This window comes from Pectinophora gossypiella, chromosome 13 (assembly GCF_024362695.1).
Source record: "Pectinophora gossypiella chromosome 13, ilPecGoss1.1, whole genome shotgun sequence".
Taxonomy (NCBI): Eukaryota; Metazoa; Arthropoda; class Insecta; order Lepidoptera; family Gelechiidae; genus Pectinophora; species Pectinophora gossypiella.
Window position 1 is genome coordinate 6,045,660 of NC_065416.1, and position 288,358 is coordinate 6,334,017.

At 36.4% G+C, this 288,358-nt stretch overlaps 14 protein-coding genes across 19 annotated transcripts in view; 7 read left to right on the forward strand and 7 right to left on the reverse strand.

Annotated features, from left to right (window-relative positions):
• Positions 1 to 19,657: 19,657 nt before the first annotated feature.
• On the reverse strand, positions 19,658 to 132,131 carry LOC126371897 (G-protein coupled receptor Mth2-like). Of its 2 annotated transcripts, XR_007567095.1 has the most exons (11): positions 131,504 to 132,131; positions 26,974 to 27,191; positions 26,520 to 26,743; positions 26,246 to 26,431; positions 26,081 to 26,159; positions 25,626 to 25,807; positions 24,907 to 25,032; positions 23,758 to 23,914; positions 22,282 to 22,471; positions 20,740 to 21,794; positions 19,658 to 20,548 (listed from the first exon to the last, which is right to left on the reverse strand). XR_007567095.1 is itself a non-coding variant. In XM_050017310.1 (10 exons), the coding sequence occupies exons 1-10, from the start codon at positions 131,999 to 132,001 to the stop codon at positions 21,675 to 21,677; spliced, it is 1,980 nt and encodes a 659-aa protein (XP_049873267.1). In that variant the 5' UTR covers positions 132,002 to 132,131; the 3' UTR covers positions 19,658 to 21,674. The 2 variants fall into 2 exon arrangements, 1 of the variants encoding a protein (XP_049873267.1); XM_050017310.1 differs by having other exon boundaries at positions 19,658 to 21,794.
• Positions 132,132 to 134,746: 2,615 nt separating this feature from the next.
• Positions 134,747 to 162,103, reverse strand: LOC126371900 (inositol polyphosphate 5-phosphatase K-like). Of its 2 annotated transcripts, XM_050017320.1 has the most exons (10): positions 161,763 to 162,103; positions 160,504 to 160,623; positions 155,184 to 155,409; positions 150,862 to 151,037; positions 147,702 to 147,947; positions 146,221 to 146,374; positions 143,142 to 143,369; positions 142,345 to 142,488; positions 141,701 to 141,896; positions 134,747 to 141,303 (listed from the first exon to the last, which is right to left on the reverse strand). In XM_050017320.1, exons 1-10 carry the CDS (start codon positions 161,774 to 161,776, stop codon positions 141,107 to 141,109), a joined length of 1,701 nt encoding a protein of 566 aa, XP_049873277.1. In that variant the 5' UTR covers positions 161,777 to 162,103; the 3' UTR covers positions 134,747 to 141,106. The 2 variants fall into 2 exon arrangements, with proteins under 2 accessions (XP_049873277.1, XP_049873279.1); XM_050017322.1 differs by lacking the exon at positions 143,142 to 143,369.
• A 3,316-nt stretch (positions 162,104 to 165,419) lies between these two features.
• LOC126371896 (uncharacterized) lies at positions 165,420 to 172,478 on the forward strand. 2 transcript variants are annotated; one of them, XM_050017309.1, is made up of 3 exons: positions 165,420 to 165,514; positions 165,920 to 171,074; positions 172,234 to 172,478. In XM_050017309.1, exon 2 carries the CDS (start codon positions 165,957 to 165,959, stop codon positions 168,141 to 168,143), a length of 2,187 nt encoding a protein of 728 aa, XP_049873266.1. In that variant the 5' UTR covers positions 165,420 to 165,514; positions 165,920 to 165,956; the 3' UTR covers positions 168,144 to 171,074; positions 172,234 to 172,478. The 2 variants fall into 2 exon arrangements, with proteins under 2 accessions (XP_049873266.1, XP_049873265.1); XM_050017308.1 differs by lacking the exon at positions 165,420 to 165,514 and having other exon boundaries at positions 165,538 to 171,074.
• Positions 172,479 to 172,901: 423 nt separating this feature from the next.
• Positions 172,902 to 174,850, forward strand: LOC126371911 (geminin). Of its 2 annotated transcripts, none has more exons than XM_050017358.1 (5): positions 172,902 to 173,108; positions 173,190 to 173,311; positions 173,561 to 173,701; positions 173,942 to 174,068; positions 174,402 to 174,850. In XM_050017358.1, exons 1-5 carry the CDS (start codon positions 173,094 to 173,096, stop codon positions 174,549 to 174,551), a joined length of 555 nt encoding a protein of 184 aa, XP_049873315.1. In that variant the 5' UTR covers positions 172,902 to 173,093; the 3' UTR covers positions 174,552 to 174,850. The 2 variants fall into 2 exon arrangements, with proteins under 2 accessions (XP_049873315.1, XP_049873316.1); XM_050017359.1 differs by having other exon boundaries at positions 172,903 to 173,108; positions 173,202 to 173,311.
• Positions 174,851 to 174,906: 56 nt separating this feature from the next.
• On the reverse strand, positions 174,907 to 176,994 carry LOC126371909 (uncharacterized). Its single transcript, XM_050017356.1, has 4 exons — positions 176,858 to 176,994; positions 176,464 to 176,749; positions 175,676 to 176,206; positions 174,907 to 175,573 (listed from the first exon to the last, which is right to left on the reverse strand). Coding segments are annotated over exons 1-4 (1,122 nt in total). The 5' UTR covers positions 176,860 to 176,994; the 3' UTR covers positions 174,907 to 175,270.
• A 549-nt stretch (positions 176,995 to 177,543) lies between these two features.
• LOC126371994 (probable ATP-dependent DNA helicase HFM1) lies at positions 177,544 to 222,141 on the forward strand. The gene is made up of 21 exons (XM_050017492.1): positions 177,544 to 177,551; positions 177,900 to 178,096; positions 178,246 to 178,323; positions 178,538 to 178,666; positions 179,181 to 179,310; positions 179,616 to 179,787; positions 180,372 to 180,568; positions 181,055 to 181,205; positions 182,348 to 182,482; positions 182,867 to 182,987; positions 183,477 to 183,550; positions 184,043 to 184,144; positions 206,343 to 206,574; positions 211,399 to 211,541; positions 213,508 to 213,692; positions 214,813 to 214,910; positions 216,494 to 216,729; positions 218,221 to 218,456; positions 218,569 to 218,675; positions 218,762 to 221,207; positions 221,292 to 222,141. Exons 1-21 carry the CDS (start codon positions 177,544 to 177,546, stop codon positions 222,139 to 222,141), a joined length of 6,027 nt encoding a protein of 2,008 aa, XP_049873449.1.
• Positions 184,373 to 195,889, reverse strand: LOC126371915 (cuticle protein 10.9-like). Its single transcript, XM_050017362.1, has 3 exons — positions 195,774 to 195,889; positions 190,093 to 190,200; positions 184,373 to 185,361 (listed from the first exon to the last, which is right to left on the reverse strand). Exons 2-3 carry the CDS (start codon positions 190,198 to 190,200, stop codon positions 185,146 to 185,148), a joined length of 324 nt encoding a protein of 107 aa, XP_049873319.1. The 5' UTR covers positions 195,774 to 195,889; the 3' UTR covers positions 184,373 to 185,145.
• A 937-nt stretch (positions 222,142 to 223,078) lies between the features above and the next one.
• LOC126371907 (interferon-inducible double-stranded RNA-dependent protein kinase activator A homolog) lies at positions 223,079 to 227,811 on the reverse strand. Of its 2 annotated transcripts, XM_050017348.1 has the most exons (8): positions 227,670 to 227,811; positions 227,073 to 227,267; positions 226,494 to 226,647; positions 226,172 to 226,289; positions 225,956 to 226,086; positions 225,718 to 225,878; positions 225,193 to 225,324; positions 223,079 to 224,988 (listed from the first exon to the last, which is right to left on the reverse strand). In XM_050017348.1, the coding sequence occupies exons 1-8, from the start codon at positions 227,715 to 227,717 to the stop codon at positions 224,740 to 224,742; spliced, it is 1,188 nt and encodes a 395-aa protein (XP_049873305.1). In that variant the 5' UTR covers positions 227,718 to 227,811; the 3' UTR covers positions 223,079 to 224,739. The 2 variants fall into 2 exon arrangements, with proteins under 2 accessions (XP_049873305.1, XP_049873306.1); XM_050017349.1 differs by lacking the exon at positions 225,193 to 225,324.
• A 1,710-nt stretch (positions 227,812 to 229,521) lies between these two features.
• LOC126371995 (uncharacterized) lies at positions 229,522 to 230,661 on the reverse strand. The gene is made up of 3 exons (XM_050017493.1): positions 229,855 to 230,661; positions 229,699 to 229,767; positions 229,522 to 229,629 (listed from the first exon to the last, which is right to left on the reverse strand). The coding sequence occupies exons 1-3, from the start codon at positions 230,644 to 230,646 to the stop codon at positions 229,522 to 229,524; spliced, it is 969 nt and encodes a 322-aa protein (XP_049873450.1). The 5' UTR covers positions 230,647 to 230,661.
• A 5,383-nt stretch (positions 230,662 to 236,044) lies between these two features.
• LOC126371996 (malate dehydrogenase, mitochondrial-like) lies at positions 236,045 to 244,351 on the forward strand. The gene is made up of 9 exons (XM_050017494.1): positions 236,045 to 236,207; positions 236,952 to 237,115; positions 237,823 to 237,930; positions 238,902 to 239,091; positions 240,212 to 240,285; positions 240,816 to 241,031; positions 242,129 to 242,254; positions 243,303 to 243,449; positions 244,145 to 244,351. Exons 1-9 carry the CDS (start codon positions 236,045 to 236,047, stop codon positions 244,349 to 244,351), a joined length of 1,395 nt encoding a protein of 464 aa, XP_049873451.1.
• A 4,577-nt stretch (positions 244,352 to 248,928) lies between these two features.
• On the reverse strand, positions 248,929 to 252,205 carry LOC126371997 (uncharacterized). The gene is made up of 5 exons (XM_050017495.1): positions 252,043 to 252,205; positions 250,996 to 251,073; positions 249,969 to 250,078; positions 249,389 to 249,565; positions 248,929 to 249,078 (listed from the first exon to the last, which is right to left on the reverse strand). The coding sequence occupies exons 1-5, from the start codon at positions 252,203 to 252,205 to the stop codon at positions 248,929 to 248,931; spliced, it is 678 nt and encodes a 225-aa protein (XP_049873452.1).
• Positions 252,206 to 252,879: 674 nt separating this feature from the next.
• On the forward strand, positions 252,880 to 255,351 carry LOC126371999 (uncharacterized). Its single transcript, XM_050017496.1, has 5 exons — positions 252,880 to 253,009; positions 253,080 to 253,210; positions 253,292 to 253,367; positions 253,435 to 255,123; positions 255,221 to 255,351. Exons 1-5 carry the CDS (start codon positions 252,880 to 252,882, stop codon positions 255,349 to 255,351), a joined length of 2,157 nt encoding a protein of 718 aa, XP_049873453.1.
• Positions 255,352 to 267,068: 11,717 nt separating this feature from the next.
• The window catches only part of LOC126372085 (uncharacterized), a 25,454-nt gene continuing 4,164 nt past the window's right edge, over positions 267,069 to 288,358 (forward strand). The window contains exons 1-14 of the mRNA XM_050017624.1: positions 267,069 to 267,234; positions 267,799 to 268,001; positions 268,554 to 268,709; positions 271,711 to 271,912; positions 282,203 to 282,363; positions 283,001 to 283,132; positions 283,561 to 283,740; positions 283,904 to 284,245; positions 284,345 to 284,972; positions 285,090 to 285,223; positions 285,514 to 285,672; positions 285,749 to 285,927; positions 286,012 to 286,144; positions 286,232 to 286,346. Coding sequence (XP_049873581.1) covers positions 267,090 to 267,234; positions 267,799 to 268,001; positions 268,554 to 268,709; positions 271,711 to 271,912; positions 282,203 to 282,363; positions 283,001 to 283,132; positions 283,561 to 283,740; positions 283,904 to 284,245; positions 284,345 to 284,972; positions 285,090 to 285,223; positions 285,514 to 285,672; positions 285,749 to 285,927; positions 286,012 to 286,144; positions 286,232 to 286,346 — 2,869 coding nt within the window. The 5' untranslated portion in view covers positions 267,069 to 267,089. The remainder of the gene's footprint in view (positions 267,235 to 267,798; positions 268,002 to 268,553; positions 268,710 to 271,710; positions 271,913 to 282,202; positions 282,364 to 283,000; positions 283,133 to 283,560; positions 283,741 to 283,903; positions 284,246 to 284,344; positions 284,973 to 285,089; positions 285,224 to 285,513; positions 285,673 to 285,748; positions 285,928 to 286,011; positions 286,145 to 286,231; positions 286,347 to 288,358) is intronic.
• On the forward strand, positions 286,390 to 287,959 carry LOC126371919 (arginine kinase). Its single transcript, XM_050017365.1, has 2 exons — positions 286,390 to 286,393; positions 286,444 to 287,959. Exons 1-2 carry the CDS (start codon positions 286,390 to 286,392, stop codon positions 287,793 to 287,795), a joined length of 1,356 nt encoding a protein of 451 aa, XP_049873322.1. The 3' UTR covers positions 287,796 to 287,959.

The following is a 288,358-nucleotide window of genomic DNA, read 5'->3' on the forward strand; positions in this document are numbered from 1 at the left end:
GGAAAATTTATTATATTACATAATATAACACATCGTCACACCTATATTAACAAAGGGGTGGGTAGAGGTGTATATTAAATACACTACCTACTCGCCAGCTACGTTTAAGTCACTTGTAACGAGGGGCGAGCCTATTGCCACTAACCGGGCACATATCCTGGAAACCACGTTATGTCGATTATCTATAAAAAGAGGAAAAATATTGTTTATAATTAAATTAAAAAATGTACCTAAGTAACTAATTCAAGCTCGTTCAAGAGCGGATAGTGTCCCTTCTATACGCAGTGTTATTATTTATTCTATGTCTGAGTGCAACGTTTGGATATAAACTTAATAAATACATTGGGCTACGTTCTATTTTTTTCTTTTCTCCTTTTATTCTATTTCCATTGTTATCTGACTTTATACCTCTTATGTGACTCGGTTTTATTTCTATAGTATCGAACTTCTATTCAAGTAGCAACAATACACAGAAAATAATCTTTGTAGGTATTTAACAAAAGAATAAGTTTTCCTGAACGTTCCTTCTAAGTAGTTGTTTACTCAAAATAACTAGTTCATTCGATATGTCGAAAGGAAAAGGGGGTATTTTCTTTATTTTGTAAGGGAACCTAATTAAGCTGAGAACAAAGTATGTACCAAGAGATTTGTGTTAGGATCTAAAGAATCTTATTTATTTCGATTAGATTTGTAATTTGTTCCCTTTGCCTTTGTATGAAACTATCCATATAAATAACCAAGAATGTCATCATCATCATCATCAGCCCATTAACGTCCCCACTGCTGGGGCACGGGCCTTCCCCATGGATGGATAGGGAGATCGGGCCTTAAACCATCACGCGGGCCCAGTGCGGATTGATGGTTATTAACGACTGCTAATGCAGCCGGGACCAACGGGTTAACGTGCCTTCCGAAGCACGGAGGAGCTCGAGATGAAAACTTTTTTGCTGCGCCACCGAGCTCCTCAACCAAGAATGTGTAAAACATAATTTGGGCATTAGATGTAACATAACACGCAGATAAACTGCCATTATAGACGGCTCACCACCTATCACATTGATCTAACAGAAAGCTAGCTGAGGTTTGGGTAGTAAGTTCACTTTGCGATGGACAGAAGCACAGACGAGTTTTAGGCCAGAAATTTTAGTAGTTTATCTAAATTAGCCTATTTTTTTTTTATATAATCGTGAAATTATGGTTAGTTGTGTGTAATAAACAAAAATATATTCTAATTTAGAAAAGCATATAATATAATTTCTGGCTTAAAATTCCCTCTACCCCAAGTGAAGAAAAAAGTGAAAAAAAATAAAATTAAATATGTTTGTGTGTATATCGCTACCGTCCGCCAAACAGCACATCAGTTTGTTGGCAGATAAGTCACTCAATTTTTTCTTTTTCTTTCAACATTTTATTTCAGTAGGTACTTTTAACATTAGGTTCAGAAGTAGATGCTATAGTTTACGATTACGTTAACAATTCGGGTTCAATATTTTAATCCATAATTGCTGACACAAGCCCACAGTAAGAAAAGACACGGTCGAAACCCGAAAGATCATTACCGCGACATCACGTATATATCATACAAGTTTTGGCGACCATCTCCGTACGGAAGCCTTCTATTAGCTATCTTGGCATTCACCTCCACTAACCTGGATAGGTTTGGCAGCGGCTCGTCACGCGTTCCATTACATGCTTGGCACGATTGGCATTAGCCGAGACACTCGTATTCCGTTCGATTTAGGGGAACACACATAAATCAACTCCGGCCAAATATTTAACGCCATCTGAGGCATACCTATGGAAATATAGACCTAAGTCAGAATATTGAAAAAAGTACAAAAAATAAAACAGTGAAATGATGTTAGTAATTTAATTGATTGAATAATTAGGTGACAATATTAAACAATAACAGACCAGGCACCCGCAACAGACTTAATCAAAAAATGTAATTATAAACAGACAATGCAACCCACACAAGCTTCGTCAAAAACAATAAAGTTGCCTATGATTTGTTATTATTTATGTCTAATTTAATAATTATTCAATACATTATGATAATACGTAGACGTAAAATATAAAAAAAAATATGCCTATATTTGGCGGAGCATACTGATACTACTTTAATAATTTATTTAATTTCATTAAAAAAATACATTTACTTATGGATTTCCGTGTTTAGTAGTAGTATTAAAATAGAAGGAGTAATAGTATTTGCATGTTTAGGTACATTAATAAATGTTAATGACATTAAAACTTATGGATGGGATTAAGTTTCTGATGCCTGTTTTTTACCAAAAGGCCCCAAATTTTGGCATTGGAAAAGCATGACGGAATTTCTACATAATTATATTATGTCCTCCGTTCTTTAGAATGAAACCAGTTCCCAACAGGGGGACGGTAATGAAGCTGTTATTAATAGCACTCATCATCATATTGGCCTCAGTGGTCCAGTGGTTGAGCGTTAGGCTCACGATCCGAACGTCTCGGGTTCGAATCCCTGTGAGGAAATTTAAAAAAAAATATTTTGTGATCCCTCCCTAGTTTGATTAGGACATTATAGACTGATCGTCCGATTGTCCTAAAGTAAGATGATCCGTGCTTCGGAAGGCACGTTAACTCGTTGGTCTCGGTTACTAATTACTGATGTAAGTAAGTAGTCGTTACATGAGTCATGTCAAGGGCCTATGCCGGCTCAATAGTAACACTGACACCAGGGTGGATGAGGTTGGTAATACACCTCACAACCCACACGAGAGAAGATCAACATTTCCCTAGCATTACCTCGTTTTTCACAGGGTCCGCTTACCTAACCTGAAAATTTGACAGGTCCGGCACGACCACACACACGACGACAGGTATTAATGGCACTCTCAATTCAATAAAACTAAATTTAGAGCGTAAAAATAAATAAGCCTATCCAAGGCAAAAGTTAACATAGCGAACAATTAATCAATCGCTGTGAACCTCCCTAACCATGTTAGCCGAATTTGTTCTGCGTACAGACAGTTTTTTTACAGCAATCAATATTAGTCAATTTTTTTCTAAATTTCAATTTAAAACTGTTTTCTGCAAGTTTTGGATCGAGTGACTAATCATTCCATAATAAAAAAATATATATTTAGAAACGTCCCAACAGGTAGTTTCAGAGGACTGTGCCCATTAGTGGGATGCATATAGGCTGTTTTTGTGTTTTATGTTTATTTCAAAACCTGTGTTATATTTACTTACTTATATCACATAGAGCCAACGGTTTGACGTGCCCTCCGAAGCACGGAATCATCTTATTTTTTCAGACAATCAGGTCCCGGCTCTCCCGGCTATTAGCCGTTAAAACACCTCCACCAACCCGCAGTGGAGCAGCGTGGTGGAGTATGCTTCATACCCCCCTTCCGGTTGATCGAGGGGAGGCCTGTGCCCAGAAGTGGGACGCATATAGGCTGTTTATATATGTTTGTTACATAGAGCATTATTAATAACAGAGACCCGATTCAAGAGCTAGTCTGTTTACTATTTAATGTAAGAAAACTATATTTTCTCTCTTGTGAGTTGCGAGACCAGTGATCGGCCTCATCAAGCATCAGTTTCAGGGTTACTATTGAGTCACAAAAATAAAATAACTAATGATATTATGACATTCGAATCCATAATCTTGATACACAATATAGTACTAGATTTAAACTTTAGGTAACAAAATCACATCGTTCACGCGCATCGTAAATACCTACTTTCTCTTTTTTCGTCTACAGTAAGTATAGAAATAACACCGTTGCAAGTCAGCGCCCCTTAATAACTCTTAACCAAACACCGTTCAAGACCCTATTAATATTCTGCCAGCTAATTTCCCACTATAATAGAATAGTATGAACGCGAGTGTTTTTCCCAACTTCCTGCGGGACTTGTCCCGGAAATTGACGCGCGCCGCCCCGGGACACTTCCGGGACATAATCGCCGGGACACTGGACGCACTCTGTTTTATAATAACACGCGGTTGTAATTTGAAACGGGATTTTCAAGACTTTTCCTTCCAATACCCTATGCAAACATGGCCTTTACAATTTTTAGTTACAGCGAGTGTGGTTACTCATTTGGGACTTTTCTTTTAGTCTAGGGCTTATGTTAGTTTTTGGGAAATGACATATTACACAATAACTTCATTTAATATTGTGAAACCTAAGAAAACAATGTAAGAGGTGATGACTTTAGGCAGTTTTTATTAAATTAACATCAAATAAATAAACGATACTGAGTTTGTTGAAGTTAAGCAACTTTCGCAAAGGCCTGTCTTAGGATGTGTGACCACAAAAAATAATTTTTCATCTCGAACTCCTCCGTGCTTCGGAAGGCACGTTAAGCCATTGGTCCCGGCTGCATTTGCAGTCGTTAATAACCACCAATCCGCACTGGGCCCGCGTGGTGGTTTAAGGCCCGATCTCCCTATCCATCCATAGGGAAGGCCCGTGCCCCAGAAGTGGGGATGTTAATGGGCTGGTGATGATGAGTTTACTAGACTACCACAAAGCAATCATTTTCAATGAACATTGAGGCGTAAGACAAAGAGAAAAGACGTAGGTAATCCGCGTCGGTGTAGACAGAAAAGAGATAGAGGAGCCGCCATTTAAACAATATATACTTTATAACCTTTTACAGTTTATTTTAAAAGCAAACTCACCTAAAAGCATTTTACACAACAAAACAGCCGCAACGTTGTCCACTATTTTCCAAATGATAAATGGACAAGGAGACATTGCATGCATGGTGTCGCACACCAGTGCTCCTAAGACACAACCATACTTACGGTCATTACTTTAAGTGTCTAAACAGAAACAAAGCCTTTAGTAGTAGTTTTACATATGGTGTATTTATTTACCTATCTTTTTTGTTATGGGGGGATTTTTGATTTGTTTGACCAAGTAGTTAATGCCATCTGCGGCCAATTTACAATAAGTCACATAAAAAGGCCTTTTTATTCTTCTTTGCGAGTCGATGGCGATCGATACTAAATTTACCTATATTTTTTTGTTATGGGGGGATTTTTGATTGGTTCGGCCAAGTAATTTATGCCATCTGCGGCAAATCTACAATAAGTCACGTAAAAAGGTGTATTTATTTGTTATGTGTGTGTGTATTTATTTACCAATCTTTTTTGTTATGGTGTGCAAGTTAGAACTCTCCGCAAGTGAAGGACTTTACAAATGCACGTCTGCAAAAACGTTATTCTTGAAAATGTCACCACAAAAATATTCAAATTATGATAAAATATTCAAAGTTGCTTATTGTTCAAAGCGAGACCTAGGAATCAAGACACATTTGAAAGTGATAGAGTTATTTTATTACAAGATCTGTACTACTGACCGCTTTAACATAAAGGTTAAGTAACTTTTTTTTTAGGAGCTCGGTGGCGCAGCGGTAAACGCGCTCGATCTGCGATTGTTGAAGTTAAGCAACTTTCGCAAAGGCCGGTCAAAGGATGTGAGACCACAAAAAAAATTTTCATCTCGAGCTCCTCCGTGCTTCGGAAGGCACGTTAAGCCGTTGGTCCCGGCTGCATTAGCAGTCGTTAATAACCATCAATCCGCACTAGGCCCGCGTGATGGTTTAAGGCCCGATCTCCCTATCCATCCATAGGGAAGGCCCGTGCCCCAGCAGTGGGGACGTTAATGGGCTGATGATGATGAACTTTATATAAAATACAAAATTAAATATCTTTCCCCCTAGGTACCTATACTGATAATCAGTATAAGGTACGAATATGTGCGTAAATATAGAAACACATTTGGAAGTCCACTGAAACGGATCCGATCGCCCCCGGGAATAAAAAAGCTATGAAATAAATTTTCAACGCATTTTCTAAACCAATTTTCATTTAAAAACAAACCCTTTATTACCGCCATCATCAGCGGAACCATAGGACCCGGAAAACAAACGCGACGACACGGGGTGATTCTGCAAAGAATAACTCATACAATTTTGCAGAATCACCCGTATGAGACTAACGTCTTCAAACGTGTATATCTAGCGTACAGTATGGATAGGGTAAGTCAGGGATAGTTGGCCATAGTTTTTTAGACTCTATTAAAGAAAAACCTTACGCGTTACTGCAAAAATACATATTTACATGTGAAACAAAAACAAAACTAAATTGTCGCAAGTACGTATATCAGAAGGTGGCAGACATTGCTGTTAGTGCAGACTCCAAACAAAAAGACAGAAAACAGAAAGCAACAAAAAACAGAATTGTATCGGCAATCAATTATCCGTCAAGTCAAGCCAGGAGATAGGTTAGTGCAATAGATGGCAATAGCTTGTACGGTCTACATCGCGATCGCAATAAATGACTAATTTCGCGAAGCTATTTCCATAATTACGAACGTAATACGGACGCTGGCAAGAAAAAAGCAATATCCGCGCAAACGACGCCACGGATGCGCGTGATTCTGGAAGTACGGCAAATGACGGAAAGATTAGAGGTTGTATGTAATAGAACCGCAGGAACTTACGCGATGAACGTGTCGAGAACTTGCTAGCTTATTATTGAGATAAAACTCGTAAGCAATTTTTTGGGCCAATACCTGCCATTTCGATCAGTATTTAGCCCAAATTAAACAATCCTGAACCACAACATAAGCTCACGAATATATCACAATGAGGTAGCCAGAGGTACATCCATCGCAAGATGAACTAAGTACCCACACCTCACTGAGCTTTCTGTTAGACCAACCTGATAGGTAGTACGCCGTATCGCCGTCTATAGTCCCGGACATAAGTATAAGTAATTTAATATACATATAACATGTATAAGTAATCAATATTGATGTACCTATTGAGGTACATAGTACATTTGAAAATCATAACTGGATGTTTTTTTTTTCAGGAAATTAAAGCAAATTTTTCAAGTAATTAATCCCAAAACACCTATCAAATCCAAAAGCGTGGTACAACTATTTTATCATACGTATATCCATACGTAAACGGCGCTCATTAAGAAGCCGTTTCTCGTCGAGCGTTTCACAAAATAAACCCTGATTTTTTGCTCGGCTCATCCAATCAAAACGGTGCGTTGTATCGCGACGGACAGCGATGCGGGGCAAAAATGAGCAAGATTGATGGTTGTCATCGCGAGATAGGCGGAGAGGGAATATTACTGATATTACGCCACTTCTTTCGTACTCTATCGGAAAGTAATCCTCGCCATGTAAGCCGAAGTATACGAAGTAAGTCCCGAATGCCTAGAATATTGCTAATCAACGTACTACAGCTGCAAAGCCTACAATAAAATTAAATTAACACACATGATGAACTCAACGCCATGCACGATACATCACCGTAGTTCCATAAATAAATAGATAGAATACTAGGCTAATTTCATTCTTTAAGTATATTATAAAGAAATCTAAGATATAAGTAAGTACTTTACAAAAACATCATTCAGTTTGGTGATTCCTTTCGACACGATGGCAAGTCAAAATTTCAACGAAAATATTAAAATTATGAAATTATTGGTTTAATAAAACATGACTACCTGTTAAAAGACGTCGATATGAATAGGTATAATTACGCGATTTTTCTTTTTTTTTTTCATAACGTTCATTGACATAAATATTTATCGTTTGTCTTGTAACCTGCAAACTACAATGCTAAACATATAAACCCACTCGTAACTAACCTGAGTCAACCGAATATGGAATTTATCGTACTACTAACGAATTTATCGTACTAGTTTCCAATACAAAGTTTCCCTAGCAGAGAGTGCCGCCATATCATGTCTTGTGCAGTGAAGTGGAGGAATCACTGGATGAGGGATGTTAGCGAGCTTCAGATAAGTCACGTCTCGTTCCTACTACTGAATACCGACTCGCTTTAACTAATCCACTCGGACGCAGTACCAGAAGCTAAAACGAGAGTTAGTACGAAGCTGCACTGCGTATTCTGCGTAAAAAAATACAATATACAAAAAGTTATAAAAAAAAATCCTCGCTGAAATACACCATCTCCGTGATTTGAGCTTTAATGTGTTTGTAATAATGGAAATAATTTTATTGTAGTTAAGATGTTATAATTAAAATATATACGTCTGATATAAATGGGTATATGTATGTATTTATATTTATATATTTCTATTTTATTTTTTATTTATATATTTTACTTTTATTTGCTTTTTTTTTAATTTATTTATAATATTTATTATTTTATACAAGATGTTGCACTGTCCCGCACCAATTGTAATAATGTTTCCTATCCACTGGTTGCCTGGAAGAAATTGCTGCTTAGCAATAAGGCCGCCAGATTGTACTGTATCTATCATCATCTGTGTTAATTTGTTTTGTATGTTGTGTGCAATAAAGTATATTTGATTTGATTTGATTTTGTAATTTGAGGTTTATTGACTAAAGATACTGCATAATTATGACTTGTGGGTTACACTAAGCGAGTGAGGGACGAGATCTATGGTCCGGCGAGATAAGTACCTAAATAAAACATCTATTCTATGAGAAGGGATTTAACTTTATACTTTCTGCCCATTCACTCTAGAAAATATTATTAGGGAATCATTCTCTACCTTGGTAGGTGAAATACTTGAAAATGTGACAGTTAAAAAGCTGGGCACTATAGTGCCCAAAACAATATAGTTAACATGGACTAACGAATTAAGCAAATCCGCGTTAAAGTCGTAAGACCGAATGTTATTTTAAAATCCAAACTCCATCGTTTAACTATTGTGCCTAGAGATCTCGGCCTTAGGAAGATATTGAAGCTGATGATAATCCTAATGAACAAAATATACGGAGCAAAATTCCATGGTACGGGCAAACACATGAAGTTGCTTATATCGCTAATGTAGTAGGAACAAAATGCGATGCGTCTTCGATTAGGGTAGGTTGGTAATTGATCATCTTACTTGATTTACTGGCTGACATCATGTAATATTCAATAACGCAGCCCTAAAAGAAAGTAATGATGTTAAGTGATAAGTTGATAGCGATAGGTAGATTATAACTTGATAGTGCGGCCATTGCGCTATCGATCTGTCTGTCGATAATTCGGCAAATAGCAAAAGTTTGGATAGTTTTGCAGTAGCAATAACAATACTTTATGACTAACAAACATACGAAATTAAAGTATTTATTTATTTACATAAAAGAACATACAGCATTAAAAAATAACCTAATGCGCTGTATGGCGAGAAAATAATATATAAAATAGGTATATATATAAACAATACAAAAGAAAATAAGACTAAAAACAACAATAAATATGTAGTGTGTGTATAATATACGTCGTCATACGTCTATTTCAGACGATTCATGAATAAATTGTAGTATACGAGTACACTATTATATTTTAATATTACAAATGCGGAGGGATATTGTTGAAACGTAAATTAGATATATATATACACATTTATATACACAGCCTATAAATGAGATGACATGTCAATTCCATACAATTTATTCAATTACACTGACGTCTTTCACCGGCCAAGTAGTTAATGTCATTTGCGGCAAATCTACAACAAAACTGTAATATTAAAAAAAAAAACAAAATCGGCCCCACCCACGCCTACCAAATGTCCGGTACTCCATAGGCCCGAGATATGGAAATGACATAATAGATACTATTCAAGTCTAGCTTAGTGTGGTGTGGGTAATTAGTTCATCTTGCGCCAATTGGATTATAGCCGTGAGCTTATGTTATATTATACCGTCCTAAAAAAATCTACATAATAATATATATACTTAAATTTTCTTTCCTTAGCAGTAATAACAACCAGATATTTCCGAAGAAAATGTAGCGGTGGCAACCAGTGCTAATATTAATACCTACGTAACTGCAGATTCGGCACCGCACCCAATAAATTGCCACATGCCCACAGCTGCTCCAATAGTCCAATATCAGCTAATGCACCCTCTTTTTACTCCTTAATCCCGAAATATGTAGCCAGGGCCGCAAGTCGAAGTCTCCAATCTAGATATGCCTTTATCCAGTAATAACAGCTATAATAAACAATGAGTAACATCATAAATGAATGAATCAAAAATACAGAATAAGTACGTACCTAAGTAATAACAATTATGAAACGTTACTTAAAAACACCAACCATTTCACGCATATTGTCTAGACAAACTGCATGCGCCCAAAACCCAAAATTGTAAGAAAAATATTTATTTGATATCCATAAAAGCAATGAACTGCTACAACTTACATGTAGTATACAGGGTGTTAGTGACATCGTAACGAATACTCAGGGGGATGATTCATACCATGATTCTGGGTTAATATCAATTGGAATTTTCTGTCGCAAAATTCATGTTTTTTTTTTAGTTTTGCGATGGAAAATTCCACTTGATATTAACTCAGAATAATCAGATGAATAATCCCTCTTAGTATTCGTTGCGATGACACTTACACCCCGTACAAGTACATACGGTAGCCATCCAAGTAGGTATGGGCGTTAGTGACACCGTAACGAATACTGAGGTGGATAGTTCAAACCATGATTCTGAGTTGATATCAAGTGGAATTTCCTGTCAAAAAATTCATGAAAATTTTTGTTTTTTTTTTTTATTTTTTTCCGATCCATACTTTTGCGACGGAAAATTCCACTTGATATCAACTTAGAATCAAAGTCTGAATCATCCCTCAAAGTTTTCGTTACGATATCACTAACACCCTGCATACTTACTGGAATTACAGGACCGACATTATGCAGTATATGGGCATTAATTGTTGGTAACATAAATAGTTCATAATAAATATCTGTATTTAATATTTTTGTAACATTGCAACACTCTCTTTGCATTTTTAAGCTGTGCGTTTATCTAGAAACGAACAAATCTCTAAATTTACATGCTGAAGAGCTGTCTCTGTCAGCATAATAAAACCCGGACAATTTTTTTTTAAATTGTAGGCACTTTTCACGACATTCAAATTACCGGTTATTCTTGATTTATAGCACTGTTTTAGCAAGATTAAACTGAATTTCGGCACCAATGATTTGTTTGCGTGTTTTATTAAATAATACTCACTGAATTTACATTTTAAATTTAAAGAGAGTGCTGCAGTGTTACAAAAATATTTAATACTTACAGATATTTATTATGAACTATGTGTTACCAACATTATTCATTATTCGCCTGCCACATTCACTATCGCCCTGAGTCCGCTCCAAGGCTCCTCAAGTCCATATTTCAGGGTAGAAGGGTTCAACGTGCACCTCAGCAGATAAGCGGCCATCAATCACACTTCATGCTATAAACAGAGCGCTAACGGCCCGCTCCTACCCTCAGGGGTGGAGGGGTTCAGGGGGATGGCAATATTTCACGCGTCACATTTTATAATCGCTGTGAGAATTTTCGCGGCTGATTTGCGGAGGCAAGGGGTGAAATGATGATCAATTAGGGGGATGTTTACTTGTTTACAATGGGTATTAAGTGTAAACAAATTATGATTGTGTTTTAAGTGAGAGAGTATATATGAGGAGAATTACTTCTTTAGTTTCACCAATATTTATGCTTGTAATGTACAAAAAGTAGTCCTAGTACACAAGTTTAGGAGCCACTTTAAATATTGGTAAGTATGCAAAATGAAAAAGTCAGTAGATTTGAAAAAAGAAACTTACTGAACTAAGTAGATCGTGCAAGGTTACCAGCCCATCACCTACATTAACGTCAATAATATTAAATAGGGCATAATCCCTTGACATTACGTTAACATCCCATATAGGTACGCACAGGTCTCTCCTTTATCAACTTTTTAAAATTCTTACGGTGAGATGCTTTATCAGTCCCGTACATTGCCAAGTGGACCACATTGTGTAAAGCATTCATGAGCTCCTGCCGCATGCTAACACCTGCATCACAAGAGGTAAAGTAAGTCGTGGTTTCTGGGGTACTCCGCACTCCGCACTCACCACTCATACCCTATGTGTCCAGTCCGGTTTGTGCTACAAATGTTTATACGATTGCAAGATCTCGTAATAATTATGTTTCTTGCGAACGTGGTGGGATGTTGACTCATTTTGTTGAATACAAACATAACAACATAACACCATAAGGTTCATCATATCCATCTAAGAACTTCGTATCAACAGTGGCTGCAAGTTGTCTTTGATTACTTGTGGCTCTGCCCACCCCATTTGGGATTACGGGCGTGAGTTTATGTATGTATGTATGTATGTACAACATAACACTATAATCTTATGACTATGTTCCTTACTGTCCTATCCTAGTCAGAGGTACATCCATCGCAAGATGAATTAAGTACCCACACTTCACCGAGCCGGTCCGGTTCTCTATAGAACCATAATGAAGACTATAGAGAACCGGAGAAATATGATTGGCCACCTGATACGACAAGATTCATTTAAAACAAACATCATAGAAGGAAAAATTGAAGGGAAGAGGGGAAGGGGTAGACCTAGGAGAACATTTATGAAACAAATAAAAGAGAAGGTGCAGGTCGTGTCGTATCAGGAGGTGAAGAATTTGGCGGAGAGAAGAGAGGAATGGCGATTACTCCACCGACAAGAGCGCAGCTCTTAAATAAAGAGAGAGAGACTTCACCGAACTAGCTGTAACAATAAGGTGGTGAACCGTCTTTGTCTATAATAGTCCGAACCAACTGTGTTATAAGATAAATTAATAAATCATTGCTCCTTTTAATAAATAGACTATCTATTACAATATAATAGGCAGGCGCTTTACGATGAACCACAAATCCACAGAAGATAACGTAAGAATACATATTTGCAGAAAATATATTTTTTGACGTGTCTTATTGTAGAACACTTATTTTGCCCAGGGTAGCAATTGTTACATCGCCGGACAAATAGGAATAGCCGACAAGAGCACTCGTCCACACACGTTGAGGGCTCTCACTCAGCCATGAAACATATTATTTACGTTTCTTTATTGGGTATCTATATAATAATAATAAAAATAACAAATGACTCAAGATGTACCTTAGACGTTATAACCAGAATAACAATGGCAAAACAAGCCTCTCATAACAAGGGGTGCATATTCAAGGCTAAGATAGCCAAAGCAATCAGAAAACGATGCGTCAAAACTTTCGTATATGGAGTATAGCCCTCTATAGATGTGAAACATGGATACTGACGCAGAAAGACAGAGAGAGACTCGAGGCTTTTGAAATGTAGTGTTAGAAGAGGATGGAAAGAATAAGTTGGACAGAAAGCGTTACTAATGAGGATGTGCTAGTAAGAGTATGGGAAAAGAGGCAAATGTTAAGAGCTATTGAGGACAGAAGAGGCAAGATGATTGGACACTTAATAAGACGTGACGAATTTGTAAAAAAACATCATAAAAGGAAATCTTCAGGAAAAAGAGGAAGGGGAAGACCAAGAAACCTATTTTTGCATAAAAAGTATCATGGAGAATGCTACACGAAAAAGAGCGTGATTCTTAAATTAGTGATGATTAGGTACATGACTTTTTTTATACCCTAAGGAGTATGGTCTTGAAGCATGGTGCATCCTTAATCATGTTGCTCCACTTTTGGTCAAATTACTGGGGTAATTTTCAAAACGCTGATAGCATAAGTAACTTAATGCCACAATAATTATTAAGTATATTAAGCGAAGGCCGCCTTTTGTACTCATTCTAGAAATAGAAAAAAAGAGAAATCTTTTATTTTGTATTTTCCTGTTTGTGGAATAAGGTATTTGTTACGTTAGGTATGTTTATGTTATTTATAGCCAAAGTCGAAGCACGCAATATCTTTAAACGATAATTGCTGGATTCATAGCTACGTGTATCCTAAAGATTTGGCTATATAACTAACAGCTTAATCAATATTAGACATTATAAAATATACTGTACTTTTTATATATTGAATATTTTGTGATGTCAGTTCTTGATGAAAAAATGCATTTTCACAATAATGTTAAGATAATTATAATTCACAAATTACACCATTTAAATGAATTGTAAATTTAATCATATTTTGATTTGACAATTAAATAGAGGAATTTGTGAATAATAAGTGTTTTACTTTTATATTATCGACAAATAGTTTTTATTTCTAATGAAAACGCAGCACAGCGCAACATAATTATCATAATACACTCACATTATGATAAAACGATTGACAATAATCAGTTTTAATTCTATTTGGACGTGGAATGAGCGGATTATTAGGTAGATTTGCAATAAATCATTATTAAAACAACCAAAAACGTTCATACATTTTCAGAATAGGTATGTTATTGTTTATCTGACAACAGTTTCGATAATGAGTAGATGTTGTTACCATTATTCAATTCATGTTCATAATATTAATATAAAATGCATCATTGGCTTTGTTTAGTTGGTAAATTGTAATAGTATAGTTACCTACTTACCAAATTGGACAATAACACACGACGTATTTACTAAAATCATCGTAGAAGGGAAGCTACAAGGAAAGAGAGGAAGGGAAAGACCAAGAAAAGCTTACATGGAACAGATTAAAGAGAAGGCGTACGTCGTGTCTTATAAGGAAGTGAATGAATTGGCGTTTGACAGACAAGAATGGAGAATGCTAAGTACAGTCATGAGCAATATCATGTACCCACTTTAGAACCCTGTCGCACTATCATATTTGACATTTAATGAGGCTTACGGTTGAAATTGACAAAAAAGTTAATGTAACATGGTTGCAAAGTGTATGTATACATACATATTAGTTAGTACTCCTGACCGTACACCGACAAGAGCGTGGCTCTTAAATTAATGATGACAAATTAAATATTGAAATGGTTATTATGAAATGTCAATACCTTAAAAATATGAAGTAATAAACTACAGCATTTACTAATTGTGGGTAACATAAACACCACACCCCGTACCCCCTCCATACCCCCTCCGGTTAATTGAGGGCGACCTGTGCCCAGCAGTGGGACGTATTTAGGCTATTTTTGTTTTATGGGTAACATAATATTTTATCGACTGGTACATAACTACCACTTTTTAGAGCATTCCATACATATCTCTATAAGTATATCGTTATGTGGTTTGTATAAAATGTATAAAATTCAAATGAATATTAGACGAAATGTTCAAGTCGTAGATTTACTTAGAATGCGAGCATAATTCGGATGAATTTCTTTAAATTAATGTCAGTGGCGCATTTTAAATAGGACAATTCCGACCAGGGCTCTATCTCACGAGGACGCCGACAGAACCATCCGTTGATGACGCAGCCATGATGTGGAGAGAAATAGGGCCATAAAATTGTAGTCCTAATATGATCGTTATATTACCTATACATACATGTAGTATGATAATTATATTATATTGAAAAATCTGTGTCAATGTAAAACCAAACAGACCAGCTCTATCACGTACATTATGGTCCACAATTTTGAAAGCTTTCACATAACAATTTATAAAGCTAAAATAGTGAAGTAAGTTGTTGAACAAAACGTATCCGTGGCGTTTTCCCTAGCTCGTAGCAGTTTGCCTGATTGAACATAGTTAAGTTACTGTAAACAATTTACCTGCTTTGTTTGCATGGAATTAAACAGCTTCACCTAATTTTCTACTTACGTTACTGTTTTGCAACAGTATAAAACAGTTTGCTCGCTAATAGTATAAGGTTTAGGTCGTTTTTAATTAGGGATTTTCATAGCAACAATTCACCTAAAATCTCTAAAAGAGCCACAAGTCGACTGTCATCTCGTAAGTTAGTCGATGACAAAATTTTGTAATTCGATGTTTTTTATTGCTACTTCCATAACAAAAATTATCGGCAATTTACATAAGAATTTGGATCAAAAGTCCAAATTCTTTCATAAAATGAATATTAGTCCTAATCCTAATATCTTAGCATAAATATGTAGCAAATGTAGGTACGTCTTAGTGGCTGAAAACGAAAGCTAAATACATCGGTTTTCGTGGTCAATTCCATTCGACACGCGCAACTAGGCGACCAGCTCTTGAAATAAGGAAAACCCTTTCACAAATAACTAGCAGGAAATAGCCCACTCTACCAAAGCTCTTTTAAATCAAAAAGCGCAGGAGATTGGAAAAATATGAACTCAATCCGAGGACGGTCTCGAAAGTAATTCCCGACAATTTGAATTGCAATCGAGACGGAATGACGCGCCACCGACCGGAATGTGGGTAAATTAACGTCTGAAGATACCTGGATCTTGAAAGATTACTTCTGGTCTATTAAAACTTATTTTATGATGAGCTTGTGTCCCGTTCGCGAATTCACCTCTTATGCGTACTTTGGGTCTCCTCTCCGCGATGTTGGAATCAACACCACAATGTGATGTGTTCGCTGATAGATGGTGAGTGTATGGAGAGTGTTTGGCATTTTGCGAGAAGATTTACTAATGATTTACTGTTTTGTTTTTCTATTATTATTTTTGTGTGATAGTTGACTTTATAATTTTACAGTTGTAATTTTTTAGTGCTTTTCACATTATTTATAGTCTTATTTTTCTTTATTCATTTTTCTTCTTCATTTTTACTTTTTTCAATCATTGCCTATTTTTATTGTATTCGTTTTTATATTGTTTTCTCGTCATACAGCGTATTTGGTTACACTGTAATGTTGTATGCACCTTTATAAATAAATAAGTTCTTAATAATGTTTTTAAGTAGAATCTTCTACATGATGTCGACATACTAACACTTCACAAAACAAGCTTAATTAAGATTCTGTTACACCAACGTGACAGGTGGTGTGCCGTATCGCAGTCGTTATTATAAGATAAATTTTAATAACTCATTGGTGCATGTCCGGTACCGGGGATCCAACCGGCGCCGCGGCGCTCCTCGATTGAGAAGCAAGGAGGACCACAATGACTAAGATTTAATGACATACGTAAGTAGGTACAAAATAAAACCACAATTTATTATAAAGCTTGTTTATTTAACGTCATGTTTTGCAAAATAGACAAATATACATCATTTTAAATTGTCGTTTTACTTAAAAAATCCGCATCAACATTTGTAACAATTATTTTACATAGGTACACACGCACTTAATTTAATCATTTTACAGTTTACATACATCGCCAGTGCTATACATTAATTTACATATTAAACACTAGAAACGATTAAATAAACGATTAAATGGTTCATAATAAATAAAACGCGTATATTCGAAATTAACATCGTTATTACGCTTTTAAAATCTAATTATTGTCGTATTCCTCTTAATTTTGATTCGGTAGTAAATTCCAAACGAAAATTTTGCAGGTAAAATCGATCGATAACTATTTTGATAAAAAATAAAATGAAATTAAATTAATAACTTTTAAAAGAAGAAGAATCTGAAAATTATGGGCTATTCAATTCACGCCATACCAATGCCACCGACCCATCAGCTTTTACCGACCTGCTGGTGACTTTATGTCCGTGGTTTAGTTTTCATAATACCTACGGAAGGCCAACAGCAGCCACACAGTAAGTAAGTCGTAAACGCGTAACCGTTGGCTTCAGTGTGAATAACTCTTGATGCTTCATCGATCCGCCATGGAGTAATATAGTAGTGTAACTCCATAACCCCTATATTTCTTTAGAGTCTCAAGCCTGAACAGCCCAGGTTTTAGATTTTTTATTTATACAAGGTGTTTGTGACATCGTAACGAATACTGAAGGGGATGATTCAAACCATGATTCTATGTTAATAACAAGTGGAATTTTCCGTCGCAAAATTCATGTATTTTTTTAATGTTTTTTTTAATTATCTTCCGGTCCATACTTTTATTCGCAACGGGAAATTCCACTTGATATCAACTCAGAATCATGGCCTGAATGATCCGTCAAAGATTTCGTTACGATGTCACAAACACTCTGTATACGTGTTTTGTTTTGTAAAAAACTAATATATATAAGAAGTAACAACTACCACTGTACAATTTAACAAAAAAAAAACTTAGAGAATTTGTAGCGTTTTTCCTAATGATCGACGGACAAACCAACATTACCTTATCGCCTATAATGGCATTTTAATAACTTTATTACGTATTCCAGTTCCATTATTCATATACGACCAGTCTTATCCAGTATATTATTCATATTAAACAAACCAACTGATTGTTTTTCCAATTAATCTAATATTTAGAGAAAATGTTCTGTGAAAACATACATTTTTCGATTTTGGTATACAGTTAAGAGTAGGACTACTTAACCGCCTTGTGAAACTCTCTGAAAAGTTGTTACCAGAGACCCAGTTTGGCTTTCGGCCTGATCGAGGTACCTGCGAAGCTATATTTTCACTACGCCAACTTCAGGAGAAAAGCCGAGAACAACGTCGTCGTATGTATCTCTGCTTTGTCGACCTTGAAAAGGCTTTTGACAGTGTGCCTCGGGAAGCCCTCTGGATGGTGCTCGGGAAGATAGGGTGCACGGAGAAGTTTGTGAGACTGGTAAGACTTCTGCATGACGACATGGAGTGCTGTGTCGCTGTTGATAGCGAACAGTCCGAGTTTTTCCCTGTTACCTGTGGGGTGAAACAAGGGTGTGTACTCGCACCCACGCTGTTCGCATTATACTTTGCGGTAGTAGTCCGGGAAGTCTTACGAGCTACTTCTGAAGGTCTTCACATCCGTTTCCGCACTGATGGAAACCTTTTCAATTTAGCGAGGTTTAAATCTCGCACCAAGGTTTCATATACCGTGGTTACTGAGATCTTGTATGCAGATGATCTGTGTTTTGTGGCGGAATCCCCAGAGGGCCTGCAACAGCTAATGTCCGATTTCGACGAGTCTTGCCGTAAATTCGGCCTGAAGATCAGCGTCAAGAAGACGGAGGTGATGTCTCTGGACATCGACGGTCACGAGCCGCTGACCATTAAACTTGGCGAGGACGAGCTGAAGCAGGTCGACAAGTTCCGATATCTGGGTAGCACATTGTCATCTAAGTGCGACCTTGATGCAGAGATCAACAGCCGGATTGGTGCTGCAGCCGCAGCGTTCGGTAAGTTGAATTCCGGGGTCTTCTGCTCACATGACTTGAGGCTGGCAACCAAGATATCGGTGTATTTGGCGGTTGTGCTCCCTAACATCCTATATTCAGCTGAAACATGGACCGTGTACCGCCGGCACATCCGTATGCTAGATCGCTTCCACCTCAAATGTCTGCGGAGGATTCTAGGGATTCGATGGTCTGATCGCGTACGGAATACCGAAGTGTTGCGCAGAGCTAACGTAGGTGGCATTGAGTTCTATCTCATGAGGCGGCAGCTACGTTGGTGCGGACACGTGTCACGAATGACTGAGCAGCGAGTGGCGAAGCGCGTCTTTTATTGTGAACTTGAGGAAGGCAAGCGCAAGCATGGCGGACAACTCCTTAGGTACAAAGACGTGCTAAAGCGGCACATGAAAAGGTGCGGCATTGAGCCATGTCAGTGGGACAATCTAGCCGCTAATCGCCCGGAATGGAGAGCTTTGGTTCACACCAAAGTTCATGAATTTGAACATCGACGGCGCTTAGAGCTTGACGCCAAGCGCGATGAATTGAAAGCCCGACCACCTACGGCGATCAATTATGCATATTTAAATGGTGTACTCACATGCCCACTATGTGCGAGGATCTTTTCCAATAAGATTGGCTATATAAGCCACATGCGAGCACATGAACGTCGGAGTTGAAGCAGTCGCCGTAGCCGAAATCGGCTGGATCGCATCATCATCATCAAGAGTAGGATAAGTTGACAAGCATTTTGCGTAGTAAACATAAAAGCAAAATAAATACTTACTGGCAATCTGGGGGGTTGAAATAGTCACATCGAAGCAATTCATCAATATTGCAATTTGACATTTGCGCATATAAAAGTAAGTGCGCAATGCAAACAAATGTCAAATAGCAATATCGCTTTCTTAGATGAATTGCTTCGATGTGGCCATTTTGGAATTGACTTCATAGATTCGCATCTAAAAAAACGCAAACTTTAATACACACACACACACATATAATATTATGTTATTGTGTGTTGCCACCTTTTATAATAAGTAATATCTTTCTTTCTTTATATAAAGTTGTTTCATTTCAATTATATTATTATGCATGACATGTGTAGAAGGTTCCATTTACTTCATACAATATCATTTTCGGGGAAAAATTTCTTATACTCCGTACTTAGTGGGGCGTCGGCATCTCCACGAATAGAAGAGAATTTTATTGATTGAACTCGGTCAAAACAAAATGCTTACTATCTCTACCTCCTCCATGATAATACTTAAACCTAGGCCTTATTATAAAATAAATAAATCAATAACTTAATTAATAATAATAACACTGAATTATACATAACATTAAGGATATATGACTAGTTCCCGTAAGGACATGAAATGCACCATATTTTGATTTACAATTTACTAATTTTACGTATGGCACTACACACATCATATAAATAAGAATGACATTTCTAAGATCACATGGCACTCGATTTGTGCATAGGTGCTGAATTTAGATTTCATTTAAATATATAAAGATACAATTTATTTTTATTTTTTTAAGTTTATTTCTTTTTATTTGGTGCAATAAAGTATATTTGTGTTTGTATTTGTATTTTTATAATTTAATTGATATAGCTACAGAGTGGGTTCCTGCAAGTGCTGTCAGACGTCGGGGAAGGCCACGGAAAAGATGGCGCGACGAGTTAGACCGCTTCTCGAAACGGTGGCGCGAGCAAGCTGGGGACAGGGAGGAGTGGAAGAAGGGAAGAGAGGCCTTTGTCCTGCAGTGGGACGTTGAGGGCTATTAATAATAATAATAATAATACCAAGTTAACACGGTAAGTAAATTACAGTAAATTATGAAATGCTAGATAAATAATGTTCTGTAAAATCAGGTGTCAATGTGATCTTAGAAAATAACTACATTATTTGTAATACAGAGTCTGAAGTGTTTCAGTTTACAACAATCATACAAACCACTCACATTGGTCATACATATCGTTAGTTATAAAAATATCTTAATCTCTTACCCTAATTTTACTATCAACAACCATAGACGTAAAAAGCATGAAAAGAACGGTAACTATAAGTGGACTTCTGCTTTTTAATTCAATTTTTTTAATAAGTAATAATAGCGATCTTACCAATTTATTAAAACGAATTACATTTTCATTATACTCTCTACTTAAAAATGTAGACCAGAATATTCGATGTACAAGTACTAAGAATTTTGACGATTACCTACAATTAACTCCATACAATCCAAATTATTAAAGTGATATTCTTAAACATATCAGCACAAAATTAGGCAACGAATTTAAAAACGATAGAACTGCCGCAACCAAAGCACACAACTATAAGGCGCTATCACAGGAATAAGAGATGAAAGAAGTCGAATGATTTTTCACAGGTTCTTTTCGTAGAAACACTAGGTTGAAGATCAAATTCCCAAAATCTTCGTAATGCACCCAGAAAAGTGAATAACTATAATAATTAATTAACGATGGACTTTTCTCGAAATAAAACTATCTATGTAAGTATGTTTATGCTCGACTTAGCGCGGGCAGTGCCGTGCCCCAGATTCGTCTTAGGTCTATCGCAGAGGATGAAAAATGACGAATTAATGACCATATTTCCGAAAAGTGCATCACAAAAGACAATCAAACATCCGGTCTTCAAACAATAATACTGTTACTTTAATCAGTCTCGCTTATCATTCACCTTATCAAATTGTTCTCGTATAATGTCAACAGTAATAAAATTACACAAAGTCTCTTCGGCCATTGGTAGCGTTTCCACAATCTATGCTGTTTCGTTCACTCACCACCGCCGCCTCCGAACCGTCAGTTTTCCTTTTACAAGATGTAAACAGTCTCGAGTTCTGCAAAAGAAATATTATTGTCAAGAAACTTAGTCGTTTTGTTCGTACGTATTATGCGACGGAAGTCAAGTTAAACTAAACTGATTTGTATGAAATTTTATATTGGAGTATTCGAGAAATTTCTTGTTAGTGGATAAAACTGGTTGATATTATTTTTAATACCTACTTATTGGTATTTCTTTTTACTGACGACATTGACTGACATTCAACGATTGAATTGATAAGAATTTAACCTATCGATTGATCAATTGTCGCCACTATTATTCGTCGGATAGGATCGATAAAATAAAAAATACAAGCTTGAAAACTAAAATGTTTCATTAAAAAATCTTCTATTCTCTGAAGTTCTACCGAATAGTGATATTTAGGAGATAGCCGTAGTCGAATGCTAATCTGCCCGTAGAGTTAGCTTAGCACGATATGCTATTTTTTTTATTGGAAACGCCAACGAGAAAATAGGCAATCAAAAAAAAGTAACGCTACATACCTTAACATACGATCGCACGGGCTTCTGCAAGACAAAGATGGCGAAGATGACGACGCCCTGCAGTGCGTTGATAAGGTCGAAGACTGACCAGACGGAGACAGCTTCGGTGCCCGCGCCCACCGCCCACGACACCACCTCCAGCACCCAGGACAAACCCATGATGATGGAGAGCATACAGCACGTGCGGAATCTATTGGAGCATAAGGAAATACGAGTGATGTGAATAGTTTGAATTTTTACGTTTGTAGAGAAACTGACATTCCAAAGGAGATCATATTTCTCATGGAATTTAAATACGAGTACTTAAATCAATATAAAAATAAAATATTCTCTTTGAAAAACTTGTGTAAACTTTTTTGATACTTTGGCTTGGTTTAATATATCTGAGTTCGTCACATACAAGACTTTTGAAATCTTTTCTTATTATTTTCTCTTCTGGGAGCTGATTACTTCAAAAATGCCATGGATATACGGGGAAACACCTAATGCATCCATTTTATCAACATACTTTTGCTTATTCATCTTTATGAAATGTTATCAAGTTTCTATATGCATTCTAAACGTGCGTCTTCTGCGTCACACGATTTTACGTGTTAGTCATCGATAACTTTGTTGCCAATGTGTGCAATACTGAGGGACATCCGCAACCAGGTGTCCTTATGACTATGAATAAGAACGTGGTTGATAGCCATTTTATGAGTACTTTAATCAATTTTCCCTACCCACATCGTTCCACGCCAAAAACCTTTAATAGTTCTATTTTAAATATAATGTATCTTTGGAGTGAAACATTTCAATTATTATTTGGTTGATTACATTTATTTGTACTATAATTATAATGTAACGTTTTATAGAAGAACTTGTTCATAACAAAACAAAAACAATCCTATTTTTATCTGTGTTGCATAGGATTTAAATAACATTATAATTCTGAGATCAATTGCAAATGTACAAGAGGAAAATGTTTGATTAGATAAGAAGTAGGTTACACCTAGTACATTTATGAGGCTGTTTGAACGATGTAGATTAAAGGTTTTATAGGATTTAAAAATATAAGTAAGTAAGTATTTTAAGACTAAATATTACATTGAACTAAGACAGAACAGTTGCATTACCATTCACGTCAATTCTATACAGTCAATGCCGCACTTCTGTCTCTTTGTCATATTTTTTTATTATTTATTTAAAAATTCAAGAGTTGGTTGTTCATCATATTCATATTACAACTTCTGATGAAAAAAAATGCTGTAAAGAAACTGGATCTACAGTTTAGGTGAGCAGACCCCGTGAAAAATGGGATATCGCTAGAGAACGGGATAACGCCAGGGACATGATTAACATTTTTTACAATAGTCTCAAATGTGCGGTAAGAATTAGACCAGTCAAAGTAAGTAAGCTAGAGTTGTGACGTCCATTAGCAAAGTGATATCAGCCGAGATTAGGCTATTCAATTCTTTTCTATCTAACAGTACTTACATCTTTTTATACTTCTTGAGCCTCTGGTTGAAGTTGACGGGTTGCTCCCGCGGCGGTGTGGCGGTCCGTTCGTGCACCTGTATGGGCGTACCTAGAACTGTGCCCAGGCGCACCCAGTCGTCCGTTGTACTGAAGTCTGAGTGCGTCATGTCTAGTGCTAAAAGAAAATAGATGGTTACTTACATCCCATACATATTATGAAACCGCATTAGGACAGTCGTAATATATTCAGATAAAATCATTTATAAATGAGGATCGGATTATAAAATGATTTCGGGTCTCTCTTAGAAATTTACATTAAACTCATTAGTAGGTACATTAACAGTATGAAAGCATGAACTAGGAAACTTGCAATTTCTTTTCCCCGACTATACAGGTTGTGAGAAGCTGCAGTAGTTTTAGGCGGATGAGACGTTCGTTATGTAAAAATTGACGATTCAAAGTGTAACTTTTAACATAGTTAACCTACTGAATAAAGATATTTTTGAATTTAATAACAAATTCGAGGTAAAAATATCAGGTAAGTATTTGTCCGTCATTATTTGAGTAACATTACGTCACTTTATAAACTCAGTACGAAGTAGACACGTTTATTCGTAGAAATGTTAAAGACTTCGCAGTATCTTCAATTGTAAATAAATATTATTGCACCCATATTATAGTAGTGAATCATATGTAGAAAGAAGGCTAGGTTTGTGACATGTATCTTTTTATTCGTCACAATTTATCATAAAATAATGATAACCATTCATAAATAACAAGTACACGGGATTGTTCATGCTTGCACTGTGAGTGAGTTAAATCTAACCATTTCTCTTTTATATTGTATAAATGTATTTTGAATAATACTTTATCAAAATAGCATTTGCTGGGTAAGCGTGATTCAGCCTAGACCAGATTATGGTCAAACGCGAGCCTATATCATTTAAAAAAATAGCACGTCATTACACCACCTATTTATTCTTCTGTTAAAGAATGTGATATTTCTTTGAAATTCGCTGAAAGGGGCTTTTCTCTGTCAACCGTAGATGCTTTCTTGCAATATTTTCTTCTTAGGCTTAATAGTTGAATGTTAACATATAAATACAGCAGTGTCCAATAATGATTATTATAAAACTAGAAAATGAGAAAAAGTATTTTATGACTTACGTGTTAAGTCTTTTAGCTTATCGTAATGGAGAGCGAAGGCTCGTGAAGTGAAGAAAAATATAACAAGGTTACTGAGTAGTATCACTGCAACTGGTCCGTAGAAATATGGTAACGCCGCTTGGTCCGCTGTAAAAGAAACTTAAATAAGTGTTGAGTAAGAGCAATGGCGAAGGGTCTAGCAGTGAGGTAAAGAAGAAAAGGCACGTCGGTCATATAAACGATAATTTATACAAAAATGGGATTTAACACATGTGCGAAGCTACAAATATTTATGATACCGAACCCATAAAGAAATATATCAAACAGAATGATAACAGCATAAATTTATATAATAATAATTCCGAGCCACATATTCTTGGAGATATGATAAAAAAGAAAAAAAATACATTGCATACCGGAAGAAGTAACATCTTATCTTAAAAAAGCGAGTGATAAAATATTAACGGTGCTTATCTACTGTGCAAATACTTACTTCGCCTATAGCCGACTTTAACAGGGGATAAAAATAACAAAATAGTTAACAATGAATAGAAACAGACGAAATTGATGCGTAATTTAAACACTACACACAAATTCACTATTGTACAAAAGATTCTTAAAATTGAACTACATTATAATATTAAAGCAAATAAAAATTACGAAGACGTATACAAATAACTCAGTCATCAACTTTAAGTGGAATACGAAACTAAAGATATCTGTAGAATAAAAACACTTACTTTGGAACCAGCATGCCTTCACACCAAAATTGGGTTTGAGGTATGTGCTGGGCACCGCAGGATGTAACTGCATAGTGATTGTGACTACCAGCAATATTAGTGGCAGAATTACTGCGTAAGAGCAATACCAAGCGAACCTTCGTCTCATGCTGCGTCTGGTTACCGGTGAGTTTATGTATCGTCTGAAAATGATGGAATATTAGGAGAGGAATCAAGCGACACGGAACAAAAATAAAGAAAAATATGTTTACGTCCTTATTAATAATTAACCTTTTACCAGGTGATAAATCAAAATCTTTATTTATAACGGGTACTCGCGTTTTTGAAAAACATAAAGATGACTCTATGGTGGAACTATTTAACCCTACTATAATGATAGGCTATTGTAATTTACACTGAATTTCATAAAACTCATGTTACTTTTGCCAGCCAAAAAGAAGTAGTAATGAACTCACCTGACGTTTAAAAATATATCAAAGCACATCACATTTAACCAGAAGAAACAAGAGACGAATGAAAACTGGATGATATAAGCTGAAATAAAGAACACTTTATTAATACCATTCTTTGAAAAAATATTTGTTTACAACCAATATAACATTTTTATATTTATCCTTTACCTATAATTGTACAGGCTGTCGGTGGAAATGCATGTCCAGCCAATTGCGTAATGGCAAGACAGCAGAATGCTATTGCTAAGCACATCGAGTGACAAGCCAGAGCTTTGCCATGAGTGTCCCTGAGCTCTGTTATAAAGGTGTACACACAGGCTGTCGCCAGGAGAAATGGTACTGATATTAAAAGGCCTGAAACAAGGACATAACATGATCGTAATGTAATTCCATAATTATTTACAAAGAAACAACAAGATAATAGAATAAATGTTCGTAATACCTGTAGCATATAGTATAAGTGTTGTAGATGACTTTACTTCTTCAGTTGGTTGAAAACAAATTAAAGGTAGTGTCAATCCGGCAGGGAATGATTCATTCCAAAACGTTTCCATGCAATAATCTTTCGTTCCAAGCAGGTACGGGCTGCCATAAGGAACGAATAGTGAGCCATTCACTAGCAAATAGAATTCGTCTTTACTGTTCTTATGCGGATCTAATCTATACCTGTAAATAAAGCTCATAGTTAACTTGAGAACTGTAAACTTTATCAATACGAGTTTCCAAAATGTTATAGATTACAAAGTTGGAGTAATTTGGTGGGTAAATTTGAGACAGAGTACCTATTTCAAACTTGAAAGTATATCATCAGAATTTATGTACTAACATAATCAAATGTTATCACTTGCGAATTTCAATTTCAGAATTCTAGAATCCTTCCATATTTTTAAACTTACCTTTCATATTTACAAGGATTGCCAACAATAGTCTCGAAGACATTACTGTCATAGTTGAAAATGTGTGTTTCGTTGGCCTGGTGGAAAATGGGTTGGAATGTCAGAGAGGACCTGGCGCACACGCGCTGATGCGCACCATCAACTGACACGAGGGTCAGGTTCTGCCCACTAGCGCAGCACTTTGGCACGACTGGCAACTGCTTCTTCACTTCTTCGTCCTGGTGCAAAAAAAATATATTCGAATCAGTATATAGAAATAAAATTACTAATTATTTTTACGTTATTATTGCGCATTATCAATATAGCATGTAACAAATATGGTCACCGCGCGTGTTATATCAAGGAAGTGTTCATCCATGTTTAAGGTACCTGAGCTTTAAATTTTTGTAGAACCACAAATTATATAAATGTTCCTTTAAGGAAAAACAGCCTGTTAAATCAAAATCCCCAAGATTTGACGCAAAATTAGGCCATGCAACCATCATCTGACATAAAAGCCAATTTACAAGCAAAGGCCAAGCTAATTACGCTTGTCATTCAAACAATGATAAATTGGACGGATCATATGACGGCACTAATCAGAATTCAAGACGAGCATTTGAACTTTGATGCTCGTAAGGAATTTTGTTGAGGCTGACGTGATACTTCCACTGAAATTGGTCACGTAAATGAAAATAAATACGTTTTATGAGGTAGACCCACTTTATGTTCAGACAATGAACGTCAACATCAAATGTTTTTGTTAGTAAGTGAGGTAAAAGCTTACTTCGGCTTACGCAGTGAGGCAAGAGTATTGTATAAGTACCATAGCCTAGCAACATCTGGCTTACGTGACATTGTTGGATTTGATGCTATGACAATCACTATAAATCTTCTTAAAGTGGGGGATAATTGAAACAATCGCCTTTTATTACGAAGGGATAAAAGAACGACTCAGGAAAAGATGACTTTATTTGCAAAAGTTTTCTGATGTTTACTTTTATGAAACGCATCTTACGGGAAAATGGTTTGGGGTTGTCGTATCAAAAAGGGTCGTCGTTGATACAAATTCAAGTCAGCTCCCAGATTATGTTTTCTGCTGACCGTCTGTTCTACATCAGAAAAACTTACACGCAGCATTGAACAAAATTGTACATTTGTCCCTTGTGTGAATACAATCCCTAGATCAAATTGTTCAGAAGATAAGTTTGATGCGAGTTACATCAAAGGCCAATGGGAAACTTTTATTTCGGACATCATATAGGAGGAAAGAATTGTCGGTAAAAAGTTCAATATTGGAGCAGCCACGTTGCGTCAGTGAGGCTTGTTAGAGACGTGCTCGCGGCGCATAATGAGCCTTAGTGAGGGGGGTGACGTATGTTGCGTTTCAGGGAAAAGATGTCAGTCCGTGGGAATCAAACGGGATTTCATCATCATTAAAGCGACGTTATAATTACATATTTGGTTACATACATACGTGTTCAAAGCCTGTTTAATCTCGCAGAAACATTGGTTAGGGTACTCCATTTATTGTAATGTGTTTGGTTATGTTGTTTATATTAAATGCCTTTGTGCGTTTTGGGAAGATATGAGTGTGTTCTGTCTCGTGTATTTAATTAAGATTACCTAATGATGATGAGAGTGGTGTGCCCCGGGGGATATAACATCAATAAACTTCATCATCAACAATTTTCACTTTTAATGTTTTTCATCATCTATGACTATTCGTACCACTATTTCATTAAACGTAATTTTTATTTTGGTTTCTTTTATAACTTTATTCGTCAAGTGCTATTTACCCATCGTTATTCACAATGTTAGCTTGAAGTTAACTTTATCAATTCTTATCACGTTCTGAACCCAGTTAAATCTTATAGACTAACTGTATGATCACGTATCTTTGTTTATAAGTCGTTTAGACGGAGTTGTTCGGTAAACAAGACGCGTTGGGTCTTAGATTATATGTTTACTGTTAAAATTACCCGATATACGTAATACGGGAAAGGTGAGTAAACATGGAAGTAACTTGCTTTAAAGGGACGCACGATAAGAGAATAGCCACACGTGCATTACTACTTCGTTGCGTAGTCATGACACTACATACATCAACGTTCTGTGTAAAAAAAAATCACAAAAATCACTTTGTTATAACTATTTTGGTTATGACATTACAGGCTGATCACCTGACTGTCCAAAAAGTAAGATGATCCGAGCTTCGGAAGGGACGGTAAGCCGTTGGCCCCGGTTATTACTTAATGATGTAAATATGTAGTCATTACATGAGTCATGTCAGGGGCCTGTGGTGGCTCAATAATAACCCTGACACCAGGGTTGATGGGGTTGGTAATCCACCTCACACCCCACACAATAGAAGAAGAACGTACTGAGTGCCGCGACACCGCGACGTTACACTGCATGATGTTGAGATTTATCATGTTGAACAACGGGACGTTACCGCTCAGACGTCGCAACGGACCCATAAAACGTCGTGAGGTGTCACTCTAAAACCTCGTAATGGTATTGGTGTCAGCAATCAATTGTAAGCTTACATTGTAGTAAAGTTGTCACTTCGAGAATAGTTGGTAGTTTCCGGGAATTTGGTTGGATTTGTAGTCAACTAGGACTGATTGGCGCAATCATTTGGGATCTCGGTTGGTTTAGGTTGAATGTAGCTACATAATTTATAGCACATCCGTTAAGTTTCTATACAATGTCAATGTTTTATGTCAGTCTTAAGTCAAGTAACCTAAGTACAAGTTAAAAATAGTTACGATGTGCACAAACAATGGAACCATTACACAATCTATTACAAACATAATTTACTAACTAAATCATGACGTCATAGTGTTACTATCCGTCGTCTACGATACAATTCGATATTTATTTATTTTATTTTCTTCAGGAAGCGAACAGCTTCAATTACAAATAAATACAAAGGTAGTTAGCAGAAGACCAATTACAAGATTCCACATATAAAAGTGATATAATGTAGGTAATATCTGCTCGAGTGCTTATACGAATGTAGCAAAATAATTTCAGGGAATGTTGGCACTACGCTATTTATTTCCAGCCCAAATACGAAAACTTTTGATATATGAAACGGCGTGTAGCTACTTTGATGTGAACACGGGAGCAACAGGTGAGTTACTTTAGTCAGTCAGTAATAAAACGATGTACATGTCTTAAACTTGAATTATGTTTATGACGAAATTAAAAATATGATTATTATAATACTAATAATAATACGCAGGGTGGAAGTGAAAGATGCATAAGTCGCGAGTTGGTGAGGCGGGTAAACCGCCTCGCAGAAAGCGGTGTACACCTCTTGACACCCTGAGCTGCGCACAACCATGTTGCTGCCTTGCCATGGGTGCACTCCCATAGTGCACACAGGTTAGTGACACACCACATTTAAATTAAACTGTCTTAAGGGGTTTCTACGTGTTGGCTTCGGCTCTACGCACGCCTTCCAAAAGTCCGGGACTCCATAGGCCCGAGATAAAGGAAACGACATACAAATAATAATAAAAAAGTTTATTTAGGTAAAACCTACCTATTATACGTACGCACACCCAAACATAGCTGGCAAGGAAGGGGTGTATTGTATATACTATACGTACACTTTTGCTTACCTCTTCGGAGGTGACGCTATGTACGCGCATATGAGTAAGTTATGCTGTATAAAAAAATATTAAATATATTAATTTTTCCCCTTCCAAAGATAAAAATATAATTATATTACTTATTACAGGCAACATTGCTCAGGTAGATTAGATAACCATTACGAAAATGTAGTCAAAATTAAAATACCTAATTATTGAAAATGTTTACCCTTCGTTTGCAAATGGCTTTATGTATTTGGTCTCTATCATTTACGTCTAAATAAACAGAAAATATATACCTACAACATGTAATTACTTATTTACCCCAATTTTTCTATTTGCCAACAGAATACGTTCCAACTTGATCTTAAGGATGAAACTGCCACTCATTACTTCAGGGGCGTACAAAAATAAGGCTTTACCAAATAAAATATATATTTGGAAGTCAATGTAAAGAAGTTGAAACCCGCACAAGTCCAAAACTTCGAGTTTGTTTGTGAATGTTGAAACCATTTTGCAAGGTTTCTGTTTTCAGAGGTCCTTCAGTGACAAAGGGTGAGCGAAACGCGAGAAATATAAAATAAAATGTGGTTTTATTGTAGAAATAAGAAAAAAATAGGCCTTACACGAAATCTTAACTAGTTTTATAGGTATTTTTCTCACCTTTGCGAAACATATATTGAGTCTAGGTATTTCTATTACCCAATAGTCTAAGTAATACTAGAATACAAAGAGTAATTTGAAACTTCATCTAAAATACGTCACAGCAGAAAATTAGCAAACATTCTTAGTTTTCTCTTTCTGTCCATTAGCTTCACAGATCATATATAAAATCGGTCCCTTGCTTGTTTTGAGCATATTTCGGTTTCACCAGCTACGCTCCCACGGTATCTCTTTATAAGAACAACATGATTAGCTTATTTTCTTCCGAACATACAAACTAGTAACAAAGAAGAAAGAAACATTACATAGACACACATAACATCAGCATACAACTAACTAACAAACTGAACATAAAAAAGTAATCATCATCTCCCTAGCATTATCCCGGTTTTTCACAAAGTCCGCTTACCTAACCTGAAGATTTGACAGTTCAGGTTTTTTACAGAAGCGACAGCCTGTCTGACCTTCCAACCTGTGAAGGGAAAACCAGCCCAATATATGCTAGATCACATACCTCCGAAAATGCATTTCTCGGGAATGTGGGTTTCCTCACGATGTTTTCCATCACCGCTGAGCACGTGATAATCATTTATGATCCAAACATGAATTCGAAAACAAATTCGACAATCATTGATTTAGGCCTGTGCTGGATTCGAACCTGCGACCTCAAAGTGAGCAAACGTTCTACCAACTGCCCTACCACGGCTAATGAACATAAAAAGGTAATAAAAAAAAAAAAAAAAATACTAGGTAGTAAATAAGTACCAAACTAAAGGGAACCAACAGCCTCAATTTTAAAACACTCCCAGCTCACGTGGCGACATGAAACCCACCAAATATTTACTTCTCAACTTCCAGTTGCTCAATTGTGGCTGTCGGCCCACGAATGTTGGTTCTTTAGGAAATTGGGACTCGTAATAAAATTGTTCCGTGTTCGACTGGCTTCTTTTTGTCTTATTATCAAGACTTCCGTTAAAAAACGTCACGCGTGTATAGAGAGTTTTCCCTGAGCAGATAATTTTACTTTCTTTATAGTAAGATTTGCAAAGATGATCTTTTAATAACTTACTAAGTACCCGCCTTTTTAATCATATTTGAAAATCTTTTCCGAAACCTACGTGTCAGATAATTTCTGAAATTCTGTGAAATTTCGATTATCTGGATAACTAAAACAGATTATTTATTGGAAAATGTATTAAAATTATGGTAATTCTTGTAATCCTATTATATCGGTCCGTAATTCAAATGGAATTCGTTATCTGCGATATAAATGTTGGTTGAAATTTTCAAATATGATAAACACTATCTCTGTAGTGCAATTCTTGGAATCTAAAATATTAATTTGAAATTCATATTGTTATAGAGGTATTTTCCATTGCAGATAGACGATAAGGTGAACAATCTTTTACGCTTGGCTCTGGTCCCTTTTTTGTCTGCATTATATTACATTCAATGATGATTCCTATACCCGTGTACCGTAAATGACGTAATAAGGAATAAATAATTACTTAATATAGAACTTGCTTGCTGTTGACAGAAAAAAACAGCAACTATTGTCGATCGTGTGTAAGAAGGCTATACAACGTTTCTTATGAACTACGTAATTGTACATAATAGTAGTCTTCTTCTCTATAAATAGTCATTGGCCTGATAGAAAGTGACAATGCGGTAATGAATGAAATACGTTTGTTTAGAAATCACGTGGTAATTGTTAGAGAAAACCAATAGAATTCCTTTATCTAAATGGATGTCAGTACTATTCAGAGGCGGAGGACAGGAGTCCTAGTACGGCTTTGAAATAGAGTGCTCTGAGCGCTATCCCACTTGCGTCAGACAGAATACTACGGGGCAACAATCAACGTAACATAGAGTTCATATAAAAGCCTCAGTTGATTGATATTGGAAAATATTAGCACCCGTCTTACGAACGCAACAGTGTCATCGGGAATCCTACACATAAGTAGTAATAATTATCAACACCTATGCGGGTTCTCATTCAGTGGAGTTACACGTCATGCACGACGCGACGCATATCTCGCTTGGACCAATAGACGTAAGATATTCATCTATGTAAACTAACTGCATACAAGTTATGCTGAAACATGCACAAACGATACAATAAACTACTGCAATTAATAGTTATGTTAACTAAAATATGTAAAATAACCCAATCCAAATTCGGAATAAAATGTAGAAGGACTGTATGATATTATTGCGCTGTAAAAATATGATATTGCATGTATATTGTTATTATGATATTAAATTCGTGCAGAAATAGAGGAAGTTGTTATTCGTAAAATTCTCCGAAACATAATGTTTTTAATTCCGATCAATAGTTTATGGATCCCTAAAATTGTATATCCTGTTTTACACGAACACCGAATGTTTTCTTTTACAACCAGCGTGAAGGGTAAACATGGCGAATTATTCCGACGATCACTTAGCAAGCGGCGTTGACAGCGACAGGTAATAGAAAGTAAATATTTGGCGATCATCCGCAACACTAACGTAGAGCTGCTTTTACGGTGATGCGTAGGCAAAGTATGCAACTTCTGGTTATACGAAAATGTCAGAAAGATCACCCATGCCTTGCAGGGTTATAATGGGAATGATCACATGGATGTTTTAAGGCGGCAATCTCAGCAAGTTGTATTTATTGCAATTGTATTTAACAGCTTATTGTACACAGGTACATAAACAAGATATTTCCACACAAGACAGATAAACGGTTCAGCTTATTTCTAACAGAATTATCTTCCAGCAGAAAGAGACAAACTAAAAAAGAGGGCAAATAGGCGTGTGATTTTCATTTTATTTCTTTGACTACCGTTATTTCTGCATTGGGAGACTGGGCCCTTAAAGGCATGCCAATTATTCAGTCGCACTCATCATCCGTACGAAAAATATTCTAAATACTTACATTTAGGCAAGTAACAGTAATGTATAAATAACTAATTGTTGGTTTAAATGAAATCTATTTGCATGGCGCGTTTATCTTATTTCTAAAGGTAAGTCCAAGATAGATCGTAAGAAAACTAGATAGACGATATGTAGGAAAGTGAGTAGAATGGCACATCCTAAATAGTATGAATTTAGGATTGTCTATTATACCATGGGGGTCGGAGTGTAAGGTGCATTTGTTTTTGTAAAAAGGAGAACATAAAAGGAGTGAAGATAAATAAAATATCCCTTTTAATTCTATATCCCACATATAATCGGATTTTTATGACCTTTTAGTATAATGTCAATTTATAGATTACGTATTTGGATGTAATGTTAATATAGAAAGTTAACAAAGTCAATTCCAAATCCTTTATAAAACATTTGACTAAGTTTCGCGTGTATATATAGTCATTATGCCGACTACGAAAACTTTTTAATTGTTTGAAAACAAACGGCTTTAACTCAAAACTTGTTTTAATAATACACAAGCTCTTAGTATTAGAACGCGTAAAGTTCATATTTACACTGTGTGACCTATAGTGTTAACACAGAAATGTATGGAACACTTCTTCTTCTAATCGTGTGGGTTGTGAGGTGGAATACCAACCTCATCAACCCTGGTGTCAGGATTATTACTGAGCAGCCAAAGGCCCCTGACATGGCTCATGTAACGACTACATACTTCCATGAGTAAGTAGTAACCGGGACCAACGGCTTAACGTGCCTTCCGAAGCACGGATCATCTTACTTTCGGACAATCAGGTGATCAGCCTGTAATGTCCTAACCAAACTAGGGATCACAGAGTGATTTTTGTGATATGTCCCCATCGGGATTCGAACCCGGGGCCTCCGGATCGTGAGCCGAAAGCTCAACCACAGGACCACGGAGGCCGTATAGAGCACTAATAAGTTCTTTAATAAAAGAACTGTTCCTATTGTATTGCATCTACGGAATACACTTTTTTATGTGACTGTAGTATGGATCTACAGATCATGTCGCGTGCAGATGCAGATTCCGCATGCTTGATGGTGTAATGATGATGAGGATGGTGCAAAAACCACCACGGTATATTTAAATAAAAGTAATAGAAAAAGAAATAAAAAGTACAATGTTGCTATTTTATAATACTAATAAGAAAGCTTCAGATAGTAAGTATTCACACATTTTCTGTTAGTAGCTGGTGCCGGGTACTAGCTCAAATGCCACCACCATACTCTACCAACCGCAGAGGAGCAGCGTGGTGGAGTATGCTTCATAAACCCCCCCCCCCCCCCCACCAGATTGATTGAGGGGAGGCCTGTGCCCAGCAGTGGGACGTTAATACATGTAACTGCGCTTGTAATTTAGACGTATCCTACCAACATCATGGAGCTCGGTGGCGCAGCGGTAAACGCGCTCGGTCTGCGATTGTTGAAGTTAATCCACTTTCGCAAAGGCCGGTCATAGGATGGGTGACCACAAAAAAAACAAAGTTTTCATCTCGAGCTCCTCCGTGCTTCGGAAGGCACGTTAAGCCGTTGGTCCCGGCTGCATTAGCAGTCGTTAATAACCACCAATCCGCACTGGGCCCGCGTGGTGGTTTAAGACCCGATCTCCCTATCCATCCATAGGGAAGGCCCGTGCCCCAGCAGTGGGGACGTTAATGGGCTGGTGATGATGGTACCAACATAACTTCAACATCTTCCTCCAAAAACCGCTTTATCATAATGTCGGCGGAAAACAACTGCCTGCTTCACGCTATGCTCGAAACTTCCGGGAAAAGTTTTGAGAAACTTGGATAGAATCGTTTGGCCTTGTCTCTTCACAACACCCTTCTAACTTTTGATTAAACGTCTCTGCTTATGAATACTTGAACCTAGTGAAGTGAAACACAAAAGATTAGTTTAGTCAATGCATATTCCACAATATAAAGTAATTTTAATGAATTCAAGAATCTTTTAGGCTAAATTAAATAAAATAACGTTAGAAGAAATAATAATCTAGGACGCAATATGCGGTTTATTGCTTAAAATAATCTCTTCCAAGCAGCTGCAAAGTGAGAAAAATGATAAAACTTGAAATGTACACAAGTTGGTGAAATATAAGTGATGACTATGAACAATATATCTTGCAAGCAAGAATAATAATAGCTCGTATTTTAGAATATTTATTTTGGAACTAAAGAGTATTTATGTGAGAGAGTGTTCATATTAACTGCAGGCACTCTCGGTACACAGAGATGGAGTTAGGAAAATTGAAAATGTTAATTCATGTGACAGTTCTAGCAGAACGGCAGATTGTACCCCCTTACGGGACTAGAACATAATAAGAAGACGTGGTATGGGTATTTCTTGGAATTAACTGCGGAATAAATTTGCACGAAAGTAAGGGCGCTTGAAAAATGTGTTAAAAGTGCAAAATTGTATCCTCTCTAAAATAATGAACGATTATAATTTGGACAATAGGACAATCACCTGAGGGTCTAAGCAATTCATAAATTTAATTAAGTAATATTTCTCCTGAATTTATATCACCTGATTGCCCGAAATAATAAGGTGATTCCGTGCTTCGGAGGGCACGTCAAGGCGTTGGTCCCGGCTATTAGCCGTAAAAACACCTCCACCAACCCGCATTGGAGCAGCGTGGTGGAGTATGCTTCATACCCCCTCCGGTTGATTGAGGGGAGGCCTGTGCCCAGCAGTGGGACGTATATAGGCTGTTTATGTACGTGTTTCTATTTGACATTTGTTGGCATTGCGCATTTACTTTTATTATGCGTAGCTGACAAAAAGTATTACTGCTCTTTAGGTGAAATGCTTACGGTTCGTTATATCTACGAAAGTCATATCTTAGGACATCGTATGGAATTTGGTTGCAAGTTGTCTTCTGATTAGGTACACCTACCCCATTAGGAAACAGACGTGAATTTATGTGTGTGTGTGTTTTTTTACTATACTTCTTCTATCGTGTGGGTTGTGAGATGGATTACCAACCTCATGAGCCCTGGTGTCAGCGTTACTATTCAGCCGCCAAAAGCCCCAGAAGTGACTCATATAACGACTACGCACTTACATCAGTAAGTAGTAACCGGGACCAACGGCTTAACATGCCTTCCGAAGCACGGATCGTCTTACTTTCGGACAATCAGGTGATCAGCCTGTAATGTCCTAACCAATATAGGGATCACAAAGTGATTTTTGTGATATGTTCTCACCGCGATTCGAACCCAGTACCTCCGGATCGTGAGCTTAACGCAACCACTAGACCTTGGAGGCCGTTTTTACTATACTATTATTTACAAAATGTCCCAAGGTTCATAACGAACTGTTTTTATCTACCGGCTGCCTATACAAGGTTAGTATAAAGTTGTATACAGGTATGCTATGTTATATGCTACTTATGTAAGTAGGTTGGATAGTTAATCAACTTAGTGAGGTATCGATCCCTTCCTTACTTTGTAAGCAAAGTATTGCCAAAGTCAAGGTTAACGCCCGTTGTGGTAGTGAATGAAGGAATGAAGTACTTACTTCAGATACCCGAGGGATTAAAATGGCCACATCGAAACAATTCATCTAAAAAGCAATATTGCAATTTGTCATTTGCACATATAAAAGTAAGTGCGCAATGCAAACAAATGTCAAATAGCAATATTTTTTTTTTTTTTTGATGAATTGCTTCGATATGGCCATTTTAACCTTCCTGCTTCTTTTTTTCTTCTTTTGTGTAGGTTGTGAGGTGGATTACTAACTTCATGAACCTCGTGTGAGGGTTACCAATTACTATTGAGCCACCAAAAGCCCCTTCAGGCTTTTTAGGCTTCTTTCTTTGAAATATATATAGGTATATAACCAGTATTCGGATTAATTTACTTAAAGTTTGCTGGTTGACTAATATGGATAGAAAGAACTATTGTATTCAAAAAATCCCGCGACAACGGGATTGACAAAAACCTTTTTTTTAGGTAAACCTACAAAATGGTTATATAACACATCGTGACGTTTTATCCAATACTTGGATTTTTATTATCAAAATATTTTTCCGCTTCCATAGTTCATTATAGCTTCTTTAGTTTCGTTACTAAATATAGGCCCGAATATCCGAACATAACTACTTAGGCACTTACCATTTATCAATTGTTTATTAAAAACTTTATAAATATAAATAAAAATATTATATCATGTATGATTGATTATAAAAAAGAACTCTCATTTTGAATAATCATAATAAGAAAATGAATAAATAATTTGATTCGAATTGATTTAAGATTTAATATTTAAAAAAAGAACAATTCTATTAGAATACAGGTTGCAGTTCCACAAACCGCAAAAAAAGTATTTTAAATAAAACCCATCCATCCACTAAAACGATAAATGACAAGATTATAATTAGGTAGGTATATTCTAAGACAGCTGTTACTTTCGGAGCTTCATTTTGTAAGTGTCTGTGATCCCCTTAGGGACATCCTAACTTCGAGTCTGTTTTGGAGAAAGAGCTGTGCGTGGAGCCTCAGGGCAATCTCTTTAAGTGGCCTCCGCCGAGACTGAGTCTTATCGGGCTTTATTAGTTATTTATTCCCGTACAAAGCCCAAGGTCCCGCGGCGCAAGCGTCCTTCATGTAAATTGCATTGTTTTCTTACCCATGGAATACGAATAGCTCCGCCAAATTGGGTGTAGTTAGTTAATTTACCGGATTCTGGGTCAAACTTGTAATTTTTAGTAGGCAATACATATTTTATTGCGGATTATATAAAATTGCTTAATAACACCAAAGTAATATATCGTGCATTTGATTGGACATGGCATCACGCCTGTATCCCCGAAGGGGTTGGCAGAGGCGTATTCTACATGCATCCACACCTCGTCAGCTATGTTTAAGTCCCATCGCACATTTGAACAATAATACATTTTATTATTTATCATCCCACACCCAACCCACAACAACATTCCCGAGAAAGGCATTTTCGGAGGTATGTGGTCAAAGGTCATAGAGCTCAGACAGGCAGTCGCTTCTGTAAAAACCGGACCTGTCAAAACTTCAGGTTAGGTAACCGGACTCTGTGAAAAATGGGATAATGCTAGGGATGATGATGATGTTTTATTATTTATCTTTTAATTGAAATTGAATTTGCAGTAGATTCGTTGGTGAATTGAATTAATATTACTCAAGAAGATTTAACAATTTGTTTTTGTTAAAATCGCCAAGAAACTAATAAAGAAAAACAACCATACAATTCATACTGCAATATCAAAGCAGATAAAACACTTTATTCCAACAATATTACCGCAATAGTTCTTATCTGTAGCCTAAACGAAGTATAAAGATAACTTTATGCATATAAATCGCAACAATGTGCTGGCCCTGTAGACAACAATGGCACCTATCTACAAGTGGAGTTGTTTTATGTTGAGATTAAATGTAGATATTCCTTCCTTCCTACTCACTCTGCTTATCATCCACCCACTGTAAAATAAACAACAACCAATAGAATGAATTAAGGACGCTTCACACGCGACGGAACACCGACGGTAATCCGGTTTTAAATAAACTTATAGATTGAAGAGGCATCTCGCGTATTAAAAAATAAAAATAAGATATTTAGTAGGAGTGAAGTGAGTCGATTTTGTAGCGCACATTTACAGTACAACAACAACAACATACAACACAATACAACAACAAACAATTACACAACAATTATTTTGTGATAAATTAATTTATTAATTATGTAAAAAATAATCGTTTATTTCTTTATTAATTTGTATGCAATAAAGTGTTTTATTATTATTATTACATATTTCGTAATAATAATTTCAAAAGTAACATGACTTGTATCATTTCAAGAGCTCGTTAGTGTAAGCAAACTGGTTTTAACCAACTAAATCCAGATGGAAATTGAGATTTTAATGTATTGTTTTATACTACGACTTTACAATGAGTTTCCCTTTAGGAAAACTGAACAGAAACTTTTTATTAGTTTGGGAATAAAGCGTCTGAAACAGAAGTTTGTGTAGAAATTGAAGTATACCTAATGGAAATTATGGATAACAATTCCATTTAAGTTTTACAACAAACTTCATATTTAAGTTAAATAAAGACTAATACAATTACTTCAATTTAGCATTAGGGTTTATTTAGTAACAAAAAAATATTTTTACGTTTCTTTAGAAGAGATAAAATTAATCCAACTAATTGTGTTCCTACTTAATTGTAAATTGGCTCCATTAACTTACTATCCGAAAACATAATTCCACGTAAAAATACTACTTAACCCTTTTCATAACATCCAGAACTAACATTGAATATCACAACTAAACAAACACGATCCTAATCTTCCCATCAGTGTCGTTATGTATAAAGCCTCCCTCGAGGGGGTCCCATAAACCGTGTATTTAATAGCGTGTATCGCTATCTTGCGACATGACGCGCGAGATATGCGCCTGCGACGCGACGGTAGCAGTCGGTGACAGCGATAACGCCCACGCGGGCCGACCGGCGGTAAATCTGGACCCTTCTTAATTATGTCCCTTCTTTCTCAGACAGTTTAAATTAAAGCCTCGACCGACCTGTCGAATGATTTGACCAGATTTATAGCTGACAATTATCTTAGTAGGTACATAAATAAAATGCTATGGATAGAAGCACACGCATATACTTAAGGCACTAGTAAGCTCAAGCAACATGCAATATCTTAATCAAGACATATAAAAAAAAAAAAACAAAAAAAAGTGAGCATAGGTATGATTGCAGTAGGGAACATTATAAGTTTAACAAAATAAACAGAGGTTCCCAAACTGGGAAACAGTGGACAATGAGGGTAATTTTAAGTAGCATAGCTTATTTTATAGCTTTTGAAACAACTTTAATATTATTATTTTAATAATCACTACAGAACTATCCGCGCGATTCCGTATCACCCAACGCCGGTTTTTCAACTCACAGTTCTGTAAGAGCATGCTTCGACAAAAAAAGTGTGCTTGAGATAGTATCATTCTGTCCGTCACTTCCTACTCTAATGTCTCCGAACAAACAGCGACATAAGTAAATAGATACCTACTTTAGGCTCTTTTTAAATTTCTTGTGAACAGTAGGAGATTGACTCGGATTTATCTCAGGAAATTGGTTTTGCTTGATCTTCATAAAAGCATTTCAAAGTATTTTTAAGGCAGAAAATAACTGGAGGCAGTCAGACGATAGATCTTGTATCAACATAATAAGTAGGTATACTTACTTTATTGATTTCCACAACACTCCCTAGCATTATCCCGTTTTTCACAGGGTCCGCTTACCTAACCAGAAGATTTGACAAGTCCGGTTTTTAACAGAAGCGACTGCCGCGAAGGGAAAACCAGCGCAATACTGTCTTTAAAAAACTTTTTAACTTTTAAAAATACCCCTGAAAATGCATTTCTCGAGAATGTGGGTTTCCTCTGAGCACGTGATAATCATTTATGATGATGATTATTTTTTAACTTGAATTCGAAAACAAATTCGACAATCATTGGTTTGCCTGTGCTGGATTCAAACCTGCGACCTCAAAGTGAGAGGCAAGCGTTCTACCAACGGGGCTACTACAGTTCACAACACAACACTTAATAAAATACTTTAGTAAGCACACAGGACACATAGTACAAAAACAAGCAAAAATAAAGACAGGCACAATATGCGGCCTTGTTGCTAAAGCAGCAAGGAATTGTTATTTCTAGTATAAATAAAATAGTACTTGAAGAGTAGTACAAAGTTTGGTACGGCGAATGAAATCCGCAAGTTAAATTACCTCTTTATTCTCAGTCCAAATAAAAATCGACGAACACACAGCTAATGACAATAATGTTATTTATTTAGAGTGAATAGGCACTATTTGAGTTTGCGTGCTCCACCTTACACCACCCAGGCTGGAACGTGGTCAAAGACACTAAAATCTTTTATTAAAAAAAACACGGGGATGGTTTGCTGTAGATCTCAAATATATTGAAATACATACTTGTACCACGTAGTCTATTACCCAGACATGTTATAAACAACTCACATTACAAGCGAAAGCAAATAAATAAACTGGCTTTGAAGATGTGACATTGCCTACTTTTTTCTTTGAGCAAAATTACTATAAGTTTGAAGCTTATTTTCCCTCGGCAAATAGGTACGTGTTTTGCTTGAAGATTTCTGTTTGCATTTTCTACTTCTTTTTATAGGCGGTATATATTAAAATAAATAGGTGATATAAAGTTGACGTAAGTAACTTTCTGCTTTAAGTATAATAACTTTTTCAAATTGCTTTCTTTAAAAAAAATACTTACGCAGTCACCTACTTAACGATTACTTATTTAAGAACAAACTTCAGAGGTATTTTATTTAAGAAAAAGAAATCAATTTTCTTTCAGTAGGACCATTACAAATTCGAATATTAATAAAAACAATACATACAATAAAAAGTCAGTACTTTTTATTAAAAGTTAATGTATTTTCTAATAGTCTAAAAAAATCCTTATTAGTAAATGTTATTATAATATTACAGATTTTTTAAATGATGATATAAATAAATAATAGCAGGTACTTATACTTCAATAGCTCTTAATAAATAGGTATTATATACAGGATGTTAGTGACATCTTAACAAAAACTTTGAGGGATGATTCAGGCCATGATTCTGAGTTGATATCAAGTGGAATTTTCCGTCGCAAAAGTATGGAACGGAAAATAATTTAAATAAGCTCTAAAATTTTCATGACTTCTCCGACAGGAAATTCCACTTGATATCGACTCAGTATCATAGTCTGAATCATCCCCTTCAGTATTCGTTACAGTGTCACTAACACCCATACCTACTTGTATGGCTACTGTATGTACTAGTATGGGGTGTAAGTGACATCGTAACGGATACTGAGAGGGATGATTCAGCTGATTATTCTGAGTTAATATCAAGTGGAATTTTCCATCGCAAAAGTATAGATTTGAAAATAATTTAAAAAACTAAAAAAATAACATGAATTTTGCGACGGAAAATTCCACTTGATATTAACTCAGAATCATGGTCTGAATCATCCCCTTCAGTATTCGTTACGATGTGATGCAATGCAGGACGGAAGGGGCAAATCACAGGGGCTGTGACCTGGAACCTAACAGAAGGCAGCAGTTACTGTCAGTACTATTCAGAGGCAGAGGATAGGAGTCCTAGTACGGCTTTGAAATAACTACTCTGGGCGCCATCCCACTCGCGTCAGACAGAGTACTGCGGAGCGGACGGCAAGAGGGATTCCACTGCCCTATTTTTCCCTTAAAAAGTAGCAAGGAGAATGCTACACCGAGAAGAGTGTGCCTCTTAAATGAATGAAGATGATGATGATACAAATCACTTTATCAAAGAAAACAGATATGACAGTTAGTCACGAAAGGCACGAAAAATACAAACATATTCTAGCTGCCAGTACAACGTACAATAACTCTATATTCTCATATTCCATTTAACTGTATCCTAAGCCGAGACGGAATTCAATAACGTTGTGATAGTTGTTCAGATTGCCACTCTCCCGCAGGCCAAGTAGTGAGCATTCTTTATCTATCTAACGTGTGCCGAGTTATTACCGCCTATATAGGGTGTGGTGCCAATAATTGGTCGGAACCAATTAAAAGGCAGCTGCAGAGAAACGCGTTTGTGGATAATTTTAACACTTTCACGACACTGGCCGGAATTTCTTTCTTTTTTACTACTTGACCGGACAAATGGAACCGCTGAGGGCTCTTACCTGGTAAATATCACGACCACAGGCAGGTCTGAGAGAGGGTTGATTAATCGACCCTTGTGGGCTGATAGAGATAGGCGCTGAAAGAGGGATATCGTCGAACACGCCGGCGGGGTCAGTTCGGAGTTCTGAAGTTTAGAAAATAAACTTTGTCACGTTAGATAGAACATGGTACTTTTAAATGTCAAATAGCAATATTGCTTTTTTAGATTCAAGACACATCAAAAACAAAAAAGCTTTTTAGATGAATTACTTTAATATGATCTTTGTAACCCCCAGCAGTGGCAGCAGTTATTTATACATTGTTTTAAGTTTACGCGGTTATAATCATAATTAAAACACATAATAACGGCAGTAGCAGTTATTTGGTAACTTGTGCCGTGCCCTAATGGAGATTACAGCTCTGATTTTCATGTATGGCCTTTCTACCTTACAAACCTGTCTATGTACCTAATAATATTCCAAACACCAAACGAAGGCAACACCATGTAGATCCCATGATAGTACAGTTGTAATCTCCCTCAGGGTAGATGGTCCGCCCACCGGCCCGCGTGACCCTCAACAATCGCAGTTGAAACATCGCCGTTCTAACATATATCGTGCCCTAGAATACCCGTGGTATATGAACAGTAAACGCTTTATAAATGTACATTGATACCAATATATCGCGAGTCTTATGTAGGTAGGTTGAGGAGCTCGGTGGCGCAGCGGTTAACGCGCTCGGTCTGCGATTGTTGAAGTTAAGCAACTTTCGCAAAGGCCGGTCATAGGATGGGTGTGACCACAAAAAAAACCAGTTTTCATCTCGAGCTCCTCCGTGCTTCGGAAGGCACGTTAAGCCGTTGGTCTCGGCTGCATTAGCAGTCGTTAATAACCACCAACCCGCACTGGGCCCGCGTGGTGGTTTAAGGCCCGATCTCTTTATCCATCCAAAGGGAAGGCCCGCGCCCCAGCAGTGGGGACGTTAATGGGCTGGTGATGATGACCTGTCATTTTCTTATCCGCCGAAAAGGAAAGGAACTGAATAACTAACCCAGGCAAATCAAATAGATATCTCGCTGGTTTAAAATCCGTTTGACGTGTGCTGTCAACTTAATTCTGTCGGGTTATTGGCCTATGTAAAATTTTAGAGGCTTGTTTTAGATTTCTACCTAAACTTGACGTGTGTTCCATAAATTTTGTGGCTGTCGATTCATAATAATGATTTTTATCAATGTTTCTAACAGTAGCCAATAATAAACATAAGATTACTTTGATATCTCTTTAGACATTATATCGATAACATCAACATACTGAGATAATTCTATATGGTATATTGTGTTATCACAATTATACGTAAGTATATAAAGTCCAATAACTTGTTATAATCTTCTCCTTTACTTCTACAAGCGTTAGCTATCTCAGCTATACCTACTTATACGGGGTGTAAGTGACATCGTAACGAATACTGAGGGAGATGATTCAGACCATGATTCTGAGTTGATATCAAGTGGAATTTTTCGTCGCAAAATTCATGATTTTTTTTAGTTTTTTTAAATTATTTTCAATTCTATACTTTTGCGATGAAAAATTCCACTTGATATTAACTCAGAATAATCAGCTGTTTCATCCCCCTCAGTATTCGTTACGATGTCACTTACACCCCGCACAAGTACATACAGTACCCATACAAGTAGGTATGGGTGTTAGTGACACCGTAACGAATACTGAGGGAGATGGTTCAGACAATGATTCTGAGTTGATATCAAGAGGAATTTTCCGTCGGAAAATTCATGAAAATTTTTGTTTTTCTTTTTATTATTTTCTGTTCCATACTTTTGCGACGAAAAATTCTACTTCATATCATCTCAGAATCATGGTCTCAATCATCCCTCAAAGTTTTCGTTACGACGTCACTAACACCCTGTATATAACAATATGTACATTGTACAAGCTTTGAACAAAAAAGTCAATAACGATGAAATATCTAAAGCGATGATTAGGTCCGTGCCATCTTCTTCACTCCCACGTCTGGTATAAAACAAATAACCTACATTTTATCTTCGGCGAGATATATGTCTATACTTAAAGGTCTTAATATTAAACCTAGACTAGACTGACTGTGACTTACGCCGCCGATATGTTTTTATAAGCTTTTATCTTATCTGCGAGCACTGTATACTTTATTTTTTGTCAATACTCCTTATGATTATAATACGAGTACCCATCCGTGGTAGTCTAGTTATAAGTACGCTTGACTCTTGTAAGGTCGCAGGTACGAACCCGGCACGGGCCTAAATGTGTTCTTTTTTTTTTTTCAAAAAGACGCTTACGTGATTTTCACTTAAAAGCGACGTTATCTTTTAATTCTGCTGTTAGTTAGGTACATTAGTTTTAATTTTCACATAATGTACCTTTTGTTATGTAGATATAAAGTTTTGACGACTACACTCAATCAGAAAATTGTATATACAATGTACCCTACACACTTTATCCATCCCATCTAAATAAAGAGACGAAGCGCAACCACTTAAACTTCCACTGCTAGCAAAGGATAAAAGGCAGGAGATACGCGAAATGTACACAGAAACAGGACAACGGCCGCTGGGCTGAGGTGCGGAATTTCGTTTGAGTTTTCATACAACATTCCGTTCCCCAGCCCGCTTTCCCTACTCTGTGCACAAAAAGCAATACATTGTATGTGGGACCTGCTAGCCATAATGTGCGGTGCTCCAAGCCAGTAAAAGATAATAAAAGGTAAATATTTGCCAAGCCTGCCAACTTGCAGGTATAAATTGAACGAGGACTGCGCATAGAAGTGTATGATATGGATATTCGATTTATTGACTGTAGGTATAAAAATATGTAAATAAAGCGTATATGACTAATGTTAAGTGCAAAGTAAGTAAGTAAGTTACTGTAAGTATATTCGTTTAACGTATTCACTTTTTATATTAAAAATCTTATAGACTGAACAACTAAAGAATCTGTAATTAAATATAAAACACTTTTGAAATGGGTGCGCCTATAAGCTATAATACTTATATGTGTTAGCTAAGTACTCATGTGACAAAATTAAAATGGATTTATTATAATATATAACATTAACATTTATTATTAAACAAACAAATCCATTCCTCAATTATATCGGTCATTTTAAAATCGACAAGCACATCGAGCTCTCCAGTTTCCAAAACCTCTCAAATAGAAGAAATAACCGTAACTTCTACGAGTATATCATTGATGGATACTCTCACCACCTAGCTCTATGTCAATAGGGGTGACACTCGCGCTCGGTTCATTTCATTTCCCATCTGATGTTTGCAGAGTCAACACTTCGCACATTCAGCACTGCCCTATCTCTTTCCAACACAAACACTCCAGCTTTATTACCGTCATTATGTTTCTTTCTTTCATAAGGATAATTGCTTTGACATTTTATTGAACGTTTTATTTGGACAGCGTATAATTTATAAAGACATCCTACTTGTTTACCTTACCCACTTATTGATCAACACCATCGATTTTTAAAGGTTAAATGAAGGTTGCACCTTCTCTTTTGAAATATTCATTTTTGATTATAATGATTGTAAAGAGAAATGTTCGTACAATGAAAGTTTATTTCCCAAAGAGCAGATGAAGACCCTTACCTTATTCATCACAATTCACAATAAATATTTATCAATCATTATTTTACTATACCATTATTATCTTTATTAACGGATAGAAACTAAAAGCACGGTAAAGCTTCCAATACTTCGTTATTCCAAAAAATATTAAAATTAAAATGAAAAGCGTAAGAAGCAATTTTCCGTCTCGATAATCCATAATACCTACTAAAATTAATTAATTCGACCGAAGTAGAAGTATTCGTGAAAGGTGCCAGATTAGGCGCCCTTAATCGGATGAATGCCTAAACTCTATAATTTCTTTAGAGCCCGGGGGATCTCATCAATCATTGAACATTATTCGTTTAAAGACGTTCCAGGGCCTTCTCTTTAAGTAAATACAACGTTTATAACCATTTTTATTTATTTTATTTTGGTCATCAAAAAACAATTAGCCGCTTTGTTTAAGTTTTATTAAAATACGAATATCAATACATTAAAACGCAGTTGATAAAAAAAACTCAAAGTATAATAAACTAAAAAATATAAAACATGCTTTTGGCCCGTTAAATTTATTATATATAAAAAATAAACTATTTAAATACCAAATACTTTAACTTAAAATGCAATGTTATTGTATAAATGAGGAGTTGTTGAGGGTGGTAATTCACCTCACAACCCACACGATTGAAGAAGATTGTATAAATCAAAATAATACCACTGAAGAATGCTTATTCTTCTTCAATGGGTTATGGTAACCTCAGCAGCCCTGGTGTCAGGGTTATTATTGAGCCGACATAGGGCCCTGACATGACTGAAGATTGCTTAGATGGTTTTAGATTAGCTGTCCATATTTTCATGGGGAATTATAGTTACATCTGCTGCCCCTTAAGGCGCTAAGCCCGGCGCAATTATCGGCCTAGAAATTGAATTATTCTGTGATATTACCCGTTGAACAAGATTAAAGACTTACCTACGGGATTTTACGCTTCCTCTAACTACGGCTTACATACAACGAACGAATGAATTCAGCGGTGCGCGGTGGTAATACGAAAACGGTTTGATTATGACTTAATATTAACGATCGTGACTTTGTGTGTAGAGTAACGATTATGACAATTAGATATGTATGCCACTTATAGGTAGGAGGTGTCGGCGCTGCAGTAGCTCCGGCGTGGATTTATTGTTTTGGTGATTGTTTCTCGTTGATGGGATTACTTCAATGAAAGCTTCGTCTTCTTGAGGGGGATTGTTTATTGACTTGATTATTATAACGTACATTACATTTTGTAAGCAATGCGAATAGGCTACTTGATAACTTAGTCAAATGAGATACTTCTTATGAAACGTCAAAACAAAAATTTTCAATGGAGTTTGTATGGAAATACTGACCTGTGACGTCATCATTAAAAGCGGTCAAACGTGGTACTCATTGTTACTTAATTCTAAAATAACATTATTCGAATTTCGAATTCGATTTAGTCGAAATGTAAAATGAGATTGATTTTTGATCAGCTTTGACCCAGTCAAATTACCGTATTTTTATAGTGCGCGTACGCGATCGTTGGTAGTGAGAGTAGAATAGACAGAGGAGACAGAGGCCATAGAGGATATAAACCATCGGAACCGGAAGACCGTCTTCGGTGTTGCCATCGGTGAATATTGTCTTTAGATGCGTTCACGTTGGCGGGAACAGGAAGTATCTACTTTAGTCAGGAATTTATACACAAATACAGGTTTTCAATTTAAGGCCACGTTATGTCTTATAGTAAAAACCTCGAAGTGCCTTTTAAAAATCTCATTCTGATGTAATTAACTTCAACAAATCCTCGCAATCGACACTCTTGTTTCAATGTATGTAAAAAATTGTAGTCTCAATTTTAATTGAAAGAAATAAAGGCTAATATGTTGAAGAAAACCACATAAGAAAAAGATGTGATGCCGATAGGTCACTGAACTCCTTAATGACAGAAGTCGTTATTAAAATTCGTTTAGCAAGATAGCTAAGTATGATATATTTGTTATCAGCTAGTTTGGTTAGGACAGTACTGGCTGATTCACAGATTTTCCGAAAGTAAAATGATCCGTGCTTCGGAAGGCAGGTTAAGCCGTTGATCCCGGTTACTACTTACTGATGTAAGTAAGGAGTCGTTACATGAGCCATGTCAAGGGCCTTTGGCGGCTCAATAATAACCCTGACACCCGGGTTGATGAGGTTGGTAATTCACCTCACAACCCACACGATAGAAGAAGATTATATTAGTTATTAGTTGTATTATTATTCGTTTTTTTTTAACTTACATTGTTCTGGTAACGTGGTGAGATATGTTAGAATAAACGTACCTGAAAAAGAAAGAAGTAATTAATTAAACGTGAAAAAGAATCTAATGATAAACTCAAAAATTTTTAACATTGTGAAAAAATAATAAAAAAAATAAAAAAATTGTAGAAGCTGTAGAGCTAACCTATTATAGTTTGTATTGCGAATATCTGCAATAGTTATTGTAAAACAAATAGTGTTTTCGATTTAATCTTATTGATAACACAGAGACACTCCTCGAATGTGACTTCATTCCTAAACATTGAATTATTCCACATTGGCACGTCAAGAAAGCACTTAGAATCCCAATCTAACGAAGTTTCTTTTCTAAGAAATTATTCATTCCATTGACTCATTCTTTTTAAAATTAACAGCTGTCAATCCTCCGCCCCATTTCTTTTCAGTGGATAAGAAAATGACAGCTATAACTTAAAATAAAACTCTATGGTGTGTACTGGAATCAGCACTAATTATCATCATCATCATCAGCCCATTAACGTCCCCACTGCTGGGGCACGGGCCTTCCCTATGGATGGATAGGGAGATCGGGCCTTAAACCATCACGCGGGCCCAGTGCGGATTGATGGTTATTAACGACTGCTAATGCAGCCGGGACCAACGGCTTAACGTGCCTTTCGAAGCACGGAGGAGCTCGAGATGAAAACTTTTTTTTTGCTCACCCATCCTATGACCGGCCTTTGCGAAAGTTGCTTAACTTCAACAATCGCAAACCGAGCGCGTTAACCGCTGCACCAGCGAGCTCCTCATCAGCACCAATATAAAAATAAAAATAAACAGTAATATCTAAAGTGGCCAGTCGTACCGTTATCCTAATGAAATGTTTATGTGCCATTTACTTATATTGCTCAAGGCTACAGTTTCTATGACAGATAATAGCCCTATTTCTAATATTGCTATCAGATTCCATTTGCTTTCGATTAAAGGTTTTATTATTACTATTTGATTTGTAAGGTAAACAATAACTGTTATTTCTTGATATCGATTAAATAACATCTTAATTGTAGGGCATGCTACGTAATTGTATTAAGAACACTTGCTCTTACATCGGCTTGGAGACAATGCTTGTATATTTTGTAGGTAGTGAGGTACTTCTTAAGATTAGATAGATTAACATTTTATTGCTCACATAAAATTGAAGAAAATGATACAAAAGAGTACTGCACAATATTCTGTTTCCTTTGGCAAGGGTGGCGGTCTTATTGCTATAAGGTGAATTGTATACCTACGGTCACGAGCATTAATATGTATACACTTTGGTACCATGTCACATTAACTTTTTTGACAAATTGAACTGTAAGTCTCACTAAATGTCAAATGTGTTAGTGCGACAGAGTCCCAAAGTGGGTACATTATATTGCTCATGACTGTATACCTACATTCACAAGATTAGTTTTCGAATGCATAGATGTAGTGCAATATATGCGGAGTGTTAGTGACACCGTACCGAATACTGAAGGGAATGATTTAAACCATGATTCTGAGATAATATCAAGTGTAATTTCCTCTCGGAAAATTCGTAAAAATGTTTGTAAGTATTCTTTTTTAATTTTTTTTAATTGTTTTCAGTTCTGGTATATTAACTCAGAAATGATGTGCTGAGTAATAATACCAAGTATTCGTTTTGATGCTCACACCCCGTACAGGTACGTACAGACGTAGCTGTACGGGTGTTAGTGACACCGTGCTAATAACTGAGAGGGATGATTCAGACCATGATTCTTAGTTAATATCAAGTGGAATTTTCCGTCGAAAAACTCACGAAAATGTTAATGTTTTTTAAATTATTTTCAGTTCCACACTTTTGCAACGGAAAATTCCACTTGATATCAACTCAGTATTATGAGCTGAATCATTCCCTTCAGTCTTCGTTACGATGTCACTTACACCCCGGATAACACATAATTTAACTTGACTTCATAGCAATTACTTATAGAAGCGTATGTAACTATTAGTGTACTCATAAACCGAGACCTTGAATGATATGAATAGCAGGCTTCCATATAAACAATACTACGCACATTGATACCTAAGTACCATTATGAGCACTACTGACTTGCATAACGCATCATTACATAAAACCTAATCACAATATACGTAACGTACTGAACTCAGTCCTTCTCTAGTGGACAATCGGAGGCGAATTCAAGCGTAATAATAAAATAGCATGAAACATTGCATTCCCGCATTGGAGCAGCGTGGTGGAGTATGCTCCATACCCCCTCCGGTTGATTGAGGGGTGGCCTGTGCCCATTAGTGGGACGTATATAGGCTGTTTATGTTATGTTATTGCGTGAGACAATGAAGTCAATATTGGCGGACATAATTCTATTTTGGTCTATCAGCTCAAACAACAATGTCTTTCTTCATTTACAAGTGCAAGACAAAGATATGTTGTTTTAGAACTCTCAAATTTAAATTAAGTTGATATCTACCAGAATCGACACCAAAGCCTTCATTTTGTCTATTGAATAGTGACTATATCTTCATATTGCAAACAGATGTAACTTTATCTACTTACTTGACTTCTGCACGGGGAAGTTTGATAAGGTCTATGAAATGGTCACCCATTCGATAAATAGTCCGTTTATTACCAACAAACGCTACTAAAATATAATAATTATATAATCTTTAGATTTAATAACGCATAAATATAAGCATTATTGACACTAACACACCTCTTTTGTTTACGTCTAAAATGTCAAAATCGTAAATCCAATCTTTAGATTTAGAGTCCAAACACACACTTCGTGCAATAACACACTAATCAAATTTACAAAGGAGCTTGATGTTTTTAAGCTTGTTTTACTCAGTAGTCTTCGCAAACAGATAATAATGTTTGTACGAATTCACAAATATTTGACTGTAATATTCAAAGGAGGATCGAAGTCTTTAGGAGTTCTTAAATTTATGTGGAGGTGAACAAACTCTGCTTTTCGAATATATTGATCGTGTTTTTATGAGTTCATTTTTGAATAATATTCCCATGGAATGCAATTCCAAAATGTTAATAACATTATACAGGGTGTTAGTGACACCATAACGAATACTGAAGGGAATGTGTCAGACCACGATTCCCATTAGATCCCATGATTCTGAAACGATATCAAGTGGAATTTCCTCTCGGAAAATTCATGTTTTTTTTTGTGTTTTGTTTTTTAATCATTTTCAGTTTCATACTATTGCGACGGAAAATTCTACTTGATATCGTTTCAGAATCAGGATTTCAGAATCAGGGGCTCAATCATCCCTCAAAGTTTTTGGTAAGATGTCACTAACACTCTGTATAATAATTTATGTTAATAGGAAAATTCTAAGTAAACTCTTACCCTCGCATATTTTCATAAATTAGCATAGACACTAAATTCCTGAACGTGAAACGCTCATACACAAGAAATTCGACCTTGTAAAATAACTCTGTCTACATATTGTGGAGTAGGTAGCTATATGGTACAAGGTAACTTACCCTTATTATAACAAACGTCGCTTTAAAGTGCAAATTTCAACCCCAACACCCGAGGCGATTACGAAAATAACTCGAAAGTAACCGTTTACAAAGTTTGAACTTTACTCTGATGCCAGTTGTATGTGAGCACAGAACGTCTCAGGTATAGTGTCTAATATTTACCTAGCTATAGAAAACCTTTTTTTAAATAAATTAAATGAAATAAAATTTACTTTTTTCGGACATTTTACATACATATCCGCTTGAAATATGCTTAGATGCCGAAACTTGTCTACCTAATTATAAGATATAATACACATGTCTGTAACCCGTTGTGTATATTTAATAAATAAATAGATGCTGATGGGTCCAGTGCTTTATAAACCTACTGCCCTCAGCTATTACAGCCAGGACACACTTGGTACTGGCTGATTTATGTTTTTTTTTTTCTTGTATACGTAAGATATGTGGTGATATAACGTGAAACAAACAATCAATGGCCTTGACATCTTATTATTAAATGCAGTTCATTTAAGCGAAGACATTTTTGTTCTTCATGGTCATCTAACGAGCCAGTTCAACATAAAAAAATCATGGCGTCAAAATCATTCTATGTATTTAAATGGTGTATATGCCCGCTATGTGCGAGGAACTTTTCCAATAAGATTGGCTATATAAGCCACAGGCGAACACATGAATGTAAGAAAACAATAGATATTGCTATTTTAGGTGAATTGCTTTGATGTGGCCTTTTTAACCCCTGTTCTCTTATTGAATAGGTACACTATGTTGACAAAGTGTCAACAACTATTACCTAACTGCTTTTTTAACAATGTCATAATTTAAATTCAAATTCAAATTCAAAAATATCTTTATTCGGTAGGTAACATAGTTACACTTTGAATCGTCAATTTTTACATAACGAACGTCTCATCCGCCTAAAACTACTGCAGCTTCTCACAACCTGTATAGCCGGGGAAAAGAAGCTGCAAGAAAAACCTCGGCACAGGGCCCTAGATGTTCTTTAAAAAAATAAAAATAAACATAAAATATTGATATACAATTGAGTAATTTAGCTGCCTAATATCAGTTCTCAGACAGTTAATCCCATGCATTAATGTTGTAATTATTAGACAGAATGAATAGGTAATTATAATAATGCACATTGTCCATTTTTTTACAAAAATTTTGTTATGTTTGACGTAAGTTTATTGTTCGGATTTTCATACAACTTCTTTCATTGTTTTCCTTTTTTTCTTAATTTGATATACATGTATAATGTATGAGTGCTTAATTCATTATCATTTTATATCTATTGTGACAAAGAGATGAAGCTTTAAAACTGCATTTTAAATCCAATTCTTCTTGTAGAGTATAGGTACCTTGTAGGCGAGGTGGTCTGTGGGGCGAACAAACAAACAAGTCGCTCCATTAGCACTAATTGTGTTACTCGCTCCACTCGACGTACACTTTCTTTTCTCCGTATCGTTGCACCTCGTTCTCTATATGGTTGTGGTGGTGTACTTAAGTAAGTTTGTTTTTTATACGCGCGTGGACAGGTTGGCAGGCCTGAGAGAGAGAGTAGGAGAGTAATAGAGACAGAGTTCGCTTCGGGATTTAAAACCATTTCCATGTCTAATTCTAAATGAATACCTAATAGTAGAGCGATGTGTTTTAAGTGTGCTAACAGGAAAAGGGCACTTACACATACATAAATATACGTATAAACGCCATTATGGGATAAGCATACTTCATACCCCCTCCGGTTGATTGAGGGGAGGCCTGTGCCCAGCAGTGGGACGTATATAGGCTGTTTATGTTATGGGATAAGCAGAATCACAACTAAACAAAACATCACGCCAGCATCTCCTAAGGATAGGCAGAGGTGTACAGAGGTGTAATCACAACTAGGGAATGCAATCCCAATCTCGCAAGATCTCGTGTAATAGTTCGAGATCAATCCCGAAGCATAATATGACGAGATCCCGTTCGAGATTGACGGGATTGGGCGAATCTTCTTGAATTACACTTATTGTTACAATTATGCTGATTTCCCAAAACAAAATAAATATTTAGTTACTAATTTGTGTTGAAAACAAAGGCTTTTGTTCTCTTTCAAAAAATATTTTGCTTTAATAATAACCTCGCTATCACAAACAAGCAGTTTTCATTGTTTTCAGGCATCCTTACTTTACATTTTTTACTGAAAATTACGGGATCTTGTCCAGTTCATAAAAAGTGACATTTCCAATCCCGCGGGATCTCGAATTTGCGATCTCGAGTCGGGATTGCATTCATTACTCACAACTAATCAGAAGCCGGCTTGAAGCTATTGCAAATGTTGATACTCATGTACACTAAGGTAATGTTCAATATCCAAGCCTCGCATAACATATAGTAAGGCCAGGCGCGCACTATGAGTTTTTCGCCGCGCGGCAGAAAAAAACAGCGGTATAATATCGCACTGTAATTTTGTACCCCGCAGCGGCGCAGTATTAGGTACAGTGCGACATTATGCTGCTCTTTTCTGCCGCGCGGCGAAAAACTCGTAGTACGCGCCTGGCCTAAAACTAAATAATTTAATCCCATTCAATCCTCTAGCCTGTTCCTCGCTGTACCGCTCCACTCTCGTTATTCGTATCTTATCCTATAATTCGGCCATTAGTTGTCATTATCAAGAACCTGTTCCACCTTCAATCATTCACATCCGTAACAAGAAACTTCCGTATTCAAAACCAACGGGCATAAGTAAGTTTTAAATGCGATGAATTATTTTATAACCGTTTTTATACTTCTTACATATATTACCCCTATATAAGTAATACTATTTAGACATAACATAATGTTAGGCTTCTTCTTTTTATCGTGTGGGTTGTGAGGTGGAATACCATCATCAACCCTGGTGTCAGGGTTATTATTGGGCCGCCAAAGGCCCTTGACCTGGCTCATCAGTAAGTAGTAATCGGGACCAACGGCTTAACGTGACTTCCGAAGCACAGATCATCTTACTTTGGGACAATCAGGTGATCAGCCTGTAATGTCCTAACCAAACTTGGGATCACAGAGTGATGTTAGGCTTGACACAGTCCAAGATTCTTCCTATGTATTTATTTGTCTAACTACTTACTAATAATTTTGTAAGGTTACCTACTTATAGACTCTCTTGTTGATGAGAAGTGGGGGTATCTATATCCTCGTAAAGCCGAGGTTTCCAGACACAATAGTAAAACAATGGAGTTTGGATTTTAAAGGGTCTGTCGGCGTTACGAGCATACACCTCTAGGACATAGGCGTGATATGTTATAAGGACCTATTACTAAAAATATAGAATACGATGACTAAGAATAAGAATTGGTGACCAGTTTTTATCAATTGGTATTCTAAAGGTACGTGCGCGAGCGTTGACATAATACTTTCTGCGTCACACAATGAACCGTCGTGGGATATCGTCTTTGTCCTCTCATTACAATTAGGAATATTACTCATAATATAAACTCATGACTACGTTCTCAATTGGGGTAGTCAGAGTTATATTCATCGCACGATAAAGTAGGTACCCAGACGTCACCGAGTTTTATGAATTTTGTTAGACCAACGGGATCTAACTGGATTACAATGTTAGATTCTAAATTCTGAAGTCGTCGCAACCAGCAACCTTTACAACCTGCCAACCCTGCAAATGACCAACCGTGGTTGCTTTACTTTATAGAACAAGTATATTATGCAGTGCCACCGTTATCTACTTGGGTTTTGCAAAATAAGTAAGTACTTAACAAAATAAGTAGGAAAAGGACAAAGAGTTATTTTTATAAAAAAAATACAGGACAAGTTGTTTAAAATGTAAGTTCGGTCCCTTGGGATCTTTTGACCTTTTTCAGGCCATTCTCCTTCAAAGATAGAAAGCAAGTATAAAAAATACAAGTCTCTGTAGAACGAACGTCTAACGTCCCCGTTTGACAAGGGTATATGGACCCTCGCGTGGGTACGAATGGCCAAGACCTTGACCGTTTTAGGCTGAAACATTTATGTGTATTATTGAAACTACGGGGGAACAATTGATTATATAATATTTAAATGTAAAGTGACGTTTGAATATCTGAAAAATAGAATATTCTTTTCTTTTATTTTTTCACCGTCACTTTTTTCTTTAATACTAAAATCTTTTACTATCTGACCGTCGTCAATCTTACTAAATGCCGCATGTGAATTTTTGATCGAAACTGATTTGAAAGATTTACAGTTGTCAATACGATGTAAATCTCTTTAGCAAATAAAACACGTTCGTCAGTTGGTAAGTTCACCATCATTTATACTTATCTAACCTGTTAATACTAGGGAAGATTTATCATAGTAAATTCTTTCTTATGAACGAATGACTAACAGTGTGCAAACTAACAGCTTATTGAATTAAAATAATGTACCTAATTCGCACTCGCGATGACTGCCTCCAAATCAATTTATCTAAATAATGTATGGACACTGGTCGAGTTTGTTTTACATGACTCAGTCTCATGCACTCACAACTATAACTTCTTCTTAAGGAAAACCATTGTAAGTAAATAAGTAAAATTTTTATTTCCTCTTCAAAAACACAGTAGACCGAAGACCGAGAAGGACTTATGATGACCAAATTGGAGATGTCCTTAGAAAAGGTTCAATACGATCTACTCTGAACCGGCGTGCGTGTATGAAGCGATTGATGAATGTGGAGGAAGCAAGAGAAGTGTGTCAGGATCGAAGCAAATGGAATTCTATAGTCTCTGCTTACCCCGGTGGGAAATAGGCGTGAGTTTATGTATGTATGTATGTAAAAACACAGTAATATTTTGTAGAGGAGCCTAAACTAAGGATGGTATTAATAAACTAATCTCAGCTGAGACTGCCCTCAAGATCATGCTCAAGTCCCTGTTTTATATTAGAACTGTCACATTGACATGATCTTGAGGGCAGTCTCGAAGCTGAGATTAGTTTATTAATACCACCCTGTGTTTTAGGACTCCACCTCCAGAAAGTCATGGTCAAAAGAAAATAACAAAATAGAAGTAATAATTAAATGAAATAAAACATAGTCTAAAACCAAATACGAAATCTATAAATGCGTGTATGTGTGTGTGTGTGAATATATGTGTGTAACGAACATCCTCTATGTTTTTAAATAATAGATCTGTGAAAAATTTTGAGTGACGCGTGTGTGGCGTCCTTTTATAATAAACAATTTCTATTATAAACAACTTTAATATTTTTACTATGAAGATACCTATCACGTTGCCGTTGGTTTAACAGAACGTCTAGGTGAAGCGTGGGTACTCAATTCATCTTGAGATGGATGTACCTACTTAACTTTAACTAGCCCAATGTACGCTACTATAAAATCCCCTATGTATATATATCCTAATGTGAGTTTGCTTACAGGATGTACTCTCTAGAACAACTGAACCGATTTCTAAAATACTTTCGACAGTATAAAGCTACATTATTTCTAAGTGTTATCATTATCAGGCCTCGTACATCTTTCCAGATGATTTATACAATGTCTAGGAAGCACTTTTTTCATAACTGTTTTATATACACACACGCTCGCGAACTTACGTTATGTGTGTGGAATAGGAGACTACTATTAAAATACACTATTTTATATTTTACAACCGTTTACCTTTGTTGTTAAAGCACTTATCTGCTATTGACAAGTTCCCTTTTAAATTTTCGATAGGTAGCGATGTTTTATTCAATATCCGTGCGGTGTTGATTTTATGTTTCTTTATAGTCTTGTGTATCTATAATATTATTATATTTATTAATTGTAGTAGTTAGTGTATTGTATGTATACCAATGTAGTTTGTTTATATGTATAAAATGTATATTTATTTCAATTTAAATAAGGAATTTCTTTGTCTCCAATTCGCCTATTAGTTAAGTTTCAATTGTATCTAGTGTTGATGAGGTTGGTATTCTACCTCACAACCCACACGATAAGAAGAAGATTGTATCTTTTTGTTTTTTATTACTGTTTTTTATTTGACTCAAATCTAAGTAAACGATACCCTTGTTTCCGGAGAGTCCCATGTATTGTGAGTTATAATAGTAAGTGCAAGTGGGTAGTTGGTAGAACGCTTGCCTCTCACTTTGAGGTCGCAGGTTCGAATCCAATAATTGTCGAATTTGTTTTCGAATTCTTGTTTGGATCATAAATTATAATCACATGCTCAGCGATAAAGGAAAACATCGTGAGGAAACCCACATTCCCGAAAAATGCATTTTCGTAGGTATGTGACCTTTTCCCTTCGCGGGTTGGAAGGTCACACAGGCAGTCGCTTCTGTAAAAACCGGACCTATCAAATCTTCAGGTTAGATATGCGGACTCTGTGAAAACGGGATAATGCTAGGCAGATTATGAAGTGCAAGTATTTACAAAAACCTAACCTATAATATAAACTCTACATTTTATAGGTATTGAAAAGATTTCCAGTAGCACTGTCACCAGTTTCAGTACTAGATATAACGGTCGTAATACTTCTCGTATTAAGTGGTGCCACTTTGGTTACTCATCAAACCGCTAAGCAAGACAAAATTACTGTCAATGTGTCAAACTGTCAGTTATGTTTGAGTAACTTAATGTCGAGCGACAGAAAGGTCGATTGATACTATATGATACAACAGTATCTACTTATATAGAATATTTAAGTAAGTACTTCTCGGAGATCGAGGACATTTGATATTCCGCTTCAAGATAATGTTTAAAAAGGTTTCTTTCTTCTTATATACCTACTTTATTACTTCACACAAAAAGCATCGACAAAGTAGGTAAGCAATCATAGTTCGTCGCTTTACACTGCGTACCACAAAAACTCATCCAATTACATACCACTTACTATTGGAACTTGCCATAATATTCGTAGAATGCGTTCTCATTTATATTTTTTGCAAGGTGTGAGTCACAGTGATTCTGCTTAAATCTGCTCCATTGCGTCATCCATCGCATCGAAACCCGTATTTGCCATTTCAAATGAGCTGTTATCGGTGGGTACCTCTGTTTAGTCTGTAGATATACCTATATGATGATTAGATTTTATTTTCTTAATATGTAAACGCAATCATGATTGAAAGGGGAATGCGTGTAAATTTATGGAAATCACCATTGCGCTAGGCGCACGGCGCCAAAGACACTCCCTCTCATAAAACAATTATTTAAAAATTAACTTTTAGAATAACGCGCCTGCCAGGATGTGTCTAGAAGAGTTCACATCATCACAGTACCTAGGTTTAGGACAGTTGCAATTTGAGCTTAAATATAGCAATAAATAAATAAACTTCTCTGGTAGCAACTGATTGAATCGTATTGAATGAAATTCCCTTAATTGCGTCACTGAGTGAGACTACTGTATGTGGTTAACCTATGACTACAACCGCGACAATGTGTCTACAGAAATAATTAATTTGTCATTAAACACGGTTCAACTGTTTAAATTAAAAACAAAATCCATTTAAATTAAGCAATGACCAGTTTTGGCATTTTCGGTTGTTGCTAGATGGTAAACTGTAAGTTTAATCCCAACAAAAACATTTTCATGTAAAATTATACCAAAACGAGATCATAATATCGATCGTAATATCAAAAAGTTATCAGATCTCATGTAGAGCCAAGCTTATAATTGTATACACTTTAACTATACAAACCCTAAGTTCCCAAACTCTACATGTTAGGCAAAATATGTAGCTTAGGATTTGTCCGGCCAAGTAGTTAATGCCATCTGCGGCAAATCTACAATAAGTCACGCCAAAAAAAATGGGACTTAGGTTACCGAAAGTCACCAAGGCAAGACAAGAGCAATATCAAGTTTACTAGCATATGTATATGCTTAAGGGCAATCCAGCAGAAGACGATACGATTTCTTACTCTTAAAGGTCTACAAAACTTACAGGATACACGTTACAGCACATGCAAACACACACATCCACTCACACACCCACCCTCACACACACACACATACAGACACTACGCTTAAAAGGAGGCTCCAATCACCTTTAATTACTGTAAATTGTTTAACAGTGAGTATTTTTTCCTCTTAAAGTTTGTCAACAACAATATCAGGAGGTTTAAAAATGACACGTTGCATCAATTCATCTAAAAAAGCAATATTGCCTTTACAGTTGACTTGATGTTGATAATATTGAATTCAGTTAAATAGATGTTTAACAAAAACCAACTCACTTTACAAATGTAAGTCGTGTTCTCGCCAACATAAACCTCAGTTCACAAGTGTCTGTCTACGTTGGTCTCAGCGAGGCTAGCGTCAGAACAAATGCGGCTCAAATACTTGTTCGTGGAACTGTGTAATCGTGACAGCTGATAAATTGGTTCGTCCGAGTATGATCACACCTTAATGCGCGTTCGCAGAACGGAAGTGCGCGGTTTAAGACGGATTGATGCTTATCAATGCTATTGTTTTTTATGAGCGTCAGATACAATTGCACTTATGACAATAATTACTGAGCTGTTGATTTTTTTATTGACTGCACCATTAGGAAAAATCCGAAACAGATCCCCGATAAAATGGTCAAATGATATGTGCAATATTGCAGTTTATGTTTTCGAAACTTTCTTTCACTTTTTCGTCATTGTGAAATTAAAAGCAGATCAAAATTATTCCGCGTCGTAGGCGCTATCAGAATTTTCTGTTTTAAGTATATGCAATTATAATCACTATCACAGAACAGATAAAGTCCTTTTTTGTTTTGTTAATATATAAAAATCTGATGACGTCATCAGAAATAATTTTTCAAATTAACGTTACAAAAATCGTCATCTCAGTTCTGTGATAGTGATTATTCAATGTATATTCTAGACTTTAATTTAATGTCATGTTGCATTTAATTTGTGTACGATTATGTGTAGGTATAGATGGAAGAAGATGGATGGGAAGAAGGCTAAAATGGTTCTACATACAAAATCCCCAGTCCATTTATCACATTGATCTAACAGAAAACTCAGTAAGTCGTGGGTACTTAGTTCATCTACCGATAGATGTTCCTCTGACTGTCCCAATTGAGATATACCATTATAAAAAGTATCTCAGTAAGGGTAAACAAGCTATTAAATTAACAAGCGCGCGCGCAGGTCCGATAGGCACGTGAGAAACGTGATTTATGTGGATCTGACGCCAATGTCAATGTTGCAGTAGCAGCTGCCAGATAGTGCTATCCAAATTACGTAGATTTTATGCTGTTAATTGTTTTTTTTATTCTATTCAATTGAATTCAAATATACTTTGTATTTTTTATTTATGTATGTAAAGGCCCAAGTACGTATATCACCCAATGTGCGATGTTTGACAATACGCACCCAATCAAAACAGTAATCAACTTTATCTGTTGTGTGATAATTATTATTATTACAAAACTAAATATTCAACAGCGCGTTCGATTCAGAAGAATTTGTATCTTCTGTCATAATAAGACGGAACCTGTTTCATAAATATCATCTTCACTAGTATTACTTAATTTGTTTAGTGATAATATGTTTAATCATTTGAACAAGATACACTCCAAATCAATTAGTAACTACTCTTAAAATAAATATAAAATAAACTTTATTTAAACAAAACAATAATTTAATATCCAATCTAATTCCACTCGGTTATATATATATTTAAAGGCAATTTTTAGTTTTATTCCTAATAAACTTTACTTAGCTCTACGATAGCGCACTGTAGTTTAGCGAATGGATAGCAATGGGATTTGTTGAGAGGCCGCGGTTTTAGGATAAATGAACTCCGTTCAACGAATTAATCTTTGGATAGTGCGTATTCTTGTCCCTTTCCTTCGTTTCTTGTGGACCGAAGTGGGAAAGTGACAGCGATATTTGTTTCGCACTTATGTAACAAGACTTGCTTATCCGTTATGCAGTTATATTAATTACTTGGTATTAATTAACTAGACGTTTATAATGTATGGTAGGTATAAATGTTATTTTTGACTTACATATTAAATAACTTAAAGTATAATTAAATTTGAAACTATTTGATTCCTGTAAAAACATTTGGTATTGACATCATCAACAAATAAGACATCCTACATGCATTCTTGGAAATGTATTCCGTACAAGATGATTTATTCATGATCTGTCAAGAGTTTCGTGTTGTGTGTTTTATCACCTTCTTAACATGAGTTCAGTTACTTTACCTTGAAAATTATTATGTTTGATTTGTTTTACTGCCACCTACAACATACAAACTTGCCATTGCCCTGCATAATTGTGCTCTTCTGTTTTCTAACGTGGGTACTAAGTCAACTTCTACGACTTATTCGATAATGATAAGCAGCATGGATCATTCTAAGTTTTTCTTATAAATTCGTAATAGTAAAATAGGATCAAAACAAATAGGATCATCATCAGAATCTATCCTCATCCATCATCATTATCAATGAACAATTAATGTAGGTATCTATTCAAAATATATTATCTTAATCTTTCAAGAGTTATTCCGTTTTGACAGAGTCCGCTTACCTAACCTGAAAAATGTACAGGTCCGGTTTTTTTACAGAAGCGACTGCCTGCCTGACCCTGATACAGGTTAAGTCACATATACCTCCGAAAATATTTTCATATCGCGTGGTTTCCAGAATTTATGCCCGTTAAAGACAATAGGCTCGGCCTCTATTACATGGAACTTAAACATAGCTGGCGAGGACTGGGCGTGTATACTATACACGTCTGTCTACCCCGTCGGGGTTACAGGCGCGATGCTATGTTTATGTAGGTTATGTTAGTTCCAAATAATTACTTCCGAAAATTCCTTCGAAAGTCCTTATCACCTAATTAAAATCGTTCAATTAAAGATTATTAAGATAATTGCCTGGATAACCTTCGGTTGGCCATGAAATTAATCACGAAAGAATGCGCAGTGGCGATCTTATCGCATCAAGAACGATCTTAAGGGGTGTAAAGAAGCTTAAAACGACTTACCAATAACTATAACTTTATTGTAATGCTACTCTTACTTATATCCTGGGGTGGAACCTGTTTGGTAAGGAAAAACAATGTACAGTCATGAGCAATATAATGTACCCACTTTAGGACTCTGTCGCACTAACATATTTGACATTTAGTGAGACTTACAGTTCATTTGTCAAAAAAGTTAATGTCACATAGCACCAAAGTGTATACATATTAATGCTCGTGACCGTACATATAATACAACGCAATGTGCATAAGAGATACGATGATTTAATGGTGCTAATTCCTGTAGACACCATCTAATTTCATTTTAAGTTATATCTGTCATTTTCTTATCCGCCGAAAGGAAAGGAACGGGTAATCGACAAGCACAAAATTTATGGAACCCACGTCAATTTTAAGCACAAATCTAAAACAACCCTATAAAAATTTTACATTGGCTACCCCGGCAGAATTAAGTTGGCAGCACACGTCAAAAGGTTTGCATACTAGCGAGACACCTTTTTGATTCGCCCGGGTTGTCAATCATCCATTCCTTTCCTTTTCGGTGGATAAGAAAATACAGGTAGAACTTAAAGTAAAATTTGGACTACAGGTTTTGGGGCCAATGTCTATTTATCTAGAGAAAATCTTTGGACTACTTCTAACTCTCTATGTCTTATTCCACGACACCTAAATACCTCAACTAAAGTCTTCCCCTTCGTCGCTTACCAAAGCAGCGTGGTAGTTACATTCTTACCCACAACAACAATCATTTAAGTACCTTTCTTTCATCACATTGACTTCTCATTAAATATTACAATAAGCCAATATGACATAAATCCGAAATGTATGGAATTTTGAAATCCGTAATCCACTATTGGTACGGCTTAACTTTAGCGATAATCTTCTCAATCTCGTTAATCTGAATCGCTTCACTCGTAAACAAGCATTGAACCGTGTAATATCATTAATGCAATCCAATTAGTACAGTCTCATACATTGGCATTATGACATGTAATGCTAAACATCTCATTAGAACTTGCGTAACATTTTCGGCTACTGGAGGTGTTTTAAATGTTATATCTTCTTGTTTCATTCAAAAACATACAAAATATAACATCACGCCTTTGTCATACCTTGTCTATACACCCACTCCTCGCTAACTATAATTAACTCCCATCTAATAACTGTAACTGTCAGTACTATTCAGAGGCGGAGGACAGGAGTCCTAGTATGGCTTTGTAATAGACTACTCTGGGCGCCATTCCACTTGCGTCAGACAGAGTACTGCGGGGCGAAAGGCAAGTGGGAAACCACTGCCCTATTTTTCCCTAAAAAAGTAGCATGGAGAGTATTTTACATACTACACCGGCAAGAGCGTTGGCTCTTAAATTGTTGATGATCTAATAGGGGACAAGCCTATTATTTATAATGAATGATTATTAACGTGAAAAGAATGATAGATTATTATAATATTTCATCATACCTCACTAATCCTGCTACAACAGTTTTTATATCAGTCTCCCTATAAAACCTTCATTCGTATGACCTTCATAAACTGTTATGTGGTATTATCCCATAAATTACATCATTACGTTAATAAAGTATACGACATTACGTTGTGGTGATAAAATACCTTTATTGATATGCAAATGGAACATGATAGGCGAGCTTTGTCGGGATTAACGTGAAAAGAATGATAGATTATCCAAATTAGAATTCGTATAACCGGTGAATACTAAAATTAGAAGTACTAACGACCTTCGTAAGTCAAGACAGACTTCTTTTTAAATATATTTAAAATAAAATCAAATAAAATCTGCGTATATAAATAGATTGAGTTATTCCGGATTCGTAACCAATTAAAAAAAAATAGCGTTGTGAATAAACAAGCAAACACTCAAACAGTATTAAAATATTAAGCACCTACAATTATTTCCTTCAAAACTACGTATTTAGATTCGAACAAACATGAAATTCAAAGCAAAGATATTCGCTTAAAACAATAGACAAAATTAATATAAATATAGAAAGGAAGATCTTTGTGTAGCGAGACAATGGACTAAAATAATTATTGTTGCTTTAATTAATTTGCGAAAACCTTTCGTTAAATTAGCACAAAGGCCCGTTCGCACGAGCAGGCAGAAAATAACCGCGTTACTTGCGCTAGTTCATACCAGAATTTATGCTGCACGATAATTATCACTAACAAAATAATGGATGCATTGGAAAAATAAAATTATTTTATTATAAGGTAATTATTATGTACGTCATTTGGCTTTCAAGCTGTACTATAATTATTATTAAGTACTACTCATTCTAATTTTTTTTAAGAGCCGTAGTACCCAGATGTTAGAACGCTTAAATTACAATTTGAGGTCGCAAGTTCGAAACCCAGCACAGGCCTAAAACAATGATTTTTCGAATTTGTTTCCGAATTCATGTTTGGATCATAAATGATAATCACTTGCTCGGCGGTGAAGGAAAACATCTTGAGGAAACCCTTAAAAAATGCATTTCGGAGGTATGTGACCCAATCTATATTGGGCTGATTTTCCCTTCGCTTCGTAAACTTGGACCTGTCAAATCAGGTTAGGTAAGCGGACCCCGTGAAGAATTACATTTTCAACGGAACCAAACATTACTGCAAGTTGCATTCTGTTGTAACTTGACATCTCCTGTAACCTTAGCTAGTTTTTCGAACACATTTGGTCGCTTTCAACATAAAAGGATTTCTTTAAAATGTGCAAGAGCAAATTAAACGCGAGTACCTATATTTTAAGAACATAAAGTAAACCCTATTAGAAATAATAAAGCCGATGATACAGCAGAGTACGTGGAATCTGGTCGTAATAGTTATCGTGGTAAAGTGTATATAGCAGTAGAAAAATGCAAACAATCTTCACGTATGTGTCGTAATACGTTTACTTTATACCAGGATATACACCAATCTCCAATATACCCTCTTAAACTATTAAAACCATGGTTATTTAGGACTTCAATAACAAAGAATATGGTTTTAAGTGGTTTTACCCTCGCCAGTACAGTTTTTAGCGTGAATTGTCTGTCTGTAACATAGAAGGTGGTATATTTTGTGAGTTATCTGTCGTTATGCATGATTGAGTTAGCTATCTATTACACAGGGTGTAAATTTGGCGCGACTGAGCAATTGGCCAATAGGGTCGCGTTCCATGTTTGATTTTGAACATTTTGAATATCGAACGAAGTCTCTAACTAGACACATTCTAGTCTTATTTTATCGTCTTTAATTTGTATGAAATTATGATAGAATTTTTCTTAATTGACAGTTGCAACTTCATTCTTCTTCTACTGTGTGGATTGTAAGGTGGATTACCAACCTCATCAACCCTGGTGTCAGAGTTATTATAGAGCCGCCACGAAGCACTGATGATCTTATGGACAACCAGGTGATCAGGTTGTAATGTCCTTAGCAAACTGAGGACCACAAAGTAATTTTTATAATATGTCCCTATCGGGATTTGAACCCAAGCCTCCGGATAGTGAGCTCAACGCTCAACCACTGGACCACGGACGTCGTAACTTCATCAAATTGCAAAATATAATGTGCAGTACAGTAAATCAATAATTATTACTTTTATTATGCAAACATAAATCACACCGTATAAGACATAAATTATACCTTGATTCATTACCTACTGCAAACGACCATAAGTCTTGTAGTAACTTTTTTACAATTTCAATTATAATAGGTACGGGGTAATTAATGTAAGTAATATAGTATACAATTAACGTTTTAATTAGAAGACCAGTAACCCAGTCTTTCAAACAACCTAGTCAAGACAAAATAAAACAATACGATCAAAATATTTGTCCTTAGGACAAAAATGCATGTCTTAGTCTCAGCAAAAAGACACTCAAGGATTTCCAAAATGGCGGATGATTAGGCCCATTAATTACGCTAATGGCCCGTTAATGTTTGTTTACGTTTGTTTACTAGCCAATATAATTCACCCCTCTTTCAATAAAACTCAGAGGAATTTTATTGAGTTGTATAGCGTTGACAAGCGAGATTAAGGGGATTAAGGCGCGACGTTTTTTTTTACAAAAAGGGCACCTTTATAATAAAAACTTAATAAGTAGATGAATATTATTCAAAAGTACGAAGAGCACTATTATAGTAATTTAATAATAATAATAACCTTACCCCCAACCCAGTAGCCCAGTTCCCTTTGTTCCCATAATCTGCAGTAGTCCTACACGAACCAGGGATTTTCTTTGGGTGCACTCCCAAAGTGCATACAGGGATAATCGCCGGCTGGTGTCACACAACATTTAGATTAAATTGTCTTAAGGGCTTCGGCCCCACGCAAGCCTTTCAAAAGTCCGGGACTCCATAGGCCCGAGATATGGAAACGACATACAATAAAACAAATAATATTATTAGACTGGTGATAGTACCTACTTACTAAGTAGCATCATATTTTCTTAATTTGCGATAATAGGAGGCCAAAATATGGCTATTAATCTAGGACCTGGACCGGAAGTTATTGACAGGTCCGATTTTTAAAACGGATATCAATCCAACCCTTATACCCAAAAGGTGATTTCTTGTACATTTACCTCAAATAGCAAGTAATTTGGTATATATTTCACCGAACAGTCCGTAGGGTAAACCAGCCAGCAAGTACCAAAATGACCACGTACATTATATGCATCCTGCCAACATTACATACGGCCAAGAGCTAAGCGCATATCGGGACAAGGTTCAGATAACCTGCGAATGATTTATTGTATTGCAGCTGATAGGTATCTGAACGATCGTACTGTATGCTTCCTGTCCCGCGGGCCGGGACTATGGCTTTGTGGATGATGTGATATTTAGTATAACATAACATACACTCTCGACTATATTACAATTGGGGTAGTCAGAGCGATGGGTATACCCATCGCAAGATGAACTACATACCCACGCCTCACCGAGCTTACTGTTAGACCAGCGTGATATTCGTGATGAGCCGTATCGCCATCTATAATAATATGGTAAAGCATTACTTAACTATTTCAAAAAATATGTAATAAGTAATTTGATGATATGTAATGAACCCAATATTAAAAAATGTAATGACTTTAATATAGGTAATTATGTTACTATATTTTGGGTATGAAAATATTGTTTAAATAATACATTTTATATTTTTATTACATTTATGTATATTGTAATTGGGTGATATGTAATGAACCCAATATTAAAAAAAATGTAATGAAGATAATGTATATCTACATTATGTAGAGTCCGCTATGTTACTATATTTTGGGTAAGAAAATATTGTTTAAATAATACATTTTATATTTTTATTACATTTATGTATATTGTAATTGGGTGATATGTAACGAACCCAATATAAAAAAATATGATGACGATAATGTAGGTAATTATGTAGAGTAAGCTATGTTACGATATTTTGTCTATGAAAAGATTGTTAATACAATAAAATTCAAGCATCAAGCTCCATGAACAAAACAAAATAATATTTAAAGAGCTCAGTTTCATTCAGCTCCCAGCTACTAACAGTAACTTCAAAGGCCATTTTACTGGCTGCGTCTCATACCTACATTAAGATTAGCCTTATCTCCGGATATAATAACAAAATGCCAGTTTTAATGAAGTCTCACATTAAACGCATGTAAAGGGCATTGAACATTTCACTATGGAGGCTGGCATAGCCTGGTGGCGCCACCTAGCGGATTTTTCAAAACTGCGGCGCACGATGAAACCTGTGCATATCGATAGGGGGAACTTTTCTGCACAAAAAAGCTTTAATGAACCTATGCTCTAAAGCGTCACGTTTTCAAGATATTTAGCTTGAAAGTTCCGAAAAGTGTTGTATGAACAAATCGATTTTACTTTTATATGCAATTGGAATATAGTGACTAAGTGATTATGCATGGAATATTAGTGTTTAATATACCACATATTTATTTTATTGAAAAATAAATAAATAGAAAATAGATAAAATAAATATCTATAACTTACTTTTATGTGTAACTTAAAAGAAATCCAGAAACGAGTCGTGAGATGTACAGCTCATGACTTATTCTCGTGGTAATCACGCTCAAAGTTATTTGCTATGATTGTCTAACAATTTCACACTTTTTGAGTTTTTATGTTTATTCAATGAAAGGCAGCTTAAATGTCTAATCACAGTGAAAGCAGGTGGGGTGTGAAAATTCGCTTTTAGGACTACTTTACTTTACAGCAGTGTATGGAACATACCTAGTTCGTATAGACACACCAATGGGGTGTGTGCCTTCAATGCAACGGGACCTTAAGCTGTTTAATTCATAACAATCATATTACATGAACACATTGTTCAATTATTCATCGATTTTCTTAGTTGTGTTTTTATAAGTATGAAATAAAACATCGTAAAAGTAGTCATATAGTTATTTATATTTTGCTTAAAAATGTAATCAATACTAATTGTTATTGAATACATACAGTGTATATACTTATAACGAATAGGCTTTTTTTATACAAATTCGTACCTATTAGGATAATGAATATCAGTCTTCTTGAATAATCAATCTTCTTATTCATCAGAAATAATAACTTGATCTAAAAAGGCAGCAGGGGGTTGAATTTCTTGGTGCCGAGCCCATCCCATATACCAAACTATGCACATGACATGAGCACAGCACCCGAGTGTCCGTTTTCCAACTATACAGCTGCAATAGTGACCGACAAGTTTATTTCTGTTTTTCAAACTATTATTTAGCAAGATATATACAAAATAAATTCTGTTGCTCTGGTGCCTCGAGAGTATTTTAGCTCTTGTCAGCCAAGGATCACAAACTACTATGTTGTATTGATTTAAATTATAGTCAACTTCAAAATCTTCATACACTTCAATGAAAAACGTTCCGTTTTCTTTTAGGTGTTCGCCATAGTAGCTTCTTGCCTGCGTCACTTGATACGGCCCCAGAGACATTATCAACAGATCCTCATATGATAAGATGGGAAACTGTTGAAAGCCTTCACATGAGTTTATAGCTTGGAAAGCGGCTCTGCGTTGATTTAAATTGTTTTGTATTACAAACTCACACAGATAGTTTGGGGCGTCGTGCTTAAGGTATATATCGTTGATTATTTCATTTATGAGTGGGTGATCTGTCACCCGTTTTCCGAAGGCATTTATTAGGGCGCAAGTAATCCTCACTTCCTCTTTTAAATATGGCATATTCGGTATTGCGTAGTTAGCTGGAAACGATAAGAATACTGTTCCATCAATAATGAAGTAAGTACGTCACATTTAGACTGCGTTTCCACCAGTAACATGCTAGATGCTACGTTGCATACCCTACAATCGGGTTCATTGTGCCGATCAGAATCAGACCCAATTATCTGATTGGTGGATATTAAACCTAGCAACGTAGCACATGTCAGATGAAAAAACAGCCTTACCGTTGTGCTTGCATTAACATGAACTGATTACTCTCTACTGTTACAAAAAAATGCAAATATCATTTATTATACATAATTAAGTGGTAATAGTTGGCTATAAAATCTATTGAAAGCGTAAGTCTGGTACACAAGTGATCTGTTAAAAATGTTTTGCGTTGATTACACTTCGTCTAAGACGCTACATAATGAGAGCTTCGATAAAGTAGGATATATTATTTCCATACACGAATTTTTTTTCATATGACATTTCGATTATGAAAAGCACGATTGAGAAACGAGCCGAATTATACATTGTCATTTTATGTATTATACTGACCAGGGACTATAATATAGATACCAGATACACTGCATCCTGAGATTTTTAATTTTTGCAATGTTCAAATAAGATTACTTAGCTCTCGATCGTCAAATAAGTGGCGAGCATAATTCAGGATGTTGGGGTGCCTAGCAATATAAAATCAGTTGTCAAGTAAGACTGTATAGGACGCCGAGATCTTCGGCGCGGGCCACGAACAGTGCTTACACCACAACAAAAAACATTGCCTGGCACCAACATGACTGGACATCTTGCCAAGACAACAACAACAAATTCAACAATAACACTAACAAAGTCAACAAAAATACTAACAAACTCAAGAGGAATATTAACAAACTCAACAGTGGTAACAAATACAACAGAATGAACAGGATAGAGTCTCAGAACAGAGAAAAGCGCGTGCGCACGTTGAAGATGAAAGTGGCAAACTGACTGAAAGTTCACCCGGCTGCCAATCGTCCTATTGTATTTATTGTATGATGTTGTCTCACTCACACTTATTGTATGGCTATTCGCTATCCTTGTTGATTCCGCCGAAATAATAGAAATTCGTTCAACTTTAAACAAAGGACCTCCATTTTCGTAGTTCCTGGAATTAAACGAGAAAGCAAAATGGCAGTTAATAAGTACACCATTTTGTTTCTCTTACACAGATTTCTTAAACTTCGAGAATTCTGCTTTTTAACGAGTACTAATGATGCCGCACTAAACGCATTGCGTATATAAAAATGTAAACTTTATTTTATATTTCATTAGATCCTGTCGTTGTGTCAAGTAAAATCAAGTTAAGAAGTAAATGACGCCTATATCATACATAACACAAACTGATAAACTCAGTTTGCAATTAGTAACCTTAGATAAGGTGTGCACAGTTAAGTACCTATGTACTTCCTATATAATGTAGCAAAGACAAAAACCATTAATGTTGTTGCAAGTATTTATTAATTTCATTTTTTCAATAAGATAAATATGTTGTATATTAAATAATGTTTCATGTATAATCAATCACTTTGTCACTATATTACGATTGTATATAGATAAAGAATAAAATCGATTAATCCATACGACACTTTTCGTAACTTTCAAGCTAGATATCTTGAAAACGTGACACTTTAGAGCATAGGTCCATTAAAGCTTTTTTGTTCAGACAAGTGTCCCCTATCGATTTGCACAGCTTTCATCGTGCGCCGCAGTTTTAAAAAATCCGCTAGGTGGCGCCACTGAGATATGCCAGAAAGGTTCATAGCCCTTACAACTTCACACTGGCGAACTTTAGATAACAACTTGACTGGCACCGAATAAAGACGTTACTTTGTCGCATCACTAGAATACAGTCGCACTCAAAAGCGGTTCAATATGTTTGTTCTAAAAATATACATACATACATAAACTCACGCCTATTTCCCACCGGGACAAGCAAACACTATGGAATTCCATTTGCTTCGATCCTGACACACTTCTCTTGCTTCCTCCACATTCAACAATCGCTTCATACACGCGCGCCGGTTCAGAGTTGATTGTACATACTACCATTTTTTAAAGGACATCTCCAATTTGGTCAATATAAGTCATTCTAGGTCTTCTAAAAATATTACTAACATAATAATATTAATATGATATCCGTGGTTCTCGTCCACTAATACATCTGTATTAGTACATATACACTGTACATATACTTATCTAAGTATATGCGTTTCTTAAGGTACTAAAATCATAATGTCAAGTGGAACACGCTAAGGTCACCTAGCAAATGCTGTTTTACACCAGTTTTTACTTAGGCGTTTGTTAGCGTGCCTATTCTGCAACATACCTAACAGCATCACGCCTGCTTCCCCGGAAAAGCACGAAAAGGACTACGCGGACCTATTTAAGTCACATCACTAATATAAGAGCCATGCTCTTGTCGGTGTAGCAGGAAAAATAGGGCTGTGGTTTCCCTCTTGCCTTCCACTATCCATGCCTTTCACTTCAACTACATTATTTCTATTTGACTACAAATAAAATAATACCAATCATTAATGTAGTCAGTCATACATATTACTAACTAGACTACTCGAGACCAAAACTAATATACGTTAGTTTGTATGTATACACATATAACACAAATTCTTTCGACAGCACCAGACTAATGCTTTCGTACTGTTCATAAACATCCAGTCTTATTTCTACCCTCACTAGTTACAAATTAAATTTAACTGAAAATTTGTGTAAGTTGTTAGGCTAATGTTTATCGCAGCAGGCAGTTTTAAAAGCCAAAGACATTCGATGTGCCTGCTGCTTTACACTAGTTACATTACGAATTAGTTGGACTTAACTTATGACTATTATGGAAATATGAAGCGCTAATGTCATAGACTAACGACTAGTAGTAGGTAACATCAATGGAGCAAGAAACCAGCTTATCTAGCTTTCCAGCGTTTAAGGCAGAATTGACTAACACGGCATATATGTACTGGATCTATTTCATTAATTACGAACAAATACTGCCACTTGTGCACATTAAATTCCATTTACGTGCAAATTTAAAGTGGAGAAACGCAAAGCTCATATTAAAATATTGAAAATTCTCAGCGTAATCTAAATACAGCCTTGTAGCAATAGCAAACGAAACTTTATTACAGGTGTAAAATCAGTACGTCCTGGTAAAAGTTCATAAACGTTTATAAACGTTTTGATGGCGGCTGTACGTGTACAGGGTGCTGTCGTTAAATTTTAATATTCCCGATAAGGCAGAAGTAAGATGTTTACAGGTTTACTGCCCAATGCAAGTGCAACCTCTGAATGTTTATCTTATGTTAAAAACCAATTATAATCCTTTTATAAATTTATTCCAGATTAACATAATTATCCATATCTAATAAATTAAATTAATACAATTACAAAAAGTCAAATAACCTAACTTAAAATTACTTAACCTAGAACCCACTCCGTGTCAAACCCGGCCCAAAAGTGCCGATGACACTAGCAGCGTTACCGCGCTGGATTGCCACGGACAACCTCTGAGCCAAGTAAGACCCGGAGCGGGGGTCAAAGCCCTGCTCTCTAAGGCGACGGCCCACGTCCTTAACGAATTGCTTCGCCTCCTCCCCCCAGCAACCACACGTCTCCACCGCAAATGGCACAAAAACGTAGCCCCCCTGTATCAAGGAGTACTTGGCATGCTTTAGGACAGCTGCCGCTTCGGCTGCCGCCCCTGCGCGCTGACTGGTTTGCCGAAGATGACTGGCGGCAAAGGTATCGACACACGTGGCGTCCCACACCATGCATTTGCCCTCACGCCAAGGCACCAGAGTCAGGCCGTCTGGGCGCTTGCCGTCCGTACGGCTGAGACCCGGAGGCTCCAGCACGCACGGAACACGAGCCGACACCAGTGCTCTTCGAATTATGTCATTTAGCGCATGGTGACGGGGAAATCTGCCCAAACACCGACGGCAACTCAAAGCATGATGACCATTGGCCTCCACCATGGAACCGCAAATGCAAAGGTGTGGTTCGCACACTTTGCAGCCAAGGCGGAGAGCCACAGCCACACGCAAAGAGTCCCCATCCAGAAGGGTCCCCATAAATAAATAAATAAATAAATAAATAAATAAATAAATAAATATGGGGTGACGGCAGTGCCTGCAACCAAGCGCCGGCCTCAGCTCGCGACACAGCCATCAACCGGGCAATATCGGCTCCTGACGATCTCTCTTTCAGCTGTTCGAAAGTTGCCCTGCACTGAATCTCATCCCAAGAGCGCTGAATTTGAGGGTTTTCCGGAACAGACGCGCCAGGATTAAGAACCGCCCAAGCCAACATTGCCTCAGCAAAAACCAATTTGTATTCCGACATACGAGTACGTACGCTTATTTTGCTTGTAGGGTGTCAAGTTTCGATGTAGATTATAAGGTTGCCAGATATTTTTTGCGAGATTTTGTTTCAACTAATTATCGGATAAAATCGGTTTGGTACATTATTGTACATGGACACTGTAGAACACCCATGCCATGCTATCTAACAAGATGGATATTTTGAATTGTGATACCTATGGAAATGGTAAGCACTATTTTCTCTACGAACTAATAAGAAAAAACAAAAACCTCGTACGATTATGTTTTGACAAGATTATTATAAAAATAAATTATGACTTTGCTATTATAATGTTGGGTATTATAACGTTTTTAATTCTTAATGTTCCAAATTTAAATAATTTCATGTTTTGTTGAGCAAAAATTCGGCAGCCTTTTTTTAGTTTAGGTACTTACATAACAGAAAATAGTATTTTATGCAACAGAGTTGTATAAGAAGGGTCAAAAAATGCGAGTGGCGTGAATTGCGATGTGAGCCTTGGCGAACATCGCAATAAGAGACGCCACGAGCATTTTTTGACCTAGTTATACAACGTTGCATACAATACTTTTTCTACGACGACGTAATTTTAAATGAAACAAAAATTATACAAAGAAAAATTTTATTTATAAAAATTATTTTCCAACGCGCGGGAAAATGGCGGCAAATGTATACTTTTTTTTTATAGTATATCTATGGCACCAAACAAAGTAAAGGTGCCAGTTACCAGGTCAAAAAAAAAAAACAACAACAATCCTTTTTGGCGACATTATAGTACAGTTACACTTTGTAAACAATGCTTTTATAGGCCATAGAGCGTACACTTTTTCAAAGAGTTTAATTATGTATGTACTTATATTAGACTTTTTGGTTATTTAAATGCCAGATTAAAGTAGAGGAGTAGAAAAAAGTATAAAAAGATTTGATTCTGCAGATCTAGGTATAGTCTGTCTGTGTCTGCAGGTAAAACCAGTTAAAACGTCCGTATAAAGTAAATTGTTTTTTTTTTACTAGTGTTTAATACATATGAATTATTACAACATAAATTATTCTTAACTATGAAGTATTAAAGCCATTTTCAGCTTTTAATAGCCTCGAAATATGACTTGGGTTCTTGGGAACATGAATTATTAATAAATATAACTTATAGAATCAAATACTTTAAGTAAAAATTTCTTTTCCTTTTGCCATTTAGTGTACCTATCATGTAACTTCTAGACCTTTAAAGTCAATAAAGTTTATTCGTTTATTTAGTATTAAGTTTTTAATTAGTTGAAGTCAGTTGCTTCAAGTTTTAATTAGACAAACGAACTTTTAGGTTTATTTATGCATGTGTGAGTAGAATAAATATAATTCCAAAGTCGTGCTTGCTTCTGCCGTTAAATAAAAAAATAAAACGATCAACCATGTGACATTCAGGAACAGGATTTATAAAGCTTATACCGCAACGCTGCTCTTCTCCAGATTGGTAGAGAATGATTACGTAATTTATTGTCGCGTGAAATATCACAAAAATAATTTATTGAGAATCAAAATGCGAAGGCCTTATCTGATAGGATCTATAGGATCCTTACTTGATAATGAAGATAAGAATAATGAAGATGATCTAAAAATAATCAGCAAAAACACCGTCTCTTTGTAAACAAACAAAAACGTAATCCAAAAATAATTCGCAAAGCAAAACCGTCGAACATCGGCATTCGACATTTATTCGAATCTTTATTGAAAAACGGGATCTCGTTTCCCTTCCCATTTTTCTCTGAGTATTGAAAGCCCTGAATTATAGAGAGGGCACTCGATGGGACAATAATTCATAGCAATAAGGCTTAGACTCGGCTCGTAAATTTTAAGCGATGACATTTGAATCAGAACGAGAAAGCCAACGGGCCCGTGCGAACCGTAACCGACCCGAATTAAGAAGGAATTAGCGTACCTATTGTTTACCTTTGAAGCACCCATAATATTATTATTATACTCCTAAACGTAGATAATGTATGACACCTATATATATATACTGGTGCTATAAAGAACACTTCTTCAACAACATTGAAACATTCTTCCTATCTATTATACTTATTGTTTTCACTATCTACTGTTTTCACTATAGGTATACGGTTTTTATCTTTTGTATCTTCATATTATTGGTAAGTATGACTTTTAGCAGTCTGTTATATCTAGGGCAAAGTAGATTATAAAAGTAGTGATGTAAAATTACTTATATTTTTTTTTTGATCACTTTTTGTACATGTTGTGTTTCGTTATGTTTGTAACATTACATGAGCAGCGTGTTAGTTATGTTGTCTTTAATAAATTATTGAATTTTGGCAGAAATTCATATTCAATTCACAAACATCGAAATATACTTAACTAATGATTAGCTAGCAACAGTAGAGTCAATTCTCTTTTACCTTTGTGAAAAGTTGGCACAAAAGACCGACATTATAATAATGGTGTCGAATTATGTTCGACAAAAAGCGAACGTACAATTCGATACCATTGGAAAGCCAATTGACTCCATATTACTCCGTGTGACGTAAGTGACACGAGTCGGAGTTACGTAGAGCATGAAAAGTGGACGGAACTTCTATAAAATAGCTCGGCACGCAGTCATTGGCTACCAAACCGTATAGTTACGATTGCACAACGAATTTTTCGATTTTAAGATCCACTAGAAGTAATTTATTTTACTAATCATTTAAGTAGCTTAAAACTAATTTGGTTTAAGTACCTTGGTAGTAAGTGGTGGTGTTGGTTCATTATTGTATGTAAAAAGAAACATGAAATATGTACTAAATAGTAAACTTTTGAAACATGCACGAAATGATAATCTTTTTGTCTCAAAGTCACCTACAATATAATTATCTAACTATTTAAACAAGTTTCATTATACCACCAAGATGTATACAACTGATAAGAATGTGTCAAGTAGAATACAAACGACCCTTATATTTGGCAGAAGGGTAAACATTCTATGTGTAATGTTCTCGTAGCGACCTGAACACGAATTTGTGACCCTTATTATGAAGGAATTAAGTCATTGTACTTATCAAAGCATCCTTCCCAATCCCATAACGTTATTAGACGTGTTGACAGTACAGTCATGAGCAATATCATGTACCCACTTTAGAATCTTGTCGCACTATCATGTTTGATATTCAATGAAACTTACGGTTTAATTTGTCAAAAAAGTTAATGTGACATGGTTTCAAAGTGTATACATATTAGTACTCGTGACCGTACGTATTTATGCTCTTGGTTTACACTAGAAAACTATTTTCTATTAAGTATTTATAAGTACTTAGTGACAAAAGTTGTTAAACACTAGAGAAATTTAAAATCAGAGTTACTTCATCAAGTTCATACAGTGTTTCATACTTACTTAGGTATGTAATAATAGAAGAGATGCATTTGCTTAGGAAATGTTATTACCTGAAACAAAAACACAAAAAATAGTTTTTTTTAGTAATTGCTAAAAGTGACAAGAGTTTATACGCAATTATTTAAATTAAAAAAATTTGAGCATTAAAAATTGAACAAAGTCTAGTAATGTTACGAGAAACTTAGCCTCTGTTAAGTACCTATTAAAAGATATGACGTATTAAAATAATTTAATTACAATCCATGACTGTCCCGACTGTCTGTCTGACAAAGACTCTTCGACAGCATTACTTTATAAGCATCTGGTCCATTCACAAGTCACACTGACATAGATGTCAAATTCCACAAAAATAGGGCATGTCAAGCAGACTTTAAGAACTTGAGAGTGAATGCGAGCCTGAGACAAGAACGTGACAAGTACTGAGCTCAAAACGAAACTATTTTAGGGTTGAAAATGGTTGAATTATTGTTGGTGTCTTGCATTGTCTGCATGTGAACGTACAGAGGGTGGCAGGGGAACGGGAGATGCACCAAATGAATGCATGACGTAAGCATGCAAAACAATGGTTTCTATTTATGTATTTTACGGTCCAAGCATGGCCAGGGATGTAAATGTATGTATCTCTCCTTCCGAGAAACTGTGAAAGGCATACTTACAATACAAGAAATAAAAATAAAATTGCTATTCAAAATTCTAGATTAAGTAAATCAAATTCACCTTTTTTGGGGTTACGTATACGTTTTTACAATAAAATACCAGATCATATTTTAAAGTCAGAAAATAAATTTAAAGCTCATGTGAAGCTTACTTAATGTAAAAAAGCTTATCATAATATTAATGATTACCTAAATGATGAAAATGTCTGGTATTGAATGTGTTCCTCTAGTCATTAAATAACTTGTAATGTATAGGTACCCTCCTTGATTTTAAAGATGTGTTGCTGATGAAGTTTCTTGTCATTTCTTCTCCTCAGCGAAATGCGAAATGACGTAAATTCAAAAATGTTACATTGACCTTCAACAATTTTATCTATGATAATTGCGTTGAATAATGATTCTGATTCTAATGAACTTAGAATGTTTAAGTAGTCTATCATCTCGAGCATTATTAGATTGAAGCATATTCATACCGTGAACATACCGTGCATAACATGATCGTACCGTGGCGTTGAGTGGAAAGGAACACAATCATTTTGTATCTGATGATGAAAACAAGTAAACTAAACTAACATTATGTTTTATTAGTCTTAAAACGACAGCCTCCGTGGTCTAGTGGTTAGAGCGTTAGGCTCACGATCTGGAGGTCCGGGTTCGATTCCCGATGGGGACATTGTCGAAATCACTTTGTGAGACTGTCCTTTCTTTGGTAAGGACTTTTCAGACTTGAATCACCTGATTGTCCGAAAAAGTAAGATGATTCCGTGCTTCGGAGGGCACGTTAAGCCGTTGGTCCCGGCTATTAGCCGTAAAAACACCTCCACCAACCCGCATTGGAGCAGCGTGGTGGAGTATGCTCCATACCCCCTCCGGTTGATTGAGGGGAGGCCTGTGCCCAGCAGTGGGACGTAAATAGACTGTTTATGTATGTATGTAGTCTTAAAAGACAGAAGTAAGTTCTATGGTATTGTGACCTCTTCGAAGCACATCATCCTGGCTAGCAGTGTATTCGAAAAGTAAATTTTAGTATAAATGTCAGATGACAGAGAGTGCCGATGGCGCCATGTGCCTAGTACAATGTTATTCTTCGTTAAATGCCCACTTTTTACATTTAATATATTGTACTAGTAATAAATCGAACAATAAACGCGATAAAGCGTCTCCACAGTTACTAAGTTAAAAATTCTGTAAAAATAAAGGTCTATATGAAACTTAAAATAAAAAGAACTAATGGTCTATTCAGTTTGGAACGGCAGAGATGTCGAATTTCCCAAAAATAGGCCGTGTCAAGAGGCGGTAAGAGTTCGAATGCCCTCGCCGACTGTGGCGACTGACGAGTAACCACAACGCTCGCTTGCTAGGGCTGGCAAGACAATATTATCGGAACTAGTTTTACTATAATGAGCATTTTATTGTTTGACTTTTTTATTTGAAGAAAGTTAGGTCAAATAAATCTATCAGTGTAAGCAGTTATCTGTTTACGAAATTTTTGAAAATAGAATCCACACTATATAGTAATTAGGATATTGTTTATTTAATGATTTTCTCACATTGTAATACAATCATTTATAATGAGTGATATAATAAACATAAAAAACAAATTTCAAAAATTCTTGATTACATTTATTTCTGAAATAAAGATTCAATAAACATTTCTTTTATCATTTCTACCTCTTTAAACATTTTATTTAACTTTTCACCATTTAAAAATAATTAGGGCATAGTAACGACCGTTTGTTTAAGCGTACCGTTTTTAAAACGCATAGAGATATTACATTATATATATTTCTTCTTATAATAATATTTTATAAACATACAAAACTTACGCCTATTTCCCACCGGGGCAAGCAAAGACTATGGAATTCCTTTTGATTCGATCCTGACACAATTCTCTTGCTTCCCACATTCATAAATCGATACACGCACGCCGGTATATTATTATTTTATTTACATAATATAATATTATAGTCATTTATGATTTTTGAGGAACCCTACAATAATTAAACAACTTTCTCAGCTGATAATATCGTATTGATGCATAATATATAGCGGCGACATTGCGTTTTTATTCAAGCAGTTTTTCTCTGTGGTCATACTACTGGTTGACAGGTTGTCCACAGTTAGATAATTATCTAAACATGCGGTACAAATGGTGCCTTAGGCTACTGGCCTTAAACACGTTACTATTCGTAATATTATATGATCTAGGGTACTGGCCTTAAACACTTGAAATATTCCAAGAATTTTCCCAATAGTAAATGGATTTATATAAATTTTCTTAAGATTCTTACCACGTTCTATGAATGATTGATCAACGGTTAGAGTTCAAGAAATCTAGATATTTTTTTTAAAATCTTGAAATACTCGTTAATCATAATTACGTTTTAAGTTAGATTCCTTTATTATAGGTACGTTAACAATGTTAAACATACTGATGTTGATGAAACATAAAACGTTTGAAATCTACATATTTATCTTACTTGTACAAATGAACGAAACACACAAATATACCTAAAGATCAACCTACGAAACAAACAAAGCATAAACAAGCTTAGACATAGCGACTACTGGGTGTACTGTACACCTCTGCCTACTCCTTTAGGGATACAGGCTTGATGCTAAGTTATGTAGATCAATCTACGCACATGTCGTATCATAACTCTTTACTTTTGCCCTAAAGTAAGCACACGAGTGTTCAGAATCTTAAACGGCCTGCTTTCCATTTAAATATTAAAAGTTAATCCAGATATAAAGCTCCCTAGAGGTATCCATACCTTACCTCTGTTTATGTAAGTACTTACTTAAATATTTTTATTGATATTCACGTAGTAAATACGTAAATTCATGTATAGAGTTCATGACTGGGTCCAAGATAAATTAATAAAATCATAATCCAAAAAATAGAAGTCAGTCTTAGATGACTAGAAAACAATCATTTAAAAAAAGGGGATATCTAAGGCGTCAAGACACTGCAGATATTAGTATCACATGTTCATTTCAACTTTATTCCTCCACGCGTTTCTGAGAAAAAGTTCTTGATAGACGGACGGGCAGAGATGAAAATGATCCCATAACGGTTCCGTCTTTTCTTTTGAGGTTCAGAACCCTAAAAACAAAGAGACATTTGACCGCATTTATTGATGAAGTCATATGTGTATATTTCTATACATAGACATTCTATAGAAATATATCTTTTTGATGTTTCGTAACAAGTATTTTATTTGTTTAGGTTGTCTTGTTTGTTGTACCACATATTATTATTATTGTGACCGTAGGTTATTAATTCAACTTCGTTGTTCAACTAATCTACCTACAACGGAGACAAAATAATGGTATTAAGTAATGTCTTGATACTAATAATGTACAGGAATGTGCAGGTCCACATTTATATATTCTGAAGCAACGGAACACAGCCCTCAGGCCTGATGTGGCGACCCTCGTCAAAGCCTACATTTGTGGCAGTGACCACGACACTGCTTGATAACGCTTCAAACGACGCATTTACATCTAACTACACAGTATAGTCGCTACTAATTACACTCAGGGATTTTGGACACTGTTTGATTCTTTCAATTCATCTTTTTTGGGGTTATATTATACGTTTTTATTAGGAAATATATTATGCTCATGTGTAGCTTACTTTATGTAAAAAAGCTACCAAAATAATAAAAATGCCTGGTATTAAATGTGTTCCTCTAGTTATTAAATAACTTGTAATGTACACCTACATTGATTTAAAAGATGTATTGCTGTTGCAATTTCTTATCATTTCTTCTCCTCAGCCATAACACCTTGCGAAATGACGTAGATTCAAAAATGATAAATCGACCTTCATCAAGTTTATTTATGATAATTACGTTGAATAAATGATTCTTATTTCTGATTATATTTTCAGAATGTTGTCTTTAATACTCCGGTCAACCTCATCAACCCATCATCATGGGTTGATGAGGTTGGTATTCTACCTCACGACCCACACGATAAGAAGAAGAATACTCCGGTCCCCACCAGCAGCTGAGCTAGGTTTACCTCACCCCCCTCGGTCTTACTTTAGTCTTCAATCGTATGACGTCAGAAGGCTCATAAACAGTTACGCGTGTACGATAACGTCAATGTGTAGTGTCTATGTAAAACGAGGTTTTTGTATGAAGTGTCTGAGGTGTGGTTATTATCGGGACAAACTATGAGACATTCTACGCATTTCTTATGTAAGAGAACGTGTAGTACACGCTGTCTACTTATAATCACTATTATAGAACATATAAGATCGATTTTAGATCTGATGATATCATACTGATGATACTGACAAAAGAACACTTTTTTACTGAATCATTTACATTTTTCATTTCTTTTTCTTTCAAAAACATTTTTTTTACTGTAAAATCGACGTCACGGGGCGATATCTCATTTTCCATATTTAGTAAACAAAAATCCACATTCTCTGTTCAAAATAGAATAGTGATGGAGAAATGAAAATTCTGACAACGCGAACGATGCGCGATGCGAAGGAATTTTGAAGCAATAAACAGGAGTAATTAATACATATTGTTAAAATGTAGAGAAATCTAAATAGTAGTTTAAAGCGATTAATTTAAGGTACTCATGCAATGAAATATTCCCGAAAGAATCTATCTTTAACACAATCTGCTCTAACTCATTCTTCAGTCTAACAAATAATTCAATATCATAAGTACCCGTCATATTTACATAAAACTTTAGAACTCAAAAGATTTCCATTTCCTACAAAGAATTTAACTCATTAAGTTGATGCGATGCGAAACGAGCGAAAATTTCCGTCAAGCAGCCTGAAGACTTTCATTTGTACAAAAGATCTTAATTCCACTACATACGACTCATTTGCCATCGTGAGCTATTCAAATTACGTAGACTCATGCAGTATGAGCATCAAGACTTCGCACTAGATAGTAATGTAACAATTTATTTCAGTGCACACTCAGGTGAAATGCCACTTGACTTGTGGATTTTGGCACTGAACTGAAATTGGTTCAGCATCCATCTCCCTTCGTGCTGCGAAAGGCAGGTTAAGCCGTTGGTTTCGGTAGCTACTTGCTGAAAGAAGTAAGTAGTCGTTACAAGTGAGAGGGAAAATACCTAGTTGTAGCCGGCATGATGAAGGCTAGACCTAGTTTTACCCGAAAACAAATGTAGCCGCACTTCGGGTATTAGCCGTAACATATACCTACATAAAAAAAAGATTTCATCTCGAGCTCCTCCGTGCTTCGGAAGGCACGTTAAGCCGTTGGTCCCGGCTGCATTAACAGTCGTTAATAACCACCAATCCGCACTGGGCCCACGTGGTGGTTTAAGGCCCGATCTCCCTATCCATCCATAAAGAAGGCCCGTGCCCCTGCAGTGGGGACGTTAATTTGCTGGTGATTATGATACCTACATAAATCATACATGATATTATACATATTATGTATAATCGAGCGTAATATGTTACAATCAAAGCAATTCAATGTCATTATGTATCCTAACTTTTACGCTTAAACCGCTGAACCGATTTAGACAAAAGTTGCAATAGAGATAGGTAGTTAGAATAAGATGACAATTGTTAGGAGACAATTACGAGTCACAGTTATATGTAAGTATCCGCATTTCCCGGTAAATAACAGGATTACTATGGATAACTAACTTATTTGTTATTTGTTATACGTCATATTCTATTTTACGATGGTGTGCATCATAGAGAGATATTTATTTAGTTTACGAGTTTCATCCAGCCCTGAGTACTCATTCCCACCTAGACTCGTGAATTTGTGACATTTACTCAGCGCATACTCAGGAGCGTAATATTTGCAATTGCAACTGTGAGCTGCGCAAGTAGAGCTAAGTAATGAATTTCCTAATTAAATTCACTAGGATTATATCTATATAAAAAGTAGTGTTCTGTTTTAGATATGGCGTGGATTATTTTAGAATTACGATTAAAGACTCACATAGTTGATGGTAAAGACATATCCCAATACAAAATAATATTTATTTTTCAAAATTCGCTTACATAGTCAGCGCTTTTTGAACGTCAAAAATTAAATTACAAATTATGTAACTAGCTGTAAATCTACTACCACATCGGAATCTGTAAAGCTGAGGGAAAGACGTGGCCAGAAAACCTCCCAGCACAGTGCTCTAATCCTACTGTTTCATGTTTCCTTTCTTTTTTAAAAAAAAAAGAATAGTATCCAATAAATTTCAATTCGAACCTTCTTATTAGTATTGCACTACACCACAATCAAAACAGATAAATAAAAATTGTGATATATAAAGGGTTTTAGTGACATCGTAACGAAAACTATGAAAGATGATACAGACCACGATTCTGAGTTGATATTAAGTGGAATTTTCCGTCGCAAAAAACACTAAAATTTTCATGAATTTTCTGACAGGAAATTGCACTTGATATTAACTCAGAATAGTCAGAATTGTTTGAATCATTTCCTAAATAATGGGTACGATGTCGTTATTACCCTGTATATATTATAATACTATTAGCAACTTGGACTGTTTGTTATGATATTAGTGCAAATTATTTCCAAATTCTTTTTAAGTAAATACTTAACGCTTATTATAAGCGATCATTACGTCTTTCACCAATATTGTATAGATACTCTCTATGTACCTACTTACTTTTTTGGTCATTAGTAGGTATTATAATGTATTACTTGTTATCTTTAGGAAGGTAGAAGGAAGCTAGGTGAAGGGTCGGTCCTTTAAGGCTTTCAAGGGAACACGGTTTGATACATGAATACTTTTTGTCAGACAGTATTACCATTATACTCGCTCCTTGTTCGAGAGGTTTTTAACAGTGTAGTCTACGTCTTATGCTCCAGGATCGTCACAATTTTCAAAGCTCATATCCAAAGCTAAAAAAAAAAGTTAGTTTCCCGCTTCCTGAACGCAGCTGTCAACTAATGTCATTACGGTTTTTGTGCACCGGCGCGTCACTTCGCCTCCGTAAATAAACTAATTGAAAACCAATATTTAATACAAAAACATGATTGATATAGTGCGAAAAATCTGTTACTTACATAATCAAATGCTTTTTTCTCTAAAAAAGCTAGAAACAGTACCAAAGAAAAAATGTGGATGACGACGAGCGTAAGTTCTTTTTGATAAAACAAAATGTGGATTAAACTGGTAAGTCTTAACATTATCCATCTACTAAAACAAGAGAAGATATAATTATGATCAATCCAATTTAATTCCTTTTATTGTCGAAAACAAATTACTTTTTTTGAGGTTATAATTTTATAATCCTAACATTCGAAGAAGTAACTTAAGTTAGTACTTATTACTAATAAAAGTAACTAGTTTTATTAACAGAAATAATAATAATATTAAAATTGTATCGTGTTTGTGTTATAACAGTGATTTAAAAGTTATACTTTATTCCGATGTTGATGTTGTTTAAATTCGCCTTATATAAGGCAGGCAAAGATCTGAGGACTATACAGTCTTGACTTTAGTAATTTAATATTCGAAAATCACGATCAAAATAGGCCTAAGCCTTGTCTTCAGTCCCTGATTGCCGCGTTTTTATTTTCATCTGTCAAAAAAAAAAAATTTTTATTTCTTTTTGTAATTCGTGTTCTTGGCTTATGTTGCGGTTGATAACTTACTATCAGCGAATGAAATGAGCAGTTTTATTATAAAACAAAGAGAACCAGTGAAATATAACCGCAGAATGGCATAGAAAAGTAAATAATTAACTCGGAAGTAATTTAACAAATTCAGATCATTAGATGACAGAAGCACTTCATGTTTACCCTGTTCATCAAGAAGTACCCATGACACAGTAGTACTCGATATCACAGAGGTCATCTACACCATTGGTAGACAAGATACATAACTTATTCAAGATAACACTTAAAACATTTAGAGAATTATAATTGGTTTACTACAAGATAACCATACTTAAAAATGATATTATATATATTATAACAGTACATAATCCCTTCTCACAGTCTCTGTTAAGTGGTGTTAATAATGTTATCTTCTCCGAATGATACTTACAATATAAGATGATGATAATATACCCTAACAATAAAAACAGAAAGAGTGTTAAGAGAGTACAGGCAAAAGATAGCCTTATTATAGTAAGCAATTTCTTCCAAATTACTCTAATCTTATTATAATTCAAGCTTCCAACGTATGGGTGTTGATTATTGGTACCAACCTAACCAATAAGAGAACACCACTTGGAGAGTCACCTAGTTAAGCACTAGTAGTGAACTGTCTGACTAGAGAATAGACAGACTATTTGTTTCCTTTTAGAGCTATCACAATAGAGGATAGACAATGGACTTGATGTATCAACCCTATTAACATAAAAATCAACCACTAAGACTGTTGCAAAGCGCAAATATACCTATGCCTTATTTTAATACCTAGAGCTATCATTTAGCGGATGGACAGTGGACTTGATGGTACCAACTTAATGTACATAAGAACTATCACTAGGAAGTTTGCCATTGCTAAGCGCTAATATACCTATTTTACATTTCCATACCTAGAGCTATCACTTAGAGGATAGACAATGGACTAAAAGGCACAATGCACATAAGAGCTACCATTAGGAAGGTCGCCATTGATAAGCGCTAATATACCTATTTGTCATTTCCATACCTAGAGCTATCACTTAGAGGATAGACAATATACTTGAAGGTATCAATGTAATGAACATAAGAGCTACCACTAGGAAGGTCGCCACTGACAAGCGCTAACATACCTATTTCTCATTTCCATACCTAGAGCTATCACTTAGAGGATAGACAATGGACTTGATGGTATCAACCTAATTAACAAAAGATTTACCACCAGGAAGGTCGCCATTGCCAAGCGCTAATATACCTATTTATCATTTCCATGCCTAGAGCTATCACTTAGAGGATAGACAATGGACTTGAAGGTATCAACACAATGAATGAAGAGCTACCACTAAGAAAGTCGCCATTGACAAGCGCTAACATACCTATTTCTCATTTCCATACTTAGAGCTATCACTTAGAGGATAGACAATGGACTTGATGGTATGAACCCTATTAACATAAGAGCTACCACGATTATGGTCGGCATTGGCAAGCGCTATATACCTATTTCTCATTTCCATACTTAGAGCTATCACTTAGAGGATAGACAATGGACTTTATGGTATGAACCCTATTAATATAAGAGCTACCACGATTATGGTCGGCATTAGCAAGCGCTATATACCTATTTCTCATTTCCATACCTAGAGCTATCACTTAGAGGATAGACAATGGACTTGATGGTATCAACTCAAATAACATAAAGCTACCACTACAAGTATCGCCTTCTGCTAAACGCTAGTAGATAGCTAGAACATAGACCAACTATTTTTTATACTTTTATTTCCATGTTTGGTTTGTCACTTGAGGAATCGAAGATAAACCATTGAATTGTCGGGGCTTACCTACCCATGTTGAAACTCAAGATTAGACTAATGCTGAGAAACAATAGACTATTATGTCAAATTGATTATTATAAAATAATGAGAGTACAAATTCTGAAGAAATAACCGACAATTCAAAACCTAAAAGCCTCTGTTCTATTAATCAACCTCATCATCACAGGCCTTTACATCTTTATCAGATGATTCAACTGTGCTAGAAATCAAAGTATTAATAGTATGTAATGTCAGAGATTACTTTCAAAAGAGATAACTGTACACAAGACATGGTTAGAGAATACTGCTATTAAATTCTTTCAACCAACATCATAAAATTCAAATAGCACATAAATAATAATGAATAACATTGCCCGAAGAGTGAGTAAACGAGATAGCAACAGGATCTGTGGAACAGAGACAACAGTATCAGCAGGCAGCCCCACAGCCAACAGCATGAACAGAAAGCCCACAAGGAACAGTATCAGCAGGCCGCCCCACAGCCAGCAATAAAAGCAGTGATGCAACCAGTCATGATCAACAGTGCCATAACCAGCAGTACCAGCAGCCCTACAGCCAGCAGTAGTAGCAGAGCTACAACCAGATGTATTAGCAGTCTCACAGCCATTAGTATCAACAGCGGCCCAGGCAGCAAGGCCGTTTAAGAATAGTACCTCATGAGGAGGAAGAATTCCCTATAAAGTTATAATGGGAAAATTTGCACAAGCAAATATACCTACCTTTATGATATTTACTTTTTCAAAATTCTGGTAAAATTAATTCCGAATGTGAAATGAACTAAAAGTTTTAGCATTATCATTAAGACATGGGATTCAAATCCTGTCTTTGTTAATCAGGAATAACAATACTAATCTCAGTATACATTGAGGTACCTACCTGATAATATTATAACTTCAATGAAAATTTCCTTCAAGTATTACATTCGAAATTGTAAAATATTGATACCTAGTTCGGTTAGATAGAATAGTTGCCCTTTTTATTATTAACTCATAGGTGAAAAGGAAGGAAAAATAGTTCATTATTAACATATAACTTACATCACCATTAGCGTTTTCTCTAAATTATGTTGTTGTAGATTTATTATGTTGTTGCTGATCAGCCCAAAACACAGTTTACAATTAATATAAAAATTACAACAATAATGTCCCTCCACTTAATCAATCGCAACCAACCTGCAGTGGAGAAGTAACAATAATATTTTCATGATAAATAAATGTTTATCCTATTTTTCCAGTAAATAATAGGACGTTACTATTACTGTCCTAAAAACAAATTCAATAATTATTACACTAAAGAGATAGCTGCGTAAACAATGTTACGTGTGTTAATGTGTTGTGTGTACGTTGTTCTATCATCTGATTGGTGGGTGAAAGGTTGCATAGAGGAATAGGAAAAAAAATCCACAACAAGTTATATTTATTATTACCACATAAAAAATTATACTAAATGTTATTACCAAGCCCATTTGGTCGATATTAGGTAATACACAATAACGTGGGCTCAGGTAATCTATTTTAATAAAAACAAAATCTTAATTATTCCGAAGATAATTATCACACAAGTACATAATGTAAATGCACTTCCCCTCTTTATACTTTCAGCCTCATTTAACAATATCTTATAATAAAGAGGAAAGTTTAGTTCAGTGGTTCTGAATATTTTAATGAAAAAGGTCATTTGAATAAATGTATCGAAATTCTTACTTGCACTTATATTTGTTTTTTCTCTAATCAATTTGACATGTTGTCTTAGGATTCATTTAACTACTCAATGTCGACAACAATTGCCAACTTAGCACAGGATGTTACAATCAATCTTGTGTCTGGGTGCCCTCGTCATTACCCGTTCTTCTTTATGTATTTCTTCTTCTTTTATGTATGTAAACAAATAATGTGTAACTTTGATAATTATTGTAGCCCTTGGTGTGCCAATGAAAAATGAGTGTTATACTATATGATGAAGTCTCACAGTCCTTTCGACTATAACTATCGTTGTTGTTCAAGAGCTTCGGAAATGTGCTCTATGGTGAGGTCTCTGTGAGGCTCTTATAGCCAATCTTGATGTTGAGCTCCATCAGAAATTTGTTCTTGTGTAGTTCTTTTGTTGTGAAATTGATAGTAATGTGAAATAGGTATTTAATGTACTTGCTCAACTTCAACTTTATTATTTAGAACTATGTATCTATTCTAGTACAGTATAGTATAACCATATATAACATACATAATATCGATTCCATTCTTGAGAACTGGTGAAACTTGTTTAGCGAACAGTTATTATTCTTATTGTTTTTTACATGATAATATCAAAACGTTTGGTGGAACGCCGCGCTGAGTTTATCAGGAGACGGCTGTGCCTCTGACTGCCTTTATTGGGATTAAAGTCATAGGCAGCTTAATTAGCTTTTGTGATAACAATGTATGTACTTTATTCATTAATGAATAATCATATTATTGGTACTCGTTTCAATTTAAATGTTTCATTCCCAACTAAACTTTGAACATCTACACTGTTAAAAACCTCTCGAACAAGGAGCGAGTATAATTATGAGATTAAACGAACTTACCTGTAAGTGAAGTTCTATCTCAATTATACGAAGCTCCTTGTTCGAGAGGACTCCCTCCCTTCAATTTTAATATCCCGCCCTAAAGCTTCCACAGGTGATGGAGTTGTCCATGAAACATGCTTTAAACATAATGACATTAGTTGACAGCTGCGTTCAGGAAGCGGGAAACTAACTTTTTTTTTAGCTTTGGATATGAGCTTTGAAAATTGTGACGATCCTGGAGCATAAGACGTAGACTACACTGTTAAAAACCTCTCGAACAAGGAGCTTCGTATAATTGAGATAGAACTTCACTTACAGGTAAGTTCGTTTAATCTCATAATTATCTTCTCATATGGTGTAGGTTGTGAGGTGGATTTTCAACCTCATCAGGGTTATTATTGAGCCGCCAAACGCCCACCTCAACCTTTATCTTTTATTATTTCTACCTACAATGTTCTTACGTCATAGCAAAGAATAAACTATCTATCACGATAAAACCGTGAAAAAAAATAATGTGAAAAAAATATGTATTTTTTTTATTTTCATTCTTGCGTTTAGAATGAATAACGGGGTCAGCTATTCATAAGCCTATTACACAAATTTAGGTTACATACAACACATGTCGTAATGCGGTCCCAGTCGAGAAAGGATTGGATGAATTGGTTTAAACTAGTTTTGTATGGTGCTGGGAAGACACATTCAATAAATACAGGCTGTAAGTGACATTGTAACGAACACTTTGAGGGCTGATGCAGACCACAATAAATTCTGAATCGATATCGAGTGGAATTTTCCGTCGCAAAGTATGGGCTTGAGAATAATTAATAAAAAAATATGAAAAGTTTCATGATTTTTCGGACCGGAAATTTTACTTAATATCACCTCAGAATCATGGTCTGAATCATTTCCCTCAGTATTTGTTACGGTGTCATTAACACCCATACGTACTTGTATTGCTATCTGTATCTACGTACTTGTACGGTGTGTAGGTGACTGTGTCGGTTACGAATATGTACTGAGGGGGATGATAACCACCAATGAGGAGGAGATGGGCCTCCTTTTATAAATAAAAGTCCGAACTATGATGGGTATCTTCTATTGTTCATCAACATACACGGATAGGACAGAATAACAACACAATCACAATAAATTACATGAAAATCTCCGAGCGAGTTAAAAGTGCACCTGTCGCCTAGCAAGCCTTTTACCCAAGAGAGAGAGGTGAGGTGCGGGGGCGAGCGGTGTGACATATGGCCAAGCGTGAGTCGAATTTATTTGGCACTGGATACAACATCATTCAACCTTGTCATACGCCACACCACCCCCCAAGGCAGAAAAATAGCCCAACCCGAAAACATTATTATATTACATGATTCAGCTCCTTATTTTGAGTTAATATCAAGTAGAGTTCTAAAAAAAATAAAAGGCACAAAAAATCATGAATGTAGTGACGGAAAATTCCATTTGATATTAGCTCAGAATCATGGTCTGAATCATCTCCGTTGGTTACACTGTCACTAACACACTGTTTAGGAATCTCTTCTTTATGACTCGTCCCTTTTTTCATTGATTGATAAATGGTAAGGATTGATTAAATATATAATTTGCTTCTTATTTCATTAGATACCATGATATCTACAAACTTTTGAATTCCATTTATCTTCCCTTAACCACCTAGCATACGTCTCACAGATCCCGATAAATATAAAATCGTGAATTCTGTTGCGCCTGAGCGTTGTATAAACTTGTTCGTTCCTGTACCTTTTCCCAGCGGACCTCAGTGCCACACAACAGCTAGTCGCAGTCAGACGTGCGCGCGTTTGTCTGTGGTAAGTAAAAAGGTGTGGCTGGGAGCCTGAGATACCCCTGTTAGGTGGTTACGTGACTTGCTATGTCGTGAGATTGTCTACCCAGCCCCAAGGTCAAAAGACTGAAACCAGATTTTTATTTATGAAGAGTCTAGCTAAACTACTGACTAGACCACACATGGAGCGTCGTGCAAATAATTTGAAATTGCAACGAGATATTCAAATGGCATCGACGCATCCTGGATAGTGACAGGGAAATCCCTCCATCAGCAGTTGCAACTAGCAGTAGCGCTGAAGAAAGGTTAGCGGTGCGAAAAAACTGTTCCACTTGAGACTCAAAAAAAAAACGCAAAACACAGTACATTTGTTTCGAATGCAAAGCTCCTATTTGCCTGGAATGCTCAAATAAAATGTGTTTTCACTGCCGTGAAAAATTGTAAGTTTAAGCCTTGCAATTTTATTTAAATTTTGTTTTTATTGAGTATTTTGTTTTTTTTTCTAGATTATATGATTACTAAATATTTTAAAAAAAGTACAAAACAGTACCTAGATCATGTGATTATTTTAAAGGATCTCATTATCCAAATATGTTAGTTTTTAAGTGAAAAATAAGAAGTGTTGATTATTTAATTGAAATTTAAAACTAAAATGTTGATTTTCATGTTCTTTTCTCATTCTAATAAATAGTTTATACAATCATAAACTAACTTTTATTAAAAATCTAAAACTTACCTCACAATATTGGACAAACGAGAATAAAATTGCTCCGAGGTCTTACAGACGTATGTCAGGTGGTAGTGTGACAATAATAGGTGCTAGGTAGTTAAGGGTTAATAAATTCCCAAAAACAATGACAATAAGGTCGCGTACTAAAAACAGAACTGCTTTCAAATTAAAAATTAAATAATCCAACCGTACATACATATTGTTTCGCCTCAATTTGCGAATATTAAAAGTTTTTGTGGGATAATTACGTCACGCAATTAATGGGACGTCTTGACGTCACTTGCAGTGTAAAACGGTTTTTCCTGTAAAAAGTTAATTTCCTTAATTTGGCTTCTTCGACAATATGAGAGTCGACGTAGGGATGTAACAATGGTTGGAAATTATTATCCTAATAGCTTTCTGTTTTGGTAAAGTAGAACAGTTATTGATAGCACTTGTATCTTACCTAAGTGTTTATACCAAGAGGGAATTAAAACCGTGCTTGCACAAACCTCTACTAAATGCCTACTGATTTAGAAAGTTGTACGTATAACTACTTTTCTTTCATTTATTAACTACCTAATCCTTATGTTATAAATGTATTTATTTATTTTAAATAAGGTACCAAACAGCTTAAATAACAATTGGTAACATACAGATAGTTTGGACATCAGCCAATGAAGTTACCACTTATAACGAATACATGTATGCAATTATTGCGACAATCTGGTCATTTTTCCCTGAACGACTTTCAGCATAGTTATTACTTAGTAGCTTTTATAAATATATTTTCTTGTATCACAGCACAGACTATGCATGGAACAGATTCAATATTAGTACGTTTTAAACTAGCCGTCGCCCAAGGGTTTTACTGGCATGTTTTTGCGTAGCATCAAATCTAATAAAGCCTGGCGAGTATGTAGCATGCGGCCCGCGGCGATGGGCTCACAAGCGATACAGCAATATAGCGTAATCATATTTTGACTTTGTCACAGCATATACCTATATTTTCCGTTTATCGTTCTTTTACATACATTATACTGAGATTGTCATCGTATTCTCGGTAATATCGAGCTATGTGATAATTTTCAAGAATTCATTTTAGATTAGATACTAAGATGACTATTACAAAACCGCAGTGCCGTGGTAGCCTAGTTGGTAGAACGCTTGCCTCTCTCACTTTGAGTACGCAGGTTCGAATCCAGCACAGGCCTAAACCAATGACTGTCGAATTTGTTTCCGAATTCATGTTGGGATCATAAAATGGTAAAGGAAAACATCGTGAGGAAACCCACTTTCCCGAGACATGCATTTTCGGAGGTATGTGACCTAACCTGTATTGCCCTGGTTTTCCCTTCGCGGGTTGGAAAGTCAGACAGGCATTCGCTTCTGTAAAAAACCGGACCTGTCAACTCTTCAGGGTAGGTAAGCAGACCCTGAGAAAAACAAGATAATGCTAGGGAGATGAAGATTAATATTACAAAACCGAAAGACAAATCAAGCTTTTCACTCGTTTAATTACATCCCTACAATCGTGTAATGAGAAGAAGAAGTCAGTCGAATGTAAATGCTCGATAAACTCTGCTATCTTGCTGGTTCCTTGCATAACTTTATGTCTTTCAAATTATTCCTATCCGATGCGCGAAGATTTAAGTACTTACCTATAAAAATTAAAAAGTTAAAAAGTAGAACATAAATACTGTACGTACGCATTTTATTACACTGCCATTTTATTAAAGTACAATTCGCAATTGTAAATTGAGTTCGACATTAGACCTATTAAGTAATAGAATAGACAAGTGCCTATTTCAAATTCTTTGACAATCTACCGTACTTACCTAGAATTTTATTCCGTGCACAGAATATTTCCCAGTCACTTTATTTTTTATAAGTTTTATTAAAAATATAAAATAAGCCATACCTGATATTAGTTTTGACGGTGTTACCTCAATTTTACCTGAAAGTGGTTAAGCTTCATAATTTATTTTCATTTAGCAGGCAACCTTCAGAAACCGTGCAGCAAACATGTAACATCGTCATGAAATATTCATAAAATTATATAAGCCTTGTACACAGTTTTCTTTGGCGTATAATATGGGTGGGTAGAGGGTACAAATGTACCGCATTTGTGAGGCAAATTACGAGTTGCGGCTCCTAATGTTGTAAAGATTACTCTTGCTACCACATACCAACGGAACCGGCACATTAAGAAATTCGGCATATTTCCATTCTAAATCATAATTTTAAAAGCCTTCCGTAATGGGTAGTATAATCCTTACGAATATGCAAATACTTACATGATGACTATATTAACTGTACCTACTCTTACTAACTTAATGTACCCATATATTCAAATAAATGTCTGATTTCTGATGTTTAGTAATCTGATAATTAACGAGTTGAAAATGTCGAGGAAAAATATGATTGGAACTAGTGTTGCCGATCGATAGCGCCATATCGATAGTTTTCGATCGAACTATCGATAGTTTACCAAAAAACGATAGTATCGATAGTTAATCGATAGTATCGATACTATCGATAGTATCGATAGTATCGATAGCTCATTTTTGGCGATACTATTGATAAGCAACGATAGTATCGATACTATCGATAGTATCGATAGTTAAAAGATGAAAAACTATCGATAGTATCGATACTATCGATGGTATCGATAGTTGAAAAACAAAAAACTATCAATACTATCGATACTATCGATAGTATCGCTCTTCGATATTGAGCAAGCTATCGATACTATCGATAGTATCGATACTATCGATAGTTTTGTACGATCGATAGTGACCTTAATTTCGATAGTATTATAAAAAAATCCTATCCACTAACTTAACAGTGTCTCTTTAAAGTTTAGAGAATTGCCTACTTCAAAACCAAACGTCCACTGCAAAAACACCCACGTAACATAAAATATATTAAATACGAGCTTTAAATGGTGTAAATTGTTCCACACAATGCTACATTCAATACTATCGAAATTAAGGGCCCTATCGATCGTACAAAACTATCGATAGTATCGATACTATCGATAGTATCGATAGCTTGCGCAATATCGAAGAGCGATACTATCGATAGTATCGATAGTATTGATAGTTTTTCGTTTTTCAACTATCGATACTATCGATAGTATCGATACTATCGATAGTATCGATACTATCGTTGCTTATCAATAGTATCGCCAAAAAAGAGCTATCGATACTATCGATACTATCGATAGTATCGATACTATCGATAGGCCTATCGATTGGGTAGATGATTTTGGCTGTTTACTATCGATAGTAAAACTATCGATTTTTCGGCAACACTAATTGGAACACTGTAAAATGGACGTAACCACGACTTAAATACATATTGACGTATACTTTAACCAACGATTCAAATACTAACAACGGTCGAATCTGTAGACTCGTAAAATTATGATCATGTTACACTCAATTCTGAAGAACAAAACTTTATTTCATTTTAGTCAGGTCTAAAAATAGTGCCGTCCTTCACTTACGTCGGGTGAAGGACAGAGATAGAGCTAGATTTAGAACTAAGATTAAGTCGGTGTGTGCCAGAATCTACACCCCTACCTACACTTACTACTATACGTATAATGAAGAGAGCAGGAATAAAATAAAGAGAAACGGCGATGAATGATGTCCTACTCATTTTTCTACCTTTCTTCAACTTACTCTATTACCGTACCCCATACGATAACACAACACACCCCACCGAGTATTTTACTTTAATGCTAAATTTTGTCCTTAGGCAGGTGTCGTTTTGTTAATAAGAAATGATTTTTTTTTTCGTATTTTTCGAGGCAGCTTTGTCATATGAGCCGACATTCAGTCATTATCTTTGATGCCACTTCTATTGAAGATGAAGCAATAATAGAGTAATATTTACTTTGGTATGTAAAATTTAATGCTCGGTCACGTTTTAATATTTAGCAGTAAAATATAATGCGTAACATGTGAGTCAAATAAAATTACAAAGTGTATTCGAATTATTTTAGGACACGTGAGTCATCTGTTATAAATGACGTTACTTCCTACTATTTCTTTTATAATATGGACCTGGGGCCTTATTTTTGACTCGCCCGCCTTCAAGACACGTTCGAAAATATATACCCATTTCACGTGGCACATCAGAACTTGTCACTTGCAAGATGTCATTATCATCTCCTTACCGTTATCCCGTTTTTCACGGGGTCCGCTTACCTAACCTGAAGATTTGACAGGTCCGGTTTTTTACAGAAGCGACTGTTTGTCTGACCTTCCAATCCGCAAAGGGAAAATCAGCCCAATACAGGTTAGGTCACATACCTCCGAAATACATTTCTCGAGAATGTGGGTTTCCTCACGGTGTTTTCCTTCACCGCTGAGCACGTGATTATCATTTATGATCCAAACATGAATTCGAAAATCTCAAAGTGAGAGTCAAGCGTTCTACCAACTGGGTTACCAAGGCTCCGTAGCTCCACAGATCGTAAAGATGATGATGATTCAAGAATAAGGCTCCTACTTCTTTGCTTACTTGAATAGTTGACAATTGAATTTAATTCATCATCATCAATTTAAGAGCCACGCTCTTGTCGGCGCAGCATTCTATAAAAAACCGGACCTGTCAAATTTTCAGGTTCGGTAGGCGGATACTATGAAAACAAGATAACCCGAGGGATATGTATGTACCACTAGTTTATTCTTTATTCAATAGCGTATTCAATGAGCTATTCAGCGTAAACATTTTTGTACATATATATATATACGTAAGTTATCATAATCAAACGAGCGTGTCGATAAATTATTCATAAAATCAATCAAAGCCGACAATAGGCTTCGGATTAGGTATCCTAGAGTCTGGCTATTGTGTGTGACTGAAACCTAATCGCCTGTCAGTTGTATGATCTAGCTAGCTAGTGAGTACAATGCCTACAGACGGTCGGCTCGAGGGATTTCAAAATTCGAAGAGTGAGTTTAGACTAGGTAGAGAAGGAAGTATATTAGGTAACGTAAACATAATATTTTTTATTTATATTTCGTTTGTGCTTTAGTATTATTAGTAAGCATATATAGGTAGCATTTAGGATTTTTCATTACCTCGGACACTGTTACTAAAAACATATTGTCGCATTTCTTTATGGTCACCAGGCAGTGTCACCAGGCTATATATAGGTCATAATGATCTAAGGATTGACAGCGCATTGTTTAAAATTCTACGACTATTTAATTATAATATTAATGGCCCCGATTTCTGTAGACATATCCTAATTTTATTTTAAGTTATATCTTATCCGGCGAAAAGGAAAGACACTGATGATTAACAACAGTTAATTTTAAAATGAACGAATATCCCGAGCAAATAAAATAGGCATCTCGCTCATATGCAACCCGTTTGAAGTGTGCTGTCAATATAATTCTGTCGGGTTATTGGCCAATATAACATTTAGGAAGGGCTATTACATTTCTGCCTAATATTAACATGTGTGTTAGTTTTATGCCTGTCGATTACCCGTCCCTTTTTTTGTCAGCGGATAAGAAAATGACAGGTATAACTTAAAATAAAATTAAATGGTGTGTATTACTGGAATCAGCACCAATGTTTGCCTTACCCACCCTTAATTGATGGAGTGAAGTGACGATCCAATCAGGAATTTCTACAATAACTCCTATCTACTACCTACGGCTGTACACATTAACAGCGTGAAGATTACTAAACTAATAGTCTGTCTAGTCCAATAATCCAGGTTGTCTCGCGCAATGCCTACCGGTGGCTCAAGGGATTGAAACGTCTGCCAAACTATTGAGACCCTCCAGATTGGTTTTAGTCGTGACTGAAGAATGATTTGGGTAATGTGCATTTTTATTTCTTTGTTTTTAGAGGTTTTTAGTCACTAAAAGCCATATCTCATTCAAATGCCGCAACAAAGTGTATGCAATTATTATTGTAAAATACCCGATAATATTTTAAATTTGTCAGAAAATAAATTTAAAGCTCATGTGAAGCTTACTTTATGTAAAAAAGCTTAAGATCAATGATTGCTTAAATGATAAAAATGTCTGGTATTGAATGTGTTCCTCTAGTTATTAAATAACTTGTAATGTACCCTTATTGATTTAAAAAATATGTTGCTGGTCTACGAATAAATTCGTAGTTCCTGGTGCATTTCTTCCTTCTCATAACACCTTGCATACTAAGTAACTGATTTGACTAATTGGACACTACCCTATTGTCATATCTGATCCCACACTTAGACAAAGACCTCCGGCAATCTTAAATTACATAATAAGTAATATTTTTTACTTAAAACAAAATAAGAATATATTTTATTTTTTTATTTTAAAAATCAGTAAAGATGCGACCTTGTTTCTAATGTAAATTAATTTACCGTCGTTACTTCGGTACGAAAGTAATTCACTTTTGCTTTTAAGATGTTAAAAGAAAATCTAACGAAAAATACTTGACTTGTTGAGTAATATGTTGGAAAATAGAGAAAAATGTGTCTCTTGTGACAAATAGTATTATTATTGACAGAGGCAAATGAAGCGGACTCCTATAATACGACATTGCCGTCTCCATGTATGACACATTGCGTCAATACAGAAATCTATTAGATACGTGCTCAGGCGTATAGTACGATACTTTTGTAACCATTATTCGTATCCACAGATACAAAAGTGGTTCGCTGAAATGACATTGCCTGTTGAGTTTATGAAGCTAAAATAAAAACATAGGTACAGCCATCCTAAATCCCTTGCTTTTTTAACATTTAACTTTCTGTTTCCCTATGCTTATCGCATGATTGAGTAAGGTTTTTTTTATACTTTTGTTTACTTATTTATTACGTTTTAGTTGGAGTCACCGCTAGATCCTATAGTTTTTACGCTATTTGGGCTGGGCTAGGCATATAGGATAATCATTCAAACAAATACCTACTGCGTGCAAAATACACATTACATGAAGAGATAACTGACCGCAGACAAACTTCGTTACGAAATAGCCCTGTTTCACCCACTTATGAGTCAATTTCGGAGACCATCATTTCAAGCTCCTATGTCACTCGATACAGTAGTCAGATTGAGTCAAAATTCATTTTAGGTGGTTGGACACTTTCCTATTAATTAGTTGGCATCGTTATTAATTATCTGATCTCATCGATGATTCTAGCCCATATGTGATGTCCATCAAAATTTATAATAAACTGCCTAACATATTAAAAGAAGAAAAAAGTGATAAAATCTTTATTAAAAAAATAAAAGAACTTCTAATTAATAAATGTTACTACAGCACTAGTGAGTACCTTAATGATACTGATGTTACAATTTGAAAAGCTTCCTTATTTATTTATTTATTTATTTGTACACAATAAAACAGACACAAGAAACATTCAAAGAAAACAGATAGTACAGGCAACAGGCAGGCTTCCTTCTCTCTTGTACTTCTATTTTGTTGTGCCCGAAAGGGTCTATGATATGAAACTCATATGTAACTTACAAAGTTGTTCGCCATCATAGTATGCAAATAAAGAATATTGAATATATCATATAATCGATAAAAATATCTTGCATCGTTACATGTTGATTTTAATTAAATTCTCTTTATCAACCCTATATTATTAGTCCTCAATAGACCAAGGCTCTCTCAGAACTAGAACATACCACTGAAATGTGGCGAGGTTCGCTATAGGATGAAATTAAATTCCTTATAAGTCATTTTATATAGGTAGGTACGCCGGATATTCTGAGTGTAGGAAACTAACTTTATTCAATTGATGACCAACGCAGTGGAGGACCGTGGCGAAGTAAAATTCAGAACAAGTAACATTCTTCTCTTCTCCTATCGTGTGAGTTGTGAGGTGGATTACCAACCCCATCAACCCTGGTGCCAGCGCTATTTTTGAGCCGCCATAGGCCCCTGACATAGGGTTAAAAAGTGTGGTCCGACAAACTGTTGTCCGACTCATGTACCGGGATTCGAAACCGGGACCTCCAGATCGTCATCATAACGCTCAAGCACTGGATCATGAAGGCCAGTAACATTTATTCAAAATAATTATCATGGATCAAACTTTTTAAAGGTCATTTTTTTTTAATATACATCATTTCGCAAGGTGTTAAAGCTGAGGAGAAGAAATGAGAGTAATTAAAGGCACTGCAGCCCATCCATTTAAACACAGACCCGCTGAGCTAACCTATAGTATTCAGGTTCTTTATAATATTAAAGTGTTTGCAAAGAAACTCTGTTTGAGCAAAACATAAACAGACTTATAAATGGCGAGACTTTCCTCATTCTACGTATAAATCTGATATCTCCGCTACCCTTTCACGGTCATGGACAAAGCGTTCGACGATCGACGTTTGACAGTCGTAGTAGGTGCTGAAAACTTGAGCCGCGAATCTGAAATGCTTGGAATATTGCGTTCAATATCGGTTCTATGGGGGCATTATACGTTTTCGAGGAGCTAACTTCGGTATTTTGTGGTTTGTTTTGAATTAACTTTAGTTCAAGGTGAATGTAAGTAGATAGATAAGGTATAATTGTCGACGTGAATTCACAGAAACTTTACCGTAAAAAGTGAATAAGTAAATAAAGGCACTGTTTTATATTATATATTTGTTATTTATTTTATATTTGTTACTGTGGTGTCCCTTTATAATAAACGTTTCTTTCTTTCTTTCTTTCTAAATTATGCTAATTTTCTTTTTTATTTTAACTATACAAATCTTGTTTAGAAATTGACTGTATCACCTTAATAGACTTGTGATTCATCTGCTAGCTTGTGTTTATGAAACTCGTAGATTCTAAGGCGTAAAGAAATTCTATTCAGAAAGACCTGGCCATTAGCACAGTTAAGGTCAAAGTTACTATTATAGTCATCTTTAGTTGACATGAAAAGTGTCTATCCAAGCTTAAATTGAAAAGAGTACTTAACTCTAGGCAAGAATTCCGGCCAAGTAGTTAATGCCATCTGCGGCAAATCTACAATAAGTCACGTCAAAAAAAAGGCAAGAAAAAATCTATTGAACGACATTAAAATATTGATTTATGACGCTAAAATATATAATATAAAGTCCCTATTCAAATGTTTCTCATGATCGCGTCTCACAAGATAATCATAAAAAAATCATTAACCTTGGTAACTGAACTGAAATACAACCTATTGCTTAGACTCCCAATGCAAAATATTACACATTCGTCTATGACCAGTAGGAGTACATTTCAGGAAGCAAGTAGTACACTTGGCAACAACGTCTGAACACTAAGTCTTATTACCGAGACATGAGAGTGGCGAAACTTGCGCTGCCGACGCTACCGATAAAAGCAGTCGGGAAGAATTCTATTCAACACATTCCGTTTCGAAAGCTCCCTCTATTGTGCTCTCCAGACGATGCATATTATTTCGCCTATTTTATTTTTCCCAGTTTCTATAGACTCATGTTCGCTGGTCTCACGTAAGTGGTACCTACGCAAAATATTTGAAATAATGGGCGTAGAATTGCAATTAAACGAAGAAATTGAGCGCTATTAATAAGTATTTAAGAAGTAATTCCGGTAAGTTATACTAGTTTTTAATAGAGGTAATAAAAATTGGAACGTAAAAGGCAATGTGACATTTAAGAAGGTTAATGTAATCAAAACAACAAATATTTAGGTTTTTTGCAATCGATATCTATCTTTTTTATTTGGTGTCCTTGTAAAGCATATTGTAGTTCGTAAAATACACAGATATATACTAATGTACCTGTAATATGTATTTTGATAAGTAATTGATGATTATACGAGTATATGATCTAGCCGGTTTAGGCTTCGACAGCTTCAACTCCGACGTTCATAAGCTCGCTTATGGCTTATATATCCAATCTTGTACCTCTGTTATAGAATAAGGAATACTAAATACTATACGGCAACTCTACCATCCCCACCAGCGGCTGAGCTAGCTTTACCCAACACGCACAGATGTGCGAGTTCATAACATCAATGTGTAGTCTCTATGTAAAACTAGGTTCTTTTTTTGTATGAAGTGCCTCTGTATCAGATAGTTCGGTGTGTACTAAACTATCTCATTTTATGAAGAGAGGTCACAAAAGAGGTCATACTATACACCTGAGGATGCTGGATATCGACTCTCGAATCACCTATTGTTGTACGGAAAGCGGTTTTTAAACGTAACACCTGGACTTGCGCATAAAAGATTGACTGTCAAGCATCTTTTTAATGGATTCTGCAGCGCAACCAACTTCATGAACCGTCTGTCACCTAAATACGTTATGGTTTAGGAAAATTATTGTGAACCTTATATTCAGTGCAGTAAAATTGTAACCAGACGTTCTACAGCTAACATTTAGTATCTCATAGGCCGATTACCTGCGCCTACCGTAACAAAACCTTCTAACAAACATGGATTGACAAAGACTGGCTTAAATAGGAATTTCAGCTGGCATTCGAATTCTTCAAATTAACATAAATCGACCTTCTTTGTTCTGTGATTGTGGTTATAATTCCATATAAAATTGAAAATTCTCACAGCGCGTAAATGATAATGATAGTGCACACGGATTTTGATCTGGATTCAGCATTAAAGTTAACATTAAAGTTTAAACTCCCACTAGGGAAAGCTAAGAGTATAATTGCGAGTAATATCATTAAGATTATGACAAAAAACAGATTGTAGAAAGCAAAACCCCGGAAAACCTCAAATAAAGTGCCGTTTCAATGTCTACTAATATTTTAAACTTCTTTTCGGACAATTTAACAATACATTAACATCTTCTATTCCGGCTTTTACTTTCAGTTAGTAAGTTTTACGACTTCTTAACTAACTTTTAGTTGATATTGCTTTTAGTGAGACTTCTTTTTCTCTCGTGTGTTGTGAGATCAAAAACCGACGTTACCATACCTGTCAGGGTTATGATTGAGACGCCAGAGGACCCTGATAATAAGCCATATCATCATAGAATAAAGAATAACGGTACGTATGAATGGTAACTCTCCGCCCCCCACCAATCCGTATCGTACGTCGAGTCAACGGTTTACCTCACCCCCTCTCGGTCTTACTTTAGTCTACATGGCCGTAAGTCGCTAAGGAGAATGGGGAAGCGAGCGCCGGCTGTCTGTCTCGGTAAGAATACAATTTTTGTATGGAGTATCCGGGGTTTGTATGTAGCAAATAAGTACTTAATAGGGACCAAAGGCTTTACACGCAAATATAAAACACGGAAACATCACTAATCGCCTCACTCTACTCAATACTAGGTTTAAATAACTACCGTCAGTAAAATAGATTCCTAGGACGATTCATTATCTCCCTAGCATTATCCAGTTTTTCACAGGGTCTGCTTACCTTATCTGAAGATTTGACATGTCTAGTTTTTTACAGAAGCGACTACCTGACTGACCTTCCAACCCGAGAAGGGAAAACCAGCCCAATACAAGTTAGGTCAGGTTACCTCCGAAATACATTTCTCGGGAATGTGGGTTTCCTCACGATATTTTCCTTCACCGCTGAGTCCGTGATAATCATTTATAATCCAAACATGAATTTGACGATCATTGGTTTAGGCCTGAGCTGGATTCGAACCGGCGACCTCAAAGAGGCAAGCGTTCTACCAACTGGGCTACCACGGCTCCACAGATTCCTAGGGTAATTCTAAATTTATTAAAAGATAAACTAAATTTCTTTATCACCCAGCAGAGCGAATATTTCAATTACTACTAGGTAAATCACAATCTTGGTTCAACTATCAAAGGATTTCTTCAATAAATTACCCCCATATCGGCGTAACAGGATCCCCAAATCACTTAACAACAGGCATATTGTCAACATGGCTGCCGCTATTATCGAATAAAATTTCATAGAAAGCTTCGCAAACAAAGCTTGATGGAGCCACCCATTAGGCCCATGCATAAATTGTTAGTTCGGCGACAGACTCCGCGCCTTGTATCATAATATTTGCACAGTTTTAAGGTTCCGTTCTGGAAGAAGGAAGCGGGGAGAATTGGTTTAAAATTTCATTAAAATTTGTAAACACGAATTCAGATTTAAAAAATTAACATACCTATCTACATAACTAGTTAATTTACTTACTATACCCAACTGTATATCTTCTCAAAAGTAAATAACTATAATTATATTTAATTTCGTTGGACAATAATAGAATTAGAAGAAAAAAAATATACTGACATGAAAGGTATCCCTAAAATACTCTGTTCTTACATCTAAAGAACTCTATAGTTTTGTTTTATGACTATCTACAACTTTATCGATTATTATTGCGTATGGCAGACAAAAATGAAATATCCTGCGTGGATCATATATCCAGCTGAAGCTCCCCTAACCAAGTAACTTTGTCGATAACAACGAGATAAGGTATATGGATAATAATTACAACGCGTCGCATTCAAACATGTGGAGATATTTAAAAAATCAGCCAGAGATACTAAAACCTTAGAAGTAGATAAAATATACAGCATTAAATAATGCGGCTTACATACTGAACCGTTCAAGTGAAAATTCGGTTCGCACTTAACCGGCTTTTTCAAGCTCAATTTCACGAAGACGATTCCGAAACCTGTTCGGTTGTTTTTGTGCTGAAAAAGCAATGGCTTGTAATGGCGTTGAGTTAAGTGTGTATTTTCTTGAAAAATAGAAGCTTGATAATATTAACGGGGAGTTCGGACATTGCACTCGGGGTTTTCGATATCTCAGACGCTACTTAAAAAGTGCTCACATAACATAAACAGCCTATATACGCCCCACTGCTGGGCACAGGCCTCCCCTCAATCAACCGGAGGGGGTATGGAGCACACACCACCACGCTGCTCCAATGCGAGTTGGTGGAGGTGTTTTACGGCTAATAGCTGGGACCAACAGCTTAACGTGCCCTCCGAAGCACGGAATCATCTTATTTTTTCGAACAATCAGGTCACTCAAGCCTGAAAAGTCCTTACCAAACAAAGGACAGTCTCACAAAGTGATTTCGACAATGTCTCCATCGGGAATCGAACCCGGACCTCCAGATCGTGAGCCTAACGCTCTAACCACTAGACCCGTGGTCTGCTGTTAAAGTTAAAAAAAGTGCTTAGAAAGAATAAGTTAAATACTTCTTTAAGTTTTACTTGAATGTTGCTAAAAATAAAGTGTTTTTTTTTAATAAGCAAACATCCAAGTTCTTGTGAACTTTTGTAATTTTCGAGCTTTTAAAAAGCTCTCCAAGAAAAGGTCAAATAAAAATATTAGCGTTATTCATCAATTTACAGATCCTTATAGCGAGAGTAAAAATAGGTTTTGATGTAGGTGGATATTTTATTTTTATTCGTATTTGATCGATGTTCTTCAATTACATTTCGATTCGTAAATAAAGATAGGAAATTGGGAGTGCGGACTGTATTCCTTCATGCTAGATATTGAAACAACTTAACCTAACGGAGAATTGAACATCTTGTTAGGTGTCAATTGTCTTATGGTCTAACCATAGGTCCACAGAGATCAGCCACATTCTTTTTGTTTTAAGGATAGTCTTTCCTGATATAGTTTATATTGGCGATCATCTGTCGCCGTTCAGTATCGATGTGCCAAAAAGTGACTGCTAGTTTCCTTCCGATTACTTATAACTCTGCCCAACCAGAAAGCATTACGCGCGTGATATTATGCATTGTATGTACGTATGTGTGTTTATAAGTATACCGTCGGCCTCCGTAGTCCAGTGGCTGAGTTTTGGGCTCACGATCCGGAGGTCCTGGGTTCAATGTCACGTTTCTCTTAGAGAAACTGCGTCCTTTGCTGGCTGAAATCACCTGGTTTTCCAAAAATTAAGATAACTCCGTGCTTCGTAAAGCACGTTAAGCTGTTAAAAACGGCTGCTACTTACTGTAGTAATTGCGTATGTTACGGTAGTCTTTACGTGAGCCATGTTAGGGGCCTCATCATCACCAGCCCAATAACGTCCCCACTGCTGGGGCACGGGCCTTCCCTATGGATGGATAGGGAGATCGGGCCTTAAACCACCACGCGGGCCCAGTACGGATTGGTGGTTATTAACGACTGCTAATGCAGCCGGGACCAACGGCTTAACGTGCCTTCCGAAGCACGAAGGAGCTCGAGATGAAAACTTTTTTTGTGGTCACCCATCCTATGACCGGCCTTTGCGGAAGATGCTTAACTTCAACAATCGCAGGCCGAGCGCGTTTACCGCTGCGCCACCGAGCTCCTCCTAGGAGCCTATTGTGTATCAATAATAACCCTGACACCAGTATTTTTAAGGGCGGTCATCGACCTTGCAACTACACGAAAGAAGACTGCAGCAATTAAAATTGATAATAAAAAAGATTTTAGTATCTGTGACAGCTTTTTTAATATCTCTAAATGTTTGCTGCACTAATATAGCGGATATTACATAATATTAAATATCTCCTATACTTAAAGGTTGCCTGGAAGATATTGCTACTTAGCAATAAGCCCGCCTATTGTACTCATTCTATTTTTCTTTTGTTTTGTATTTTGTTTTTTCCTGTTTGTGCAATAAAGTATTTGTTATGTTATGTCTGATTGAATTTTGCGCGTTGTAATTATTATCCATATCCCTTATCTCGTTGTTATCGACTAATTCGTAGGTAGTCATAAAACAAAACTATAGCCACCCAGAAGAGATCCCGAGTGTTTCAACCGCATCATAAATCACTTATTAGAAGCGAGCCTATCAAACGATTCAATAAAACAAATCTAACGACTTGGTATAACGACAAAGCTTTATTGGAAAACAATGGTGAATACTAACGACAATTTCAATCTTGAACTCATCCATAACATGGCAGATAACTCCAATTGGTGGTGTTCACATAAACTATTCATAATGGGATGGACATAGCCACAAGGTCATCTCCCTAGCGTTATCCCATTTTTCACAGGGTTCGCTTACCTAACCTGAAGATTTGACAGCTCCGGTTTTTTACAGAAGCAACTTTCACCTGTTTTACCTGTCTGACCTTTCAACCCGCGAAGGGAAAATCAGCCCAATACAGGTTAGGTCACATACCTCGAAAAATACATTTCTCGGGAATGTGGGTTTCTTCACGATGTTTTACTTCACCGCTGAGCACGTGATAATCATTTATGATCCAACCATGAATATTCCAGTATAATAATATGCATGTATGAACATATACTATACATCCATCAGAAACCTTATACTCTGACAATAGAAAGAACATTTTAATAAATTAAAATTCTATTTGTTAGTAAAGGGAGTTTCTGAGATCCATAAATTATGGAAAAAGCTTGTCTAGTGCAATTTAAATAATAATAGAATTTCAATACACTGCATATCCCCTCCGGTTGACTGATGGTTGATATATTGTCGATAGTAATGGATTATATAATTAGAATTTCATAACATAACACAGCACCACGCCTGTATCCCTGACGGGGTAGAGAGAGGTGTATAGTATACTCACCCGCTTCTCGCCCGCGGCCTTATTGCTAAGGTTAGCAATTTCTTCCAAGCAACCTTTGGGTGATTTGAAATAATTAACTAATTAATAGCAGGGCGGACAGTGCAAAATAATTCAAAGTGTAACTATGTTACCTACTGAAGATATTTTTGAATGTTTTTTTTTTTTATTTATAATATAAATGAAAACTCAAACAGTAGATTTACAAATCATCCCCGCCAAACTTATGAAGTTTGATTTACCTACCGATTACAAACTAGACATTGTTATTAATACAAATAATAATTACTTACAGCTATTGAGCAATACACTTCTTAGTTTTAATTTTAACAGATTTGAATAAGGTACTTAAATAAAAGTTATGGATGAATACCATACATACTAGTATTCTACTCACAGAGTCAGGTGTGTATACTAGCATCTCATAACTCAGCCGGGCCATCAATCGTGCTGCGGATATATTTGTTTTACTAACCGGCGCCGGCGTCGCTTGACAAATCGTCCCGAAGCGCATTGTTTGGGAACATAATAGAGCACGATGATATCTCCACTCTGATTTTAGTAAGCGTAGCTCAGTAAATAAAATGTAGGGTTTGCGGCCGATTCAAATGTCTAGTACTCACATAAAGTACTTAAATGTAAGATCAATGTGGGGAAGACCGTCATACTGTTCTAAAATATGTTTTAGACTGGATTTATTGAAGAAGATATTATTTGTAGACCAAGTCATATGATCGGGTATGATAGATAATAATTATGCTTGGGTGTGTTTATAAGTCTAAATATAAGAGAAAGCTTTTTACAAAGAAGTTTTTTACAATCGTTGGTAAGTAGACGGTCTTCCAGTGCAGTGTGAGGCAAGTCCGTCCACAAAAGAAAAAACATATTGTTACTAAAACGTACTTATCACTTTGTACAGTATTTGTCTAAGAGACTTTACTAAATAACGTGTATATTTCGATAAAATTGAACTGAATAACATAAACCTCAGAAAATAAATTAATCCTTTGATAACGATTTACTTCCGTGATATCTGCTAAAAAAATCCCACTAAAACCAATTCCACTGAAAATATGCAGCGATTACTTGATAGCCCATTGCAGATAAGCGAACAACTCCCGGCTTAAGTCGCTTAGCTAGATACACTTATTTAGAAAGCCATGAAGTTTAACATAATCCGTTCCTAGCATGTTAGTCTAGTCTAGAGGTTCCCAACCTGTAGTCCGTGATACACCAGGGTCCGCGAGAATTTATTCCAATGTCCGCGAAACATTTCATCTTCGAAAATATAACATAAGCTCACGACTATATCCCAATGGAGTAGTCACAGGTACATCCACACCGAGCTCCGTAACCGTAACCGAAACTATCGGATATAAAAAAAAACATCCGTAACCGTAACGAATCAACAAAGACCACACAAGCCTTGGGGGTTTTTAAACCTTGGGGTTCCTGCACCAAACAAATAAGTCTCAACGGTCCCTGGCCAACAAAGGTTGGGAACCAGCCCCTGGTCCATCCGCCGGTGGCAAGGCAGCACTGTGATTTAGAGTCGTTACGGACCTCAGAGTATTACAGACCAACTCGTTGGAGGTCCGTAATGAGACCTCGATAAAAGCCGACGTTTGCATGCTACAAATTACTGGTGTGCCCCTGAGTAGGGCTAATTTTGGACCATGTTTGATCTAACGTTGCACGGTTTATCTATTGTTTGCCTTTTCATGGTCTTTAGTAGCTACTTATACCATAGTATAGATAAAAGCGACATAATTCATTTTTATTGACATAATTCAACAAAAGGGTTAACTCTATTTATTAACGAAATTACTCGCCAAGGCCAGCCTTAGGCTTCAGCAGCAGGAAGGTAATTGAATTGATCATCAAGTTGTCCAATTTGTTGAGAAATTGATAAAGGAGTAAACCTCTTGTTTAAGGTAAAAAAGATGAATTAAATAAATAAAATCAAGGCGAAATAACCACATAAGCCGCTAGGAACAAGAAAAAATTCTAAGGAAAGATGTCGAGCTTTTCCGGCTATTCACTCCAAAAAACCGAAAATAAATAATTTAAGTATTATATTGAACCTTTGGCAGTATCTTCACCAAGAAAAAACGGCATTTGCGATAGCAACAAAATTGTTTGAATTTTTTCAAAACAGATGTTAACCTTTTCCTTGTTTCATTATAATATGGCATGCAATGAACTGCCCTGGGTTGTAATAAAATAGAACAAATATTGAATGCCAGTAAAATATTCATAAAAGAAATAAGCTGGCTGTTTTTACAAATAATTGGTTAAACATAGCTTCGAATTTTCCTTAACACATAATAAAAGGCTTTTTCATTAAATTAACGGCAGGTATTCATTACTTGGTAATTCAAATAAATTTCGATATCTTACATGCGTGCGTGACAGGAATTAAGGAAGAATTCAACAATTTGGACTATTTATTATGTACGTACTAAAGTATTCATGAATGTAGGTCAAATCTTTTTTTGTCACTCTATAATTTTGTAGCGGTGAATAAATTAAGACATACTAATTGTATGTGTGTACTGTGTTTAAAAAACTTAAAAAAAAGAAATATATAATCATCTAATTAAATCATATACGGAAACATAGGTACTGTCTATAAAAAGACATGGGTTATTACGTATTTCTATTGGAAGTAATGATATCGTACTGTTTAAGGGAATGTATAAGGAATAATACTACGCACAGAACGGCAACTCTCCGCTCCCCGCCGGCGGCTGAGCTAGGTTTACTTCACAACCCCCCCCGGTCATACTTTAGTCTTCAATCTTATGGGCGTCAGACGTAACACACACAAATGCGCGTTTACGATAACGTTAATGTGTAGTGTCTGGTCTGTGTAAAACGAACTGTTACACTGTCTGTGGCGTGTGCGTCAGTAAAGTTCTAAGAAAATGATTATACTTATAAGGTTTATTCCCATCTGCCCCCTTTAGGCTTGCCACCGGGGTGGTGGTTGGCACTAATTAGGTGCCGTTTACCACCCCGGTGGTCGATGGCACTTAATTAGTTTCATCTGCCCCCTTTACAGTTATAGTACGGGGGTTCATTCTCATGTCGTACTGGACATTAAATAAAAAAACATTTAGGATATGAACTTAGTACATAATTAAATATAACTCTAGTACACATCACTTTAGGCAATCTGTGAAAACATATCCATGCTCCCACGCAGACTGGCGAATCCTTTACCAAAGTACTTCCTACAAAGTTACATGAATATTCAAATTTGTTTTTAATAGGTAGGTACGCAACATATTCCTAGACTGCAAGCAGCAGTCGTAATCAGGCATAATCGGATGCAAAAATAATAACAATGGTAAAATAAAGCCTTTAAATTCTAACACGACTAGAGAGAAAACAGGCAGGAAAAAGACAACGAAGCGATACATTAGTAAGTAATTGTCATATCAACCATTGCTCAACTTTATAGGACCTTCTCCGTGCACAGCAACAGCCTCCGTGGTCTAGTGGTTAGAGCGTTAGGCTCACGATCTGGAGGTCCGGGTTCGATTCCCGATGGGGACATTGTCGAAATCACTTTGTGAGACTGTCCTTTGTTTGGTAAGGACTTTTCAGGCTTGAATCACCTGATTGTCCGAAAAACTAAGATGATTCCGTGCTTCGGAGGGCACGTTAAGCCGTTGGTCCCGGCTATTAGCCGTAAAAACACCTCCACCAACCCGCAGTGGAGCAGCGTGGTGGAGTATGCTCCATACCCCCTCCGGTTGATTGAGGGGAGGCCTGTGCCCAGCATTGGGACGTATATAGGCTGTTGATGATAGGACCTTCTACCAGAAACTTTACGAGTATAGTTTTGTTAATAGCCGCTGTATTTCATATAAATTTTACTTGTTAAATATCTGGCTAGGCCTGTCAGTGCCTACCTTCAATCTTTATGTTCTTACGACGACGCATTTCCCGCAATTAAGCTGCAAGTGTTCTCATTTGCATCCCCACATTCGAACATAATAATATTTCACAGTTGACTTTTCATTAGCATTATCAATTATTGAAATAGAGACCGCACTAAATATTTTGTATTTGCATAATAAATTCAGGGCTTTAAGTAAGATATTATGAGCTGTATCGAGAGGGAATAGAGCAGGGTTTAACGAGGCGAAGTTGTGTCGTGTCCAGTCGCCCACACGCTCGTACTCACAAGAACTTAATTAGTTGGTTCTCAATGCGTAGAAATGTTATTTATAGTCGGACAATCCAACTGATTGTATGCATACCTCCTAAGTCGAGTCTCAAAGAAGACAAATGTCCCTTCTAGTGACGAAGGGAACATAATTACCAATAGATAGTGTAAGGTATGCCAGTAACAAATGACCGTTGATAATTCCGTTTCTTTTGTAATCGTAAATTTTAATCAGATTTCGTAATTAATTTTATTCTATCGCCTATCGGATGAATTTCACATGTTTTACTGAATTTTTTATGACGTTTTGAGGGTTTCTATTAAGTATTTTTAATTCAAAGTTATTATTTTTTAATAAAATGAAAAAACCAGTTATACTATGTCGATGTCCGAAACCTACCTAGGTAGGTAGGTAAAAGTTACAAAAATAAGTAGGGAAAAAATATATTTTAAGTAAGTAATTAAAAATAAATAGTAACAAAACATGACCTTTTTACACAAATACTTATTGGAATGCGATTCTATTGTCGAAATTGAAAATGTTTAAATAGATATCATTGAGGAAATAATGTAACTGATACATAGATCTAATTAAGCCTTGGAACCATAATAACAAATAGTGATTTCTCATAACAAAATACAACGAAAACGAATCCTTAGTCATTAACTTGCCGAAAACTTATCTTTTCTTTTGTGTATATTCGTTCCTCGATTACTACAATAGGGTTTTATTCACAATAGTTATTAGAGATAATTATGTAGCAACGAAATAATATAGTGGACAGGAAAATAGTCTTATATTAAGCTAGAATTACGTAATACCGACTCTTCGACTAAAATTAAGTTATTTATACCCGGAGAAACTTCACGAAATGTCAAAGGAAGTCAGAGACATTTCAATCGCAACTACTGAATGCTTTATTGCTTTCTCTATCAATTTCTACGAGACTTCAATATGAGTACTATAGAGACAATATCTAGCAGATAATCAGAGCAAGACATGTTTGAAAGACAAGGCGAAATAGCGAGCAATGTGAATTGGGAAATTCTATCATCATCTTCCTAGCGCATTCATGGGGTCCACTTCCTAATCAATCAATCAATCAATCTCAATTATTTGTATTTCTCGTGTATGTTGTTTTTATTATGTGTTTTGTTTGATTGTAAGTTGTGTGTTACTCCGTGTTTTAAATTATATATTTGTTTTGTATTTGTTACTGTGGTGTCCCTTTATAATAAACGTTTCTTTCTTTCTTTCTAATCTGAAAGTTTGACAGGTCCGGTTTTTTTACAGAAGTGACTGCCTATCTGTGCTACCAACCCGAAGCGAAGTGAAGAGAAAACCAGCCCAATACAGATTTAGGGCACTACCTCCAAAATGTATTTCTCGGGAATGTGGTTTTCAATAATCATTTCAGATTGAAATATGTATTTGAAAATCCGGTTCAAAGATGATAGATTCTCAATAAAACCTGCATTTCGGTAATAAAGGTTTATACAGACGGGACCTTCTCCACAGCAGCCAGGCCTCTTCATAGCAAGCTCTACATCATCGCAAAGCTTACTTAACTCGTATATTAATAAATTCTTGTTTCCAAACTCCAGAGCATAATATAGTCATAGCCTAAGTTAATCTTGTTCCGCCATAAACTTGCGTAGAGTTCAGCTCGGTATGATCAAACTCTTTGATAGATCGTCTCTTCCAAGTTGGTCGTAGTGTTGTTCCAATCTAAACGAGGCTTCAAGATCGCCTCACTAACCGACCCTATCTTTATTACTAATGAACGTTATTTGATATAGGGCTGTGCCGAGAGTAGCAACTGATACTAATAATAGGTTCTCTGTAATAAAGTTACTTACCTACAATTATGTTGCAATTAGTACCTAAGTAAGTCTAGTAATTGGAAACACGCAAGTGTATATTCTTTAACCAAGTCTTGTATTTTTGTCTTACATTCAAGAGAATCTTAGTTTTGTTACACAAAATAGACCAAGTTTCCAAACAACTCAGCCTACATTCGCTAATATTACAAAGCATAGACCACATACGAGAAAATGCCAACAAAAATCTCCGCATGAGCAACAATAGCAACTTAGTAACTCATTATCATTAATCATACACACATCAAAACGTCGACACACAAATGAAGGTCTGATGTCAACAATAGCAGCCTTTACTCTTTAATATCAACAACAACAAACAAATTACAACAACGTATTACGTTTGTCATGGACCAACATTGTTGTTCGGCTTGTCATATTACGCAATGGCCCATACATTAGAACGTCATTACCAGTCGTTTCACTATTTAGGACAGCCAACATTCTGAGCACCAATCAATAACCATGCACACGTCATTGCGTCATCGAAATAATGATAAATATCTATTACGTTTCTATATTGACTTGTGCTATGTGTAATTATAGGTAGGTAATTAATTACCTCTCGACTATATTTTGCTCCTTACTTGCTGAGTGGACACCGCAGATTTGAACGAAATACTTATGTAGTTTTACGTATATATTCACAAGACCATACAATATATTATTATACTGTTCAATAACTACAAATGCAATTTTTAAAACCAACAAAAGTAGTTTCTAACAAAAACTTCTTCGTTAATAATTATTATTGGTTCAAACTTAATAAAATAAAAGAATGCATCATGTAAGTAACTATTACAATTATAAAAATATTCGTTGTTATTCCATTTCTTTATTGAACCCATCCCTAATTAAGATGAAGATGTTATGAACCCCGATAAGCAATATTAAAACCGCGGGTGAACCTATTATAAACCTGTACTGGACCTTTTATTTTCAAAACCGGTTTTAAACCGTTCTTTATCTCAGTTTTGTAATAACTTAATTATTACACTTTAAACATCGACGTCGTACGCCTACGTTTGGGACGTAATTTAATTTATTTTTAAAAGTAGAATAACTAATTTTATAATGAAATCATTTCACGGCCCACACATACATAAACACTCACTTTTAATAATTACTGGGGAAAACAGACGCATTCCGTTACACGCATGGTAGAGACAAAAGGTATAACTTAAAATTTTTGTTTGCTGTTTTCTATTCTGTGCATATCATAGTAGTCACTCAAGAAATCTCGTCTCATACAGTCACACATACACTCAACTGCGAGACTACTACAGGAATGTACTAAATTTAAAACAATCTAATTTTCACAAACTTTTTAAAACTAAAGTATAAGTAACATGGATCACTTTGTCCAGTGCACTTATGACGTAACTAATGAACACTACGAGTCAAAAAATTACTAACATACGGATCCCAAAACCGGTTTATACTGGTAGTTCACCTACCTAATAATATTCGTGAACGAACGGCACTTAAATCATCTTGCATAAAAAACATGTGATGTCACGTTGAATACGATCACTTGAGAATAGAAATAAGGTTCAATGAATAATAACAAACGAGTCTATAAAAATAATGCCATTGTTTTAAAATACCCATTGAAAGGGTTACGCCTACGTCATCGGAGATACATTTAGATAAAGTTGTTAAAGAAATGGCTTTGAAATCGGCTGCTAGCGGGAATGTAATTACTTAATGTTAAAGTACTTAATAAATTAATGACAATATTAAGTACTCTAAAAAAGATGAATATCGTCTGTTTTACTACTTACCTACTAACTAAATTTCAATTCGAAATTCTTTGGCATGTTAAAAATTTGATGCACCGATTTCCAATAATCATATTTTCTATATTTTATTATTTATTAGAATAACGCTTGCATTTACTAATACTTTACTAATATTTACTTTTTTAAGAAACGGACAAATATTAAGAGTTATTTCTATAACTTCTTTGTTCGAGATATCTCAACTTTCATAACGGCGAGTGGCGAGCGTTTCATAAGATCGACGTTTATTTACTTTCGCTGTTCGCTTCCTTCATAACCACAGACGATATGGAAAGAAAAGGGAACACCAACTGTCAAGCACAATATGGATGGCGAAGGAAGTGGGTTATAGCACTCACATTACACATAATAGTAGTTTTATCTGAATATACATGGTGTTAATGACATCGTAACGAAAACTTTGCGGGATGATTCAGACCATGATTCTGAGTTGATATCAAGTGGAATATACCGTCACAAAATTCATTTCTTTTTGTGTTTTTTTTATATTAATTTTATTTTAATTTTATAATGAATCCTTTCAGTATTTGGAACGGTACGCTGTCACTCTGTATAAATGGAGTAATTGTTCCACCATATAAAAAATGAATCTTTTTGTTTTCGATGAGTAAATGAACAATTTGACATTGAATATTTTATAAATACCTAAAATTTTCGATCAGGTGACTATCGATTTGTCAAACAAAAGGTTTTTATATGTATAAGGTTGAATGACCAATTTGAACTTTAATAAAAATTACTTTGACTTTGAACTCATGCTCACGGCCTTGCTGTCTAAATTATTTTGACTTATCAGTTCATTAATAACGATACAATCCAGTTCCATGAATCCACCGCGCAGCCTATCCGTAGCAGGAAAATCCGATATCCAGAAAATGTTTTACTAGATTGCAGACGAGTCCAATCGCGGGCGTGTTTCTTCATAAATCTGCGAAGTTAGCTTCGAGCTTCCACATAGTAAATTGGCTGTCTACGTCGCTAATCGCGTCGTGTGCAACCAAGCGTCGCTTTTAAAGGGGATTACGTACGTGAAGACATTTTATCGCTTCGTATATTGTGCCCTGCCTGATATTTGGAAACGAAACCATGCGAGAATATCACAGATTGATTTATGTATCCACTCCATTTTTCGTATAGCTACAAAAAGTAATAAATTTCGCCGAGAAGACGTGGGACCCTACGAAAATTACCAACACACTCGTCGCGTCGTAAATAAAAACCAAATAATAAAATGCCGGAGAATTGAATTTCCAATTGCTTGACGATTCTATTCCGAGTATAATGTGTTCGTGTGTAGCTAACATCTAATTTTCGGTTTCCTGACGAAAATATAGGACGTAATTACTAAACTTACGTAAGTATACGAGAGATCGTGTTCCATCACTGTCCAGAGCATTTTTGTACATTTGCGGTAATTATTTCGTACAGTATGAGCTAATTTGCCAAAAGCATTGTCACGGAGACATCGTAAGTTAGTCACAGGTGCTTTCACCGAGGGGAAAAGCTATCGATTTTCCCTTAAAATATTCGCTTCATCGCTCCCAATGATTAGGGGACGTCGAAAGAACAGATAATTATTTAGCTTGACGACTGCCATGGCTCAAAGACAGATGTTTGATTCGCTAAGGAATTACATCTCCCTTTTACAACTGAGGGAGCATTATAATTATTGCGTTTCGTTACGCTTACGATCGCCTATTTCGCATAAGAGATTTTTATGTGAACAATAAAGAGCAGATAATTAAATTTGACGTTTGATGCCGAAATATGGTTGGTAATAAATGGCGTAATCGTAAAGCTGACGACAATGGAGTCGTATACACTCAACGGTCATATTTTGTTTTGTAAAGCGGAAATTTCATGAGTCATAATCATAAGCGTAAGTTTTTTGTCACGCGAACAAACGGAATTTCATTTTTTTACTCGTAAATTCGTGTAATTGATACAGATAAAGGAGAAATACGGCTTGGCGATCCCGCGGCGCGATAACTGGCCTCAATGTGTCCTCCAGGTGCAATACTGTATTAAATTATACACCTGAACCTTTATTACTCCAGTAATTAATTACAGCCCTTGTTGTTGTGTTTAAATGTTTTCCATTGCTCGAACAACTTCTAAATGCGGTAAAGTACCTTAATTTGTAGACAAGGCATACATACAGACTGGTTAAGTGCTCTCTGGTCAGTAAACCCTTACTTGTGAGAAAGAATCTCTAACGGAGATAATTTAAACACAGCTTATTTCTAATGATTATGACATATTATGTCGTTTGTAAGACATGTAAGGGGGCGGCGGAAGGAGCAGACGACTCCACGTTGTATGAACGTCAAAACAACGATAATTTGTACTTTGGAATCTTTCATATTCATTATAATATGAAAAATTGATACTGGCCCTTTTACTTCATCAAGAACCCTGAACACCTGTCTCATCGGCATAAGAAGCTGCGGCAGCAAATCTTTCCTGCGGAATTGCAGAGCGACAATACCGGTTAAAAAGTCCACAACAAAGCTATTCATCTAAAAAAGCAATATTGCTTTTTGACATTTGCGCATATAAAAGTAAGTGCGCAATGCAAACAAATGTCAAATAACAATATTGCTTTTTTTTTTTAATGTGGCCCTTTTAACCCTCCTGAGCGTCGACAGAGCGGTCAAAGCGGACCTTAACACTTATATCCGAAAATTTTAGAAAAATAAACACTATACCTACCTAATGTAATTAGGTAATTTAATTGTTCTTGATGTATCATGTTTTTGAACGTTGTATAAATTGATTGATGACAGGAAACCTAGCATCGAGACAAACCATTCCTGGTTTAGCGATGCTATGCGTCAAAACTGTATACTCAAAGTTTATTAAATAAAAAAAAATGCGTTCCTTCAACAACCCTTAAAATTTTTGTAGATAGACTGTATTTTTGAACAGGTAATATAGTTACATTTTATACACTATGAACAAAGGTCAATACAAAATCTGCGATGGCCCTGTACGAAGAACGTGTGACTTACATCGTAGTGTCACGGGTTTGAATCCCGGGTTGGGCTCTAAACCACTCAATTCGTTTTTATGAGTTTAAATTCATGTTTGGATCATAAATAATTCACAGCACGTGGTTTCCAGGAGTTGAGCCCGGTTAATTATAATAGGGTGTTGTTTATACATATACTATACACCTACCCCTTCGGGGATACAGGCGTGATGAAATGTTATAATGAATATATATATAGTGTTTCATTATCGATTTTACGTTAGTGACTATCTATAGTTATATCAACAATACAAATAGCATTACATCAATTTGGATTATCGTCAGATCGATAGTACGCCATTAGTGATGCGATGTGCCAACATCGGTCGCGTTTAAAATAGTCCTAAATTCATCAGCATTTGTATTTTCAGACAATGTTTGGCCTATCCATTGAATTGAAAGGTATGAATCATTTAGGGCCTAGTTTTCAGTGTTCGCGAGTAGCGAGTAGCGAATTCGAAGCAATCAATCTAAGAAAGCAATATTATAATTTGACATCTGTCAAATAGCAATATTGCTTTCTTAGATGAATTGCTTCGACGTGGCCATTTTAACCCCAGTTCGTGATGCCTACTACGAGTAAGAATATCAATAATTTCAGGGCAATATTTTAGGTACCAAACAAGATATGAAATTAACAAAAATATTAATGAAAATAATGCCATAAACGAATGAGAAGGAAGACATTCTAATGCACTTGTATTTAGTGTTATACCTATTTTGTCTTCAAAAGTATCTTTTTATGCAATTTACTAAATTACCTACCTAAGCACGCGAAATAGAGATATATTCTTTATTCGTGTAGCTATGTACGTAAAACACGAGTTTTCTGGAAACAATTCCCCGCTCATCTCCCACAAAGATGCTGTAGATAGGTACCTTCTGTGATTAGCATTACAGTGCAATGGATATTTAATTATAAGCCGACTGTTTATAAATAAGTAAGTAATACCCCGATTACCTCTAATGTAGTACTAAATTTGTACTAATAAGTCTGAGTAGTATTTTTTATTTACCACGAAATGAAAGTAATTTCATCGTTATATAGAAAAAAATCCGGAATTTTGCGTGTGGACTTGAAAGTCTTGAGACAATTATATTCCGTTGTGAAAAGTGTTTGTGAAGTAAGAAGATAAACTAATTTACTACAATTCAATATTAGTAAGTATGCGATTTAAAAAGAACTGCTTTAACATAAATTAAATGATATTGTGTTTAGTGTATTCCACGCGGTATGAAAAATGAACCTATCACGTGCGATGATAATTACCTTCTTACGTGGGAAATAGTAGAATACCTAGTATTAATTTCTCTTACGCCATTATGCCAAGATAGGACTTTATGCTTTTGAATTTGTTTTAAAGTAAGTATAAAACGTCCAACAAAATGAATGAGAAAAAACCCACTATCTCATTGCGCTGAATTCTCAAATATTTGGTTAACTACTGCAGGTGTCGTAAAGAACTATCGTATAATTCCACTGACCATAACTAGTTAAAACATTACGAGCGTTTCAATTCTAAAGGATCGTACGGAGCAATCCAAAGTCAATCCTCAGTCAATCAGACTTTATTAGTGACTATATTCGTAGTGGACTATGACAGACGTATGGCGGGAAATTATTGATTCGCGCCTAATTTCCGGATGATCGCGGCCGGCCGGTACCAGCCCTGCGGGCAGGAGGCGGGACGGTATAGGGTTACCATGTGTAACTGATATTTTAATATTTTATAATATATGTACATTATATTCAGTCATTTAAGTTCTCGTATACACGTGTCACGTGGGCGAGTAATACAATGTCACAATGGGCTAATTAATGTTTAATGTACCTGCTTATACACTAAAGGGATACAGCACTTGGTTTCTTGTAGGTTACTTAAATATGTCATCACATTATCGATTTTCCAAACATCGGTTCAAGTAAATAAGTAGGTACTTATTCGTTTCTAACACGATAACATAAAAACGTCAGTCGGTAGGTACCTATTGTACAAAACTTAAGAAACAGGAATCGATGACCTGCTTTACTGGGGTGCTTTGGTTTGTTTAGGTCCTATTTTAATTCGAGATCTAGTCTAGAGAAAACTAGTAGCTATTTCAGTAGGTATTACCTTTTATTAGTAGGTAGGTAAGTATAATAAATTCTAGTAACTATACGACGCCTACAAATGTTCGTATTGGTAAGAAAGTCGTTTCCCCCGGGAAGCTATGTCACCGTTAATTGTGACAAATTACACTTGAAATTAGTTCCGGACCTGTTATTTTGATTTAATTGATCTGCCCTATTACGAGAATTATTCACTTCATTAACCTATATTTTGTGGGTGGTAACTGTTAACATACAGCGACCATTAATTATACAAATATCTACCTTTTCTTTAAAAAACCTAATAGTCCAGTCAAATAAGGACCTCGTAATTGGAAAGAATAAACTCGTAACGTAAACTCATGACTACCTATATAATATTCCTAACCAAGGTAGCCAGAGGTACATGAATGACATGATAAACTAAGTAGGTATTTTTTGTCCCTAATTTAGGCTATAAGGAAGCAAACTAAATGACGTGCTGGTAGGTTGTACGTCACATTAAGTCTGTTGATAAATATTTGTTGCGTTTCACCATGAATAAGATTGCCAAGACATATTGTGTCAGGCATATCAGACCGTGTCCGCCTCCGTGATGTAGTTTGTTCCATTTCCTTTCACTAGATAAGGGAATTCTTCTGCCCATTAGTGTGACGTATAAACGCTATTTATGTTACATCCATACGTAAGACCATGCCTTTTCCACGCGGTAGAATTTTCATTTGCTACAGTCATGGCTCATTTTTCGTCTCCTTGTGCCAATCAATGTTGTTCTTTAACATCGATAAAGTCGGTAAGTACTTTAAATTATACTGCCTTAGCAATAAGGCTGCCTATTTTGCTTACTTATTATAATTGTTTATTTTAAACGTTTGTTTTGAGTGCAATAATGAGTTTTGTATTTGTTTTCTTTAGAACCTTGTCGTTATATTTGCAGTCTTGTCGTCCTTATAAATAGGTAGCTACCTACCTTTGTATCGTCAGTATATATTAATGCTTTCACTTACATGATTGAATAAGGATTGATCAAATAAATATAATTATGTTCTTTCGTAACAAAGCATTCTCTTGCCACTAGTTTCAATCCAATGCTGATCATTGGTGCTCTTAGAAAGGATGGCCGATGAGGTCGTTATTTTCTCGATTGGCGACCGCGGACCGGAAAGCGCAGCGTAGGCAGGCCCCCCACAAGGTGGACCGATGACCTCCTGAAGGTCGCGGAAAACCGTTAGATGCCGGCAGCAGATTTGTCATTGTGGCGACCCTTGGTAGAGGCAGTGGACGATTTCCGGCTGATGATAATGATGATCATTCAACTTCTGTAAAAAAATCTGAATGCGTGTGATCGTCAACCCTGCAGCAGTAGGCGTGTGCGCGGTCAGGGCGCGCCAGGTGAGCTATCAACTGAGATCCGTCGACTTGCTGTAATTGCCAATCAAAATCCAGTTTGCGGAGATAAAATTCATGTAAACCCCACGCCAGGTAGGATGCGCCAGTAATCGGCAGGTGTATTTATACTGAAGCGGGAATTGTGGAGGTTGTCTCTATTGATAGTCAAGTAAACATCAATGACAAAAAATGGAAATGGAGGAGAATCGATGGCCGCTGGGGCGGAAAGGTTCTCGAATGGCGACCACGTATCGGACGACGCTCAATGGGTAGGCCCGCTACAAGGTGGACCGACGATCTGGTGATGGTCGCGGGAAGTCGCTAGATGCGGGGAGCGCAGGACCGATTGTCGTGGAGATCTTCGGGGGAGGCCTATGTCCAGCAGTGGGCGTCGTACGGCTGTTAATGGTGATGACAAGAAAGGAATCGTTACAATGGTCGACGATGGTGAATGTTGGTTTTTGTTGCACCGTCAATTGTAAAAAATGTATTAAGTACTGTACTTATTTTTAATAAATAAAAAAATCTAATAAATCCGTGATAGGCGTGCTCGGAGAAAGCGTGACTTACATCGTAGTGTCACGGGATCGAATCTCGGCACGAGCTCTAAACCCTGAAGTCGACTTTATGAGTTTGAATTTATGTTTAAATCATAGCACAGACAATTAATATCACATTCTTCTTCTTCTATCGTGTGGGTTGTGAGGTGGATGACCAACAACCCTGTTGTCAGGGTTATTATTGAGCCGCCAAAGGCCCCTGACATGGCTCATGTAACGACTACTTACTTACATCAGTAAGTAAAACCGGGACCAACGGCTTAACATGCTTCCGAAGCATGGATCATCTTACTTTTTGGACAATCAGGTGAATAGCCTGTAATGTTCTTACCAAACTAGGGACCACAAAGTGATTTTTGTGATATTTCCCCACCGGGATTTGAACCCGGGACCTCCGGATCGAGCCTAACGCTCATCCACTGGACCACGGAGGCCGTAATATCACATGATTACCAGGATTTATGTCCGGTTAATGGCAATAGGCTCGTCCCCTATTCTCTCGGACATAGGCCTCTAATACAGCTGGTGAGGAGTGCGTGTATATACAATACACCTTTGCCTACCCTTTTGGGGATACAGGCGTGATGCTGTGTGTGTTCATGTGTGTTCCTTCATGATCTTACAATGACAATAAACGACTTTTGATTATGATTTTTGATCTTTATGTTTAAAATCTGCTCATCTTCTAAGTAAACAATTGAAACTCCACTAATATATATATTGGTGCTAATTCCTGTAAACACCATCTAATTTTATTTTAAGTTATATCTGTCATTTTCTTATCCGCCGAAAAGGAAAGGGACGGGTAATCGACAAGCATAAAATTTATGGAACACACGTCAATTTTAAGCACAAATCTAAAACAACCGTCTAAAAATTCGCCCGGGTTATTCATTTATTTACTCATTCTTCCTAAAATTAAGCGCTGTCAATCATCCGTCCCTTTCCTTTTCGGCGGATAAGAAAATGACAGGTATAACTTAAAGTAAAATTAAGAGATGTCTGCAGGAATCGGGGCCATTGTTAACTTAATTATGTTCGGAGGTCAAACTAGGAGTTAAACGTGTACCCAACTTGGATGGAACTACCGATAATTACGGGTAACAACAACTTGGAAAGTTTAAACAGTCGCTATAACAATTTGGAACTGAGTGCTTAAATTACTAATGTAATGTCGATAAAGGAACTCCATTGGTTTCTACAACTTTCGTATGTTTGTTGAATTTGTAAATGTGGAAAGACTTTGTACCCTCTGGTTGTTGAGGGACCCGTGTCTATAGTCGGACGTATCATCTAAGTGACCCAAACTGAATAGAATATCTTCTTCGTAATACAAAATTGAATGTTGTAATGGTATAACATTCGGTCATTGTCCGTTGAATTTTATTCTTGTAGTTTTTATGTATATAGCGATGGTGTATCTTAAATAAATAAATAAAAATAAATAAATAAAAATAAATAAATAAAAATAAATAAATAAAAATAAATAAATAAAAATAAATAAATAAACATGAGCTCACGTCTACATGCCAATTGGGGTAGTCAGAGGTACATCCGGCAAGAAGTACGATGTACCCACATGTTATCTAGCTTTCTATGAGACCAACGTGATATGAAAGAAAGAAAGAAACATTTATATGTCACATCTCGCTGTTTTAGTGAAAACCTTCACTATCAGAGGATACCACGCATTGTTAAAAGAAATGAATAATATCAATACCCCGCCCTGTGTGATTATGTTCACAGCGAATTATTGTGGGTTTGTCATGTATCGAAAACAGGAGTTCGCAAATTTTTGTCATAACGGAACCCTCACCAAACGCTTAGTATTTTATGGAACCCCGTATAAAACGATTATAAACCAAACTTACTGTGGTAAATAGGCGTGAAAATATGTTTCTTCAAATTCGAATTCAAATATACTTTGTTCCACTAAAATAAAATAAAAATACTTAAAAAAAAGACTTCACTTGGTTCATGGCAAACAGCAGCCTTATCGCTTCGTTTGTTTTTGTTTCGTTTCTTGTCTGTACGTAAAACTATTAGTAATTTGTATTTTATAAAAGTAAAATAGATAATTTCGCGGAGCCCTGGTGACTTCGTCTCAAAACTCTTAGGTCCCGGAGTACTCCATTTGGAAATGCTGATCTAACTGGAACATATATAATTCGGGTTTGGATCTATTTATTTATTTTTTTTTTTTTTTTATTTATTTATTTATTTATGGTCACCAACAGAGTTAACAACAATAAATACATTACAAGTTACTTATACATAAACAAGAGTAATTGTTACCCTAATTATAGGTGACAACGGCATGCAAAATTAACTGCAGCAAAGATATCTTAAATGAGAAAAAAAAGAAGGCTAAAAGCGCATCACGCTTGCACAGCTTAGGCCATTTACACTTAAAAACAGACACATTTGTTGTTATTTATAAATAATTGAGTACAAGTTACTTCTGTATGCATTGGGCTTACTCGAAATATCCAATTCAGTTTTATTACTTAAACTATTATACATCCTCGTTAATCTGTTTAGTGGTGAATTGTATCCCAAGTTGCTTCTACCAAAGGTCTCAGAAAAAAGCCTGTGTTTTGAACTACTGCGTGGCAGGCTATGTGGTACAAGAAAATTAAGTCTGGAAAGAAGATCGGGCGCATCTAATGTTCCGTTTACAAGCTTATGAAAAAATATTGCATCCAGCAAATATCTTCTCTCTGATAAAGGACGCATTTTAAAATAATGGAGACGTTCCGAGTAACTAGGCAGCTTCTTAGCCATAAAGCAACTAAAAGATAGATGCCATAAGAATCTTTTCTGAATTCTCTCCAAGCGTTTCATATACACGTCGTAATGGGGATTCCACACAACACTACAATACTCCAGGCCCGACCTCACTAAGGAGTTATAAATAATAATTTTAGTTTGAGGATTTTTAAAACTTTTGCAATTGCGAATGACGAACCCCAGCACCTTGAACGCAGTATTTGCGATTTTGTCGATGTGTGAGTGAAAACGCAGTTTGCTATCTAATAAAACTCCTAGATCGCGCACTGTGTTAGTTTCGTTAATAGCAACACCGTTAATGAAATAGCACCGAGGTGAAGACGTCAGTTTTTTAGTAAACCTTAGAACGAGGCATTTATCTGTGTTGAGGCCCATGCCATTCATGTCACACCATTGGACCAATCGTGCAAGGTCGGCTTGGAGCAGATCGACATCCTCCTCAGTATGCATAACTCTGTAAAATTTCAAATCGTCAGCGAAGAGCAAGCACTTAGAATTCAAAAAACAGTCGCTAATATCATTTATAAATATATTAAATAAAATTGGACCCAAGTGCGAGCCCTGTGGGACTCCTGACAAAGCGGGGAAACCGTTGGACTCGAAACCGCCAATCACCACACGCGATACCCTGTCTGATAGATAAGAAGCCAACCATTTAATAACATTCCCAGAGATGCCATTAACATATAGTTTGTGTAGGAGTATATTATGCACTACTCTGTCGAACGCCTTGGAAAAGTCTGTGTAAATAACATCGACAGAGCTACGCGAGTCGACAGATAGACACAGATCATTGACAAAACAGACAAGGTTACTGGTGGTGGATCTCGCTTTAACAAACCCGTGTTGATAAGGTGAAATTAACTGTTTAAAATGACATGAAATAAGTGGGCACAAGAGTTTCTCAAACGTTTTCGCAAACACCGGTAAAATAGATATGGGTCTATAATTGGAAACGTTGGTATCGTCGCCAGATTTGTGCAATGGCACCACCAATGCTTCTTTCCAAAGACCGGGGAACACACCGTCTAGGAGAGACCTATTAAAAATCAAAGTGAGTGGAACTGCTAAAGCTTTGGCGCACCGTGCAGCAAACACAGAAGGTATTCCATCGCTCCCAGCTCCCTTAAAATGATTCAAGTTTCTTAAGACTCGGTAAACTTCTTTCTCTGAAAACTTGATGGAGCACAAAAAGTTGCTTGTGGTGTATTGCACGTAATCTAGATGAACCTTGTTTGAGCCGGTATCCTGATTGTATACCGATGAGAAATGCGAGGCGAATAAATTACAGATATCGGCACCATTTGAGGCTGTCTCAGAATTGAGTGTCATTTTCGAAGGATAAGAATTTTCTTTATTCTTCTTATGTTTCACGAAAGACCAAAGCAGCTTGGGATTAGATTTTAGACTAGCCTCCAGACGGCTCATATATATACTGTAACATTTCGCCTGTAAATTATAACATCTAGAGCGTAGAAGTTCAAATGATTGAACATCTCGTGGGTTCCTGTTAAATTTGCGAATTTTCTTGTGATATTTATATTTTTCGTGTAAAAGTTTTATAAGGTTATATGAAAACCACACCGGATACTTATTTTTAGAAGGTTTCTTTTTTGGAACATGCTTATGTAATACCTCATTCAAAACAGTGTAAAAAACTGACAACATATCGTTCACATCACAGCAATGCGAAAAACGGTCGTCCCAATCAATATTGTTAAGATCACGTGTTATGTTATCGTAATCTGCCTTGAAAAAGCAATACTTATATATGCTGTCATTACTTCGTAAAGAACTACAAGTGCTGGGCAAATCGTAAACAAAGGCTAGCGGAGGATGATAATTAATAACATTAGATAGAGGATCATTACACCTAGTAACATTGGAGATTGACGAGTGAGATAGTATTAAATCTAATAACTTATCTTGATGATTTTTCTCATGGTTATATTGTTTAAAATTATTTAGCGAGATGAAATCGAGTAACATATTTGCTAAAGAGCTACTGCCTACAGATTCCGGTAAAAGATGGGCTGAATTTGGACATTTTTGCCACTCGATAGATCGGGAGTTGAAGTCCCCAACTACGAGAACATTTGATGGAAGCAACTCGAGTACACGGTTGGTATTGTCAATGAAGTGTTTTAAAACATGGCTTTTCAAAGGAGACGGCAGGTACACACAACATATATTGACATCTATAGGCGAGTTCTTAGTATTAGCAATTTGTACGTTAACCCATAAATCTTCACATTTCGACTCAAAGCCACTCAATCGTTTAGAGTGAAATCGTTTAGAGACTGCTATAAGAACTCCTCCATGATCCTGTTTTGGATTAAAGCCACTAGTTTCACGATCACGCCTGTATATGTTATACCTACCGTCAAAAAGTTCTGAATCAAAAACACTTGCATTCAGGAATGTTTCTGTCAAGCAGATTACGTCGTAGTTGTTACACAAAATCTTATTATAAAAATCAATAGTTTTAGTGCGCAATCCCTCAACATTCTGGTAATAACAATTTAATCCGTAGAATTTTACTTTTGTAAATTACCAAGACCTTGACCAAATAAAAACAACAGGCAGGTGTTTGCCGCTCGATATAAATTAACTTAAACGATTTAAAGAGTCCATATCGCGCACGTAGATGTAAGTGGAGTCCGCCGATTTTCTCATGAAAATACGGCCGTCGCGAACCCATAGGAACTCATCTACTTAACTATTAAGACTACCCACGTATGGAGTGTCGTATTAGGAGCAATTTCATAGTGAATCTCGGCACGAACGTATTAATATGAAAGAAGAACAAATGAAAACATACCACAGTACTTTAACTTGATAAAAATAAAACGATTAGAAAGAAACACTTTTAAAAAGGTTTCGTGACCGCGCATTGTTAAAAGAAATGAATAATATCAACAATAGATAATGAATTACTAGGAAAATAATAACTTTGAACTTGTAAATTTAATGAATGGCTTCTAAAAATAAAAAAGTCTAAAAACCAATATAATCAAATTAATATTAATCCGCCATTTTTCAATTCAGTTGCAAATCAATTATTTTTACGGTAGGTAAGGTACGCATTTTAATAGTAATAAATTATTTACCTACCTATTTGCGTTCGCACTAAATAAAAGTTACCTAAGAAATAAAGATCGTGTCTAAATCTTACATTATTTCTTATTTAATTTGTAAATCGTTCACGTAAATAAAATGACATACAAAACTGATATACCTACCTACCACTTAGTATACCTAAATTTACAGTAAAACCCTTTCTCGTAGCGAATCTTTATTAGTACCTAATTTACCTGTGTAAGCAGGTAATCAGAAAAGGATCAAGAATTAAAAGGGTTTTAACACATGTAAAAACCCGAAGGTATTTCCCATGCTACTTAAGAAGTTGACACATCTCAAGGTGTTATAGGTATACCTAAAGGAAGGAAAATAAGTATAATGTGGATTGTACACTACTTAAATAGATCGCCGTCACGACTGTTATTACCGAGCAGATACGTCATTAGGAATATAGGCACTCATATGCATAGGTAGACTAGAAACCCTATTTTACAGTTATTTCTCTCATACAACCGATTACGTCGTTATAGTGACTTAATACATTCCGTACGTTATAAAAATGCATTTCACTAAATATTTGAGCGATAACACGAAGATAGAGCGTAATCGTAAATATATCAATAACATTGTGTAACGATAGTCCGTCGACTGTCGACATATCTGCTGATAAGACGAGAGAGCCAATCTCCCCTTGAAAAATATACTCCACTTGGAACTCCCGCGCTCGCGCTATCATGCAACGGGGAAAAACATATTTTAAAAACAATGAAGGGTATTCACTTTTATCAACGCATCGTCGCTCGAGGGGTGTCCTGAAAGGATGGCGTGAATAGCATCCCCGCGGCCACGCCGGCAGGCTATCAGTTCAGTGAATGGCTATTAACCACCTCGGGCGACGATAACGCTGAAAGGCGATATTATTCCGTCGAGTGTTTGCTCTCATTACCTCGTCGTCGTCGTCGGGCTGCCGCAGCGTCATCGGCTGCGCCACGTCCCGCTCCCGCTCGCGCGACCCATTCACTGCATCACTCACTGCACTGTCCACCATCCTTCCTTCGATAACATCCCACGGCACGTCGTAGTTGTACTCGGCCACGTTCATCAGCTGCGAGCCGGCGTGGAACCGCCACGGCAGGTCCGTGCCACTCTGCCGAGGCCGCCGCCGCTTGTGCCTCACCCGGTGCCTGGTGAAGCGCCCGAACTCCAGCTCCGCTCCGAACTCTTCCAGCATGTCATTGTAGAGAGCATCCAAGTTAACTTTGGTGTTCCTGCGTTTGGGAGCTCGCGAGGTGGCTGCCACCTCGGTGGCCAGGGGTTCCCGGCTGAGCCCCTCGGCGTCCCACAGCTGTATTCGCAGTATGTTGTCGTGGGAGGGCAAGTGAGCGCGCGTCGCGAGTGCGAGCGCGGCGAGTGCCAAAGCGACCGCGCGCACGGAGACGACCATCTCTCTCGGCGGTCGCGAGCCTACTGACGGAGCGCTCGCTTTCCCGCGCTTTTCCGATAACAGCTACGGCGGGAGTTGTGCTACGACGGCCGAGCCGACATAGACGCCGCGCCCGATGATAAATATTACTGCGTAACGCTTATCACGGCTCGATTTGTTTGATAAGCAAACATCGCGCCTGTCGCACGCATCGAAGGCCACAATGGAAACACAGGTTAAGGAGATACATAATGTTTATACTGCAGGTTATGAGGCCCGAATAAATATTTTGATATTTCATGATACGCGACGCATAGTACACTTCATACAGTTAGCCAACAGTAGTCAACATACAAATAAATGTCGTTAGGTAGACACAACTCTATCAAAAGTTGAAAAAAATAAAATAAAACAAAGTTTGCCAACTAAACAAAATATATTATAATAATGTAACACAAGTGTTATGATAACTACAAGTTAATTTTGTACTTTGAAACAAAATTACAGTCGAACATCACAATACAAGTCGGCTAACAAAAATAACATTAATAATTGTATATTCATCTTTTACATGTAAGTATGTAGAGATCGACTTTATTTTGATTATTATCAGTTGGCAAGTAAAGAGGTATTGAATTATTAAAACAGATATTTTGAGGGGTAAAAATAGATTTTATCCGCAGTAGACAAGTTATCAAGAGACAAGTGTACACGTATTCCAGAAAAACTCCTTTATGTAGGAATCACTTTTAACTAAGTAATTTAACATTTACTTGTACATAACTTACTTTTTATGGCAAAGGGGGAAATACGAATTTAAAAAATATGTTTTTACTCCTCAAATATCAATAGGAAACTTCATAGAAAACTTACAACAAAAATAATTTTTCAATAAAAAATATAGTAACAAAAATAGTAGTAATATAAGGTACAGTTATTTGTGTAATAGCCATTAATACGTAGATTTACAAAACACCTTGGTTATTATTAGAACCATTTATGTATAATATGTTACTATAGATTAAAACTATGTAGGTATTAAGTACTGATAGCCTATCAGGTGATCAACAAAGCTACACTAAGTACCCACTGACATATAAACAAATAGACTCACAAAAACAAAGTATCCGAAGCGTGTTGGAAATACGTAAACATTAAGTTATGTAGATAGTACAAGTTCGTCCCTGAAATTAAGATGTTATATCTGTTCAAATAACAGCCTCCGTGGTTTAGTGGTTACAGCGTTAGGATCTGAAGGTCAGGGTTCGACTCCCGATGGGGACATTGTCGAAATCACTTTGTGAGACTGTCGTTTGTTTGGTAAGGACTTTTCAGGCTTGAATCACCTGATTATCCGAAAAAGTAAGATGATTCCGTGCTTCGGAGGGCACGTTAAGCCGTTGGTCCCGGCTATTAGCCGTAAAAACACCTCCACGATCCCGCATTGGAGCAGCGTGGTGGAGTATGCTCCATACCCCTTCCGGTTGATTGAGGGGAGGCCTGTGCCCAGCAGTGGGACGTATATAGGCTGTTTATGTTATGTATCTGTTCAAATGTGCAATATCGGTTGTACAGTGTCGTTAAGGTGGGTACTGACCGGTGTTACGAGGTGTAAAATTCGCAGCGAGCATGATTATGCAACGTCATGTGCTTAAAATCAGTGTTGATGCTCGCTACGAGCGCCTTATTTCCCCGTACTGACAGCACGAATTCGTAAAAATCTTGCACGAATTTGAGGAGCTCGGTGGCGCAGCGGTAAACACGCTCGGTCTGCGATTGTTGAAGTTAAGCAACTTTCGCAAAGGTCGGTCATAGGATGGGTGACCACAAAAAAAAGTTGTTTTCATCTCGAGCTCCTCCGTGCTTCGGAAGGCACGCTAAGCCGTTGGTCCCGGCTGCATTAACAGTCATTAATAACCATCAATCCGCACTGGGCCCGCGTGTGGGTTAAGGCCCAATCTCCCTATCCATCCATAGGGAAGGCCCGTGCCCCCGCAGTGGGGACGTTAATGGGCTGATGATGATGATGACAGAATGAACGCTCGCTGTGTAACACATTACATTACGCCTCGTAACACTAGTCAGTACCCACCTTAACACACCGTCGCTTGTGACAAGATGCGCCGCGGACACTTATTACAGAGATTGGTTGTCTATTTGTTATACGAGGTATATGTAAGTACCTAACTTAAATGTTTATAGTGCTGGGAGATACATTTGTCTGTCGAGTAATAAATTAAGTATTAGGTATGTATTTCGTTTCCGAAATTATGGATAATGCAAAATTTACACTCTATCGTTAAAATTATTACATTCAGCGAAACATAGAAAGTAACTACGATATACAAAAATATGATGTTTTTTACTTATAAGTTTCGAAATACAAATACCTACGAATTTATTTCCTCGACAGACTCACTAAATATTTATAATTTCATAACATTGCGCTAATGGCGACAAAAAGTGTTAAAAAGTCATAACTTCGGTGGTTTACATGTGTACATTTATGCTCTAATGTGATGTTCTATAAGGACGGGCATAATTTGGCTAATTAAAAACATATCACACAGCCGAATGGGAAAATGATTTTATAAACAAAGTACCTATTATGTTTGAAATAAGTTTAAATAACATTATGTTAAATGTTGCTCAATTCGTAAAAATCTTGATTGTGATGTAGGGACTGGCCGGAATACGCACAGGACCGCGAAAAATGGAAAGAGGAAGGGGAGGCCTTTGCCCAGCAGTGGGATCTTGTAGGCTAGATTAGATTAGATTAGTGATGTAGTACACCACTCAATGGTGTCGATTCAGGCAAGCAGCAACTTAATTTGACAGGACTAAAACAAGCTGAATCTCTTTCTTACGGCACTAATTTAAGACCTGTCAAACTAAAATAAGGTTAAGTTTGTGTCCGCCTGAATAGGCACCACTGACCCCGATTCCTGCAGACACCTCTAATTTTATTACAAGTTATACCAGTCCTTTTCTTATCCGCCGAAAAGGAAAGGGACGGATGGTTGACAACTATATTTTTTTTAAATGAATTAATAACCCGGGCGAATAAAATAGGCATCTCGCTAATATGAAACCCGCTTGATGTCAACTTAATCCTGTCGGGTTATTGACCAATGGAATTTTTTTAAAGGGTTGTTTTAGATTTCTGCCTAAAATTGACGTGTGTTCCATAAATTTTATGCCTATCGATTACTTGTCCCTTTCATTTTCGGCGGATAAGAAAATGACAGGTATAACTTAAAATAAAATTGGATGGTTTTTTGCAGGAATTAGCACCATATCTACACAAACAAAATACAACAACTAGATTATTCTACTCGGAACCTTTGATTATATTCGTTTTAGAAACATCGTATTTTTTAATATTGGAAATATATTGGAAATATAAAAAAAATATTTGTAAATAATATTTAATTCCATAATATACTTTTGGAACAAATATAAAAGAAAACTAGCGAGTTGAATACGACCAATCAAAACTTTTACATAATAGTTGTTTTTACACGGTAGGTAGTACTTATATCAATTGAACTGTAGAAACAAACCCCGACTTTCCCATTCGGTTGCGTTGCTAAGTAATAAAATTCACCACACAAATCTAGCTAAAATTATTGTCATTACGAACTGAGCTACAAACCTTTGCGAATAGCGTTTATATTTACCTACTACATCTAATTTATACCACTTTATAATCTAAGCTTGTGACCAATACGCTTAAAGAATTTGCTAATGTTTTTTATAACAAGAAAGTTCTTTAGGCCAAAACCCGTAAATTAATCCATACCAGGACCCGAGTTGTATCAATAATAAATAATTTTAAGAATTTCAACAGTGTCTAAAATTTTACGTGTCTCATTATTTATATACGTAAGTTTTTACAAATTCGTTACAAAATCTCGGAACCTAAAGTTCATATTTCGACGTCTTACAATGAACATCTCGCAAGCGACTTTTTGAAAAATCACATTCGCGTGTGATTTTTGTAAAACTCACAATATACAGATACGTTAGTTTCAGTCCACGCAAAAAGTAAGTAGTCTTTATATTCATTCACCCAGAATGAAATCGAGAATTTGTTGAATAAAAGCAAACCTAAGTAATTTTTCAAAAAAGCGCTTACTAGATTTTCTCTATAAGGCAACGAGTTACTTTTTAATAGGTACGATATGCATATTTTTTTCTCATCGCGACACTAATTTAATACCTAAAAAGGAACTATATTTCACTAAGTGCATTTATAAACAAGCTACAGCCTGGTAACTTTTGTATGGCGTATATTTTAAATACAACAATTGCACTGTAAGCCGTTCGTAAAAACTAAGGATTAAGCCCCATATATTCGTGTCCAGCTGGACTTTACATATGCAAAGTCCGTTTTTTACTTATCATGTTTACGCTGCACAAACAATATTTCAACTTTCAAACGTAATGTTCTGCATTCTATTAAAATTTTGCCAATTATTTCTGTCTTTTGAGTTTTAAAATTACGCAACATTTTACTAAAGATCTTCTGGTTTGTGTATAGATAACTTTTATGCATTTAAAATTTTCTTTCGATAACAAATAAGACTTAAACAGCAATGGCAAACTTACATTGTTCAGAGCATAATTCAAATTCCTTAATTTCACTAACGGCGCAAACAAATGGAATTGGTCAATAAAACTAATTTTACATTAACAACCAATGCATATTAATAATAAATGCCAAGCATTATTTTTTACCGTTTGTAATACGTAGTTGTAAGTAACTAAATCTATCACCATTAAACAAATTGTCACGATGTAATTATATTAATACCAACGTCCCAAATATAAATGATTACATATTTAAACTATAAATAACCATTTTCAATATTTCAAGCATTTTTTTTATTAATAGAATTCTTAGAAGTTGCAATCCATCACATAACAGATGGGAATAAAACATTAGGGTCCATATTCTGTCTTCTTCTTCTATTGTGTGGGTTGTGAGGTGAAGTACCAACCTCATCAACTCTGGTGTCAGGGTTACTATTGAGCCGCCAAAGGCCCCTGACATGGCTCATGTCACGACTACTTACTTACATCAGTAAGTAGTAACCGGGACCAACGGCTTAACTTATTCTGTGCTAAGTATGAAATAAAGTGTAAAAATGTAAATTAAATGTTTAATTAAAAAGTCAAAGTATTATTTATTTATTTGTAGGCGAAAATAATACTGCTTCTCTCGTCTCTAGATAAGTACCTCATCGTCATCATAAGCACACGACTATATTCCCAATTGGGCTAACCAGAGGTCCATCTATCGTAGAATCAGAATGATTCTGATCAGAATCAGAATGATTCTGATTCGCCTTTTTCTTCTGATTTTATCGCAGGACGAACTAAATACCCGCGCTTCGCCGACCTAGCCCTCAACATATTTGCAACTTTTCAAAATTCTACTGAATGTAATATTATTGTTGTGTTGAATATTCTTATAGTATAGCTACATTTTATTATTATGCAATTCTATTATATAATACACATTTAATATACACTTCTCATCAAAAAAATCGAAACACTTCCGTTTTCATTGTTTCTGTCCGAATTTAACACAAAAAAGAATTCATACGATGAAAAAAAATACATAAATGTATAGCTGGCAGTTTGGCCATTACAGTAATAAGCGAAAATTCTAAATTCAAAATTAGAATTTCATTTGTTTATCTTATAAACGAAATGAATCACTGTTTTAAGACAAATGTGTGTTTAGGGTTGGAGTACATTTAGCGTTTAAAAACTAAAAATTGGCGCCTATCCTTAAACTTTTTGTTTTTTATTTCAATACTGTGACTTTGGGACGTCTGAAAAAAGGTTTTTTTTCTAAAACGTATGGATACTTCGCCCACAGAAGCCGCCCAAGTTGTGGCATTGCTGGATTCTGGCCTTAGTCAGCGTGTTGTGGCTGCAAGACTGCATCTAAGCCTGTCATCTGTTCATAGAGTCTATAAACGTTATCGGGAGACTGGTTTGTTCACGCGCCGTTCAGGATCTGGCAGGAATCGGGTCACTTCTGAGCGAGATGATCGATTTATTGTAACAACTTCTTTAAGAAATCGACGCCTTAACGCTTTTCAACTGCAGCAGCGGCTTCGTGTTGTACGAAGGGTGGCTGTAAGTGACTCTACAATTAGAAGAAGGTTGAAGGATCGTGAACTGGTACCGCATAAGCCAGCAAATGGGCCGAAATTAACTGCAGACCATCGAAGAGCGCGCCTTAACTTTGCACGTGAGCACCTAAATTGGTCATACCTACAGTGGAGCAAAGTTCTCTTTTCTGATGAGTGTAAAATTATGCTGTATGGTAACGACGGAAGGAACAAGGTCTACAGAAGAGACGGAGAACGCTATGCACAATGCTGCATTGAAGAAAAGGTCAGCTATGGTGGCGGTTCGTGGACGGTTTGGGGAGGAATCAGCGCCGACGGTAAGACAGAGCTTGCTTTCGTGTCTGGGCCACGTCTGCCTGCACTAAACTGTCATCGGTACGTCGAAGAGTGTCTCGAGCCTCATGTGATGCCCTATGCACATTTTATTGGCAACGGCTTCATATTCATGCACGACAATGCTAGGGCTCACACCGCGGGCGTCGTACGAGATTATCTTAACGAAGTCGATATCTCTATTATGGAATGGCCAGCAAGAAGCCCGGACATGAATCCCATTGAACATCTGTGGGATGAATTAAAGAGACGAATTCGAGCAAGAGATCCTGCCCCAGAAACACTTAGCCAGCTGCAAGATGCAATCCAAGAGGAATGGGACAATATACCACAGCATGTGATCGTGACTCTCATCCGATCGATGAAGAACCGTATGGAAGCAGTAATTAGAGCTCGGGGAGGGAATACAAGTTATTAAATAAACGTTTTTTAGCTTTTTTTTTCATTTACGTGTGTTGTTTTATCCATTTCCTTTATACTCCATACGGAATAAAAATGACTCATTTAACAAAATACGAAACCTATGAAAAATTCATTTAAATTTAGAACATTAACATTAAGATTTGATAAGCTCATATTACTCACTATTAAACGACATTTAACATTTATTCCTAAATGTACACATTTTTCTGATAATCCTGACAAAACGTAAACTTGCAAGGTGTTTCGATTTTTTTGATGAGAAGTGTATATGCATCTATTGCACTATACATCGATATAAAATTTACAAATTGTACTAATATAAATCACCAATAAAAACATTTACAATACGTCGTTATATAGGAAATATTGAAACGAATACCTATATCACTTACTCTTTAAAATTAGAGCGAGTATATTTATTGTCATCTCTTTCGCACTAATGTTAACACTTACAAGAGTAAATGACACAAATACAAGTTTAATTTGAAACTCGGCTTCTACGATAATACTTACAATTTATCTAAGTATTTCAATTCCAATACAGTTCTATATACTTGTAAAGGAATTCGGTTGAACGTGGCCGCGTTATTGTCTACAAGCTATGGTGTACCGCTTACCAACTAAATGCATAAAATTTGTAACAAACGACCTCTAAAATACGTTCATACATACCATAGATGTTGGATTGTATAGACCCTATTGGTATGAGCAAAGTCACATTTCGGTTTTTTATTCGCGTTATGTTTTTTTTTCACGTTATCATTCGTAAGTACATTATACACATTATTTGATGCACTCTTGATTAAAGCACCAATTTATTGCGTACAGTCATGCCCATAACCTCTATACTACTAACACTTATTTACTCAAAATATCAGCACGGCTACTCGATATTAGTAATGGTATTTGAGTAGGAATTTATCCAAAAAATATACCACAAGAATGTTATAGATACGCGCATAAATGAGAAAAAACTTACAACGTTCATCGACTCTTATTTTTAATTGTCATCTTAGCAATCTCACTATGAAATCTCAATATTTGTGTCAATTGAAATTGGATTTTAGACAAAGAAATGCAAGTATTTTAAACTCTTATTTAATTTATTAACTAGATATACACTTTTGTTCCCCAACAGGAAATAGGCGTGATATTGATGATGCATGTAAACTTTTGTTGTAGGTAAAAAAGGTACATATTCTTGTTTTGAATATCTTATTATACTTCATTGTGCTTTATTTGAATGCAACACGAACTTTTCGAAATTTAAACAATTTAATAAAATAGCATTTTCTTGTAATTTATTGTACCAAAAATTACACTATATATCAAGCCGTTACTTGAATCAGACATCATCAAAAACTCATAAACGTGTGACCGATAAGTCGGTCAGATTGTAAACGTCACTTGTTCTTTATAGTCGGGTATTTATTGAGGCAAAATTACTATTAAGCTTTTATAGTGGTTCGGTGTTCGAGGCAAAATGCCCGTCTTTTATCAAAGACGAGTCGTAAAAAAAATACGACTTTATAATGTCCGTCAGCCATCGCAGGTAGCGCCTACGCAACAACAGATACTCTTTTGTCAAATTATTTATTTCATTTCATTAGGTTTACGTCGAATATTGCAATCAAATGTCTAAAATCCAATTGGGTATGAATTTACGATCGTTGTAACATGCTTTACTGTCACCGAAAGGTGGCGCTGCTTAAAATGTCATGCTTTTAGTTTTTAGAGAACGGAACTATTTTTTCTTTATTAACATTACAACAAGGATAAAAGCGATTACTTATACTAAGTCGTGTTACATTAAAAGTTTCAAAATGCCCTTTAATTATAGTGCCGATTCAGGCAGATAAATTAATTTTATTTTAGTCTGATAGCTCTAAAAATAGTACCGTCCTTCACTAACGACGAGTGCAAGACAGAGATAAAACTAGTTTTAATCAAACTAAATTAAAATTAAGTTGGTGTCTGCAGATCAGTACCATTGTTTGTTTATTTTTGAACCGATTATCACAAGACTTATACCAACTAACAGGACACCACAAGGCCGCCACCATACTTGATCAACTTATCACTTACAATATTGTCATTTTTTCACCGACCGATTTGTAATAGTCACTTTCAACTACACTGATTTGTGACTGAACTGAACTTAAGCCTATAGATTGTCCTTTCTCCTGACGTTAGCCGGTGACCCGGGCAGGTAAGTCTTTAGTCAGTCAATGCTCAAATCGTTGGAGAAGTGGCGAGACAGCTTAGCGACGTCGAGTCCTGTGAAGTCGGTGAAGATGTCGGTGGTAGCCGTGGAAGGCTTGGATCGCCCCGGAGACGTACTGCTAGAAGCCTGCTCGCAAGGGTCTATCGCTACTAACCTGTCCTCTTTACTGCTCACTTCGAACGGCTCTGATATACCTGCGAGAGAAGTTTGGATCTTAACGCTTTCTTAATAGGCTACATTTTACAAGAAAATTATAACTCATTAAAACCATCTAAACAATCTTGTTCAACAAAACACGGGCCTTAATTTAAAATTTGAATTTGGAATTCGGTTTTGCCTGTTTCTCCCAATAAGCTGACCAACCATAAACAGTCTCTGTTAAGTTTTAAGCAAACCAACCTACATGGAACACATCGTTATACGGCCGAGTGAGGTAAATAAATCGATAAGAGTGGCTGACGTAGGCAAAACAGTTTTAACATCGATATTGGTTGAAGTAAACAAACCAGTAGAACCTCGGTGTCCGTAGAAACGACTTACATAAACAGTCTATATTAAGTTGTAAAGCAAGCAAATCTACATTCTACTTACCCAAAACACTTCTAACATCGTTGTTGGGTTGGCTGAAGTATATAAATCGGTAGAAGCCCGGCGTCCGCACGCCGCTGCCGACAGGGAAGCTCAGTGTGATGGTGCGAGGCTGCCCCGCAGCGGTGGGCGCTTGAGGGACACTCACTTTGGCCAGATACTCGTACGCTATGTAGTCGTCTAGGCTGTGGAAATTGGCCTGCGAGAAGAAAAAAAATAGGTTATTCTCAGGCCTGATGTAAATCTTTGGCATATCATTCAAGCAGCGTTCTTGTCTTCTTAAAATAGCTGTAAAGTCCAATGCGAGAGCGGCAGTAGCGGCCGCACGACAGGCATTTTTGTTGAAGGTCGCTAGATGGCATAGATGGTGAAACAACCTTCTCATTTCGGTGTCTTTTGTCGCATCTGTCAGCTAAAATCTAGAACCAAGCTCGATCACCCGAGTGTCCGAAAGTAAAATGATCTGTGATCCAGAGAGCCCCGTTAAGCAGTAGGTCCCGGCTAAGTCCCGGCTACTACTTACCTAAGTATGTAGTCGTTACACGAAGTACGTCAGGGACATAGGTCGGCTCAATAACCAAGGCTGATGAAACTGGTCATTGATGTGACAACCCACATAAGTAAAGACAAGAAAAATATACACTCACGTCATAAATACCAATCCAGTCGTTAGCGTTAACCTCGACATCGGGAGACAGTGTGCACTGCGTTCGGAAGTCAGAGTCGCCAACGTACCAAATCCGACTGATTGGTGCGAACTCTACTGTTTTCTCCGTGTAGTTTGAGAACGCCTGTAGAAAAATATCAATTAGTTTAATATGATGAGTTACAAGAAGAAACGTATGGAAAATAACCCGATGATAAAATTATGTCGATAATTTTTCGGTATAGTTTGTGACGTAATATATATACGAACAGAATTTAAATGATGATTGAATATTATTAGGCAGTAAAACAGAATATTATGACATGATGCTTTCAACATAATTATAAGCAGCCATGCAAAAATAGAACAACATATTTTATCAAACTTATAGATCTAGTTTATTGGTGTACGCTTAGGGACCTCGCATAAGAACGCTACTGCAAGCAAGCAACAAAGTCGAGCGAATATATACGTAATCAAAACACAAAACTCGTATGTAAATAAATTTAAAATTTGAATTTGGAACATCAACATTAAGAATTAAAAACCCACTGTAAAATTACATTTAGGTATTATTTATCCTTACGAATCCTTACGAAATAGTATTTAATTGCGAGGTGTTTTATTTTTTAATGGGCATTGTTTATATATGGCTTCTATTGGAAGAAACGATGAAGTCTTTGCACAAAAATCGATCGCGTGGCATGAGGACTTTTTGTGACGCAAGATCAAAAATCTTTTAAACCAAATTCACCACCAACCAAACCCGTAATATTATAGTTACAAACAAATTAGTACCTGCCCATCAACCAAATCCTTGTCCAATCCATCTACATCAGTTTGTGGTATTGGCATGCTCATCATACTAACAGCACCCGACCCCAGAGACTGGTCACCGGGCGTAGATGATGCGTCAATCGGTGTGCCGTCGGCAGACATTGGAACCATCATCGAGAACATTCTGGCTGATGATCTTGACACTCGCGCTGTATCCCCCACGACCGAGCGGGTGAAGCCGTGGCGGATCTAACATGCAAGCGTGCAAGTGCTATGGTTAGGTACTACATGTGTAAATAACGCTGGCAAAAAATATAGGTGAAAAAAACAAATAGGCTAAGGGACAACCTAGTCAAATGAGATACTTTTATCGAAACTGTCCATTTATATGAAGTTTGTAAAAGAATACAAAACGGTAACGTCAGCCAATAAATATAATCAAAAGTTGTACTCATTGTTGAGTAATTCATAATGGAAATTCTTAAATAAGTCCAAACGGAAAATGAGTTTGATTTTTTTTTTTTCATCTTTGACTAGCTTATATTATATTTCTATATTAATATTTCATTTAATTTTATTTATCACGTTTCAGGTGAACGATGTTCGTAATTTACATTTACGATTTTCGACTTCTTTAAAATTAGAACTAAAGTAATACCTACACTATGATAGGTCATAATGATTATTTATGTATATTTATAATATTACATCCAAAGAAATAAAGCCGATATTTACTGGACTTGGCCCATGCGATTTGAAACTATATTTAGTGAAACAACAAGTAACTCTTTGCTCGTACTACTTTAACGACGTGTTTCGTCAAAATTGGCGAAACGAAGAGCTCAAATTATGACTACCTCATACGTGATAAATCGGCTCGGTCAAGGACTATTTATAAATAGTGTAATGTAAGCCGGTAACTCAATTATCACCAATTCGTGAGCCTTGACAATATACCTTGACCTTACATTCGTAGTAAGAATTTAGACCAGATTTCAAGCTACGCATTCGTAAAGGTCATAATGGCGGATGATATGATATACGAAAGGAATGTATCTGCTATGTACCTGAATGTACCATAAGTGAAATTCAATATAAGTTCATGAAACGGGAGAAATTATAATAATAAAGTGAGCCGCTGTTCTGACGGTCAGAATGGCCGTTGTACATTGTAAATAAACGTATTACGGTATGATACGGTTATATGATATTTAGTAAAGGAATGTACATTCAATACACCATACAAAACATAATCTAAATCAAAATGCGACGCATATATACGCATACATGATGTAGGTAGTATTATGCAAGTTTATTTTTATAGCAACAAAAACTATACTACAACCTTGAAAATTAAATAAACCAGTTCCAATTTCAAATGGCATCAGTGTATTTAGGAGAACAACAGCGTAATTAAATAATTTATTAATATTTAAACTACTTAATACTTTATTCTTCACAATACCATCTCAAATGATGTCAAGTGAAAACGAGGCCTAAAATTTTAGTTAATAATGATTCCGAAAATGGCTCTTTACTCAAGCATTTACGAGCGTGCACCTAAATTCTGACCGTGCCAAGACATATCTATCAAAATCTAGATTTTATTTTGAGACTATATATTACGTTGACCGCGATATGCTTTGCAAGCCATTTAATTAAATGATTGCATAATTTTGCTCTTCGTTTCGTTAGTTTGAATTTCATAATGGATGCAAAGCAAGCCTCTTAAGTAACTTCTATCTTTTTACGCCGAAAACACTGGGCCGATTTGGATGAAAATTGGCACCCAGAAATGAACTTATGGACCAGATTTTCAGAGACAGAACTAGCGGAATAACCAGAGTCCACGCGAAACAAATCGCAAGCGTAAATCTAATTATTACATAAGTTAATTCTACGTTATGTTGGTTTAAAATTACAGAAATCCATGCAAAGCAATCCTCTCAGAGTATTTCTATGTGTTGGCCATGGAAGTAATATCATAACTGGAATGTTCACACGTGTTAAAACTACAAAATGTAAATAGGCGATTCTAAGAAGGTAAATTATTCGTGTGTATTGTAATTTACTACCTTATTTACTGATTTAATACAAAGATTTTCATTAGGTGAAAATATCACTGTAAATACCGTCGCACTAATTGGTGTGGCATTAATCATTAAAGCGAAGAAAACCCTGCCAGAGAAATCAATAAACAATTTGACCTTGAAGTATCGCCCTAAACTTTGTGGCGCAGACACATTCTTTTTTCATTTCTTATAATAGTGATGCGATACAGACGGATTATTGGTAGTGTCTCTTTCTCATTTTCGCAATTTCCTCCTTTTCCCCTTTTATTCCCGCTCTAGGTGGTGTACGTGATAGATTTAAATCCTGTCCTGTGATTGGCTAAAATTTTAAAAAATCGATAATAGTAATCATTTTCAACCTATCAAAATCGTAAGGGTTTTAAATTGTGATAGAGACTTAACTTACACCTCTTACAAAAGGAATGAACTCCTGGGGATTCAAAAGACTACATTGAATCAGTTCATCTAAAAAGCAATATTGCTATTTGACATTTGTTGACATTGCAAACTTACTTTTATATGTGCAAATGTCAAATTGCAATATTGCTTTTTTTAGATGAACTAACGACCTCCGTAATCCAGTGGTTGAGCGTTGAGCTCACGATCCGAACGGGACGGGTTCGAATCCCAGTGGGGACATATCACAAAAATCACTTTGTGATCTCTAGATTGGTTAGACATTACAGGCTGATCATCTGATTGTCCAAAAAGTAATATGATCCGTGCTTCGGAAGGTACGTTAAGCCCGGTCTCGGTTACTACTTACTGATGTAAGTCGTTACATGAGCCATATCAGAGCCATTTGGCGGCTCAATAATAACCCTCACACCAGGGTTGATGAGGTTGGTAATTCATCTCACAACCCACACGAAAGAAGAAGAAGATGAATTGAAACATTGTGGCTTTTTAAGACCCCCTTCAGTTCGAAGTTTTTTATTCGCTTCTGTCAAAACTGTCTACTGTCAAGTTATGATATAACTTCCATGGTTTTAGCGGTGTAATACGAGTGTGTTAGTGAAAGTACTGACCTTGATGTTATACTGCGCGACCACAGGCTTGTGGTCACTCACTGTGTAGTGTGGTAGGTGGTTGTACGATATCAGATCCGCCCGTAGAGTTATATTCTCGTAGTTATTCGCTATCACCTTGTACAGAATCCTGTCTGTCCATGACGGCTTCCTTCTGGAAATGTAAAATAAAAAAATGAAATAACGATGTAATGAACAATAATTAGAATAAGATATTCGGGAGCCGTTGGTCCCGGTTACTACTTACTGATGTAAGTACGTAGTCGTTACTTGAGTCACGTCAGGGGCCTTTGGCGGCTCAATAATAACATTAATAACCCTGACACCAGGGTTGATGAGGTTGGTCATCCACTTCACAACCCACACGATAGAAGAAGAATAAGAGATTTCATTTTTTGGGGTTTTGATTGCGATCGAGTACGAAAGAGAGAGAGAGAGAGAGAGAGAGAGAGAGAGAGAGAGAGAGTGAGTGAGAGGTAGATAAGAGTAGATAAAGATTCTATAAACCTATGATTTCTGATTTCTGACGGATTCGTGTTTGGTGTTTTTTAACATAAGCCGTGTATCCGAACAAAAAGGTAACTCTATCTCGGTCGGGGCCCAGGAGGCCCTAATACCTCTACATTCTACAAAACTTCTTAAACGCACCATCATCTTATTTTTTACAACTTGAGTATAAAAACTCCATTCATTCAGGTACAAAACTAAGAGTACAACAAAAAACTATTCATCAGGTCAAAGACCCTGAAGCTGGCAATGACTTTATTTCTGCTCAGTGACGGTCAAGGAAAAACTAGTGGTGTTATTTGCGAGAAAACTTCACAAATTATGTTTTGCCAGTAACTAAGAGCTCTGACGGTATTATAATTTTTTTATCAAGTCTATTTAAAATATTACAGTAGTGGCATTACATAGAAATCCCCATCCACAAACTACAGGAGCGTGAGCCCCCGATGAGCAAGTGTTGTGTCATCTTTGGAGGATACCCAATGACTCCAAAGGCGTTAAAACTTCTCACCCCTAAGCATATACTACACTATCGTGTGGGGCTTAGAGGTGAACTGTAGCATAAAGATATCACTATAGATCTTGTAAGTCGCAGTGATACAGTGCATGAAATAAGGCCAGCAAATCTCCCAGCTTTGCAGCGCACACAAGGTACATTATAATGCATTTCATATTATATACCAACACTGGACTCTTTGCATGAACAAGCTAATAGTAAAAGAAAATCTAGATTTTTTTTCAATATAATGTCAAATTAGAAAAGCTGGGGGATTAAAATGGCCACATCGAAGCACTTTATCTAAGAAAGCAATATTGCAATTTGACAATTGCGCATATAAATGTGGCCATTTTAACCCCCCTGATCCCACTTAAAGTGTGAATGTGCACAGAAGACTGGACTCTTACAGAAATAGACAGCAATGCTCATTCACAGACACGACCATATCACCACATAAATTATTTAACGTACTTACTTGACATCATAATCATCGGTTCCAATATTGAACTTATAAGTCGGCGGGAATCGTATATCAGGCTCGGAGAACTCCGAGAAAGCTTCCCCAGTTTCCATGACGGCTAACAGCTGATCGTGTTTCAGTAGGTTGGTGTATTTGTCCTTTTCTATCTTCTGTAGTTGTGCAACTATCTCTTCTGACGACGGACTGCTGCCCGTAGGGTGATCCGTTCGGAAGTTTAAGTCGCCGATCCAGAACACGTAGCTGGAAAGAAGATTTGGGTTAATGTATTTTTGGTTGTAAAGTTTAAAGAGGAGAGTTTCTTGTGCCGTTTCTTAGCATAACACGTTACGAAGCGCTAGACGATTTGCGCTGCATCTTTTAAGACATAATACTTTTAAGTATCTAGGTAAGTGATGGGAGAAAACTAAGTGATCGTAATTGATTCTAAGAATATATTTGATATAGATTTTTGAATGATAAGGAGTAAAAAGGCCGACGTAATTCATCTAAAAAAGCCCTATTGCTATTTGACATTTGCGCATATAAAAAATAAATATCAAATAGCAATAATGCTTTTAGATCAATATAATTGGTTCAATGTGTCCTTTTTAGCCCCTAAAGATACTGGAATACTGTACATGGGATGGAACTCTTTATATGTGTCTATAGTAGGCACAATTATGTTGCTGGACAAACGAACCAAAATGTTAAGTACCTATTTGTGTTTTTAGAAAAATAGGTTAACTATGCATCTAATTATTTGATATCGTGTTGTTTACGATGTGATTCCTTTATGTATGTCATTAACAATTGTTGTATTCGACCGCTGTTTATTGTATTGTGGGCCCAGTAGTTTCATTGTGTCTGTTCTAGTATTTTATAAAGCGGCACAATGGATTGGAATCATTGTAAAGACTCATTATCAGACATTAGAAAAGCTATATAACTCAGAATGTTATTCGGGCCTAACCTAACTCAAGTCTTTTCAAATGTCACTGGTAAATGCTATCCAAAAGACTTATATTGGTCAACACATATATGTAGTGGTCGCGACGATATGTGTCAAGAGCTAATGTGAGTATTAATTTTCGGCCATAATTCGGTAGTTTCCTAGGTACAAACGTAAATTATGAAATTCTGATTACTAAATGAAAACAGATTTAAAGGTGACAAAACATTTTTTTTTATTTAACTTATTTTTATGTATTTTAATAAAGAAAAATGTAAGTGCGACATTTTGTCACGTTTTTCTAACACGTCACATGTTGGTTTTTCATACAATTTGCATAGTAATTTCGTGTTTTGATGTTTATTCTAATCCGTGGTTCTAAAATTACCTCTATCTCTTTCTTCCATTAACGTAAGTGAAGGACGGAACTACTTTTAGAGCCGTCTGCTAGAATAAGAACCAATAATAATACCTAATTCAAACTAACTTTACATAGATAAAACGGAGATCGATATTTCCATGGTATAAGAAGACATGGGTGACAGCTAACATTTCAAGGTTAGCCCAGCTGACGTCATCCCACCCTGCGTTGCCATTTCGTAAAAAATAAATTACCTCTTGCAAATTTAATATTTTTATATTTACTTTGTAAGGAAATTTTGAACTTTTAGTAAAAGATTTACTTACAGTTTTAATGATTTTTATTTATGTGACAAGTAATAGTAATTACTTAAATACATTAGTCAGTAATTCACTTAATTTTCAATAATAAAATTTACGTCTTTGAAATGTTGGAGATACCCATTTAGTTGTAATACAGTGGTAACACTTACGTTATCATAGGGCTAGCAATGGCGACTTGTCATAGGATTGAGCATACCCATGTTAACAACACTCACAATGACACGTACCTAGATTATTATCACGTCAACCTGAACAGACATTGATATAGTTTCAAATTCTTGGTACTTTTTGCTATCAGACCACTTATTTATTTCGGTATCTTTGTACCAACAATAGGTGTTAGATAGATACATGATAACGTATCTAGTTTTGAGAATTATACTCATAAATGTCTACTTCCTGGTAATATGTTATATGGGTCGTTCTTCTTTTTTATCGACAATGATCTGTCCTTCGCTCTGATATGCTTTAGAATTTTATTTAATCTTTCCATTGTCCAAAAATATAGTTATCATACTCAAAATACTAGCGAAATACTAATCGGTTCCTCGATTAGTGATTAACGTAGCTTGGTTGTTTTTCACAAATTCTGTGACAGAGTGGTAAATCCAAATGCTGTCTCCGATGAAAAGGGACACGCTGTCACAATATTTTTTGGAATGCGCGTGCAAAAAAAAGTATATCACCAAGATAAAGAGAAACACTAAATAGTCCTCTACAGACCCATCTTTATATGTTTTAAAATATTTATTGCCGTTATAATGTTAAAGATGTTAAATCCGATATATCGAGAAAATGACTTTTTATTGTCGATAAAAAAGAAAAAACCACCCATGTTTATTTCTGATATATTTTACTTATTTATTCAATGGTTTATCAACAGGTTTTCAAAGAAGACTTGCAAATTGTGGCTTTATAGTCAAAACCACTTAAGCGCGTTTCTGAAAAATCACATTCAAATGTGATTAATTATTGTTAATAAAACCTCGCCATGGTCACACTAGTTGCAATCGACATAAAAAAATGTGATTTTTAACCTGTATTGGAATTAATTGATTATTCTGTTGAAGCAATTTATCTAAACAGCAATATTGCAATTTGTCATTTGCTCATATAAAAGTAAATGCGCAATGTCAACAAATACCAAATAGAAAAAAGTTTTTTAAATGCACATTTTACGAAACGTGAAAACAAAATTTTTCTTTGGAGTTTGTATGGAAATACTGTCCTGTGACGTCGTCAATAAATGAGTCAAACGTCGTACTCATTGTTACTTAATTTATAAATAAAATTCGAGAAAAGTCGAAAAGTAAAATGAGACTGATTTTTCATCATCTTATACTGGCTTCTATTTCTTGATTAACATTTTATAATTTATTTTTGACCCAGTCAAATACCCTATTGCATCAGTGTGACGAGATGAGAAGTGTGTCAGGATCGAAGCAAATGGAATTCCGTAGTCTCTGCTCAACCCGGTGGGAAATAGGCGTGAGCTTATGTATGTATGCATCAATGTGGCCTTTTTAGATGATATGCACTTACTCATGATACAAGATGTTGGTGGTCTCTCCGACGTGATAGAAGTGTTGTTTGATGATAGTGTTGTAATCGCTGATGCGCTCTGCTAGCAGGTGTTCGTGCGCTGCCAGGTGGCAGTTCACCAGGCATACGGAACACCCGTATATGTTGAAACGGACGCTCACCGCGCCCTTGTTGCCCTGTAGGTAACAGACAAAGGTATAGATATTAGTGATGTGCCGGATCATTAAAAATGTATATCCGCGGGTACGGATCGTCTTCGCTCGCCGCAACGTCAGGCAGGACACGTTTTAACTTGCATTGCGCGGGTAGTACTTTTGTTTTGGTTATGGTAAAACAATCTGAATACAATTTTATAGTTTTTTTATTTAATAATTCTACTTAATTACCTGAAAAAGATCCGTAAAAGATCCGCGTGAAAAGTAACGGATACGGATACGGATTTTTCTTTTATCTCGGATATCCGCGGATACGGATACGAATATTCGGAACATCACTAATAGATATGCAGGAGCGGATCCCGCTTTTATGTCAGGGGCGAGGGGGGACAATAGGTAGGTAGTTGACAACCTATCTCCTTAGAGAATTAGGTAAAATTACAGTGGTCACCTAACCCAACCTGTCGCCCCGGGGGGGAGGAGGGGATCATGTCATGACACCCATTACACCCCCCCCCCCCCCCCCCCACCCCATTCCGCCTATAGACATGTCATGTTCCAAATACATAACATTTGAACACCGTGGCGGTCCATACTGATACCCGGTTAGCATGTTTCACTAATGAAATGATAATGATGGATTTTTCTGGTTTCACGTCACGAACGGCACATCACTAGTTTTAACTATTATTATGTTTGGATCATTGAAAATTGGTAACACGAGATTTCCTTTCCAGGATTTATGCCCGGTTAATGGCAAGAGGGTCGCCCTTATTACATGCGTGACACTATGTTGTGTTGTGTTTGTTAACTATTTTCGGTGGGCCGTCACTACCGGGTTATACACGGTGAACTGACCAAGAGATGTCTCTAGGTGCCTTCAAAAATCGATCTCTTTTCAACATCCAAGTCCTCTAGATAGATAGGAAACGATATATGAAAACAACATTTTCTTCTTTCAATTTATTCCAACAACGACTTTGCCTACGATTTTTCTTCTACTTCAACCTTAATTTATTTAAATTATATGCAGCATTTATAACGTGCTGTAGCGTAATTATCATGTACGATTATATTTCATTCAGCAATAAAACAGGTTGACATTTGATTTGACGGAGTAGGTAATTGTACTTATTGTGAGAAAAATTCTCACGAGCCACCATTTGCACATTTATAAGGATAACGAGAGGAAAACAAGAGCAGCGTCAGACATAAATTACGCAGATTAATAGTTTAATCTACGTAATTTTTGACTGGATATATAAATATAAAATATATCACGTAAATAGTTTTTCAGCTACCAAGTACCAAGTAATAGAAAATGTTCTGTTTCATAGAGGGCGAATTCCTACCCACTTACAATGTTTATTCTATAACTGTACAAAAAAATACCAAATAATTTTCGTCAAAGATTCACATACCTATGCAATTATAAAAAGTGATCAAAAATTCACCCTTTATGTGATTCTTGATTAAAGAATTTCAAACAGGTATCTCACTCTCAAATTATAGAGAAGTGTCAACCAAATATACGCAGTAAGTAGACACCTAACCTATACACATTTGAAACTTCCTTCAAGGTAAACCGAATAGCCGTTCCGCCGTAGTTGTGTGCCGATTGAGTAAAATGATACGAAATACGAATGCCATAAATAGTTCAAATGACCTAGTTTAACTAAGATTCCTAAACCCACAACCATGTAATACAGCAGCTAAGCTTAGGATAAAACTCAAACACCTATTCAAATAAAAGGCCGAAAAGAATAGTATCCATGCCCTCAAACAGGCTAAAAATAAAACATATCATCGATCCATTTTAGTTCGATGCTGTACCGTGCTGCAAAACAGAATAGCATAGGACTTACGAACCTACGACTGAATACTTCCGATAATAAGGTAGAATACTAACCACTAGGAGATAAAGTCCTAGTGAAACAGTCAAATGTGAATAAATCTATATACCTATATATACAGGGTGGCCCAGAAGTTCAGGATCAAAATGAAAAATTAGATAGAGGGGCTCATTAGCTACCAGAAATACCCCCATGTATGTTCAGCAATTATTTACGGTTTAGGAGATATGCCCCATTTTGTACCTTTTTCTAGATTTTCTACCTTACTTCAGAAATAATCATTTTGTCGCTATCCCTTTCATAATAATTATTTTATTTTACTTCACAACTATGCCTAAGGCTGTGTACCGCTCAATCAAAGATAAATCAAAGTCAAATCAAGTATAAAAAAAAGTTATCGGAAGTCAAAGTGAGAATTTGACCAAAATTGTTACAGTTGTTAATACTTCGCCGAAGAATAATAAACACATTGAGATTGTCATGGACCATGAAAGTATTTCTAAAAACTGCTCCATTTAATAGGCTTTTAGAAACATCCAAAAAAAGTACCCTTAATAAGGGCATAAAACTAAGTAATTAGCCCTCAAAGATTGCAAGACAGACAGATTTGAAGGAAAATTTGACATTCTCATACAATGTAGCTGCTTCTTTCTAATGTTGTTAAAGGTGCTCAAAGACACATTTTCAATTAAAAGTAAATAAAAATCACGCTTATAATCGCTAACAGGGTAGACATAGCAAAAATCCGAAGACAAAACTTGCAGTCACTTTTGGTATTCGTATTTTAATGAAGGTACATAGATTTCAAGGAAAAAGTTATCCCCAAACACTGTTGGTGATTCATACTATTAGATACTAAAATAAAATGTGTCTTTGAGCACCTTTAACAACGTTAGAAAGTAGCAGCTACATTGTATGAGAATGTCAAATTTTCCTTCAAATCTGTCTGTCTTGCAACCTTTGAGGGCTAATTACTTAGTTTTTTGCCCGTATTAAGGGTACTTTTTTTGGATGTTTCTAAAAGCCTATTAAATGGAGCAGTTTTTAGAAATACTTTTAGGGTCCATGACAATCTCATGTGTTTATTATTCTTCGGCGAAGTATTAACAACTGTAACAATTTTGGTCGAATTCTCACTTTGACTTCCGATAACTTTTTTTTTATACTTAATTTGACTTTGATTTATCTTTGATTGAGCGGTACATAGCCTTAGGCATAGTTGTGAAGTAAAATAAAATAATTATTAAGAAAGGGATAGCGACAAAATGATTATTTCTGAAGTAAGGTAGAAAATCTAGAAAAAGGTACAAAATGGGTCATATCTCCTAAACCGTAAATAATTGCTGAACATACATGGGGGTGTTTCTGGTAGCTAATGAGCCCCTCTATCTAATTTTTCATTTTGATCCTGAACTTCTGGGCCAACCTGTATATATATGAAGAAAACTCAAGACGTAGGTAAATATAAACACGCACTGAATGTATATGCAACAATCATGAAAGTTAGTATAAGTATACCTATATGAAGATTGCATATCTAAAGAGCGGAACTGAAACGCGCTATTAAAGTTTTCCTCATCGATCGCATAAATATAAATTTCGACGCAATGCAGATGGGACGTGGTCTTCGGGCGTATCACCATTACCACACCGGAAGGATGATCTTTCCTTTACAACCAATTCTTGATATTTTCTCTTACGAACTATCAGGATATGTAAGGATCGAAACAATTGGAATTCCATAATCTCTACTTACCCCTGTTGGGAAACAGGCGTCAGTTTATGTAAGTCTGTATGTATGAATCTTGTCTTCCCTAAGTTCTGTGTCAGGCGGTTAAGACGATCGGACACTAGATGTTTATTTTGAGATAGAAACAAGTGATGGCTCACCATTAGCCTGTAACAGTCCACTGCTGGACGTAGATTTTATTAAACAAGGAACCACTGACTTCAGTCCATCCTTGCGGGTTTATTCAGTTGCTATCGTCAGGCGACCTAATCAAGAGCCATCCTAACTTATCCGCCGCCGCCACTGTCCTATTTAAACAAGCCATAGCATCACACCGGTATCCCCGAAAAGGAAGGTGTATAGTTCTTACTACAAAGTTCGAGGAGTAGAAACTCCTCGCCAGCTACGTTCAAGTCCCATGCAATAGGAGATAGGCTTATCAACCGGGCACAATGGGGTGCAACCTCGAAACCACGTTGCTCATTTTGCCTTTTTTGCTTTCTTGTATTTCTCAGAAAATATAATGTATTTTTCATTTTCATATCCAAACCTGCAAACAAAAGTCCAAAAAATAAATCTCCTTACCCAAATCCCTCCAAGCCCCGTCTTAGTATACTGCGCCTCAATATCTCTCAGGTGTGTAACGTGCTTCATCTGAGTGTACACCAATAGTAGGATCCCTTGCAGTCGTATGCTCTTGGCTGTGATGTACCCTTGTCTACAGAGGATCTTGTTGAAGGTGGAAGTCCAGGGATCCGTGAACAGAGAATCCATAAGCATATTCTGTGGTTGGGATTTCACCTCTTGGAGTCTGGAAGAAACGTTTTTATTAGTAAAGAGAAAAGTACCTTTTTCTTATCCTATGGGTTGTGAGGTGGATTACCAGCCTCAACAAACCTGGTGTCAGGGTTATTATTGATCCGCCAAAGGCCCCTGACATGGCTCATGTAACGACTAAATACTCACATCAGTAATTAGTAACCGGGACCAACGGCTTAACGTGCCTTCCGAAGCACGGATCATCTTACTTTTGGACAATCAGGTTTGGAATTTGGACAATCAGCCTGTAATGTCCAAAAGTAATGACATTACAGGCTGATCCCTATCACTTTGTGATCCCTATCACAAAGTGATGTTTCTGATTTGTCCCACCGGGATTCGAACCCGGGACCTCCAGATCGTGAGCTCAACGTAACGTACGTAGGGGTGGTTTAGGGCAGATTCATTTATTCAACGCAATTTTCATAGATAAACTTGTTGAAGGTCAATTTAACATTTTAGAATCTACGTCATATATCTCAACTTTTTGTGAATCTCCGTGATATAGTCTCGTCTTGGCATAATTTTACATGAAAATGTTTTTGTTGAGATGGAGCTTACTAAAAAGTGAGCAACCAAACTATTTATTACCAAGTCAGTGGTTTGCTAGTATCAAGAATGATTTCATAAACAATAAATATTTGATAAATGATTAATAGTTGATAGTAGTGATATGACTATATTATACAACCTCAACATACTCTAGTAACCTCAATTTACTTTAACAAACAATCAATTGTGGTTATTATGAGTAGGAAAAGTGTACCTAGTCAGTGTGGGTTTCTCCATATACATATGTCCTACCTAGTGATGGGCAGGGAAAGAAAAAATTGGGTGGGAAAGAAAAAATATCGGGAAAATATGGGAAAATAAAATAAACACCCGAAAAATTCCCGAATCATGGGAAAATATTTTTTATTTAATTATTTTTAATCTTATTATTATTTGTATGTCGTTTCCATGTCTCTGGTCGGGTCTGTCATGGAGTCCCGGACTTTTGGAAGGCGTGCGTGGGGCCGAAGCCAACACGTAGAGGCCCCTTAAGACAATTTACTCAAAATGTGTTGTGACACCAACCGGCGATTATCCCTGTATGCACTTTGGGAGTGCACCCAAAGACAATCCCTGGTTCGTGTAGGACTATTGCAGATTATGGGAACAAAAGGAACTGGGCTATTGGGTTGGGGGTTAGTGAACCTATATACTGGGGCTACTGCACCTGCTCGACCAATGTTAATAACAGAGATACATTGGGCAGGCGGTGACTCGTCACTCACTGGTTGGGCCACCTATCTAGCCGACGCGACTGGACGGCAAGACAGCAACATGGTTGTGAGCATCTCAGGGTGTCAAGAGGTGTACACCGCTTTCTGCGAGGCGGTTTACCCGCCTTACCAACTCGCGACTTATGCATCTTTCACTTCCACCCTGCGAGCGTATAGCTCTAACGCCCCACTCTGGCTGGCCAATGAAGGCAAGCCAGAGGTGAGAGTCCTGCGGCCCCCGCTAAGGTCCACTCCGGCTAGCCAGTACTGTCACCATCTTTGTTGCTCTTCTTTGGACTCTCTCTAGTAGTACAATGTCCTTCCGATAGTAAAGTCTCCATATTTGAAACCCATGTTCTAACAGCGGTCTGACGTAAGTAAGTTTTGTAAAGCCTAAGGAACAATTCCGTATCTATATGATAAAAAGCTTTTCTAATTATGTATAAAAGGGAGTTATCCTTCTTAGTGATTCCAATAATGTGTTCGTCCCACTTTAGATTATGTGTTATCGTTATGCCAAGGTCCTTTTGTTTTTTAACACGCTCGAGAGGTTTTGAGTCAGTGGTGTAACTCAACGTGTGGTGGTTACTGCCAACATGCAACACAGTGCATTTGTCTACGTTTAATGTGATTAGCCAATCTCGGGTCCAAGCAATTACTCTATCAAGATCATCTTGGATTATATTATGGCTAATAAGTGGATTCCCCGTTATTTTCGTGTCATCTGCAAAGAGTGATATATCAGACATGATACCATGTTTAAGATATGTAAGGTAGTTACTGAATAAAATAGGTCCTAACACCGATCCCTGCGGCACACCGCTGAGGACTTTTCTGGGAACAGAGTATGATTCTCCGATGCGCACAGAGAATGTGCGATTTGACAGGAAGTCTTCAATCCACTTCACGACATTGCCTCTGATTCCAAAGGGCTCTAATTTAGCAATCAATGGTGTGACAGGAACTCGATCAAAAGCTTTTTCATAGTCCAAGTAAATAATATCTGTAGGTATTCGTGCCTCCCAATTTCTTGCACAAAACCATGTTGCTCCTCGATGATGACATTCTCTCGTGCCAAAAGCATCCTATATAAAATCGGACATTCCATTCAAAATATATTACAAAGGAGATCATCGGCTTTCCATACTTTGGCCGGCCCAAATTTGATAGTGCCGGTCAGAGAAAAAAAATGTGTCAAACCTTTCGAGTAGATTGTTCTGAACATTTTTTACTATGACACCAGACGTGTATGACCATTAGTTTGGCTTTAATTGGATTTTAAAAATCTCGACTTTTCATACATTTGTAAAAAATAATATTATTATGTCCGTTGGGAAAAAAAGGTATAAGTACAGGCGTATTACAAAGGACCGTTAGAACATTTATTAGTATGGCGCCAAACTTCTATGACCATTATTTGGACTTTCAGTTTTGGTTAATATGTTAAAATGCCGGCCATCGAAAAAAATACGTCGAATCTGTCTAATAGTTGCTTCTCAATATTTTTTAATAAAACCAAACATCTATGACCATTATTTTGACATTATTTTTGGAATTTACGTTTTAGTTTAAATATGAAAAATGCCGACCAGCAAAAATATCACGTTGAGAGTATCGAGTAGATGTCTGTTAACATTTTTTTTATAGCGCCAAACTTGTATGACCATTAGTTTGGCTTTTAGTGTATTTTAAAAATTTTGTTTCTTATTTATTTTGTATGAAAATAAAGTGCTTTGGGTAAAAAATGCGGTACGGCGGATTACAAAGGACCTTTAGAACATTTAATAATCTGGCGCAAAACATTTTTGACCGTTATCTTGACTTTTTATTCGTCTCTCTTTCCGTTTTGGTTCAAATGGGAAAATGTCAGCCAGCGAAACAAAATAAGTCAAATCTTTTGGTAAACGACTTGAACGACGTATTTTTACTATACTACCAAATGACGACTTTGGCTTTTATTGGACTTTTTAAAAAAACTTTTTTTTATACATTTTAACAATGACAACAAGTAGAGCTTTCCCAATGGCTAGTTATTAGTCAGATAAATACTTTGTGTTTTTGTTTTGTGTGTTGTTAGGTGAACTTCTATATTAATACTATCTGAATTTAGATATGACGTTGGCTGTAGTTTTTGCATTCGACTCAACGTTACGGCCTAAGTTTAGGTTGAATTATGGTATTGATTCACCTTGACCGTAAATGGTTACCACCCTCCAAAGATAAGCTTGCCATCTAGTGACGAAACTCGTATATTGGCATGACGTCTGAAGTATCTGTTAGGGAAAACAGGAGTCGGGTAGTTGTACTTTGCAAGTATGCCTATCACAATATCCTGGTGCTACTCGGCCGATAACATAGTAGGTACCTCTATCACCCCACTGTTTATTCCTTGTATACACTTTTCTTTAAAAAAAGTAGTTTCTTAAGCGTGTATCACCATCAGGTAAGGTAGTGGTCAAACGCAAACCTATTTTTCAAAAGACGACCACCATATTACGCCTTTAGCAAGATAGTTCCATTATCACTAGATAAAACTTTTTTTTGATTTTTGGAAAATCGAATTAAGTTCAAAATATTGGTCATAGTCGTTTAATGCCATAGTAATAAACATTCTGACGATCCTTTAAATAACGCGCCTGTTATATTTTATTTTTATACAAAATGAATCAAAAATCAAGTTTTTTTTAAATCCAACAAAAGCCAAACTAATTAATGGTCATACACGTTTTTGTCATAGTGAATAATGTTTACAGGTATCTTCTCGATAGCTTTCACATGTGTTTTTTGCTGACCGGCACTTTTCACACAGAAACTATAACGTAAAGTCCAACAAAAGTCAAAATAATGGTCATAGACGTTTGGTGCCCTAATAATAAATGGTCAAATGGATAAGTTCTAACGGGATATACAAATATTGTTTCATGGCCGGCACTTTACATTTTCACCAAAAATGTATGAAAAATACAGTTTTTTAAAATCGAATAAAACCGAAGATATTGACCCTACAGCTTTGGTGCCATAGTAATAAATGCTCATATAGATAAGATCTAACGGAATATAGCAAAATTATTTTTTGGCCGGCACTTTGACTTCTGGGCGGAAATCCGATGATCTCTTTTAAGTTTTTTAAGAGTTCATACGACACTACGACAGAAGATAAATTGGGCATAAGTAGGCATACATTATATTTAAACGGTCTTTGTTGGAAATCCTTACTTTTAATACAAATATATGGGATAAAAAATATTTTCCCTTGAAATGGGAATTTTTCGGGTTTTTTCCCTCAGAATTGGGAAATTTCCCAAATCGCGGGAATTTTCCGGGTAAGAACCCAACACTAGTCCTACCTAGTAGGAAATATGCTTAATATTATATCATGTATCATTTGTATAGTCTACTCTGGGCGCCTCCCACTCGCGTCAGACAGAGTACTGAGGGGCGGAAGGCAAGAAGGAAACCACTGCCCTATTTTCCCCTAAAAAGTATCATGGAGAATGCTACACCGACAAGAGCGTGGCTTTTAAATTAGTGATGATGTTATGTGAAATTTCAAACTTTGTATCATGAGCTTATGCATGCATAAGCTAGAAAAACCCTCATCTACATAGATAGATAGGCTTACCTGTGATGAATAAATAACTCTTCTATATAAATCCGAGTGCTGGGCATAAGCCTCCTCATTCAACTAGAGGAAGTATGGAACAAAAATGAACGAAAGTAAGATGATTCAGTGTCTTGGAAGGCACTAAGCTACTAGTCGTAAGACACCTCCACCAAACTGCATTATTATTATAAAAAATAATAATAACAAATTCACTGACCCAATTACATAGAAGTCTGGCAGCGGTTTGTTCTTGTTGAACTGTGATGGGAAGTCCAGCAGAGAATTCAGATCCTGACCGGGCGATTTTGTTGCCACATTCCATGTCACCATATAAAACCTACAAAAACAATATATATGTTGATGCTAATACTGCACTCAACCTTAATTTTGAACAGTTGTTAAACTATCCCCGTATGGCTGCACAGCTTTGCCTTTGCCTTCCCCCAAGGGGATAAAGAAGTTTAAAAAACACTATTCCTTTCCTCAAGTCTTATTTGTTAAATAAAGTCTTCCAAATTTGAATTTAGCTATTGCATTGGCAAATAATATTGAAAAAACGGTTCTCATCATATAGTAAGTATAGAAGGATAGTTAGGTTTAAAATTGTCAAATTAAGTTTAAGTTTGTCAGAATCAGCAACATTACGTTGCTAATATATAAAATAAATGTGTGATGTTAAAGCTACAATAGCTATAATTAACAGTACATCTTTTTATCAATAATTAAAACAGATAAGGTCTGATGACCTAGATTTCAATAGCTAGTCAAAACCCTTAATGGAAAACCACAACATTTAAGTACTTTAAAAAAGAAATAGTAGGTAAGTATCTACACTCCTTTTTTTTTTAAGAGAAAAGGTAAGTGTCCAGAATTAATATTGTCCCTTAAGTGTGAATTGTTTGTTCTATGGTCATTGTACAAGTTTGAGACCTCATTTACTAAATTAGTTATTTCAGTCCTTATTGTACCTACATTTTATATGGTAATAATATAAGTTGCTAAATACATCATCTTTTCAACCATAACAGGATAATAAATCACTAATTAACACTTTGATAGGTGCTGTAATGTAGGTATGGACTCAATTTGATAAGAGGTACCAATTTGTTGGATACATTGATACCAATATTATGAAATTGCTTCATCATTAAAGACATTTATTATTGCTGAAATAAACATCTTTAATTCAGCAATAAAGGCAATGAAGAGACACCTCATAACATAAATCTATACAGAAAAATAGCTTAATCACAGCCATTGAACACCATGAGACTCATTCAACATTTACATGAAAAACACCCAACCAATTAAATATTATGTAAGGTTAAACTTCTAGCAGGTCAAATCACAAGAAAAAAATACTGGCATATTTTATTAATATGATACCAATCTCATGTAGCTAAAGAAACCTTGACTTTGACGTCAGACAAAACATAAATAAGTGTAGGTGTACTGTAAGTACCTTTATTTACTTACCTCAAATTATCCATTTTTCCTGATTTCTGTTTATTCTTAGACTATTAGTTAACTTGGTTCACTTTTAAAGTGCCATTTGAGTTACCATTCAAGAAGATAATAAGAATTAATCCAATATACAGTTTACAGGTATATAGATAAGCTGATAAGGTTTAAAAATAGGCGATAACTCGCACAAAGATTGAACTACAACGCTGACGAATTGAGACAGAAAGGAAGTGCGTTTAAGACTTGTGGAACACGTTTTACGCTTACGGTATAGTGTTGAAATAAATACTATTCGTAAAATGGCTTTAGTTAGATAAACACAACACAACCTCTCTCAACCAATACCATTTGTCAAGTAATAACTGTCAAAGTGCAATTTGTAGACGTCAATTTTAGCGATGACGTCATACTTTCTTCTCTGTTTCTCTTTCTGAAATACGTGAGATAGATATATAGAAATTTGGCATTCCGTAATAAGTGGAACACAGAAGAATCTTTTTTCTTTAGCCCGTACAGATAGGCTAAGATCATAAAACCATTCTGCCTGTCAGTATGCGGAAAAAATAATTTTGTTTATTAACACTTTCTTCCCGAAACTACAGGCAAAGTGGCAAAAGGTCTTTTTTGCGTTAACGGTAATGAGACTGCTGGTGTTCGCAAATCTATCACTAGAAATCCTATGCCAAAATTTGATCGGATTGCCTTTCTTTGAATATCAACTGACCATTTTTTTTTTTGTTTTAGTTTTCCCCGAAGGGTAAGGCAAAGGGAACTATGCCCATACAGCCATGTCTGACGTATTTTTTTTCTTGATGATTAATGAAATGATGAAAGGTGATGATGATGAAACCTAAGCCCCCACCCTCGGAGTAGATTCCTACTCCGAATCCCAAACGAATTAACTCAAAAGTCCGCATAAACTTTTGAGTTATGAAGCGGCTTCCCGGCACGAAGCGAAAATAGGCAGATACACTTTGTTTATTGAATACTCCAATATAATAACACTCGCGAATGTCTTCCGACTAACTTAATGCGATCATTAACCACAAAACACCACTTCGTATTAATTATTTAGATTACTCAATGAAGAAAGCAACTGTCCCGTTCCCGTTTCCCGCCGAAAAGCCTATCAACTGACCAAAGACCCAGAGACTGTCAAAGTTGTCGTGACGATGAGTCACGATTCTAAATATGGAATGTCACAAGTAGCAACACCGAAACGGAAGCCCGCTAATTTTTCTATCAGTAAGTGAATCTTGTCTATGTCTTAAATCTTGTCTTGACAAGCTAGTTTTCTAAGAAAGTAGTTAAAGTGAGTTTAACTTTTATATGAGTGAAAAAGTGCAGAAAGTCCCGCTGATGCTGTTACTAAAGCTACGTAGTGGTGATATAACTCCCTTTTATTAATTTGACTATAATTTTACTAACGATGATGCCAAATTCTGTTTAATAACTTGTGTTTAAAATGGCCGGCCGGCAATGCGACTTGTAAAGATAGATGAGTACTCTTTAGGGGGCATCAATAAGTAATGCCCACAATTGAAGACGTTGTCTGTATGCATAGCTTGCAATTGTAGAAGCCTTCCTTGGCTACCGTTGTCCAAATGAGTAGCCCGCAATCGTAGAAGTATTTCCTGGCCAGGTTGCATCTAAGAGTATGGTGCACTGTTATGAGAGGCTTTCTTGGCCATGTAAGTGCTGGCGTGCACACTGTTATGAGAGGCTTTCTTGGCCATGTAAGTGCTGGCGTGCACACTGTTATGAGAGGCTTTCTTGGCCACGTAAGTGCTGGCGTGCACACTGTTATGAGAGGCTTTCTTGGCCATGTAAGTGCTGGCGTGCACACTGTTATGAGAGGCTTTCTTGGCCATGTAAGTGCTGGCGTGCACACTGTTATAAGAGGCTTTCTTGGCCACCTAAGTGCTGGCGTGCACAACGTTGAAGAGGTCTTCCTTGACCACCTAAGTGCTGGCGTGCACACTGTTATAAGAGGCTTTCTTGGCCACCTAAGTGCTGGCGTGCACACCGTTGAAGAGGTCTTCCTTGACCACCTAAGTGCTGGCGTGCACACTGTTATAAGAGGCTTTCTTGGCCACCCAAGTGCTGGCGGGCACACTGATGAATAGGGCCTTCTTGGCCACCCAAGTGCTGGCATGCACACTAATGAATAAGTCTTACTCGGCTAACTAAGTGCTGATAAGCACACCATTGAAAGGGTCATGTATAAGAGGGCAATTAACTGACATAAAGTAATACCTAAGAGTAACTAATAAGATCACATACGCTGGTGTTCAGCCAGAGTCATTAAGAGAGATAAGCTTACATTCTGCAGGGTGATGTGTCACCAAGTAGGTGGTAGTTGTATCACCAAACAGTAGTTCATTTATGTTTCTTAAACTTACAGATGGAGAAGTAATCCGTATCCATGAGGTGAAAGGAAAGGTGTAAGGAAAGCCATATTGAGGATCTGATCACTGACATAGGAACCTATGAGTGAGTAAGAGTTACATCCTATCTACACATACTGACTGGTATTCGCGACGTCAGTCTAGTATGTGTGCATTCACATCCCTACAATAGATTCATAATTCTTTGATTATATACATAATTATAGATAGATATATATAAGTGTAAAAGAGTCGTCGCGACATGGAGATGCTGGGATATTAATGTCAGTCAGATCTAAGAGTGGTAAATGTGGCTTTCCTTCTCCTTTATTTATTCTGATATGATGATGTTTACAATTCATATGTGATAGCATTATAATTGGCATTTGCTTGGTTATAAATAAGAATATCCATGTGTAAATGAGGCTGTAAGCTACCTAAATAAAATGAGTAGAAAATAATATACATGACAAGAGTTGTAAAGGCATATAAGACAAGTTTTATGATGAAAATGAATAAATGTTCAAAATTGGTCATCTGACAGTAATACTGTAAAAGGGCACTAGATGGCGGCACTGGTCTATATTCGTGGTTATTACGAACGAAAATGAAAAGAAATCTGAGGTGAATCCATAATTCTAGACACGATGACATTCTAGAATGATTACGAAGATTCATATTTTGGTTAAATATGTGCTGTCTGACAGAAAAGGTACGTAAAAGAGTTCTGTTGTAGAAAAATGATACGAAAATTTGATGAATGAAACGACGCCATTGTGGTAGAAAGCGGCGAAACAAGTTATGATCAAATGATGTTTTATTTACGAGATATTGTGTTTGTTTGTGTTGTAATTCATTATAGAAAATGATTTTATGATTTATAATGCTGTTTACATTTATTTGTGTTCCCAAATGACGTGAATTTATGATTATTGGTGTGTAAAGATAATGCACCGGAAATACTATTTCTGTTTCGCGAGAACGAGAGAGAAAGAACCTCAGTGTTGCTGTTTAATAAAATGATCCCGATAGTGGGTAAAATATTTACGAGTGGGTAAATAATACTAAGTTGAAGTTCATAATTTTGTATGAAATTCTTGGTTGTTGTAAATTGAATTACGTATAAATAAGAAGAAAAAATTGTGTGTATTATTTAATGGTATACGCTATTAATGGAGAGTTGAGAAATCAACATAATATTTTTTTTAAGGTATATTCACGAGAGAGGAATATTTTAACGTGATGTTGGCAACATTACTTCGTTTTCTTTAGAAAAGTTTGACATACAGAGATTGAAAAGTTCTTATTTTAAATAAAATACCTTGTGATAAGAGTTAAATAGTGAATAGTTTCACAGTTTGTGATTGGATTTACTTGGTGAGTAAAAGAATTTGTTGAGATATCGTTATATTTCGAGATTTTCGTAAGATAAACTGTGAGATTGTAATCATGGCTGATGCAGTAAGTTTGTGTATCTAAATATCGTATAATCAGTTTTCATGAGTGATATTGAAGTTGTTTTACATTGTAAACGCAAGTAATGAGCTTGTTTTATGATGGAATATAGTCGGTACATACATACGTACTTACGATAATTATTTTTCTCGAGTTTTCTCTGTTGTGGACCGACGCCATTATATTTTGAATTTTCTAGCTAAAAAGAATTATAAGTTTATGAATGTACTTGTCGTAAAGAGTAATAATAGAATACTTACCTGATTACGATTAGAGAAAATCTAAATGTTTGACGTTTGAATACTTACTGTGTGTAAATATTTTCAGCTAAGAATCTTGTTGGCATATACCGGTTTACTTACGAATGATGGAGTCATTGCTAATTTCTAGACTCCAAGATATAATAAATCATATCGAGATTGTTACGAAACAGTGCGAAACATTTTTACAAAAGGAAATAAGTGATATTGACAAACAGCAAGCAGAAATTGCTACCAAGAAATTGGATAATCTTCATTCTCGTTTTTCAACTGAATTAAACAATTATTTTCGATTGAGTATCGAACCATCTGCTGATGACATCTCAATGTTTAGTGCTATTCAATTAAATTCCGAGGAAATTCTCATAGAGTTGACCATAAAGTTAAAAGATTTGCGTGAAGACCGAAGTGAACGGTCAAATAAAGCTACTTATAGTGAATTACCAAAATTGAACTTACCTGAATTTAGTGGTGATGTGTTGCAATGGCAACAGTTCTGGGACCATTTCACATCAAATATTGATAGTAGACACTTACCGGACGTGGACAAATTATTGTACTTGAAGGCTTCATTATCTGGAGATGCGAAAAGAGCTGTTGAAGGATTAGAAACAACAAATAAAAACTATGAGATTGCTGTATCGATTCTTAAGGAACGATATGGTAAGGAACATTACATAATTGATGCTCACTATGCTGCCTTATATAAAATTAAGGCTGCGGACAAGACTGCTGAAGATTGTCGGAGAGCTCTTAATGAAGTAGAGCGGCATCTACGAGTTTTAAATTCACTTGGTGAGAATACCAACCATAACCATCTGCGGTTTATTATTATTGAAAAGTTTCCTGAAGAGATAGTGTATGAGTTAAAGATGTTGTTAAAGACAGATTCTATTGAAGATATGAGAAAACAATTAGAGATTATTATTTCAGCAAGAGAGGATGCTAATAGAATTACTCAAGAGAAGAGTCAAAAGGAAATTAGACATTACACGGTTGAGACATTCCACGGTACAGATAGTGTGAACCAACATAACCCGTCAAGCGGTTCAAGAAGGTTTAAGATTCAAGAACGTTTTAAGAATTTGAAGGATAAACATCAGGATTGGAAAATGAAAATGAGATTTGCTCCTAACTACAAGAATAATAATTACAATAATAATAGAATGCTTCCTAATAAAAGAAAATTTGAATATTCATATGAGAAAGATATAAACATGAAAAAACCAAGATTAAATTGTATTTTCTGCTCAGGAGCACATTACAATGATCAATGTAAGACTGTAAGAACTATTAAGGACAGACAAATTAAATTAAAGGGCCGATGCTTTTATTGCTTTGTTCAAGGTCATTGGAGTAAGACATGTAAAATAAATAAAAAATGTATACATTGTGGAGGAAGGCATAACAGAGCTTTATGTCCAAAAGTTTGTGATTCTGTGAAAGTGAAAACATTGCATACAAATACTTCAGACAAATCTGGAAATTCTACAACGGTGTTACAGACAGCAGTAGTTACTGTATTAAATGAAAATAAATGCGACAAAGTGAATTGTCGGATCCTTATGGACTCTGGCAGTCAACGTTCATATGTAACAAAGAGGATTGCTACTGAATTGAATTTAGCTGTAATAGAAGAACACCATCTTTCCGTCTTCACCTTCGGGACTGATCAACCATTGGAATATGATAGTCCATTAGTGAAATTAAATATACTTACCAGAACTAACGAAGAAGTCGTACTGTATGCCAATGTTGTACCAACCATTGCACAGCATGTTAGTTATTCCGGAGAAGAACTTTATCATTGGAAAAATGAATGTATCTTAGCAGACGATGGTTCACTTGGTGACCAAGTGGACATCCTCATCGGCAATGACTATTATTTCACGGTTATAGACACAACAAATAAACGGATAAGTGAGAACTTATTTTTAGTGGATTCTAAATTTGGATGGATGTTGACAGGGAAAACAGAAAAGAAAAATATAGATAATTTATCAGTTATTACTTACTTTCAGTCAAATAAAGAAACAAAATTGAATAAACCGGACTTACCTTTAGACAACATGCACCTGAAGAACTTATGGGACCTTGAATGTATTGGAATTACTGACTCTCCCAACACTACTAAAGAGGAAGAAGCTATGAAGAACTTTAATGATAACACAAAATACAAGGACAAGAGATATTTTGTATGCTGGCCATGGAATAATAATGTTTCTACTCTACCTACTAATCTTGGACTAGTGACAGGAAGATTAATCAATTTATTAAGACGAATGGAGTAAAGACACCTGGAAAAGCTGTTCGTATTGTATATGATGCGTCAGCAAAACTGAAACAAGGAGTTAGTCTCAATGAATGTCTTCGAGCTGGACCAGTATTACTAGAAGATTTAACAGGATTATTGATAAGATTCAGATCTCATAAAATAGCAATAACAGCAGATGTTGAAAAGGCATTTTTACAAATTGGACTTCAAGATGACAGTAAAGATGTTACTAGATTTCTATGGCTCAAAGATATAACGAAAGCAGCTACTGATGACAATATTATACACCTTCGCTTTTGTCGAGTACCGTTTGGGGTCATATCTAGTCCATTCTTGTTAAACGCAACTATCAAATACCATTTAATGCAGTCGGCTAATAAGGCTGTACAACAAGTTTCTGGTGACATATATGTAGACAATTTGGTTACCGGGACGAAGACGACATTACAAGCGATTACATTATACAGCAGTTTAAAAAGAGAATTTGAGAAGATAACTATGAATCTAAGAGAGTGGAGTTCCAACTCGAAAGAATTTAAAGAGAAGATACCAGATGTACTTGACAAAGAAGTTGTCAAGGTTCTCGGCTTAGACTGGAATACAAACAAAGATACAATTCAATTGAGACCAAACAATGTTGACTTACAAACTACTAAACGAGGAGTCTTAAGAACAATTGCTTCTACTTACGATCCATGTGGATTTGTTGCACCATCGTTGTTGTCACCAAAATTGTTCATGCAAGATCTGTGGAAAAGCAAAATTAAATGGGATTCAAAGTTACCAAAAGAATTATTTGAAGAATGGAGAAACATATAATAATTTAGAAACTGAACAGGAAGAAATACCCAGATATTATACAAAGGACTTTGAAAGTAAAGAAAATCAGTTACATTGTTTCACAGATGCATCAACGAAGGCTTATGCAGCTGTAGTATGTATAGTAAATGAAAATGGCAAAGAATGTTCATGAAGTTACAAAGTCATTAATTAATAATAAAGAAGAAAGTAAAACTAGTAAACACGATAGTAAGTCAAAAGAAATAGAAGAAATGAAAAGAATACAAGAAACTTATTTTCCTGATGAGGTTAATATGAAAGAAACTGCTTTAAGTCGTAATCTACGATTATTTAAAGATGATGATGGTTTGTTAAGAAGCAAAGGAAGATTTGAAAATACTGAATGGTTGTTTGACATGAAATACCCAATTTTATTGCCCAAGAACTGTGACTTCACAAATAGTTTAATAAAGAGAATACATGAAGACAACTACCATGTTGGAGCCAATCATACACTGAGTTTAATTCGGAAGTTGTACTGGATACCACAGGGTAAAGCTCAAGTTCAAAAGATTATAAGACAGTGTTCGAGCTGTATCAAGCATGGGGGCGGTCCATTCAAACTTCCGCCTACTCCTGCACTTCTTGCTGAAAGAGTGAACTATAGTTCACCTTTTACATTTACTGGACTTGATTATTTAGGACCAATATTAGTAAAGACTGAAAATGGAGTTTCCAAGAGGTGGATTTGTTTATTCACTTGTTTAGCTGTAAGAGCTATACATCTAGAAATGGTACAAGATTTATCTGCTAAAGAAGCGCTACTTGCTCTAAGACGAATGATTTCTACAAGAGGGACTCCTGGTTTGATAGTTTCAGACAATGCTTCACAATTCAAACTTATATCAGAGCTTCTAACCAATCCATACTGTAAAGAGAATAAAATTACATGGAAATTTATACCACAGTTATCACCATGGTTTGGTGGTTTTTATGAGAGACTAGTGAGTCTAGTAAAGCATTGTATGAAGAGAACATTGCATAAACATTTGTTAAATGACAGTGAAATCAATACAGTTATTAAAGAAATTGAAGCTATTTTAAATACAAGACCACTTACCTGTGTCGATTCAGAAATGGTGCATATACTGAAACCAGCTGATTTTTTGATGATGGGTAAATGTATCAGGACAGAGACAATAAGTGAGTAAGATATTCTTATTGAAGGCACAACAACGAAACAAGATTTGATTCAAGGCTGGAAAAGAGCTTTAGTAATTCTGGATGAGTTTAAAGACATGTTTATGAACCGATATCTTTCTAGTCTTCGGGAAAGATTTCAAAATTCATTAAAGGAGCCAAGAATTAAGTCTCAGTTAATACCTAAAGAACTACCTGTAGTACAAATAAAAGGAGATACTTACAAAAAATAGAGAAGATTGGAAAGTGGGTAGAATAGTCTCACTTACTACAAGCAAAGATGGATTTTGTAGAGTAGCTAATGTTAAAGTTGGAAACAAGATATATACGAGATCAATCACTCAGTTGTATCCGCTTGAAGTTGAGGATTTTGATAATGAGAATATTGAGAATAGTTCTGAAAATATTGGTCAAACTCTAAAGAGAACAAGAATAGTTGGTTCTGTGAATGATTCAAGGCCTATAGACATTCCTGAAGAGGTAATTACTAATATACAAAATAAAGATAATGATATAGAAATGCAAACTGTAAGAGACAGCACTAAACGAATAATTGATGGGGTTACTGAAGTTGTCAGTGAACCAGATAATGATATTACTGAAGTTGTTAATGAATCAGAAAATGATGTTAATGAACAAGAGAATGATAATAATGAGTCTAGACCGGTGCGTGCCGCTGCCACGAGAGCCCTGGAAAAGATAAGGGAATGGACGGCCAACTTGGTCGCCCTACTATGACAAATTCTTCGTTCGTCGGGAGTGTCGTGACGAAGGCTGGTTGACGCCGTCACGATGTTCCTCAAATTCTTCGTTCGTCGGGAGTGTCGTGACGGAGGCTGGTTGTCGCCGTCACGATGTCCCTCAAATTCTTCGTTCGTCGGGAGTGTCGTGACGATGAGTCACGATTCTAAATATGGAATGTCACAAGTAGCAACACCGAAACGGAAGCCCGCTAATTTTTCTATCAGTAAGTGAATCTTGTCTATGTCTTAAATCTTGTCTTGACAAGCTAGTTTTCTAAGAAAGTAGTTAAAGTGAGTTTAACTTTTATATGAGTGAAAAAGTGCAGAAAGTCCCGCTGATGCTGTTACTAAAGCTACGTAGTGGTGATATAACTCCCTTTTATTAATTTGACTATAATTTTACTAACGATGATGCCAAATTCTGTTTAATAACTTGTGTTTAAAATGGCCGGCCGGCAATGCGACTTGTAAAGATAGATGAGTACTCTTTAGGGGGCATCAATAAGTAATGCCCACAATTGAAGACGTTGTCTGTATGCATAGCTTGCAATTGTAGAAGCCTTCCTTGGCTACCGTTGTCCAAATGAGTAGCCCGCAATCGTAGAAGTATTTCCTGGCCAGGTTGCATCTAAGAGTATGGTGCACTGTTATGAGAGGCTTTCTTGGCCATGTAAGTGCTGGCGTGCACACTGTTATGAGAGGCTTTCTTGGCCATGTAAGTGCTGGCGTGCACACTGTTATGAGAGGCTTTCTTGGCCACGTAAGTGCTGGCGTGCACACTGTTATGAGAGGCTTTCTTGGCCATGTAAGTGCTGGCGTGCACACTGTTATGAGAGGCTTTCTTGGCCATGTAAGTGCTGGCGTGCACACTGTTATAAGAGGCTTTCTTGGCCACCTAAGTGCTGGCGTGCACAACGTTGAAGAGGTCTTCCTTGACCACCTAAGTGCTGGCGTGCACACTGTTATAAGAGGCTTTCTTGGCCACCTAAGTGCTGGCGTGCACACCGTTGAAGAGGTCTTCCTTGACCACCTAAGTGCTGGCGTGCACACTGTTATAAGAGGCTTTCTTGGCCACCCAAGTGCTGGCGGGCACACTGATGAATAGGGCCTTCTTGGCCACCCAAGTGCTGGCATGCACACTAATGAATAAGTCTTACTCGGCTAACTAAGTGCTGATAAGCACACCATTGAAAGGGTCATGTATAAGAGGGCAATTAACTGACATAAAGTAATACCTAAGAGTAACTAATAAGATCACATACGCTGGTGTTCAGCCAGAGTCATTAAGAGAGATAAGCTTACATTCTGCAGGGTGATGTGTCACCAAGTAGGTGGTAGTTGTATCACCAAACAGTAGTTCATTTATGTTTCTTAAACTTACAGATGGAGAAGTAATCCGTATCCATGAGGTGAAAGGAAAGGTGTAAGGAAAGCCATATTGAGGATCTGATCACTGACATAGGAACCTATGAGTGAGTAAGAGTTACATCCTATCTACACATACTGACTGGTATTCGCGACGTCAGTCTAGTATGTGTGCATTCACATCCCTACAATAGATTCATAATTCTTTGATTATATACATAATTATAGATAGATATATATAAGTGTAAAAGAGTCGTCGCGACAAAAGTGTCAAGGCTTTTTAGCGGGAAACGGGAACGGGACAGTTGCTTTCTTCATTGAATAATCTAAATAATTAATACGAAGTGGTGTTTTGTGGTTAATGATCGCATTAAGTTAGTCGGAAGACATTCGCGAGTGTTATTATATTGGAGTATTCAATAAACAAAGTGTATCTGCCTATTTTCGCTTCGTGCTAGGAAGCCGCTTCATAGCTCAAAAGTTTATGCGGACTTTTGAGTTAATTCGTTTGGGGTTCAGAGTAGGAGTCTACTCCGAGGGTGGGGGCTTAGGTTTCATCATCATCATTCATCACCTTTCACCATTTCATTAATCATCAAGAAAAAAATACGTCAGACATGGCTGTATGGGCATAGTTCCCTTTGCCTTACCCTTCGGGAAAAACAAACCAAAAAAAAAAAAATGTCAAAGTGTCAAACAAAAGAAAGGCGGGAAAAAGCTAATAACCGCTCGCTTGCTGTCACCGTGAAAAACAACACAACGATTTTGTTTGTTAACATAATTAAGTGGTGATTACAAATCACGAAAACAAAGATTCTACTGTCCATAATAGGGGCACCCATTAAACGTCCGTGCAGTGCAATTAAAAACGCGTAATAATGAGTCTCCAAGAGGTTAGGTTATGTGCCGTCTTCGTTGTTGTGTTTAATGTTGCAAGTGGTTTTCCAAAGAATTATTCGGTGATTACTTTTCAGGACGTGTTAAAGAATGGAAGAAAGTCCCTCAAGACGCTGCAGCGCGTCGCTGACGATCAAGAAAACTTGGTGGGTAGACCTTCAAAGAGTTTGAAACATCAACTCAGCCAGGAGTCTGTCGTGTAAGTGATATTAATATACGTGCATAAATAGGGTGAGAATTGCCTCAAGTCGTGTATGTAGGTAGATAATATTGCATTAAAATGGAACAAACTATTACAATGCCATGAGACATATAGTTCCGTAAATTCTTATGAAAATCCCTTGTAACAATATGTCTAGAATATTATTTGTATTAATTTTCATTCATTGAATGTGTATGATGATCTTTATGTTATATTATTAAAAATATTTAAAAAAATATATTACAGAGAAGTAGAAATAAAGAAGAAGCTATCAACATCTACCAAGGAGACTCAAGCAGACCTGCACAATAAAATTTCTGTGGATGACCTTATCAACCCAGAAGGAGCTTCGGATACATATTGGAAGATATTAGCTGACAAACGCCAGTGAGTAACTGTAATTTACCAATGACAATCAATGCTAGTAAAGGATCTACATGACTTCTTCAACCTCGTAAGACCTGGATTTCCAGACACAATAGCATTTGGATTTTACAAGGCCTCTCTGCCTTACAACTTTTATAAATTATGATAACATTGCAGTGTTATTGTTCTAGAATAGCAACTGCTTTACATAATATATATACATTATAAGTACAGTGATAAACTAACTTTTGAATGATATAGGGTTGCACTGCAAGAAGCTTTGGATGAAAACGAGAGACTGCGCAAGATCATTGAAGACTTGAAAGAGGAGAACACTCAAATCAAACAGATGCTCGACGAAGCCAACAGCTTTGTTGAAGTTATCAAGGCAAGTTCAATAAAGCAGTATCATCAAAGTGGGATGTGTGTGTGGTTGATTGGTTTGTTGTTCGCAATAATGTTTATGCTTGTGAATGTTGGAAAATAGAAACGCATCTACAGATTAAACTCTTCAACTTGTTTATAAATACAACTCAATTTGTCACAACAAAGTCATCCTAATAGTGTAGCATTAAACTTTATAAATAATAGTAAAGCAATGTTATCAAAACACCTCATTTTACACACTTGCTCATTCTTAGTGTATTTATAATACATTGTGAGTGTACCACGGTGTTTCTACCTTATCCACATTTACCTCAACTTCTGTTTTTAATTTCAGGAGGAGCTGGCAAATACCAATGACGACACAGGTATTGACGTGAATGACGTCAGCACAGCCGATGAAACCATTAACAATGAGGAGGACACACCTACAGCCATATCCCAACCTTCCCCTCGTAAAGCTTCAAACAAGCTCAACAGGACTTAGGTCAAATAACTGTTAAACCAAACCAAATTGTCAAGGTATTCTTTCATACATCATTTAGGATGTCTTCACAGTCTGATTAACATAAAATCAATTGTAGTAGCATACTTTATGAACTACGAATCTAATGGTGGTGATATATTCTATCATCTACATAGTTTCTCTTTTTTTAATATATAACTTGCTTTTTCTTTATGTAATAATTATAGTCTGTTATTCTTTAGTAAAATTGTTAAGATGTTCTAATAGATAAGGAAAAATCTGAATAACTTCAGATAAATAATTATAAGAGTGCACAATTATCAATGTTTCTTAACTTTTAAACATAAACTTTTCAAGACAATAAATAAATAATAGGTAAATGGTAAAATGTTTTATTTCAAAGTTATTGCTTTACATTAGTAACTGCCAAAGATATCAGGTACTTATACAACTTACAACAACGTAAATGAATGAAAAGTAGCATTATCAATACTGGTTTTATTTTTATTGCCATAAATTACTTCATTATTAACTCTCTCCTTGGCATTTATTATTCCCATCTGATGGTGTGGTCTGCCTATGTATTTCACTTTGCTCTATCGGATGTTTTCGTTTATGTATGTTTTCGGAGACATTGCTCAAGCACAGGTCCTTTTTAACCACATCCACCCATTTTAAAATTATATCATAAAAATTAAATGTATCAAAAAATACTAGAATTGTGAGCAATATACAAAACATCATGAGTAATCTTTATTTAAAAATGCTTTGAATTGTTCATCAAAATCATTTTCGAAAGTCCAAGGCATCAAATCTGGGTACATGGTAATGTCCCTAAGTACGTTAACACTATCCTGTGGCAGTACGCTTCTGACCTTCATGTTCATGCAGCCACTAGCATGAATATAATGGTTGATAATTAAATTATAAATGAAATTCACATATTTACAGTCCAAATTGTCACTAGTACTTGGCATGGTGGGATTGTGTGAGCGAATTTCTTGAATGTATCCTGCCGTTACAATTGGAACGACAAAATCAGCCTGAAAAATAAAACATTAATAAAATTATGGTACTGGACTCATCTTGGTGTCTTACACAACACACACTGTGACTAGAGGTAAATAACAAATGTATATAATCACCTTTTCAAAATATTCTCTAATAAACTTCTCTGGATTCTGGAAGACTTCTTCCCTTCTATCATTTAGTGTTATAACCTTGACCCCAAGAATATCAGTCCAATTACTGATATAATACTTTATATTGTAGGCAGTAGCTATGCCATCTTCTGCATAACTCAAGAAGAGTGTAGGACCATCAGATTTTTCACTTTCATCATCTTTTTTAGGCTGTGGCTTCATTACTGGCTGTTTTGGACGATTTGGATCTTTTGATCTTAGAACATACTTTTTATTTAAAGCTGGGGGCAGGTCCACGGGGAAGTCTTTTGTGTAACTTATTATTTCCTTTGTATTGTTGCTATGATAACCACTATCATCCTTGTGGAAGAATTGAGCTAAATCAGAAAGTGGGTCTTCTAATGCCTTCAGAATATCATAGCGCTTCATTTTGACAAATGCATCTAATATTTTGTCTAGTGTAGCCTTCTCATTCTGCATAAATACTTTAAGTACTACATCAGCAGGGTCTTCTTTGACAGCATTAGTAATATACTGTAATAGGAAAATAAGTTGTTTATTAAATTTTGATATAATGTTAAGAATAGAACCAAACACTGAGAGAAAAATAAAGATAAAAAATATTTTAATGTAAACATGATAGTATGTACAAAATAATGGTAATACATTTAAATAACAACTAAAAAAATGAGATGGGGTGTGCAAATACATTGTGTAGTGAGTGAAAGTACTTGTTTGATAAAAAAAATCAACAAGAACATAAAAATATATAACAAGGAAATAACACTCACATCTAAATCAGCTTGTACTATTCCTAATGCATATCCAAGATCTTTCCATGTATTAGGAGAACCTCCAGCCCATTTAACCAATGTTCTCCAAGCCTCGTAACAAGCGCTGCCCATTTTCGACTTCGGGTTTCGGTAGTACAGCAGGCTTGTATGAAGATAACACACTTTTTTACTGAGCAAGTTTAACTGAGATATTTCCTTTGCCCTCTCCTCTTGCAGCATCTCCTCCAGAGCCAACGTGTCGATGCTGATGGTGTCCGCATTTTCGAAATCTTTAAGCACTTCCCTGTACGAACAAATAATTATATCAATCTTATGACGACGTGCCATTTTCACACAAATACCACGCTGTTTGCATAGAACATATAACGTGATACTCAAATGTATTACTTACATGTTGTCCTCTAGAAGTAACTTTGAGTAAAAAATATTAATAGGAATGAATTTACAAGGAAATCAGATCATTTTGCTAAGAAATTTGAAAGGGATACAAAATACAAGGAAAACAGTATAAAATTAGCACTGACTGACACTGACACTGACATATATTTATTGGTGTCTTTATTTGCAGTCAAGCAAAGACCTATGTCTGTACAGCTTTGTGAAGCGCTTTTTTTAAATATAGGGTTGCATAATATTATTTTATACAACGACAGAATGAACAGACAGAAAACATATTGTATGGTTTTATTTTCAAAAATCATCCGATTTTATATTTTTCGTATATGTCACTGGCTCTTGTGTGTGAAAAAAATATCAAAAAATCCACAAATGCCATTTAATTTGTGAAAAAAGAAGAGATTTTATTTTTAATAATTATTATGGCTATTTTGGCATTTTATGTGCAATAATGGCCAGTCATATTAAAAAAATATTTATATTATTAGCCAATTTTTAGCATTTTTTACAAACTGGAATAGACGGCGGATGGTTTTATTCTTTTTTTCCCGGCGTTTTTTTATTCCAAATAATTCTGGCGCGAAAGTAAAAATTGTTATTTTGGTTTTATTTAATGTGATGGTAACGAATTGTTTTTGTTACTGTTTTTTTGTTACAGCTTATAACAATTGAAGTACCTACATGGATTTGTAAGTATGTTTTTATAGCTCATATTATTTTTCATCGAAATACATCTAAGAAGAAATCGTGTGAGATGAGATAGCCCAATGACTGTTCTCATCAATCGTGGAATTAGGGTTAATAAATGAGCCGCGAAAGACCCCTGTGATATGGCCTAGGTATGTAATGATTCGATACTTATATAAACAGTAGCTTAATGCATTTATCATTCTCCTGATGATGATAACACAGTACTTATTATAAATAAAACTTTTGTCAGTAAAACTTGTAAATTGTGAGGTACCTGCCTGCCTAAGTATAATTAATTAATGAATTACTTAACACCTACTTTAGTATCTATATTATTTATTTTTCAGGGAAAACTTCACAGATGTGTTGGGTGATGCCGACGAGATATTCAATTCTCAGCCCATATCTCTACCGTCATCACCTGAACCTCATTATAAAGAGCCACCACTCGAAATTGTTCGTCCAGTAGAAGTAAGCACAAAAAATGTGCGTCCTATAAAACATACTGGACAACAAGGGAACTTTAGAAGTGTCGAGGAAATAGGTTGGTTTGTAATTTTACTTGCCAAACTAAGTGTATACCTACCTATTTATTTCTAAAACAAATTTTAATTAAGGTATTTTTCAAGTAGAACTTCTATCTTTATAGATACGTACTATAATTTATTCATACTTACCTATTAATATTTTCAGATGAAAAATATCGTGATGTATTCACATATACATTCTTTAACTTGGTGCAGTCTAATGTCATCGAAGATGCGATATACTCAGGAAAGTATTTATTTTATACTTGTTATTTTTTGTGGGTGGTAAAGTCGAGACCGATCTCACCAAACCTCGTGGCAGGGTTATTATTGAGCCGCCAAAGGTCCTTGACTTGGCTCACGTAACGACGTACTTACCTACTTCAGTAAGTAGTACCTTCCAAAGCACGTAATCATATAATTTTATTAAAGTTAACTGTATAAGTATTTATTTATTACAGACAAGTCCATGGTAGTATGCGCACCAACGGGATCCGGAAAGACGGTGGTCTTTGAAATGGCTATAGTGCAATTACTAATGGCGTTAGATGACAAGCAATACACAGGAGACTTCAAAATTATATACAGTGAGTAGCAGTAATAAACAGCAAATGAGAAAAATTGATGTATAATAATAATATGTTATCTCATTGATGAGAGGTGCAATAATACCCTAATTGTATTTATGCTAATTTTAATTTCTGACCTTATTCACACCCCGGACACTCCATAGAAACAGCCTCGTTTTACAAATACACTACACATTGATGTTATTGTACACGCGCATCTGTGTGTGTGACGTCTGACGTCATACGATTCAAGTCTAAACCACAGTCTAAACTGTGTCCGACGGGGGGTGAGGTAAACCTAGCTCAAACGCTGCTGGGGAGCGGAGAGTTGCCGTTCTATACGTAGTATTACTCCTTATTCTATTGCTTATTCAACTCTTAATAATGGAGCATGGAGAAGCTATTATAATATAGACAGTAGAAGCGTACGACAAGTCTAATAATAATATCTTATATTCGCAATCGATTATCTGCATACCCTATTACAAAATTATGCTATAAATGATACTATTGAAAAAGTTATTTTCCTTAGTGGCACCAGTAAAAGCTCTTTGCACCGAGAGGTTGTCAGAATGGTATCCAAAATTTACAAAACTGGGGCTGACGTGCATCGAAGTCACTGGAGATACTAACGTTGACTTTTCACAGTTAAAACCCTACAGGTAAGGCTTTGTTTATAAAGTATGACTAGTTAGTAGAGAATGTTCGAAGCAAATGGAATTCCATAGTCTTTGATTATCCCAGTGGGAAATAGGCGTGAGTTTTATGTATGTATGAATAGTAGATAATGTTGCTAAAGAATAGCAGCTGTAGGATAACTCAGGCCAGTTTAGTAATTGATCAGATTGACAGACTACTAGCCAGAAGACGGGAAAGAAGAATCACATGTTTTCCTTCTCTCTTTGACTAATCTTTTTTGAGTAATGATGATTCATCTAAGTTACGAAAACACAAACCCCTTTCATAGAATAATAATAACGACGCCAGAGAAATGGGACATGCTGACGCGTCGGTGGCGCGACCACAGAGGGCTGGTGGAAGTCATAAAGCTGTTCCTCATCGACGAGGTTCATATACTGAACGACGAATGTCGGGGACCCGTGCTCGAAGCTGTCGTTAGTAGGATGAAGACTATTGAGGTAAGTAGGAGGAAGGAGCACAGAGGGCTGGTTCAAGTCATAAAGCTGTTCCTCATCGACGAGGTTTATTTACTGAATATTGACTACCTTTTCGTACGGATATGCATCGTACGTAAACATACCTTACTTGTTTACGACGACGGACTAGTGCCCACTGGGAGCGTTTCAATACTTACTTACGCGTGTTCACACGAGATGGAACCGTAGAAAAGAACTTGCAAAGTGAGATGTTTTTTAGTATAACCTTAATCTTAACCCAACCTTAGTATAAATTTTCTCGTCATACAGCGCATTGGATTACACTGTAATGTTGTATGTACCTTTATAAATAAATAACCCTAGCGTTAACATAATCCTTGCGTATGTTATGCAAATCAACTTGGGGCTTTGCTGGAATTGTCTATGGGTAGAGTATACTTAGGTAGTTGTAAGCTCTGTAGGTATCGATACGTACACACACATTGTACTATGATTATTAATTAAGTCATTAGCGCAAATTCCAAGGTAGATAGGTACCATAATGGCATGGACATGAGAAAGAAAAAGATTTAGAAATTTATTGAAAAAACCTTATTATTTTCCAGTCTTCATCCCAAGCAGTACATCGCATAGAGCAGCTACAGAAGCAGTACCAAGATAACACAAACACACAAAAAGATGTTCAAGCAGTAGTCGAGGGTCCTCCGCGCATCAGATTCGTGGCTGTGTCAGCTACCATCAGCAACCCTGAAGACGTGGCTGCTTGGCTGGGCACGGATGATAAGCCAGCTGTGTTTTATAAGTACGGGAAACGTAATTTTAACAACATTTGACAGGATTAAAATTAGCCCTATCTCTTTCGTTCCGGTATTGTAAGTGAAGTATGTCACTAGTTTAAGAGCTGGCAAGGTTATCTCCGCCCCATTTAACGTGACTTTGTTCCATTTATTCAGATTTCTTTGACGTGACTTATAGTAGGTACCTAGATTTACCGAATATGGCATTAACTACTTGGTCGGACAAATGGGGAGCGCTGAGGACTCTCACCCAGTACATTAAAAACAAGAGGCTTCACGGTGTCCAGTTGGGTGCTCAGGGCGTCGTCTGAGAGGAAAGAATTAATCGGCCCTAGTGGGTCGATAGCGATAAGCGCTGAATGAGGGAAATCGTCAACCACGTCGTTTGGGGGTCAGTATCGGGGTCGTGAAGCATTTTTTTAGAAATACCACAACTTTATGACAATAGCTCAATAATAATAGGACCGAGTATATTTGATACTTTAACGTAGGTTTGGCGACGAGTGTCGACCAGTGAAACTGAAGCGCGTAGTAGAGGGCTACCCGTGTCCTGAAGGCATGAGCATCTTCAAGTTTGACATCATTCTCAACTACAAGCTGTGGCCGATTATTCAGAAATATCATAACGGGAAGTCTACTCTGGTAATAATAACTTTATATTTAATTTTCCTATTTGGAAACTAGTAGATAGAATTTTTTTTTTGAACTTCTAGGTGCATTGCATTGGGAGCGTTAGATATGAGATGGAATTTTTCTTAAGTATATGTTCCCGGTAGGTAAGCAATTTATAAATGATTCGATTTTGAATATTACGTTACAATTGGGTAGTTTCCTAGATCAAAGATAAATTATGAAATTCTGATTACTCAATCTCCCTATAGCATTATCTCGTTTTTCGCAGGGTCCGCTACCTAACCCGAAGATTTGACATATCCGGTTTTTTACAGAGCGTGTTTTTGAGCATGATTCTATGTTGATATCAAGTGGATTTTCGTGTCGGAAAATTCATGAACATTTTAGTTTTTTTTTTTTCATTATTATCAGTTCCATACTTTTGTGACATCAAATTCTACTCAGAATCATCAAATCCGTGGTAGCCCAGTTGGTAGAACGCTGCCTCTCACATTGTGGTCGCAGGTTCGAATCCAGCACAGGCCTAAACCAGTGATTGTGGAATTTGTTTCCGAATTCATGTTTGGATAATAAATGACTTATCACGTGCTCAGCGATGAAGGATAAAATCGTGAGGAAACCCACATTCCCGAGAAATGCATTTTCGGAGGTATGCGATTCGCAGGTTGGAAGGTCAGACAGGCAGGCGCTTCTGTAAAAAAATCCGGACCAGTCTAATTTTCAGGTTAGGTAAGCGACCCTGTGAAAACGGGATAATGCTAGGGAGATGATGATGATCACCTCGGAACCATGGCCTGAATCATCCTACAAAGTTTTCGTTACGATGTCACTAACATTCAGTATAACATTGTTTTAAGTTTACGCGGTTATTATCATAATTAAAACACATAATAACGGGTTCTTACCGCGTTTAAATGGGGATATGAGACTCCCGATATTTCGACACTGTTGCAAGTGCCATGATCACGGGATGAATATCGGGAGTCTCATATCCCCATTTAAACGCGGTAAGAACCCGATATTATGTGTTTTAATTCTGTATAACATCTAAATCTAGTGCTGGAGTTTGTATCATACTTCGTCGTTACCTATGTCCAATTTCACAGTGTGACTATTACTTAATAGCTTTACTAATTTTGGTATTTCCAAAGATATTCTGCAACACCAGAAAGAGCGTGGCTCTTACAGCGGACACGTTATCGCGAGAGCTCACCATCAATTTCACTCCGGAGCAGAAAGCTAAACTGACAGCACTAGCTTCGACTATTAAGAACAAAAAGCTTCAGGTACCTATTTGCTTTAGTTATTGTAACAGGCAGGTATATTTTTATATGATTATAATATACTCATACCTATTTAAGGGTCTTTTTAAGGGTTTTATAACAACATATCTCAGTACCTTCCCACACAACCAGAACAATCCTACTCTTATGTTATGTCTAATATAACATAGTACAAACGTCCCATTGCTATGCACAGGCTTACCCTCATCAAACGGAAGCGGTTTGGAGCATACTCCACCACGCTGTTCCACACGCTGCCACTGTTTTTTTGAAAATAATTAAATTATGTGTGACGTATTTATTTGCGTCGAAACAATTCCTTTACATCTAAAATTGGGGAGATACAACGCCTAGCGTTATCATATCTCATAATAAACATTTTATCAGGCGCTAGTCCTAAGCGGCGTAGGATGTCATCACGCGGGGTTGCTGTATGAAGAACGGCTAAACATTGAACAGGCGTTCAGAAACAGAGACTTACCCATACTCATCACTACCACTACTCTTGGTAAGTATCACAAAAACATCAGTCTCTTTTAGCCAGTTTCACCACCAAAAGAAAGTTCGGTGAGGTATGGGTACTTAGGTCATCTTACGATGGATGTACCTCTGTCCAGAAGACTACCCTTGATGTTATTGCTATCCTCGTAAGGCCCGGATTTCCAGACACAATAGTTAAACAATGGGATTTGGATTTTAAAAGGACTTTGGGCCTTACGACCATATTGTATAAGGACCCATTTATTATTAGGTAATAAAGCAGCGAGTTAGAGACATCAATGCCTAGGTGGCTATTGACAGGTGTACTTAGACACACTGCCTCGCACTTCTTAAGCCTTGATGCCTCTAACTGATAGTCCTTAGAAGATTCTATCATGTATAAAAAATAAGTTACAGAATCTTGATAGCGCGTTGTAGAACACAGGGGCGAAGTAAACTTGACGCTAACGCCATCTATTAGTTACTAAGAGAACTAAAAAAGGAAAATCGATTTCAGCAATGGGAGTCAACCTGCCCGCTCATTTGGTGATCGTGAAAAATACGCAGCAATATGTGAATGGAGCTTATCAGGCAAGTTTTAGTGCTTATATTCGTATGTAGCATGTAATATTAAGAACCTAGCTATAGAACTGTCGTAGCTATTATCGATCAAGGTTCCCTTTGAAAAACAAACATTTAAGTACGACATTTAAATATGGATCACAAAATGTAAACTAACTCGTAACATTCGCAGTTCTCCTGTAACCCCTTCATTGCCTCCATTATTTTAGCTATAGGTAATCTAATTATTATAGTCGGGTAGATAAGTACCTACCTGTTGTACATCAACATTTATTTGTCTACGGTCACGTGCATTAATATGTATACACTTTAATACCATGTCACATTAACTTTTTTGACAATTTGAACTGTAAGGTCTCACTAAATGTCAAATATGTTAGTGCGGCTGAGTCCTAAAGTGGGTACATTATATTGCTCATGACGGTACATCTTTTATCGTCTTTTGCGAGTCATTAAATTAATTGTCTGATGTAATACATTTTTGTTGGTCTACTTTAAAAGGAATACAGCATAAGTACGGTACTACAAATGGTGGGCCGCGCCGGTCGACCGCAATTCGACACAGAAGCCACTGCAGTTATCATGACACGACTCAAAGACAAGGTAGGTGTCAATTTTTAAAGCATCTTTTAATAAGGTACTACCTACCTACAAACTTTATGACCTCTGATATTCCTCGGTTAGCGCAGTTTGTATGAATTGAGTCCATTAATATAAACTCTAGGTGATGCCGAAAGGAGACAACTCCTTTTAAAATCCTTTAATCATCCATGGGACTAACGTTGCTGCATCTCAAGTGTTCCGGAAACAATAAATTGAAACAAACCTAAATAATTATACAAAATATATTTTATTACATAAAATACGAAATCTAATTGGAGTAATATTAATGCTAATTGCAAAAGGTACATTCGTAATTATTTTCTACGTTACAATAATATCGTACTTATTCTAATGGCAATAATGGCCTACATCGCCCGTACAATCACAGAAATGGTAACTTGACAAGTTTCAATAAGTACACTCTAAAACCAATTACACTATCGGCATCACTATTCTATAATTAAAGGGATTTTTCTTTTTTTTTCTATTAATAGGTGGGCAGTTTTGCTGTAGGAGTAGAATTTAGGACTTGCTTATTACTGAAATACAGGAAGTTAATTACTGAAAAAGGTATAGATATAATAGGGATTATTTATAAAATTCTATATAGTAAGTATATGTACAATACAAGTCTGAACAATGTGTATGAATAAACTTAGTATTATGGGCATTTGAATCGACATAGTTACTCTTGCATTCAAACTATGAGTTGTACCATCAGCGTAAATCCAGTCTTCTCTAATTCCTCTGTACAGGACGTCGCTTTAAATCGTTAATATATTTTTTTCATTCTTATTCTCACACTCATAAAGTTATTAAACCGCTTAGAATGTAACAATAATCATGAAGACATTTTTTCTGCTCCCCTTCGATTGACTGTTGTGTTATATTACAGAACTAAAATATAGTGTTGACATAACTTGACTTAATAAGTGTTCTGTGCAATATTCCATATTTTTGTTCGAACCAGCATTCTAAGCGACGTCCTATAAGTTCTTAATTTACTTCCCCTTGCCGAATGGATTGGCGTTATCCTCGAAGCTTATCTTGGGGACGAAGCCGCTGTCTCCATCGACTGTATACTCAACAGACATGAGACGGCCGTCCGGTAACAGCACTTTGTATCCACCCGCGACCTTGCCTTGCGCATCACCTGACTCGTTGGCTCCGAAGAACAAAGCCTTCTCTTGGTCTTCCACGTCGTACTTGTATTCATACTGGGGAAAATGTTTACATATTAGTGACGTAAATAATGCGAAGAATGTGATGTAGACGTGGATTATAACCCGTCTGAATTACATGAACACCTTACGTCAAAGTCGTTGCATGTCTGCGAGACATCTCGATTTCGATTCGTGCGAGTCATAACCTTGGCTAACCCTCCTAATCATCGGGGATACCTATGGGTGGGACACATAACTATGGGACCTGAGGGAAGACTGAGTTTTTTTTAGTACAAAGACAACAAGATAAAAGATGACACACAACGCGACTACTGAACGCAAAAGTGTAATTGAAGTGATCCCTCTCAAGTTTCAAATCTGTAGGGAGCGCTGGTAATTTCAATAAAACCCCACACAAACAATTGAATGAACTGTATTACTTAGGATATTAATTTAATTACAAGATCCAAACATTGAGACGCGTTGGCTTGCTCGCGCTAGAGATGTGACTGACCATAAATGGTAGACTATTAGATATGTCCCATACAAAATCATCATTATAGTGTCATCTGATAATTATTATTATTTACGATCTGAGCATGATCAGTACAATTACCTATAGGTTTTATAGTATCTTCTTACTTAGGGTTATTATTTAATTATACAACTTGATTTATGTTGTGAAATATAATTATGATTTTATCATCAAAGGAGTAACTTAGCAGTCAGAGATAACTGAAATCCGATTGTCCTAAAGAAATCGCTTGTACTGAACCGATGGCACGAATTCGTGTACATAAATAAATTAGACAGAACATTTCTTTTCACCGAAGGCTGTGGTGGATAGTTTTTTTATCATGTCAGTTGTCTGTTTTCTTAAAAAATATTAGGTCTTATGAAAGATTGACGTCTAACTATGATTACAGTATGCAATATCAAAACTTTATGATGAAAAATTGCATAAAGCACGCCTCATCCGACACTTTGATTAAGAATCCCCATTGTCCCTTATTGTGGGTTGCACGTTCTGAGAGCCACAACTTGTAATGAAGCCAAATTGCTTGCCCTAGGTCTCTGCGTGACCCGCCTATCTGATGAGCGTCTAACTCATATAATTTATTGGAATTTGACACCATAAATGCTTTGGATAGATCGAAAAGGTCAAAAGTCATTCAAAGAATGAAAGCTTTTGGAAAATCTGATATATTTTTTCCGTCATATGTTCTACCATTTTTCTGTAACATAAATAGACTAAACTTTTTTAAACCCTAGATGATCAATCATCATCATCCTTTACTGAGAGGAAAAAATAAAGCACACTGCCGTAATAATAAGATGCCCATAGGTATGAAAGATATTCTCAAGAACAGTCTTATTCAAAACATTAAAGGCCAAAAAGCGTGGAAACCAGTGCATTAATTTACTTCGCGCAATCTATTAATAAAATAAACATAAATACCCATCTACACTTGCATAGTAAAACTTGACCTGCGCGTAAGTTACGACAATAAAAATTAATAAGGCGTGAAAAGTAAATATAATATCAAATAAACTTATCATAAACCGACTATTATCTCTCACGTTAAGCTGACAAAATTAGCGATGACTTAAAAAACTGCAGTGAATATACTCTTTATGTGTGGTGTGAAAAAAAACTTTAACACCTACGACAATACGATTGGGTTTTTATTGTGTCTGTAATTAATTACGATGGGGCTAAGATAAGGGATAAAGCACACACAAAGCGGTTCAAACGCAATTGTGGCCAATTAGTGGGTTCAGTTCACATCGTTAGTATTGCAGATGTATGATAATCTACACATGGTGTGTGGTGCTCTATGAGCGAACAATGCAGAGCGGTTTAGGGTTTAGATGCATGTTAGGTAGCCAACATTTATATAGGATTGAATGTTGTTTATCATGTCATGACTTGATTACATACTTATTTCAATCGATCGGCGAGGCGTGGACTCAGATCATCTTACGATGGATGTAGCTCAGAGTATCCCATTGGGAATAAAGTCGTGAGCGTTTGTGCTTGCTATGTTCTTAATGGATCGCTCAGGCCCATTACTCTATTTCGACACTTTATATAAACTTTGACATTTAATATTAAAAAAATAGTTCCTTTTATAAATCTGGGAGCACGGTAGTGCCCCCGCCAAGACGAGCAATAGTCTTAACTGTGTATGAGTAAATTCATGAAATATTGAATTCCGCTTGAGTTTCTAGGTGTTCTTCTTCTTCTTTCATGTGGGTCGGCATAAAGATCCTGATGTCAGGGTTACTGTGGAGCCACCAAAGGAACTCTGAGTTCCTGAACGAAATTGTTTAAAAAAATAATTTTCTTCGCCAACAAATAACGGTATCTATTGTATCCTTAGTGTTACTCGTGCCCTTATATACCTGTAGAAACATCGGTTGCGGTATCGTTTAACTTTTATCCCATCTGATTACGTTTAATTGCTGCCATGATCACTATCTTTGAATAATCAAATGCACAATTACATCTGATTGATGAGCTCAGTTACTTCAATAAAGTCTTTTTACTATTTTTTACATAAATAACACATGCGTATACAATGGCCTAGCCGACACAGTAAGTACTTACGTATAGATTACGTAAATGTAATGAAAAATATTTAGTAGGAGTTTAGTAGCAATTGAAACCTCAATACATAATTTATTTAAGATTAACACACATTAAACAAAAAATAAGTAGTAAGGAGTTCCTTACTGTAGTTACGTAGATATCACATTTATTTTACTAAAATCACATTTTAATTATTTCCAAACAGTAAACTTAATAATCTAGATCCTTACTCGTCAGAGTATGTAAGTAAGTATCAAAATTAATAATAAGCTAAGTCACATTACGAACAAAGTACTTAATACTTCATTAGACGTTCTAAACACTAACATGGAAAATAAGTACCTACCTACCTAATTAGTTAAATTGAATGAAGATTTGATGGGAATTGTTCCATCTTGAGATTTATTACTCTTATCTAGGCTTTGATAGGTTTACTAATATACCTACTAGCTTTACGTATTCAATGCTTGACTCATTTTATCTTGAATTGATATCAAGGTGCAATTCCTAATTCTATTTAAGGTTATATGATCTGATCTAGATATTCCCATGTAAAGCATCGTCTGTATGTTAATTTGTGACGTCGTATCCAGAATACGTTGTTGGTACTTATTTGTCATTCATATTTTTAGGATACCGCATCTAAAAAAATCGGCTGTGAAATAATAAGTATGTAGGTACTTTAGGTAGATCCCTCATCGCGCAAACGATTCTCGCATTTAGTTTTTATGTAATAAATAATTAAAGTGAATCGAACAGAAAAATCGCATCCCTTACATGGTTGAATTAGTCACGGTTGCAGCCATTTAATCGACTGCCTTTTCTGTGAGTAATATATTCTGAGATAGAATTAAGTCTTTAATGTCATTCGTATTTTATGGGAAGGTAGAAGATGCGCCGTGTTGCAACTTAGGTTTCAACTTAAAGTTCTAGCCTGGCTTCGCAACGTGTAGGTCAGAGGTATGCACGTTTTGTTTAAATTATTGCCTATGTGCCAGCACATCCTTGTAGCTCTTATATGTTAAGGCAGACAACTTTTAGTTTAGTCGCGGGACTCGTTGTTCGTTATAATTGCTGATCGCATCTTCAAATGTCTCGTCATTTATGTAATTCTATAATGAGCCAGTTTATGTGCGGTCACGGTTACGAGCAGTGATGTGCTGTTTCCGGGAATATTCCCACTTTGAAACATTCCCGGCAGTAAAAAGGCGCAAAAGTTGTATAAAAAGAGCTTTAATACCAAGCCTTTAGGTAGATAGGATCAGAGTATATAATAATAATTTAATAATAATAATAATTTCATTTTGTAATATTAATTTAATGTGTGTATAATATTTTAATGTTGTAAATGTATAATGTGTGTCGTAGATTTTACCTAAATAAACTTTTTTGTTATTATTATTATTATTAGAGTACTTGCAAGAAAGAAAAATTTGAATAAAAAGCACCTAGTCTCCTTACTATTAAAGAGTTTTTACAACGCGGACATTCCCACTTTGAGAACATTTCCGGCAAGGGCACATCGCTGCTTATGAGCCCTGTTATGCGAAAGTCTTTGTGACTCGGTATCTAGCTTTTTATTATAAGGGAAGTGGCTTATAATTTCCATATTAAACTATCAAGTTTACAGTTTATAATATTATAAACACAGTAACAGATGTCACACCGACTTATATAAGTTCTAAGAATCCTATTAGTACTTATAATAAATAGTTAATACGTAGGCAAGTACCTCGCTCATCGATCCGTCGTATAAGCAAGAATCGTAGTCATCATTATCATAACTGCATTTTGCAGGTCGCTGCTAAACATTGACTTTAAAGGGATTTTGAGTAATAAATACGGTTGGCGAATAGATTAATATCGCGGCAAGTATTTCTAAGTTGGAACTTGCTGCTTATCACTTGAATCGATCATTACTAAGTTTATTAAAACACTTAATTGATCTGTGAGAAACTCGAAGTCAAATGAATGCTACCGAAAACTATTGTCAAAGTATAAAAAAGCAATGAATAGAATCTCCGTTCAATGGCACGCGATTTGCATTTGCTTCATGCTTTGAATGTATGAGGGAAAGAGGTTATGTTAGTGATCAGAGACTAGCCACCCGTCTTTGCTTTTTTCTACTCCAATCAGATTATCGTACTTGATTCATATCGCTAGTTTACATTTCTTTACGATGGAAGACTTACCGGCATCGGTGGTCCCTCAGCATCTTGAGGCGCGGGCGCAGCCGTCGCTTGTCGCACGCTGACGCACACGATCACCAATGCGCACAGTACCCATTTCGTTGAACTCATCTATACAAACATACAATATTTCTTATTATATTAAGCAGTTCACCACCGCACCACTAGTAGAAAACTTCTTCATCTATCGTGAGGGTTGTGAGGTGGATCACCAAACTCATCGGTCCTGGTGTCTGGGGTTATTATTGAATCGCCAAAGGCGCCTGACATGGCTCATGTAGCTACTACTTACTGACTTCATTAAGGATGTAAAACTAAAAGTTAAGCACTGGAGTAAAGTATACACCTTACCCTCTCCGGTTGATTGAATCCTACCTAAACTTTAAGTACTTTTTTGCTTCTTTATCGCAAGGGACGACTTATTCGTGATATTTAAATTGTAAACACCTGTTATTAGTCGTCGCGTTAAATTATCTACTCGTAACATTGTGGTATCAAATAAAACATTCGATGGGGTCAGCAGAACCTGAATTTATCGTTTAACATGATAGTTCACAAGACAATGGCAATCCGCAACGACAATTGTTTGATTTAGGATATATTCAAGCGTGCAACTATGGGAGTATGCCAACAGTTGCCTTTTAAAGACTCTTACGAAACCCAACATCCTTTGTTTCTTCCATCGACGTTTAATATTACGAATTTATTATTATAGAGGTTATCAATAAATCTACATCCTCTCATACCCGGTTTATAGTTGAGTTGTGTCTTTTAATCCGTATAAAAATATTAACATTTATCATATCACATAAAAAAGCTTCTGTGACCGAGCATTGCGAAACTACAAATTAAATAAGTACCTTACAATTCGTGACCCTTATTGTAACAAGCATTAAAAGCAATTACAATTTAATTTAAAAAGCAATTACGCGTTATTTTCATCGTTGATGTATGTTTTTTTTTAATTTTATGTGCATTTGCCATGAACGTAAATTCCTAGGCGATAATAACAATGCTTAATTAATCAGCTAATCACTGTGAAGAATGCAGGTCGTAGTATCAATGGTGTGGATATAAGATCCGGGTTATTAGAGCATTAGGTTTCATGTAAATCAGAGGGTAGTCAACAAGTTAATCAACACATATTTTATTTATGTATCAATGGCAACGATTATTTATAATCGTAGTACCCTAAACATATAGGTATTAGGTATATATACCAATGCTAGTAGTTACCTATATATATACATATGCTAGTAGTTACCTATATAATAAACAGATGCGCGTTTGTATAACTATAAAAGATTAAATATATTTTTTTAATATAACGAATGCATATAGAATCGCACATTACAAAAATACCCGGGGCAGGATGCTCCCGGTGCGCCTCTGTGTACAACCACCTTTACAATTATCCAGAAAATTATCGGTCCGCTATCGAACAGACAAAATAAACATAAATTAAAATAAATGTCAATCTAGACATAAACGCGATGTAACTCAATCAATTTAATAATTACGTAGTTTTTGCAGCCGCGAATTGCTTTTCCCACAATTTGTTAGTTACACCAAGAGTTAATAGTGTGATTTTTGCTGGTTTTGTTAGAAGCACACAGTAACCACCGGTGTTTATATCAAGTGTATAATTAATCTTGCAGCGATCAGTTCGCTTACTCGCATTATAAAGTCGGATAACATCGCTGCAATTATATTATCACTTCTAGTTCTAATTGGTGCTTAAATTAGTCATGTACTTTACAATGAGAATTAGTGGGATAATGGACCTGTAACATAGATATGTTGTGGGTACTGTATTGGCCTTTTATGATTGACTTTAGACTGAAAGAAAGAAAAGTATGCCGTCCGTCCATCCGTCCGTGTGCTATAGTAAACCGTCTCATAAAACACTGAGAATTACATAATATCGACATCTATCTATCTTGCTATCTTACCTCTCTATATCTGACGTATATTACAATCACGTCTCCGAAGAGGTAGGCACAGTTATATAGTCCGTGTTAGAATAGTATGTGCTTTGTAATAGGGGGCGAGCCTGTTGCTGAAAAATTTTAAACAGAAATAAAGTATTTTTTCTACTCCTCTACTTTAATCTGGCATTTAAATAACCAAAAAGTCTAATATAAGTACATACATAATTAAACTCTTTGAAAAAGTGTACGCTCTATGGCCTATAAAAGCATTGTTTACAAAGTGTAACTGTACTATAATGTCGCCAAAAAAGCATTGTTGTTGTTTTTTTTTTTTTTGACCTGGAAACTGGCACCTTTACTTTGTTTGGTGCCATAGATATACTATAAAAAAAAAGTATACATTTGCCGCCATTTTCCCGCGCGTTGGAAAATAAATTGGAAATTTTTTGTGTTTCGTTTAAAATTACGTCGTCGTAGAAAAAGTATTGTATGCAACGTTGTATAACTAGGTCAAAAAATGCTCGTGGCGTCTCTTATTGCGATGTTCGCCAAGGCTCACATCGCAACTCACGCCACTCGCATTTTTTGACCCTTCTTATACAACTGTTGCATAAAATACTATATTCTTTATATGTAAGTAATTTTAACAGTATTTACTATAGTAACATATTATGCATCAATAGTGTTACCTAGTATCTGCTCTACACATTTTGATTTATATAGGTAATTCAAGCCTTAAAAACTTATTACATTACATTTGAGCAAATATTATATATTATTATTTATTTTTATTGGCATACCTATGGGAAAAGCATTTGAAACATATTGTAATATCCGTAGGAATGTTTTGTATAACAGCCATTTTTTATCAGGCGATAAAAATACTCGCGATGTCCCTGAAATGCTTCTCATTTGTTTGCGTTCTTCTCAGGCTTTGAAAAAATAAAGTAGATAATTAAAATTAGCCATAATAATGTAAAATTGGAGGCTGTAATTTGCATAAAACATCATTGGTATGTCGATGAGCTAATGATGATTGAGCTTTGTTTAGGTCGTTATTCTGCTAGTTGATGGATGTCTCATAATGCTGATTGTTCGCTTATTGAATGTTTATAAAGACACGTTTTGTTATTTATTTATATTTTAACGTTAAGTTAGGTCAGTAATATTATTTGCATAAGAACCTTCATTTCACACGCTAAAAAAAACGCTATTTGTGGGTCTATTACTTACATTTAGAGTCGATTATGTTGTATCTATTAGTGCATTCACAACATTAAAGTACAGATCACATAGTAGACAGATATCCTTACTCTTGCCTTAAAAAAGCGTATTTTTTGGAAAAAAAGGCTAAACTAACCATCGATACGATCTATATAACATAGGCTAAAGTATACGACATTTTGTTTAGGTGATAACTAAATTCTACGTTTTGAATACAATGACGTTAAGCACTTAAGTTGACTTAAGTGAGTTTATTGAGTCACGTCAAGGGCCTTTAGCGGCTCAATAATAACCCTAACACCAGGGTTGATGAGGTTGTTCATCCACTACACAACCCACACGATAGAAGAAGAGTGAGTTTATAATTAATATAATTATGTACTCCATAAAGTTAAAAACATCATCTCCCTAGCATTATCTCGTTTTCACAGGGTCCGCTTACCTAACCTGAAGATTTGACAGATCCGGTTTTATACAGAGGCGACTCTAACCTTCCAACCCGCAAAGGGAGAACCAGCCCAATACAGGTTAGGTCACATACTTACCTCCGAAATTCATTTCTCGGGAATGTGAGTTTCCTCCTGAGCACGTGATAATAATTTATAATCCAAACATAAATTCGAAAATAAATTCGACAATCATTGGATAAAGTTAATGAAAACATCGTTTGATTAAAGAATAGGTACCTCACCCTCGCGTGATCGATCCAGTGGAATTGGCTTTGTCTTGTCAAGACACAATCGCAGACGTACGATTGCGTACTTATCGTACGGTTTTTGCAAATGAAATGCTTTGGCAATGAGAAGAAATTACTCGTGGTCTTGTCACGTGTAATTATTTTGTCGCATTAATTAAGTAATCACAAGCTTGGTTGGAAGTGAGTTCCGCTCTCGTTGTGAGATCACAGGTTTTATTTTTCCGTGTACAAAATTATTCTGAACTACTTTGATTTTCAGATTCATTTACTACTAAGTAGGTACTTGGTCTGTTTCGTTCGTGGGCAAGGTTTTTTGTAATTATTAATGTTTGTTTTAGGTAAGTATACAAACATCCACTTTCCGCCCTACAACGCTCACGATACCAATTTTATGTGTTTTGAACTTTTTATACTAGTACAAAAGTAATAGTTACATTTTTAGTAATAAGATGAATGATGATAATTAATTTCAAGATGACAGCTGCCTTGAAAATGAATTCAAGACTTGAATTGAATTTACAATAGACGTGACACGTGATAGCACCATGTCCTCTAGTCTATATACATTATTATGATATTGACGTGTAATAATATGTTACTGTAGTTTGATGATTGACAGTCTCAAAAATTACTTGGGCGATGTTGTTTTATGTTATTATAACACAATATGTCCAGAATATATCTGGAGGCACAATACTTATTTAAGTAATTAGACACATATCCAAAATACAATATACTTAGTTGTTAATTTTGATGACTTTTGTTTCTGATATATTTTAATAGCGACAATAAATAGCGAAAAGTAAATGCTTAAACGGCGTTAAAGATAAAGTTGCCAATGTTTTGTTAAGAGTCTCTTCTTTACAATAAATACAAGTCCTTTAGTTGTAATATTTTAGGGTTACTCAAAGTGGCTGCAAGTTGTCATCTGATTATTCGCGGCTCTGCTCTCCCTATTAGGAATTACAGACGTGGGTCTATCTATGTATGTGATAAAAAGTGATTTTTAATTACGCATGATGTTATCAAATCGCAGACAATAGTTTACGTTTAACAAGAAACGTGCGACTCTGGATCCATATTGGTTTTCACACTGCGATAATTTATTGCATACCATTACTATTTCTATTGGATTGTGGGTAAGCCGAACGAAAATCCCATTGTTAACCAATTTGTTTTTCGTATGTTACACTAATTAAGTTACTTACGTTGAAATCACTAAATTAATGTCATAAAAAGTTAAAGCTTGTTTCTAGGAACTTGTGTCTATTTGAAATAGGTACAAATGGAACTAATTGACAAGTCTTCTTAGTAGAACCTGCGTAAGGTAGCGCTTAGGCCGCGGGACTTCCTTCGTGCCGCGGACTTCTTATATTTTAAAATTTACATTGAGTCTTCGTTTAGTAAGGCGGGCATATTGATTTTTCAGTCACCCCTGATGGGGTGGGAAGAGCCACAAGCAATAGAAAGACACAATTCCTTAGAAGATCACAATCCCTTATAGAAGTAATCCATTGTAATAATAGGTACAATTATAATGTTGATTAAAATTAGCAAAGTTTGCAAATCAAATTCATGAAACCGTAACACCGTTATGATTCGTCTCTTTTGCAGTGTTACGTTTTTAAACTTTATTACAATATGCATATATACTGTTACGCGATTCCCCATTCCTTTCCTTGAAATTAGTTCATTCATCAAACTTCTTTTTTCTTTGCATCTTTAATTTCAAAGTTGGAATATTTACTTTATTTTCATGAACTTAATCGGCAATACTAAGGTCTCACAGCACTAGTACAAAGCACTATACGATCACAGGAAACTGAACTCACCGTGGTAGGCACACAACACTTCACTGAACAACAACAGGCGGTGACAACTAGAGGACTGGTGGCGCGCCCCGACGCCGACCGCTGCTTATATACGCACCCCGCAGCGGCTCGTGGCAGATGCCGCAACCGTCGCCCTCTCGGAGCTCCTTACATCGGCGACTTACTCTAGGATCAGAGCACTGAGAAGGGATGTTATCTGTTAAACTATACATACATAAACTCACGCCTATTTCCCACCGGGGTAAGCAGAGACTATAGAATTCCATTTGCTTCGATCCTGACACACTTCTCTTGCTTCCTTCACATTCATCAATCGCTTCATACACGGAACATCTCCAATTCGGTCATTGTAAGTCCTTCTAACACACAAACTCAAAACTATAAACTATAGTAAGTATAAGGATATAGTAGAAATCTCAATTGTTTCTTAGCTTTATTGCTTCTAGAGCAAAGGGTCGGGCATTAGTCTCCAATTCTGTGAACGACCACCATCGTGTACCACCGAAGCGGTACAAAATGTGTCAACAGTTTCTTTTTTTGTAAGTACTTAAGTTAAGGTGTTTATTGCCTGGCCTTTGTAGCCTGAAATAAATGATTTTATTATTATTATTAAGTCAATACAAATTCAAAAATCGGTAATTTGCTACGTAGAACCTTTAAAGGAGAAAATTTTATTCCGGTGTTCGCCAAACCTTCCGAATTGCTTCTGAAATACGAAATCATGTTACTGTTCAGATAATTAGGAAACTCCGAGTACAACGCTCTAACCAAACTTGAGAGAGTCGTAAAGTTACTTTGACATGTCTTCATCTAGAGATCCTTAGCCGAGCGTTCTGACTAAGTATTAAACCACGGAAAGCATATTCCATACATATCCATACTTCGTTCATCATATCCTGGTTGAGATAGCTAAGTAGTGAGTGCTAATATCTAGGACATGCGTGTAACAGGACCGCCACATAAGCTAACGGAAGATGTCAATGAGGTCATGATCACCAGGTTCTTAATAGCTAATATGATCAATCGGTCACCTAAGTCGTTTCAGAAGTCAAAAAAGTATATGATATTTTTTATGTAAGTATTTTAATTATTAGTTTTTATTTTCCTTAATGATACAAAACACATTTTTATCATCTAATATTTTTTTTATTTATTATTATATGGATATTCAAATTAAAAGAAGTAAACGTTTCAACCTAAAAAATCTTGGTAATTAAGTATATTTTAATTGTGTAGATTCACAATATTTGCGGCCTTTGTCGCCGAAGGTATTCGAAGGTCGTACACAGATATTAAAATTTTGCAATATCATCGTTAAAGAATGTTTAGAATGAAGATGCATCGATTCACAACTCTAAGAGATGCGACAATGATTATCATCGTGCTCATACATAATAAGTAGTACATAACTGGCTAACGAGCACCTTAACTGGTCGTTTAACATGGTTGACCATCAAAGTGCTTCAATGCTTTATGTATTCAACTGAATAGATTATGTACAAAAGTACAGTGTGATAACAAGCCGCCAGTTTTCGTAATACATGTGCCCAGTAACGTGTTAGCCTGCATTGTGTCAGTAGTTATGTTGTAATGCCTACGCTTGTTTGCCTATAAACCAATTAAAGTATTAAACTGTATGACCGTGAACCTTACACAAGTTCTGACGTGAGTCCTTGATTGGCTACGCGTGTCTTTATTGAGAATATATTGACGCATCTTCCCTTATTTTGTCATTACGAGTACAATTAGACATGCTTGCTCTATCCGCGATCAAAAATAAAACCTTATAAAAGAGTTAATGAGAATATCTTGTTGGTCTTTCTCAATGCAATATAATAAGTTGCTTCTTCGAATTTCAACATTTCTGCAATTTAGTCCAAAGCTAAATAAAGGCAGATTGTAAGTAAGTTTGAGCTTTTCGCGTTGCATATAATAGGCGTGTCGTGATGATGCTAATAGCGAAGAATAAGCGCAAAGCTTATCTCGAAAGTTAGATGCAAGTTACTCTAGTTTCGCATAAAGTGTCATTATGATATTACAATTCATTTATAGTAAGTAGGGCAGAGAATCTTCCTCGTATCCTTTGTTTAACAGGGCTGGATTTAGTAATTTCAAGTTATAAAAATAATAACAATAAAAAATATTTGCACAATACACAAATTACCTTAAAACAAAATTACATTACGAATAGAAGATAGTAGTAAAAATAGAAGATAGATAAACAGAAGATAGTAAAATATTTTAATACTTACCTGAGTATGTGTGGATTCCATATCGATAGTATTGATCGATATGGAATAGCGAAAATGGTTGTGACACATGATGAAATGATAAATTCTAAGATCTGGCCATGACATGTACATAATAACATCAAATAATAATATAATAATAATCTAAAAAAATATAGATAATCTCCTTAGTCAATAATTCATTATTACAATTACCTATAATACAAATAAGACTGAGTCTCAACATCTTTCACCTGGGTGAAATTATGAATGAATAAAACCAGAATTATTTAGAAGTTACAAATCATAAGTATTTTAATTACATATACCTCTATCTCCAAGTGTATATGTATAATATTATAATGTGTTTCCTAAAACCATGCCTGTAGAGGTGAAAGCGGAGTAAATATCTGTCGCTAAGCTCATGATGAGGAAGTGCTCACATGCGTGCATTGTGATCTTTGACAAGCTCTTCAAATGTACGCCGACAGACGACGTGCATTACCGATATGGATTCAAGCCATTTTACCTTTAAAGACCTGAGTTGAGAGGATTATAATCACGATTGTTGGTTATTTTATAAATTTTAACAACGCCTATTAGCTCAACTGATTTTGTTTTAGGCTGAAGCAACTAGGTAAGTACCTGTTGTCTCGAATAAATATGTATTTTAACGTCGAAGTACCTATTCTTAAATTCCTTTTAGCTTTGCGTTAAGGTTCTATTATTTTTTAAATTGATAATTTATACAAAAATGAGTAAATATGTCAGGATCGAACAAATGGAATTCCATAGACTCTGCTTACCACATCGGCGGGAAATAGGCGTGAGATTATGTATGTGTCTGTCATCTGAAATCTTAAAAATAATCAATCCATTATATCGAATAAACAATTCTTTCTATATTATCATATCATTCTAGTGAATTGCGTACCTAATTGTTGATGTATAAAGCGCTGTATTCGTGTGTACAAACATTCCTGGATTAACAAAAACCACGAAATTGCATATTGAACAATACTGTTGACCTTTTAGTAGTCAATTGTACAAAGTAGGTACACTAACAATACCAAGTAAATACGTAACGATTTTATGGCACAAGCCGAATCGTGAGTCAAACTGCAAAATTTTGAAACAACTCATAAGTAACTGAGAAGATTGACATAGAATATTCATACACAATACTAAATACTTGACCTAAATAAACAAATGCGTTAATTTACAGGCTTATATATTATATTTAAATATCTGTCAAAGTAGCTGAATATTTAGGCATAAAATATATTTGAACGGAAACTTATAGACTAAGAGCGGGCCGCATGCAACCCTATCTCACTAAGTAGCAAGATGCGGTAATTTACACCCAATAAAATGATCTATTTCTTACTCACTGTACAAAATGCACCAGGTTACACTCAGATACCTAGTATTTTAAGACAAACCTTTCTAGCATCCTAGATAGGTCGCATCTAGCTACTCGATGAGGTAGGATTGCATAAAGTCCGCTCCTAGTCTCATCTACTGAAGTGGGAGTGAAGAAACAACATACATTTTTTTCACCTTTTATCATCCAGGGTATCGTAAAAACCAACAGATGGATTATATTTAGATTTCTTATCTTCACATTTTTATGTTCGTTGATTTTTTATTTATCAGGATTTTAAATTTTATATAATACTGGTCTTAGCTTGTTACGTTGCTTGCCATTTTAGATACCTAGTTTGTACAAATTATTCAAGTAATCCTCTACCTAACAACCTATTGGCAATCACCAATCAATGGTATACCAATCCTATAGTAGGTAATTTTCATGTTCATACCCTTAGGATCGCGTTAGGCACTAACCGAAATTGCTATATAATCAGTTAGATAGTACTAAATGTCAACTATAAAATAAGTGGCTAATCGGTTAAACTGATGTTATCGCTTCATCTCAGCCAGCATCTCTTCTGCCAGACCAGGCAGTAAACTTATTGACTGTACTGTCTTCTACAGTACAAAACCTTTTATTGACGGTAGTCAGCCATGTACCACGAATGGTACTTCATCTTTAAACTAGACAATAAGACAAAAGAGAAGCTTGGAATATTAAAACTAGTTCACCAAAATATTCAAGGCTTCTCTGGCAAAGAATTGGACATAGAATTATTTTTAGAGACATTTTTTATTGACATTTTATGTATTACTGAGCATTGGTTTAAGGATTATGAATTGTTATTCGGTTTTGAAAATTATCATTTGGCTAGCGCTTTCTGTCGAAAGATCAAAATACGTGGTGGCTCCCTTATTTTTATCAGAAATAGTTTAAAATATAAAGAACGCAAAGATATTACTGGACTTTCGATAGAGGGCACTATGGAGATTTCATGTATAGAAACAGAGAAACATATTGTTGTGGCCGTATACAGACCCCCATACAGTGCTAACTTCACAGTTTTTGAATCAGTGATGGAAAATGTACTGAAGGTCATATCCAAAAGTAATAAATCCATTATAGTGTGTGGAGATTTTAACGTTGATTTATATGAAGTAGATTCAATTACAACTAGATTTCTAAGTTTGTTTACATCTTTTAACCTTGTTAATATATTTATGGAGCCAACTAGAATTACAGAAACAACTGCCTCATGTTTAGATAACATTTTTTGCAATTGTGATTTCCAAGATAACAGTATCCTTAACTGTTTTAAGTCTGATCACAGTGGGCAGTTGGTTAGTTTTCCAGTACTTAAAAATGTGCAAAAAATTAAATTTAGTACTCGACCCATCACTGATAATCGGATAGAGAAATATCGAAATAGTCTTATTAGTAACTTACCTTGTCCAAACTTTGATACAGACAATCCTGACGATTTTTACAGGGATTTCTTCACTATTATCCATAAAGAATTTGAAAATAATTTTCCTCAAAAGGTAGTTACCAACAGTCAATCATTCAAGTTCAGTGACTGGGCTACCGTAGGCATTCGCAAAAGTAGAAATACTCTTTATTCTTTATATGAGGAAAAAACGTATACACACGCTGATAGTTTCAAAAGCTACGTCAAAAATTATTCTAAAATATTTCGAAGAGTGTGTTATACAGCCAAACAGATGCATATTAGTAGTAAAATAAAGACCGCGGATAATAAAATAAAGGCAGTTTGGCAAGTAATAAATAGTGAAACAAAGGCTTCTAAACCGCGTGAATTAGAATACAATATAGAATCGGGCACTGGGTTAGTAAAACAAGATAAAGATGTAGCTGAAGTTTTTGATAAATTCTTCACGAACATCCCTGTAAAAACTACAGAATCTCTCAGGTCCTCTCCTGTTCAAGCTGATATATTATTAAAAAGTAATGTTACTGCTTGCACTGAATTATTTGATTTTAAACGCGTTGATCCGAGTAGTATTGTTAAAGTATTCAAACAGCTGAAACTTAAAACCTCGAAAGATTTATGGGGATTGTCTGTCAAATTGATGAGCTCTGTTATTGATATCTTAGCACCATATCTAGCTTACATTTTTAATATGAGTGTTGAAAATGGCACTTTTCCAAATTTAATGAAAATCAGTAAAGTTATACCTCTTTTTAAATCGGGCACAAAATCAGACCCCACGAATTATAGACCGGTTTCTATTCTACCAGTACTTAGTAAAATTTTCGAGAAAATTATTCTCGACCAACTGCTATGTCATTTTAATTTAAATAACTTACTCCACAGCCAGCAGTTTGGTTTTACTAAGGGTCGGTCTACAACAGACGCGAGTGTGACATTTGTTCGACACATTTTCGATGCTTGGGAGAAGTCGCAGAATGCCGTAGGAGTATTCTGTGACTTGTCTAAGGCGTTCGACTGCGTGGATCACGAGACCTTGCTTTTGAAATTGAGGCACTATGGACTAAATAATGGAGCTCTCAGTTTGTTAAATTCATATCTAGGTGGTAGGATACAAAAGGTACAAATCAATAGTACAACTTCTTCGGGCTCTCATGTTCAAATGGGAGTTCCTCAAGGATCCATTTTGGGTCCGTTTCTTTTTTTAGTGTACATAAATGATTTACCTTATGTAGTACAGAACCAAGCTGACATTGTGCTGTTCGCGGATGACACTTCTCTTATATTTAAAATCGACAGAAAGTTAGAGGAATTTGACGAAGCAAACGGCGCTGTGTCGCAGGTTCTAAGTTGGTTTACAGTAAATAACCTAGTTCTAAATGCTAAGAAAACGAAGTGTATTAAATTTGTTCTACCAAACGTAAAGAAAGTAAATAATAACATTAAAATTAACGACGAGAAACTAGATTTTGTTGAACACACAGTTTTCTTAGGAATTACTGTAGATTCAAAACTTCAATGGGGCCCACATATTGTATCACTAGCGGGCAAGCTAAGTTCAGCAGCATATGCCGTCAGAAGGATCCGACAACTCACAGATGTACCCACTGCTAGACTTGTCTACTTCAGCTACTTCCACAGCATAATGTCTTACGGTATTTTGCTGTGGGGTCGAGCCGCTGATGTAGAAACTATTTTCATCATTCAAAAAAGAGCAGTTCGCGCTATTTATAAGCTGCGTTGTCGGGACTCTTTGAGGGAGCTGTTTAAAGAAATAAATATACTGACGGTCGCAAGTCAATATATATATGAAAACATTATGTATGTACGTAAAAACTTATCTCTCCTTCCGAGAAACTGTGAAAGGCATACTTACAATACAAGAAATAAACATAAAATTGCTATTCAAAATTCTAGATTAAGTAAATTAAATTCATCTTTTTTGGGGTTATGTATACGTTTTTACAATAAAATACCAGATAATATTTTAAATTTGTCAGAAAATAAATTTAAAGCTCACGTGAAGCTTACTTTATGTAAAAAAGCTTATTATAAGATTAATGACTACCTAAATGATAAAAATGTCTGGTATTGAATGTGTTCCTCTAGTTATTAAATAACTTGTAATGTATATCCTCATTGGTTTTTAAAAGATGTGTTGCTGTTGCAGTTTCTTGTCATTTCTTCTCCTCAGCCATAACACCTTGCGAAATGACGTAAATTCAAAATGTTACATTGACCTTCAACAAGTTTATCCATGATAATTACGTTGAATAAATGATTCTGAATTCTGAATTCATCATGTGTGATGATTATAGTGTAAGTTATGTTTAGTGTGTAATTGACATTTACTCCTTTAAAGGTAGAAAAGGACGATTTTGTTTAGCACTAAACTACAGAAAATATGGCTGTGGATAATGTATGCATACATGCTAATACAATACAATAGATATCACAGTATATGTATACAGTAAATGTTTTTATTATGTGCCAGTGTTAGCACGTAGACAATATTGGGTTCCATAGGCACTACGGACATTGATCAGTCATTGTGGAGAATTAGCGATCACACACTACGGACATTGACCAGTCATTATGGAGAATAATCGGTCACCACGCAGAGTGACGGGTCGTTACATACATTTACCGGTTATTAGAAGAAGATAACCGGTCCCTACGGATAATGACCGGTCTCTACGGACATGGAGCAGTCATTTTGGAGAATTACCGACATTTTTCATAATCTGGGAAGACTGCCAAGTCTCTTCATCCTTCCCTTTTACAGTGGATAGGATGCGACACTAAAACATTAGGTATTTAGTACACTGCGGTTATATAACTGTTTGACAATAATCGTTTTAAATACAGTAGATAAGGTAAGTATACCTATATTGTAGGAATGGCACTTAAATCAATTTGATTAAACCCATAATAGGTTTATTTTATTACATCAGTGTTGAGACCACAACACTTGGTTGCTGGTACGGTGACATCACTCGTACCACATAAATCGCACACGACTTCTGCACATCAGTTAGTTATTTTCGCTTCCATAATGAACATATCGAAGTATGACTTACTTCGTGTGCTAAGTCACAGTCATCTATGGGCTATGGGGTACTCATTGTATTAATTGTTTTATGAGATGGGATGGCGGAATCCGTATTGACAATAACGTGTTTAAATCCAAAACCAACTATGCATCTGGTGTACCTAGTATAGACATATCATCAGCTTACGTTATTTATTAAAGTACAAAGAAGCACTCACTCATTTCGATCTATTACAAATTAATTTTATTTTTCATATAAAAGACATCAACGCGTAATATTACCCTTGAGAATTTACTAACATAATCATTTTAAATATATATATTTTTTTATATAAATAACAATTAATATTTCTAACATAACACATGATCCATAGAATAAAACCCAGCTTTTTAAACCTAGACCACAAGTACAGAAGTGGGTGAGGTCAAAGTGTCATCGTTGGCGTCTTGCGAGGCCCGCGTCATTGCGACACGCGACTCCCGCGCCGGCAGCTGTGACGCGCGCTCCCAAACTTCGCGCAGTACACATACAAATCTATGTACCCTGTCAAGACAAGTTATGTCACAATAACAATATGACACCGGAACATCTTCATACGTACATCGTGACAACTCAACACGAAATCACAAATACAAACACTGTAGGAAACAATTAATTTTATTACAGTGCCAAACATGAAACAAATATCATTAAAATCTATTTCTAATAATATTTATGATATTTGTTGTACTCCGCAGCACCATCCACAGCAACAGGTTGGGGCTTACTTCGTTTTTTATCATGTATACAAATACATTTTACACTATCTAAACGTTTAATTTGTCTATCACCCATTGATTGGAGCTTTTGCATCAACATATCATTTTCTTGTTCCAAAATCATTTTTTCGCGGATCAAAGCTCGTTTTCCTAGTTCCGCTTTAGCAATTCGTTGCCATAGTCTCGTCAAACCAGCAGAGGATGCAGCAAGGCTCTGTAGAGAATCATCCGATTGCTGACGACGTAAATTTGCTTTTGCTTGAGTAGACTCGATAGGTATGTCCGATCCAAACGGCAAGACTTTCTCGCGTTGAGTCTCAAATCTGCGACATAAAGATGCCAACCGTATAATTTTAATACCCTTTTTCTGCGCTGAATCCAACCATTCTAGAGCATCGTCTGAGGCTCTTACTAATGTTGCTAAACGCTTTTCGTCTGTAGCACATCCGCCAATCAGTCGTTTCTTTAAACGTAAAGCGGCTACCCGATGTCTATCACGACGTTCGCGGAACACAGCTTGCTTGGTTCCAGACTCGTACAATACCAGTTCATTCCGAAGGCGCTTGAGCACGCCGTCGCTGCTAGCTATCTTTTTGCCTTGACTGGCAATAATGTCTGCCATCACATTTTCTTTGCGGCGCAGTCTGCGAACTTGTTTTTGGTTGTCAGCAGTACCAGTAACGTAGGCTTTTAACACAGATTTGTATTCGTCCCACATTGCGTTATAAGTGGTTTCGAGATAGGACCGTAAATTTTCACGAATATCTAAAAACTTGCTGCGCTCTTCGTCTTCTTTGACCATGTTTTCACCACGAGTATTCCAGATGTAATTATCAGAAGTAGTATGACCGTGGAAAATCAGAATCTGTAAATGTAACTCGGCAGCGTTGTGGTCAGCCAGGAGTCTGTTTTTGATCCTGTCGGTCCATTTGAACAAGGCAGCAGTTCTGCGATCGTTGTCTCTAGACATTTCTTCTAGATCGGCAAGGAACTTGTTGATGAGGGCGTCTATTGTTTCGCAGAAGCTCGTGATTGTGCGTTGGAATTGGTCATCGGCTGTATCGATGAGATTCATCATGTGATTGATGAGGTGATCCTTCTTGTCGTAGGCTCTTTCGAAGGTGTGCCACATGACTTCGATATCCTGTTTGAAGACTGGCTCTTTGATTTTCAGCATCATCTCCTGCCAGCTCTTGTCGAGGTCACTGCGCCGCAGAGCCTGCGCCGCCATCTCGCGCGTCAGCTCATCGCGTCGCATCTGCTTCTTCAACTCCGCTTCCTTGCGAAGCTTTTCCAGCTTCTTAGCCTCTTTTCGGGCTTTCTTTTCCTCTTTACTAAGCGCCATGTTGGGATATTATTTATATTGTAGGTAACTAACTATACAGAATTCTAAAATAAACGCAAAAACATATAACAAATCCTTTGACAATTTATACGATGTAATTATTTTTTGACGTTATAAAACAGCTCATGATTTTAATGTTAATGACAAACAAATAAGGTTTTTACATAAGAATAAAATGAAGTAAAGCAAAGGAGAATTTAACTGTCTTAAGAATCTTAAATGATTAATATTTAATCAAATTTTATATTCATAAGATTAGAAAAAAAATCTACATTGTTAATCAAACCCGTGATTACTTTTCCTTTAGTACCAAAGCAATGTTATGTATCCTTCGTACTTACTTACCTATATTTCCATCCACAGCCACGTTATCAAGCCCTGGTGGGAGGTAGTGAACCTCTTCAGAGTTACTTGCACAAGAGATTAGCTGAGAACTTGAACAGTGAAGCGGCGTTGGGAACAGTGGGCGATGTCGCCCAATGCGTACAGTGGCTTCGGTCTACGTTCCTGAGTGTTCGAGCTGCAAAGGATCCGAGACGATATCTGGGACTGCCACAGAATGCCCCCGCCAACTTGATCTCTAAGAAAATCGAGGGTAAGTGTTGACATACATATAAGTATACAATACATACATTTATGGTAATATCAAATCTACGTATATATCCATAGTACGTTTAATGTACGAAAAAATTATAAAAAAAACACTAGCAGGCACTTTGTTTTCTTACGTACGGATGAAGATGATGTATTTTTTCTTTTCAGCATTTTGTTAATTTTAAAAGGCGAACGGCTATTGACACATTTTTTATTTAACTAACATAATTTTATCGGCAAAATCTACCTTATTTATTCTCCTATAAAATAGGTTAGATAACTGAACTTTGAAGACTCGGAGCTACGAGATGATTCTATAATCAGTTATAAATACTTAATTGGTAACAGAAAAAAAAACACGTGTAGTAGATGCAAATTGCAACGGTTGGAACAATTTACAATTGAGGATACATTAGACCCCAATCATATCACTACGAACTCATCAATCACAAAATAATGTGTCTAATAAAAACAATACTCTATGTGCTTGGATGGGGTGGAGATTATCAAAGTTGAACTTAGTTTTGTTTTCGAACTACCGACTTAACTGATAAGTACTTAGTTATCGAACAAACTCGTTATAAGTTTGTGATTTGTCGCTTCAGCTTCTTTCAGGAAGCGTATTATTAACCAGTAATATAATTATTATTCATTATTGATTAATAATATATTTTTAATATTAATAATTTACCTACTATAGGTTACTTGTGTCTTCGCTGCAGTCACGCATGTATTTTATTAGCACCTAATCTTCCAATCGCGTTTTTTGCCTTTAGATTCTGATTCATGTTCTCCCAGTTTCCTCTAATAATTATTATTTCCATTGTCATTATCGTAGCAGTAAAGTAAATTTTAATAACCGACATTGAGTACTATGTCTTAAGGAAGTGTTATAAGTACAGTCATGAGCAATATAATTGTACCCACTTTAGGACTCTGTCACACTAACATATTTGACATTTAGTGAGACTTACAGTTCAATTTGTCAAAAAACTTAATGTGACATGGTACCAAAGTGTATACATATTAATGCTCGTGACCGTACCTATTGCGCTCATATACCTTTGCAGGGCGGCTATTAAGAACATTCGGTGGTCGTGCCTCTTAAGTTCTATCAGCTATATTGCCTACATAATTAGAGTTGTTTGATGCTCAGGTTAAAGTTTAAAGTACGTACGCTTTAATTGATTCCAACGGAGAATAGTTCCTTGGAGTTGTTTGAAAAACCAGAACTCTTTTGTTTCATGTGTTGAATGTACTTTCTGCTAAAACGCGCGGTAGGCATTTCGAAGTCCGCAGATAACTTTATATGTAATACAGTTTTGAATTTGTTCTTGACCGTAGGTATGTATGGCCGTATTACTACATCGCGTACTGCTACCGCTTGGGTGATAGGAAGTCTAAAGCTAGAATATCTAGTATGAAAGTGTAACGATTTTACATAATAATAGTACATGCCTGAACGTTGATTTAAATAAATGTTCTAAGCAGTTAACGAGATATCCGTGTCGCAGTGTTCAGTATGACGGGCTAATCACACCTTATTGAGGATTATCTCTTATAATTACAGTAAGATTTATCTCTAGATCAATAATCACTGAATTAATTATTATAATTCTGTTTGTATTCTATTGTTCATCTATTATTGGAATCATAAAACGAACTCTGGTCAAAAGTTAGGAACGATAATTGAGTTTTAATGTTTGTTATGATGAAGTAATAATAATAGGCAATTTATATAAACACGACACCTTTGATTGTTTCCTTGTTTGTTTTGCCTACTTTTATGAGTATTTTTTATAAATCATGAGTTGGTGTTTTTATAAAATTACCCTTTAAAAAACGTTGTCTAAAATGGTGTTAATTTTCATCATGATTTTTAAATGGTTACCTTTTTTTTATGGCTTCGCTACGCATTTAGCCAAATACAAGAAAAATGGTTACCTACGCTGTAAACAGCAGGTCTGTGAGAATAAATAATTCATTACGTATAAGTTTTATTGCGTCTATTTGCTTTATAAAGTTAAATGTATTATTTTAGTAAGTAGGGTAGGTACTTTAGACAAATTAAAGCTCGCAATATAGGTAAGTACTACAATAAAATCAGATGATTATTTATTCGAGCGACAAATCACGTAAATGTAAATGTATCATTTAATCAACGTATTGTATCAGAATCAGAACGCAGCGGTACAGTGGCAGTGACATTGTTATAACCTAGTTTAACAGTTTCAGTTCCATGAATGGTCGAGGGTGGAATTTTTATGTCGTATACGTCGTTAGCTGATATCTGGCAGTGACCACATCATTTCATATTTCGAATTAATTCGCATTTTTTTGCAATAGAAACAAAAGCGCGAGGATTAGGGACAGCGAATGAAAAATAAAAGTACTTAATTCAGAACTTGCCGAGTTATACAGTCGGTACACTAACATCCTAAGTAGGAACACGGGCTTATTAAAAGAGTAAACGGTAACAGCGTCTATGGTCCGGTGGTTGAGCGTTTGCTTACGATCCGGATGACCTGGGTCTGGTTCGACACGTTTAACAAAAAAAACACTTTTTGAGATTGTCCCTGGTTTGGTCAAGACATTGCGGGCTGAAATCGCCTAACCGAAAATAGGATGATTCCGTGCTTCAAACGTACGTACGTTAAGTAGTCGGTTTCGGTAGCGTAATTAAAAATGCTAGTTCAATACGTCCCCCCGGCCGAGATGAACTGGAGTAGGGTTTGAATTGTTATCGCATAGAACTAGCATTACTAATTACGCGTCCTGGTATTTACTTAAGTATGTAAGTAGTCCTTACATGAGCCAGAGCTTTTAGCGGCTCGATAGTGTCCCAGACACCATACAAGAGAAGAACGAGTGGTTCCTTATATCGGGGCTCTGTCTGACTGCGGAGAATCAAAAAGGAGGGTTATGTATTTGACCGCTGTGCATCCTATGTGTGTACGTAGGTACCTACGTCTGTTCCTTCGTAAATTATAAACCACTTATCAGAATTTTACAGACGAGATACGTCTTGTTCAATTCACAGCCTTTACGCAGTCGGATTGAATCGGCAGATGGTATCAATATCAGAAGCACCTACCTACACCTACTATAGTGTTACAGTAGTGGCGTTAGAATGTCAATAGAGCCGGCGACGGTCGCACGACCTCCGCCAGTTCCGGATCGTGATGGATGCTCGACACATGCTGCTCCTTAGCATTTGCACACGCACGCGATGGTCTGATGTTGGTTCGACAGTTGAGTTAAGAGCGGAGAATAAATAACTGGGGTACTTTTGCTCTGATACGTGGTAAAAAAACAGCAGTTTGGCAGTTGGGTAAAAAGTAATTGTCTCCGCTACCATTCACTACACCAAATGACACAAACTAATGGGAAGCGTTGAGGGTTCTCATGATCATCGGAGAAAAAAACTAAAAGACCATAACAAATTGGGTCCGCCTAGTGCGAGTCTCAATTCAGTATAGATCCGTAGAAGTCTGACTTTTTAAAATTCAGTCCAGTCCACTATCACCAGTCTCATCTCAAAAATGATAATCTTGAAAGCCGCCCGTAGATGTTATACATAGGTATGTATCAGGATGTTACCCGCTATATAGATATGCGGCAGGTGTGTGGGTGTATAGCGGGTAACATCCTGATAATGGTACATTCTGGAACGCAAAACTTAGGGTTTACATACTTTATTTTATCAACGTACTTTAATTGTTCTTCACTAGTATATATGATTGTATAAATTGACACCTAGCATCGAGACAAACCTGTCTTAGTTTAGCGATGTTATGTGCCAAATCTATACGTATATTCAAAGGTGCATTAACTAAAGAAATAAAGTAAAAGTAGCAAGTACTAAAAGTAGTAGTAAAACTAGGTAGAAGATCTAAGGTAGGTATAGGCATTATTTTATTCTGTGGTACAGGTACTAAGGTAGGGGGGTAGGTATGGTAAAATAGGTAGGTTTCGTATGGCTTTAAAACCTAACAGTATTTTTAAGACATTTTAGCATTTTCAACTATGTCGTGTCTTCGTAAACCAACCGCTGATATCTTATGTTATACAACAAGGACTCGAAGGTATCGCATGCCCTTTACGTAAAGGTATTCTAATGTCATCTCGGAGCACCTAATGAGTATATGATTGTCCTAAATAATAACAAATGTTCGAAACGTACGCCGGTCATTATAAAACTTCATTTATGGTAATAATTGCCGCGTTCATTTAATTTATTTGCTCATTTCAAATATGATTTGTGTGAATAGCTGGTGGGTTAAAAAGGCCACATTGAAGCAATTCATCTAAACTAGCAATATATCTATTTGATATTTGTTGATATTGCGCACTTTACTTTTATGTGGGGTAGTGTCAAGTTGCAATACCTATTGCTTTTTGGATGAATGGCTTAAATGAGTCCTGTATAGTCCCACTGAGTTTCAACAAATTATTCGTCTTAAGTGCATTGTTATTGCGTTTGTAAAGTACCTATTTGTATGATGGAAAGATGAACAAAGCTTAGCTGTTTCTATCAAATTATTATAAGTAGGTATTTACTTTCAAATATTCCTTGTTTACATGAATAATAAAATAGATACAGCGTAAATAATTCAGAACATAAACTGCTCAGATATCCGTGACATAAACACTTCGTCGGCCAAGTAAAGACACGTAAGGCCTCGAAGATAGCTTAGCCTAGAGGCACAATTTAAAGTAAACAAAAACTATATCTACTTGCATAAACTACCTTGCTATCCTGCCTAGTCAACGTAAGAGATTTACTGGCAATTTCCTTTATTATCGGATATAAATTTTCCCGTAGAGTTATGCGTGAAAGCTATGAACGGACTGGCTAGTTCGGGGCTCATAACAATGGATGAAGCAAGTTGCATAGAGTCTACGGAAGCTGGTCGACTCATGTCCATCTTCTATCTCGACTTGGAGACCATGAAGCATATTATGAAGGTACGTATTTAGACTTATAAGATAAATACACTTTATTAAAGACAAAGGACACGCAATAAATAAATTAGGACATCAATACGGAATGGCATTACTCATTACATACCTAACAGTCAGCCTTATTGCTCATGCAACTATTTTTTCCTAAAAATATTATTCGTCCTAAAAACTGACAACAACTAACTAAAACACTAACTAACTGTAACTTTATTTTGAGACTTATTTCAATAATGATTAAGATAAGTACCTAATGCCAATTCATTTTATATGAAATAACACCCAAATGTGATAGAGCGACTATCGTCACATTTACAAGTAGGGTTCTGTACAGAATGTTCACACAAATTAAGTAATTGGCGATATTAATAAATACCTCTAGAGACTACACGCACGCACGTAAACCTTGGCCCACCACGCAATTGCAAGCAAATGTCGGGTCGCGTGTCCAAATCCACACGTTTCAAGCAAAAACATTTAAATGTTCATCCGATAGCCAATTATAACTCTCTCTATTTAAGAGCTGCGCTCTTGTCGGTGGAGTAACCGCCATTCCTCTCTTCTTCCCGCCAAAACCTTCACCTCCCGATACGACACGACCTGCACCTTCTCTTTTATTTGTTTCATAAATGTTATCCTAGGTCTACCCCTTCCTCTCTTCCCTTCAATTTTTCCTTCTATAATGTTTGTTATAAATGAATCGTGTCGTATCAATAGCTAATATAACATAGCCAATAGCCAATTATAACATAGGCGTAAAATCACACGTATACCTCAGGATAATTTTGGCACGAACCTTTTATGTTTTCCTTGATTTTACATCGAGGTAAAGCTATTTTAACAATTTGCTGAGATTATGTTATTTTTTACACCAACGCGCCGCCAATGCTAGATCACTATACTTACTTACCTACCTAAGGACTATCTGAAGTATCTAACTTACTCTACACATATTAAGATAACACATATCCTCACGCACCCTCTCTCTCGCTCACACATATACAGGGTGTTAGTGACATCGTAACGAATACTGAGGGGGATGATTCAGACCATGATTCTGAGATGATATCAAGTGGAATTTTTCGTCGCAAAATTCATGTTCTTTTTTTAGTTTTTTAAAATTATTTTCAATTCTATACTTTTGCGATGAAAAATTCCACTTGATATCGACTCAGAATAATCAGCTGTTTCATCCCCCTCAGTATTCGTTACGATGTCACTTACACCCCGCACAAGTACATACTGTACCCATACAAGTAGGTATGGGTGTTAGTGACACCGTAACGAATACTGAGGGGGGTGATTCAGACCATGATTCTGAGTTGATATCAAGTGGAATTTTCAGTCGGAAAATTCATGAAAATTTTTGTTTTTCTTTTTATTATTTTCTGTTCCATACTTTTGCGACGGAAAATTCCACTTCATATCATCTCAGAATCATGGTCTCAATCATCCCTCAAAGTTTTCGTTACGACGTCACTAACACCCTGTATAACTACTTTTAGGACTACTTTAGGTAACACCTGTCACATAGTTCATCATAGCTAAGTATCGTTGGACAATACCAATAATTAGTTACTGTGCCCACCCCAGCATTGCGAGCTTTGGTTTATTGCTGTATTTCAATGAGAATTGTATTTCAATAGCTCTAAGAAATATTACTAATAATCAATGTTCTAGATAGATGAAGCCGGCGCGGCGTCGGCTTAATAACGATACTAGATCAAAGAATTTTGCTTGGACAGGAGGAGGACCGTTCAAGTACCGTCCGAGTCTGTTTTTTTTTTAATTTAAATTTCTTTGTGAGTTTCCCTAAGGTCGAGTGAGTGCTATAAAACCTGTATTTCAATAGTCTTCCTCTTCCTGTCTTCTTTACTTATACCTACAACTAATCATCCCCTGTGCCAAGTTCTTACTTGTATTCATTATTAAAACTATAAAGTTTTTGAAAAGTACAATTCCGTAACTACAGATCGAAGGCAACGAGTCTCTAGAGCGCTTGTTGTGGATAATTTGCGAGAGTCACGAGTTAGCGGACATGCATCTTAGAGTGGACGAGCGAAAGACGCTCAATATGCTGAACAGAAACAACGCTGCGGCCACCATCCGCTTCCCTATGAAGGGCAAAATCAATAGCCGACAGATGAAACTAAACTGGTAAGTAGGTATACGTACCTAGATCTTATTTTATGCGTTGAAGTATTTTCCAGCTTACGACATCGTATCAACAGTGGCTGCAAGTTGTCTTTGATTACTTGTAGCTCTGCCCACCCCATTAGGGATTACTGGCGTGAGTTTATGTATGTATTGAAGTATTTCAATCTGTATCTATTTCAGTACCGGATTTTCGCCCGTGTTGATTTTGGTCACGGTAACTATCTTGGTACCTACAACAGTAAGGGATGGACCCTGGAAAGTATTATGCATCCATAATATACACGGCATGACGCCTGTAACCCAGAAGGGGCAGGCAAAGGCATTTCCCGGTATTTATTATACACCTGTGTGTGTGACAATAACATTTTATATATGGGCGCATAGGGCTTATTACTACATATTTAAGCTTCGTCTTCGTGCAATTCAACATTGACTAGGTAATCTTGACTGATTACGATGAGTATCAATGTCGATTAATACTAGTTAGTCATCGCCACCTGTGTCTAATTTACACCAAGAACCTACTTAAGATCAGCGCCCGCGGTACGGGTTCCGCGACGCGTTCGGCGCGAATTATATGGAGGCCTTCGACCGTGTCGAATAGACACAGCGAATGCTATCTACGTGGATATACGTCTTACGGCTATTGGTGGAAGCAGCAGAAAACGCATTGTTACAGTACCGTGTTCGTTCAAGTTATCTTGCCTATCATTACGTACCTACCTGAATATCTGAGACACTGGATAAGTGGAATTCCTAACTCTGTTTAGTGAAACTGTGGCGGACCCAACTAGTTGACCAGCTAGTTCCGCCCACGTGTAACAGATGGCGCCACCGTTCAATAATGCAGTCTTGAAACGCGCTATGGAAGTTCCAATATAACTGAAAAATGGATCGTCGATACGTAGTCACACTACCAACTTTTGGCTAGCGGGGTACTATGTTATGTTCGGTACCCCGACACCATCCTTTGGCGGAGGACACCCTCGCCGCCAAAAAACTAACTTGCTGCTTCTTTCACATCTAAGTTATGCAAGTTTACACTATACTTACAGATGAGTAGTAACTTGTAGATGTAACTAGTTTTACTAATCTTTTTGTTGGCTTGTAATGCTTTCAGCATCATTCAAGCAGTTCTCGGTTGTCTTCCCATCACGGATCCGTCTCTCAACCAGGAAGCTACGAAAGTGATGCGGACCGCCAACAGAGTATGCAAATGTAAGATTTTATTGCCTACTTAGTACTCTACATACCTACATAATATATTTTAATATTTTTGCAGTTTAAGTAGGTATTACTTAACTGTAAACAGCTATCTTTTCAGGACATTAACTTTTACTGCTAGGAATATATTCTAGTGTTATTTTTACTAGCGTCCTACAAACTAACAAATACTTAATAGGGTGGTTTTCAACCAGTCCTTTTTTACTAAACGGCAAAACACGCAATTACTATGGAATTTGTATGAAATAGCACACTGTGATGTCATAGAAAAACGTGATTATTTATATTATTACATTTTTGTTTATTAAAATTTATAAATAGGTTAAATAGAAAAAATAAAACGATTTTTGTCACCCTTAGATTTGTCTTTATTTAGTAATCAGAATTTCATACTTTATCTTTGACCTAGGAAACTACCCTACTAAATTGTCTTCATTAAACAGTATCAAAACGGACTTATAAGAGTCTTAGCCAACGAGGGATGCAACGATCACGGGCTCACGATCCGGAGGCTTAGGTTCGAATCCCGATGGTGACATATTATAAAAATCACTTTGTGGTCCTCAGTTTGCTTAGAAAATTACAACACACACTTTAAGCCGTTGGTCCATACTTACTAATGTAAGTAGGTATGTAGTCGTTATATGGGCCATGTCAGGGGCAATAAGTGAGATTTTACTCTACCATTTGCCAATTTCTCATACAAGCCGTTTTCAGAAGTACCACGTAACTGCCACCATGGTCCAGTTGTTGAGCATTGGGCTTACCATCCGGAGGTCCCGGGTTCGAATCCCGGTGGGGACATATCACAAAATTCACCCTAGATTGGTTAGGACTTTACGGGCTGATCACCTGATTGCCCGAAAGTAAGATGATCCGTTACTATTTACTCGTACTAATGTAAATAGTCGTTACATAAGTCAAGTACTTTGTTCATATTATTTGAAAGGCGTTGACGCAGAATCGCGCATCTTATTTTGTTTAATTATGTTTTACGAGCAGATCGAGAGATACATTTATTATTATAGCCTGAATAGGGGTTCTCTTTGGCCTTCTTGCTCATTGTACATAAATAACGCAATGAGTAATAATAAAATTATCAGTCAGAATCCAATTTTTATTAAACTCAAGAGATGGTGTAGGAGATTTACATTAAGTAGGTACCCACAACTTATATTCAGGCTTATTTAGGGAGTATACTGATAATAGGCGTGAGTTTATGTATGTATACTGATAATAGGTAAATACTTATCTAAAGTTTTCAGTTTAGTAGATCAAACTGAGAAAAATAATCATCGGCTAGAATTTAATAACTAACAGAATATCTTCTGAATATATATCCTAATTTTATGTTTTTCTTCTGAGATACATACACACATAAATTAACGCCTATTTCCCACCGGGGTTAACAGCAGAGACTATGGAATTCAATTTGCTTCGATCCTGACACACTTCTCTTGCTATTTGTTCTGAGATATCTATTATAAAAAAAATCTTACACTAACAGTATTCTTTTTCCAAATTATTTGAAATAACTTAATAGTATACCTACTTACCCGAAGCAATATTTCCATTAGGTCTGGTGGCCTACGTGACGAGGCCAGACATAGTCACCACTCAGCCACAGTACTACGTGGCGGTCCTCAACTCGTTGGTCCTGGCTAAATGCATCGAAGCCCACTTGTGGGAGAACTCCCCTTACGTCAGCAAGCAACTGAAAGGCATCGGACCCACCTTCAGTACACTCCTTGCCACCGCTGGGAAAGTCAATTTTACGCTGCTGGAAGAAAGCCACCCTAGAGATTTAGAGAGGGTATGATGTTTTCTTTATGCTCATAAGGACATGCTGCACGGAAGCTGTCTATTTGAGAATCTCTTTATGCGAATAAAGGGCTTTTTTCTTGTTTGTACTAAGAGAAGTAACAGTCAAAAATTTTATTAGATTATTTTAAGTAGACTACACTATTCAAAGTGAGAGCAAAATATTTTATATTTGTTTCGTCAGTTGAATGTGATGCATCGTACGAATGAGTACAAGAGGGAAACCACTGACCTATTTTTCCCTAAAAACTTGCATGGAGAATACTACACCAACAAAAGCGGTGCTCTTAAAATATTAGTGATGTGGTGTATAGTAAATAATTTCCTATATACATATATGTGGGTAATTATTTACTAGAGTATAATTATATGTGTTTCCTAATACTAAATGATAATATATTCAGATTTAATTATCTAGTTATACTTATTAATATTCATTTCCTGTAATTATTTAAAAGTATTTTTCTTCGTTAGTCCCGATGGAAGGGTCTCTAGAAGCATTCTTCAAATGCCATGGTCGTATTAGAACCACTATTAAATCCAAGATGAGCTAAGATAGTGCGATTTATTATAGGCGCATTCATAATGCATAACGTGTAAGTTATTATGGTCCATAGCCTTGTTTGCCTATTGCTTACCTACCTACCGGCACCATTATTTTTTACTCTCATAAAGCAGACATCTTTCTTTTCCTGAATAAAGGAGAAACAGAAATGCTGAAAATGCAGTCATTCATTTTAATATCTAATATGTGTGACGCATAAGATTCCAATAGGGTAGGCAAAGTACATCCATCGTAAGATGATCTAAGTACCCACACCTCACCGAGCTTTCTGTTAGACCAACGTGATAGGTGATGAGCCGTATCGCCATCTATAATGGTCGAGCCAACTATGTTAGTAAAAACAACTAACATATACTGAGGGGTATGATTCAGCTCATGATTCTGAGTAGAATTTTTCGTCGTATTTTTTTTTATTATTATCATTTCCATAGGTACATTTACGACGGAAAATTCCACTTGATAGCAACTCAGAATCAAGGTCTGAATCATCCCTCAAAATTTTCGTTATGATGACATTAACACCCTGTATGTATGTCACATAATGTTTTATGCTGAATTGGGAGTGAATAAAACACGTAGAACGAGTTCATGATTCTTGAACGATGAGCTGACCACCTAAAATGTACCACTAACCAAAATAAAAAATTAAAAGATACAGTATATATTGTAATTCATCACTTTGCCGTTCATCATAATAATCAAATCCATCTTAAGATGGATTCGAAGTCCTAAGACTTCGATACAAAAGTGACTACAAGTTGTCGTCTACTGATTGCTTGTTTGCCCACCCTTTTAGATAACACGTAGCGTGAACTTACGTATGTATGTGTAAATACATAAATAAATAGACATTTACCTACTTCTAGTTAATTTCTCATGTGTTTGTAGAAACTATGTTAATAATGTGAAACATTTCAGATAATAAACAAAGGTGCTCCAGCAGGCAACGTCATTCGGAAACAAGTAGGCTTGCTTCCGAAGTACCAGCTAACTGCAACGCCAATAGACGTGAACAGTGTCTCTATACGTCTGACCTTGCTTAACCAGCACCATTTGGCTGAGAACAGGGACAATTTAACCGCAGGAGACACACACAAGTGCTACGTACTCGTTGGTGATTCCGAAAACCATTTGCTTCTGTTTACGTCATTTAAGTTAGTACACAAAGTAATGTATAATTATAACAATAAATACATAACTACACTTGATGGTTTGTTGCGTATTGCTGTATTTTGTAATATATTAAATGATTTGACTTTTTTACAGAGACAACGATCTTATCAGTGTCTACGATGGTAAAATCACCTATAAAATTACGAGAAAACACGCTTTCGAACACAAAATCTTTATTCATTGCATAAGTTCAGAATGGGGTAAGTTTGTTAGCCGATTTGATTTATGAAAAAGTGTCTAAGTACTTACCTACTAAACTGTAATAAGTAATTATTTTACATTGCAGTGGGCATTGACGTACAATGTGACTACGAATTTAAAGGATTGGATCCTATATTTTCAAGAGGTGAAGCAAGAAAACCTATTCCACCCCATCAAGGAAGTACTAAAACCAATCTCAAAAAACAGACGATGATAACCGACATTTATAAAGAACGCAAAAGGAAGAGTAACGATTTAGACATATCACAATCTAAAGAGAAGAAGAAACGTGACAACTCATTAATTGAAAAATTTAAACATTTGAAAAACGCGTTTGCTGCTACTTCAAAAGAACTTAAAGACGATCTTCAAAAAACTGCTCAGATGTCCAGTAAAATAATAAACGAAATGATTCAACCAGAAAATTTCAGTGGGTTCAATATCCCTGAAGTTGCCTTTGAAGGATACATAAATTCAATACCGCAAACAAGTTCCTGCAATATTGACAATTATTTAGATCACGATGAGGTAAATAATATTGTATGTAAAAACTACTATTCCAAAACAGACACAGAAGATCTTACAGCAGATGAAAGTTTTATAGTCGACGAACGCATTGATAGCATCTTAAACGAAATAGAAAATCAAATAAGTAAAGATGTCAATCGTTCGTCATTAACAAAAGAAACAAACAGGTATTCAACAAGTCTAAAGACTACTGATCAACAAATGAAGAATATTCAAATTCAAGACAAATTCTTGAATGAAAATGGGCCTAAAAAGGTTAATCTTGAAATGCTATCATCTGATAGCAACTTGAATCGCACATCTAAACTTGACATCTACAAATCAAACACACGCAAACGGAAAGCTCCAAGATCAAATTACAGCATTATTGATTTAATAGCACAAAAGGAAAATAACGAAGAGAAGGTTGCAGCCAATCAACACAGCGGATTTTCTGAGACGATTAAAAATGAAATAGAGAAGTTTTTACAGAAAACTAGTACTAAAACCAACGAGACAGATATTGCTTTTAAGGAATTATTAGCATCATCACCACCCATGGAAAACCCATCAATGGAACACAATCCTAATTTGAAAATGATCAATGATGGGATAGAAACAGAAAACAATACACATATTTCACCAGAACTACCTGACGTTTTCATACATGATAAAATCGTCAAGGATGTAACAGAAAAAGGTATTCTGAATCAAAAATCAGATCAACCAGGCGACAGTATCATACCTTTCCCAAAAAATACTGAAAGAAAATCTGAAGATCTGGAATATATTCCTGAAAAAGATTCATGCAGTATCCAGGTAACAGATGCTAGTGATAAACAAAAACTAATTGGACACGAGCCTATTATTGACCTATGCTTGGAAAATGAGACTTGTAAACGAATTACAAATAGTAAGGACCTTGACTTAATCGACCTATGTGAAGCTGAAAAAAAAGAGATTATTAAAGATTTAGAAGAAAGCAAAGTTGAAAATTCTAATGGAGTAACAAACGATAGGGTAATTCTGCTTAGTCTGCCTGAAAGTCAAGTAAAACGATTGTGCAAATCTATATCCATAGAAGTACCACAGTATTCGAACATACATGATAGAGCAATATGTAACAGACAAGAAGTAGAGATAGACTCATTTAACAAAGAGGCATCAAATATTTTAAATCTTACAAATACTTCAAACAATAACAGTTATCAGTGGATTTCAAACAAAGAAAATTCAAGGCTTTCGGAAGATTATGATGTCGCACAAACAGAATATGAAACTGATTGTAGTAACTCTCGACGCGATCACAACAAAAATCCAGCTTCAGACTTTTTTCCAAACGAAAATCAAGTACCTGAGGGCTATATTAAAAGATATACATTCAGCACAACTAAAATAGATGTTCAAACAAAACACACTCCAGACAGCCAAGTGCGGATAATAACGAAATTGAAATTAGGTATGGATGTCACAGAGATCGTTTGTACAGGTGATATAATCAACAAAAAAGATTCAAACAGAACAAACGATCTCGCAAATATTAAAAAAGAAAGCTCAGGTATGTTTAATACTGCTTGCTGCAGTAGAGCGATAGAGCCAGAGAAAGATATCAACCGTGTTAAAGAATGTAAAGAACACGACACGTCATTATGTAGCATAGAAAACAATGATTTCGATCCTTCTGATATTGCTTTAACCAATCCATCACATCATACAAAATATCCAACGATTTTAAGTAAAAAAGAATGTAAAAAAATCGACACCTCATTGCGTTGCATAGAAAAAAATGATTTAAATCCTGTTAGTACTGCTTTAACTAGTACAATGCATCATACAGACTATCCAAGCCTTTTAAAAAGCATTAATTCAATTCACCTTGAAGATTCCAGTATTACAGAAACAAACACTGAAACAAGAGATTCAGTTAACAGCGTGAATAACTCTGATTTCGAAACCGATACGCATGAAGAAAAGAAAAACATTAAAATTGAAAACATCCTTCAAAAATATAGCACAAAATTACGGTAAACGTTTTTAACGTGTATGTCATTGGAATTATTGACACCCACAATACATTTAATGCTAACTTCTTATCTTATCTTTTTCAGGAAAAATAATTATCTACTAAACGTTGCTAACAAAAGTTTTTACCAACATGGAACTAAACATTCACCAGAGAAAACAAGAAGATCATACAAAATCAGCGACATTCATAAATTAGAAGTCCCTTTGCCTAAGAATCTGATAGAAGTGAGCGCTACTCGTAGTTCTTTGCTTGAAAACGCCAAAATAATTACAAGAATTCAAAACTTGGGAAAATCCATAAAACCGTCGAATCTTACCATCACACCCAAAATTCCAGCATTGATTCAGCACACTGAAGTCCAAAATGTTGATACAGAAGACCATCACCAAAATAAACTAGATGAGAGTATGTCATACTGTTGTCACTCGTCTGCACCTGAAGTACCAAATTTGGAAGCTGACGATTGTGACATAGACCAATCAATGTTAAATCCCAAAACATTGCTGCAGCAATGTTTCTCTGAAGATAAACGCGAAGATATCTTACCACCGCCCGTAGAGTTTGGCGACGACATTGATTATTCACCTAAAGAATTTCAAGACGTCTTGGATATGGAGTTGGTTTCTCAAAATATCGATGTTACCGAAAATAATCCAGATTATATAGCCACTGACAACGATTATAACACAAGCTTTTTCGAAGATCATGGCCATTCAGTATTAACTGCATCTAAGGATACTGAAACATGGATTCTTTCTCAAGATGAAAATGATGGACGCTACAATCAACAGAACAGTGAAGTTAACTATGAACATAATCCAATTAAACCTTGCACGGAATTGGTTTCATTACAAAAAGGTATTAGATTTAATTCAAGAAAATCTAAATTGGGACAATTTAAATTTATGAATAAAAGTAAACTGAAAATGTGAACAATTGTCTGATTGTACCTAATCTCAAAGAGCAAAACGGGAGAGAGAGGCATGCGCAGGCGTTCCTCTCTGCGAACCTATTTATGTGCATGCACCCAGGGCGGATAAGTTTTATAATATCAGTTGCAGTCGGCCTGTGCGCTAGACTGAATCTAGGTGCGTAGCTGATACGACGTCCGTGAAAAATGTTGCTAAAATTTGTTGCTAAAAGGGATCTGGCTAGTCAAATTTATATAAAAGATGGCGTTGACTCTATATTTTAGTAATGTTATATCACATTATTATTACCATTTAATTCTCGTAAAACTTAAAAATATAAATTATAACCGTCCTCTTGTTTACGGATTTGTTGGCTAACATACTTCATGCATTATGAGGATTAGTCAAGCGACTATGAGCGATTGTTTTCTAGTTGTCATGGAGATCACAGTTGTTACTTTCGTGATTTACCGGTTTGCAGAGATAGTTATCAATAGAAATGTCAAAGACAAAGGAGTCTACATATGGTACAACCACGAAAGCGTCACTTATGAAAACATATTCTACTTACTGCGTTTCCTGGTCCGCGGAGGTCTGTGTTGCTCTATACGTTTCCCTTATGACCAGCAACTGCAAGCGTCTGAAAATCTGCATAGGGAAACAAAGGAGTTTTTCGCATGCGCCTTTCTGTCGCGGATAATCTAAATTATGAGATGAAACTTAAAAAAAACTTTTCAATCAAAACTGCCCTTTTCCAACTGATGGCTTTTCTTTCTCATAACTCATCCTTCAAACGGGAAACACTCCGCGTTGCTCCACATTTTATAGCACATTTTATCACGAATTTCAGCTGGACAGTATGGAGGACTGTCAAAATTTTGTAGTGCAGCCGCCTGCAAATATATGAGCTTCTAGTTTTTATCCTCATTATTATATCATAATTAAATAAAAGACAATATTTCAAGCAACACCAAAATTTATTAATGAAGTTATATCAGAACCAATACTTAGCAAAATTAAAATGATCCTTATACATTTTATCGGAACTTAAATACCTATTACTCTTTTATTTTATATACCTAGCAAGGGGTGAGAAAGTGTTCACATTAGTGACAATAATCTACAATAACTACTATTTATCCTTGAGATTAATCAAGAACAAGTAAAACCAAGACTCACTAAACACAAAAATAAATAAACTCGCCCACGTGGTGTTCGGTGGCGCAATTTTATTTAGTTGGTCTTGGTTGAACAGAACTCCATTCCTTTACTCCAGTTAGTCTTTTCTAACTTGAACAGTGCGATGTTTTACAAGGGCAGGTCTGAACTCACACCATTCAATTTAAAAGAAACTCGGCACATGCAGGACGGTCGTCGTCGCTGTCACAGTACGCTACGACGACAATTCTGCACAGTAGAAATTGTTACAACCTCTATACTTTGCATTAAAATAATGCCCATTTTCACAGGCAAGGGATCCTAACTTCGCAACCACTAAATCCAGTGATAATTCACTCTAACACATAGTTCTCAGCTTCCCTGCAAAGTTTTCCATCATGAAGTTAAAAGAAAACCACGACAGTCACTGGTAAAATTGAAATAACAAATCAACTTGTATCCTGCCTCTTAGCAAGCCACACAATTACCTGCCGGTACCAACCCTTGCACTTTGTAAAAAGATCTTCCCAAGTTCAAGTGTCTGCTACCTCGGAGCTTGTTACAAAGCAAAGGTCGGAGCAGTTCGTCAACAAGACAAAACTAGCTGAGAATGATTTTCCGTTTAATGCTCAGCATGTTAGAAATCTCATAACAAACCAGATTAAAACTAATTTATGAGAAATCATAATTTTCATCCTGTTTAATAGAAAACAACATGATAGGCTACGCCATGATTATAATATACATTAAAAGCTAACTTTTGGGTAAGTATATAATAATTTCATTTAAATATATGAATGCAAAAATATGCCTAAATAATGCTGAATATTAAACTGGAAATATAGTCCACACATTTTTTTTACTTTTATTTTTTTATATATTTTTTTGTATTTTTTTATTATTTTTTTTTTAGTAATTTCCACGCTGGGAAAATTACACTAATTCTATGCAAAGTATAGCTTGTATTTTGTTACATGACCACTCCATACTTTGTTTCATTTAAATTTACGGGCTATGCAATTTATCCTCGCACATTGGCAGTAATAGTACAAGTGAGAAATCACTTGCTAATTGAAATAAAAGGCGAAAACAATTTGCAATTACACATAGCGACACATCGACAAGTACAACCACGTTCCAAGACAAACAAAGTAACACATAAAACAAAATCACAAGTAAGATACTGCAAATATGCCAGTTATAAAGCATAGCCCGAAGTGCTTCTGGAACATAGGCATAATGCCATATTCAAATGGGAAGTGGTGATAAAGATAAGTATAGACTCAAAACCTTGCGACATCAACTTCCGGCTCTTTCGTGTCAGCCTATGCACTTTGTGCACAATTTTATTGTATAATTCATTTGTAAACAATTCATTTGAGGAAATTATAATATTATCTGCCTGAAACGCATAGGGTACTGCACCAGGCATGTCGCTGATGTCGCGAGATTTGGAGACATTCACTTTTTGGTCATAATCTTGAGGTACTCAAGGGCATTTTGGGCAGCAGAAGCCTGAGCATCCTTGCTGGTCAAACCAGAACCATAGCAGACTGCCACAGGCAGGGTAGAGAGCTGAACAAGGCACTGACAACGACCAGTCATGGACTTCTCCTCAATGTCTACATAGGTTACCTCAAAGGCCTGCTCAGAAGCAATCTCTTGCAAAAACTGCACAAAGTTGAAATCCTTGTTGTTCAACGGAGTAACCTGCAAAATAAAACAAACTCAGTTAAATCTGGCTACAGATAATGCAAAAATAATACTAACTACCAAACAATATCTATGTTTATTACAGACATGTCCTCATGCACAAAAAATAAATGTTCACATCAGTGAGTAATTTTAGTTATACAAAATTTAAGTGTACATAACAAATATCATGTGCATGCATAAGAATTTGATTGTTCATACCTGCAACTTGGCCAGGTTCGGGCCGACAGACTGTTTGAGATGTTTGTGAAACTGCGACACCTTGTGGCTGTGACTTGTAGTCAATGTGGAGATTTTACTATCTTTCAAGTCGGCATAGCGGGCCGCGACTCCCTAGAAAACAACATGATTATGAGTACAAGTTTAGAGCAAGTGACCCTTCTGTCCATTCAAGGTTGCAGTAGCCGACCGAAAGATAGTAAAACACCTGGCCAAGTGCATCGCTCTTGGGAGAATGATACAAAAGAGCCACTAGTGTTTGATGGCTGGTGTTATTTTTGATGACTCCTACATTTGAGACAAAATAGAAAGGTTGATTTTTAGAAAATGGTTAGTTACATTTAATGCAATAATAAGTTAATGATATTATCAAGTTTATTTAAACTGTGTGTTAGAGAAGTGTAAGTGAATGACAGCAAGGATGATTTTAGGTTCAGTTTGATTATTTAAAAAAACTGTTTCAATCAAAATTGCAAAAGTAAAACCACAATATTTTGGATAAATTACCTCTTCATCAGGTTGGAAGGATTCTGGTGGGTTATCCTGCAGTGCTTGCCACATCTTGTAGGCAGCTTGACGTTTGGCCAGCTTCTTGGATTTGCCAGTGCCAACCTCGCGGCGTTTCAGCAAAGTGCATACAATGGTGAACTGACGCTCATGTGGCAAACCTGACAATATGCATATCATTAGAATGTAACATATAACATGAGTGAAATGATATTGTATGAAAGCTATAAAAACTTACGACGGTTGACATTGTCATCATTCTCAGCATGGTATGATGGTGGTGGCCAAAAGCGGGACATGCACAGTTCTTGCAGCCAGCCAACTGGATTGCCCATTAATTTGTCTTCAAATGATGACACCACAGTACCACTATAATAAAAAATACATCAAATAAGAAATCATTCATTGTAATAAGAAAGAAGTAAAAAGATCATACAAATGTGTCAATACTTACGTTTCTGGCACATTACCATTGGTGCCTTGATCAGCAGGGGCAGCACCAGTCAGCTTATCAAGCAGAGCCTTCGCTGCAGAGTGTTTGGCTTCTTTCTTGGAACGTCCAGTGCCCATGGCTGTATAGTTAAAAAATACTTTAGTTTTTCAAGAAAAATTACAAAAAAAAAATTAACAATTATTATTTCCAACAGTATTTTTTTTTATTCTTATTCATAATGATTATACATACATCTGAGAGTTCATTGTAATACAGTATATAAGCTTAGATCAAAGCTAGAAATTATGCAAAAGAAAAAATTAAATATGTGAAAAATGCTCACCAACTAAATCCGCAACAGTAACCTTGTACCGAAATGTAGGCTCATGGATCATTCCCTCTATCTGCACCAACTCATACTTGGGCACTGTGCCACGACGAGCCAGCAGCTCTTGCAAAACTGACACTGGAGTCTTCATTGGAAGGGACTCCATTTCCTTATAACAAATTGTTCATTATTAATTACTAATCCTTTAAATCTGCACGTGGCTGGGACTATGATGATCCGACAAACATAACATGATTAGAATAACAGTAGGATCAAGAAGATATAGTACATACCTATCTAGCCTATTTCAAAAGAGATGAAAATTATGTCTCTTTCACACTAATAGTATACAAGCTTAGTATAAAGTAGACAAAAGATATGTCATTTTAATCAAGTTACATTTGTTGCACTTTAATTAAATTACAGTATTATATTAACACATTGATAGATCAGGTGAAGATGTAAATTAAGACTAATAATTAGGACTGTTCATTTAAAACTATTATTTAACATACCTACAATTATTAAACATTAAGTAGAGATTACATCCAGACACGGTAGGTAGATAAAAAAAGTTATAAATAGACCACTCACTCTTTTCGCAGCTTCATCAAGGGGTAATCTTTCTATGTTGTTAGGGGGTTTCGGTCGGTTCTGGTACCGGCGCCGCGGGCCGTGCGGCGCGTGCTCGCCGTCCGGTCCGGCCCCATGGACGGGCATCCCATGCACTACGCCCGGCACTCCACCGTGCACCACTCCGGGATGGGGATGAACAACATTGCCGTCCATCTGAGCACGAAAATACATTTCAAATAAGCATATTATAAATATAACATATTATATCGACAGGACCCTTTCTATTAATGTGGAATGAATGTCAATGTACAATTTGAGTATAAATTATAACAATTTTGAATCAGTCACTTTTTTAACTTTTTTCCGAAACAAAAAACATGTGATCGAAAGTCTGTGACATGGCGGCCGCCGGCCATTACACCTTCCCAAAATGGCTTCACCGCATGCCGGCAACTGATTAGTTCACCTATTTTCATTGATCTTGGGAAATACTACTGTTCCTCAAACACAATTAGGTATTTTACTAAAATTTACACCTCAAATTCATTTTCAAACCTGTACTAATGTAATGTATTTGACCGGACAATTCAAATACAAGATATTAATATTACTTACCATTGTAGTAATATTTCCTTTTCCAATTAACTCCGAAGCACTAAACATGCAATTACAGGGTTGAACAATTAGAAATTTACACTAATTATAATAAAATTAAAAATAATTATGTTCACCGACCTCTCGCCTCAAAAACTTCTTTTTTAATATAAAGTATTGCCAGTTCTATCAACTCTTTTTCTACCCTATTGATTGCCTATGTGGTAGAAAATAAGAATTATCTTACTTAATTTTGCTTACGGAAAAAATCGTATTTGTTTTAAATAGTATGAAAAAAGCTTATTCATTACCTATACATAATTAATAATGTAAGTGATCGCGTTTCTCTTGTTACGTAAATCAGCTGGAAAAATTAAATAAGCATAAAAGTTAGAAAGAAGAAGAAATATGATTTATTATTTATGATTAATTGAAACTTGGTTCCTGTTTCATTTTCCACCACATGAGGTAAATATTTTTAATGGCAACATTAAATTATTACGTTCCGTTGTACACAGCTACAAGCTCGGAACAGAAATAATATAAGTTACAAACAAGATGCAAACAAGACTCAAGATACTTGATCTTTGCACAAGACAAAGCTGTATGATTCTGTCTGTAGCGCAATTTTTTACGTTTATGGAAAATGCCCTCACTCTATCACGTTACCTACAACAAAATAAACATGAGACAGCTGCATTTTCTACTTAATTTATGTTGTTGATCATATTTGTCTTCACACGCACGCCAACCACACGGCACCCGCGGCCTCGCAGCGCGAATTGTATCGAGGGTTTCGACCAATAGCCGTTCGACGTCTATCTACGTAGATAGCATTCGCAGCGCTTATTAGTCGAAACTTGTCGAAGCCTTCGATGTTCCCTATTAACACTAATAGGGAATTCTTTCATACAAAAGACATCAACGAGTTAGTTGTTTTCCTTCCAAAATTATTTTTTCTATCCCGTAATTTTATTATTCCCTAAGTTCAATAATATTTAATCCAATAAAAAAAGAATTATTGCAATACTATTTGTAGGTACTTTCTATATCAAGGTGGCTAGAGCTCGCACAGACTCGGTCGGATAATCGTCGGAAAATGCTTATGTGTAATAGGTATTCAAACCCAAATCTTATTAGTATTATTTTATAAGAAAAAATATTTCGAATTTATTTCTTTATTTCTGCCCGCATACATTCATATTTTAAGTACCTAGTAGGGACAAATATTTAAATTAAGAAAAACTTATTAGAAATAAAAAATCTGACTTGCTTCAAATATTGTGCTTTTGGTAAATAAGTATTATACAAAGCAAAAACTATAACGTGTATTAGCTAACTATCCAATACCTAATACCTAAAGAAATAAAAATAACAATGTGACCATTTCACCGATTATCTTCATCATCCTAATTGGATCAAAATAAATAAGTACATCGTAACTGTTGCAATCATCTGAAATAGATAAGTAATATTACTTACAAGACATATTTATACACATTACTTATAGGAAATTAATAAATTACGAACGACCTCCGTATTCCAGTGGTTGAGCGTTGGGCTCACGATCCGGTGGTCCCGGGTTCGATTCCCGATGGGGACATATCACAAAAATCACTTTGTGATGCCTAGTTTGGTAAGGAAATAACTCGCTGATCACCAGATTGTCCGAAAGTAAAATGTTAAGCCGTTGGTCCCGGTTGCTTACTGATGTAAGTAAGTAGTCTACATGAGCTATGTCAGGTGCCTTTGGCGGCTCAATAGTAACTCTGACACCAGGGTTGTGAGGTGGAGTACCAACCTCATCAACCCACATGATAGGAGAATAATAAATTATGTACCTAATTATTTTAAAATATTAAAATATACCGTATCAAAACTCATAACTTACCGTAGAAAATAAATTGGCGTCAATAGTAAATAGTTCATACACTGATAATTCAAACCCATGATAGTTCATCATAGTACAGAAATGCTGAATCTGTAAATAGGAAAAGTTTACTGATTTTAAAAACTATGTCTATAAGCAGCGCCTATAAGCATTGTCTACCTCTGTATATGTTCTTCTATCATGTCCCTCTATCGGTATTTTGTGAAGAGTTTGGACTATTTTCAGCGCCTGAAAAGGTAAATAAATAAATAATTCTTGTAATAGTATAGTTTGAGATTTATCAATCAAACATTAAAAATAACATAAGTAGCTTACCTCCTTTTTTAATAAACTCCCGGAGAACGCCACACAGTAAACTTTTAGGAGCTGATATATAATCCAAATAGAGCCATTGGCTAGAGTGTGTGCAGTATATGTACTGACTATTATTTCGCGGTATATAATATGCGCCTCGCTCACTATGCAGTGAAAGCATTGGATGGTGGATATTAGGAGTGGTCCGTTATATGCATCATTTACACCCTTCGATAATTCAAATGCTCCGAGGTATGCCAGTTCCATCTGTCTCAAAGACACAGACTTCCTTTCTACTACTTTTACAATGAATTCGTCGTAGATTAGTTTCGGTTTTGTCAAGCTCTCCAACTGCATGTTAATATCCGAAAGCAACGCTCCCACGATCATTAAAAGTATGTAATAAAAAGCTAAACTGATGAACTGTATCATCTGAGGTAATATAAAAGAGAAGGTAACTAGAATTATTTTCCATAAGTTGTCACTTCGTGTAGAGTTAATGCACAATTGTAATGCAAATAAGAACAATAGGGTTGCAATCACAACGTGGACTTTTAACCGTATGGAGCGGAGTAGGTAATTGCGATTGGCTTCTCCGGCTTGTGCCCAGGCTGCAGCCATAGTATTTTGAAAATGCACATAGTCGTAACGGTGCAGGTAGGTACACACGTGTAAAATGATGCAATACAAATATAGAGCAGCCAGCTCCAATATATAATTAGCCTGTGTGATTACAACGTCAGTAAAAGTGGTAGTCTCGTTATCCGTGCGTATGTTTTGTATATGAGCCAGGAGAAAAGTTATCAAGATCATATGAACAGAAATGGCGCACAACGAGTTCATATAAATTGATTTCTTGATAACCATGAAGCAATTTTTAGTTTTACTATATCTGACATTATAGGGAATCATTCCGAATAGTGACAGTATATAATAAATGGGCTTTAAAATCTCATTTATGTTTAATCTTTCAGTTTCAATTGGAGGATTGAAAAATCCCCTGAGTTTGGAAAACATGTCCACTGTGTTACCTACTAAAAGAACTGAAAACCAAACCTTACACTTATGCTGCTAACAGACCGTAACTAACATTATTACTTTTAGTGATTTCATTTGTTCATGCCTATGGGTAATCGTTATTGAAAAGTGTAGTAGAAATTTTAATACCTTGTGCGATAACATCTTTAAAGTTATTTATTCATTGAATGCTTCAATTCAATCAAACTTTTGTATGCAGTGTAGTGAATAAATATTAATTTTAAAATAATTAATATTATGGTGTTAAGTTATCCGCTAAGAATATTTTGAATATTATTCTAAGTGTGGGGAAAGGATCAGTCACTACATAGAGTTCATAGCTTGGGTAACAAATAGCTTTATTTTGGAGCCTCGCTTTTTCTTCTTCTATAGTGTGGATTGTGAGGTGGATGACCAATCCCATCAACCCTGTTGTCAGGGTTATTACTGAGCCTTGCTATTTGACTTATCGAATTATTAGACCACCACCGTTTTGTGGAGCAAACTCTAATGTTCTAATTGTATCAAAATCAGTAGATACATAGTAACAGATGCCACCATCTGAAATGAAACAATAGTTTTAGCGTAAACAGTGATGTGGTTCCCGTGAATGTTTCAAAAGTGCGAATGTTTCCGTTGTAAAAACTCTTTAATAGTTAGGACCCTAGCTGTATTTCTTTTTAATTTTTTCTTCCTTGTATTCTTGAGTTTATCTGCTTAAAGGCTAGGTAATAAAGCTTTTTTTTTATAACTTTAGCGTCTTTTTACTGCCGGGAACTTTCCCAAAGTGGGTCATTCACGGCAACGGCAAATCACTAACATCAACACAAGATAACATCGATACCACTATGCATTGAATGTTGGTACTTGATGGTCAGACAGTGTACTGTGGGGCGGAAGGCAAAAGGGGAAACCACTGCCCTATTTTTAAAAAGTAGCATGGAGAATGCTACACCAACAAGAACGCGGCTGTTAAATTAGTGTTGATGGGTAGGTACTTGCAGACGTAGGACATGGCATCACGCCTGTGTCTCCGAAGGGGTAGGCAAAGGAGTATATACATCTACCTCTGGCCATTTATGTTAACATGATTGCTTTCAAATGTATTGTAAAATTACTATTTTTTTTATACTTACAGTGTAAATTAGTGCCATATCAAGAGAGAAAAATCCATATATCGAGAACTCAAATCCATAGCACTTCATCAAAGTGCAAAAATGTTGTATCTGTAGATATAGTTAAAGTAAAAAATAATTTCAAGAGACTGCCAGTGGTGCTCTAAGCTGCTAACACTTACGCTACAACCAGGTTTGATGGAAGAATTAAGTATTTAATAGTACTTATTAAATAATGTTCACCTTTGAATACATATTTGTATCACACAGCTCCGTCGGTATTCGATGCAATGTCTGACCAATCTTCAGCGCCTGAAAATACAAAAATTATTGTCATATATAACAAGAACAATATCAGCGATTAGATATCCTAAGAACAAAGTATATTTTTACCTCACTTTTTAACTTATACCCTGCAAACGCCAAAGAAAATATTTTTATTGACTGGAACAAGAGCAAAATAACACAAAAATATGGCGAATATATCAACGATTGTCCTACTACCCCGTGGCAAGTCATGTAAATACATATAAGTATGGCGTGAAAACTCTGAACGGTAGAAATAAGCAGAGGAGCTTCAAACACTTTGATTATATCACTTTTTATTTCAAATGCTCTTATGTAAGCAAGCTCCAATCTCATCAAGGATAGATCAGGCTTCGGTTCCACCTTCACGAAGATCCCATCACCTATGTCATTGCGCCTGTTAGTATATATTTTTTTTCGCTTTGACAATTTCTCCATCTGCATGTTAATATCTGATAGTAAAGTTGCCACAATCATTACAAGAGTGAAATAAAAACCCATACTGGCGAACTGTATGAATTGAGGTAAGCGGAATGTTAGTGGTATCAGAATAGCTTGCCATGTGCTCATGACATTTGTTGCAAATAAACCCATGTTTACGAGGAGTACGAATACTATAGCCCCCATTGCCAGCGCGTACGCATGAAAACGTAGCTGTTTGACAAGCTCGCTGCGATTATCTTCTGCTGTCTCGGCCCAGGCTGCAGCTATTGCATTTAGAATACGCATATATCTGTGTCGGCTCAAGAACACGCTAACGTAAGCGACTGTACAGTACAATACATATGCCACCAGCTCTATTAAATAATTAGTTTTACTAATTACTACGACACGACATTGGTCTTCGCTCTTGATATCAATAAGTTTCTGAAAACTTTCCAACATTAATGCGTAAATCACCACAACAAATGCCGTAGCACACATCGATCTTAGGTAAATGGAATGTTTGATGGTTTTAAAGCACTTCTTGGCTTCATTATATCTGATATTATACGGGAAAAGTCCAAGGAGCGTTAGTATGTAATATATAGGTTTCAATATGTCATTAATATTCACTTTATTACTGGGAGCTAGACAGAAATATCTTTTGATTTTGTTTAACATAATAACTGCTTGTTATGTTGAACTGAGACACAACGCGATCCAAAACCTTCTAGTAAATTCCTGTGCTTCTATTGGTAAAATTGGAAAGCTGAAATTATGATGGTAAAGCGATGTTATCTTTACTGACTGCCCTATGCGCAATGCAGTGATTACTTTACGCCTACTCGATGCATTTTTTATGGATGACGGAATACAGTAGCTCCATTTGATTTCCATACAAAAACCAAAGAAATCTTTCGTTTTCACGTTTCGTAAAAAGTATCTCATTTGACTGGGTTATCCAGTACCTATTAGACAAAAAATATCCGACATATATAAATAACATAGATAACTTACATAGTGGCTCGGTTATGTCATATGTCCAAAGCTGTAAAACATTTACACAGTAATCACTAGTCTACACACCGTTCCTACGATAACTTCTGGCCTGAGTTTCAAATTAAACGAGTATAGGGATCATCCTAGACTATTAAGCCAACGTGATGTCTTATCCCTTCCCAGTTTTCCCTGTCCCAGTTTTAAAGTTATTTCATAATGGATTTTTTTTTTTAATATAATAAATAAATATTTTTATTTCCTTCACAACATGATACAAGGTGTACATTAGACATTAGATTAAACAAAAACAGGTGATCATGTGTAAAGGCTGGAACCTAAACTAGGATACCCTGTATTATAGGATTCCAGGCCTCCACCTCCCGATCAGCAGTCATAATGGGTAGCCATACTTACAACCTTGAAAGATTATTTATCATGTTCTAATTATTATGTATGCCGTGTGTGTATGAGTGTGTGTGTGTGTATGTGTGAATGTGTGTCTGTGAGTGAGTGTGTGTGTGTGTGCGTGTGTATGTGTGTGAGTGCGAATGGTGTGTGTGTGTGTGTGTGTGTAAGTGTGTGTGTGAGAGAGAGAGTGTGTGTGTGTGAATGCGTGTATTTGTGAGTTAGTGTGAGGGTATGTGAATGCGAGCAATTTTTTTAGAGTGTGTGTTACTTAATAGTACTTTTTGCAAGTACCTAATTATGATAATACCGCTAGCAAGATTTCTGTTTCGTTATAGGTTAGCCCGATTAGCCATTCTGTGACAGCTCTTTTACAGTTAGCCCTGTTCATTGGATATATATTTAGTAGTTGATTTGCCATATTATAGAGTCGACCGCCCTGAAAGCCGATAAATCTTTTTGCAAAGCTCGTCCTGGTAGACGTAGAAGGGCAAACAGCGTATTTTCTTCTAGATGTAGAAACTAATACGTCTGTCGTAAATTCTAACTGAGCGTGTTGCCTAAGTATAACTGACAAGACAAAAAGTTGTCGTACATTTAGAACCCTGCTCTCTCCATACAAGTCCTCCGTTGGATACATCCGTGGTCTAAAATGGCATATTTTTAATATTAATCGTTGTGCTCTCTCAAGTTCCTCGAGATGGGTTTTAGCTGCACCTCCCCACGATGATACACAATATGACAGCACAGACTGACAGAGAGTTAGATAAATAGTGTTAATAAGATTCTTATCTGCTACATACCTGAGCTGTTTAAAAACAAATGAGAGCTGTCGCACTTTTTTAGCCATATAATGAATGTGATCATCAAAAGTCAGGTTGTTGTCAATCATAATACCCAAGTACTTGATGCTGTTTGTTTGGACTATGTTCGGACAGTTACAGTGATCCATATTGCTGGATAGTGAACACGAATGAGCAACGATCTTGTACTGTGAAGACTGATTATACGGAGGATTTCGAATTGTGAAGGCCATGAATTTGGTCTTACTCGCATTAAGGGTAAGAGAGTTTGCAGCTAGCCAACAGCAGACTCTGTCAAATCCTTGCTGCACATATTTAAAGACATTATCCCAAGAATCGGCATAGAAAGTGAGGGTTGTATCATCTTCATACGATATTATTTTGCATTGTTCCAACGCTAATTGGCAAAGATCATTTATATAGCAGAGAAATAAAGAGGGGCCCAAAATGCTGCCCTGTGGAACTCCATAGGAGATGGTAGCTTCTTGACTGATAATGTCCTTTATTTTTACACACTGTGAGCGATTCGAAATATAACTCTTAAAGAGTTGTAGTTGGGGACCTCTGATTCCCAAGGTTTGAAGCTTCCTACAAAGAAATTTGAGATTGTAGAAATAATGTAGAGTCAAACCACGTTACTATACTAATTTATTATCTCTTGGATACAGCGAGCGGGTGAAACCTCAGTGCTCCCCATTTGTAATGTCATCTGCGGAAAACCTACAATAAGTCACATTACTTCCAAATAATCTCTAAATAACATTGAAATAGAACAATAAGGTATTGTGTTTTGCCGTATTTGATATTTAATCACGTATCGACCCGTCAAAAATAGTTAACTATCCATTGAAATTAATTCTTGTAGTGCAATGTACCTATTTAGAATTTTGAGTACTTTGGTTAAAATATAGGTATTTATAATAGGTTTTTTTCTATAAAAGAATATGTTTTGACTTCAAAAAAAAGTTACAGTCTACCAACTTCCAAAGAGTATTACTTAGATCACTATGTCAACGTCAAAATGTCGAAAAACAAGACGAAATTTTAGTTGAAAAATTCAAAATTATGGTAGCGTAGAAAAGAAGGAAAAATTCAAAATTATTGGTAAAAGAAAGTTAAACTTTAGAGTTAAAGTTCAAAAATATGGTAGTGTTAGCCCGTGGGTTGGCGGGGGTATGTCGTAGCTTGTGCCGGCAGGTGGTGGGGGCGGCGGGGCTGCACGGGGCGAGTCCCGTGCGCAGGCGCCGCTACTCCACATGCCCCGACGGAATGAAGGTCACTGTCTGCGGAGCCGCCGGCTGCACAGGCGAGTGCTTATTTACCTATAAACGATCCATATATAGATAAACCTAGACACCACTTTCACTTCTTCCACTCTCATCAAAATCTTCATACATGCTCACCTGTTTAGAATACTTTTTTCCTAGCCCGTCTTAAACAATAAATTACAGCTTGCATAGATAGGTATTTACTATCTTCTTATTGCTGCTTCAGTCTCATTATCATGAGACGTGCGGGATCGACCAATCACTTTGTCCAATAGAGCGAGAGAGATGAAACTGTTGTTTTCTTCCTCGCGATGATTGGTTCTGCATATCTCCGGTCGTCTCATCTCCTTCCCACTTTGGTGGAAACATTAACCCACAAATCAGAGGTATCTGATTATATTCTCGCTTGAAATAATTTAGGAAACGTGCTTCGGCCGTTAAGGCATTGCTCCTGGAATACTAGCCTAAACACCTCCGCTCTATATCTCCTCCGGTTGATTGAAGAGAGGCCTGTCCAGTTGATTGGAAAGTATAAAGGCTATTTATGTCATGCTGTTCAAGCATTTAATAAACGGCGAAGAGGAAGACCAAGACGAAGTTACTTAAACCAGATAAAAGAAATGGCCGACGTCTCGTCACACAAAGGACGGAAAAAGGAATTTGCAAAGGATCGACAAATCTGGAAAGAGCTCCACCGACGAGAACCTGACTCTTAAATTTTGAATGAATGAATGTTATGCTGCTATGTAGGGTGCCATTGACAAAACCTCCTCCTCCTCCAGGGCAGCCACTGGCACTAATGTTAAAGCAGTGCCCGCTGATCGACGAGGTGGCGCTGTATGACCAGTGCGCCACATGCGGCTTCGGGATGGAGCTGAGCCACGTGGACACCCGCCCCAAGATTTCCTCCTACTCCGGCAAGCACATGCTCTGTGATGCGCTTAAGGTAAGGCTTATCTATAATAATATTTGCTTCTTCGTTGTATTGGTAGCGAATAAAAACAAAGAACATTTAGCTGCGTATACATCTTCCTGAGCATGTCGTAAAAACCTCGACGGGTTGACACCCGTATTCTATGATGTTAACTCGAGCCTTCCTCCACTCCGTCATTGAGGCGACCTTAAGGAAGACCTCGAAATCAGCTCATTACTTCTTTTCTAACATGATGGAGAATTATATGAACGAAGAGCTAAATCACGTGTTACCAAAGTCAAAATACTGGTTATTAATGCATTTAACGTTTTTGTATCAAAAATGACTTAAAGTACAGATTGTCTACTACCCATTAGTTATGGCTCTGGCCACGCAATATCTATTATGTTCTAGTCTTACTTGGAGTAGTTCAAAGGGCAGGTAACTATGTCGGTCTGTCGATTCTTTCTTTACCTAGGTAATAAATATTAACAACACATAATATTACAGCTACAATAAATCAACATAAATAAACAATATACAACAACAACTCGGAACACTTCAATAATACAACACGTATTAACATATATTTTCAATAGTCGTTAAAGCGGATAAGTCGTTAAACTACAGATATACATATTTTTCCTGGTATTAAGCTTATGCCAAAAATGAAACTTTTTTCTGGTGATATGTAACTCTGCTTAACCCGTACTATTAGAAGGGTGGATTATGTGTTACAGGGATCAGCAATAGTGGTAATAGTAGCCCGTGGGACATGCGACACGTTTGAGGAGAATGCACCGATATTGTCAGAAATTGCACTTCAAATCTGCAATGTTTGCCCCTCGGTTAGTACCTATTTGCTTTTTTTTTCACTAATTTCATACACTTTTCTATATACTTAAGGACAATATTGTGACACGTACCATCGGCTAAACTATGACTATTATATCTCATTCAACAAAGACAGTAAACTAAATTTCATATTAGAGACACAAACCGCGTGTCAAATTCAGTAATATGACTTGAAATTGATATCGCTTCTAAAACGAACCCCTGTCAATAGCTGGCTATGAGTAGGTGTATATTATTATACTGTAATAATGTGTAAATGTATTTATTAAGGGTATAGGCTATTTAAGTTGAAGGTCTGACGGATTTTTGAAGACCAAAAATAGTCCCAGTCTCGACTGTCGTCGGATCCTATCTGTATGGAAAAACTACCGACGTCTTCTCAAAGAATTCAAAATACTTCCAAATATACGACTCTAACAGTCTCCGTGGTCTAGTGGATAGAATGTTGGACTCACGATCTGGAGGTCCGGGTTTGATTCCCGATGGGGACACTGTCGAAATCACGTTGTGAATTGCTCATCTGTTTCTTCTGTCCTTTGGGACATTGCAGGCTTGAATCACCATATTATCTGAAAAAATAAGATAATTCCGTGCTTCGGAGGGCAGGTTAAGCCGTTTTGATTATTATCCGTAAAAACACCTCCACCAACTCGTAGTGGCGCAGCGTAGTGGATTATGTTCCATACCCCCTCCGGTTGATTGTGGGAACGCCTGTGCCCAGCAGTAGGACGTATATACGAGTATGCTTTTTATTTTATGTGTAAGACTCTTAACAGACCAAGGCTAGTATAGTAACACACATCGCAATAGATACTAAGTATACACCGCTGCTGTTGTGTGGGTTATATTATATCGCCTGTAAACTTTATATCCTAGAAAGCATGCCGCAAACAATTGGGCCTGCTTATACCGTTATCACAGTTATCTTTGAAGTAAACATTACACTGCTTGTATTTCGTTCCAGTGTTTCATAATAATAGGCACGGAGCCGGTGGAGAGTTTAGTCCCACTGGTGGGCGAGATCCAGCGGCTGCGCAGCTGCTACAACCCGCGCAAGCTGTTGGGCTGCGTCGAGCTCAACTGCGTGCGCGCTAACACCGTGCTAGCCGACTTCCTGCGCGTGCCGCCCGAGTCCGTGCGCGTGCCGGTTATAGGTCCGTAGTAGCATCTCTTCTTTTTAACGTGTTTTTGTTGCTTAGCTGCAAATGGCAGTAAATACTTGTACGGACGGATGGGGAGCGCTGACCGGTCTATCTTCTCTATAAATAGATATCGGGACCCAGGACAGACTAAGTATTACTATTATCTCCAATAACTTAGCCCTAACCATACGATAATACTACGTAGAACGGAGACTCTCCACCCCACACCAATTGGTATCATTGCCGAGTTAGATTTACTTCACCCCCCTGCTGACACTCATTCTGGTCTAAATGGCCGTAAGAAGAAGGAGTAAAGGACCGCGACCAGACTGTTCGCTCAAACGCATATGGTAAGGACAAGATTTTTCTATGGAGTATCCGGGTTGTGCCCTAATCTAAGTACATAGTATACGCATGTACCTAAGGCCGCATAAACTAGAGAACACTTAAACACAAAACATTGGTTTAATATATTTATCGTGTTCGTAATCCAAAGTTTAGTTATCATATAATAGAGGGATATAAACATATATGCCGGAGATTATTCTATACACGGATGAGAGCATCAGATAACGCATAAACTTCGCATACCGTTATAGTGATCTACAAAATCTGTAAACTTATCTATAGTAGACGACAGGTCGACATGGCAATTCTCTAGTGACGTGACGTTTTCAATATCGCTATATTTTTATTATGTTTGTAACAAAATGTGAATAAAATAATACCACGTTTTCATTTAAGTTAATATTTATTCAGCTGAATCATCTAACGTTAATTTTATTTCTAAAATATTATTCTTAGTTTTCAATTATATGTAAAATATACTTGCTATATTTATAATTTTGATTGACCATACATATTTAGATTAGATTTCTTTTAAATCTATTGTTTTTCTTTTGTGTTAATGTTAATTTCTAATTCAATAAATTATGTGAGCGAGATTATAATCGATAAACGCGGTACATACGGACTCGTGCGACACTAAGACCAAGACGCCGCGGGGACTGTGCGGGTGTGCGGGGCGACCCCACCTCCGCGGCTCACGTCATGCCCCGATTGCCATGTCGACCTGTCGTCAACAGTAGCTAGTATTTTAATCGAGTGAAATATTATAATTCTGCTACGACAGGTGGCGCCACCCCACAAACGATGGTTCCCCTGCTTTCCACGGCTATACACCCGTGCTCTATGACTCAAGAGCAGGTAAGACTTATTTTTTATGTGAACCCACTTGTTTCTTCTATTTCTAAAAGAGAGACTCGCCTCACCGGTTTCTTAGGAAACCGTGTTGTTGCTTCCACTCCTCAAGTATAACACATTTCGAAATGGTTGTACGAATCTTGATACTTTCAAAAAGTATCCTTCGCGTGTTGGAAGGTCAGACAGGCAGTCGCTTCTATAAAAAACCGAACTTGTCAAATCTTCAGGTTAGGTAAGCAGATCCCGTGAAAAACGGTATAACGCTATGGAGATGATGAATAATACTTTCCAAAAGTATTCTCTAATGATCATACGATGAAAATAAACGATTTTATTAAATCTTGACTCATGCCTAAGATAAATCTTAGGATTATGTAGATAAACTAAGTCCATATCTTTAATATTGCATACGGCGATACGACTCACCATCTCCCACGTTGGTCTAACAGAAAGCTGGTGAGGATGTGCTGACTACCGCCATTGGGATATAGTCATGAGCTGATGTATGTTTAATATTGCATCCAACTCCTCAGGTGGAATGTGTGACGTCATGCATCATGGGCGGTACAGAGGCGGTATGCGCCTCCAAGGGATGCAAGACCGCGACGCCGTGTCTAGCCGGCGCATATGCCATCGCACGCGTCACTATCAACGTCGTCAAGGGACTGCAAGGCACCAAGGTCCTGCAGTGCGCATACGTCGACAGTCTCGGCCTGTGTGCGCCGGACATACAGTTCTTTGCTAGTGAGGTAACGTAATCGTCATAATCATGCTCTCGTATGTCTATGTGTCTCGTATAAATTGTACAACAATATTTTATGTTATTTTTTTAAGGACCTCTAGGGCCCTTTGCCGAGGTGTTTCTTGAAGCTTCTTTTCCCTGGCTACAGGTTGTGAGAAGCTGCAATAGTTTTAGGCGGAGAGACGTTCTTTATGTAAAAATGACGATTCAAAGTGTAACTATGTTACGTACTGAATAAAGATATTTTTGAATTTGGATTTGAGTTGAATGACTTCACCTTCAAAGTCAGAGACCTGCATATTATTACACATTATTAGGCGTATGCAGTTAACCTCCAGCTATTTTTGGCGGGATCTGCCGCAAATGGCATTAACTACTTTGCTGGACAAATTAAAGCACACCTCGGGCACCCATACAAAAATTATCATATCATTCTTACCGTGTGTCGCCTAACGCGTAAGTTAGAGCGAGACACAGTCCGCACGCTCTACCTCTTACTCATTAGCTCATTAGTCATTAAAGGCCATGGGCGGATCCAGGGGGGGGGGGGGCATAGGGGTCTTAACCCCTGTAATTTTATCTAATTCTCTACAAAGATGGGTTGTCTGCGAGCTGGTGACCGCCCCTGACATAAAAGCTGGATCTGCTCCTGTTTAAGACTATAACCCAGAGGGAGTGAGGTCGGCGCCCAAAACAAATTGTTTCGGGGCAAAGAGTTATTATCGTTGTATACATACGTAGTATTATTCTTTTTTATACGGTTCCAGCTAAGTCATCCAAGACAAATTTACGATAAGTCACGCAAAGGAAAGGGTGCAGGTAGGGCTTGAGCTTACATTTAAAATATTTAGTAACTTGAAATACAGAAGCGTTATTTTATGAATACGACACAAAGAAAAAATCTATAGCCGACTTAGTTGTCCTCGCCCTTAGTGCGTCCTAAAAATTAAACATAAGCTACACCTACTAATTTCAATCAAACTTTTAAAAATATTTTCTTTAATTTTTCTCAGTGGAATTCCGTAGTCTCTGCTTTCCCTGGTGGGAAATAGGCGTAAATTTATTTAACAGTTTATTGCTCACTGTGCTGGGTGTTATCTACAGATTATGCTGGGTACATCAGGCGTGGAGAAGAACTTGGGCGTCCCGGAACTGTCCAAGTTTGAGAACTGCCTGCTGTGTAACGCGCTGCCTTATGTCCGCAACGAACAAGCCAGGGCCGTTTGGCTGGTAAGTGGTATTTCTATAGGACGACAAGGATCTTGACGTTGTGGCACTTGGATAACATTGACCGGAGAGCTAGTTGAATGTTTAAAGTTCTAGTCCATGCAACATATACGCGTTGATGTCTTTTGTATGAGCAACAAAATATATTGCCATATCTTCCTTTATTTCTAGTTTTAAGATATGATATTGTATTTTTCAAAATTATTATTTTTTCATGAAGCCAACAGACATGTGATCACATTTAACAAATAATGTAGACTTTTAATATCTATAAGTAAGTATATTTAGTTTATTTAAGCAATTTCCTACAATTTGTACCTATATTAATACTACAACATGCTTGTTATAGCTTATATTATATTGCAGGTATGGCAACAAGCATGTTACTTATTGAATATGCCGTAATGTGCCATCACCTTACCTGTGTGCTCAATGTGCCATCTCATTGCAGGTGTGTTGAATATGCCGTTCGATTGCAAGTGTACTGAATGTATGGTACATTCAGTACACTTGCAATCGAACGGCATATTTACTCATTGCAAGTTTACTAAAAGTGCCATTTTCTAGCTGGTTTACTGAATGCACCATTTGATTGCAAGTGTACTTACTGAAAGTACCATCTCATTGCAAGTTTACTAAAAGTGCCAACTTCTAGCTGGTTAACTGAATGTGCCATTTGATTGCAAGTGTACTGAATGTACCATCTCATTGCAAGTTTACTAAAAGTGCCAATTTATAGCTGGTTTACTGAATGTGCCATTTGATTGCAAGTGTACTGAATGTGACATCTGGTTGCAAATGTACTCAATATTTTAAATGCACGTGTATTGAATGAATCTGATTTCGAAAATACTGAATGTGCCGTTTGACTGCTGGCCTCGCGGCATAGCAACCGCCGCGCCGAATTAACGACGTCCATAACATTCGCTGCGTCTATTGGTTGGAGCTTCCGATTTAATTCAGTTGGCGTGCAGACCCTGCAGGGGTACTGAATATGTCATCTCTTTGGCTTAGTGTTCAATTTTCGATTCGCTTGTCCATCTCATTGCAGGTGTACTCGATGTGCCAGAGGTGCTGCTCAAAGTCCTGCAACAAGCACCCGAAAACGTGCTACACACCGCCCGCAGTGCCGTGCGTGCCGCCCACCAACTGGACCTGCGAATGTCCCGACGCCTGCCGCGACGAGTACCTGGCTTCGGTAAGACCTTAACCGTTTCAAGGACAAATGGTCTACCAGACGATACTTTGATTCCAAGTGTCATACTTTTATGAATGAAAGGTCAATGGTCCGTGGTCTGTAAGATTTATTATGAAGTGTTAATATTTCCACTTTTGAGTTACATAAAAGACCATCGTCTTCGCCCTGTCGACGACGTAAACTTCCACTTTACATGATGGTGAAATTGTTTTCGCAGCCTTTTAGCAAGCACTCTCTCTCTCTCTCTCTCTTTATTTAAGAGCTGCGCTCTTGTCGGTGGAAAAATCGCCATTACTCCATAAATAGGGCGTGTAGAACGGTGGTTGCCCCAATCGCCTTCCGTTCCGCAGTACACCGACCGATGTTCTAGCTAGAGCCCTACCAGAATCCATTTCCTCGGCCTCCAACCAGTACTGACACCGCTGCTGCCCGGCATCAGGGGCCTACTCGCTACGTCACAAGATCGTCATAGAACCTAAGTAGCATTTTATAGGTTAGCCCGTCCCAGTGAGCTACCCACTACGTTCTGCTAATCTTGTCGCTGTTTGGTCGGGGACTGCTTATTTTTATATTCGCAGCCAACCATCATATCTGATGGCCGTTCCACTATCCGCCACCTGTGGACCCCGTAGATGGCCTACAGCTCAGCCTACTACAAGCACTATATAGGTATAAATATTATAATTTGAATGCAGATCTGTCGCGAGATGACCTGTCGCTGTGGCAGTACAGAGCTCTGCTGGCGTCCACGCGAGACTGACTACGACGCGGCGCGCGCATCCAATCTGACGCACCAGATGCCCGTCGAGGGACCCTGCTCCGTATTCGCTACGCCGAGGAGCGTCGCCATCCAACAGTGCATCAGGGACAAGTCTAGAAACCCCTGCTTGTCTAATATGTAGCGACCTTATAAACATAGTTTAGGCATCCTCAAACATAAACTGTCTATAATTTGTCACATTTTGATACGAATTTGGCTAGTAAGTACCTAAAGGTGCAAAAGTCTACGACCACCAACTCATACCCAGTTTGCGCATTTTCATAGTACTACGGTTGGAACTGTTCGTACGTATTCATACATATTTGTACGTGTTTATACGTATTAGTACGTGTTCGTACATATTCGTACTAAAACGCATCCAAAGTGCAACCGGCGTACATGTACTACTGGACACAGACCTTCCGAAGAGAAATACATATAGCTCACGAACCGAAGACGAAATTGTAGAAAAACATTGTACAAATTATACAATCTTATATTATAAACACCATAAAAGAACCTCCCACATGCAACCGTGCCGTCTAGCCAATAGCGTTGCTTCGTATATCGCAACGCGCGCGATACCAGTGCAGCATACTACGGAGGCTTTACTGTTTTTATTCTTGAAAGTATCGTACCATCCTTCGTTTGCACTTCGTCGCTTTGAAATACTATTGCAAAAAGCTACGAGTGTTTACGAGCATGTCCTTAGCACGTTTACAAATCAATATCGACTAACTTGTAATTAGGCGGGTTTAGGGCCGATTTCTCAAAAGTAGCAAAGCAAGTAAGTTAGCATCCATTTGAAGAATGAATTCTTTCAAATTTAAATTGTTTCATACAAAATGTTATCGTTTTATTCAGATAATTACAATTTAACGGTTTATTGAAAAATCAGCCCTTGATCCTTAAGTACTGAAATGTTTTATGAGAAAGAAAATTGTATTGTCAGTCATAAGTAATGAGGTAATGGTAATAACATATCTTCTAAGATGTTTAGTAATTTAGAAGTATCATCCTTGTGTAATTAATTCAACTAAATAAGTAAAATACTGATGAATAAATTATTAAATTGCTATTTTGTTTACTTTTAATTAAAATTCAAATAAGTATATCATTTCAAATACTTAATAAATTATTTACTTAAAAGTCGTATTCAATTTTAATGCCGGTAAATTAAAAGTTTACTTTGCATTAATAGTTTTTATTAAACAACCGTGACCTAAAAACATGGCATTTAAAAAGATAATAAGTAAATATAAAACGGAAAAATGTGACGTAGGATCCAAAACGAAATGAAAACCAAAAACACAAAATTACACCAACAATATTTCACAAACAATCATGAGAATACGCTTTTCATTTTGTTGCGCATTATATCAACTTTGGTTCTTACGGCAGTCAAAACCTTCATGTAGGGGACTTCTATATCGACCTGAAACAGGAAATAATTATTTGTTCGAGTTCTAAATCGTACGACAGTCTTTCACTTCAGCGATTGTAAGTACCTACAGGATAAAATAAAACCGATATAGATACCTACATTTTGAACTTGGCTAGCCGATGTTTGTGACCAGTCTTGCGTCGTTCTCGACAGTAAGACGCAAAACTTAAATAAAAAGAGCCCTTAGGCAGGTAGAATCAGAGTACAAAAAGAACAATTTCACAAAAACCCGCGAGTCACCTTACCATTAAAGAGTTTTCACAACAGGAACATTCCCGTTTTCGAAACATTCCCGTTTGTGTTTGTGACACAATAATAACGCCTTGATTATGTTATTATTAAGTACCTTAACGGCACGTTTCTCTACGTCTCCGGTGCCCTTAATGTCCACTGCACCCTCCGGCCTGGTCTTCTGCAAAAAATTCTGTTGCAAAAGTAATTAAGTTTAAATACTTGAACTTAATTTAAATACGGGCAAGGGGGCGGTATTTTAGATTGACATGCATTGTTTGTGCAATAATTTAAAATATTATTAATTGTAATTTTAATTATAAGTGACTAATATTGAAGTACTAGCTGTTAGAAGACCTAATTAATTATCATGTTATAAATCTAATAATTTGAAAAATATATTAATATAGTTCTTTTATCTTTTTAAATACCTATCCTGTATCCATTTTGGTACCTATTTTTGGTACCTAACATTTGGTACCTAACCTAACCTAACCTAACCTAACCATATTTCTATCTTGTGGTTCCCTCACAGAACAAATGATTTATTTAAACAAAATAAAATAATTACTTACTCTAGAAATTGACAAGTTAATCCCAGATGATACCGCATGCGAGTCTTCCTTCAAACTTCTTGTAGATTTCTGCATAAAAATATAAGTTTACTTTTTCTGTAGGTAGTGGTAAAGACTTTAAAATAATTATTTACCTACCTTAGGCATGCAAATCATAAGTCCCGATGGCCTCATAAACGGTGTCCTCGACTTATAAGGGCCAAATGATGCTTTTCGTTCTAGAAGCACAGAGCGACTTGGTTTCGACAAATCCTGAAAGCAGAATTTGAATTGCAGAAATATGTTTCATTACATTCTTTCAGACTAGATGATAACCTGGGGGGTTAAAATGGCCACATAGAAGCAATTCATCTAAGAAAGCAATATTGCAATTTGACATTTCCCCATATAAAAGTAACTGCGCAATGCAAACAAATGTCAAAAAGCAACACTGCTTTCTTAGACGAATTGCTTCAATGTGGCCATTTCAACCCCCCTGGTCAAATGAGATAGTTTTTTCGAAACGTCACAATGGTGTTTATATGCGAATACAAAACGGTGACGATATCAATAAACATGGTCAAGCGTCGTACTCATTGAATAAGTTAAAACGATCATCTTAGAGTAACTTCTATTTTTAGATCAGCATTTTATAATTATCGTTGGTCCCTTACAAAATCCTGTGCACCGGCCGCTCGTCCCCTCTTACCATTTATCATTAGTGGGCCTCGTAGGTGGCATTTAAAACTCGGTTTTTCCGTTGCATGCGCATTGATTGCTCATGGCATGAGGCTACGGAGATGATAAGTAATGATGCTTCATCGTCGCTGAGAAATAATTTGTAATAGTATAAATAAGTACCTATTACTAACTCTACCTAAGGGTTTGTTACTAACTCTACCTGAAGCTGAACTTTTTCTAAATACTCCTCATCGTTCCAGGGACTCTCGTTGTTCTTCATTTGCGCACTGACGTACTCTTGGTTATTCTGTGAAGGATTTGTTGAAGAATGCTTCATTAATCAAAACACATAATTCCGGGTTCTTACCGCGTTAATATCAGGGATATGAGACTCAAAACATTAGGCTGTTTTAAGTTTTGTCGAAATATAGCGAGGGCAAAGTGATGAGTTTGAGTTCAGATGGTTCCGAAAGCCATAGAGGCAGCCAATTAGCTCGCGACACCAAACACTTCAGCGCTCCCCATTTGTCCGGCCAAGTAGTTAATGCCATGCCAAGTAGTTAATGCCATCTGCGGCAAATCTACAATAAGTCACGTCAAAAAAAAATGGTTCCGAAAATTCCGACATCAAATATAGTAACAAACGACAAAGGAAGATAGACAGATGTTTTTCTTTAGAAAATCATGGATGAAACAACTACTCTACTCCAATTTCATCAGTCATCCCGTGGCACTTGCAACAGTGTTGAAATATCGGGAGTCTCATATCCCTGATTTTAACGCGGTAAGAATCCGGTATTATGTGTTTAAATTATAATTAATAACCGCGTACAGCTCAAACAATGAATGTTTGATTATTATATTTTTTTATTTAAAAAAATATTTTCCGTCTTAAAACTATCAATAAGAGTATATTTTTCTCTTAACCTTTCGAAGAACGGAAATCAGATCTCGACCAGACACAATGTAAAATTTATTGTGTCTGGTATCTCCCCGCAGACGAGAGGTTAAGCACAGTCTTTTATTTTTTGGCATTAACTACTTGGCTGGCGAGTTTATAGTAGCACAGAATGCATAATATACCTACGTATAGTACGAGTGACAGTAGCAGATGAAAATACAGCGTGAATTTTATGCATTCATTTAACTTCGCTTTTGTTTGTCTAAGCGTTGCGCTAAGTTTTTAAAAGCAACTTCGCTTAGTTGACCATTAAGTAACGGTGTGTCTTGCTGAGAAAATAGAACGTGTGAAAGGGATTTGAACTAAAATTACCTTATTTTAATTTAAACAAGTATGTATCTGTTCGTATGAACCCATATTTATTTTCGGAAAATTTCATTTAATATTATAAAGCTAAATATTCTTGGGAATAAACTATTGAAAAAACCAACCTAATCCTAATTACTTATTAACAAGTTTTAAATAACAGGCGAATGAATTAAAAACATTTTGTAAACATAACATTTCACTTCCTACCATATTAAATGCCTCTATAATGATAATTGTGTGGCGTTTAGCTATGGGTTACATCTAATGAAAGATCATTTTATTATTAGTAATTTTATATATACAACTAAGTACACGCGCATTCTTCACTAATTCATTTTCGATATGTCTAGCTGGCCATTCCTAGCAGGGCGTAGGAGCGGCGGAGGCGGGGGGACTGTGCCTGGTGTGACCGACAGGGGTCGGGTTGGTTGACGGCGGCTGGTTGAGTCCCCGCACCGCCGCCCGCGGGAGCGCCGCTGCCAGAAATGGCCAGCTACGATGAAATGTAGAGATGTGAGCGCTGTGCGGGTACAGGGAAATTATAGGGCGTAGTGGCGACAGGTGGAGATCTTGTCCTCGGAGGGCGCCTCGAGCATGACTCCGCAGCAGAACAGCTGGCGCACGGCGCGGGACACGCGCGACGCGCGCGAGTCGCTGCGCGGCAGCCCACCCGCCTCCTCGTCGTCCGACTACAACAACAAGCACTGCTCACTACACGCGCTACATTCCCTCACCAGGTACTGATCAGATACTATTGCAAACTTTTTTCGACAAATCGGCGCTGAGCAGCTATGTAGCGTGCGGGCTGCCGCGCTTCGACTATAATATATTGAATGCAACCCCCTTTTTTGGGTTTAAAATTAATTAGCTTGTTGGTCGACTATATTAGGTCAAATTAAAAAATAGAATGGCATCTGCTTTGGGAAAAACAGATTTAAACGCTTTCACTGCAGATTTTCTACAAACCAAGGTAACATAATACTTATATGATTGGCTTACCCATTCGGAGTGCCTGGCATCGACTTCCGGGGTCCGCAAGTCTGCGACGTCTTCGACGACGCTGTCCTCGTCGGGGTGTTTGTCCTTGGTCGGCTGGGTGGTCGCCACATCTGGCGGGATCGGCTGTGACGCACCACCGGGTTTCTGAGGAACAACACTTTTTGTAACCATTCGACTCTGGGACATAAGTTTCAGATAATTGGCCAACAATGACAACACGCAAGGACGCTAAGTAATGCCCAATTAACCGTTTAGAACGGTCTCACTTTGGATGCGAATTTGCCAGTATTTGTACTTACTGGTCTAAAGGTACCAACCCAGTCTGTGCTCTCCATAAAGTGCTCTCATAATACTTGGAAAGTTGGGATTGTTCTTGCGGATTCGTACAAAAACGTGTAAATACTGCGACCGACTTCCAATTGTGGAAAAGACCATTAGAGCCAACATGATTTAAGCTACGTAATCACTAGATGGCAGATCCGGTACAATTCCGCTAGTGCGTATGTAGGTTTAATCTCTATCAGACAGAAAATGAGAAAGTACCCATCCTTTAATTTAAACTTATCATGAAAACACATACTCTTTCAGTTTCTATGATTGCCATTGGGAAAGACTCAGGCTGAGGATCTCTTTTCTTGTTTGAAGACACTTTTTTTCCAGCTCCGAACTTCTTCTTTTCAGTTGCAAGTGCTGAAAAACAATTATTTTTCATAAGTATTTTTTTTAGTTTTTAAAGATACTTCTTAAAATATTCTAACGACATACGATCACTTATCGTTCGTTCGGTATGTAGTCGTCATACGATTTTGTTACGGTCACTTTCAAAATAGGAGGTAGGCAGGGGCTTTTGTAAGTGACATAGGGCTTGGACCAACGTTTCTTTGTAACATAGCGGTTTCTTACGCAACATTTCTAGTTGGCCATCCAGAGGTACCCTTCTGAATCACAAGCCGCACCGGGAGTGTAATGGGCACGATCAGGCATAAAGCCATACGAGGGGACTTTGGCCACACCCCGTACACTTCATACAAAACACCTCGTTTTACACAGACAATACACATTAGCGTTATCGTACACGCGCATCTGTGTGTATGACGTCTGACGCCCATATGATTGATATCTTTATTTTCTTAAAGGGAATTATTTATTCCTAACGTACAATTTAAATATAAGTAGTTTTTCTGTCTTTTTTATCTTTGCATAATTCAGTGATTTTTTTGGCTTTTCTTGTGTAAGTAAGTATGTTTGTTTTTATGTTTTAATGAAATAAATTGTTTTGTTATTTAATTGTAAATAATGGTATAAGTATTCTGTATTTTATTTTTTTATGTGCAAAACCTCATCTTCCCCTCCCCATCGGAAACAAGGGAGACTCTGAAAAAGATAGCGTGACCATTTCGATGCCTACCGGACAGATTGTAGGCAGTTCGCCTATGACCGTGAGATTAGACGTGAGACATCATTGCCTCTCTAACGTTATCCCGTTTTCACAGGGCCCTCTTATCTAACCTGAAGATTTGACAGGTCCGAGTTTTTATAGAACCGACTATCCGGTCCGTGAGATTTCACATAACGAAATAAGTTTAATAATCAGTGCGAATGTTTACCATCAGTTTCCTTTAGTTCTCTATTTTCAACTCCGCTGGCATTCGAATCTTCCGACTGTTTCAGATCTTCTGCAACAGCTGTGACAATGAACATGATTATTGATTAATAACAAAAACAATTCACGTACCAACAGGTAACAAATGGGTTCACTGCTTGATTCGAAGCGAATCACTGAGCTGTCTGTTAGACCAACGTGTTAGGTGGTGAGCCGTATCGCCGTCTATACTGTGCGAGCCAACTGTGTTAGTGTAAACCGCACTTAAAAGATAATTTTGTAACTGGTGCAAGTCCAGTACCGGTTAACAAACAGACCGCGTTCAGCTGCTTATCTTCCCAGGCGTGATGTAAAAACCGACAGGGTTGCGTCCTTTACTTTATATTACTTATATGGGCGATGGAATCACCTCTCCTTCACATCGAAAGTAGCTGCTAGTTTTCTTCCAATTACTCATAGCTCTGCCCATTCTATTATGGGTAATACATACATAATAACAAAAACAACAGTTGTCTCATGTCATAAAGACATACTAGAAAGTTTAAACAACGACAATTTTATTCAATCTATTAGAAATATTTACAGGATTTGTTGCCATTTGTTATTAAGAAACAAAATACTTAAATAAGATGTGGCACTATAAAAAATAAAATGTGTCCATCTTATTAATCCATCTTAAAAATAAAAAGGTAAGTAAATAAGTATACTTAATGACCACTTGGGCACAGAATTTCATTGCTGTGCCCAATCCGGGTCCATATGTGTTACATACCTTATATTACCAACCTCCTACCATGTGGAACGCAATTAATGATATGATTATGATTATGACTACTTATTTTATATGGTAATGTATAAACATATCTACGGTGATTTTTCCTGTTGTTAAATAAAACACGATAAAAATAAGTCGGGATATTTCAAAACAGTACCACACAGTACACAGTGTGTTACGGTACCATAATGAGTGAGGTAAAGGATGATGTATGCTTTGATTGATATATAGTAATCATTGGATGTAGGTATGTTACAAGTAAGCGTGTAGACGTACATGGGACGGCGGGCGCGCGCGTGCGCTTGTGGTGCGGGTCGTGGGCCTCCTCCTCTAGCTCGGTGGGCCGGTACGGCTGCTTGTGGTGCGCCGACGACTGGTCCACCATCACTATAGTTGAGCCCCCGGCGTTCCCGCCGCTTTTCTTCTCTTGCTCCGACATCCTCACCACTCAAACATCCATACGTGTAGTATCCCCCAAACCCACACTAATTTACCACCAGAAAAACTGATTTACAATTTTTTTTGAAATATTACAAATGGGCGAAACGTCACGCTTTGTAAATTTTGACAGTTAACTTTCTTGTTTTTCCACATCTTCCATTTTTGAAATGTGGTGAGCAATAAGTACCTATTGTTGCTGCAAGATCTATTCTTCGTACTTCTATATTCCATCGATGGTGCTAGTTAACCGCTAGCTTGATGGGCTGCTGAGAAACACGACTCCAAGCACTTAATATTTAACGTAAATCCAGTTCAGCTACTTACTTTGTATCATATTTCACAAGCTTTGGGATTAGTTCTAACAGTTCGGAGAAATGCACCTAAACAATGAGACTCAATGGCGCCAGATGCCTCTTTGTGTTAGAATAATAAGAGATATGACAAGCGCTTAATGAATCTTTTTCAGTAAAAAATAAACTTTAACGCAGAAACCATAAATTCTGGTAAACACCAAAAAAACAATATCACTGCCAGTCATGAAGATATGACAGAATAATGTAAAATTTTCTTGTTCTCTATAAAATAGTAAATTACTGTTTTTGGCCACTTTTGATTTTGTAGTCGGGCGGGTGAACTGTATAACTATGCCGGGGAGGAGGAAAATAAAATGTGATGGAAAATAAACAGTCTCCATCCAAGAAAAAGCTAATATCCATCCAAGAAGAGAAATTCATTCGTGAAGTTTATTACGACTCTCTCGCGGGGAAACCCTCGCGGCAGCCTAAGAAGGAACTCCTCCTAGGTACGATCGGTATACTGTTTGTTTGTCATTGACTATTGAACTTTGAAACTGGACTTTCTGTTTGCTGCAGATTTGGAAATATTTCGGAAGAACCAAACTCAGCGGCAGTTGTCACAGCGAGTGCTCGTGTCGATAAAGCCGCGAGCCCCCGCCATCAAGACTATTTACCTTGCTGAGAAGAGCCGCTTTTATCCTAAGAAGGTTGATAACCTCAAATTGTTTAGCGAACTTGTTACGTTGTTATATCTCTACATTGTTTGTATGATGCTACATTATTTTCAGGGTTCTGATAAATCAGGCTCACGCTCGAGGCTTGGGATAGGAGATCATTCATCTTTTAACTCTTCCTTTAACACCAGTAAGTTAACTTATTTTTTATACTTACTTATTTGCATTGACACCAACTTAAACCGGCAATTTTTTAGCTTTCAGTGCGGACCTTTCGAATGTAGTGACGTCGATCGCATGTGGCACTGAGCATAAAGTGACAACGAGTCCGACGAGTGTGGCGGAGTCTGCCTCCGACCAAGCATCGACCAACACTGATTTAGACAAGTCCATTAACGTGTCATTATGTTCACACGTTGAAATCAAGCCCCAGTGCGAGAGTCCGAGAGTTAATGTGTACAAAGACAAAAAAAGATCTACTGAAAAATGTTATTTTTATACTCAGCCCCAATTTACTATGAACATACCGAAAGCTGAAACAGAAGTTGAAAAATCGAAAGTGGGCCTAAACAAAGTCGATATTGGTACTTTGATAATAACAAATACTTCTTCTGATAATACTCTACCAGTCTGTACAAGTACGATAAAAAATTTGCACAAACGAATCGACCATTTGGAACGTAAGATTTTTAGGCAAGAGATGGTTTTTCGTTCTATAGATCCAAACATACAGCTCTCGTCGTCGGATGAAGAATGCAAAGAATCGAAAATGAGAGCGTCTGGGTCGGGACGGCCGTGTTGCAGCTACGTGCAGCAGTACAGTCACATCCCGGAGACGTCCGCGTTCCACCGCTATGCGGCGCAGGCGTCGCCGCTCACGCCCAGCAAGGCCACCACGCTCGAGAAGGAGCACAACTCTGAGCAATACGGGCGCGACTTCACCACCTACGATGGCATCACGGCGCGCGGCCGCCGCCAATGCGCCTCCGTGCCCTGCAAGCGGGACGACTTCCCCAAAATGGCTGCGGAGAGAGTACATAAGATACGTCACAAATTAAACCCAGTTCGAGACTACAGATTGATGGATACCGTGCATTACCTAGCTCAAGGAGAGTTCGCTCCCCGCGATGATGGTATAAAGTTGACACCATCTCGGGAAGCGGTATTGAGCGACATAATCTGGGAAGACGTGTGCCGCACGCACTGGCCCAACGCGCGCCTGGGGCGGCGCAGCGCGCAGCCCGAGCGGTACAGCACGCGCAGCGAGCTGCAGCGGCTCATCGACGGGCTACTGCGCGAGCGCGTCGCGCATGTGGAGCGCCGCCGCCGCCGCCACTACCGCATCGTCAAGCTGAACCACCGCCACGAGAGCTGCCGTCCCGTCGGCAAGACTGGTGATATCATAGTAGCCAGTCACAAAAACAAAGACAGTAACGAAGAGAGGGATGTTCCTATCAGCGACCACAACGCTGCTAGCGCCATGATATCTGACCGACGGTGGTTAGACCAGCGCCCGCGCAAGAGTCACAGAAGTCACGACCGCCTGCTGTATACAGATGTGCGCCAGAAGAAGCATTCTAGAGAGGACGACTGCTCGCCCGGGCCGAGCTACGCGGTGTCGCGCAGCCCGGGCACCGCCAGGGAGGCGACCTGCTGCTACCACTCGTCGAGCCCGCCCAAGATGGAGAGGACCGCCGACCCGAGCAAGTCTACATCGCATCGTCACGGCGGAATAGATATTACTAGCGGCAGCAGCACCCTTAGCAAACCAACGAAATCTCCTCGCCTTGTGGTGAAGAAGGAAGGGTCCCGCAGTAAAAAGTTAAAAGAGGAGTCGAATCTTGAGCAATACATATTACTACCCACTCTAGTTATTCGAACGCCTTCCAACGTAAAGCGACAGAAAAAATTTAATGAGCTATATCATCGCATATTGAATGTACAAGGTACTACCTGACTCTGATTACTTAGCCATTTCAATATAAATACTTACCTATTATACTTAACCAAGTATGTTAAATATATTTTTACTTTCAGCTCAAGAATGCGCGGTAGAGTCGGAAGCTACTGAGCCAAAATCGAATGTAAATGCTAGCAACAAGAAAGACATCGGCTTCAACATCAATATAACTCTGTCGGGTAGCGCTGAGGAAATGAACAGGAAATGCAAATAATAGATACTTATGTGAATTATTTTCGCCCGCTTTTCTACAAAATACATCCATAGTGCTTGATTTGATTTATAATTGTATTCTCATAGTTTAATTTGCTATGAATATATTTATATACGCATAATAATCATGCCTGTACTCTGAATATCAATTGTTTTATTTCAGTTTCCTTCGCAAAATTAGGCTTTATCATAGGCTTAAAAATAACTTGATTGCTCTTCGTTTTTGGGAATTCAGATTTTTTGGATTTAAGAATTTCAAGACTGTAGGCTAGTTTCCTAGTAGTCAAATTCATCATCATCAGCCGTATGACGCCCACTGCTGGGCATAGGCCTCCCCCAAGTAGTCAAATTAGTTACTTTTTATTAAGCGTCAAAACACGAAATGACTGGTATTTGTGTGAAAAAGCCAAAAAAGCAACCCGTGACGTCATTGAATAGAAAAACGTGACAGAATGTCGCACTTATTACATTTTATTAAAATTCATAAATAAATGAAATAAAAGAGAACGTTTTTGTCACCTTTGGATCTGTCATTATTTAGTAATTAGAATTTCATAATTTATCTTTTACCTAGGAAACTAACCAATTGCCTGTAATGTAAACGTTTTTCCCGTACCTCCGTGAAGGAAATTAACCCCTGTCTGGAGGTTGTGCTATTTTCACTGAAAGCAGCCTGGTTGCGCATCGTGATCATTAATTATAACGTCAACAACGTTTTGTTCGCACATTTTTTATTTAGGTAAATTGTTGCTGATTCAGGAACACCCGTGGTGCCAAGTCTTGAGTCACAACACTGTATATTTAACTAGTTTTTCTAACTACTTATAAAAAAAATATAGAGAGAGAGATTTAAATTTAAAGAGAAGTTAATCCTATTAAAAATATCATAACCCACATAAACATACTTACTTACATAAGTACTTAATAATCTGAAATTCAAAATCAAAATTCTTTTAAAGTTAAGCGTCACCATTTCAATAAGTGGAAAAGGAAGACGTTTCCAAGTTAACTAAAACGTAGTGTATTTATTATTATTACAAGGCTCTATTATTATTATTAAATCTATTATTAGTATTTATATTTAAATCTTTGGGCATACCTTAAACTAAAATAGATATTTGACTTGTTCATTAATTCGTTTGTCCCGAGCTACTAGCCCAAACGTCTCCATCAACACGCACTGGGTAAGCGTGGTGAAGTATGCTCCGTACCCCCTCCGGTTGCTAGAGGGGAAGCCTGTGCCCAGCTGTGGGACTTATATAGGCTGTTGTATGTTTATGTATATTTATTTGATGATCCTACATTGAAAAAGAATTATTGCTTTTTTTAATTTGAGCAAAATTTGAAGCGACCTTAATTATAAGGCCGGTTATCTGTAGGTCGACGAAAGTTTAGTATAGAAATAGGTAGAGTTCTTTTAATTCCATAGTCTGCTTACCCCGGTGAGAAAACAGCGTGAGTTTATATATGTAAGCATGTGGAATTCTTCTAATTAAATTCGTTTAAACTATTCTCTACTAAACCTCACTCTAACTCTTAAATGTCCTAAAGTTATAATAAACTGAATACCAAACCGCGGGAAGACATGTACGTATGTGCCTACAAGATAGATAGGTATATTGCCTTTGTTATGATAACCTATTAGCGATGGTGTACGTATATGTATCGATGAGAAGGTACCTCGTAGAGACACATGTCAGTGCATCGGACCTCCTGTGTCGGTCGAGGTCTTTCCCACAGCATTGTACTTAAATGTTAAATGCTGATTTACACTTATTTACTACAGAATCAACGACAGTAAAGTGAAGCCAATAAGTGCAAATTTAAAGTTAGTGCGTAAATTATCGCGCAAGTAAACCAATTCACAAATTCAGTGACTTTAAGAGGATAATTATTGTTATGTACCTACTTATTAGTGAGTAATAAAAGTATAACATAAGTACTTATTATAAAAATACTTCTTGAATAAAGAATAGTGTTTGTCAAACATATTACACCTAAAGAGAAAATTAAATCTTAAAAATTTCTAACTTGGACTGGGCTTGAACCAGCAGCTCTTGCGAAGCCGATAGTAATATTTAAACCTTAGTTGAAACAGTAGGTAAGGGCTTTAAAGTAAAGCCCACATTTGCTTACCTATTTTGAAATAGGAATTATGGAGTTAGAAGTCATCTAATTTAAAGCTCTACATTATATGTATACTCATGGGGATTTTTGCGGTCGCAAAGCCCAAATCCAAAACATATTGTTGAATTATTGTGTCTGGAAATTTGAGTCTTACAAGGTTATTGCTATTACTTCACAGGAAGTGCTTGCTTAAAAACACCATCATATCCATCTTAGGACAGTAGGCTGCAAGTTTTCTTTGATTACTTTTCTCTCTGGCATTAGGAATCACGGGCGTCAGTTTATGTAAGTATGTTTATTAAAATATGATAACCACGTGTATTTTTTCCCAGTAAAGTAGGCCAGTAAACGGAATAATGACAGTTGGTGAGTTAAATATTTTAGAAGTAGCATACTCGATCGGTCGCGTCCGGAAAGAAATCGATTGAAACATATGTGTGGCTGTGTGCCCATTTCAGCAGGTGTGCGATGTATTTTATCATTGATTATATAGGTATCTTATTAATTGTTTAGTTATAGGTGTAGGTAACAGACTCCATGGTTCAAGGGTTAGAGCGTTGGATTCGCGTTCGGGAGATCCGAGTTCGATTCCTGATGGGAACATTGTCGAAATCAATAAATAGTCATTTTTGTGCAAGAGGCTCTACTGTGTAATTCTTGTACCTAGAATATTTTATATCACTAGAAACAAATCAAAGTACTCGTATGTGAAAGCAAGTACTTATCGATCTATTTATATTGTATTCATTTTTAAGTTAATATATTATAATAATGGTGTGTAATTAATACAGATGACATAAGAAATACTTAGTACTTATTGCCTAATATTACTAAGGTCCATTCAAAAGAATTATTAATTATAATACAACTGTAGATTATCCGTAGATACTTTCTGTTGTTTTTATTTACAATTTATACTCATACTCATTTATTCAAAATTCTTATGCTTAAGTACATATATATTTTACATAAAAAATATTTTATAACTTAATAATTAAAAGTTAAATAAGTTTAACCTCTCATATGCCGAGATACCAGACACAATAGATTTTACATTGTGTCTGGTCGAGATCCGCGTTCCGGCGTTCGAAAGATTAAACAACAATACTGGAATTATTGTCTTTTAGAAATAAATATTAATAAAAAAACATTTATTTCAGTTTATTAAGGCCTATACTTACAATAAAATACACATTAAAAAATAAATTGTTTTAGTAAGCGTAGTGTTTTATAAGTACCTACTTAGATAGTGTTATGATTGGAGCGTCTCCTGTGATCCCGTAGTGATGGAAGGCGTGAAGAAATGGCTGTCAGAGCGAAGTGTCAAGAGGAATGGCATCTACGTACACTACAGCCCACCGAAATGTAAGCATTTACTTTGGACTATTACATACTAATATAACCTGATGAAATTGGGTAGTGTCCTAGGTCAAAGATAAATTATGAAATTCTCTAAAGGAGACAAAAACCGTTTTCTTTTTTTCTACTTAACTTATTTATGAATTTGGAATAATAAGTGCAACATTTTGTCACGTTTTTCTATGACGTCTGGGTTGCTTTTTCATACAAATTCCATAGTCATTTCGTGTTTTGACGGTTAGTAAAGAGTAACTGATTTGACTAGTTAGAAACTAGCCTATTAGCAAGCACCTAGTATTTAATATTTAACTAATACCTTGTAATAATTCCACTAACCTACAGTAGAGCAGCGTGGTGGAGTATGCTCCATACCCCCTCCGATTGAGCGAGGGGAGGCCTGTGCCTGTTTATGTGTGTCATGTTATACTTTGGGCAACACTTGAATAAAATTACGGCAGTGTCTGTATTTGAACGCAACATTAGGCAATGTGCTCTGACAGACACGCGAGTGGGGTGGCTGACAGGCGGGCCCGGGTTCGATCCAGACTTGTGTACCCTGTCTGTTCGCGAACTCTACTTATTTTCCATTAATTACACTGCAAACTGTAAATGAACGGAACATATTTTTAAGGGAGATTTTCTGTCGAAAGCATTGTTTGGTTTTAGTATTTTGTTTGAGGGGCGTAATTTCAAATGTTTATTTCGTACTTGATTAATAATTTGGGTGGTCTTTTTTTGTCACCTTTAGTCAACTTCCCCGTCTTTATGTAGTAAACAGAATTTCATAATTTATCTTTGACGTAAGAAACTACCCAATTATCAAAGTTTGTTATTTATCTACTTACTTACTGAAAAGTGTTTGCCTCGTATTGTCGCTTATCCAATTCGTTTATTGGTTCTGATTCCAATGCACATAATCTAGTTATATATCTGTCATTTTCTTATCCCCAAAAAGGACTTATGCACAAAACAAAATGTATAAAATCAGTTGTCCGCCAAAGCTTATACATATTACATTGCAAAATAGACTGACAAAATAATAGCTTCCGCCGCGCCGCCGCTGCAACGCTCAGAATCCTGCATATTATGGGCAGTTTAAAGTGTCAAATGAATTCATACTAAGTTTAAGTACATTATAAGTAATACGACTAAAGTAGGTAAAATGCTTAGCGTGTAAGGGGCTAGCAAAACTGCGCAGAATTGTTTTATTTATGCCGAGTGAAGGTCAGCGATTTAAATTAACGAGAAAATTGCGGTACAAAAAGCTCGGACTGCCCACATTGTAGCCATTACACCGCGTGCTATTTGTACTTTATTGGCATACTAGTGGTATGTTTCGGATCTACTCAAGTATGGAGAAAACTAAATCACCTCTAGAGTGTTTTAGGCTCTAAAACGGCCACATTGAAGCAATGAGGGATTTTCCAGACTCTTCTTCTATCGTGTGGTTTGTGAGGTGAATTACCAACCTCATCAACCCTGGTGTCAGGGGTATTATTGAGCCGCCAAAGGCCCCTGACATCATCATCCATGGCTCATTCATGGTTCATGGCTTTTCCAGACTACGTTACCAAAAAGAAATAATTGACGCTATACAGATTTGCCTTCGTTTCACCTTCTAACTTCATATTTAACAGACATATGCATCTTTTATCTTTGGGTTTGTTATTACACCCAGGCACAACACATTTTCCATCCATTATTATTTTGATCAAAATAAAGAGAGGTAGTTAATATAGATAGCAACATAATTCTTTACGTATTTGATCCCAATATCAAGCAACAATTGTTTTTATATATGCCTCTGCCATTAGATTAATGTTGAATAATTGTGTAAACCGAGCAATAAGAAAATAGGTAATTATCACGTTAAATTTCAACAGCGCCATCTATATGTATTGGGGAAGGTGGTCTGGAAAGTCTCTCGTTCATCTAAAAAAGAAACAACTTCAGTGGCTGCAAGTTGTCTTTGACTGCTTGTGGCTCTGTCCAGTGCCCATCCCATTCAAAATTGCTAGCGTGAGTTTACGTACTTACTTCACATGTTCGCGATGTTCACGATGAGTAAGACATGAAATGAAACGCTTAATGAAGTAGAAAATGTACAATACAATAGGTACAATCAAAGGGCAAAAGTGCACTCACTGAGCCCAGCGAATTATTGTTTGTAACAGTGGTGAAATTATGAACCTTTAATTGTCATAATTATAAAATTTATGTTTTTGTAGGTGTTTTTGGTCTATTACAGAAACGACATGTAACCAGGAGATTTTAAGTGCAACCAGTTAATTTATTAATTTGCAAGAAACTGATTGGACTTTTGCAGTTTATCCTACACTACGCAATACTTATGGCACAGAAGGAACATACAACACAGAAATACGAATTAAACAAAAGTACAAAAGGCGGCCTTATTGCTAGGGATTAATTTCTTCCACGCAACCTTTGAATAATATAATTAACCTACCTACTCATCATCATCATCATCATCAGCCTACCTACTCATAACTAGTGCAAATACAATACTAAATCGTTGTGGTACTATTATAACACTTGCGTAACCTGTATTGGGCTGGTATTCCCTTCGCGGGTTGAAAGGTCAGACAGGCAGTCGTTTCTGTAAAAAACCAGTATCCTGTCAAATCTTCAGGTTAGGTAAGCGGACCCTGTGAAAAAACGGGATAATGCTAGGGAGATGATGACTATTATACACTTGCGTGTGTCTTCATACAGATTAAGAGCCCAACCAAACTATTGGCTGACAGATTTTTTAACGCGACTTATTGTAGATTAGTTTCAAATAGCATGAATGTCGCAAAACTGAGGGAGCTGAGGGCTCTCACCTGGTACTAAATTTAAGACAACAGGCCTGAGGGTGCCCAGTTTACTTCCACTCTAGTGTACTGATAGCGTCTTCGACCACGCCGGCGGGGAGAGTCCCCGCAACCTTAATTCAATCTTACCCAAAATTACCCTACTTACTATGAAGTTGCTTGTACAACTCTATCTTTCTACCACGTATGCATTTACAAACAACCTAACATTCTTTTTTATATTTAATACTATGTGAGAACAAAGTTTAATCAAGTTTATACTGACCTTAGCGTGCAAATACATCAGAGCGTTTTTTTGCATTAAATGGCGTGAACTTTTACCACCTGAACTATAAGTACCTAATTTAATTAATATTAATGCATGTTGGATTTCTAGAATGTCTTAATCAGGTCATGTAATACCTATATTATTAATTTTTTGACCTGGGCGTCCAAAAACGGCCATATTCATCGCAATTCATCTAATAAAAAAAAAATGCCTAAAAACTAAAACCCGACTATGGAAATTTTGTACTTATTGTATTATATTGTCTATTCTAATACACAGTGTGTTAGTGACATCGTAACGAAACCTTTGAGGGATGATTGAGGCCATGATTCTTAGTTAATATCAAGTGGATTTTTCCGTCGCAAAAGTATGGAACTGAAAATAACTAAAACAAACACAAAAATTTTCATGAATTTTCCGACAGGAAATTCCACTTGATATCAACTCAGAATCATGATCTGAATCATTCCCCTTAGTAATCGTTACGATATTACTAACACAAATATCCCTGTATACAAATATTCGTCCTAGGAACAATTCCTTATAAGGAAGAATGGACCCAATACATGTTATAAATATATGAATAATTGTTGTTTTGTTATTGCCGACTGCTTCCCAGCCACTCGGTGATATGTGTGTGTTTTCGTGTCATTAGGTAGTCTCGTGTGACCCACTAAATGTAGAGAATTGATTGCTTGAACAGTTCGATGCCCAACCGGCTGTTTACCCGTATTGAACGAGCATTGTCCTACAAACAGCCTACAAACAAATAACAATTATCCTTCCCCCGACACTCCGTAAATCATTATTCGATATAATCGTCTCTCTAGTATTATCCCGCTTTTCAAAGAGTCTGCTGACCCCACCTCAAGTCTTTGACAGGTCCGGTTTTTTACAGAAGCGACTGCCTGTCTGACCTTCCAACCCGCGAAGGGAAAACCAGCCTAGTACAGGTTAGGTCACACACCTCCGAAAATGCATTTCTCATGAATGTTATATATTGGCATAACAAATTTTGTTAAAAGCCCTTTAGTAAATTAAAGACAAAAAAAAACATGTCTAATAAAGAACGAACAACAACAACATCATGAATGTTATATATAAGTTGAATTCATGTTTGGATCATATAAATATTCGTTATCTACGCTATTCCATTGTAAGATAAATAAATACCCTAGCAATGACAAAACACAAACTGCATTTACATTGATGTACAGATAGATAGATAAAATACTTTATTGAGCGCAATCGACACAAGATACAGAAACAAGGACAACAGATACAAAAGGCACAACAAGCGGACATATTGCTCATGCTGCAATTTCTTCCAGGCAACCTTTGGGTACAGGAAAATAATTATAATAATAAACATGATATGTCAGTATATGGTAAACGACTAAAAACCACACGATATTAGTTTTAAAATTGCTACAAATTCTCCGTAAATGTAGTATTATTTTTTGCTATAAGTGATTACGTACTTACTTATTTAATCTCCGTACTTATTAATTTTTATGCAGAAATTTCTGATTATTACTGCGGCACGTAATTATTAACATTGATGAAAGTTCATTGGCGCAGCGAAATTAACTATAAGAATTCAATAAACTGCAGGAACAGTACCATACTCAGTTTCTAATATAAGTACGGTCACGAACATTAATATGTATATACTTTTGTACCATGTCACATTAACTTTTTTGACAAATTGAACTGTAAGTCTCACTAAATGTCAAATATGTTAGTGCGACAGAGTCTTAAAGTGGGTACATTATAATGCTCATGACTGTACCTACAGCCGTTGTTTTTTGGAAACTATTTAAATAATATCCCGGAAGCTAAGCTAAGCTTCTACACAACAAAGAGGACTAAGTACATTATATATGTTTGGTCCTTCAAACTAGTCTAATCTAATCTAGCCTACAAGATCCCACTAAGCAACCAATCGCCCTAAAAGTGCTCTAACAAGTCGGAATATTGAATTTAGTGCACTGTACCTACTATTTTATCTACACAGTACAAAGGTTGTAATGTATAATGTAATGTAATCGCCAAGTTTAAACATTACATATATCGCACGGGACGCGATAAGGGAGCCCACACTATTACTATGCGATAAATAAATCAATTCTATTGGCTATGTGGCCGTAGGTACATTCACTGCTAAGATCGGTTACGTCAGCCATATAACAGCATCTTAGGCGCTCCTATATTTGGAAAGTTGTCACCAAGACAGAATACGGTTGGAAAAAGGATAGGATATATGCAAGCTACAGGGACTGATCTAAGTCCATCCCTGGTCGCTGTAAGGTCAGCAGATGCCGTGATAAGTCGCCGAGTTGCGGAGGACGTATATATTCCGTAATCTCTCGATGTACGATAGCCCGCTCCGCATGCGAACAGTTATAACAGGGTGCTCGTTTGCATAAACACCGCCATAGTTTGCATTCCAAATCAATCTTAAAACGTATAGAGTTAATGGAACGGACACTAATAATAAAAAATAAAAATGCTTATTTATCGGAGAATAGTTTTGTAATTGTTTTTGAAACTGTTTGGGTTGTAAACATAGAGTAACACGCGCATGGGAAGATTCTATCATATCTTCTATTTTACTTTTTCACGAAATACTTGAATCAGATCAATGATAACACAGAAGTAAATATTTATCATTGACAGTTATTCCAATTTTGAAATTGGAATGAGGGGCTTTTCAATCGACGTTCCCCAAATACACGATAGATGGCGTTGTTCTTATTGCTGGGGTACATAATTATTCAAAAATGTAATGTTATGGCACAAGCATATACGTATACAACGAATTGTTGCTTGATATTTGGATCACATTATGTACGTATAGAATGATGTTGCTACCTATATTGCTTCTCTTTATTTTGATCAGAATAATAATGGGTGGAAGTCGGAATTGTACCTTGGTGTTATAAAAAGGGTCATCATTTATACCCAAAAACAAAAATAAAAAATACATATGTATGTTATCCATGAAATTAGAAGGTTAAACGAAGAAAAACATAACAACGCCATCTATCGTGATTTTGGGGAACGCCGATTGGAAAGTCCTTCATTAGTGTCTCTTATAATTGCATAGTTTTCAGTTTTTTATAGTAAAGGAAGGAACTTTTTTTACTTATTTTAAACCCACAAGCAAGTTTTTTTTAAAATTTATTTAAATGAAAATCTTAAACGGTAGATTTACAAATCATCCCCGCCAAACTTATGAAGTTTGATGGCGAGTAGCGCTCATATGCTTATATCTTAATTTACCTACCGACAGTAATTAGTTATACAAATAATATTACTTAGAGCTATCGAGCAATACACTTCTTAGTTTTAATTTTCACAGATTTTTACTTAACTTATTATTTTGTCTTAACAAGCTTATTTTATTAAATATTTTTGGCACTAAATATGACGACAATCTTTCTCCATAATAATTATTTGTTTTGGGTTGTATCAGTCTTTTCTCTCTTACACTTCTTGTATTGTATTTATTTTTAACAGTATAGGAGGTTATTAATGGTATAGGAGGCATTTATTAAGAAAACCACTAAGTAAATACATTGAATTTATTCGAGGATGTTCTACAAATCAAACTAAAAGCGTAAACATTTTGTCTGTATTACACGAAATGCCCGTAATTATTGGAGATTATAATCAAATGTATACACACGACATGTAGACAGGTAAAAATTCTATAACGTCATTTGTTTAGGGTAACTGACCGGTCTCATTCCACGTGATTCATTTTTTTTACTGTCTTAAGTGTATTGCCCGCATAATATTCAATTTAAATAGATATCCCATAATATCAAATATAATAATAATAATAATAAAAGAAAATATAATATAATATATTTGATATTTTATTTTTTTATTACATTTATTTCTTTTTTATTTTTTATTTTTTGTGACGCATTGGAGGAGGTGTTTTATTTATAAGATGTGTTTGTTTTGTTTTTAATTGTGGTGATTAAATTTATTTAAATAGATATATATTTTTACTACCACTGTAAGCCTACCTTATTTATATCATTATATCAGGTTGTTACTAACATTCAATTTACCAGCAGTGGAACAGAATGAAAAGATTCGAGGCTCATCCGTTTGATTACCAGTAATAAAATATTAGCTTACCCATATAAAGTATTTATTTATTAAGTAATAACAAAAAAAATCGGACCCCTCAATCTTCAGGTTACGTAAGCGCACCCTGTGAGAAACAGTATAACGCTAATGAGATGATGAATGTGATTTATTAATAATAAATTACCTACTACATACCTAATCCTAAGAGCTAGGTTATGGACCTAGGTTTTAAGACATATACCTATGCTTATACGCTTATATGTTATGGATATATATGCTTAAATTTAAAATCTTCAAGATTTTCCTAAAACTCGAACACTCTGTGTCTCAGATGTTGGTCGCGTGATATGGGGCGCTGCTATCGACTTTCATCGAGTAAAGTGTTTGACAACTTCTTTACGGCTTCCAACCGAATTATGGTGTAGATTCCATCTGTTTGCAGTCTCAAGCCGCCTGCACTCCACAAACATGGCAGTGTATTGTCGAATTTTATACTAAACGTGCGTTTTAAGCTTTTATATGAATGCATCATAACTGTGACGCGAAAGAGTACCCGCACTCGTAAATCCTTCGGTTCTCTGTGTTTTAATTTCAATAGACGAATGGGTCTCCAAAATACCAGAATTGGGTAGTTTCCTAGGTCAAATGTAAATTATGAAATTCTGATTACTAAATAAAAACAGATCTAAAGGTGACAAAAAACGTTTACTTCTTTCTATGACGTCACAGGCTTTTTCATAAAAATTCCATAGTAATTTCGTGTTTTTACGTTTAGTGAAAAAAAAAAACTAATTTGACTAGTTAGAAACTACCTTATTACGTGAATAAGATAATATCTAATGTGGGTTCACAACCCTCTTGCGAACTATCGATATAATATTCAATTTATATTTGTCCACCTTTTTCGTAATCGTGTTGCCTCCTGCTGTAAGTAAACAAAACAACTTTATTCCTTATTTCAGTAATAAACTTACCGTTTAACAGTCGTAACCTTAAGTTTCCAAATCACCTAGTAAAATAAAAAGGTAGTTTTATTCCCTTCTTATGCGCTGGGTTTCTTATTTTAACACAACGCAGTCTGAAAATCTGGTTAGTGTTGAATATTGTTTCGGCGGTAAAGCTGTGTGTGCTCTTAAATCTTTACCGGTCGACAACGTTGATTCTGCTTATGAGCTTGTGACTTCACAGGGTAAGTTTAAGAGTCGTGTCTTAGGAAGGTCATGCTATCCGTCTAACGGCGAATTGATGAATAAAAAAAGCTTATTCTCAGACTGCTGAGAAAGAATGATGTTGTAGGATTCACATATTTTCTTAGGAATTTACAATGTCAGGTATCCAAGACACGTGCCGCGGGGGCGCGAACAGCAAGTTGCAGCATATGTACATAGTCATTTACAGTTTTTTAAATAAGCCTCTTCCCACCTTATAATAAGTTTTCCTATTAATAAATAACTTGTGAATGTGCGTTCAATAAAAACAGCAGAAAGCTCGGTGAGGGGTGGGTACATAGTTCATCTTGCGATGGATGTACCTCTGACTACCGCAAATGGGATATAGTCGTGAGCTTAATTTATGTTACAATTATTTGTATGTCGTTTCCATATCACGGGCCTATGGAGTCCGGGACTTTTGGAAGGCATGCGGAGTCCGAAGCCAAAATTATTATTACTATATATTAGACATTAGCACAGCGTAGCAGATCTCAAAATCCTTGACTTTATTCATTTCATGTGGTTACTGTTGTGATGTGTAGTGGTGGAGGCGGCGTCAGCTGCGCAGCTGCGGCAGTGGGCGCGGGACGGAGTGAGCAGCAAGTTGCAGCGGGCCGTGCTGGCGGGGCAGGGCCGGCGGCTGCTGCAGCAGGCGCTGCCGCTGTCCAGCCACCTGCCCGCGCTCGTCGCCAAGTGTGAGGCGCTGCATAAAGCAGTGGAGAAGGGATCGCTGCTCGAGCTTCAGGTATTGCTGGTTGGTTCCTCAACGTTCATATCACATACATACTCGCACCGTCATTTAAATATTCAATGAGCACAGATCATAGGCGTACTTTGTTTTTGGCATAATATATTTATCAGTATGCAGTAATTTTAGGTGGATGAGACATTCGTTATGTAAAAAATTACAATTCAAAATGTAACTATGTTACCTACTGAATAAAGATATTTTTGAATGTTTTTTTTAATTTGATCATCTAGACACTCTGATTATTATACAGGTACGTACACAAGCATACAAGGAAGGTACCACTCGGTTCGTCCATTATATTCAAGGAATTTGTTTGCGGTTTCATAAGCAATGCCGTCCGCTGCCTGTTTGTACCACTCACAAAATCCTAGAGAATATGCTTATTACTTTCACTCATAATTTTTATCCCAACAATGGCCTTTACGTACCATATTTTCGCGACCAGATACTTTTATTTAATTCTTGCTTTTCCGGTCTTCACAAAAAATTAAAGTACTTAACCATAAAATGTCTTACCCAATTCTTTGAACTCCATTTAATACACAGGAGCTACTAAATTCAGACTACAACCGTAAGAAATACGTGATGTGCCGCGACGAAGCCGGCGTGGGCTTACTGCACAAAGCAATATACTACGGCTTCATTGACATCGCCACATACCTCGTCAAGAATTACCCGGAGTTAGTGCATCAGAGAGATTCTGTGAGTACCTACTTACTATTTGTTATATTTTTTATTTCCCAGTCGTAAAATTCCACTTCCCGTTTTCTTACGTCGAGCGTACTACATCACTGCTACGGATGTGCTACGCCGTAGCATCGCCTACGTGTGTTTACGTAGCGAGTTTTCTCAGCTAACACAATAATTTTCTGAGCTTTTCGAAGCATATTACTATATTTTAGAAGCATCGATTAGATAGATGTGTAATTGGTACATCACCTGCGCAATTGGTTCTAGGTATTTCAGTATAAAATATTCATTGACGTTTTAGGGTACCTAAATGGATAGTTTCGATCTAGATTTATATAGGTGGGTGATTAGGCATCGATTTCATGTCAACCTCAGTCTAGTATACGGACAAACATATCATGTTGTTTATATCTATGTTCCCATTTCACGCCCGTATTTGTTATCGGGGGTAGGCAGAACCATAAAATGTGATACATTATTCACTTTGTAGATTGCTAATTTTAATTAATTATACACTCACTCCTCGCCAATTACGTATTTGTATTATAATATATTATATTTTACAATTTACTATGCCTATTGTGCTCCGTAACTGATTATAATTGTTTATTTTAATGTTTGTTTTAAGTGCAATAACTATTGACCTATTCCTAAAAGGACGTTCATTGATCAAATTGGAGATGTCCTTAGAAAAGGTTCGGTACAATCTACTCTGTACCGGAGGTCGTGTATGAAACGCTAGATGAACGTCGAGAAAAAAGAGAAGTGTGTCAGGATCGAAGCAAATGGAATTCCATACTCTCTGCTCACCCGGTGGGAAATAGGCGTGAGTTCATATATGTATGTGTTGACTAATTCATTAAATTCAAACAACAAAAACATTAAATATTACACGAAATTACCTAAAAGTCAATGATTGATGGCATTTCTCACATTCATTTATCATTGATAACATCATGAGCGCTGGAATGCAATAGAATAATGATTTATTATGTCATTACATTGTTGGGCTAACAATGAATTGAATGCGTTATACTAAGCAGCAAAACATTGTCTGTTTACCCCGGTGGGAAATAGACGCGAAGTTATTATCTAATAATTACAACTATAAGTTACCATACAGGCACGTGCCCAATGCGGTAACTTAGATAAAAAGAAATAAAAAAAATAAAATAAAAAAAATATAGTATCAAATATACTTCATGCAAATATTCTTTATGTTTGTAATAGCCTCCGTGGTCTAGTGGTAAGAGCGTTGGCATCGATAGGACGATATGCCCGGAAAGATGCCTATCTTATACACACAAACACATAAACATTAAACAGCCTATACACTATACACTTCCCACTTCTGGGCACAGGCCTCCCCTCCATGGGAGTATGGAGCATACTCCACCACGCTGCTCCACTGCGGGTTAGCGGAAATATTTTTAATACTAATAGCCGAGACCAGCGGCTTAATGTGTCCTCCGAAGCATGGACTCATCTTACTTTTTCAAACAATCAAGGTGATTCAATCCTATAATATCTTTGCCAAACAAAAGCAATCTGACAAAGTCACAAATGAAGATTTCGACGAAATTGAAATCCAATCCAGACCTCAAGATTGTGAGACTAGACCACAGAGGTTGTTACATACTTAAACGCACAAATATTTCGCAGCGGGGTAAGCAGACTATGGAATTCCATTTTCTTCTCTGATATTCTTCTCAGACTTAGTCCACATTCATCAATCGTTTTATACACACACGCCGGCATAACGTCCTGTCCTTTCTAATCTTCTCTCGTGTGGGTTGTGAGGTGGATGACCGACCTCAGCAGTATATTCCATGCCTCCACTCCATGTATGGAAACCTGTGCCTAGCAGTGCGACGAATATGGACGGATTCTTTGATGCTTACTTATGTATTTTTTATTTTTATTATGTAACAGGTTTTGGACTAATCAACAAGTATATGGTACACGTCTCACGTCACATGAAATTACCGCAACCACATAAGTGCCATATTTCATTTCAGCTTTGAATGTCGTGAAAATATTTATGAAATATAGCTATGTGGGGAATTTATAAACGTATCACGCTATGCCATTAGCTAAAATCCCGCATGCCTTACATGTCTGTGCATACTTGTCCATTATAGAAGCGAATAATGGAATAATATATTCAATCCAGTGGGATAGGCAGAAAAAGAAATGATCAAAAATTAGGTGTTCGTGTTCGATGATTGACAATTCTGTCTACCCAGATTGAGATTATGAGTATTAGTGCAATATATATTTAGGTGAATATAAGGTGATGAAATTTGATACATCCTGAAAAAGACTATGTCAAGGGAACTCTCAACCGACGAACATGAATAGATGAAACCATACTGGTTTAGGTATGAGGTTCATAGGAAGTCGAAATAAAGTCATCGCTATGTACATGTGACCATATGTTTTTTTTTTAATGTGACTTGGCCTAGGAATCTCATGTACTTATGCCTGTTAGACGAGGTTTAGACGAAAGCGGCAAGAGACACTGTGTTTCATGAGGGAAATTATACACAAGGGCCTTGGAATCACCACCCGCCTTTCTTGTATTAACTTCATCTTACTAAGATAATCCCCCTTTTAATGTAGCATGATTAGACTGAGATATCTCTCCTCTCTTCGTTCTAAGCTGTGGACCGTTAGTGCGAAAGAGACAAATCTCACTACCATGTATACTATTATGTTACAAATGATTATCATTATCATCAGCTAATTTAAGATATGCATTTTATAACTTTACAATTATGTGTACTGTTGGTATACCTATCTAAATAAATAAATAAATGTCCCTAGCGTTACCCCGTTTCTCACAGGGTCCGCTTACCTAACCTGAAGATAACAAATGATGATGATGACTGATAACAAATAGTTGTAATAATGATAAATACATAATCTCTTGTCTCTTTCGCGCTAGGCGATGTACGGCTGTTTCTAATCATCCCATTGTAAGTAAGTGGTTGACGACCATTGGTGTGGCCAGGAGGGCCGCACGCCGCTGCACTACGCGGCAGCGTGTCGCGACGAGGCTGTGGCGGCGGCGCTGCTGGAGGGCGCGGGCGCGGCGCGGGGCGCGCGGGACGCGGCCGGCCGCACGCCCGCACACTACCGCGGCCCCGCCCGCACTCTGCTCGCGCTGCCCGCCTCGGAGGACATGCCGCCTGACCCAGCAAAGAACCCGCCAGGTCAGAAAAGATAATTTACTTTGTTTTTTTTTTTCTTTTCATTTCTGTATTCGAAAATTGAAAAGAACTCTACGTCCGAATCGGTTTTTTTTTATATATCATTTTTTATCGCACAAACTATGTGAAACACTTAAGATATACGAGTATAGACAAAATAAAATAAAAAATGGTTAAAGCACCCTTCAAGATAAAAGTCATTTTTAATGTGCTATTAAAATAGTTTATTGCAAAGCTTATAATCTAGTCAGTTTCGGAAGTTTGAAGAAAGTTGGAAACTCGTTAGGTTACAAATACGTACGTCAACATATTGCACAATCATTTCTGGTGTGGAAAATTAGTAGAAAGAAAAGTCAACTTATTACTAACATAGCTCAAAGGTTATTAGAATTTAAATAATGGTATAAGTACCTTTATTTAATTTACTATTATTTTCTAAAGAACTGTTTCTTTCCGAGTACTTATTTGAATAACTTTTAAAGTTATTTTAAATCACGTATTCTAATGTCCTATCGATCGACTCGTAATAAAGAACCAACATAATGTGTAATAAATAACTTAAGTATCATTCATACATGTACACCTTTCAATAAAAATAAGTAAAATACAAAAATAAAATAGGACAAATAAAATAATAAATAGCACAGTCGACGTAAGTTTTTTCCGTTACCGCTTCCAATTGAATAGGATTTTCTCTAGCCATAGAGGCAACCAATCAGCTCGCGACACCAAACACTTCAGGACCCCGATACCGACCCCACCGGCGTGGTCGACGATTTCCCTCATTCAGCACTTATCGCTATCGACCCGCCAGGGTCGATTAATTCTTTCAAATATTTTTCCTCTCAGACGACGCCCTGAGCCGAGGTTCGCGCCCAACTGGACACCCTCAGGCCTGTTGTCTTAAACATTGTACCGGGTAAGAGCTTTTAACGCTCCCCATTTGTCCGGCCAAGTAGTTTATGCCATCTGCGGCAAATCTATACTTATAATAAATCTGTAGAGAGGTCAATTCTGTACATTAAATATTTTTTCAAAATAACTATCAGGGGGTGATAAGTGATCGATACTGATGCCAAAAATGCAATCAGTAAAATTTTTGTCTGTCTGTCTGTCTGTCTGTCTGTCTGTCTGTCTGTCTGTCTGTCTGTATGTTCCTTATAGAAACAAAAACTACTGGACGGATTTTAATGAAACTTGGTACAATTATTCTTCAAACTCCTGGACAGGTTATAGTATACATTTCATCACGCTACAATCAATAGGAGCAGAGTAGTGAAGGGAAATCCTTTTGTATGAAAAATCTAAACCACTCAAGTTAGACGTTTGAAATTTGGCATGCAGGTACCTTAGATACCGTAGAGGTGCATTAAGAAAGGAATTCCCGAAATTCCTACGGGAACGGGAATTAGGGGGAAAATCCTTTTGTATGAAAAATCTAAACCACTCAAGTTAGACGTTTGAAATTTGGCATGCAGGTACCTTAGTTACCGTAGAGGTGTACTAAGAAAGGAATTCCCGAAATTCCCACGGAAACGGGAATTAGCGGAAAAATCCTTTTGTATGAAAAATCTAAACCATTCAAGTTAGATGTTTGAAATTTGTCATGCAGGTACTTTAGATACCGTAGAGGTGTACTAAGAAAGGAATTCCCGAAATTCCCACGGGAACGGGAATTAGCGGGAAAATCCTTTTGTATGAAAAATCTAAACCACTCAAGTTAGACGTTTGAAATTTGGCATGCAGGTACCATAGGTACTGTAGAGGTGCACTAAGAAAGAAATTCCCAAAATTCTCACGGGGACGGGAATTAGCGGGATAATCCTTTTGTATGAAAAATCTAAACCACTCAAGTTAGACGTTTGAAATTTGACATGCAGATACCTTAGGTACCGTAGAGGTGCGCTAAGAAAGGAATTCCCGAAATTCCCACGAGAACGGGAATTAGCGGGAAAATCCTTTTGTATGAAAAATCTAAACCACTCAAGTTAGACGTTTGAAATTTGTCATGCAGGTACCTTAGGTACTGTGGAGGTGCACTAAGAAAGGAATTCCCGAAATTCCCACGGGAACGGGAATTAACGGGAAAATCCTTTTGTATGAAAAATCTAAACCACTCAAGTTAGACGTTTGAAATTTGGCATGCAGGTACTTTAGTAAACTTAAAGCTTAGATGCAACAGGATATTACAAAATTCCCACGGGAACGGTAGTTAGCGGGAAAAAACATTTGTATGAAAAAATCAAATCTAAATAAAAGGAGAAACTGACTGACTCAGTGACTGACATATCAACGCATAGCCTGAACGGCTAAACGTAGGCATTTGAAATTTGGAAGAGACATAGCTTAGGTACCGTAGAGGTGCACTAAGAAAGGAATTCCCGGAATTCCCACGGGAACGGAAATTAGCGGGAAAATCCTTTTGTATGAAAAATCTAAACCGCTTAAGTTAGACGCTTGAAATTTGGCATGCAGGTACCTTAGTTAACTTAACGCTTAGTTGCAACAGGATATTGCAAAATTCCCACGGAAACGGGAGTTAGCGGGAAAAAAACATTTGTATGAAAAAATCGAAACCGCGTAAGATAGATGTTTTCAATTCAATTCAATTAAATTATTTATTGCATTCCATGTAGTACAATGGGGTGTTACATAGGCATAGGAACTAAAACATGGACCCTGTGGGGCACAGCAACGTTGAAGGGAAGAGAGGAAGTGTGTATTAAAATTAAAACTCAATGAACAATCAATTAAAAAAAATCAATTCAATCAATTGATTCAATCTAGCATGCATGCATACCTTAGTAAATATAAAGTTAATTTTTGGCTGTATTTTGAAAAATGGGAGTTATTGGGAAAAAAATTGTATGAAAAAATCTAAACTGCATAAGTTAGATGCTTGAAATTTGATATGCACTCCCACACACACAAAGATCTCTCTCTTATATAACACGCCACGCGGACGAAGTCGCGGGCAAAAGCTAGTCTACAATAAGTCAAGTCAAAAAAAAAGAATACGATTTTCATTTTAAATTTTATTTAATTGCTTATGCCGTAGTACCGGTTACATTTATTTAATGATAGGTTAATCATTTATTTATGTACCGCATACTCGACGCATGAAGACACAATACACGACGCAATGGCGTCAATTGAATACTTATTTTGTATAAATTAAATTTCCAGAATGTTCGATACGATTAAAAAACTGGCTTGTCATGAAATTTTAGTTAGTCATCCGGTTGATAGCCTGCATTGATGCCACATTAGATTATGGTCATAATTTCATTAGCGTGCAGAGGAAGGCTTGGTCGCGAGGCGCGGCTTAATACAACCTAATCATGAATATTTTTACCTAAGCCTTCCACTCCCCTAGCCGCTATTTTTACATTCACGAAATATAAGTAAGGAAGTAAATAAAATGTTTATTTTTCATAAGGATACAAAAACATTGATACAATAAAAACCCCCCAAACCAATTCCTGGGTTTGTCTGTGGGAGTGGAGTTCGCTTAAAATGATTATATTTTAAAACAGTTAAGAGATCCTATCCGTAAGATGTTTAAATAGGGATTTAAGTACTGAATTTAGTTCTATTGCACTCCTGACGTATGTCGACCTACAGCATGTTACACAGATACGGTACTCGTTTACAGAGTAAACAAAAAACATCATAAGTTCTCGACTATTGAAGTAGTCAGAAGTACATCCATCCCATGAGACCATCAAAGTTATCTTTACCCTTGAAATAATTAGCCATTCCCGACATAATCTGTTGGGTTATAAGTTATTCTATTTTTAATCTTTAACTGTCGCTTGGTCAAGAATGCTAACGCTTAATAGGGTCCGGTACATAAATTAAATAGGTACGAGCAACGTAAGAATAATAATGGTAAAATAACATGTTATAACTTTAACGAAAAGCACAATCGCTCTTGACTACATAACATAAAGTAGATATACTAATACATCTGTTAACAAGTAATGTGCTATCTTTGGTCATTTCCACTTTAAAAAGAATTGATTAATATTTTATACAAGTACTTATTATAAGTATTTTATTTTTCAAAACGATTGTGAAACCCCAACCTATAAAATGAACTTGAGAATTATTAACAATATATTTCGAAACACAATACGAATCTTCTCATGTTCCTTTTATCTGTCCTATTAACAATTCCTGTTCCAATAAATTTAGAATAAATACTGTATAAATAAATAATAAATAAAATATTTCTCAAGAACTGTAGTTTTTAAGATAAGAACTTGTCATCAAAAGTTTCGACTTTCGACTATGTAAGGGTTACTCCATCAATAACAAAGGATTTCTAAAAACTATTATGAAATAAATTACATAATATCTTTATGGCTGTTCCGAACACCTTAACGACGCTTTCTAAAATGCGTGAGATGGTATCAGGCGAGCGGGTCCGTTTGTTTTCCACGTGTTCGGTAAAAGTTGCCATTACTTATGTTAATCTCGACTACCGCTCAAACTTCACACGCGAACTTGTTGCGTCGCTCATTTTGTGCCTTCTTGTCCTTATTAGAGAGGATTGTTTGCGTGCGCGAGTTATTTATGAATAGACCAGCAAAACCCTGTTGAAAATGGTGCTTATTTTTTGTAATTAAAGTTGTTTTGAGCGGAGTAGATACTTAGAAGTGTTCCAAAATGTTACTATATAACAGCAGAATTTAAAAAATGATGTCTGTAAATACTGTTATTATGATCCAACATGTTGAGTCTTTATGATCTCATAAAGTATAATTGAGTCATAAAAATAATCACTATCTGTTTAGTACGCGGTTATGTTAAAACATAAGTACACCGAATAAGATATGAAAAAACGAAATTAAGTAAAAAATATTTAAAAGAATAACATTTTATTAAACCGAAGTATTTTTACAAAATAAATAAAATTAAACATTTTCAAGCATGGCGTATCTGCTACGAATTTATGCAGTGCTACGACGTAGTTTGCGCCCGTAGCAATGCTACGCCACCGTAGGTCTTGTAGATATTATCGGCGAAGACAAGATAAATAAACAAGACCCTTGTCATGTTGGTGCTTTATGTTTAAATGATAAAAAAGTAAAATAAAGAGGTCAAACTGAAGTTATAAGTAGATGCACTTTTTTTGGGTGTCAGAATGATAGCACGAGAAAAAAAGTGCTTGGCTGCGCATTTGTCTATGCACGAAAGCCAATTTTTGCTTTTGGATATTTTTTTATGAAACGATTTTTTACCAATCAACAAATGTAAGTATCACCTATACAGACTGTGTGTAGAAAATTTTATACTTTCTAGAACTTTTCTCGACGCACGCTATCACGCACTAACGAAAAAGCTTTTGATGACGTTGTCTTTTAAAATACGTTTAACAAATGTTAAACTATAATGTTGCATTTTCACCAGTCACTAACTAACGCTGAAATAAACGTTACATGAACATTCAAAATTGAGTCATGATTCTGGGACAGCTTATAAAGAGTCAATAGTGGAGTCAATGAAGTCCAATTTTGATGATTTTCTTTTATATTTATTTATATAGCTTTTTATATTTTTAAAAATCAGAAACATCTCGATTAGCGCAAATAAATATTTCGAATACATAAAAAAAAGTTTAATTGAAGTAGTTTCGGAGATATCCCTGCCAAATAAGAAGTTTGTTAGGCAGCTGCCGCCTTATTGACTCGGTTACAATTGTTGTTGTAAAGTATTGTTGTGATGTATCAACATACGTAGGGTTACAAATGGATGTCCTAGATGGGTGGGTCATATGGCCGGCTATCGATCGCCGCTGCCACATTAAACATTAAAGCCTGTCTGTCTGACGAAGCCTGAATAATATAACCTACGGCCTTGACACCCCATACAGGCGCTCAATGTCTTGGCGTTCGATAAACTCGCTTATAGTGTTCAATGAAGAACTTTCCAGGAAATGTCCCTCAAAAACAATATAGATGGCGCTGTACAGTTTTTCCTTCATTTAACCTTCTAATTTCATAGATAACAAACATTTTATATTTGTTTTTGGGCATAAATAATGGCCTTTTTTATTACACCCAGGCAAAATTACATCACCCACCCGTTATTACTCTCATCAAAATAAAGAGAAGCCACATCATTATTTATGCATAATGTGATCCAAATATCAAGCAACGATTATTTTTATATATGCTTCTGCCATTACATTTTATTTTAGAATAATTATGTACGCGAGTAATGAGAAAATAAATAATAAAAAATAAAAGCTGTACAACGCCATCTATATTGTTTTTGGTGAACGTAGCCTGGGAAGTCCGTCATTGACGTGGATATAACAATGCATCCCAAAATGTCTGAAGGAATTAGGTATGCTTTTATATGGCTACACCATCAGCCCAAGGCAGTCGAGCCCTAAAGTGACACCTTATAAGCGCATTTTTACAAAATTACATTTTGTGTCCTCTAACATGATGGACTAATGTTATGGGCGATAGGCTGATCCCTTATCGCCATAAGGCTCATCATATCCATCTTTGGACTTCGTATCAACAGTGGCTGCAAGTTGTCTTTGATTACTTGTGGCTCTGCCCACCCCATTAGGGATTACGGGTGTGAGTTTATGTATGTATGTATGTACATTTTGATGTGATTTTCTCCCATTTTGTCGCGTTTTTGGCGATACAATGATGAGTGCGGCTTTATCGCTAAAACAAATCTATATATATACATTTATACATAGATCTATGCTTTTTAAAATAGTTACGATAAAAATACTTATCGCAGTCAAGTTGGTCTAACAGAAAGCTCAGTAAGGTATGGATATTTAGTTCATCTTGCGATGGATGTACCTCTTACTACCCCAATATATGGTCGTGAGCTTACGTTGTTCTTGATGTTTTGCACTGTAAAATTGTAAGATTATAAACATGTTTCTACATTTTACAACTGCAGCCTAATTGAGTAGTAAGTATTGGAAAAATATATTCTTGAATGTACATAATTATTACAATATCTTGAGGCGAAAGGTTCACTGGTTCACAACATATCGCTACATTCATGTCGAATGATTAAGTACTTAACCCAAAGTTTACTTAGTTACAAACGCTTTCAACATCATTATTTGTGGAAATATTCATTAATTAAAGAGTTCATTGAATCTTTTATATAATTTTACTACAGTTAGTAGACGCGACCAAATGACGTAATTCTTCGAATTAATACTGGTGTGGGTGGACAATAAAAGTAAATGTCAATTGACGTAGATTCCTAGTATGTTACACCGAAATAGGTATGTCAAATATATGTTTATTTTCCTTGGGTGTTCTTTTTTAATGTTAACATTTTTTTTTTAAATACTTGTTCGTGTTATGCTTTAAAAATAATTACGAAGTCAGCTACTTAGAATTTATAGCTTTCATAATACTTTAATAACAGAGTTTTTAACACGTTTTTAGTTCTTAATTCATCGCTTGAGTTCTTTATTAACACTTAATTTCCATATTGTGTAAGGAAATTATATATCGAATATAATAAAGGCTTGAAGCTATAAAAAGAGCAAGATTGATGAATGTATGGCATATTACTTAGAATTGCAATCAGTGAGGTCAAGGCGAATCGTTCGCAGGGGAAATAAAAAAAATTGTGGTGCGTTTTAAAGAGGGTGAAATGTGAGTTAATTATTCCACTGCGTTTTAGTTTCCACGCAACGTTCGCTTCTGAAGATTAATTGTAGTGCTTTTGTGATGAGAGATTAGATTCCTGCTTTCATTTGGTCAATAAATAGCTTGTATTTTTAAAATACCCCGGTGGGAAGTAGGCGTGGGTTTATGTATGTATGTATTTTAAAAATAGACGCCCTCGCAGTGAATTTGATTTATTTTTAACCCAAAATTAACTGAAAACTATGTACTCATTTAAACTTTTCCATTAAAATACATCGTCTAAAATGGATCCTAAAATAGTTAATAGTAAAACGTCAATTTATAATCTAAAGCGAACATTTGTCATGCGACATGTGTCCCTAGAGACACCGGACAGACGATACCAGACGATGTCACCGGACTTATTTTTTCACCCGACGACTACTTATAGAAGTAATCCTACTAAGTACTACCAAAAACGAAGTAAGTACTACTTTTAGTAGTAGTACTATATGGCAAAGTCGCGGATTAGATGTCGTGCGATATCGCCCGATGTCTCCAGAAACAAGTCGCTCGACAAAAGTCGCATTGTAGGGACGAGCCTTAAGACTATAAATCACCTTTATTGTTGATAGTTTTTATACAACAGCCTATTAATTGTAAGTTATACCCTTAAACGACACATAAACAACAAATTATGAAAGTTTCGGCCATTATTTAACCTAGAATGTTATTATGAAGTGTTAAATTGAAGCTATTTGGCGGAGCGAAGTGGCGTATTGCCAAACCCTACACGATTTCCATACCAAAGATATGTTACTTATTGTTGAAATAGTAGCAAAATACTTGAAATTTTTCTTCTATTGTAAACATTTTTAAGGAACACCGTACTTGCCTAGGCATATTTTTAAATAGCAATATTCTGTATTAAATCGGTATTTGTCCGTCCATGTGATAATTTTGTGTACTTCTTCAAGTACTTACTTACATATTTAAATAAACTCAAACTTGGTGTTTTAAACAAAAGGTAATACTTACATAATATAATAAAATAGAGTTAAACTCTCTATTCCGGTCAAGTAGTTAATGCTATCAGAAGCAAACCTATACACGTCACGTCAAACGAGTACAATACATAGTAAATTTGACAGCTAGCAAAGAATATATTAACAGTACAACGACACGATACCTAGCACTTCAAGGAAAGCAGTTAGGTTTTCCTTCAAAAGCACGTAGCAAACCCTACTAGGGCTTTATTCTTCTTTTTATTCTTAAACTATAAAGGTTTGCGAACTTGCTTGGTGCGTGCCGCGAATCGCTCCCATTGACGGCAGTAGCGAGGCTCCGATATAATTGAAATCGTCCTCGTGTCCAATCATGTCCTACCTTCAACTCACAAGGTTGAACTTTATATACCTACGTACATAGCATCAATATAATGTACTTCATTTAAACTTTAAGGTCTTTTTTGCCTTCGTAACACTCACCCGTACTTAGGGAAATTCACAAAGAGAAAATTAAATTTAACATACTTAACCGAAAGAAAGAATCATGCTGCGGGTTTTCACTTTGCAATATAACACTTTATTGCACTCACATTCGCAAAATATTTACAGGAAAATGAATACAAAGATGGGCAAAGGCCTTATCATTAAAACAAATTTAGATATATGTTTATACATGATGATACACAAGCGTTTCAAGTGCAGTGGGGCAGCAGCAACAGTCTCCTGAAGGTGGTCTCACAAAGGATGGACAGTCCCATCCTCACTCACTGGATGTACATGCATGTGACATCCAATGAAAATTATAAATTTTACTAACTTAGATATAGTCTTCTATTACTAACAAAATATGGATAAATATCTGAAATAAATATTTCATTCATTCATTCATTAGGAAAGTTTGTAATGATAGTGATACCTACGTATAAATAAACAATAAAAAATACACAATTAAAAAGTAAATGCGTGAGTATTCAGTAGATGTTCGAGAAGCTCTATTCTTTTCTAGCCTAAGTTCACAAATCGTCCCAGACTTTCAAGGTCGATTTTACATAATGACACTAACCAAACCCAATGTTTCCGTCGTCCCCGAAAGACAAAACAACGGATATGCATTTTGCAATGTAAATATTAAATCACTGACATTAGACTATGCCAACGTCTAGTCTGATAAAGAGTAATTTCGTGTACAATTTCAAAGGTCACCTTTAAAAGTAGAGTATTATAGAGCTATTGAATAAATGGGATTCCTAAAAATACGTCCGAGTCATTCGTAGTGTTCGAAGTTTAAATCTACCCACGTATCGAACCGTTTGCATTGCATTTTTTGTATCGTTGTGTTAGTAACTAAATTATTATAAAAATGTTGGTACCTATATGCTTGTTTAAGCAAAACTTGAAAAAAATAATAAAATAATGGTGTTTTCTGCAGCGCTGCGCGTGGTCCGCAGGGTAATATTTAGCAAATAATAATATATAACTAACAATTAAAGAACTTATGAAAAATTAACGAGCCCGTTAACAATGTTTAAACATAACTTAAAAATACCTACTTAATTCGTTTCTTAAAGTATTAACTTCGTTACTTAACGATTCACGGATTAACAACCTTGTGCTTAGCTAGGTATCAATCTCTAAAGTCAACCATGAAATCGTTGTAGGTTTGGTGATAAAGCGGCACAATATCCGGATATGGTGCCATGACTGTGACATGGCCAAGCTGCAGCGCGTCGTGTGGGAGGGGCACGGCGCGCGGCTGCTCAGCGAGGTTTCCAACCAGCCCGTCGTCAAGAAGTTCCTCGAGGCGGTGCCCTACATCATGGTCAGTTATAGTCTACACGGTTTACAGTTACATTACAAACATAAAATGGACGTTAACAAGGGAGGACTTATCTCTACGAAAGATCTCAAGCTAACCCAGAGGTAGGTAACATTAGCAGTTAAAACAGTATTACGGAAAATACGGACTATTCAATTCTGTAACTCATCATTCTCGATCGCTGCAATGAGTTAACGAATTATTTCCTTGCTTATATGATAGGTACATCATCTCTATAGGCCACTTAGTATAGAGTATGCTGAATGACAAGTGACGTATTATGTAATATCTACATCGCATCACGCTGCTTTTCACGATGGCAAATCAGAACATGAACATCTTGCTCATTAAAATATTGATTAGGGCATTGAATCACATTCGAATATTGTCTCCAGTAAACATTATACACTTGACAGCCATCGTTTATACTACAGCCCTCGCAGCACGACAACCACGCCGCACTCGGCGGAAATATATCGAGGACTTTGACCAATAGGAATACGACGTTTATCCACGTAGACAACATTCGCTGCGTCTATTCGTCTAAACCCTCAATATAATTCGCCGTGTAGAGCTTGCTACCGAACAATAAAGCTTAAAAGCTATACTCTTAAAGTAATATCTACTTATCACTTTTCAGAACACAATCCGCGACATCCACAACGCAGTGGTGCAGAACGATCTGGAAGGTCTCATCAAGCTGTCGGGGGAACCTGTGCCGGCGCAGATCCTCTCCAGTAGAGACGGGAACAACATGACTGTCACGCACAAGGTATCAAAAAGCAAATAAAATCTTTAAGAAATATAGTTTATTTTGGACCATTAGACATCGCTTATTACCTATTTTATTGAGTATTTTTTTATTTTCGATAATGTTATCCTAAAATAAAATCTATCACTTTAAGAGAACCTTAGATCTTAGTTTTATGACCTATTTACGCTTCTTATTAGACACAATTAGAAAGACCACGTTTCTTTTTCGTTTGGTTGAAATACTTTGTTTGAAAACTAGGCAAGAAAGAAAAACCTACCAGCATTAGAGCCCGCATTTCACGATTGTATTCAAAAATCAATTACGGATTTATTTGCCTAGCAAATTTTATCAACCGATAAAGGATCTTACGTACGAGTAATACTAGTTCAATTCTAGTTTCTTAAGTTAAGCTCAATAAAATAACTGTCGAAAACTTTAATTTCCAGGCTGCCGGCTTAGGACACGGAGGCATACTCCGCTACATCGCAGACAGGTATCCTCATGGCATCAACGACGTGGACAACGACGGCCGCACTCCACTCCACTATGCTGCAGTAGTAAGGGACGACCAGCACATGTACAATACTCTAGTCACCCTCGGAGCTGATGAGGGAGCCGTTGACAACGTAAGTATGAAACATACAGAGTACACTGCAAAACAACATGCACGCACTATACCTGCCTTCATAATCTAGGAAGACTTTGAACAAAATTAATGTAACGAGATCTATTTTAGATTTTAACGTTATTAGTGACATTGAAATAACAATATACACTTGTTATTTTTAGAAAAATAGAACTCCGGGCTATTACGTCAATAGACCTCAAGAAATTGATAAAAGTGTATTCAGTACGCTACCTGATGCGCCCAGGACCCCATCCAGTGCCTATCCAGCTTCTTGGGACTGGAAACTACTGGATGCCGAACCTATAGTGGAACATACTAAGAAACCTAGGAAGAAGAATTTTAAAGCATCAAGTGAAAATATCTCGTCAAAAAATAACTCAAATAGTATTTCTGAAAATATAAGCACTCGCAGAGGCATGAAAAACAGTAGCACGCAAGAGTTAATAAAAACTTTACCCGAGTTAGATGATAAAAGGCACAATGGCAACCATTATTCTAATAAGGTGAGAATTGCATGTCACAGTACCACGGAATGTTATTAACGTTGATTTGCGTCGCTTGTTGGTAAACATTTGCATGAAAGTTTACTTTATTTATTTTAGGATACTGAAGTAGATGAAGAAAATGATATAGAGAAAGGTGACGTACAGAAGGCAGATGACCATGAAGAACACGTTGAAGAAACAACCGAGAATGAAGAAGACAATACTGAAAACACTGAAGACGTAGAAGACACAAAACAAGAAGAGGATGGTGATAAAGAGGGCGTTGAACACGACGATGACGACATACACAATGAATCAGAAACTAATGATGAAGAGAACGAAGAGCATAAAACTATTGAACCAGATACTGAACAATCACCTGAGGATAATCAAGTAGAGACCGAAGATGATGAAAAACATGATGATCCCAAAGAAGACATTTCTAATGAGCATGAGAAAGACGACGAAGATTCTATACCAGATAATGAAAGCGATGGTCACAACGATCATCATGACACAAATGAAGAAGCTGGCAATGACAGTCACGATGAAGATTCTACAGACGGACACGAAAACAAAAACGAAGAAGATGAAAGTGGCGTCGCGACGACTGAAGGTAATATTAATCACGAACACAACGAAGATGACGATGACGTACAAGTACCAGGAGATTCTCATTCCGAATATAGCGATATCCATCAGCGAAGCACCGCAGAAGCTATTGACACAGCAAGTGCCAAGAGAGGTAAAATCTCTTCTGGCACTACACACGAAACAATAAAAACATAAACCACACCCATACTCAACAATTACACGGGGGTCCCTGACAAGCTCAATATTTTTAATTATTTTGCTAATTAAGGAAACGAGACCGACGGCCGAAATACGCAGGAAAGTTTGATAGAAGGGATTATAAGTGGGGAAGCTGAACAGGATTCAGAAGATGCAAGTATCAGTCAAAGAGACGAAACAGTTCAAGGAGAAATACTTGTCGTTGTAAGTATAATTCATACATGAAGCATGTCAATACGAGAAAGTGATGAAGGTAATAAGTAAATTAATTAGTTGATTGTGGTGTTAAGTAGAGTAGAACCGTTGTTGTAGCACTGTGTTCCTCACAGACACCAAGTACAACACCACCATCATAAAATTGATTTGCCTGCTTTTTAGAGTATATGTTGAAACAACTTAGATCGCGAACGCCTGTCACCCTGTTCTAATTTTTATTTTCTGTATCATTAATATTTTGATCGTGACATCTAAATGGTTTATTCCACTTTTAACAGGATAGTGAAATAGATCCCGAAGTAGCGGAATTAATAAGTTCTGCAAACATGGAAATGTTAGCGACATTAGTTTTAAATGGTGAAGGATCAAGATTAGTTGGCAGAAGGGCAGCCAACGCCGAGTTGCAATCATTTCTAGACAACGTACCAACTTACATGGTAATTATCACAAAAAAAAATATGAATATGGAACTGTTTGCGATATTGAGATTATATTAGATATTCAAATTTTCAGCAAAAAATAAACAAAGTTCATCTAGCGGCAAGGGAGGGAAATATAAGAGATCTTCAGGCTGCTTTAGATCGGCGGAAATTCGCAATTGCTCGCGATCCAATTTCGCCAAATGGTGCCACACCGCTACACATAGCAACAGTATTTGGAAAGACAAATATTATGAAATATCTGGGAGGAAGGTACTATTTTCCTATTTTACACAGATCCAGTCATGTTTTAAGATGTGCTCTAAAAAGCAATGATCTGTGATCCGTACGTTTCAGATTTCCGGAAACATTATCTGCCGTGGACTTCGAAGGGCGTACAGCTTTACATTATGCTGCTGTTCTCCCAGATAATGGACACTACTACAATTTATTACAGCAGCTTGGTGCCAATTCTAAAGATTTAGATGACGTTAGTATTCACAAACAAACCAAACTACTTTCTCGAATTTTAAATCAAATGATTAGTTTTTAATATTTTTTTGTATAATCTACACAGAACGGCCGATCAGCAGAAGACTACTTTAAAGATCCTAGTTTATTGCCGTACAGTCAACTATTATCAGACTTCGGTATAGATGAAGAGGCAGCACAAAGCATATTATCAGATAAAGGTATGTAAATTAAAAAGAACTTTATTAATTTCTTACAATTGAAATGTGTGACTGACTTGTAGTAAATATTCATTTTTTTACTAATCATGATGTGTAGTGCCAGAAGATCGTGCATCATCTCGACGTGTTTTGGATGTTCCTGAAGCTCTGGATACTTTAGAACGTTGCTATCGTCTTCTAGCATCTGCCAGACCAACCCGCACTCCACTTTCAGCATCTTCTAACAGATCAACGCCACCACTTGTGTTAGGCAGATTTCTCAAAAGACCCATTTTCGACATAATTAAGTACAGGATTACAAGACTTGATCACGACCTCTTTGATGTTATTTGGCCAGCAGTCAAAAAACTACCAGACAATAGAAATATAGTTCAAACTGTCGAGGAAGATTTTCCTGGTGGAATAACGGCACCTGACTACTACGTTTATGACGTTTTTCACGAATTTTTGACACCACTATTAAAAGACCTTCACAATATCAACATTCATTCCGATTTGCCTTTGCACCCGCCGACCGATTTCGATAAGCATAAACCTCTCACGAAATCTGCAGAGCCCATAGTAGAATTAAATGTTGATCCAAGTGATGAATTTGTATTATCAGGAGTAATAGAATGTTCACGCAATTTGGATGGTTTTGAGTTACCTTTAAACCTGAAAATAGGACAGTTAGAGACCATCGAAAGAATCGTTACGACAATATTGATGCAAGAAGACTTCTCAAAATACAGCGAGCAGAACAATCCTGAATCCGATCAAAAGGGAGGAAATTATTACACACTGAATGAAGTCTTAGAGAAGCCATCAGAAATATGTGCGGCATTAGCTTCGTCCGGTCTTTTAATAGCCCTTTGTGATAGAGACGAAATCGATGACTGCACTCGTCTCCACGGTACACACTGGCCATATGGTCGAGGTGTGTTTGTTAACGACGACAAAACGGTAGCTGTTTGGATAAACGTACATGATCACGTACGTGTGTTAGTGTCCACACCGGCCGATGCTCCGGGAGAACTTGGTTTACCTTTTAGTAAAATAACACATATCATGACTTACCTACACGAGCGACTAGATTTTGTCTGGGATTATAAGCTTGGTCATCTATCTAGTAGACCAACATATCTAGGAGCTGGAATTCGCTTCAGCTTAATTGCAAATTTTCCAGGATTGTCAAAAGATATAGAAAATATGAAACATTTATGCGCTGTAAGAGGTCTGCAATATCGGGAAACTTTAGACCCAGACATAGCTCGTATCAGTAACTACCAATGTTTAAGTGTCACAGAAATAAGCTGCTTCAACGACTTCGTAACGGCAGCTTCCAATTTGTTACACTTAGAAAAAGATTTGTCGATGCAGAACTCGGCTCATATCGCTACGATGCTTACAAACATTTTCAAGAGGAAGAGAAGCAGTTTATCTGATTTAGATAATCCTGAGCAGCACTAAAGATTTTCAGCAAATATATATTTTAAAGTATTCACTATTTTAGTAGTAACACATAATACGCACGTTTTAATTATCCAATGTTGGAAAGATGTTATAGGTGCAGAATTTAGCACCTTTGGCTGTGGTACCAACTTTGATTTTTGCGATCTCCTGAAAGTTCTTAGGTCAGTACAAAATAACATTATTCCTAGACATGTGAGTTCGCGTGTTCGTGTGAGTTTTGAGTGACGTGTTTGCAACGATCACGCTTTTCACGATTTTGAATTATTAAATTGTTGACGCTTTGCATTTCTGCACGCTCACTGTCAGCCGTCTCAGTCTTTCCAACATTAGATAATTGTATGTTTGTTTATTGTAATTTGTGTTACTGTAATTTATAAATGCTAATAATATCTTCGTATTTCATGAAACATAATTAAAGTTCATATTAAATAAATCAAATAGGCCAGACGCATTGGCTACATAGAAACAGAATTTTAAATAATTAATAGTAACCTGAATAGCTTGTCCATCGAAGTAGAAGGCTACAGAATAATAAATGACGCTACACAATATTTATTGAG

Bases quoted from the DNA above. Each gene is read 5' to 3' on its own strand.
- LOC126371897 (XM_050017310.1), bottom strand. From the start codon at position 132,001: ATGGTCGTCTCCGTGCGCGCGGTCGCTTTGGCACTCGCCGCGCTCGCA. The intron at 27,192-131,503 runs GTAATGAGAGCA...TTTTTGCACCAG, and splicing joins AGCCCGACGACGACGACGAG to GACGAAGAAGTGAAGAAGCA. The intron at 26,432-26,519 runs GTATTACGAACA...TCCTTGTTTCAG, and splicing joins ACTTATACTATATGCTACAG to GCCTTTTAATATCAGTACCA.
- LOC126371900 (XM_050017320.1), bottom strand. The intron at 143,370-146,220 runs GTCAGTACTTTC...CTTGCATGTTAG, and splicing joins TCGCGCAGTATAACATCAAG to ATCCGCCACGGCTTCACCCG. The intron at 141,304-141,700 runs GTAAGTAGAATG...CTTCTCTCGCAG, and splicing joins CGATGTTAGAAGTGTTTTGG to GTATATCAGAGCCGTTCGAA.
- LOC126371896 (XM_050017309.1), top strand. From the start codon at position 165,957: ATGATGGAGTCATTGCTAATTTCTAGACTCCAAGATATAATAAATCAT.
- LOC126371911 (XM_050017358.1), top strand. The intron at 173,312-173,560 runs GTAAGTGATATT...AATATATTACAG, and splicing joins CTCAGCCAGGAGTCTGTCGT to AGAAGTAGAAATAAAGAAGA. The intron at 173,702-173,941 runs GTGAGTAACTGT...TGAATGATATAG, and splicing joins ATATTAGCTGACAAACGCCA to GGTTGCACTGCAAGAAGCTT.
- LOC126371909 (XM_050017356.1), bottom strand. The intron at 176,207-176,463 runs GTGAGTGTTATT...TTCCTATTACAG, and splicing joins TAGTACAAGCTGATTTAGAT to TATATTACTAATGCTGTCAA. The intron at 175,574-175,675 runs GTGATTATATAC...TTTATTTTTCAG, and splicing joins TTAGAGAATATTTTGAAAAG to GCTGATTTTGTCGTTCCAAT.
- LOC126371994 (XM_050017492.1), top strand. The intron at 178,097-178,245 runs GTTGGTTTGTAA...TAATATTTTCAG, and splicing joins TAGAAGTGTCGAGGAAATAG to ATGAAAAATATCGTGATGTA. The intron at 214,911-216,493 runs GTAAGATTTTAT...TATTTCCATTAG, and splicing joins CGCCAACAGAGTATGCAAAT to GTCTGGTGGCCTACGTGACG.
- LOC126371915 (XM_050017362.1), bottom strand. From the start codon at position 190,200: ATGAGTTCAACGAAATGGGTACTGTGCGCATTGGTGATCGTGTGCGTC. The intron at 185,362-190,092 runs GTAAGTCTTCCA...CATTTTCCCCAG, and splicing joins CTGAGGGACCACCGATGCCG to TATGAATACAAGTACGACGT.
- LOC126371907 (XM_050017348.1), bottom strand. From the start codon at position 227,717: ATGTTTAGTGCTTCGGAGTTAATTGGAAAAGGAAATATTACTACAATG. The intron at 227,268-227,669 runs GTAAGTAATATT...TTTCGTGCTCAG, and splicing joins AAGGAAATATTACTACAATG to ATGGACGGCAATGTTGTTCA. The intron at 225,879-225,955 runs GTAAGTTTTTAT...GCATATTGTCAG, and splicing joins TGATGACAATGTCAACCGTC to GTTTGCCACATGAGCGTCAG.
- LOC126371995 (XM_050017493.1), bottom strand. From the start codon at position 230,646: ATGATCTTGATAACTTTTCTCCTGGCTCATATACAAAACATACGCACG. The intron at 229,768-229,854 runs GTAAGCTACTTA...TTACCTTTTCAG, and splicing joins GGAGTTTATTAAAAAAGGAG to GCGCTGAAAATAGTCCAAAC. The intron at 229,630-229,698 runs GTAGACAATGCT...TCCTATTTACAG, and splicing joins ATAGAAGAACATATACAGAG to ATTCAGCATTTCTGTACTAT.
- LOC126371996 (XM_050017494.1), top strand. From the start codon at position 236,045: ATGGTAGTGTTAGCCCGTGGGTTGGCGGGGGTATGTCGTAGCTTGTGC. The intron at 237,116-237,822 runs GTAAGGCTTATC...TATGTGTTACAG, and splicing joins TGCTCTGTGATGCGCTTAAG to GGATCAGCAATAGTGGTAAT. The intron at 241,032-242,128 runs GTAACGTAATCG...TGTTATCTACAG, and splicing joins TACAGTTCTTTGCTAGTGAG to ATTATGCTGGGTACATCAGG.
- LOC126371997 (XM_050017495.1), bottom strand. From the start codon at position 252,205: ATGTCGGAGCAAGAGAAGAAAAGCGGCGGGAACGCCGGGGGCTCAACT. The intron at 251,074-252,042 runs GTACGTCTACAC...TCATTGTCACAG, and splicing joins GCGCGCGCCCGCCGTCCCAT to CTGTTGCAGAAGATCTGAAA. The intron at 250,079-250,995 runs GTAAACATTCGC...ATTGTTTTTCAG, and splicing joins AGAACTAAAGGAAACTGATG to CACTTGCAACTGAAAAGAAG.
- LOC126371999 (XM_050017496.1), top strand. From the start codon at position 252,880: ATGGAAAATAAACAGTCTCCATCCAAGAAAAAGCTAATATCCATCCAA. The intron at 253,211-253,291 runs GTTGATAACCTC...CATTATTTTCAG, and splicing joins GCCGCTTTTATCCTAAGAAG to GGTTCTGATAAATCAGGCTC. The intron at 255,124-255,220 runs GTACTACCTGAC...TTTCAGCTCAAG, and splicing joins TCGCATATTGAATGTACAAG to AATGCGCGGTAGAGTCGGAA.